The following is a 244353-nucleotide window of genomic DNA, read 5'->3' as shown; positions in this document are numbered from 1 at the left end:
AAGAGAGGGAAAGAGGGACAGAAACATCAATAATGAGAGGGAATCGTTGATCAGCTGTCTCCTGCAGACCCCACACTGTGGATTAAGCCCACATCCAGGGCATGTGCCTTGACTGGGAATTGAACCTCAACCTCCTGGTTTATAGGTCATTGCTCAGCCACTGAACCACACCAGCTGGGCTTAAAACACACACACACACACACACACACATATATGGGGGGGGGAATAATAGATATATATGTATATTTTTTAATGTTTCTAGGTGGACTGTACTGGTTATAGTTTAATTCTCCTCTAAAACATGGCTGGTATAGAATTGGTTTCTCTTTTTAATAATTCAAATACCAACATTTTAAAATTGAAGTAGCATGATGTCAGTTTTCTTAATGCTACAGTATCTCCAACCACAAATTAATTGCTGATCCCTTTTTTGTAAAACAACCTTGAGAAGCAATGGCTAGATCACCATTTAATATGTCCCCCAAGGTAGCTATCATAATAGTTATTAGTAAAGGCTATAAATAGAATTTAAAAGGGGAAATCATAATCTCTCTTCTTACTCTGTGGAACTTTTACATAGAAATCAGTATTGTTATGCACCTATAGAGTTTGAATGTGCTTTCTGACATAAGTTCAGAGCGTTAACTCTATTCTGTTGCCACTGTACCACAACCACTCCTGAATATAAGTTTTCATTTTGTGCAAGCCCTGCCAATTTAACTTATCTTTGTGATTTTAAAAGTCACCACTAGATGGAGAGCTTTTTTGTCATCTTGGTTAATCTCCAAGTGAATTACAGTTGATTCTCATTCACAGATATGTTTGTGAATGTTGTGTATTTGCCGACTTGCTAAAATTTATTTATAACCCAGAATCAATACTTGCACCCTTCACAGTTATTTCCAGGCACATGCAGCAAAAAGCAAATCTCCCTGCATGCGCCCAGCTCAGGTTGAACGAGCGACGCTCTGCTTTTGGTTTGCCGTCATACTGTTATCAGGTGTCTTTTTCATGCTCTCGGGTATTTAGTGCCCCTCTTCTGCATTTTTGTGCTTTCTATTGGTGATTTCGCTATTTTTTTTTTTAATAGAAGGGAACTTCCTTTTTTCTTTTTTCTTTTTTAAATATATTTTATTGATTTTGTACAGAGAGGAAGGGAGAGAGATAGAGAGCTAGAAACATCAATGAGAGAGAGTCATCGATCAGCCGCCTCCTGCACACCCCCTACTGGGGTTATGCCCGCAACCAAGGTACATGCCCTTGACCGGAATCGAACCCGGGACCCTTCAGTCCCCAAGCCGACGCTCTATCCATTGAGCCAAACCGGTCTCGGCTGGTGATTTCGCTATTTAAAATGGCCCCTGGATGTAGTGCTGGCCAGCGTTCCTAAGTGCAAGAAGGATGTGTGGTGTGCCTTTGGAGAAAATAAGTGTATTAAGTAAGCTTCTTTCAGGCATGAGTTACAGTGCTGTTGGCCACAAGTTTAGTGTTAATGAACCAACAGTACTATTAAGGTTTCTTTGACACACTTAACACGTAAAGCAAGATTATGTATTGATTGGTTGTCAAAACAACCAGAGGCTCACAGGAACCTAAACCCTCATTTCCTCTAGGAGCAAACGGTTCTGTGTCCATTAATTTAGTGCCTGTGGTGACTCTGTAGACCATGAAACTAGCCCGAATAAGAGAATCAACTGTACTTTTTACAATCTTCAAACTCAAATGTCCTCCTGACTTTCAGGAAGGATACAGTGGACTAATTCCTCCAAACGCCTTTTCTCTGACAAGTCACGTGCTGTAGAATTCCCTTTCGCTTTTTAGCTTGCTGTCAGCGGTAATGAAAACAACTTTTTACCTAGAGACGGGAGGGGGAGGGTGGGGGAGAGGGAGTGTTTGTGTCACAGGAAGCTGAACTTTGGTCCAAAATGAGCATGTTACAAGAACTTGGAAATTCTAAGGAGAGTCTTTTCTGCTGTTTTTGACAAATTAGCAATGTCTTAATTTTGTTATTAGTGCAAATATAATGGAATGTTTAGGATAAGGGAATAGTTAGGTACCTGGGTATTTTATACATTGTGGTCAAATTCAGTTCTCTGTAAAGTACACCAGGCTTTGTGGCACAGGCCACTGGAACCCAGCGCATCGTCCTGGAAAGGCTGGGCTGGAGCTGCAGCTTACCTTCCGACGCTCTGCCCTTTGCAAGTCCCAGGCCGCCGTGCTGCTCTTGCAAGGACTTTGCCTGAATATTTCTCTCTCTCCTGAGTTAATTACCCAGTCCCTCCTTCAAAGGGCCCGAAGTAGGCAAGCAGTTCATGAAGTGGGAAGCCCTGGGCTGCAAAAGTCTCTGCATTAAATTAAGGTTCCTCTAATTAAGAGTTGTTTTCTTTAAGCTAATGCAGCTTCATAAGTTGGGCAAGATCCTTGAGCTTCTGTATTCCAGTAGCAAGAGCACTTTGGAAATTGAGATTTAAATCTTTGAGTTGTGTGATTTTCGTTAATCTCAGCATAATTTTCCTTTGCTGTGCATCGGAAGCAGGAGATCCTATCTATGTTTGAGAGGATTGGAAACTTGTGTGTGCATTCTCACACGGTAAGAGCTCAGCGAACGGGCGTGATGGAGACCAGGTTCAGGGGCAGTGTGCTGTGGGGCAGAAATCCCTTCCATTTGCTTTTTGGGGCTGTCTGGACAATTGCAGAAGTCTTTGATTACTTTTTTAGTCTTGACCTTGTACCTTTAGTGATAACTTTTTTCTACCTCTCCTCCCTCCCCGTCTCCCTCCCTGTTACACTTGTACTGTATTTGAGCTCTTCTGATGTTTATCTGAGAGTTGACCTGATAGAACCAGTTTTTATTTGTTGACTAAGTGGTTACTCTATAGCAGTGGTTGGCAAAGTGTGGCTCTCCCACAAAATACCATGGCCTGGGTGAGTCTATTTTGAAGAAGTAGCATTAGGAGCTTAAAAAATTTGGCTCTCAAAAGAAATTTCAATTGTTGTACTGTTGATATTTGGCTCTGTTGACTAATGAGTTTGCTGATCACTGCCCTATAGTATGAACACTTTCCTCATTTGTTTTCAGTCCTGAATTACGGACTAAGAAACAGCCTCCTAATACAGGTGTTTCAAGCATCAGCAAGTCAGGAGGGAGAAGGGAGAAGAGACGAGAATCCTCAAAATACCCACTTGTGAGGGAGGTAAACTTTAGATTGATTCCTTTTTGAGAAAAGAGCTGAGAAAGGGCTTCCGGCGTGCCAGAGCTCACCAGGTGGCCCTGCTGCTCTTGGGAAACACTGGCCAGTGAGCTGTGCTAGGCCCTGGCTTTCTCCAGCCTCAGTCCAGGCTCATGAACCTGTTGGACCCCTTCCTATGCTGCCTTCAAGATCCCCCCCCCTCCCGCCGCCCCTCCCTACACACACACACACACACACACACACACACACACCCGTGTCCCTTCACTAAAATCCTTCCTGTGTTGGATGCTCTTTGGTCATACTTGTTATTTCCATTGATATTTAGTCTTTAGGTTAAAACATTCCTTTCTTGATATTCTGAGCAAATCCCTGTTATTTTTACCTCCTGTATACCATTTCACAGAAATTACTTGAGAGGACCGGTCAGTAGTGATTCTTGTCCTCAGGTTGGGCCACAGTGACTGGAATATAAGTGGAAAGTGTGAGGTCTACTTGGAACTATTTGAGTTAATTTTAGATTTGTTTGCTTGTGGTAAGTCAGAAGTTTTGTCTGGATTGGAAGTTATCCTCATAGATACAATAAGGATCTGGAGGTCAGTTAGGTGTCCACTTGATGTCCTTTTATTTTATTTGTAACAATCTCTTCTGGGGTTAAGGCTTCCATACCCTTCAAGCCTGACCTCGGATTCATCCAGATTTCCCAGTGGGCTCAGGAGGTGGTCTGCGGAGCCAGGGCAGTCAGTCCACTCGGGGAGCGGTGCGCCAGGCAGGCCAGCCAGGCTCCCACTTGGGCTCTTTGAGGACCGCCCCCATGCCCTGCCTGCTCCCTGAGCGCAGGACCCAGGGCCTCCAGCTTGGGCCGGGGCATGAGAGGGCGCAGAGGTCCGCACTCGAGTCCACCGTGGCTCCAGGTGGTTTTCTGCAGCTGGGCTCCTCCAGCCCTACCTTGTCAGGTTGGCCTGGCCGGAGTCTGGGGCTGCCTGTTCTGCTGGGCCACCGGCTACGACACTCTGCTCTCCGTGGGCCGCTATGCACCCCTCCACGGCCCTTAGGATGACCTGGAGCCTCCGGTCCAGGGCGAGGAGGTGGGGCTCCGTGAGGATGGGGCTGAGCTGGTCTCCCAGCAGTGACTCCCGCATCACGTCACTGAGCCTGTAGTCAGCTTGGGCCAGCAGCTGCAGGTGCAAGAGCGTTTTCCTTTTTATCCTGGAAGGACACGGTCACAGGAAACATAAGTGTAAAGAAAATAACATCCTGAACTGACTTTCCCCACACAAAAAACTGTTGTAGTTGTTGATGTTCTGAGCCTCTCCCCCGATATTTTCTCAAGCACATTTTATTTTTTTATTTTTATTTTTAAATATATTTTATTGATTTTTTACAGAGAGGAAGGGAGAGAGATAGAGAGCTAGAAACGTCGATGAGAGAGAAACATCGACCAGCTGCCTCTTGCACACCCCCTACCGGGGATGTGCCCGCAACCCAGGTACATGCCCTTGACCGGAATTGAACCTGGGACCCTTCAGTCCGCAGACTGACGCTCTACCACTGAGCCAAACCGGTTTTGGCTCAAGCACATTTTAATGAAAACCAGGTAAAAAGGGACTGAATGAAAGAGGACCCGGTATTTCACAGCCCCTCCCCAACTTCCTTTTGGTCAGAGGCCTGAACTGTTTATACTATAGTAATTGTAATGCGATGCGGGACCGTACACATCTGACATTGCTGAGAGAATCAGGAGTGATTTAAAGCTGCGAGAAGTTTCTAGTTGTGAAATGAGTTGGGCATCTCGGGAGCTCTAGGTACTGCGGCCTCCAAGTTGTTTCTTGGCAACTTTATTTCTCGGTGTGAGATTCTTGAATCAAGGGATGAAAATGGGGTAGGTGGAGCTCCTGTCGACTTGAGGGTTCTGATTTATTTTCATGTGGAAGTCTGCCTGGGACTCAGATGCAGCCTAATTGTCCAGCTTTTGTCATAAACTGCTTGCCCTGTTCAGGAAGGGAGGCAGGCATAAAGAAAATTCTGGCTTTGTTCCGAGTCTTTCGGCTGGAAATGAATGAGATGGTTTTCTAGGTGTGAGTCCCATAGTTCTAATTAGCTCTAACTGCAGCTGAGCAGCTGGAAAAGCCTGCTGAGACCAGAGAGGACCAGGAGTAGGTTGAAGATTCTGCAGAGAAACGGTGGCCAGGGGAAGGTGTCATGCTTCCTTTCCATCTGAAAGCATTCTACTCGGATGGTGGCTAACTAGTCATATTTATGAGCTGCTGTGAGTGCTGGGTGAAGCAGAGGTCTGATTACTCATATCAGAGACAGGCTGTGCCAAAGTGGGCTGAATATTAAAGTGAGTGAGTGAGAGGTTTAAAAAAAGGTCCTAATTCATCCCATGCTGAAAGATGAAAGCTTCTGAGATGTCGGCAATTCCTGTCTGTCATTCCACCCACCCGTCCAGACCAATGGGAACTGAGCAAGAGCCTCAGAACGTGGTTGCGAGCAGGATCAAGGGTCGCAGTGGCGCCGTGCACTGAAAGCTCACCTGCAGCACTGGGAGAGTGGCGAGAGGATGGAGAGTTCGTCGTGGGAGTGTCGCCCAAACCTAGGGGGAGGACCAGGATCTCGTGAGTGGCCAGCAGACCTCCCTCCTCACTGTGCTTTCTCTCTTCTCTGCCTCAGCCTTTCTTTGGAAAGCACAGTTTAGGGCTCATGGCAGCTGCCCCTCCAGCCCCTGTCCTCAATCATGTCACAAAAGCCTTTGTCCAAGTGTCCAAAGATGTTAAACCCAAGCAATCCTTCACCTACTCACCAACTACTGAGGGCCAGACTCCGAGCATGAGCCACGTGCTCTGCCTCCGGGAGGGAACCCCGAGGAAAACCTATGCACAGCTCCCATGTTTCACTAGTGCCCTCGGGGTAGAGGAGAAGCGGGCAAGGAGACGGGAACGGACCGCAGAGCTTGGCAGCTGCCAGGGCTGCGGCTGTGGGGGAGGAGTGGGTGATACTTACCCTCTGGCATTGTCAAGATGAATAAGGAACCCATCATCCCCAAATTTGGTGAACATCTCATAATGGTGCCGGTCCATATTTCCTGTAAAGGAAGGAGGGAGGCATTGGAGCGAGGGGTCGGGGGCAGCAATAGAGGCCTGTTAGCAGTTCAGGTGAGTCTGAACCCAGGGCCACAGCTGTCATTTCCCCAGGGTGATTAGGGATGTTGCCAAGGGAGAAGGAAACAAGCCAACACACCCTAGTGTGGACTTTGCAAATCTAAGGCTTTCACTGTTTTTCCGCAAACCCTTAGGCTTAGGACTCAAATACTCTGCACCCATGTTGGCTTTCCTTCTTCACCTGAGTTCCTCAGCACAGGCCCATCGGGAAGGCAGACACAGGGTGAGTGAGCTGGGGCAGGTGCTGTAGGCCTTCAGCTCTGTGTGTGGCTGTACTGGCCGCATTCATAATTCTCCTAACCATTCCAGTGGGACACCGAGGCCTTCCCGCTGCCGCCCGTTCAGTGTACACCCTCCTCCTCTCCGCCCTGGTTTTGCCTTCCTTGGTCAAAGGGGTCAATCCGCTTGGGCCTGGCTTGTAAGCTGATACCCTGCCTTTGGAGTGACACCCCTTTCAGGAGGGGAACATGCTAACTTCTGAGGCCCTGAGCGATGTGGGTTAATCAGGCCTCGTGGTCTAGGCTGCAACTGGTGCCAAGGTCAGGGACAATCCCAGACCAGCAGCAGAGCCCTGTGCCAGGAGCCTGGGAGAGGGGGGAGGGACTTACCAATCAGGAAGTCGAAGATGGCCATGTCGATAACGTTGAGCAGCCGGTCGCTGTTGTTGTACGGGTAGATCTGCTTCACTGTGTCACAGTACAGAGGATTGACCTCCCACCTGAGGGGGAGAACCAGTCCTGGGGCTGGAAAAGCCAAGATGGCAAGGTGTTGGGGGCCCTCCTCACACCTCTCCCCACCCTTCAACCCCTGCCTCCCCAATCCTGCGTGTACATTCGGGTGGGTGCTAAGCAGACATGCGAGGTGCAGATTCCAAGTGGCGAGAAGGTTCTGGGTCCTTTTAGGACATGTCTCCTGAGCATCTGCTGTGCTGGGTGCCATGCTGATGGCTGGGGCAGCATGTGCCAGCCGGGAGAAGATGGGCAGCAGGGGAACGCCTGGCTCCGTGTCCTTCCCTCAGCCCCTGTTCATTCAGTCAGCTAACATGAACTGAGTGCCTACTATGTGCTAGGGAGTGTGCTGAGCCCCAGGGATACACGATGGCTCCTTGGCTTCCCGGGCAGACCTGCGGGCTCCTCGTGTGCTGCTCTGTGTCACAGCGGGTGTGCGCTGTGTTTTCAGAACCTGGCTGTTTCTATGGCCACCGCTAGACATTAGAGCTTCTGGAGTGGGGGCCTGTGTCTCATTTCCGTATCCCCTAGCACCCAAAGCTGGCAGACAGTAAGGCTCTCTAACTGGATAAATGAACTAAGGGAGGGGAATGGACTCGGGCCAGCTGGTCCCAGGATCTGTGATCTATATGAGATGAGACAAAGGAAGGCTGAGGTAGCTTTTGGGGCCCAAAAGCCAGGCTAGCCATAAGTCCTTCCTGTGGGACTGTGATCACTCTCGGGCTAACGTGCACGGCCAGGGGGCCAACTCACTCCTCTTTTCCGGCCAGCGAGTAGGAGCGGATCCAGGGGTTGGGCACTGACAGCCTGGGGGCCAGGTTGAGGGACGGCAGGAACGCGGAGAGAGAGCCCTCCAGCAGGTGGGGGTTGCCACAGACAGCGTACTCAGTCTTGCACATGTATGGGCACTTGGCGAAGAAGCACATGTTGCTGGCTGGAGGATGGGGGGAGAGGAGGAGAGAGAAGGGTTAGGGGGCAGACCATCTTCCTGTCCCCAGAGATCCACGGGAGGAAAGGGAACCCCTGAACTCAGCTGGGGGAAAGGCGGGAGGAGGAAGTACTGCCTTTTCCAGGTGGTGGGAGCTGTTAAACCTGCACCCTGTCCATAGTGGCAGAGTGGTCTCTGCTGGGTAACTCCCGATTCCCGGGAGGCTGCACTGTAGTTGGGTGCCTGCCCAAGTTAGTAAGCATCTCAGGTATGACCTTTTCCCACCTACCCACCCCCACCCCTCCACCCCCGTTCCTCCTGTAAAGCTCCAGCGGACCAAGGTGGAGTGTGGGATGGCTGCATACACCCATCCCAGTAATGACCGTGGCTCCTTACTGGGATGGGTGTGTGCCCCTATGCCGAACGTACTGGTGGCCACGCTGGCCTACTGTGTCCTCAGAAGATGGCTTTGGCCAGGACTCTACCTGGAGAGACGAAGAAAACGCTCTGCAGGATTTCATTCTTGGTGACCTCTAGGATTTCCTTGGTGACATTGACTAGCCTCCCCACTGTTGGTGGCACCCGTCGGAAGTCCAGGATCCTGAAAGAGAGGGGAGGGAACCCTGTTCAGATTGGAGCGATGGTTGGGGAGTCTGATGGTCGCCCGTTAGAAGTGGACTGGCATTCCTGGCCACACCCAGCCCCTGGGATCTCTGCAGCCCTACTTCAGAAAGGCTGATCCCTCCCCACCTGCTGTGTTCTAGGTCAGAGCTCATGTTTCTGTGTGTGTGTGTGTGTGTGTGTGTGTGTGTGTGTGTGTTTTGCCTGGGGTCTGGTTCCAGTGCAGCCTCTGATTCGGTGGGCCAGGCCGAGATGCTGAATTTCTGAAAAGCTCCCAGGGAGTGTCTGGCTTGCCAGTGTGCAAACTGCACTGAGAGTCACAAGGACTGGGCCAATAGGAGCTGAGACATTCAGGAACGTGTTTTTACCTCTTAAAACCATGGCCTCAGGCTGCCCGGATAACTGGGAGTGGTGCATTCTCCTTTTCAGAATGGGAAACTAGAGCAAAGGGCAATGTCATGCCCAAGATGGCAGCGTGACCCACCTGGCAGGGTTAGTTTTCTAAGTTTTTCTGTTACCTGAAACATGGTTTGTTTATCAGCTTGGTGGGGGGCAGGAGGAAGACCTGCTGGGTCCAAAAGCATCACTGAAGGAAGACATTCCGGGGAAGTCCCCCCGAGGGTCTGCCCAGCGCCCCCTCGTGAGCGTGGCCCCTGCCATCAATACCCGCTCCACAGGGCCAGACCCTACCTGTCCAGGTGGAAGGCTGCGATCTCGGCATTGTGTCTCTGGAAGTCAATGAAGTAGAAGAAGTCCTCGGGCGTCTCTTCCTCTCGCTGCTGTCTGAAAAGAAGGGAGGACTCATGCCCTGGACGTGGGCTGCGGCGGGAGCGGAGAAGATGGCTGACGAGCATGCCCACGGGGGAAGGAAAAAGGCCTTTTGCTTTTCATGTTCGCATAGGGACTGCCTGAGCGCGGTTCTCAGGTTCTCTGGGCCCTGGAACCATCCCATGGGAGCTGAGGGTGAGACTCGGGCACCAACTGATACCCAGAAGCCGGTCTATTACAAACCCCTCCTTAAAGCAGTGCAGAGACTAGAACTGAGATTCTGTATTCAATGCTCATTCCACGAGGCTCATCCGAGCCATTCACCCCATGGGCCTCTCAACTGGTTGGACATTTGGAACCTAAGTCCCTCTCCTTGGGTTCCAGTGGAGGACGGCGTTCTGGGGGGCATCACTGGGGCCATTGTCTCCTGTGCATGTCACCTCCAGGGAACATAAACTTCAGAGTCCCCAGCCTGTGGGCTGCAGACCCTTGGGGGCCAGGAATCTATAGATATACCAAGTCTGAAGACTGGACACGTATTATTTCACCCACGTGCTACAAAGTCTTAAAGGCATATATTCGCCTTATAAATGAAATGAAATTGATTTAAGAATATAACTGACTTCACAGTAGCCTTTTTCATTTCCTAGTTTTTCAGTCAAAACAAATACTGTGTGGAGTTCTAGAACCATTTGGAGAGTCCAGGTGGGTGTGAATGACAGTGGGTAGGGTGTTAACAGTCTGGCTACCCAGGTTTGAATCCTGGCTTCCCTGTCTGCAGTGGGAGGTTGGGGTGAGCTGGCTTCTCCAAGCCTCCGTGTTGTCATCTGTAAAGTGGGCAATTGAATAGTTCCTGGCTCATAAGGTTATTGACCCACAGACTACCATGTAATGTGGTAGTAGAGATGCTAGTAATGACCTGATCAGGTCTACTCTTCCTTTTTAAAATTACCACCGTGAGCAGTTCAGTGCGTGGGCAGACTGGACAGTCCACAGGTGACTGGCTTGAAGACCTTAGGCCACTTTTACTAACTTTGGGTCAACACCCCGCAGAGCTGCCAAGGCTGGGAATGGAGGTGAGGAAGGCAGTCACTTACCTCATGGGTTTGAACATGGCCTTCCCGAAGTCCGAGAACCTCAGAACCAGCTTGAGGTGGACCCCACTGGGCTTCACAACTGTGAGGGGATAAGGGTGAGTTAGCCATGCTTCTGGGACGAAACTCAGGGCCGGGACCTTTGTCATTCAATAAATCCAACCGACTTCTTCTCTAAGGACTAGAATTGGCTTTGCAAAGCCTGCAGGGTACATTCCATTGCATCAGGCCATGGTGAGGGTGCCAGAAGCTAAGGACAATACCTTTTCTGCCGTTAGGGGAACAGGGCAAACAATATAGGTTTCTCCAACAGACACGGCAGACCCCAAAGTATGTTCCCTGAGAACTGCTGCTGACTGTCCTTTGGCACCTTGTAGATTCCGATGCTGCCCTCTGCTGACCTGCATTAGTGGATCAGTTTATCTGCGTATCTTCCATGTTAAGACCAAACGGGGCTGGGACGGCTGGGTGAGCAGGGCACCTGAGATAAGCTCGCACGACCCTGCCAGTGAGAGCTCCCTCCTCGTGTGTCCATCCTGGGCACGGCCCCCACCCACCCTGTTCCCACCCGCTGTGAGCCCCAGTAGGGTCCAGACGATGTCTGCTCTCTGATATGGCAGATGGCGGGTGTTAAAGAAAAGGGAAGTCCTGAGCCCCACAAATCTCTCAAACCTTCAACATGTCCCAACACATTGAAATGTCTGATGTGTGTTTGGTATATTGAGGTAAATGGATGAGGCTGCTTGTAGCCAGTGACTGGTCTGGGGCTTCAGTGTCCAGGCTTGGCCTGGCCACTCTGAGGCTGGGTAGGGTCCAGATATGTGTATACCCAATTCGTGACCCCCTGGGAGGGGCCTGTGCTGCATCTCAGGCCTGTCTCTGGTCCTATAAACCAGTGAGGAGTCTCAACCTCAGCTGCATTAGAATCACTAGGAACGGTTTTAAAACGCCGATACCCACACCTTGTCCTGTATAACCCAATGGAAACCTGGGGTCAAGGCCGGGCCTCTGCCTGTTCGGAGCGCCCAGGGGACGCTAATAAGTTGCCGGGGTTGAGGACCCCTGTCCTGCACAACAGTCTGTTAAATCTGAAAGGCACGCCAATCCCGATGAAGCTGGTCCCCGGGTCACACTGACCAGCAGGGACCTACACACCAGCCCCTCTGAAAGGGATTTTCCGTCGTGTGGGGGGTGGGAGAAATGCTGGCTTCTCAGGGACCAGGCAGAGTCCCGCCCCCTCAAGTCCCACCCAGGACCCCACAGAGGGGCGCCAGGTCCCAGGGTTCACACAGGGTGCCGGGGGGCTGGGGGCAGGCAGGGCCAGCTCACTTACTCTGGGTGCAGTCACACGCCCCAAGCAAGGCTTTCTCGTCCTGGCTGTAATCTGGAGGAGGACAGGAAGAACGGTCAGCGTCGGTGGGGGCGCCAACAACACGGGGCCCTGGACTCACTCACTGAAGGGGACACTGAGGCAGCCAGGGGCATCTCCCGCAGCCCCAGCTGGCTGTAGCCTCGCCCTGTTCCATCCAGCCCCGTGCTCACTGGCCCTTCCGTGGACAGGCCTCAGTGCCTGTCTGGGAAGCCGATGCTGGTTTTGTCTCTGCCTCAGCCTGCTCTGTCAGGGAGACTGCCGTGCCTGACCGCACAGACCTGGGCACAGCAGGCCTGTTGGAACCCGGCTCCAGCCCTGGTCCCTGGCCGAGTTGTGCATCCTCTGAGTCTCAGTTCTCCACCAATAAGATGGCAGGGAGGGGTCCACACCCTAAGGTCACTGACAAGAGAGGGATGCCGGGTGGAGAGGGAGTGCTCGCTAAAGGGAGCCATCACGTTTGTTAAGTGGATGGAACACCTCGTGCTCCCCTGTGGGGTTGTGAGGAAAGGGAGAGCGAGAGCGAGCGCGAGCGAAAGAGAGAGGAGGGGTTTCTGTCCACCAGGAGTCTGAGACAGCCCTTTGCTATTGCACCCCACACCTGGGTGGTTAACCAGCCTCCCTCTCTGGGGGACACGCGGTCTCTGCCTGGTCCTGGGAGCTCACCTGCACTGATGGTGGGGAAGTGCCTCATGTCGTGGAGCAGTTTGCTGACGACAGGACTCGACCGGGAGTACAGCCCTTGGCGGTTGATTCCCAGGTGGAACTGGACCCAGCTGGCCTCGAGGCGGAGCTGCACTGGGGGGTCCAGGGAGGTGAGGTTCAGCTGCTCTTTGTATATCTTGTGTCGCCTGAAAGAGCAGGGGAGTGGGTTTTGTTTAAGTAGGAGACACAACAATGCAAAGACCCACTGAAATTATCAACAGGAGCATTAGCACCTACCACGGGAGGGGGGAGGGGGGGGCAAAATAGCCACACAGTCCTCCTCTGCCCTCAGAGAGCTTACAATCTAGTGAGCCACGAAGCGGGCAAGTAAGTCACACAATACCAGACACAATAGATGAACAGCTAATACGAGCTGAAGGAAATGGGCTGGTGGTTGAAAGTGAAATTGGGGACCTCAGAACCTGGGCCTCTCCGTGCACGCTCCCATTAACAAGTCCGATCTTCTGTTTCCCAGCATTTTCTGACCTCAGGAGCCAGGAGACGGGAGAGAAGGGAACTGGTGGGAATGGAAAGACTAGAGGGGTGAGGGGCCTTACACAGAGCCGGAGGCTGAGTTAGATTAACTGCCGCATCGTAAAGGAAAAGGAGAACTAATGGTCCACTTACTGTTTGTCCTGCCAGGATAAAAAGAAGAAGGCGAAAAGCCAGGCCCCTGCCATTGAGAGGCGTAGAGTCTAGTTTGGGGGACAAGTTGTGTGTGTAGGACATGATCAGAGCAACATACAAGGCAGTGGTTTGGACAACACACCTTCAAGTTTTGAGGAAGGGAAGATGACTGCGTGACAGGCAGTTGGGAAGATTGGGTGGAATGGGCGGGATTCAGTGGGGGGGTTGGATGGAAGAGGAGCCGTGAGGTGCTCTTGGATTAGGACCATCTGAGCACTGGAGGGCAGCCAGGGACAGGCAGGTCTGGGGCTTAGAGAGGAAGCTGAGTCCGTCACTGGTTGAGTAAAAGATGGAAGTCTTCTGGTTGGAAAGAAGGCCAATTAGCACGATGTCACCTGGCTGGGTCTAGCTGATGACGGGTCAGGGTTTGGGTGTTCCCACACATGTGATGCCGCTCACACACACACCCCTCCCCCCAGGTCTGTGATGGAGCGAATGGCAAATCAAACATGGCCGACATTCTTAGAGTGTTAAGCATTCTTATTGGCCTAAAGTTTTTCAAATTTCCTCTATATCAAATGTAGAAGTGTTATACAAAAGGAAGAAATATCCACAATCATTTTTAAGATAAAACCCCAATTCTCAAAGAAAATTTCACTTGGTCACCCCTGGACTGTATCTCTGAGAATACAGACCCTCGGGAGCAGAGTCCCCTAGTGGAAGTGTTGGGGAAGTGCTGAGTACCAATTTGGGTCACTGAGTTCAGGTCCAATATGCAACTGAGCTGTCTATCCCCCCCCCCCCCCCCATGTGAATAAAGTAACAGCATGGCCCTGACGGGTTTGGCTCAGTGGATAGAGTGTCAGCCTGTGGACTGAAGGGTCCCGGATTCAGTTCCGGTCAAGGGCATGTACCTTGATTGCAGGCACATCCCCAGTGGGGGATGTGCAGGAGACAGCTGACCAATGTTTCTCTCTCAACGATGTTTCTAACCCTGTCCCTCTCCCTTCCTCTCTGTAAAAAAATCAACTATATATATATATATATATATATATATATATATATATATATATATATATATATATATATTTATATATATATTTATATGTGTGTGTGTGTGTGTGTGTGTATATATATATATATATTTATATATATTTTATTTTTTTTTATTTTTTTTTAATAAAGTAACAGCATGACTGTCCTCGGTGGGTTTCTGTCCTGGGGGAAAGGCAGCTTCCTGAGGAAGGCGCACAGGTTAGAAGGTGTTCACATCAGTGGGTGAATGGGCCCTGGCAGCCTGAGGTCCTGGCTTCTCTCAGCACCTGCTCCAGCCCCCTGCAGCCTCTCGGCATTTCTACTAACATAGGAAAGTCCACCCCACCATCAATTTTTTTTTTTTTGCTAAAATTTTTGCATATTTCCTTTTATTATTGTGAATTCTGTGCCGAATAAAGTACCTAATCACATAAAAGTGACTGAACATTGAGTCGTGGTTTTGTAAACATTTGGTTCCGTATTCATTCATTTTGATTTCGGAGTTTTCATTTGTGAGCCAACACCTTTTCTTTGCTCAGGTCTCGGAGCATCTTAAAAGCTGAGATTTCTCTCCCGAGAGAGGGCGTTCCTCCGCAGCCTTCCTGCTCGGGGTGGGGGGTTGGGGTAACCGGTACACTTGATTTCAGTGACACACCTTAAACTGCTTCAGAGCCAGGGCTTTCGAAAGTCCAGGGAAAGGGCAAGTGGCTGACTCGGTCAGGAGGCCTCCTGCCAGATTTAAAAAAAACACACACTATATTGACATTTACTTTTATTTGGAAAAGTAGTCGGGCCAGGCTCCAGTTCCCAAGGCTACTGGGCGGCTAGGACTCTGGACTGTTGACCTCCCTGGGGAGTCTGATGGGAAGACTGGGAAGTCCTATGTTAGTCACCGGGACCAGAGCCGCAGAGAAGGGCGGGAGGAAGGGAACGGGCACAATGGGAGGCGGGCGGGAGGGCCGGAGCGTCCCTAAGTGGACCGACAGCCGAGGGGTTCCGGCTACGACAGCGCTGGGGTTACCACGTCCAAAACCAAACGGGGGAATTGGGGGCCCCTTCCAGATGGGGGACGAGTTGCTCTGCAGGTTCGTTTCCTGTTAGCTGGGCGCACACGGCTCTCGGTGTGCTCCTCTGTCCTTCCCAGAGCAACCGGGGGGAGCGGAGGGGGGTGCTTCACAGCACCCTTCCCACGTCTCTGCGTCTCACCCTGCACTGGTCTGGGGAGATGGTGTCACCCCCACGCTACACGGCCCACACACGGGGCGCTGGGGGAGGACGGAGCCTGGCCATCTCCCGTGTCCCCTGGGTCCCCATCAAGACCCCGGGATTCGTCCCCCAGGTCCGCAATTACTAGGGGATTTTCTCATCAACAAAACCGCTTCCTGGCCCCACGTGAGTCGACACGAGAGACGCCTTGCTCGATCATCGCCATCGTCACTCAGCGCCTGCTTACACCCTGGCTCCCGCTCCAGACTGAGTGAGACTCCTCAGGAGTGTGTTCCCTCTCCGGGCAGCCCCGCTCCTTGCCCTGGGATGCTGCTACGTCCTCAGTCCACGGGACATGACAGCCGTCTCCACCGACAGAACTCCCACAGGGGCCATCTCGAACGCCCCAGCTCCGGCAGGAGCCTTTCCCGCAGCTCCCACAGAGAACAAGCCGCACAGAACAAAACGCAGGCCTGGCTCGGGGGGCAGGGATGACGTGGCAACGCCCCGCCCCTGCTGAGAGGGGGCGGGCAGAACGCAGACGTGACGGCACCGTGGGGTTCAGCCCGAGCTCAGCGGGAGGGGGACGGCAGGAGAGGACACAGACTCGGCGTCACAAAGGCCTGGTCCTGCCTCACCAGCAACGTGGCCTTGAGGATCGGGCCAGGGGCCATGGCCACACACACAGGAGCTCACACGAGCCTACACCGCCCTACACGATGCCCATTCTTATTCCCAATTCGCAGATGAGAAGACCGAGGACAGGGCACGGCTTCCAAAGGGTGGCCTCCGTTGGCCTGTCGTGGGAGATGGGGATGCCGGCCGCTGTCTCGCTGCATCTTGGGAATGAAGTGTGGTGACATCTACCACAGAGCAGGCCCCGGGCACGGGTGCTCTCCTAATTATTGTTAGTGTTTGTGAAGACCAGAGACCAGGAGGAGCACAGGTTTTCAAAAACACAGTTGTTGTGGGCAACCAGAAACAGCCGGCTCTGCAAGCCGGAGCAAACCCCCGGAACATCCCCTAAGCACGGGCATGACATCGTGTGGTGCGGCTGCATCAGACACCGCCACGGTCATGCCTCGGCACGCCTGCAGAGCGCGGGATCACCGGGCACCCTGGGTGCTGCTGGTGCTTGTCTGCGGCCTCTCCGGGTGCGGACTAAGCAGGAACCCAGCGATGGAGGCTTTAGGGAGAAGCACTGTTTTCCGGCCTCTGAGTGTTCAGGCAGGTCTGGCCTCGGGACACAGGAGGGCGGCTCCCGGCGTGGGCGGGGGGGGGGGGGGGGGGGGGGGGGGGGCCTGGAAGCCTGGAGCTGGGCACCTCAGCTGCTCCTGGCGGGCTAAGGAGGGGCCTGGATCCTCTTCCTGGGGCGTGGGGAGCTGGAGCACGTGGAGGGGGACCACCCGAGGCCCAGTCCCTTCTGGGGTCCACAGGAGGCCTGGCAAGGAGGGGGGACAGCGGCAGCTCGGAGGGGCTCGGAGGACTGGGCCCCTTGCTCCAGGTCCCGGAAACGCCTCAGGTTGGGCCAGAAGCATCAGAGTGAACTTCCACGGGGCTGAGCTTTCAAATGAAACCTGTGCACGTGTCCGTTTCAATCTCCTTTCTCTCGACATTCCTCTCAGGAAGACTATTCCTCAGAGCGGTTGTTGTCATGATGGTGATGAGTTTGGAAAGACCCTCCTTCAGAATGTTTTACTTCTCCTGTGCTCAGACAATTTGGGGGCTCGTTTTTAAGAAAAAAAAGAGAACAAAACTATGAATATAAAATTAGGCAGGAGCGTGACTATTTATGCAGAACGAGGAAAGATGTCAACAAATCACCAGCGCCTTGAAGACTTGGGTCCCTTGTTCTGAGGTTTCATATGTACATGCACTATGTGCTGATAGTGACCTGCCTACCCCCTCTCACCCTCCCTTCTCCCCTCCCCGGCTGGCTTCCCTCCCCTCCCTACAGCTCTCTGCCCCGCGGCGGAGGGACAGACCCTGGGCTGAAGCTTGGTCAGTTTCGTGGTCACTATGCCAGTGACCTGTGCAATTCACAACCCAGAAATGCCTGCTGGCCACCCAGTGCTGTCACCTTCAGGCCGATGCGTTTAGCTCTCTCTGATGGACCCTCAGCCAGCGTCCGTGTGTGAGAACATCACACAGCAGCATGTGCTCACTCCAGAGCCATGTGGGGTGACCAACCCTCCCCCAGCGCCCCTTCACAGACTGGCTGGCTCCCCACCAGAGCCCTGCGGCTTGTCCAACAGGCCACAGGATGCTGACGATGCCTGTCCCTCCCCCATTCATCTCAGGGCCCCAAGGGCATATCTCCCATGTCATCCCTTTCTGCCCATCTGCCCCCTCTCCATCTCCACCTCTGAGCCCCGGAGGCCTGAGGGCAGCCCCCGGCGGGCAGCTGGGAGGCGGTGTGAGCGCACCTGGGCTGCAGCGATCTGCAGGCCCCAAGGTGTGTTCCCTAACTGCTCCTCCTTTCCCTTCCCGAGACAGAGGTATTGCACCCTCTGGAGTCCGTCTTCCAGCCCTGAAGGAGCATGCTTCGTTCGCTCATGGACCAAAGCTCGGTTTTGAGGGGTAGGTGGTGGGTGGCAAGGCTGCTGTATTGTAAACCAGAGAGGGAGGGACGGGTCCCGTGCCCCAGTCCTGGCTCTGCCGCTTACAGCTGTGTGGCCCAGGGCAGTTATCCAGCCCCTCCATCCACTCCTACTACAAGGAGGGTATAATTAATATGTCTGCCTTGAGGGACTTGGGTGAGGATTAAGCGAGTTTCATAGGTGTTTATGTGAGCTGCTATCACGGTGATTTCTGGGATTCCGTTTGTGTGTGGCCCTCTTAGCCAGACCGGTGGGTCACAGGCCTATTCATCATGAAGCTGATTTCGCTATGCCTCCTGTGGGTGGGGAAGGAGACTGGGAAGAATTATTTGTAACTACTGTTCAATTTCCTAGTTACCCGAAGACCTCCTGTATTCCTTGGGACAGCCCTGGGGGAGGCTGAGTCATGGCCTAAGAGATCCACATCCTAATCCTGGAACTGGTGACTGTTTCCTTATATGAGCGAAGGAATCGCCGAAGTGATTACCTCAGGGATCAGAGATGGCGCCATGGTCCTGGGTGATCCGGGTATGAATGTAGTCACACCCGCTGGCCCCGTTGTACCAAAGGGCAGACTGGCCCCGCTGGGAAACTGTCCTGAGCTGCCTCACGGTCCCCTGGCTGGTGAGTGGCAGCCACAGAGCAGCGATTGGAATCTGGCCAATTGGCTTTCGAAGCCAAGCTCTTCATAACCTGGTCCATGTGCCCCGCTCCGGCTTGACCAAAGGGTCCCGGGTTCGATTCCAGTCAGAGGCATGTACCTTGATTGTAGGGTCCTTCCCAGCCTCGTGCCCTGAATCATTGTGTTTCTCTCACACTGATATCTCTCTGTCTTTCCCTTTCTTTTCCACTCTAAAAATCAATGGGAAAATATCGAGAGGGAAGGAAAAAAAAGCCAAAACAACTTCCAGATCAATCTCTGAAGACAGGATGGACACCCTGGAGGCAAAGGTAAAAACGATCCCTGCGCTAAGGGGTCCCCAGAGCCAAGGCAGGGAACTAGCAGAAAGCTTCGAGCAGGGCCAAGCTTCCGAGATTCCTACAGAACTAAGCACCGAAGAGGACTGGCGAACATCCCTGGCCGCAAGCAAATAACACCGCCAGAGCCGTGAGCGCAGACCCTCTGGGACAGTCACAGTCACATCCCGGCAGCACAGGCTCTGCCGTCAGGCCCTCCGCTCAGAGAGCGCTCGCAAACCCGTCCTTGACACGGCCCCGGCCACAGGCCCTGGCGCCTGTGTCGCACACAGCTCATCTGTGGAGACAGTAAATATTAACACCGGACCGAGAAGCCCCTCAACCCGGTTGTGAGGTGGTGATTCCCGGAGCGCAGGCCCACAGCCCCAGACTTTTTCCCCACAGGGCGGCCGCCTCCCCGGTGTAGGCCAGAGGTCCCCACTCAGGGCCACTCCACGCCCCCAGGAGCACAGGATGCAGACGTGTTTGCGTCACAGCCGGTGTTGGGAGATGCTGCTCAACGCCCCGGAGAGCCGCAGGTCAGAAAGTGATCCGGCCCCGAAGGTCAGTGGGGCGGAGGGGGAAAGCCTTGGGCTGCAGCCAGGAAACCAGGAGCAAATAAAGCACCCAATGCCCTGAGGATGGCCCGGAAGTGGCTCTGGTGGATTCTGGCCGCTGTGCACGTCAATATTGTCCACAGATGGCCGAGAGCCTGCCTCGGGCCTCCTGAGCTCCCTCGGCACCTTCTGTTCAGCAAGAACTGCAAATGTTGTTTCGTTGTTTAAAAAATAAACGTGAGTCACACTAGGTCAGTGGTCCGACCAACCTCACAAGCATATTGCTAAAACACAGACACACGTGCTACTTGCAAAGGAGGAGGTACTGATCTTCTTAAATGTCATAATTTCAGTTCGTTTCATCCTCGAACTGTGCAGCCCTGAAATACACACACACACACACACACACACACACACAGTTAGCAAGTGACACCGACGAGTGTGGGTCCTCTTTCTCTCGCACCGTTCTCCTGAGCACAGAAAACAGCAGTCCTCAGCATGGACCAAGAAAAAGGGACAGCTTTAAAAACCCACACCCTGGGGCCTCTAATGTTCAAGGGTTTACCAGAATGTATTTCTTTTTAAAAAGTGTTTCAGCTTTGCCTTACTGCCTGTCATGCAGGCACGGGGCGTCTGAAGGAGACCTGAGTGCAGAGGGAGCTGACCGCCAGGAGGGGGAGAGGGGGTGTTAGGACGGGGGGTCAGGCTGGGCCACATATTTTTATGGTTCGGAGGCCAAGTTCCCGGGGGCCCACCCACAGATGGCATTCTCCCAAGGCCCTGGCCCGGAGCGAGCGCTCATCTGCATGGCATGATGTTTCCATCTGATTTGCAAACGGGATGACTGCATATCCTGGCCCGCTCTCCTCCCCAGCAGTCACCCACGGGGCAGGGTAACTTATGGGGACATCAGTGTGTTTTCTGTGCTTACAGAATTCCACGCACCCCTGTTCTGAGAAGGTAGCAGGTGTCTGAGAGCCAGACGCAGCAGATGGCTACACCGGTCACCCTGCTCCTTCTCTGGCTTTGGTATTTTTTTATTTCTGGAAAATCAAGGAATATGCTAGATAAGGGGGTTGACAGACAGTTGGAAGTGCCCAGAGAAGCACAAACTTTGGGGGAAGCACGTTGATACTCCAAGACGAGGAGAGGCGAGTCGGTTTGGGGTCGTGTGCTGGCCTGGGGGTGAGCCAGGGCGGTAGGAAATGGCGGCGTGCTGTGCCTGGGAATCCTGAGCTCGAGGTTGGCACAGAAACAACAGTGCCACGCCCCTGCAGGAGACCAGGTGTTGGAGCGTGGCGAGAGGGCCCTCCTCAAACATCCCGCTACCTAAGACTCTAAGAACGGCCCAGCCCCACAACATTAGTGGGCATGGAGAGAGGGGTGCCAGCGATGACCGAGATTGAGTTGCCAGCCCACCTCACAGAAAAGGGGTGTACGTTCCTTTTGGTTTAATTTTAGGGAGAAAAAACTCAATGTTATATTTCTTTCCCACTTGTGGGACGGAGTAAGGTCCTGCTACAGTCACAATTGAAGCCTGAAATCTCAGTGGCTTGACACAGCCAAGCCTTGTCCTCTCTCATTCATGCCACCGGTCTAGTGAAGATCAGTAGGGATTCCACTGAGTGACTCAGGGACCCAGCTTGGTGGACACACCAAGATCCCACCGCCTGGCCTTCCTAGTCATCAGGGCAAGAAAAGGGAGAAAGTGGTTAACGACTGGCTTAATATGGGATGCGTCTTTTTTTATTGATTGATTTCAGAGAGGAACAGGAGAGGGACATAGAAACATTAGTAATGAGAGAATCTTTGATTGGCTGCCTCCTGCACACCTCCTACTGGGAATCCAGCACACAACCTGGGCATGTGCTCTGACCAGGAACCGACCCGGTGACCTCTTGGTTCACGGGTCGATGCTCAACCACTGAGCCACCCCAACCGGGCTAGGATGTCTTTTCATTGAATGCTGTCAATAACTTGCATTTGTGTAGAGCTCGTCACAAATGTATGTTGGGGATTCTTTCCACATATTATCTTACCGGGGTCCCCTTGGGGCCTGTGACTAGATCACCCCTCGGACCCACCAGGGAGGAAAGGAAGATGCACAAGGTGGAGGTGACAGCATAGTAAGTGAGGAGGAGGAGGAGCTAACAGTCTGAGTGTCTGACATGGATCTTTTCTGCTTCTCCTCAGAGGCTGTCAAGAAAGCGAGGCCTTGTCAAGATGTATCTAGCCCAGTGGTTGGCAAACTCATGAGTCAACAGAGCCAAATTTCAACAGAACAACGATTGACATTTCTCTAGAGAGCCAAATTTTTTAAACTTAAACTATATAGGTAGGTACATTGTTATTAACTTCATTAGGTTACTCCTAAGTTTTTGGCCTTTGCTAAAAACTCAAGGGGCCAAAGAGCCGCATGTGGCTCGCGAGCTGCAGTTTGCCGACCACTGATCTAGACGGTTGATGGAACCACCCTGAAGACCAGGGTGACGGTGTGGTGGGAGCATGAAACCCACGGATCCAGCTGCTCTTGAGAAAGCAATGACTGTACCAAGATGTTAGTGAGATTTTTGCCAAATGGGCTGATTTCCCGACACAAACTCATTTCCTTTCTGGTTGAAATACAATCGCTCCCCCTTCTCAGAACTGCTTTAACGCTGTGTTGCAACACACCACTTGCGCTCGCTCTGGGCTAGCTGAGTCCCAACCCCATCCTGACCTCACACCACGGCTCTGGCTCAGCGGTTGAGTAAGACCTCTCCCGAGAGTGACCCATGGGTCCGGATTCGGCTATTACAAAGAGCCAATTTTCACCTTTTGAACTCAAAAATTTGTCTTCAGAAGAAGGGGAGCTTGATATCTATTCAAAAACAGATTGAAAAGAGAATAAATGAAGAGCTAATCAGTGGGTCCTACAAGGGGGTTGAGGCTAAGGAGGCTTGACGAGGGGGTGAGGGGGTGGGGGAGGTGCTTCTTGAAGCTGGAAGGACCACAATGGGGGGAGAGAGACAGTTTCGGAAACGGTTTGCCTCTATAGCAGTCAGCTCAGGCTGCCTGACAAAACACCATGGACTGATCGATCACCTGGGACAACAGAAGCTGGTTTTCTCTTAGCTCTGGAGACTGAGCGTCTAAGGTCAGAGTGTTGGCAGGTTGGAAGCCCTCTCCTTGGCTTACCGAGGGCTGCCTCCTCACTCTGTCACCGCGCAGCACACACAGCCCTGGTGCCTCTCCTTGTTCCTGTAGAGACACCAGTCACGTTGGAGTAGGGCCCCATCCTTCGACCTCATTTAACCTTAACTGCCTCTCTGGAGGCCCCCTCTCTGAACACAGTCACAATCTGAGGTGTCCTGTGGGTTAGAACGTCAATGTACGAATTCCGTGGGAACACAGTTCAGTCCACCCCAGCTTCCTTAGGGTTCTATTAGGTTTCTTTCTCATTGACACATGAGAAGAGCTCTTACCACTAACAGCTGCCTGCCCGTCGCCCAACAACTCATCAGCATAAGGGACTTCCCTGAGCCTTTGCTTGGTAGAACAGTACGAAGCTACGTAGACCACCTCCTCTTCGATGGCCACGACACCTGATAATCTCCCCAGAGGGCCTTGGATCTATTTTGGCCAGCAGTGTGGCAGAAGTGACACTTAGCAGGTTCTGGCCAGGACCTCGAGGGGCCATGCACACTTCCTCTCTCTCTCTGGGTAACCTGCTGAGGCCAGGTGAACACGCCTGATTTGCCAACTGGGGGATGAGAGGCCATGTGGAGCTGAGGTCATCATCTCAGTCAAAGTCTTAAATCCATACACTGGGACCCAGAACAGCAGAGCTCAGGTAGCAGCTGATCACGGGTGCCTGAGTGAGCCCATCAGAGACCAGAAGAACCACTCAGCTGAGCCCAGCCCCAATTGCTGAGCTGCAGAATCAGGAGCTAAGTAAAAGGTTCTTGCTTTAAGTCACTAAGCTTTGAAGTGACTTGTAAAATAGAAAATGTAACAAATTTTAGTTCTCTGGGCCTAAAAGATGTTTTCTTGTGTTCAAGGGACCAGAAACATTGGATTAGCCATGGGGGTGGGGAGCAGGTGGTAGAGAGTAAATACCATGCTCTCATTGGTGATAACAGCTGGGATGGGGGGAACAATAGGAGAAGGAGGCTTGAGTTTTAGGCACATCAATTTTAAAGAACGGAAGAAAAGAAGTTAACTCTGTTTCCATATTCCAAATCGGTGTGCTTAGGGTTTTTTCCTAGATGTGGAACCTTCTTAAAAACAAACAAACAAACAAACAAAAAAAAAAAACTTACACCGAATCCCCAATGTAATGCATTGCTATAAATCTCATTTAGGTGTTAAATATGTAAAATTATTTTTAAAAGCTAATCTGTAAGAACAAGAGGGATAATAGGATTATGAACTCAAGCATTCAAAACCAGGGGTCAGGGAAGACAGGAATCGTCTTATTTCTGCACTTAATTAATTTCTACACATTGTTTGGCAGCAGGGTCTAGAAGATCCTGATAAGCACACAGAAGTAGCTGAGACTGGAAACGGTTTTCAGCAGCTCACCTTGCAATCTCAAGATTCTACTCAATTAAACAGAGACGCACGGCGGGGGCTGGCGGCGCCATCTGTCCACATAAAGTTCCACATGGAAGGCTCAATGTGCTACCATGTGCATAACACAACCCAGCTCGAGTTCTCTCATCAAATTACCTTAAGGGACACTTTTTCATGATGAAAATAGCCATTTGCACAACCCTGAACCCTGTAAATCCTCAATGCACACTTGGAAAACGTCCCATGTTCTCCCCCCGACAGCCTTGGGAGAAGAGATTCTGATTGGAGATGGGCGAAGCTTGAAAAACGGAGGCTCCAGAAGGCTTTAGGGACCACAGACTCACCCTAATTTCAGAAGAAGAAACACGGTCCTACATAAGGGGCGTGCTCTCCTCTGGATTCAAATACAGGTGTATTGGCTCCACATGGAATCTCTTTTTCAGGAGAAAGAGACGTGAGCCCATGAATGAGCTGGGGTTAGGTCATTTCTTCTTTGGGCCCCCACGGAGAGAGTAAGGTGGGCTTAAGAGAAAGCCCAAATAAACAAAGATTCTAATCTGCACAGGTGAGGAATCTGTTACGGATGAAGTTGTTTTTGAAAAGTCTTATTAAAGCTCCAGAACAGTAGCTATAGGAGTCAGACCCTGTGGGAGGCATAAGTGGAGACCCCTTTCCAGCATCACTCTGGTCACAGCAGTTCTGGGCACCCAGCCGGGTTTTGGGGGACCTGCTGTTCCCCACACTGAGCCACATGGATTGAATAGAGAACTGAATGGCGAGTTTCCCATGGCCCCGCCTCCCCGGTGTCAGTGATTGGTTGAGGGGTTGGCATCCTCCTCAAAGCTGGGCCAATCATAGCCCTTACGTTTCCCAGTCCTGGCCAATCAACGTCTTTGTAAAGGGTCTTTGAATCTGGAAATCGGAGAAGCCCTTTACTCAGTCGCTGTGGTCCCAGGGCTGTTGGGATTTGAAACTGCAGGAGGGGGATTAAGACAGGCAGATGGACTAAGGCGAAGGAGAGTGGAGACAGCTGCCCTTACTGAGTTTTGGTTTCTGAGTCTCCACTTTCCCTTTTCCTGCTTCTGTTAGTCTGAGTTGGGTTTCTATCACTTGAAACCAATGCAGGCAACACTTTGCAAAAAATAATGAACTATGCACAGAATGCAAATTTTGATTAAATTTAAGGGAAATATAGGCCTCATCACTTAGGTAAAGGGCCTCCAATGACCCTATTTAAAAAACAATCCTACACCCCGGCCAGTGTGGCTCAATGGTTGAGCATGGACCCATGCACCAGGAGGTTGCTGGTTTGATTCCTGGTCCCGGCATATGCCCAGAGTTGCTGACTTGGTCCCCGGCAAAAGGCACCCAATCAGTGTTGCTGTTTCCTTCTCATCGATGTTTCTCTCTCTCTCTCTCTCTCCCCTCTTCTTTTTCTCTGAAATCAATTAAAAAAAAAAACACCACACATATTAAAACAAAACAAAAACCCCTACAATGAAACAATGGGGCTTGATTTGCTTATGAAGCTGTGCTTGGTCAATCTGACTTTCTCTCGTATCCCTGAATACTCAGAGGTGCACAGAATGGATGAATAAGCAGCTGCTGGTTGTGCATAATTCTTCCCTTGGAGTGAAAAAGCTTGAGCTGAGCTGGGTGTGAGACAAAGACACCTTCCCTACAGGACTGGTAACCGCTCAGCCAGGGGAGAAAGTGAGTCAGAGATACAGAAATCCCACTTGCATGAGCCTGAGACCCCGTGGCACATTCGAATTGGCCAGGAGAGACGGCCCGTCCCTCCCCTCGGACTCCGCTTTGGTTACTGCCATCAACAGTGTTAACTCACGCCCTACAGGGGCTGGGCCTGGGCCTCGGCAGCTGAAGGCCGGCTTCCTATGGGAGGGTGAGCCGCTCTGATGTCAGGCCGGCAGAGCTCTTCGCTAACCATCAACCTTGCCCATGTTTTCCCCCACCCTGCCCCCCCCCAGGGGCTGCCTGGTAGGTCCCGGCCCAGCTCCTCCGTCCCTGTGCCCCTGGGCCAACCCTCCCGAGGTTTCCCTTCCTCTCCCCATAGTTTGCTGAATTTTATGCCAGGTTCTTGGTTTCTTAGGAACCGTAGTCCTCTACTATTTTCTGTTTCCTGTGGCTTCCCAAACTCGTGTGGTTTATTGTGAACGAACCCAATAAAAGAGGCCCTTTGCTGCTGCTTCACTCTGCCTCCTGCTCAAGCCAAACGATGTTGGCCGCCTCCAGCGATCGGCCTCCAAGGTCAGCTGGAGGGATGGGAAGTCCGGGATGCCAGCATCTGCGAGGCGCTCCAGCGCGGTTCTGTCCTGACTTCACATTTCCACGCAGGGCACCCTGCCAAGCGACAGGCTGCAGAAAGAGCTAAGCCTTTTTTTTTTTTTTTTTTTTTTCCTTTCCGCACTCTGGTTCTCATTAGGCTTCTGAGTGTGTGCCCGCCGGTAATGACAGGTACACAGATGCTCCTCTGCTTCACCGCCAGGGCGGCTCTTTAAAACGCTCTCCCGGGCGGCGGGCGGCGGGCGGCGGGCGGCAGCCTGCTTCTGCAGGCTCCGCAGCTCTCCCAGCCCCAGCTAACGGGCAGTCACAGGAGCAGCACAGGTCAGCACCTGCCCACGGGCAGGGCATGGCTTTCTCTGGCTCAGCCAGGGTCTCTGTGTTTCCCACTTCAATGCAAGACTCTTGGCCTTGGCTGCTTTCTCTAAAAGCACCGGAAATTCCCTCTTGTTGGCAAATGGCACCTTCTCAACTTTCCTTTGGGGTGTTTCTTATGATTTGGGGTTTTTTGTTGTTGTTGTTGTTGTTGTTTTTGTTTTGTTACTCCTCACCTGAATGTATTTTTCCCATTGATTTTTAGAGAGAGTAGAAGGGAGGGGGAGAGAGAGAAGCATTGATGTGAGAGAGACACGCCCACTGGTTGCTTCCTGCATGTGCCTTGACTGTAACTGAGGTACGTGCCCTTGACTGGAATCGAACCCGAGACCCTTCCATCTGAGGGCCAACACACCCTAGCCACCGAGCACCCCGGCCAGGGCAGAAAGTCTCATTTTGACTGTCTCTTTCCCAGTTCGGGGCATTTTTTAAAAAATTGATTTTATCTCGACGACTGCAATTGATTTTATTTAGACTACAGCCAAATCTGGAGAGAACCACAGATCCAAATTTGAGACTGTCTCAGGGAGGTGGTTTTGGTGTAGACGTTTATAGGGAGGAGTAGACAAGTGATAGGTGGGGCGATCTTATGGTTGGGGTTGTTTCTGTGCGAGGCTTTTTGTCCTGGGAGATACCAGGCCACTGGCTGACAGCCCCCCAAAACCCTGATGTCCTCTGTTCCCAATGACCTGTGCCACAGATGCTTACCCCGGCTCTCCCCTGTGGGAAACCACAAAACAGATGTGTCCGTGCGACCACAGGCCAGCTGGGAGCTTTTCCTGCCGGGAGCAAGTGGCTATTTATTGTCACCTGAGGCTCCAGACGGCCGCCATGAAGCCAGACAGTGCAGAGTCATAAAAAGCAATATGGTATTATATGGAGAGGATGCATCCTGCCGGGGAGGGGTGAGGTGGGGCGGGGTGGGTGGAGGTAGTCAGAACGGCCTTCCCCCACGAGGAAAAGTGAGGACCTATGGACATCAAAGGCTGCCTGGGTGGAGTCGCTGGCCGGAACATGGATTTTGGGGCCAGACCCTCGGGTCCAAAGCCTGCCTGTGGTTAGCTTACTGCCTGACTTTGGAAGGCAAGTTATATAACCTCCTGGTCCCTGGTTTCCTCTATAAAACGCAGTAAACAGCAGTACTGTTTGTTTTCTATTGCTGTGTAACAAATGACCACAAACCCAGTGGCTCAAAACAGCACCCACACAGCAGCCTGCAGAGTTGGAGGTCAGAAGTCCACCAGTGTGGCTCTGTTCTCTGCAGGGCTGAAGGCTGAAGCCAAGCTGTCGGCGAGGTCTAGTTCTCCTGGGGGGGGGGGGGGGGAGGGAGACCTGTTCCCAAGCCCATTCCTGTTGTTGGCAGAATTCGGTTCCTTGTGGTTGTAGGACTGAAGTCCCTGCTTCCTTGCTGGCTGTCAGCTGGGGGCCAGTCTTAGCTCCTAAAGGGCCCTTACCTCCCGTGCCATGCGGCCCCCTCCAACTTCAAGTCAGCAAATCCGTATCCTGCTTTGTATCTTTTGACGTCCTCAACTTCAACCAGGTGGAGAAAACTCTGCTTTTAAAGGGCTCTGAGGAGGTCAAGCACGCCTGGATAACCTCCCTATGCCAAGAGCAGCTGCCCTCATGGCAGTACCTGCATGGGCATTTGATGGACTACGCAGGAGAAGGTGTGTGTATACGTCAGGGCTGAGAATCCGGGGGACCACCTTGGCATTCTGTCTGCCATGCCCACCTACTTCTGGGGAAGTTGTGAGGCTTAAGTCAGCAAGTGTAGGGTAGTACTTAGCATAGGGGTGTCGAACTCAATCAGAGAAGGGGCCAAAATCTAAAATCCAGCCTAAATCGCAGGCAGAATGGTTTACTGAACAGTCATAAACTGACAATGTCATAAACTGACAGCAGAGTGCAGTGATGACAGCGCGGTGCAGGCCACATTGCAAGGCCTGGCGGGCTGGATTTGGCCCGCGGCCTTGTGTTTGACACATGTGATACCCAGCAGGTTTCGAGTAGAGATTTGCAAGCAAAGAATCAGCCAGCTGAGTTCCCAGGGTTGGGGAGAACGTGGTCGGGGTGGAAGGCGCGTGGAAGGGGTGGGAGCCATGGGACAGCTGAAGAACATCCTCCAGTTCTCTGCCGAGGGGCTTCATTTCGATCTCAGACAGGAAGGGCCTCTCCTCCTGGGACGAACAACGCTGACAGCCTCCCTGACGTTGCTGCGCTGATCGTGGCCATGAGCCGGGCGCCGGACTGGCCCTCTCAGGAGCCACCTGCTCAGGGATGTTGACTTTCGGAAGAGCTCAGACGTCTCCTCCGGCTGCAGGTCCAGGGATCCAGAAACCCCTCACATCACAGCTTTCCCCAAACCGGCCGAGCACGGACCTCATTGAGGGAAGTGGGAGACGGAAGTGGATTCCCGCTCACGGTTCTAACCGGGCACAGGACGTGGGAGAGGCCACTTCCTCTCTCAGCCTGGCATCCCGGGCGGAGGACGGGGCGGTGGTCCCAGGCCCCGCTGGCCATCACCCACGAGAAAGAACCCGGACTTTTATCCGCGCTGTGGGCTGAACTGCCTGCTCCCAACAAATTACGCTCCCAGTGGTCTGGGGCCAGCAGCAGGAGGTAAGCAGGAACAGAGATTAAAAAGAAAAAGTGGCGGCAAGAATCAAAAGCTTGCATTTTTCATTCCACAGATGCCCTGGTGGGAAGAAGCTTTCCTTTCAAAACTGCCTAGATTAGACCACTCTCATTTCCAGCTGGTGCTCGGCCCTCTATCGTGGCTCTTTGCCTCCCCTCCCTCCTAGATCTGCCTCAGCTTCCGGATTTCTCAAAGCTTCTGGATCTTCTCAAAGCTCTCCCCTCCTGCTCTCCACCTCCCCGCCCCGGAAAACTTGGGTCAACTGTCATTTCTGAAAAGCTGCCCCGTCTCTCTGCTGTGATGTCCAGAGAGAGACTCGGATTGCTCTCCCTCAGTGACAGCTCGGAGACAGGAGGGAAGGGAAAGCCAGGAGCTCCGATGGCGGGGAGAGCACAGCGTCCGCCCACTGAGAACCGCGGGTCCGTCCCGGCAGGAGCCTGTAACGTCCTGATGCCCAAGGACGACGCCGAGAGAGGAGAGCAGAGAGCGGAGAACTCGGGTTTGCGCTGTGGCTGCTGGAGTGTTCTCACCGGTGCGGCGGGACCCGGTCTGGCCTGGCCTGTCAGGGCGAGCGGAATCCAGAGGAGCCAACCAAAGACCCGTGGGCGGGAAGACCAGGCTGAGCACCCGTGTTGTGACGTGTCAAAGGGCAGCTGTCTTCTGGCCCCGCAGCTCGTGTGTGTGGGGGGGGGCGGGGGGGGGGGAGAAACCGGAAGCTCGGCCTCTAGGAGGCCAGGGTAGGAACACCCCGAACGGGAGTCACCTGGGCTCCAGGTGGGCCCTGCCTCCCATCACCCCTGAGAAAGGAAAGCTTCGTCGGGCGGCTGGGTCCGTGGCCCGAAGCCGTGAGGACTGCCTTCCCCTTGCTCCTTTGCTCCCCGTGCTGCTCTCTCCTCTTCACGATTCACGACAGGGTCACCGTGCCTGACGGAGCCTGCTCGCCCACCCGCCCACCCACTGTGATCAGTGGCAGAAACACTCCCCCTGATCACCGTTTAACCCGGATGGTGCCGCGGCTAGTGACATTTTGAGGAGGAAAGAGAGGAGGGGAGGGGAGAAGAGCGGGTGCAGGAGGTTCGCAGAAAGCCTGTCGGATGACACGGTGCACAGCCCACCCCGCACAGCATGTCTTTCCCCTTCACCGCCCCTCATCACTGCCATCCAGATGAGCAAATATTGACCCACGACCTCCAAAACAACGCGTACGCTCCCTCTTCCACGCCGTGAAACCCCAAAGGAATGTCCTGGGGGAAGAGAAGGGCCGGTACCTCTCCCCCGTTGGTAATGAGCTCAAGTTATAGAAAGATCATTTCCGGCTTCCTACCGTGACTTATTAGCGTGATGGTTTAAAAAAAAAAAAGAAAAGTCACTCACTCAGACTAATGGCCTCTCGGGCAAGTGGGGAAGAATGATGACGCGGCTCCTTCCGCTACCTGCGCCTCTCCCGGGCTGGCAGGCGGTTTGCTGACACAACCCTTCTGGGCAGCAGTGCATGCAGGTAGTTGTTGGCAGAGCAGGCTTCACACACGTCTATCCAGCCCTGGTGCTCAAACAGAGGCTGGGCGGTGGCTCCAAATAAGGAAGGGTGGTCTGTGCACGAGGTAAGCCATGAGCGAGGCCGCTCTCTGTTTCTCCCTTTGCGGTCCGTCCTACTTATGTGTCTGCACTGTGATCCGGAGCCTCCGCTGGCCAGGGCTTCCGCCCGCCCTCCTATCCCAGGGGTCAGAGCATGCTCTCCCTTAAGGCAATGAGTGACCCTCTCGCACAATTAAGCTCTGAGCTGACGGGTCTTCCTCGTTCCACCTGTGGAATCCAGTTTGGCTCAGTGGATGGAGCCTAAGCCTGCAGACTGAAAGGTCCCAGGTTCGATCCCAGTCAAGGGCATGTACCTTGGTTGCGATCACATCCCCGGTAGGGAGTGTTCGGGAGGCAGCTGATCGATGTTTCTCTCTCATCGTTGTTTCTGACTCTCTGTCCCTCTCCCTTCCTCTTCGTAAAAAATGTTAATAAAAAATAAAAAATAAAAAATAAAAAAGCTGAAACCACTTGTAACCCTGATATACGCAACAATACAGAGAACAGTGTGGTGTGTTCTCTGCAGCTGACCAGCCGTGACCTCCGGCAGCCGAAGGAAGTGATGACTAAATGTCACAACGGTCACGTTCAACCAGCCACACACGACGGCTCCACTCCTGTTACTACAGCCAGGCCCCCCACCCTCCCTCTCCCCGGCCAAGTATGTTCAGTGAAACGACCAAGATCATATCTGATCAGGAAATGCACGTCCATGACGCCGGCGGCGTAGAAACCAAGTTCAGTATCAACTGTAGGACAGACTGGTGAGAAAGAGTTTTGCTTTTCTGCCAAAGTAAGCCAGGACCAGAGTACCATGGAGAAGTTTAAGGCCAGGCGCCATGACGAAGTGAATGCTGATCTATTGTACATTTACAAACGCAAGGGACCGCCCGCAGTCCCCCATTCCTAACTCGATGGCAGGCGTGTAGATAATTTCCTAAGGGCAAGCATTTCCTAGTCCACTGAGCCAGATGCCCATGTTATTGGCGCAATAAAGATAATGTCCAGAGTGACTGTCTGAGAAGCAATCACAAATGGCTTTTTTTTTTTTTTTTTTTTTTTGCACACAATTAGCGACGGAATTGAGAACCACTTTCTTCCTAATAGAAAATCAGCAGCCACGGAGTGGCCATTGAGATTCACCACAGTGATTTCGGCCAGTAATGCTCTTTTTAATTTCTGGAGAGTTCCCTCCCCGGGCAGTCTCAGCACTCCAGAATAATGAGCAAACAGTAAACGGGGCGGCACTGCGATTTATGGTCTCCCCATGGTCCCACCCCCCCAGCCCCCCACGCTCCCGAGGGACCGCTCACCCCATGACATCTCATCTTGCAATCTCTTGTATTAAGAAGATGGATGGGTGTGGTGCGAAAGTAAACGGTGGATGTGCTTCAAATTCAGACAAGTCTGTGCTTCAAATCAGGGTCCTGAGCCAGGGATCGCAGCCCTGACCCCTTCACCTTCTCCAAAACCGCCCCTCCCCGCGCTTTTACAAAAACATCCCTCCTAACTGTATCCTGCATATGCTTGGGATCTTATTCCTTTATCTTTTGCTTCGGGTTTTGTTTTGTTTTGTTTTTTAAAAACTCCCAGGCAGATTTTTGTTTCCTCTGTGAAAGCATCAAGCCTCAGACCCAAGACAACCCACATCCCCAGAACCCGAAAGCTGCCTTGGGGTTGTAACCCTCACCGGAAAGGGACAAACCAGCTTTTAAATAGAATAAATAAAACGGAGCGCCGACCTATCAGGGGCCTGCGGGCTTGCTCTCTGGCCCGGCTGACCCCGGGCGGCGCGGGGAGAGGGAAGAGGGGAGTAGCGGGTTTGCAGGGAGTAGCCCGGTTTGCAGGGAACAGCCGGGCTCTCTGGAAGGCGCCCAGGGCCGCCCTGAGCGCAGAGCGAGCGCTGAATTCCAACCAGCCCTGGAATGGCTCGGCTTGGAAGCCTCCTTCTGGAAAACCCAAGTCCAGGGCGACTTTCCACCATAAGAAAGAGGGCGGGAATTGCCCAGGGGACAGAGCGGGGCGCAGGAGCGAGCCTGGGAGTTCCAGGGGGGGAGGAGACGCTGGGAGCGTTGCCTGGCGGAGCTGCTGCACAGAAACTTTCTCCTGCCCTGAGATCAGCTGGAGGCTGAAGGCTGAGGTCTGCAGAGCTGGCGGGTCTGGGCAGGGGACACACTCGGAGCCCGGGCCGGGGCGCGGGAACTCACCTGTTCCAGCGGGCCACCTTCCTCCGGTAGTAGCGCAGCGCCTCCGGGCCGGCCAGGAGCCAGTCTTCCGGCCCGAGGCCCGGCGGCTCCTCCGGGACGCTGTACAGCGGGTGGGCGAAGAGGGCCTGCAGCTTGGAGCTGGGGCCGCCGGGGTCACCGCGGTCGCGCTCGGTGCCCGGCGGGGCCCGGGAAAAGTTGTGCGCGGCCGCGCGGGGCTCCGGGGCGGCGGCGCGGCGCGCGCACGGGCAGCTCGGCGGGCGCTCGCGGGGCTGCAGCCGGCGCCGCACCCGCGGCCACAGGTGGAAGTAGAGGTCGGCGGACAGCAGCGCGCCCAGCAGCAGCAGCGTCAGCAGGCGGTCCCGGCGCAGCCCGGGCATGGCCCCGCCGGGGACCCGGAGGGGCGCTGGGCACAGAGGGCCGGGCGGGGTCGGTGGGGCCGGAGAGCTCCCCGCGCGGGATGGTAACTTCGCTTTGGAGGGGCGGCGCCCTTGAACTTAGGAGCCGGTGCAGGGGCTGCGCGGTCTGGCAGCGTCGGCGGGCGTTCCTCCTCGGCGGGGAGTGGAGACCGGGGGGTGGTGTCTCCTTCTCTCCCCGCACCCGCCCGCCCCGGAGCCCGCGGCAGGTGAAGGGCCGGGGCGCCGGCGCGGCTGTCCCCTCGGACGGACGGACGGGCGATGGCGGGGCCGGGCGGGCACAGCGCGGGCGCGGGCGGCGCGCTCGCCTCTAGGAGGAGCCAGGCGCCCGCGGAGCCCGGGGCTCTCGCCTCCGGAGGATGGATGCTGCCGCCCGCGGCTGCTGTGGCTGCTCCCGCAGCTCCTTCTGCGGCTCCCTCTGCGGGCGGCGGGACGCCCGTGCCCCCGGCTCCAGCGGGCGAGCTGGTCTGCGCGCCCGGCTGCTGGGGGCGGAGGGAGCGCCGGCCGCCCCCGCCCGGCCCGGCGCCGCCCCCCCGCCCCCTCCCCGCTGGCACCTGCCTCCGCCCGCCCGCCCGCCCGCCCGCCGCCTCCGATCCCTCCGCCGCCCTGCCCTCCACCTGGCCGCCCGCCTCTCCCCGCGCCCCGGGCCGCCCAGCCCCCCGCGCCCCCGGCCCTCCACCTCCCAGCCCAGGGTCTGCCCAGGCCTTTGGGGGGCTCAAGCGGTGTGTGTGTGTGTAAAACCCTTGCTTTCCTTTCTTTTTTATTTTATTTTTTAAGAAGAATGACAGCTCCCTGAAAGCCTTTCTCCCGTAAGACCGGCCAGATGTGTGTGTTGTCTGTTTCTCCCCGCAGAGCACACGCTCCATCCAGAGCCACGGTGCGTCGCGTGCGCGCGGCAAGACATAGGAGCTCGGGACACCCCCGCTCCGTGAATGAGAAAGTTTGGCTTTTTAAAAATATATATATATTATTGATTTTTTTACAGAGAGGAAGGGAACATCCATCAGCTGCCTCCTGCACACCCCCTACTGGGAATGTGCCCGCAACCAAGGTACATGCCCTTGACTGGGATGGAACCTGTGACCTTTCAGTCCGCAGGCCGACGCTCTATCCACTGAGCCAAACCGGTTTTGGCGAAAGTTTGGCTTTGCAAAAGAAGGCAGGCACCAAGTTTCACCTAGAATCTTGGCGATTTCCTGTTTGGACGGAGTTTGGTTCCAGCGTGGCCTGAGCTTTGCTTTACAAAGAGGAAATTTTTCCTGCACGCCAGGAGGGATCGGCCCCTCCCTGCTGCCCACGCGCTGAACTTTTGCCTCTGGCGTGGTGTGAAGATAGTCCGGCCAAATGAATCACGGGGGACACCAGGTAGCTCTCTCCCGAGATCCTGCGAGGGCACCGGTCCTCCCAACCCCGTTTTCCTTGGGAGAAAGAGGGAGGCGGCGGCGGGGGACCCCGGACCTGAACTCCTGGCTCCTTCGCTCAGTGACCTGATGGAGAAGGAAGGCTGTTGGACTGAAGCGGTGGCCCCACCCTCGTCCATGTTCAGGAAAGCACATCTCTGCCTGGAGCTGCTGGTCCAGGCGGCAAAGCTTCCCGTGCGCGTTCATCCTCCTTCCATCGCTGGAGTCATGGCCCCAGACACACTTGGGTGGGTTCAGATCCGGGTTCTTCCCGTCTGTGTGTGGGTTCGTGGGTGACTCTTGCAGCCTTTGCCAGCCCCTCATGCTGTAAATGAAGACAGCATGGAGCCTTCCCCACGGGGTCATTGTAGGCTTTCAGTGAATTAAAGTATAGAACCAGCCAAAACCGGTTTGGCTCAGTGGATAGAGCTTTGGCCTGCAGAATGAAATGGTCCCAGGTTTGATTCTGGTCAAGGGCATGTGCCTTGGTTGCTGGTACATCCCCAGTGGGGGGTGTGCAGGAGGCAGCTGATCCATGTTTCTACCTCTCTATCCCTCTCCCTTCCTCTCTGTAAAAAATCAATAAAAAAATATATTTTAAAAAATAATAAAATGTCATATGTGAAATTGTTGCCTTATTGTACCTAATTTGATAGTTTTTTTAAAAATACTCCCATTTAATTGTGCAGGTCAGAAAATTATAATTGTGTAATGCTCTGAAATGTAAAAAAACAGTTGTAAGTAAAATCAACTAAATCCAAAAAAACTTACCTTGTGGCCTCATATTCTGGTTTTTGCTATCTTCTTAAAGAGATGGTTGAACCAACATGTTGAACTTTGCTATTAAGAATAAGCAGGTTAATAAAGGTCAGCAGTCAAGAAAGTCAATTTTTTTGAAAGGAGATACAGGATAGAGGGCAAAAACTAATATAACACTAATTTAAGTCAAGGTGTAAAAATAACCTTGACTTAAATTAGTGTTTATATTTTGCATCAGGAGAAATCCATACACTCGTGTGTAGCTGATTTCAGATCATGCAATTCTTCTAAGCAGCACCCTGTACATGATGTGAGTTTTTATACCAGAATAACAACAGATGTGTTTTCCCTGCTTCTTAATCCCTTGACAGCACATCTATTTTCTGAAGGAGGGAAGTTGGGATTTGGGGGGTCTTTAGAAAGCCATGTCTTAAAGTATTTTAACTGTTGTCTGGCAACTCTTAATCCCGTATGTGAGTCCACAACTCATGGGAGAGACAAACATTAAACAAATGTTACACAAATCAATATCCTGGACGGGCTCAAAGGTCAGTGTCAGAACATCAATACAGCGGAAATAAATAGGAACGACTCCAAAAAGCTTTGAAAACTAGCACAGGTCCTGACTCAGTCACGTTGGAGGGGGTGGAGAAGTGAGAATTCCACTAGTGAGGTCTGTGATGACCCTCTGCATTTCCAAACATCCTTAAGACAGACCTTTCTCTTCACAAAGCCCATGCTTTCCGGTCTCACCTTCTCCCTTTCTTCCCCTCCATGTCCCGCCTCCACAACTCCACCCCACATGCTTGTACCTCTTCTCTTTATTCCATCACTCCCCAATCCTTCCAGATGTAGGGCGATCTGCTCGATTCCTGCTGGCTGCCATTCCCCTCTTCATTTCTTAAAAAATTAAAAATTAAAAAATTATGTAATATAAAAGCCTAAGCGACCATTATGGCAGAACAACCAGTTGCTATGATGCACACTGACCACCAGGGGGCAGATGCTCAATGCAGGAGTTGCCCCCTGGTGGCCAGTGCTCTCCCACAGGGGGAGCGCTGCTCAGCCAGAAGCTGGGCTCATGGCCTGGTGAGCGCAGCAGCAGTGGCGGGAGCCTCTCCTGCTTCCACAGCAGTGCTAAGCAGCAGCGAGTCAAGTATTAAAGAGCAGCAACCAGGCAGACAGTAAAGAGCCAGGACTCCCGGACTGTGAGAGGGCACAGGCCAGGCTGAGGGAAACCTCCCCTCCCCCCGCCCTTGCACCAGGCCCCTCTCTCTCTCTCTCTCTCTCTCTCTATATATATATATATATATATATATATATATATATATATATATAGAGAGAGAGAGAGAGAGAGAGAGAGAGAGAGACAGAGAGACAGAGAGACAGAGAGTAGGTCCTTGAGTTACATCAGAGATCCGTTCCTAAGGTACAAGGTAAGGCGATTTTCGCCGTAAGCCGGAACCCATCTACATAAGCACCTACAACACTTACATGGAGCACATACACAGCAGTAATAAAATGAAACAGTGAAAACAAATTTTAAAAGGAAGATGACAATTGATGACCTTTACTTGTGGTAAACAAATAATAAAAAACAAAGCACATATATACATACGACAAAATGTCGGACCTTTATATATATATATATATACCGGTATGTAAATAAATGGGAGATGGCGACGTAGAACGACGTTGTCCAAAGTAACCTGAGGACTGCCTGTATGCAGAGAGGAAGGGAGAGGGAGATAGAAAACCTGATGATGAGAGAGAATCACTGACTGGCTGCCTCCTGCATGCCCCCTACTGAGATCGAGTGCACAACGAGGGCATATGGCCTCGACAGGTCTCAAACCCGGGACCCTTCAGTCCGCAGGCCGCCGCTCTATCCACAGAGTCAAACCAGCCGGGGCCCCATTTCCTTTGGATTGCTCAGCTCTGCTGAAGAAGGCAATGCTGAGCTGCAGCACACATGTGTCGTCAGAGGGCCGGGCTGCCCTTTTCATAATGTATGTATATTTAGTTATTTGAACAATACACAAATATTTTATTTTTGTATAATATTTGGACACTGTGCAACATTTTAGAGTAAAAAGTGGGGTCCGCCCTCCCCTTCTCCCTCTCTCGTTTCCTTCCCCAGAGGTACCACTATTGGCTGGTTACAACTCCTTTCAATATATTGTCTACTCAAATAACTTTCCCTCCACCTTATTAGTAAGTGAAGGAATGCAAACGGAAACAATGGATAGGGATAACCTCTTATCATATTTTCATCGCTTCAAATGAAGAAAATATTCAGAACTGGCTAGGCCCTAGGCTTGGGAAGGAATTTTACATTGGAGCCACGGCTCTGAAAGTTAATTTGGAAACGTAAACACATTTAGATTTGATGTCAGTCAGGAAATTGAACACGTGCCAGTTATTTGAATGAGAGCATTTTAATCAAAATAAATTGTTAACGCGTGAAAGTAACGCCTCTAAAAGTCCCAGAAGTTAGCATGTGCAAAACGAAGCTATTGCTCGTAGGCTGGGAAAAAGGGACAGGGAGGACTCAAGGACGAAGAGGGTTCCAACACCCCAGCCCAAGGTCGAGATGTAGGACCACGTGTCCGCCACTGGGAACCCAGCCAGCGGTGGTGAGGCAACTTTCCCCGTAGGAGGCCATGTGCCCATGGGAAGGGGAGGCAGAGGCCTGAGGCCATGGCCAGAGCTACTGGGGGAGTGTGGCCCCAGAGAGTGGTTGGAACAGGACTGTGGGGCTGCTGGACTTCCCTGCCACATGACAGATGGAGGCCTGGGACCCAGGATGCCTTCCTGCCACCGCTCCATGGGTTGCAATGTCCCTCTGGCGCCCTCTATGGACAAAGCCTGTCACTGTGCCAGCTGGTAGAGGAGAAAGGTTTGCAGGGTCCACCCAGCTCCTAGCTTTCAAAGCTGCCAAAGGAAGGGTCCGTTTGGAGCTGAGACACAACACGTTCACAACTGGCAGAGACTTTGATTGCAGAATTCCATTTTTTTTTTAAATTAAGGAGAGCCAAAACCGGTTTTGCTCAGTGGATAGAGCGTCAGCCTGCAGACTGAAGGGTCCTAGGTTTGATTCCGGTCCAGGGCATGTACCTTGGTTGTGGGCACATCCCCAGTGGGGGGTGTGCAGGAGGCAGCTGGTCGATGTTTCTTTCTCATCGATGTTTCTCTCTATCCCTCTCCCTTCCTCTCTGTAAAACATATATTTAAAATTAATATAAATAAATAAATAAATAAAATTAAGGACATACTTAAAAGTGTGCATCAGACTTAAAGAATGGTTTTTGGGGTAATAAAAAAATTAGAAATAAGCTCAAGTCAAAAATCAAGGACTGCTTGAGCAAAATGTGGTAATTTCCAAGGCAAAGCCAGATTGGTTTATTGTTATAATATGAGGTGAAAAATGCGAGTTCATAACTTTTATGACTCATTAAAATACACATTTATTTCTATGTTTGCAGAGAAACCTTTGAAAAGTTTGGTGTCTTCGTTCATCAGCTCCTTGGATCATGGCTCCTAGTTATCCTGTAAATATTTACTGAGCAAATGCATTGTTTCTGCTTCCCGGAGCTGCTGGAACAAAATGCCACACACTTGGCAGCTGATGACGACTGAAACTTACTCTCCCATCACTCGGAACGCCTGAGGTCTGAATTCCAGGGCTCCCTCCGGAGGGTCTCGGTTCTTGAGGTTCAGGCTTTCCTTGGCTTGTGGCCTCATCCATGGGAACTCCGCCTCCCTCCCTGCCTGGCCTTTTCCTCTGGGTTTTCTTCATAGCAGAACTCTCATCGTTGGACTCAGGGCCTGCCAGACAATCCAGGATGACCTCATTTTGAGATCCTTAATGGAATTGCTTCGACATATCTTTGGAGGGGGTGGGTGAGCAACATTCAAGCCACAGCTGTGTGAATAAATACACAGCAATATTGTACAGAGGCTTCCTTGTGTGGTAGGATTGATAGGTAATAAGAATTTTGTGGTTTCTCTCTCTCTCTCTCTCTCTCTCTCTCTCTTTGTTTAGTTTGCTTACTAGTATTTTTATGATTCATGTAAACACCTTTTTGAAGTAAATAGTACTTGGTTGTGCCGACTGCTGTTGCTCAGTAGTTAAAGCGCCGGCCCCAAGGACCAAGGGGTCTCGGGTTCTATTCCAGCCAAGGGCACGTGCCTGGGTTGTGGGAGGGAGGCAACCAATCGATGTGTCTCTCTCACACTGATGTTTCTCTCTCTCTTTCTCCCCCTCTCTTCTCCCTCCGTTTCACTAAAAAAAAAAATCAATGGAAAAAAGTATCCTCTGATGAGGATTAACCGAAACAAAAAAAAGTACTTGTCATATGAAAAATGAGGGCCTGCTTTGAGACGTGCTGGTTTCTCTGTCTTGAGAGTATGGTTGAGCCCACAGTTCACGTCAGAGCAATCAACTGTCTCCTCCTGCCTCGAGAAGGAGACAGCAGAGAGATAAAGAAGCTCAGGAGGAGGGGCCCATGCATCACAGGAGACCTATGTTCATTCGTGCTCAAGGGGAACCTGAAGGGTCCCCAGCCCAGCGCTGGACAGAGGGCAGCTGGTAACCAGAAACCCACACTCAGCCTCCTGGGCATCAGACTTGTGGCCTGGGTCGCCCCACCTCTGGAGCAGCTGACCACGCCTGGAATCTCCCTGGTTGCCTGTCACTGCAGACCTCCTCCTCCCCGGGCTCCTGTTCTCACGATATCTTTGATGAATTCCTAGGAAGCTGTTGCTCCACTAACCGAGGGGGGTCTGTGACGTCAAAGATCCGAGGATCAAAAGCACTTCAGAAGGCTATCATCGTTTCTATGTCGAGAGGCAGTCTTTCCAAAAGGAAAGAAAGGGACACCTGGGATCGGGGCATAAGTGCCTTTTTATTTCTCTTAAAGCCACAGATGTTTTATTTCCCGTCTCCTGTGAGGACTAATCTTGTTGTTGTTGTTCTTGACGTTTAAATTTATCCTGATTGAGGGGACAATTTGCATATTAGCCTTTTATTATATAGGATATACACTGAGTGGCCATATTATTATGTGTTCAGAGATCATAATAATGTGGCCACTCAGTGTATATAGATGATATTAACATGTTAAGATATCAGTTAGAATGTTATCTATAATAATAAAAGCGTAATATGATCATTAGACCAGACATCCTTCCAGATACCCTTATGGATAACCTTCTGGATGAAGTTGGGGCTGTGAGGGAAGTATAGGTCCCAGGTGCCAGAGGAAAGCTGGTGCCAGCAGCCACGGGAAGGAAGGCCTGCTCTGGCACAAATTTCGTGCGCTGGGCCTCTAGTGAATGAATAATAAAGAATGGATAAATAGAAATGCAAAAACATGCCATACTTTTTAAACTAGGACAGAAGTTGCAATTTTCCCCCCCAATAATATTTTAGACTTTCTAGGCCAGATAGTCTCTGTCACAATGACTCCACTCTGCTGTTGTAGTAGGAAAGCAGCCATGGACAACACATAAACTAAGAGCGTGGATGTGTTCCAATAAAACTTTATTTATAAAAACAGGTGGTGGGCCAGATTAAGCCCATGGGTGGCAGTTTGCTGGCCGACCCTCAAACGAAAACAGTAGAAAGTTGCATTAGTATTCCAGGGCTACCAGCTCTCTAGCATCGGGGAGAGATTTTTATCTGCTTTGTTGTTTTTCTTATAAGAAGGAAATGACCAGATATGAATGCTTTTCTTGGAAGAAGAATGTGGGTAAAATGACATAAAAGGAAGTAAGAGAAAATGTACCTTTGTCTTTGTGAAATAAATGGTTATATTCTCAGAAACAAGAAACTTTTCAATTAATTCTATTGGCCATTGTGTTCTGGGAACAGAGTTAGTACTTGCCTTACAAGTTCATCTGATTGTACAGAGCTTTTGCCATACAGAGTTACATGTTGAAAGGTTGTGGTTTATGCTATAATATAGTAGTGACATCCACAAAGGGCTTCAATGAAATCCTTTACCCATGATTTATTAGTTCATCCTTGTTTTACTTTCTCTGCATAATATTTGATTGCAATTTTTAATATATATATTTTATTGATTTCAGAGAAGAAGTGAGAGGTAGAGAGAGATAGAATTGATCCATTAATTCTATTGGCCCCCCACCGGGAATTGAGCCTGCAACTCGGACATGTGCCCTTGACCGGAATCAAGCCTGAGACCCCTCAGTTTGCAGGCTGATGCTCTACCCACTGAGTCAAAACCACCAGGGCTGCAAGATAAAATTTAAGAGGCAAGTAAGACAATAAAAATGGATAGCATTTGGAAGGACTACGGATGAAATATGGTTATGTTTTGGGTTAGCGGAAATAAAAAACCCGGGAAGGGCTGAGCACATGAGTTGGGGAGTGAATTGCTTTGAGTAAGAATACCTGTATTGGGTAGTTTGGGTTGGTATTTGGTAAGTTTCATTGAAGAAACACTAACCTCCTACCTCCTCACTTTAGCGCTTATTAAACACTTATTTAACCAAGTCAGGCAATACGTGTTAACTCGTGGGGCCTCTTAGCATCCTCTGCGCCAGTCGGGTTGTCTGGGAAGCAGATGCTGGAGTGAGTGAGCCGTGCAGAAGACGTACCGGGGCCGAGGGGCTAGCTCAGTGCCAGCAGATGTGACCGTCTCTACCAGCCCAACGGACGGTCTGGAGCTAGGGGAGGCCTGCGGGGGGGGGGGGGGGGGGGGGGGACTTTGCTCGGTCACTGGCAGGGCTGTCCTAACCAGAAGAGATCTCAGGTACCATTGCCTTACTCAACGCACAGCCTTAGACGCTGAGGTGGACCATAGTGGAGGTAACAGCTGGAGGCCGTCGATCAACTACACTCCTCACAGCGAGTCCTTTATTTAGTTACTAGAGGCCCGGTGCACGGAATCCATGCAAGAGGAGGCCTTCCTCCCCCCGGTGCCGACACCGGCTTCTCTCCGGCACCTGGTACCCAGGCTTTCCTCCCAGCCTCTACTTCGTCCAGAAGGTCTTCTGGAAGGATGTCTGGTCTAATTAGCATATTACACTTTTATTATTTTAGATTTTTCTTTTTTTATATCCTCACCGAGGATATGTTTATTGGTGTGTTTTTTTGTTGTTGTTGTTGTTTTTGTTTTTGTTTTTGTTTTGAGAGAGAGAGAGAGAGAGAGAGAGAGATTGAGAGAGCGATCAGTTGCTTCCCATGTGTTCTCTGACCGGGGATTGAACCCACAACCTTGTCGCTGTACCAGATAACACTCCAGCCAACTGAGCCACCTGGCCAGGGCAGGCAATCTTTTCTTGAAGGGGATCTGAGTGGCATAGCCCTAGGTTTCACACCACCTTTCAGTTTTCTGACTCTTAAAGACTCATTAGCTGAACCGTCCCTCGTATTGAGGTTCCCCTGAAATCTCCTTTCATTCTTCTCCCCATTCTACGGCCTCTTTCTGGGAGATTTCTCCCGCTTCCAGGGCTCCCCTGTGGCCTTTTCTTATCTTCTCTGACAGGGCTACCGATATGTTGATAATAATTTGATGTATCAGTTAAGATTCCATTTGGGGACATAACATCTACAACCCAAATCACAATCATTTTCATGTAAAACAAACCTGGATGTACCCCTTTCACCATCAATTGCATCCCTCTCCCCAGAGGTAACCTAGCTGGGTTTATCACTTTGGCAGGCATTTACATATATAGTATTTGCACATGGAAACACAGATCTGTTGGACGTTTGTTTTGCTATAAATATGATCATGTATATATATTCTGTGGATTTCTTTTTCCACCCAATAATATGACCTGAAGTTCTTCCACGTCAATTTCTCTGTTTCTAGATTTACCTTATTCCTTTTAGCTGACATATAGTATCTCATACTACAGATGCACGTAGGTTTTCAACCATTTCCAATTGATGGGCATTTAGCTTATTTCACTATTTTATTTATTTATTTATTTGCTTACTTGTTTTTAATCCTCACTCCAAGGATATTTTTTTCCATTAATTTTTTTTCCATTAATTTTTAGAGAGGGCAGAAGAGAGGGAGAGAGGGAAACATCTAGGGAAGAGAGACACATTAATTGACTGCCTCCCGTACACACAAACCCGCAACCCGGCTATGAACCCTTAACTGGGAATCAAACTCTTGACCCTTCGGTCTGAGGGCTGATGCTCTAACCACTGAGCAAACTGGCCAGGGAGGTTGCTCCACTGTTTTAAAAGACGATGCAGTCAGCCACTTTGCACATGTGCCTCTTGCGGAGACTCTTCCTCCAGAGAGAGAACAAAGACAGAATGGCTAGGTCCAAAGAGAAGCACCTTGGAAACACAGATCATTCACATGAGTGTTTCTCTGCTGTTTTTCCCCATTATCACTCCACACTAAGAAAAAAAATTAAACTTAAATGAAGTTAATTACTTAAATTAGATTCCATTTCTCCCTAAAGAATAGGATTCTGTTGGGTAGAATCGAGCAATGTAGTATGTATCCACAATATTTTCACCTCCAAGAACCATATCTATTCCCCCTTGGGGGCTTTATACACACACACACACACACACACACACACACACACACACACCCCAGAAGGCAGGATTTACCTGAGTAAGGCATGACTTAATGAGTCAGCAAACTCATTAGTCCACAGAGCCAAATATCAACAGTACGACGATTGAAATTTCTTTTGAGAGCCAAGTTTTTTAAACTTAAACTTCTTCTAACGCCTCTTCTTCAAAATAGACTCGCCCAGGCCGTGGCATTTTGTGGAAGAGCCACACTTAAGGGGCCAAAGGGCCGCATGTGGCTTGCAGACCACTGATCTAGACACCTCCCTCTTTGGTGAGGGATGCAAGATGCCAGAGCTGGCCTGTGACCTCGCAGTATTTGGCACTCGTGGTTTGCCTGGGACCCTCGGAAAATATTTCCTGAACCGACCTGACTGTGGATAACACGATGCCCGAGCACATGGTCACGCAGGCCGTGAAGCAGAGCAGAGCGATGCTGCCCATTTGTCCTCCTTCCTCGGACATCACTGACCGTGGTCCAGGATGGCCAGCATGTTGCTGGGTGATTCTGAGAGGAAAACACGGAGCAGCAACAACTGGGCCGCAGGCCGCCCTGGTGGGAGGCTCAGCATTCCTTTCGCTGCAGCCTCACATATTTAAGGGGAATGGAATCTGGCCCCTGAGACGCATCCTTTGAAATCCGCTTTGTGACCAGCAGGAGGGCAGGAAAGGAGCCAGCCCAGCCGTTGTTTGTCTGGTAACGTGAGAGAAACCCTGATCACGCCCACAGATAGCCGGCCCTTCTGAGGTTGGCAAGCGGCAAATGAAAGCCATGGCCTTTAGCAATGACTTCTTGCTCTGCGGTCTGAGCCAGCACAGTGATGTGGAGGGATGGGGGCTGGAAACAGTCACAGGGACAAGACAAAGGTCAGCAAGGACGCCTCCCGCTTGTCTTTTAGAAAAGCTGTGGCCCCACCTTCCCGCCTGCGAACTCAGTTATCTTGGGCAAGGCACTCTGGTCCCAGCTGAGCTGGATGAGAGGGAAGCCAAAAGGATTTGCTCAAATCACTTGGGTGGAGAGACATGAAGTCAAAATCTTCAGAGCGGCAGCTGGGAGTTAATAAAATGTAAGAATGGAGGAGCCCTAGCTGGTTTGGTTCAGTGGATAGAGCGTTGGCCCATGGATCGAAGGGTTCCGGGTTCGATTCCAGTCAAGGGCACCTACTTTGGTTGCGAGCTCCGCCCTGGCCCAGGCCCTGGTCAGGGCTTGTGCAGGAGGCAACCAATCGACTTGTCTCTCTCACATTGATGTTTCTGTCTTTCCCTCTCTCTTCTACTCTCTCTGAATATCATCAGAAAAATAACCTTGGGTGAGGATTTAAAAAAATAAAAGAAGAATGGAGGGGCTTCCTGGAGCTCTCAGGAACATTTGATGTGTGTGTGGATGCTTTTATTTCCATGGTTACGGTTCCACTTTAATGTGGATTAAAGAAACACAGCTACTGACTTCATAGACGCTGTCTATTGCTTGGATGTGGCTTTAAAAAGAACAAATTCATTGTAAACTGATTTAAGTAAAAATAACACACATGGGTTGTGTGTGGAGATGATTTTTTAAAAAGAGTGACAAGTGGGGTGGATACAGTTGGAGAAACAGTGAGATAGCCATTCCCTCCAAGAATTGGCAGAACTGCCCACCGCTTAGCAGGAGCCCGCCGGAAGCAGTTAAAATCACTCACGGTGTCCTCTGCAGCTGGAAAGAAGGAACGTGGAGGAATCTCCAAGACTGATTCGGCACCTTTGTTAGGTATCCAAAACACAAAACACTTCCTCTTAAAATGCTAATTGTTGTTATTGTTGTTAATCCATTCATTTTTACAGAGAGGGAGAGACAGAAACATTGATGTGAGAGAGACACATCGATTGGTTGCTTCCTGCACACACCCCGACAGAACCGGGAACCTGCAACCGAGGTACGTGCCCTTGACCGGACTTGAACCTGGAACCCTTCAGTCTGCAGGCTGATGCTCTATCCACTGAGCCAAACCAGCCAGGGAGAAAATACTAATATTTACTGTGGGCTCAGTGCACCAGGCACTATGCTAAATGTTTTATTTATGTTGTTTCGTCAAATCCTTACAACGACCCTGAGGACTAAATTCATTATCATTGTCCCACTTAAAAATATATACTATATATTTGATTGATTGATTTTTTTTTTTTTTTTTTTTTTTTTTTTTTTTTTTTTTTTTTTTTTTTTTTTTTTAACAGAGAGGAAGGGAAAGGGATAGAGAGTTAGAAACATTGATCAGCTGCCTCCTGCACACTCCGCACTGGGGGTGTGCCCACAACCAAGGTACACGCCCTTGACCAGGATCAAACCGGGGCTGACATTCTATCCCTGAGCCAAACCCATTAGGGCTCATCGTCCCATTTTACAGGGTAGGAAACTGAGGCCCAGAGAGCATGTTGCTGCAGGCCCCAGGGCTAAAAAGGCAACGAGGGCTGGATGTGAACGCGGTGGTTTAACTCCAGGGCCTGCCCGCTGCTCCATGCGCCTGCTCTGATTTCACACAGCTGCTTTCACAAAGAATCCTGCTGGAGCAGCTGGGGACCTCATTTTTTTTTTTTTTTTTTAAGACTTCATATTTTTTAGAGAAGTTTTAGGTTTAAAACAAAACCGAGGGGAAGATACAGAGATTTCCCGTATACAACCTCCCCCATTGTCCACATCATTCACCAGAGCAGATCTGTTCACAGTTGATGAACCCACGTGGACACATCAGAATCACCCCGTTCCACAGTTCACCTCAGGGTTCACTCTCTGTGTGGTCCATTCCCTGGGTTCGGACAAAAGCATCCCGACCCGTACCCACGGTTATAAAATCACACAGAGCCTTCCACTGCCCTGAAAGGTCCCCTGGGCCCGCCTCGGGGCGAGGCCCACAGTCCGGCCTTTCTAACAACCGCGCAGGTGGCAGTCCTGTTCCTATGGGTCCTCGGACAGTGCTTTCCGTAGAAAGACCAAGAACCTACTGTGGCTGTAGGAGGCGCCCCTCTGGCCCTCGGTGGTGTGCGTTGTTCCCCAAGGCATCGTCGAGCTCGGAGCTCGGAGCTCGGAGCGTGCAGGAAGCTGGCAGTGAGACGGGATGTGCGGCCGTCAATCAGAGGGAAGCCGATTCACGTGTGACCGTGGCGTTCTCCTCCCTCCGCTCTGGCTAACCAGGGGGCGTCGGCAGCGCCTCTCAGAGGGAAATGCCAACCATGGCCTCGGGGCCCGAGAGTCCAAAGCCATAGCCCAGTGGTCAGCACACTCATCAGTCCACAGAGCCAGATATCAACAGGACAACGATTGAAATTTCCTTTGAGAGCCACATTTTTAAAACCTAAACGTCTTCTAACGCCACTTCTTCAAAATAGACTCGCCAGGCCGTGGTATTTTGTGGAAGAGCCACACTCAAGGGGCCCAAGAGCCGCATGTGGCTCGAGAGCCGCGGTTTGCCGACCACGGCCCTAGCCCACTGTTTCCAGGGGACCAGGGTTCCTGATGCCCTTGGAGCGGGCTCAGCCTCGGCCTCGGGCCTTGGGCTGCCAGCCGGTCTTTCTTTAGGATTACGTAACGCCTGGCCCTTGCCCTGAGAAGAAGTGTTTCGAAATTGTTTGACGTCCCCTCTCTGGATGATGATCAAGAGACAACGTGTCCTTTTAAGGAAGCTGACCGGGCAGCGAAGCGTGGCCTGGCCCTTCGGCGGCTCGGAGGCCCCCACACTGTGGCCCGGAGCCCCTCCCTCTCCGTCCTTTCCCCAGGCCCCCTGGGAGACAGGGCTCCGCCGGGGTGCTCTCCTGGGCTGCAGTCACTGGTGTACACTGTCATGGGTGTGAATCTCCGCCCAGGCGCTGAGGGCACGAGAGAAACAACCTGGATCTTTGAAATTCAGTCTAATTTCTATGTCAAACCCCCCTGTCCCCAGGCTGGTGAAAACTTAATTTCAGTTCCTGGGAGGTCTCTTCCTGCGCTGGGATTGTGTTTTGTACTATGGGTCACATACAGTCTGCCTGGCCGGCGTGGCTCAGAGGCTGAGCATCGACCTAAGAACCAAGAGGTCAAGGTTGGATTCCCGGTCATGGCGCATGCCCATGTTGCGGGCTTGATCCCCAGTAGAGGGCGTACAGGAGTCAGCCGATAGATGATTCTCTCTCATCATTGATGTTTCTCTCTCTCTCCTTCTCCCTTCCTCTCTGAAATTAATTAAAGAAAATATATATTTTTTTTTAATTGTAGGGCAACTAGAGGTCTCATGAGCTTATTAGCCCTTTAACGGAGCCTGGTTATAAGGGCATTGCATGGGCCGTGCCACCTAATTTGTCCTCCTCCCTGGTCCAAGCAAGTCACCAAAGAGACTTCCTTGTTCTGGTCTGTATGGTTCCTATGCGGCTTTCCTCTTATTCGAGATGTTTTCCAAGAAATATTTATGTAAGCTGAGAGACCTAACACCCAAGGCTTTGAAAACTTCAGAAACAGGAAAAAATATTTCCCCCCATTTGCTTCCTTCTTTACATCATTCCCTGAATCAATAATCATAAAATAGCTTTGCTGTTAAAAAGTAAAAATAAAATAGAAGGGCCAAAAAAGAGAGGACATAAGTTAATATTTGAAATATATTACCTTGCTATACAATCTAAGGCCCAGATTAATTTCCAGATGTAATTCATGGTAGATCTGAGTGTGTTTAGAGTATTTTTCACCCTGTAAACATTTTTATATGTGGGTGTGGGGTTTTTTTATTGAGAGAGGAAAGGTGAGGGAGAGAGAAATAGAAATATCCATGACAGAGAATGAGAGAATTGTCCATTGGCTGCCTCCTGCACACCCCCTACTGGGGATTGAACCCACAACCCAGGTTGTGCCCCAACTGGGAATCGAACAGGCGACCTCTTGGTGCATGGAATGATGCTCAACCAACTGAGCCACACCGGCCAGACCACCCTGTGAACGGCTTCATGATACTATCATTCTCCCAAAAGCGATTCCTCATAATCATCCTCTATTCAGCTCCACCCATTTTCTGCCAAAGAAGTGTGGAGCGGGGGGGGGGGGGGGGGGGGGGGGGTTCAGAGCTGGAGGAAGGGGAGGGTAACACAGGACACCTGGCAACTCTGCTGGGTCCTGGTTTTGCAAATGGGGCTCATCCTGATGGCCCGCCCATGTAGGTTTGTAGCGAGGTGAGATAAACTGATGGTAAGAATTCAATTATTGAGATAATACTGCCGACAGGTTCATTTTACTGTGTCCCATAGGGCCGTGGTGGCAAACTGCGGCTCTTAAGCCACATGCGGTTCTTTGGCTCCTTGAGTGTGGCTCTTCCACAAAACACCATGGCCTGGGCGAGTCTACTTTGAAGAAGTGGCGTTAGAAGACGTTTACGTTTAAAAAATGTGGCTCTCAAAAGAAATTTCAATCGTTGTCTTGTTGGTGTTTGGCTCTGTGGACTGAGTTTGCCGACCACTCCCATAGGGTGTGGTGAAGACATCAGCTTTGGGATGAGAAAGCCTGTGTTCCATCCCCGACTCTGGCACTTCCTGTACTCTCGACCTTGGGCAAGCTACTCAACCTCACCCATTTTTCCAGTGAAGTAACGGGAGTAGGTGGTCGGATTGTTACGTTTGAATGAGATACTATAATGCTGAGAGCTTAGTACAATGAATGCCCGGCCTTCGTTGACCTTCAGTTTCCTCGTTGGAAAGGGGTCGGGGAGTCGTATCATCTCTCGGTATTACCTAGGCTTCTTCTGCTACAAATATCCGAACCTCCCTCTACCCAACGTCAGCAGGACACCGGGGGCTTTATTTTAAGGGCTGGAGCGTGACCCGTAACTTAAGAAGGAAAGGAACCAGGAGCAGGAGAGCCTTCGGAAGCCCAGGAACAATGCGTCTCCTTTCTTTTCTACGTCTCTCCAGCCAGCTTCTTCCTCCTCCTCCCACCCCTCCCTGCGGGCCGCGGCTCCTTACGGGGGAGCCCGGGTCGGGCAGGGAGGCTATCACGTAAGCTTGGCCGTGAAACTCATTATCTGAAAACACTTGTTTGGGGACTTTCCATACTGGTGACTCGGGGGTTTTTAACACAAGGGACGGCTACAAAAAGGCAGCCTCGGGTCAAGTATCCAGAAAAGGCCACGCCGTGTTCTCCATTGTATCCAAGTGCACTGCTGGCCCGGGAGGCGGTTCGTCCACTTCTGCGTTCAGTTCTGTCCGGCCACAGCCTTGTTTTGTTGGCTTATAAGCTTCCAACAGCTGGTGGAGAGTGGAGGGTGTGGATAACAAAGCCTATTATTGTGTGTGTGGTGGAGTGGGGGGGCGGGAATTTGCACAGCAGTGGGGAAATTTTGTAATTTTGTTCACCACACGTACAGATGCCTTGTGCATCTATCTTCCTCTCTGTTTACGTGTATGATTACAAAGAGAATGACCAGGGGCAGAAGGGAGGAAGAGAAGGAGAGACCAAAGCCAGAAAGAGATAATAGGTTTTGATTTGAGTTTCACCTCTATGGATAAATTCTCCTGTGAGTTGGGGTGGGAGTCAATGGAAGGCATTGACCTAACAGAGGGAAGGGGGAGAGAGAGAGAGAGAGAGAGAGAGAGAGAGAGAGAGAGAGAGAGAGAGAGAGAGAGAAACAGCAGTGATAGAGAGAAGCATTGATCGACTGCCTCCTGCATGCCCCACACTGGGGATGGAGCCCGCAACACAGGTATGTGCCCTGACTGGGAATCGAACCGTGACCTCCTGGTTTATGGGTCGACGCTCAACCACTGAGCCACACCAGCCAGGCCAGAATCCCACTTCTCATGGCCACAAAGAGGAAGGTTGTTAAGCCATTTCTGGGTTAAGCTTTACGGCGTCAGTCCGCAGAGAGGCTGACCTTCGTCAGGCCCCTGGAAGAGGCAGTCTGGTTAGACCGGCTCAGGCACACTGCCCGTGCCTAGAGCAGCCGGCTGTGGCCAGGGGTGACGTCACGGCGCACAGGTGGCTTCCAGAGGCCCCCGGCTCCGGCTGAGGGGCACCAGGGCCAGGTCATGGGATGCTGGGCCTGCACTCTGATAAGTATCCACCGCACATTCCGAGGAGGTGAAGTGAAGGTCAGGTTTGTGATCAAACCCCAGCAACGAGCTTTTGTTTTCTTTCCAGAAACGGAAGCCTGTTTCCTGACAGCTCAGAATGAGTTCCCGTTCGGGCGGCGCTTGGCTATGCCGCTGCGGCTCTGCCAGGGGCAGGGTCAGATGGCAAGTGTTTCTAAGAACCGAAGACACCGTTTCCTGAAGGAAGCAATTAGCTGCCACGAATAGCTTTCCATTTTCATTCTGTTGCACGAAATACTCAGTCTTGAAACAGTCCAGGTGCACAGAAGCCAAAGCTTCCTCCAAGGTTATGTCCCTCAGCCCCCTGCAGTCCTTCCGGAGGCCAGGCAGTAGGACTCTCACTTTGCAAACGTGTTAACTGTAGGTCACGGAGGTCAAATGACTTGGTCACGGCGATGGGCGTTCTGGGTGCCGTTTAACTAAAGTCCTCTGGTCCCTCGTCTGAGGTCATGTTCACGAGATAAGGCAGCGTCCTTCTAGGATAAGGTGACCAGACGTACCGCTTTTGGCGGGACAGTCCAGATTTTTAACAATTTGTCCCGCGTCCCGCGGCATTTTAAAAAAAAGTCCAAAAGATTTAAAAGAATCTTTCTAAAAATCAGAACTTTTTTAAAACGCCGTGGAACGCGGGACAATTTGTTAAAAATCGGGACTGTCGCTCTAAAAGCGGGATGTCTGGTCACCTTACTCTAGGAGTCTCACACTCTCCTGAACAGCTGACCTCGGAGTCTGATCGAGGCTTGGAAAGGCTGGTGCGCCCTCGGTCGCTGTCTGTCAGGCATAGGCTGGGCTCTGCACCCAGGTCCCTCCCAGAGCAGCACGGCTCTGAGATTGCTGAGAGAGTCATTCCAGGGCTGTTGAATCACTCTTCTCCTAAATCCTGTGTAGGAAAAGGCACAGAGGGCTTTGAAACAGGCCAGAGGGAAAGGGAACTGAAAGCAATAAAAATGTATTTTTTTTAAATGGTGGCAAGTCTGGCTTTTCCCTTGCATCTTCCCCAGCACAATTAGGTTGTACACGGAGCACCGAGCTTAGCCGATTTCAATAGGCGCTGCTTTTGGGTTATTCGCTAGGCCAGTGGTCGGCAAACTCTTCAGTCCACAGAGCCAAATGTCCACAGGACAACGATTGAAATTTCTTTTGAGAGCCACATGTTTTAAAACTTAAACTTCTTCTAACGCCACTTCTTCAAAACAGACTCACCCAGGCCGTGGTATTTTGTGGAAGAGCCACACTCCAGGGGCCAAAGAGCCGCATGTGGCTCTCGAGCTGCAGTTTGCCGACCACAGCCCTATTCTCCTTTGCTTCCAGGAGACAAGACAATCTCCTGGGCCCTTAGGGGGGGGAAGAAGTCAAAGGTCACCAGAATCACACACCGGGACCGGGTCCCGGGTCCCACCCTAACGGTTCTGACGTGCTGGTTTGAGGTTTTGCTTCAGAATCTGCACTTTTTAAAAACTAGGCCTTGGCTCACACTGTCAGGCTAGTCCCTGCTTTCTAAATAAGACGACAACTGGGCCACCAGCGCTGTGAGAGCAAAACCTCGGGGCAGCAAACGATTCTGGAGCTGCTGTTCTCGTTTCATAATGAGATGCTTGGAGTAAACTCCTGCGTCCTCTTACTCCAAAAGCCGCTTTGACGTGAACTCCCGTGCCTGGCTGAGAAGCAAGCTGAAGGTATCTTCCTAACAAACTAAAGAAAAGAAAAAAAAAAAAAAAAAAAAGGATAAAAGGGAAAAGCACCAGATTGTAAACAACTGTCTTGATTTCCTTCAGAATACATGGGGGTTGCTCATTACGCACCCTCCCCACCCCACCCCCACCCCACCCCCGACTCCTCTCTCTTCTAAAGACACTTCCAGAAGAAAGACTTCAAGGCGAACGTCAGTCAGTTGCCATGGAAGCTGACCCAGAATGAACCGTCGCTTCTTTTCACCATCTCGCCTGGAAATTATTGAGAGATAGATGGCAGAGAGCAACATGTGAGAGGATGCCAGGGGTCTGTTTATTCCGGTCTGGTTCCTCGGAGATGCGAGCCCTCAAAGGAATGAGGAGCATGATGGATGGCACCGTGCTATCGGAGCCTGCCATCTCTGCCTCAAGCCTGCTTGGGTCTGGGGGGGCGAGGGGGGGCAGGGAAGGGGGGGGACAAATGGGTGCTCTGTTTGTCAAGAGATTTCTAGAGCTTTTACTTCTTATAACTCAAGTCCAGACTGAACAAATGAGTTCACTTATAAAGGTTTCGACTTCTCAGTGCCAAACGGATATGCATAAAGGCGCCCCGCCTCGGTACACATAGACACCCCCCCCATGCACACTCCTGAGTGTGTGGCTACTGTCCCCCTGGTTGAGAGATGGCCGTTGTCTTTAAAACTGCACCCCAGGCTCAGGCAGGAAGACGGTGGAAGGGCAACAAGTAGACAGTCAACCGGAGGAGCCTGTCCTTCAAAAGAGCCCCCGGAGTCCTTTCCCCGTCTGTGCTCAGCTCCGGGGACCGGAGAGCCGGGGACAATGACCCTGCCATCGGGCACATGCCTGCTGGCAACAAGACTAAGATTGCCCGTGACTGAAAGGGGAGAATGAAGATGGCCCTTTCGTGGCATGCCTCATTGGACCACACTTTGCATTGTTGCTCTTTGCAAATATTCCAATTTTTTATTTTTTTTTTTACAAGTTGAAAGTTTGTGGCAGCCCTCCGTTGAGCAAGTCTGTTGTTGCCCAAAAACAAGACAACTCCCTGAAGGCGCTGATGACGGTTAGTATATTTTAGTAATCAAGTATTTTTAAATTAAGGTCTGTACATTGCTTTTTTTTTTTTTGGTAGAATGCATTGCACAGTTAATAGACTACACTAGAGAGGAAACATAACTTTCCTAGGCCCTAAAAACCAAAAATTTGTGTGACTCGCTTTATGGCGATATTCGCTTTATTGCAGCGATCTAGAACCTGCAATATCTTCGAGGTATGTCTGTAATTAGATAGCAATGCTTGTCTTGGGGCACCTCCAAAACACTCCCCAAAGCTACCCACCCACTTTCCTCCGTCTCCAGCCTGGCAGGATACAGTCCCTCGAATCCAGTGGCCATGAGGAAGGGACTTTGGTTAGAAATAGCGTGTCCCATTGCAATTATCTTTGCCCATAAGGATTTGTGTCTTATTTCCTTCTCTTAAATCCAGACCAGACCAGGCCCAAATGCTAGCGAGTTCATAACAGCAGTGACCTACCAATTAGTAGGACGTGGGATTAAGGACAGACCCATCTGGCCTAAGGAAACTGTAGTTACGGTTCAAGGCCTGCCTGTCATTGTCTTCCCTTCAGCATTTCCTTTGGTTGGAGATACGAGGTCAGCATCTAGGGGGCCAAAGAGCAAGCAGCAAGGCACTCCCGAGAGGAGATTTTGTTTGGGGGTGAACGTAACCTCAAGTAACCAAGTATTTGTGTATATTTTTAAAATATATTTTTTATTGATTTCAGAGGAAGGGAGAGGGAAAGAGAGATAGAAATATCAATGATGAGAATCACTGGTCAGCTGCCTCCTGCACGCCCCTGTTGGGGATCAAGCCCGCAACCTGGGCATGTGCCTTTGAACAGAATTGAACCCACAACCAACAAGCCAATGCTCTAGCCACTGAGCCAAACCAGCTAGGGCCCATATATTTATGTGTCATTTAATCTCTGGACAGGCAGTGGTAAGAATAGGAGGGGGATAAATGAGGGAACACTATGCCCTCCACTCATCCTTCCCTACTTTTGTGTTTTTAAATGTTACTAACTGATCTCACCTCGACTTCCCTTTACTCAAAGGCAAACTCCTCTGCTTCTTCTTCTTTTTTTTTTTTTTAATATATATTTTTATTGTTTTTTTACAGAGAGGAAGGGAGAGAGATAGAGAGCTAGAAACGTCGATGAGAGAGAAACACTGACCAGCTGCCTCTTGCACACCCCCTACCGGGGATGTGCCCGCAACCAAAGTACATGCCCTTGACCGGAATCGAACCTGGGACCTTTTAGTCCGCAGACCGACGCTCTATCCACTGAGCCAAACCGGTTTCGGCCAAACTCCTCTACTTCTTATTCAAGCTGTATAGCATACTGATCTGTGGCATCCTTCTGCTGGGACTTCCTCTCAGGCATTTCTCCAGTCTGCCTGTTAGTGAGTGTCCAATGGTGATGTTATTGTTCGGTGAAGAACAGACAGGCAGATCCAAGCAGACAGACACGGTCAGGTGCCCCGGCCATGAGAAAACGGAAAAGAACCAAACAGAGTGCTTCCTACGGGTGAGGGGAGCTCAGGGCAAGCGGGGACAAGGCCCAGCTGAGCCTATGAATGCCAGACTCGTCAAATTACATCTCTCAGACTAAGATCCTCATTAAGGGCCTGCACCTCAGAGACATCTTGGCCTCCCAAGGTGCATCATCATGGAAGACTGGCCATGATAACAGTAATTTAGAGGAAGTTGAAAGAACAGTCTAAATTAGAACAGGTACTCACGCTTCCACTTCTCTTGAGGAGTCTGTGGGACAAAGAAAACGCACTGGAGGACTTTGGAAGGCGGACGTGGCCAGCCTGGTGAGCGAGGCTGAGGAACAAAGAGCGCGTCCCGTGGTTTTAAGGGTTCTACTGTTTTCTTCCAAGTCATCTCACTACAGAACAATTTTCAGAAGTGCTTGGTCTACCCGGTGACTCAGTCATTTCTGTTAGGGCAAGGGTTCTCAACCTTTCTAATGCCGAGACCCTTTAATACAGTTCCTCATGCTGTGGTGACCCTCAACCATAAAATTATTTTTGTTGCTACTTCACAACTGTAATTTTGCTACTGTTAATGAATCATAATGTAAATATCTGTGTTTTCCGATGGCCTCAGGCGACCCTGTTGGCAGTTCTCAACCTGTGGGTCGTGACCCCTGCTGTAGAGCCTAAGACCAACCATTTTGTGGTTGGGGGTCACCACAACATGAGGAACTGTATTAAAGGGTCGCGGCATTAAGAAAGGTTGAGAACCACTGTGTCAGGGCTTTCCATCAAATGCTGCCTCCTCCCTGCCAGCATGGCCATTGCCAAAAAGCAATGGCTTCGTGTTAGGGAGAGTTTCAAAACGGCCCTCCTGAGTTACCCTGGGTGGAGGGTGGGAGGTTTTTTCCTGCACCTGTCTCTCGCTGTGCCCCTGCAACCTTTCACACACTCTGTACCCAGCAAGGTGACAGTAAGGGAGTGGGGCAACGCCCTTCTCTCCCTGGACTCAACACCACCACCCAACAGGAAATGCACAGCACAGGTGTGGGAGTTTGGCTGACTCGTGGCAAAAAATAAACACGGTTTCCTGTTTGCCTCTTATTTTCAGTCCTAAGTGGTGAGGAGTTGCTGGGACTTCCTGCCAGGACTAGCACTTTATGCGGGCGAAGAAGGTGTCATTTGGGGCCCAAAACATACCGATACCTGCGACCTTCCGAAAACTCACCTCATTCATCGGTATCACAGCTTAAAGCAATAGCGAGTGTTTTAAGTTGGGCTAAATCATTGTGCTACTTGGAGTGTTGAAAGATTGGCACTTGGAAGCATTATAATTTTTTCGTGTATCTTATTAGATGAAAGCAATTACAAGTCGAGAGAATTTTTCATTTTCTGTCTGTTCATCCATCCAATTCATCTAGGTGTCCATCCATCCATATGCATCTACTCATCTATCCATATTCATCTACCCATCCATCCATCCATCCCCTAGATGCCTGTTTACTCCCAGCTAATTTTTTTTAAATGTATTTATTGGAGAGAGAGAGAGAGAGGGAGAGAGAGAGAGAGAGAGAGAGAGAGAGAGAGAGAGAGAGGGAGGGAGAGAGAGATTTCTTATTCCACTTATTTATGCATTCATTGGTTGATTCTTATATGTGCCATGACCTGGCATCAAACCCACAACCTTGGCATATCAGGACAATGGTCTAACCAACTGAGCTAGCCAGTCAGGGCTCCCAGCTCATTTCTTACAATCTAACATGGATCTCATATGGCCTTGTGACTTCTAATAATTCCATGTGTATATACCAGCTTTCCCAGTGAGACTGCCATCTCCTGAGTGGAGAGAGAACATCAAATAAAATCTCATGAGAGGGTAGAGCAAAAAGCCAAGCACACAGTGGGTGTGCACTACATTCCTGTTACAATAGCCTGACAGGGGAAGGTCCCCAAGCAGAGCCCTCCCCCGTTCGTTCCCCGGCAAGCCTGCTGCAACATGGCCGTTCTCAGACAGTGATTTACAAGGTGGACACAAAGCACACAGAGCTGCCTAAGCGAAGTCCTGCTGGCGGCAGGGGAGTCTGCTGGCATTCCTTTTTGGTTTTTGGAGCTTTCAAGCATCCCACTTGCCCTGGGTCACAGGCCCACTCACCTCTGAGTCACCTTGTGCTCTCTCGTTAGCATCTTTAGTAACAGCTGTCACGTTAGTGCAAAACCACACTCCGTCTTCCAAGGCCTGGCTGCCATGTCTTTTTTCCCGTGCATCCACTCCTTTGCCAGACATGTAATGAGTAGCCATTAAGTGCCAGGCTTTGGACCCGGCATGGGGGAATACAGTGGTGAATAATACACATAATTACTGCTCTTCAGGGAAGCAGAGCCCTCAAGACAGACAACAGACAACCACAACTCATTGCGGTGAACACTGTAACAGTGGAGCCAAACAGCGGGCACTGATCCTGCCTGGGAGTTGGGGGTAGGCTTCTCAGAGAAGGTGCCTTTCCAGTTGACTCCTGGGGGTACGAAGGAGTCCCCCAGGAGGTGAGGAGCGGAAGGACAGCCACAGCAGAGGGAATCCTGGATGCAGAGGTAAGAGTGTAAGGATCCAGGACAGCCAATGGCGAAGAGAAGTTGGTGTGAGCGGAAGAGCAGGGATGTGAGGCTGGGGAGTCGGAAGAGGGTGCATGGGAGAAGCAGGGGGTGAGGCTGCTACAGGGGAAGCAGGGCCCCGAGCGACAGGCTGAGGACTTGGGCTCTTACAGCAGCAAAGGGGAGCCACTCCAGGTGTGGAGAGACATCCATGTTTGTGCTTCAGAAAAATCTTTCTGACCAGGAGAATGGTTCTGAGGCCATTGTAAATGTAGAGAAAGAATAGTGAGGGCTAAAGCTAATCATGGAGGGCGGATAGAGAGGATGGACATAATTGATAGGAAAGATGCTTAGAAGGTAGGGGCAATAAGTGGGACACACACAGGGAGAAGGAAGGAGAGAGATGGATGTGAAGATAGATCCCAAGATGTCCAGTTCCAGCCCGGCCGGCGTGGTTTGGTGATTGAGCGTTGACCTGTGAACCAAGAGGTCTCGGTTCAATTCCAGTCAGGGCACATGCCAGGTTTCAGGCTCGATCCCCAGTGTGGGGTGTGCAGGAGGTAACCTATCAATGATTCTGTCATCATTGATGTTTCTATCTCTCTCTCCCTCTCCCTTCCTCTCTGAAATCAATAAAATATATATATATATATTTAAAAAAGAAAAAAGAAAAAAAGAAAACACCAGATCAACCTGGGAAATGCTGCTAAGCTCGGTTCAGGGTCCACTCGGCTTACCGAGGCCTCTGTCCACACCTTAGTTACTCCTGGAGGGAGGACACTGAGGCCCAAGACTCAACGCGAGCCTTCCCTTTCCTGGCATTTCCAGAAAAAGAAAAAGAAAAAAAAAGAAAAAAAAAAGGAAAATACCCCAAAGCTTACTGCCACACAGCAGCCCTCAGCGATTACAGCAATTGCTCAATTATATGGTTCTTCATGAAGGACAGATTACAGGGTTCCTTCACTGAAGGCTCTGTGCCCTGACCAGATAAAACTAAATAAAAAAAATTAAAAAATGCCAACGCTGGGCATTTTCTGAGCGTATGGCAACATTTGGTTCTAGTCATCAAGAAACAGGAACAAAGCACAACAAAATGGCGGAGGGGTGTTCTGTTTGATTTTGCTTCCTAAGGATATGGAAGGTCTGAGACCCAGGTGTGCTTTTAGCAAGAACAAGCCTCATTTGAAAACACCTGATGTTAATCAGATGATAAAAGTGCAGGCTGTTTGCATGCTCTCCGTGAGCCCGGTTCCAGCAGTTCGTTGCTAGGTCTGTGTCTTGCCACTTGGCGCTCAGGTTTGCATAGAGATGGTGACATTTACATCTCCAGTCCAGCCCAGAACAGCCCTGTTCTAGCAAACCACACGGCCCTCCACCCAGCGTCCCACTGTGGCAGATATGAATGACTTTCCCATCAGTCATTGTCCTCCTTTCCTTTCCTGAGGGTAGAGCCTGCCTCCCTGTAAATACCCAAGATTTACCTTCCTGACTTCCTTTGGAGCTATGGTCTGGGCAAGCCTTACCAACCTGGCCAAGGAGAATTGCCAAGAAAATCTGTTGAGTGGTTCTTGGAAGAGGTTCTCCAACTGTGTGTGTGTGTGTGTGTGTGTGTAGCACCTCGAACACTAGAAGGCTGAAGTCTCTGGCATGGGGGAGAAACTTCAGCCTTCTAGCGGTCGATGTGCGCATGTGAGGATGTGGTGTTTGGCACAGTGGCAACCATCTTGTGACCACAAGGAACTCATCCTGAGGTTATCATCCAGCTCTCTGAGGGATGGTAGACCAGAAAGATGGCCAAAGTGGTGTCCTTGACGTATTGAACTGTAACCATTCCCTCCCCCTACCTGTAGACTCTTGAGAAAAGTGTCCTTGTTGCAGACTCCATTCTAGTTGGGCATTACAGCTCCTAACTGTTCTGCCTTCCTCCAGATGTCCACACAGAGGCATGCTGGTGGGACTCTTCAACCTATCTCCACGTTGGGTTTGAGAATGTTTCAGCATTCCCAGTTCCCCGGGATTTAAGCGATTTTTTAATGCAAAGCCTTGCCTGCAAAGGGCCGGAGAGGAGGTATGTAATTTTTATTTTTTCACGTTATTAAATTTTGTTGCTTTAACTATTGGGGGGAATAAAGGTGTTCTAACGTGGCTGGCTGGTTTCTCTTTCTCGTCCGCTCCCAAGCCCAGCTCTGTGGAAGACAAAGGCAAGTCTCGGAGAGTCCTTTCGTCGGTGCACGAGATGCCCATTTTGCGCATGTGCAGACTCATGGGCAGGTGTTGGGGAAAGACCAGCCTTCGCATCTCCTGTGAGGCAGAGAACAACGGCCATGAAATAACGTGTGGCAGGCAGGAGCACCTGTTCCAGCACAGCAGGCTCATCCTGGCCCCGCTGCTGGCTGGCATGTTACTGAGCAGGCCTCATCTTTTGCTTCCTCGTGGATAAAACAATGTTAGTGGGGTAGAGGTCCCAAGGCTCAGGATCTGGGAAGTCTTTGGCACTCTACCTGGCACATAGTAAGAACTTAATACACAGGGGCCATTGCTCCCAATACATGGCCGATCTGCTCTTCCCCGGTGGCACTGGGAGTCGAGAGGGTGTCCCTACATGCAGGCTTTGCTCTTCATCATGACCTTGGGGTTGAGTTTTGCAGAAAGCAGCTCATATTTGGAGAGTCCTTGTCTCCTTCTGAGTCTATCAATGTATGGAGCTGTTCTTATTAATGTGTCATTGTACTTGTGTCTGCGGCATGGTTTTGGCTCATGACTCGGTACCCCTAGCAGACTAGAAGCTCCTGGGGGGGTAGGATGGAGATTTTCATGGCTAGGTCCGCCGGAGTTCTCAGCTCCAGGCTGTGTACATGCCTAAGGAATGTTAGCTAGTGAATGGATAGATGGGCAGCAGCTATGACATGAGAAATTGGGGCTGATTTCTAGAATGTTCAGAGAGCAGTCCTTCTAAACGTGGCTGTGCGTTAACATCATGCCTGGATAGAATGACCCCATCGTCTGGTTTGTGCAAATTCCAAGGGCTCGAGACTTTCTGTTTTAAAACAACAACTGAAGGCCGGGACCGGTTTGGCTCAATGGATAGAGCGTCGGCTTGGGGACTGAAAGGTCCCGGGTTCAATTCCGGTCAAGGGCATGTACCTTGGTTGCGGGCATATCCCCAGTAGGGGGTGCAAGAGGCAGCTGATCGATGACTCTCATCGATGTTTCTAACTCTCTATCTCTCTCCCTTCCTCTCTGTATAAAATCAATAAAAAATATATTTAAAAAAAAAAAAAAAAACAACTGAGGGATTTTCTGGGACTCAGGACTTTTAGGGTCAAAAGATGGGAAATTCCGGGAAAAGTGTGAGTCAGTCCTGGGGAAACTGGGCGGGTTGGTTATTGAATCAAGAGGCTTAAAAACATGCTAATGCCTGGGACCCGCCCCCAAATTTCCTGATCTCATTGGCTCTGGGTGAAGATGCACTGCCTGGGCTCCTGTGCGCACCGGAGCTGTAAATGAACAATGGCCCCTCAGACTTCGGGGTACTGACGGCATGAACAGGGACGGAAAGCACTGACTGAGTCATGCTCCATAAAGGTGGTGAAGAGAGAATATGTTAAAAAAGAAAATTCTAAGGCATCACCCAAGACCCTCCAAACTGGGACCCTACATTAGGACCAAGCTTCCCCAGTGATTCACTTGCACACCCAGGTTTTAGAATCCCAAGAACGTACAGCAAGAGTACATGCACAGCTAGAATATATGCACAGCTAGATCATATGCACAGCTAGAGTACATGTATAGCTAGAGTACATGTACAGCTAGAACATATGTACAGCTAGAACATATGCACAGCTAGAGTACATGTACAGCTAGAGTACATGTACAGTTAGTACATATGTACAGCTAGAACATATGCACAGCTAGAACATATGCATAGCTAGAACATATGCACAGCTAGAGTACATGCACAGCTAGAGTACATGCACAGCTAGAACATATGCACAGCTAGAACATATGCACAGCTAGAGTACATGTACAGCTAGAGTACATGTACAGCTAGAACATATGCACAGCTAGAACATATGCACAGCTAGAACATATGCACAGCTAGAGTACATGTACAGCTAGAGTACATGTACAGCTAGAACATATGCACAGCTAGAACATATGCACAGCTAGATCATATGCACAGCTAGAGTACATGTACAGTTAGTACATATGTACAGCGAGAACATATGCACAGCTAGAACATATGCACAGCTAGAACATATGCACAGCTAGAACATATGCACAGCTAGAGTACATGCACAGCTAGAGTACATGCACAGCTAGAACATATGCACAGCTAGAGTACATGTACAGTTAGAACATATGTACAGCTAGAACATATGCACAGCTAGAACATATGCACAGCTAGAACATATGCACAGCTAGAACATATGCACAGCTAGAGTACATGTACAGCTAGAGTACATGTACAGCTAGAACATATGCACAGCTAGAACATATGCACAGCTAGAGTACATGCACAGCTAGAGTACATGCACAGCTAGAACATATGCACAGCTAGAGTACATGTACAGTTAGAACATATGTACAGCTAGAGTACATGTACAGCTAGAACATATGCACAGCTAGAACATATGCACAGCTAGAACATATGCACAGCTAGAGTACATGTACAGCTAGAGTACATGTACAGCTAGAACATATGCACAGCTAGAACATATGCACAGCTAGAATATATGCATAGCTAGAACATATGCACAGCTAGAGTACATGTACAGTTAGAACATATGCACAGCTAGAACATATGCACAGCTAGAACATATGCACAGCTAGAGTACATGTACAGCTAGAGTACATGTACAGCTAGAACATATGCACAGCTAGAACATATGCACAGCTAGATCATATGCACAGCTAGAGTACATGTTCAGCTAGAGTACATGTACAGCTAGAACATATGTACAGCTAGAACATATGCACAGCTAGAACATATGCACAGCTAGATTATATGCACAGCTAGAACATATGCACAGCTAGATCATATGCACAGCTAGAGTACATGTACAGCTAGAGTACATGTACAGCTAGAACATATGTACAGCTAGAACATATGCACAGCTAGAACATATGCACAGCTAGATCATATGCACAGCTAGAGTACATGTACAGCTAGAACATATGCACAGCTAGAACATATGCACAGCTAGATCATATGCACAGCTAGAGTACATGTACAGTTAGTACATATGTACAGCGAGAACATATGCACAGCTAGAACATATGCACAGCTAGAACATATGCACAGCTAGAGTACATGCACAGCTAGAGTACATGCACAGCTAGAACATATGCACAGCTAGAGTACATGTACAGTTAGAACATATGTACAGCTAGAGTACATGCACAGCTAGAGTACATGCACAGCTAGAACATATGCATAGCTAGAACATATGCACAGCTAGAGTACATGTACAGCTAGAGTACATGTACAGCTAGAACATATGCACAGCTAGAACATATGCACAGCTAGAATATATGCATAGCTAGAACATATGCACAGCTAGAGTACATGTACAGTTAGAACATATGTACAGCTAGAACATATGCACAGCTAGATCATATGCACAGCTAGAGTACATGTACAGCTAGAGTGCATGTACAGCTAGATCATATGCACAGCTAGAACAATACTTCCAAAAAAGTGCATTTGGGAATGGTCACGCTTGAATTGACTTGGGCCCAAAAGGTAACAGGTGAGATGAAGGGATGGAAGGGAACCATCTTTCATCATCACAGAATCCTCTCCTTTCCCCAGACTTTTCTCTCCCCTTGAAACAGGCATTTCTGAGCATCACAGCTGCCTTCAGATCGTCCTCCACCTCGGGCCACCGACCTTCAGGTCGGCTAGAGTTAGCCTCTGTGGCCAATGAGGTTCTTGTTCTCCAGTCCCTGCTCCCTCCTGCCCTGGGAGCTCACAGCCAACAGAAGCGGAATGAGCTACTTCTCTGCAGACGAGGAGTGAGAAGCACAGATGTTTGTGAGGGTAAGCCGCTGAGTTTGGGGGACTTGGTTGTGCAGCATTTGCGTGGCCAGAACGGACTCACCCATCCCACAGAAGGGGAAAGAGTTGGCGCAGGTCACCGGTCTCACTAACGGACCTGGAAACCCTCCCCAGGAGAAAAGCGAGCTTACCATGGTGGCCAGGGCCCGGAAAGGGGTGAAGACCTGCCCGAGCTGGTAGCATTTGTGCACGTTGATGTCCCCATAGCGACTGCGACGCTCCTTCCAGCCGGCCAGTCTCTTCTCCGTCTTCATGTCCAGGAGGTTCCGGAAAGGGCCCTGCTGGGGGGGGGGGCGGGTGTGGGGGGACACAGGCACCTGCGGTGAGGAGCCCAGAGAGCGCTTCCCCCCAGCTCACACAGCCAGGGTGTACTGCTTAAAACAGGCACCTCCACTTCCCACCTCTCCTGCTTTAGGCGGACCACCATTTGCCTTGGGAGGTACTTGGTGGTCTATAGCCTTGGCGGGTAGCGAAAAGGGCCGTCCGCTCCATGAGTTGCTGGGTCTGCACAGCAGATTGGGGGGCAGGCACCGAGTTCTATTCAGACTGTGCCACTCACTGTGGGACCTCGACTCACCACCCACCTCTATGGTGCCTCAGTGGCTGAGGTCCTTCCCGGCCTTGAAATGGCATGGCTCGTGGGACATGGCTCGTGGGACACTGGCACGCCAAGAATGCCACCGACCGAGGCCGTCCTTGCTGAAGGCCGGAGGCGGGCTCCGACGTGTGATTGTGTGACGCAGGGCCCTCTCTTGTGACTCTAATCTCACTTCTACTCGACACTGAGGAGCAAGGAGCCCGTGTGCATTCCACTTGCAGAGACACTGACACAGGGTGCCCAGGGGACCGCCCAAGCCAGAGAGCTTCCTCGCACAGCGCCGTCCCTGCTTCTACCGAAGGCACCTCCTGCTGGGTGCCCACGGCTGCTCTGATGCTTGCCCTCAACTGATGTCCCCAGTCCCTAGCCACCTCACCCTCACCTGCCCTCTCTCCTCTGGCCTCACCTCTCTGGACTAACCATCGAGGCCTGCAAACTGTCCATCGGTTTCTGCAGAAGAGAAGGTGCCTCTTGCTCTGCCGTGTGTGGCCAGAGGGAGAGTGAGGTCCAGCCTAATTCTTGGCCACAGGGCCCGCCCCCGACATGCTCGGCTCCCCCTTGGGTGCAGAGGAGGCACAGCAAATGCTGCCTCTCTCTGCATATTGATTCTTTTTGGTTTTTTTTTCAATCCTTCGCAAGGATATTTTTCCATTGATCTTTAGAGAGTGAGTGGGAGAGAGGAGGGTGAGACATAAGGAGAGAAACATCGATGTGAGAGAGACACATGGGCTGGTTCCTCCTGCACATGCCCTGACCGACCCCAGGGTCAAATGAACAAACGAGATATGTGCCCTTGACTAGGAAATCGGACCCTCGGACCCTTGACCCTTCGGTCCTCGGGCCAATGGTCTAACCACTGAGCAGACCTTCCAGGCAGGGAAATGGTTGGCAAGGTGGTGGTGGAAGATGGAGTCTGGCCTCTGATGGCCGAGTGGACCCGCCTTTCTCGCTGAGACACCTGGGGAGTGGGGGTGTGCTGAAGCGTGGGTGGCCGGACACACCGCAGGAACCTCATCCCAATTAGACGGTTGGACCATTTCCTGCCTCCCACACAGCAGGAAATGAATGTGTGCTGGTTTATTTCTCCCAGCACTGCCCGTAAGGATGCCAGGCGGGCACTGCGATGGCACCTCTGGAGGCAGCGGGCACAGAGGAGCTGACCAACATCGGAGGCCGCTAGGGACTCTCTCCCGCGGTCTCTGTCACCTTCTCTTGCACCCAGTTTAATTCACATGGTGCTTCAGGGTGCCAGGCCCGACCAGCCCTGTCACTCTGGACCGGGCTGGAGCCGACCGAGAGCAGAGCCGTATCCCGTGAAAGATGAAAGAGTCCTCCACGCTGGACCCTCTGTCTGCTCCTTCCCGCCTTGTCATGGCGCCTCACTTCAGGAAGGCCGTCATCACCGTCGTCACCACCAGGACATTTCCCATAGAGGAGCCAAAATCCGCATGCACCTCCTTTCCTGCCAGAGCAGCCCCCCCTCTTCCTCTGCTGCCTCCCCTCCTCATCTTTCAGAATTCTGATGTTGGCTTCCAAGGAAGTGTGTGACACCCCCCCACCCCCCCACCCCCAGTCAGAGCCAGCTCCTCCTCTGGGCTTCCAAACCATCTCCCCCGAGAGTCTGTGTCCTCCACCTGACTTACTTCAAGGTCTCTCTACCCAATTATGTCCCCGCTACACCCCAGGGTCCTCAAAAACAGAGCCTGCGTTTCACCATCTTGGATGGATGACATGTCACGTGCTAAGTGCTCAACAGAGGTTTGTCACGTGAGGAGCAATTGAAGGCCACGTCTGGGTTGTAAGACAGCAGGGAGAGAGGAATTAGATTGCCACCAAACTTCCCAAAAATGTCTTCTTTCACACAAAAAGGAGCCTGTGAACCAGAGGGTGAGGCTGGGGGTGAGATCTCATCTCACTCAGCGGAAACAGAGCAGCCATTGGGGGAGAACAGAGGCACCTGGGGGAGAAGAGACCATTCGGGACCTCAGGAAACTGTCCGATTTTGAGGATTTCTTTCCTTCTTTTGGGGAACCCTGATGAGATTCACACCGACTCATGACCCATGTTCAGGACTTCATCTCTCAAGCGGAGGCAGGAGGTGATGGGGTGGGATGGTAAAGCGAAGCCATCGGCACCTTGTTTGCTCAGCGCACCCCCCTATGGGGCACCGTCTCACCTCTGTCTGCCTGGCTGAGGGAAGCAGGGGCCCTGGGAAGACTCACGTCGTGTATTTGGAAGTTCTTGGCCACGGGAGGAGACAGTTGCCAGCTTCGTCCCACAGCTTTGGAGCTCGGACTCGAGATTAGTGGTGGATACACAGGTCCCAGGGGGGTCGGCAGCTTCCAGTCTGTTCCAAGCAGATGAGGAGAGAAAGGCCACGTTGGAGAAGCCCACACCCAGGGCCCGCTTCTTCCCCGCCTGGACCAGGGTTGACGTCGCCTGGGAGGTGGGCTGGGTGGCGGCTCAGGAAGCTCCATGTTGCTCTTCTCTCAGAATTTAAAAAGAACAAAAGAGAGCAGAGAGCTTAGCTTCGCCTTCCCGGGGTGTCAGAGGAGGGAAAAAAAAACTCAGAATGACCTTGTGCTCCCAGCCAGCATGGCTCTGTGGCTGAGCATCAGCCTACAAACAAGGAGTTGGGTTGGATTCCCGGTCGGTCGGGGCCCAGGCCAGGGCGGTGGCTCCATCCCCAGTGTGAGGCATGAAGGAGGCAGCCAGTCAATGATTCTCTCTCATTACTAAGTTTCTCTCTCTCCCCCTCTCCTTTCTCTCTGAAATCAATAAATGTTGGGAGCCGTCAGAGTTGATACAAGCAACTCCATCTTAGAAAATACAACTCCATCTTGGGAGTTAAGTTTCCAACTCTTACAACTCACAGTCACCAGAGATCACGTGGTGCCCTGCGGTTTGGCCAGAAGCTAAAGATAACTTATCACTTAACGACACATCCTGCTCCGGAAGGTCCCTACAGCGTCCCCTCCCTGACCCTCCCTCCCATAGTTTGCCCCACCTTGGAATGTCCCCGCGGCAACCTACCCCTACAGCCTGTGTATATATATATATTGCTGCTTCAACAATAAAATCCGAGGCTTGATCAGAACCCTGTCTTGCCTCCATTTCTTCGCGTCTCCTGTCCTCTATCATTCCCTTCTAGGTGCCTCCTCGCCCCCACGTTGATCTCCCGCTGGTCGGGACAAATAAAATCATATTTTTAAAAAATGGCTTTGTGGGGTCAGCCCACACATGTACTCTTTGGGGTCATCCTGGAAGGCTGACATTTTAATAACCTCCCTGGGCGGGCAGCACAGCCTCTCCCGATGTCCTGACCACAGTGGACGCTCAGTAAACGCGTACAAAACAGAGGCGAGGGGGCGGAGGGGGTTGGAGAAGATTCTGTCTGAACAGGGACTTGGGTTTCCTTCCAGCTGAACTTTCTGGGGTGGTGTCTGGGGCTTTGGAGGAGCCTGTGAGGTTCTGGGGGCAAAGTTCCCCTTTGGCCCCGGGGGGTAGCCAAATCCCGCCTTCACGGCAGACCACACAGGCCCTCCGTGTGAGGCAGCTGCTCAGTGTTACCTTCCACGGGGACGCAGCCTCCGTGGGCTTTGCCAAAGCCTCCCGGTCCATGGCGTCCGCTCAGCGCTGCCCTGGCCATCCCTTCTCCGGGCACCGGCCGGCAGGAGGAGGGGCCGCGCCCACCCAGCTCAGGATGTGCCCCTTGGTCCCCGAAGGTTAGAGGGGCTGGGAGAGGATGAGGCTGCTGCTTCCTGTTGCTCCTTTTCCTTGTGAAATAAGGATAGCGCTTGGGGGTTTTCAGTTCTTATCTTTGGAGTGATTTTCCTTTGGGAGGGGTGCTGGCCGGGGGAGGCAGGAAGGGATGCTGAGAAGAGGCTGCTCTCTGGGAGTGATTAAACCCTGAAGGGAGATACACGGGGTTAGAGAAGATGGAGGACGTTTCGGAAATGAGTCTTCATAACCGAAGAACGAGCTCCATGCTCTCCATCCTCAGGGCCCGTCTCCGGCCTCGGAGGCCGAGGCCCGGGAGGCAGCGTTGGGGTCCTGCAGAGCTTCGAAGGCCCCCCCCACCCCCCGGCAGGAAGCTTGGCCCACAGTGGGTGCTTCCTGCGTGTAGGCGATGGAGCAAGCACTGAACGAGCAAGCAGACAGCAAGCCGGGCACCAGCCGCTTTCTGGGCAATGTGGGCATTTTTAATCTTCTCTCAGCGCTATCCCAGCTAGCAGGTGAGCTGTCTGTCAGAGGGGCCCTCGCCGTTTGGCTCAGTGGATAGAGCGTCAGCCTGTGAAGGGTCCTGGGTTCGATTCCGGTCAAGGGCCCATGCCCGAGTTGCAGGCTTGATCCCCAGTGTGGGGTGTGCAAGAGGCAGCCGACCAATGATTCTCTCTCATCATTGATGTTTCTATCTCCCTCTCCCTTTCCCTTTCCCTCTAAAATCAATAAAAAATATATATTTTTAAAAAATATATTTTATTGATTTTTCACAGAAAGGAAGGGAGAGGGATAGATACCCTGTTTCCCCCGAAAATAAGACAGTGTCTTATATTATTTTTTTCTCCCAAAGTTGCACTAGGTCTTATTTTCAGGGAATGTCTTATTTTCGGGGAAACACGGGTAGTTAGAAATATCGATGAGAGAGATACATCGACCAGCTGCCTCCTGCACACACCCCACCGGGGATGTGCCCGAAACCAATGTACACGCCCTTGACCGGAATCGAACCTGGGACCCTTCAGTCCGCAGACCAAAGCTCTATCCACTGAGCCAAACCAGTTTCGGCAAAATATGTATTTTTTTAATGGCAGAGTGGCTTGAAAAGGTGTGATGTGTGGTGAATTTCAATGTCTTTGCTGGGAGCCAATGAAAAAAATGCTTCATTGCCCTCGTGTCTCTTTGGCATGCATATTCTCAGCGGTTTCTCTTTAAGGGGATTCAGCTTCCAGACCATTCATGCTCTCATCCCCGGGGGAGTGTTGGAGACTCCGGGGGTGAGGGGCTTAAAAACAACTCCAATGCAAGGACACACCCAGGCCAAAGGCGTCCGAGCTTTGGCGGACGGGAGCTGGCCAAGCCCTCCAGGTGACCCAGACGTGGGCAGCCACGGCTCAGAGCCACTGGGCACGAGGTCGAGTCCATCCGTGCTATCAGCGGTCGGAGCCCGCAGCACTTACGGGTGGACATGATAATCCCGTGGGCTGCAGTGTTCGAATGAAGTCAGCACTTTTTCTTTCCGGCAGTGGTTTTCACAGGCCGAGAAAGCCCTGAGTCTTTGTATCCAAAAGTCATTTAGTTGGGAGGAAAGCTTTCCGGCTGTTTGGCAGCTCTCGGATGGAGTGTGGGAGAGGGAAATGCCAGGGTTGGCATCGTTAAGTTCCCAATCCCCAGCTCCTGCTCCGGGGCCCGCCATGGAGCAGATGCTCAGCAATGCGGAAACAATGACAGCAGCTGCTGCCGGCTGGTCACATACGGTTACCGTCACTGCCGCATTAGTCTTCAGAGCAGCCATAGGAGACGGGTGCCAGCAGCGCTGCCAGGACAGGGTGGGGGGACAGCGTTCTAAGGTGCCCCGAGAGCCTTCCCCAGGTAGGCGTTGCCCGTGTTATCTTCTCCCCGTGAGTGTGGGTAGGGCCTGTGAATATGATGGGGTGTCACTCCCGATTATCTTACATTATGGCAAAGAGGAAGGAATGCCGAAACCGGTTTGGCTCAGTGGATAGAGCGTCGGCCTACAGACTGAAGGGTCCCGGGTTCGATTCCGGTCAAGGGCATGTACCTTGGTTGCGGGCACATCCCCAGTAGGGGGTATGCAGGAGGCAGCTGATTGATGATTCTCTCTCATCAATGTTTCTAACTCTCTATCCCTCTCTCTTCCTCTCTGTAAAAAATTAATAAAATACATTAATAAAAAAAAAAAGATGAAGGTATTCTGCAAGTGTAATTAAGGTCTCTGACCGGTTGACTTTGGATTAGTAAAAAGGGACCTTCTCTTGGGTGGGCCTGAGCTCATTAGCTGAGCCCTTTAAAAGAAGAGTGAGAAGTTATACTCAAGTCTTGCTGGCCTTGCCTTTATTTATTTATTTTTTTAATCCTCACCTGAGAATATGTTTTTGTTCATTTTAGAGAGAGGAAGGAGAGAGAAAGACAGAAACATCAACGTGACAGAGAAACATCAATCGGTTGTCCCTCCCTCCCCCATGTACCTTATGGGGATTGAACCCACAGCCTAGGGATATGCCCTGACCGGAAATCGAAGCCACAACCTTTCAGTGTATGGGATGGTGCTCCAACCCACTAGGCCACCCAGGCAGAGGAAGCCACTGTCAGTTCCAATGCTGCAAGTAAACGGATCCTGTCTGTGACCCTGAGCCTCGGATCAGACCCTGAGCAGAGGACCCCTCACCTACAGGAAGTGAGGTAAACGCAGGTGTGGTTTTAAACTGCTGAGTGTGTGATGGCTGGACACATGGCAATAGCACACTAACGCCCGTGAGGGAGTCCGGTACAGAGAAGCTAAGGGCTTGGCCGGGGATTTACAGTAGGTAGCAGAGCCAGGGGGGAGGGGGGGGTCTCCCATTGCGGGTGGATATCAATTGCATGGATTGATCTACTGTTTGCAGGCATGTTGCACAGGACTGCCAGCGTACATTCCCAGGTTGCTCCTTCTCTCAATGACTTCACCTCTGGTGGACTCAAGAATTATTTAGTGCCTACTATGTGTCTGGCTCTCCGTGGCCAGACTACAGCCTCTAAGATCTCTCCTAACGTTGTGATTCTTTTGATGCTCTGAGTCAGATGAGTTCCATCTTACAAAAGGAAAAACAAAAACCAAGGCTCTAAGACCTGGGACGAGATGCCCAGAGCCACACAGCATTCTTCCTGAGCCTTTGCTCCATCGACTCTCCTTCCTTTTTCAGACATTTGTTCTTTCCAGAAGAAAAAAAAACACACACACACAAAAACAACGTTGGGCTGGGCTCACCCATCTAGTCAGGGTGAGCATGCGCAGACAGGATGCTCCGTCACTCGATATTGGTCTCAACGATGTGTTTTCCTGCCTCTGGCAGATTGGAGCAAAACCTCCCTTTGATCTGCAATTCCCCAAGTCTCCCAGCTACCCCGGAGCAGGAGCGGGTTATAGGCAAGGGCTGTGGTTCACATTTAGTGCAACACGTGGCTTTCTGACTGGGGAGTGGCTGTGGGTTCTTCACATACAGTCACTCCCGCTATTCCTGCACAGAATTTCCTCAAATTGCTGTGGAAGCCCATTATTTTTTAAGTATTTCTGAAAATCTCTCTTTCTCTCTCATGCACACACACACACACACACACACACACACACACACTATACTACTTCACTGCCAATCTTTACATCTGATGTGCAGGGATCTTTCCTGGCAGGATCTCTTGCCCTGCACAAGTTCCGTGGGTTCAGGGGTCTCCTGGGGCACTGAGGGCCATCGGCCTCGTGCAGCCAGGCATCCCACAAGCCAGCAGGCACACCCGCTCGGGCCACCTTTGACCTTGTCACGTGCCAGGCCTACAAGATGCAGTGAGTGCCACTTGGCAGCTGGGTGGGACCGCCTGACGCTGGCCAAAGCATCTGTTGGAAAACTCGCTTTGTAATTTCCTGAGCCTTTCGGGGTCAGAAGTGGGTAGGAACCCCCAACGGGAAGAAAGTGCTAATCACTTCCAAGTGGGAGGGAAATCAGAAACACATGGGTGCAGCCTGTGGATCCGGAGCTGCAGGCTCCCCGGACACATGTTCCCCGACGGCCACAGCCCGGCCCTCTCCGGAGCCAGCACGGACATCCCGAGGTCTTGACTCGGCCCAGACGGGACCATACGTGGGCGGGGGCGGTGTTCCGGTTCACCTTCCCCCGGCAGGGCTCTCTGAGGCTGGAGTCCAGGTTGGGGATGGAATGGGTCCCTGAATGCATTGCCTGCGCGAGTCTCTTTGATCTTCTTCATCCATGGCATCTGCCGAGGTATTTTCAGCACCTGAAACAGTGCCTGGCACAGAGTGGGTGCTCAACAAAGTCACTGAACGGACGGACGGACGGACGATTCCATTCCTGTGTCCTCGGCACTCTCTGCAGCTCTTGTCACTTCACTGAGTTTATATAAATGGTTGCTTCGGGAAACTAAGGTAGCTAAGCCAAGGGAGCTTTGACCTCTCAGCATAGTGGAGAGGACTATACTTTCGCAAGGCTGGGAGAGTGAGGGGGAACCCAGGGAAAGGGGTGGGGGTGTCTGCGAAAGTTGTCGGCCATGGGCAGAGCCTCAGAGTGTCTGAGCAGGGAGGCAGTTTCACCCAAGTTCACGCTCATTCTGAACTCCGTGTGCACTGGCTTCACTAAGATAAAGAGTCTCTCTCTCTCTCTCTCTCTCCCCTCGCTCTCCTACTTTTGCTGCATCTTTTCTTGCCCTGCGATTCTCCTTCATTGCTGGTTTCCGTCCTGGGGAATAAGACCAGGCTTTGCAAAAGGTTCATTTTCCAATCTTGGTCTTACCTGGCTTACATCGTCACAGCTTTCGTTGGTCTGAATGACTGCAACCAAGAAGACCATGAGGGAATTGGAACTGATTTTCAAAAAAGGTGAGCATGTGGATGTGACTAGACACCCTTTGTGTCTCTGTGAATGGGGCTCCGGAGGTCATTAGGAGAATTGATGTAACCCCTTTGGCAACCGCAATTTGTCACTGCGTTTAGCCCTTGGAGGGATAGGTCTATGCTAATGACCAGAGTTGCACCTGCTGCTGAATCAATGAGGCTTAAAGATAGCTTTCCACCTAAGAAACACCTTCTGGCTTTCCCCTTCTCGATCAGCAAGGCACACTTAGTAGATACATAGGGGTTTTGGGTTTTTTTTGCAAAAAGTTTGATTTCTTTAGCTCGAGGCACAGGGGAAATGCAAGAATGTGTTGCCTCTGCTGGTCATGAACAGCAAGGCTACTTCCCACGTCCAACTCCAGGTCAGTAAATGGGAGCTCTGGGAGCCATGGCCAAGGGTTTTTGTTCCTCCAACTCGAGATACCTCATTGGCTGGCGGCTGGTCCCCGCCTTAAAGGGGTGTGCCCAGCGCTCAGGTGTGTGCTTTGCTGGGCTTAGAGACTGAGCCCAATGAGGAAGGGCCCGACTCCACACAAATAAAGGCAATGAACGGGGTAAGGCTTTGTGGGCCCTTGGCCAGAAGCAAGCCATCCCCTTGGAGATAGAGCTCTCCACTGTTCCTTCCAACAGCCAGATTCATGGAAAAGATGAGGCTGACCCTCAGGCACCCAGGATTAGTATGTGGCTTTGACATTGACATGCACAGCCTTTGGCTTCACTGGGAGCAGTTCTCTTTGGCCCAGTACCAGATGATCCTTAAATCTGAGCCTAACCAGCAGTCAAGACAATAGTGGGGTGGGGGCATGAGTGGGGGGTGGGGGATTAGAATGGAGCATTGAAGACAAGTATGTGATATCTTAATCAATAAAGAAATTAATTTTAAAAATAATAATAATAATCCTTAAATCTGGAAATGAGAGCTTCTGAGGCGGGAGTTGTCTTAAATGGCGGCAGCTCTGCAGAGCTGCTGTGTACAGCTTCGTTTCCTCTCACCTCCGCTCCGCCCCGGGCCCAGGAGGCTCCTCCTCCGGGACCCCGTTTCATAAAACCGAGGGATGCTGGCAGGTGCCCCAGGACCGGGTCCCTAGCCCTGGGCTGGCCCTACCTTTGGCATCTTTCCGTGCTTCTGTTCTGCTGAGGGGAGGGCCTTCCTCCGTAGGCTGGTCACCTCCTGCGTCCTCGGTTCTGTCCTCGGGGATGTGGTCGCCCTCGCCCTCCTGCAGCAGCTGGCCACGAGGCGGGGCCAGGCCCTCAGGCAGCTCCTCCTGCTTCTTGTTCTCCTTCTTCCTCTCGTGGGGAACTCTAGACATAAAACAATAAAATAAAAACCACACCCTCAGCTGTGATGTGTTGAGGGATGCAACAGCCCCATGGGAGTGGCCCCGCAAGTGGTCGGAAGAGGAAGGAGCTGAAGTGGGACCCCCAACTGCGTGAACATGTATTGAGTCGGGAAGGAAAAGAAATGGATGCTTTCAGCTTATTTTTGCTTATTCGCATACTAGAGGCTGGTGCACAGATTCGTGCACGGTGGGTCCCTCGGCCTGGCCTGCACGCTCTTGCAATCTGGGACCCCTCAGGGGATGTCAGAGAGCCGGTTTGGCCCGATCCCCGAAGGCCAGGCCGAGGGATCCCACTAGCGCACAAATACGTGAGCTGGGCCTCTGGCATGCAAATAAGATCTTTGGTTAATCTCTTCCCACCCTAGCGTGGGTTTATTTTTCTCCCCTGAAAGCCAAAGAAACTTAATCTGAAAACTAGCATCCTAAAGGTGAGAATTCAAAAAGAACAATTAAGTATTCAGAAATAACAGTGTCCCTAGTTGCTCTTCTCAGAAGATCCATCTTAAGCACTCTGTGTGCTGAGTTTTTTGTTTTGTTTTTTTTAGAAAAACAAAACTCTCCAGCTTAGAACATCTGCTCTGTATGTGATCACTGATACCTCCAACTCTTCTGGCAAGTTGTAACACTCAAACTGGCAAGCCTGAGTGCCCCATTCAAGGATCTTTAAGTGGGAGAATGAGGAGAGAACTGGGAGATCTGAGAAAATTGAGAGAATGAGGAGAGAAGCTAGAGATGAGAGAAAATGGAGAGGAGGAAGCTTGATCAGATCATCTTATTAGATCAAGTTGGTGGGTTCGGCTGATTGGATTGGCCCTGTCCCGAAGGCCTAGGCCTTGCCCCAAAGACCGAAACTCAGAGCTGAACAGATGAACCCCAGTCAAAGGGCAGAGCCTAGGTCTGCAGAGACTTGTGCTCTGTTAGGAAAGTTTTCCTTTATTTGGTTAGTTATAGGAATACAGAGAGAGGCTCTGAAGAGATAGCTGAGCCCAACCTGGAAGAGCTCAGCCCCTGAGAGCCAAGCTAGCCCCAAAGGGCTGAGAATAACCCTAAGAGCTGAAGCTAGTCCCACAGGGATGATGAAGTTTGATTAGATCAGGTGATCAGATTACATTGATTGGGTCAGCTGACTGGTCTAAGCTGATCGATCAGCTGATCGGATTAGTGTTGGGTTGCTTGTGTATAAAGTTGTAGCTAAGAACAACCATGTGTCAGACTCAGACAGATATGCAAATGAGTGTGGTGGGCCCAAGGACTTCTTTGCTCAGGTAAGCTTTGTCTTGTCGAGATGAATAGGGGCTTCCCGTGACTGCTGGGGAGCTGGGGCGACCACCCCCAGAGCCCGTTCCGGCCCATAAAAATTACACTCAGAGAATGTCAGAGAGCCAAGAATGCTTTCCAAAGGGCCCCAAGTCAAGCAGCCAGTGGGGGACGGACCAGATTGCCACCTGTTTCAAATTAAATGTGTTTATTATCTTTGCATGCCACTCCCCAGCTCAGCATAATGAGTTAGAAAATATCTTCTGTGATTTTAACGGGAAGCATGTTTTTGTAAGTTTAACTAGCTGTTTGCTTTCACAATCAGGCAGTGGCATTCCCCTCGCTTGGACTCCGCTGTGTGCTTTATTGGAGCAGCAGGACGGTGTTTGTGGGCTCCACTCATTCAACACTCATTTTCTGTCCTGTTATGCCTCAGGCTCTATGTTGGGTGCTAGAGTGGGAACAACATAGTTGGTAAATATGTAAGTGAAGCAACTGTCGTTTATGAAGGGAAATAAACAAGGGAGACACAGTGAGTATCTATCAAGGATGGAGTCGTCAGAAAGGTTCTTGGGCAAAAGAGTTAGGAGCTGAGACCTGAAGGAAAAGAAGAAACCATTCAAATAGGATCTGGAAGATGAGTATTCCAGGCAGAGGGAACAGCAAGTGTGAAGGCTCTGAGACAGTGAAGGGCTTGTAATAATTAAGGAGAAAAAAAGCCAGAGTGGTAAGAGGGGAGAGGAGAGAGAGAGAGAGCCATGGGAGGAGGCTGGAGAGAGGCCAGAGTCAGGTCAGGCACAGCCTCCTAAGGAACGTTCAGGATTTCAGATTTTTATTCTCAAAGCAATGGGGAGCCGGAAGGGGCGGGGGGGGGGGGGGGGAGACCATGGCAGGTGAGAGGTGACAGTGGCCTGCCCTGAGACAGCATCACTGGAGATAGAGAGGGGAAGAGGGAGGATCGAGGGGGTTTGGAGGTAGGCTGGACATGACTTGCTGATGTGCTGGCGGGAGGGGATAAGGGAAAGGAAGACTCGAGAGACCGGCTGATGTTCTGACCTGAACAAGAGGGTGGATGACAGTGCTACTCAGAGTGATGGGGACTTTGGGAGAGGAAGGTGGGGAGTGAGAGTCCATGTTGAACTAGTTCATCGGGGACACCTCCTGCTTCCATGTAGAAACAAAGAAGTCCCTTGGCAATAGGCCTACTGGAGAGGCTCACTTTCATTTATTTATTGTTTTTTATTTAAATTCTTTATTGTTTCAGGACGTGGGCTTTCGAGAGCGTGCAGTGAAAGCGTTGGCGGTGACCCCTTGGCCTCTCACAGGAGGGGTCAACGCCGAGATGGGGGTTCGGACTCTCTTTGTGGGCAACCTGGAAACTAAAGTGACCGAGGAGCTCCTTTTCGAGCTTTTCCACCAAGCTGGGTCAGTAAGAAAAGTGAAAATTCCAAAAGAGAAGGATGGTAAACCAAAGCAGTTTGCATTTGTGAATTTCAAACATGAAGTATCTGTTCCTTATGCAATGAATCTCCTTAATGGAATAAAACTTTTTGGAAGGCCCATCAAGATTCAGTTTAGATCAGGAAGTAGCCATGCCTCACAGGATGTTAGTGTGTCATATTCCCAGCATCATGTTGGAAAGTCAAGCCCTCCCTCCACCTCTCCTGACAGACACGAAAGGACTGTGGATAACATGACTCCATCACAACAGACAATTCAGAGATCTTTCTCTTCTCCAGAAGATTTTCAGAAACAAGCAGTGATGAACAAGGTTTTGAGACAGATGCCATATGGTGGGAAATTTGGTTCTCCACATCTTGATCAATCAGGATTTTCCCCACCAGTTCAGTCACATAATCATAGTTATAACCAGTCTTCAAGCTCCCAGTGGCGTCAAGATACACCGGCATCACTGCGTAAAACCAGGCAGAGTTCTCACCCCTACCTAGTAGACAGACACCATAGTCGTGAGCAGCATTACAGAGGACACAGAGATGGTTACTTCTATGAAGTCAGGAATCGCGATGGCTGGAGCCATGACCACGATAACAGAAGAGACCAAAGTAGAGCTGGAAAGTGGCATTAATCTAGAAACTAACAAGTGTCCAAAAGACATTGTTTTTAATAAGGCCCTTTGGACTAAGTTGGTCTGGAATGTTTTGTTAATTGTACAAAGTGCCGAAACCGGTTTGACTCAGTGGATAGAGCGTCGGCCTGCAGACTGAAGGGTCCAGGGTTCGATTCCGGTCAAGGGCATGTACTTGGGTTGCAGGCACATCCCCAGTGGGGGGTGTGCAAGAGGCAGCTGATCGATGACTCTCTCTTATCGATGTTTCTAACTCTATCCCTCTCCCTTCCTCTCTGTAAAAAACCAATAAAATATATATTTAAAAAAAAACAAAACTGTACAAAGCAGTTTTATAAGTTGCCACGTTTCTTTATAAATTTTTTTAAAAACATCGCTATAGTCTAATACAGAAATGAGAAGACTTATGATTACAGTTTTTACATTGATGACCTTTCACCTCAGGGCTTCATGAAGAGGAAAGGGTTTTATGCAAAAGAAAGTTCCACAATTCCTAATCGCTTTAGAAATTGAGGAAAGCACATGTTGTATGTATTGGTTGTATCATAAAGCAAATATTTTAATGATCTATTACCTATTGTATTGCAAGAACCTGCTTATTAGTGAATCACATTTTTTAAAAAATATATTTTATTGATTTTTTACAGAGAGGAAGAGAGAGGGATGGAAAGTTAGACACATCGATGAGAGAGAATCATTGATCAGCTGCCTCTTGCACACCCCGTACTGGGGATGTGCCCGCAACCAAGGTACATGCCCTTGACCAGAATTGAACCTGGAATCTTTCAGTCTGCAGGCCGACGCTCTATCCACTGAGCCAAACCGATTTTGGCTAGTGAATCACATCTTGTGTATATGATAGAAAACATTCAAGTTGGTAGTCTAAAATACGGTAGAATTTTGTTAACAAATGAGAAAATGTAATTTCAATGATTCGTTTTTCTAACATTTGAGGAAGATTATTGGTAAAGTTTGTGAATAACCATATCGTTTAACTTCATGGAGAATGTAAGTGTAAGTTCTGTGACATTCGCTTTGAGTTTTTCCCTAATTGGGTATCAAGTGTAAATCTACACTTCCTGTTTCATTCTAAAATATTAGAATTTTCTCATTAAATCATGTTTGACTGAATAACTGAAGTCACCCAGGAAGTTAAAGATCTCTAAATGTATTTTTTTTAATTAAAATTTCAGTGTTAGTGTAAATTCTCCTTTTCAGGAAGAACAAAAATGCAAATGCAGGGTCAGATAAAAGGATTTACTGAAAGTATGCTTGTTTGGGAAAAGGTTCACAAAGCCTTTAAGCGCTGCCTCTATTACTCAAACTTTAAAATTTTTACAATGTTTTAAAGTGGCCAGGGTATGTGTGCAAGGACACATTTTATTATAGGGATTGTACATGTTGTCTTTATATTTGAACATTTGAAAGAGTTAAGTCTTACACATTCTGATTTTTAAAATTTTAAATCCTGTTAAAACTTTTATGTATGTTTCCCTTTAATTGTAGAACTTGTTTATACAAATTCACTCCTTGATATATTTGGATCCTTTTTAATAACGAGCATTTTTGTACTGTTACTTTTTAATATATTGAAAACTTATTAAAAATTCTTTATTGTTTACAATAGTACATGATTCTCCTTTTTCCCCCATTGACCTCTCCCCGGCCGCTCCCACCCCCAACACATGCCCTCACCCCACTACTGTCTGTGTCCGTTGGTTATGCTCATATGCATTCATACAAGTCCTTTGGTTGATCTCTTTCCATCACCCGCTCCCCTGCCTTCCCTCATAGATCGGACAGTCTGTTCGATGCTTCTGTGTCTCTGGCTCTGTTTTTGTTCATCAGTTTATGTTGTGCAGAAAAGCCTCGATTTTGATTTATTGTCTTCAGTTTAGAAGTCATGATAGAAACATGTGGGAGAACATGAGATGGAGCTAGGCACAAGCTGGGAATGAGAGATGACTTAAGGGCCGGCAATAAATCTAGTGAGTGACAGAGCCTATGGGAATACGTAAGCCTGGGTTCTCTCCTCTGCAGCATCCAGTCCGACCAGACCTCATTCCTGTGTCGGAACAAGACTGCTCGATGAGATGTGGGTGCCGGGAGTCTGAGAACCGGGTGTGCTGAGAGGGATATCAGGAACTTTAAGAAAGGAGGATGAGAATGATGATGCAAAGAGAGGAGGAAGTACATGGGATTCACAAGGTGTGCGTAGGGGGTGATTTAATATTGTCCTGTGAGTTTCAGCAAGTGGAACCCATTTTTTAAAAAGCCACTCTAGCCGAGACCGGTTTGGCTCAATGGATAGAGTGTCGGCTTGGGGACTGAAGGGTCCTGGGTTCAATTCTGGTCAAGGGCATGTACTTTCGTTGTGGGCACATCCCCAGTAGGGGGTGTGCAAGAGGCAGCTGATTGATGACTCTCTCTCATCGATGTTCCTAACTCTCTATCTCTCTCCCTCTCTGTACAAAATCAATAAAATATATATCATATATATATATATATATATATATATATATATATATATATATATATATTTTTTTTTTTTTTTTTTTTTTTTTAAAGCCACTCTAAGAATGACATGTCTCTGTAAATCAGATTTGGAAGAACAGCATGAAATGAAAAGAGACACCTCTTAGCATTTCCTCGGCCGCGTCTCTGCCTCCCCATTCATCCTCAGCAGGTTCTGTTGACTTTTCTACCAGCCTCCCTCTTCCGAGCACCCGCCATCCCTCTCTTTACTCTGCTTATCGCCTTCTGTTTGGTGTTCTAGCGGTGCCCGGGGCGCTGGTGGGAAGCAAATATTTGGGCGGTGGGTGAATTCGCCTGCAAAGCAAAGTGCATTGTCTCGAGGTTGTCACCGGTAACTGACCTGGAAGCACAGATTGTCCCGTGGGTTTCGGGTTTGCACGCATGGCGTCTCGGGGCTGTACCGGGGGAGCTGTCTACTTTTGACAGAAAGAACTGACGTGTTGGGGTCGGAGATGCTGGAGCTGACTCCTGCGCGCTGCTGTTTTCTATTTCGTGGCTTCAGGCTTGGGACTTGCCGTCCCTGAACCAGGTGACTTTACCTGAGCATGTGGATAATGCTCTAGATCAGTGGTCAGCAAACCCCGGACCAGCTGCCCGAGCGTAGAGGTTGAAGTTCAGCTACGGAGCCACAGTGTTCCTCTTTTAAATGCTTAGGTCAGTGGTCGGCAAACTCATTAGTCAACAGAGAAGCCGCGACTCAGGAGCCGCATCTAGATGTAAAGTGCAGGCTGCTGTGGAGACGAAGCCACACGACACAGGCGAAGGTCTTCGCTTGCTACCTGCCTCATTCATGCCGGTGCCCACGCTCGGTCCATCACGTCACTCTTTCTAACCTTACAAACATTAGGGTTGTCTGTTTGACAGGAAACACATCCGGGGTCAGTAACCCTGTGAAGGCCGGGGACAAACTTCACAGCCAAGGGCAGAGGGCACTGGGGTGCTGGGTGCTGGGCGCTGGGCGCTGGGATGGGATTTAGCAAAGGTTGCAGACTGGAACCTCCTGGTGTGCTAACTTGAACTCACCCATTGTTTAAAGTGAAGGAAAACATTAAGTTGAGCAATTAAATTAAAACCTGGAGGCCGTCCCTAGGCAGTGTGGATGGCAAGCCTGTCAGGTGGCACAGGGCCTCTCCATTCCATGCGGCCCCCATTAGCGTGGCTCGGTCCCAGCCTCAAGGTGGCATGTTGAAGCCACAGCGAGGTGCACATCAGGCGTTGTGAAGTGAGAGGGGGTTTTCTAAGTTTCTAGAGGTTTCCTTGAACATACAGACAGCCAGGCTAGAACAAGCAGGATCAAAACCCTGGTGCCCAGCAGGCAGAGGAAATGACCCGGAGAGATTTCTACCAGACCGGAAGAGGAAGTAGAAAGTGTTGCCATGCGAGATGGGAGGGCACCTCTGCCAGGGAAGAGCCAGGGTTGAGCATCTCAGCTTGGTCATTGAGAAGTAACTGCCTCTCCCCTCAGGCTTTCTCTCCCGCCACCGCCCCCCCCCCCAGGCTTAAGCAAAACAGGGGCAGGGGTGGATGAGGCATGAGAAGCCCTCCCAGGAAGCCCAGAGGCTGGGGGAGAGTCAACACATCTTGGCTCATTCTCTGCTTCCACTGTGTGTCCCAAGGTTTGGAGGCAGCGAGACAGCCAGAGTAGCCCAGAGTCCTCTGTGTGCTCTGGTTAGAGGCCCCCCAAGGTGTTGAAGGCAGTGGTGTCTGGCGTAGACCTTTGGCCAACACAACGAAGCCCAGGGCCTCGAAGCTCGGGGACCTGATGATTTGAGGGGTCACAGGAACTTTGGGTTTTGGCAGGAGATGCCAGCAGGATGCTCAAGGACAGCAAGATTAGCCACACCTAAGTCAACAGCAGCCCGGGATCTTTAAGCACAAGACCAGTGTGTAGCTAAGGACCCCTGCCACAAGGGTATTTCAACTTCCTCCACGCCCAGATACCTCGTTGGGAAGGAGGAGGGAACCAGTGACCCCTGGAGAGAGGGAAGAAACAGCCTTTGCGTTGACTGGGTCTTTCCCTGAATGAGGCTGGGTTCATCTCAAAGTGAAATGTTTTCAACGAGAACAGAGGAAATTACCCTTAACTGGTGGTTTTTATTTTTCTCTGACAGTAGACTAGAGGCACTAGGGGCTCCAGAACAAGTGGATGCTGGGAAGGGAGTGTCACTTTTTTAAACATCCCTGAGTGATCTATGGAAAGGTTGATGCCCTCTCCTTGACTTCCTTACGAGGTTGACTCTCTATGCTGGACTTTTTACCTTTGAACCACAGGGTCAAAATTTGGGGTGGTGACTGAATTTCATCTAATACAATGATTCCTTTTACCCATTACATTATTTTTAATATGATAACATGGAAGGAAATAAATACGGAAAGAAAAATATCCATAGATGCCCTCTCCCCTACGGCAGTGTTTCCCAAAGTGTGGTACGCGAACCCCCAGGGGTACGGGAAGAGTCTGGTGGGGGTACGCGTTGCACCGGAGTTCGGTGGGGATATGCACTGCACCGTGCTTAGCTGCGCCTAATTCTACGTTCTCATGAGTACGAGAGGTACTCAGCGTTACGAAAACTATAGAAGGGGTACACATATGTCAAAAGTTTGGGAAACACTGCCCTACGGCAAGGACGTGCACCTATATATATATATATTTTTTTTTTTATGGTTTCCTTATCCACGTTATTAAAATACTGGCTGACGGTTTGGCCCACGCCTCTGACTCAGAAAGACTGTGCTGCTACATTGAGCGTGTGTCCCAGGCCGCAGAGAGGAAAAGGGAGATGAGCTGATTACCTGACATTGTCACATGGCTTCAAGGTTTTGCTTACTTGGGAGACCTTCCAAAGCGTGAAATTGGACATTCTTGGATGCTGTTCAGATTCAACAGTGTTAACAGGATTTCACTTTGTTTCCTACTTCTTAGCCTTTGCCCTTATTCAAAATCCCAGGATTTTGCCTCTCCATCCTTTCTCTGGTATCCTAGACCCCCATTCTGGGGCTCTGGACTTCTTTGGAACGTTGACATTGTGATATTCTCGGAAGAATGTTGCAGATGGAATCCCTGGGTCTTTCTAACTGAAGTCCTAACGAAGGGACTTCAGCTGTGCTTAGCTCTGCATGCTCCTCCCCGCTACCCCCTGTGTCCTAATGCCCGTGGCATTGTAAGAACGGGTTTTACTTGTACTAGGAAGTGAGCCGTGAAGGAAAACACAGTCCCCTGCTCAGATGTGTATTGCTCTTGATTGGGACGTAGATGCTGCTCTCAGCAGGTGCTTGATCCACTTGCCTGGAACTCTAAAGGGACATGGTCATACCCACCCACACCCATGAGTAGCGAGATGCCTGGTTCAACAAAACCACCTACCAGGGTTCACTTAGATGTGATGTTATGGATTGCGAAACCTACCGTGGGAAAGGAAAGAAGCTGGTGTTTTGAGGGGCCATTCTGTCGTCTCCCCACATGTTCCCAGGGCGGTTCCCTCAGTCATCCACAGGGGAAAGGTGTTTTCAGAAGAGCCTCGGATGGTGAGGACGTGGGGACCACATGAGAAGCGCTCAACATGGGTGGTCATGCGTCTGTGGGCTTTTCAACGATGAAGAAAGAGGGGGCACTTCTCAAATGAGCCCTGGGGAGGAAAAGGAGAGGATACTAAGTAAAACCCAGACACAAAATTTATGAGCAAATAGGTAAAATAAGACTTTATGGGTTGTTTTTTCCCTCCACTGAAAACTCAGCTTTTTTTGTTTTGTTCCTGACGTCCACAATATTAGTTTGCCTGGCATTACCAGATGTTAAATTACTACACTGACTGAATAATATGGGGGAAATCAGATCATGATAAACCAGGTTGGCCTTATTTTTCATTTCTATCATGACTTATGAATGATTTCGAACCATTTTCAGTTTCCAAATATACAAAAGTATTTTGGGCTCTTTGGGGGGGGGAGGGTATGGAGTTCTCATTTTATTGTATTGAGGGCCAAAGAATGTAGTCCATATGGTTTGTCAATTCTTTTATATTTATTGAGATATTCTTTATGAACCTAGTATGTGCTCAATTTTTAAATGTTTCCTGAAAACTTGAAAAGAATGCAGATCATTTAAGAGTTGAGATAAAACTCTAAATATGAGAATTTTACAAAGTGTCTTAATCATGTTGCTCAAATATCAAACATCATTATTAATTATTTGGTCACTTGATCAACCAGTTTGTAACAGATGCATGTTAAAATAGCACTTTATGAAATTTAATTTTTCACAATTTTATTGACTTTTACTTTATATGAAATTACTGCCTTTGGAGGTCAGTCAAGTACTGACAATTTTATAGGGCTCAACCTAATATTTTAAGGCTATATTGCTGATATTTGTTGTCTTTAGTTGCTTATGCTTTTCTGATATACTAGTAGTATATGATAACCTTTCTTGTTCCTAAATAATAGTTTTTTCTCTTAAAGTCTATTCTATTTGACACTTACATGATTAGAACATCTTTATTTTGATCAGTATTTTTCTAGTATAAACTATGTATCTTTAATATTATTTTTTCTAGTTATTATAACTTTTCTTTGCCCTCCCCCTGTGATTCCTAACTTTTTCAGTGAACTATGTCTTCTTTGATCTACTTACTCCCTCCATCTACATTTTTGGGAGCTATATATTCTATTTCTATAATCGTCCTACCAAAAGTCTCAACTCTGATGACTTCATTTTTCTCCCAGGAAATCTCACCTGAGCTCCAAGTGTGTTCTAGAATGTGTGTAAGAGATGCAGAAAGAGATTTACACATTTTTTCTTCTACTTAAAAATATCCTTTTGCATAAGATGATCAATATGTCCATTAAACATTATTACGCCCTAGTCATTAAACAAGTTTCCAAACGATTACTATTTGAAAACAACTATGAGCTCACATATGTATGGGAAGTAATCATAACAGATTTCTTGAAAAAGTAATAATTCACAGATGATGTCATTCATTCAACAATATATTGAGTGCCAACCTGCACTGGGCACCGTGCCGTCCATTCCAAGTAAGGAAGTTTCATCATGGAATGGAGCAAGTGAAAGGAACTGTTTTTCTCGAATTTCTTTTTTTAAGTCACTTGATGATTTTACTGATTTAGGAGAGTAGTTTAAGTGCAAACATGAGGGCAGAAACAGAGATGATGTTCCCAGTTACCAAAGACAAAATGTTCCTTCACTGTTAAAGTCTAACAGACTTGAACTAGAAATGAATCATTTATGATGATCTTAAAAAACTCTATGGATATACATGGAAGGAAAATGCAAAGCATGAATGTGTTTATTTGACTTAGAAAAGGCCTACTGGAGAGGGGCAAATTTTATGGTGCATTCTTTTATTTAGTGATCAGAGATGAATGATTCTTTTTATGAAACCGTATATAATCTCTAAGTGGCTTTCAAGGGGAAACAAAATTCACATGAAATAATGGAGATTTGGGTCAGATTTTCCAAAGAGGTAAAGAATGTCATTGATAAAACTACTGGGACATCCTCAGTGCAATGGGGCAACTGGGCCCCAAAGAAGTAAAAAATTTGGGGAACAATAAAAGCATACATGGACTGTGGTCAATATCTTAATGCTGAAAAGGTTTGGGAAGAATTTCTTCAGATTGATCTCATCTAGAAGGGAGAAAAGGAAGTGATGTTTAATAAGCATGTGTGGTGGTATTGTCATGGTATGGGTGATACACACATGCACACACTCTTACACATGCATACATGTTGGTTATATGCATACATATTAGGTTACACACATTATATATTTATAATTAATATCTATATACATAAAAGCCCAGTGACGGAACGGCGGAATGACCAGAATGACCAGTTGACCAGTTGTTATCATGTGCACTGACCACCAGGGGGCAGACTCTCAATGCAGGAGCTGCCCCCTGGTGGTCAGTGCACTCCCACAGTGGGAGCATCAGTCAGCTGACTCATATGAGTGCCGCTCCCATAGCAGGAGCAGCAGCTCAAGGGTGGGTCCACGGTCGCTCAGCTGACCAGGATGAGTGGCTGCTCCCACAGTGGGCCGATTCCTGCAGGCCACGCCCCCTACCAGTGCACGAATCTGTGCACAAGGCATCTAGTTTAATATAATAATTAAAAATATAATCATTGCAATAAACCTGTTTGTATTACTTGTCCATTTTAATGACGAGGAGTGGAATACTCAGAGAGTTGTCTGTGTAAGATCGTACATGAGAAGAATGGTGATTTGTGCTGATGTCTGTCAAATTCCAGAGACTGCTGCTTTTCTGCTCTGTATTAATGTCCAGAGATTACGCCAACTGAAAACATTAAAAATCAACTGGTTTTTCAATATACTCCTCCACTTACTAGGAAGGTGACATGGCTAAATTCCTTAAGCTCTCTGGACTTCATTTGACCTTTTTGTAAAATGGGGATCACAGCCATCTTACTGCGTGTCTAAAAAGCTCCCTGAAAATTCAGTGGAATAACGAAGTCCATGTACTGATTAAACTGTGCAAAGTAACATCCCAAATGACATTGTGAAAGCACTGGGCAAAAATAAGAACCCGCTGTTTTCATGATTGTGCAAGGAAACCAAAGGAAACTGCCTAAATTTAGCCAGTGACTTAAGCAAGATCAAAGAGAACAGCAAAAATATTTTTTTGTTGCAACTTCAGGAAAATACAAATTAAAAACCTCTTTGTTTACAACAGTGGGATGTTGATACTTGTTGCAGCCGAGTGCTGGGTACAAGGGATTCTCACTACTTTTGTGTTTGAAAATTTCCATCATAACAAAGGCATTAAAAAAAAAAAAATACTTCCTTGTTTGACTCTAAAAAAAATTGGTTGGGATGGTGGCTAAGAACAAGAACTCGGTAGCCAGACACCTGCGTTCAAATCTTACCTCGGCCACGGATTAGCTGGGTGACCTTGAGCAAGTCACTGTACTTAACCTCTCTGTGATTAATGGCCTCATCTACAAAGTGAGGATCACCATCGTACCTCCATGAAAGGCTTGTTAGAATTAAATAGGTTGATTACCACTTAGTAAATTATGTATAAGTATTTCAGAAGTAAAAATCTTTCAGGTTCTGAATAGATACTATTATTTACATGGAAGAAGAGGCTCAGGAAGATCGAGCGGCTTGCTCAGGTCACAGAGTTAGTAAGTAGCTGTGCCTGGGTTTGATTCTGGGTCTGTCTGAGTCCAAAAGCTTGGCTCTGTGGGCTGTGTTGTCTCCCGTGGGGACCCTGCTGTAGGAAGGTCCTAACTTGGTGGATAATAGATACGATACGTGCCCGGGGACGTAAGGGTACCGTGCAGACCAGAAGGGTTCCTGAGGTGGGTCCATTTGTAGGAGGCCCAGAAACAAGTTCTTCATAGAGGCCAGCAGGAGACACCCTCTGGGGACCCCGGACTTCTCTGGAAGGGCTCTGAAGGGAGTCAGAATTCCAGAGTGAAATAAATTTAAAAAAAAAGAAGTAGGCAGCCGAAACCGGTTTGGCTCAGTGGATAGAGCATCGGCCTGCAGACTGAAAGGTCCCAGGTTCGATTCCGGTCAAGGGCGTGTACCTTGTGGGCACATCTTCAGTGGAGGGTGTGCAGGAGGCAGCTGATCGATGCTTCTCTCTCATCAATGTTTCTAGCTCTCTATCCCTCTCTCTTCCTCTCTGTAAAAAAAATCAATAAAATATATAGAAGAAGAAGAAGAGGAGGCGGAGGAGGAGGAGGAGGAGGAGGAGGAGGAGGAGGAGGAGGAGGAGGAAGAAGAAGAAGAAGAAGAAGAAGAAGAAGAAGAAGAAGAAGAAGAAGAAGAGAAAAGAAAAGAAAAGAAAAGAAAAGAAAAGAAAAGAAAAGAAAAGAAAAGAAGAGGAAGAGGAAGAGAAAGGGAAGAAGAAGGCGGCAGATCATGTGTCCTGCCTCGGGCATACATAGGGGAAGGATGTTAGAAGTTTACCGTCATCTCCTCTGGGGTAATGTTATCGTTCTGTATGAACCAGGTGGGTGTGAGGAGTTCTGGCGTAAGAAGTGTTGATTCCTCATGGTGTCACGGGGTGGTGAACACTCACCTATTCCTAAGGAAGCATTGAGGAAAGCTTGGCTACGTTGACGCATATAGATTACGCAGAAATCTTCCAGTCCTCCTCGGTTTGACTGAAGTACATTTCTGAGGTTCAACGCTAAGCAGTTCAATGCCACACTGTGACGCTGGGATGTAAGCTGTGGGATTCTGCTGAAGCCTCACGTTGGGTTTTAATGACCCTCTGGAATCTGGTGGCCAGTCTCCTGTGATCTCAGAGAGCAGAGTTGTAATTAACATCAGTGTGCCCCCTTCACAAAGGAGCTTCATGGGCATGTTCCCATGTGACCGCTCCCACAAGTCTGTCTGGGGAACTACAGTTACCTCCGTCCTGGAAGCGGGAGAAACTGAAGTCCAAAGAGATTATAAGACCCAGGTACCATGGCGTATGGGTAGGTCCAGGCTATGAGCCCAGGTATTTACCTGAACACTGGAGGTACTTTCATTCTGCTCCATTGCGTCTGACCCAAAAGTAACCAATGTATGAGAGGAAAGATTGTCTCAGTTCTTTGTTCTGCTATAACACAATGCCCTTGACGAGATGGCTTATAAACACTATTTCTCATAGTTCTTGGAGGCTGGGAAATCCAAGATCAAGGTGCTGGCACATTTGGTGTCTGGTGAAGACCTGTTTCTCAGATCAGAGATTGCCATCTTTTTTTTTTTTTTTTAATATATTTTTATTGATTTTAGAGAGGAAGGGAGAGGGAGAGGTAGATAGAAACATCAATGATGAGAGAGAACCATTGATCAGCTGTTTCCTGCATGCCCCTTACTGGGGATTGAGGTTGCAACCCAGCATGTGCCCTTGGCTAAAATAGAACCTGGGATCCTTCAGTCCTCAGGCTGACACTCTATCCACTGAGCCAAACCAGCTAGGGAAAGACTGCCATCCCTTTTGCTATGTCCTCAATTGGCAATGGGGGCAAGGGAGCTCTCAGGGGCCTCTTTCCTAAGGGCACTAATCCCCTTCATGAGGGCTGCACCCTCTCAGCCTAATCATCTCCCAAAGGCCCCACCTCCAAATACCACCACACTGGGTGTTAGGACTTAACGTATGAATTTGGAGGAGAACACGACCATTCAGTCTACGGTATGGATGTTCATAAAAACAGACCTAGTGCATGGTAGGAAATATGAGTCTACAAGTAAATGCCAAAAAGATACTTAACTCATTAAATTTTTTTAAAGAACAGCAACTCTAGATCCTTAGGGGATAATATTCAGGCCATCATTTTTCACCGGCCTGCTAATTTCCCCCCCAGGCAGGTAGGCAGCTTCGCAAAGTTGTTCAATGGAATGGTTTGGTAGGTCAAGAACAGATTTTCCAGTTTGGGGGGGTCTCTCCGAAACTACCAAGCTGTGTTATCTGACAGGTCTCAGGTCAGTCAAATACAGGAGGAGAAGCCTGCGGATTTACGCAGTCCATTAAAATGGCATTGCAGGAAGGAGGTAATGAGAATCTTTCCTATGAAATGATAGCTCCTGAAATGTATGTAAAAATAGTGAGTATAAATGGTTATGGGAAGGACAGCACAAAGGTTCCTTTTTCACCTAATCGCCAATTAATGTCACTTGGAAGGAAGCCAGCAGTCGCCCCTGAGCTCCCTCTGTCATCGCACATCCCTCTCTGAGAGGGACACACGGTGACTTTCTGAAGCAGCGACCGCCTCCACGCTCCCCATGACGATTTCTCCATCCACATGGCGGGAGCGAGGTCAGGAAGTGAACAGTCGCCCACAGCTAAGATACACTGAGCGGCCAGATTATTATACGTTCAGAGATCATCATGGAGTGGGGTCCAGCCAGCTCTGGCCAGGAGGAGGGACATGGGCGGTTGGCCAGCCTGCCTGCTGGTCGAACTCCTGGTCGAGGGAACAATTTGCATATTAGCCTTTTATTATATGGGATATACTGTGAATGGCCAGATTATTATGCGTTCAGAGATCATCATCATCATCTGGCCACTCAGTGTATTTCTCATGTAGAGCTGTCTTTCCTTCCAAGGAGAGTGGGTCACCACCAAGGTGTTCTGGAAAGAACCATAGAGGAAGAGACTAATCCCTGTGCCCAGAGAGGACAGGTCCCCTTGCCCGGCGGGCTGGGTGGGTACCGACAGCCCCGCACTATAATGGGGCCCTGCTGGTCCCCTCCCAGCGGAGCGCGTGCACGTGGGGGCCCTCGCCAGACTGCTTTCTGGGGTTTTCTTCTCTGGCTCCTAATGACGGGGTCCAGCAGAGACACAACAGCCAGTCTGTCCTCTCACCAGTGATTTTGTGGTTCGTTTCTCCCACCTTACCCACTCATTCTTCCCCTCCGCACACTCTGGGAATTACTGTCTTTTTCTCCTCATGTTTACGCTGATTACATATTGGTCGGTCTTGTCTCCCAGGCACCCCCTTTGGAAGGTGGGGGTGGGCCCGGTCACTGCCCATTATTTGGAGTGCCTACGTACAGGGCCTGGGGCCCCCGGGGGTGCCTGTTTATCCACGGCCCCGGTTCCCCTCCTGACCCCTCTGCGCCGCTGGGAGCTCGGCTGGCCAAACCTTCCCTCACGCCTGGCCCGGGCAGGCCAGGTCGAGGCCGCGCGTGGATAATACCTTCCTCCGCGAGGCTCTGTCAGTGAGCGGGACGCAGCCTGCGCCTCCGCAGCCTCTCCAGGCCGAGCAGGCGTGAGTGACCGCGGCCGCCTCCAGCCTCGCCATTCACACACTCACCCTGCTGAGCCCAATTAGCTGTGAGATGTGTCATCAGCGATTCGTTACTAATAATCCAGCGCTGAATGGGGTGACTTCTTCTTTAAAAACGAATGTGTGTGAATGCAGAGTTATTTTTATAATCACCCTCTCCATCGTTTATGTAGCATTGCTTAGGAGCGTGAAACTTGGTCCTTGCCACCCTTTTTGCCTTCTGATGCACATCCCCCATCCCCCCTGGCTGCCTGCCTTTGCACTTGAAGCAGCTCTTTCCTGAGTCTCCAGCTGTCCTCCTCCCCCATCAGGTTTTGATTTTGCAGTTGTCAAGCGTCCCCAGTGCACGAGCCAGCTCCTTCAAATCAATCAGAGTCTCTCTCTCTCTCTCTCTCTCTCTCTCTCTCTCTCTCTCTCTCTCTCTCTCTGTGTGTGTGTGTGTGTGTGTGTGTGTGTGTATGTGTGTGTGTGTGCCTATTGGTTCTATTTCTCTGCAGAACCCTGTCTAATATCTCTCTGCAGTCTTTTTTGTTGTTGTTAATCCTCACCCAAGGAGACATTTTTCCCCCTTGATTTTTAGAGAGAGTGGAAGGGAAGGGGGGGGGCATCAATGTGAGAGAGACACATTGATTGGTAGCCCCCCACACACACTCCGACAGGGGCCAGGGATCGAGGATCAAACCTGAAACCCTTCAGTGCTCGGACCAACACTCTAACCACTGAGCACACCCAGGGCTCCCTTCATTCTTCTTCCTTCTTTTTTTTTCTTTTTTTTTTTTTCTTTTTTTTTAATTTATTGAATTTTCACAGAGAGGACAGGAGAGGGATAGAGAGCTAGTAACATCGACCAGCTGCCTCCTGCACACCCCCTACCGGGGATGTGCCCGCAACCAATGTACATGCCCTTGACCGGAATCGAACCTGGGACCTTTCAGTCCGCAGGCCGATGCTCTATCCACTGAGCAAAACCTGTTTGGGCGCTCCCTTCATGCTTCAGAGCACTATTCAAGGTCACATCGCTACTCAGAGGCCAAGACCGCTCTTCCAACCAAGCCTGCCTGACTTCACACCCCATGTTCTGCTCATCAAATCTCACATCGCGGGGCCCAGGGGAGGGCTTCTGAAAAACTGGAACTAACTGGCATCGCGGACTTCCTGTTGGTGTGGAGATTCTAATGGAACCGAACAGGGGACCGAATGAAGAGTCAAGTCACTGGGCTCCCTGCCTCTCTGGGCTGCGCCACCAGCCAGCCTGTGCCCCGGGGAGAGCCCAGCCTCGGGCTCCGCAGGCGCAGGTTGGCTGGAAGCAGCGTGACCCTGTCCCTCCGAGCCGCCCCGTCTCCGTGGGAGGAGAGAGGCTGTTTCTCTCCACCCCAGGTGCCGGGATGCTCAGCTGGGGAGTCCATTAGCCCCTCCCCAGCCGCCCAGAGATGCTCTGCTTTCCATTCCTCCCCAGTCTTTCCTGGCAGCGCTCCCCCTTTCCTCCCGCCCGGGCCCCTGTCCGTCTGAATGTAGACTCAGAAAGCAGGGGAGGGAGGAAGTGAAGTTGGGGTCCGTGAAAGAGAGGACAATGACGATGATACAGCTCTGCCTGCTAACCTTCCCCACTGAGGATCAAGAAGCAGGAGGTGCCCTAACCGGTTTGGCTCAGTGCATAGAGTGTTGGCCTGGGGACTAAAGGGTCCCAAGTTCGATTCCAGTCAAGGGCATGGGGTGTGCAGGAGGCAGCTTCTCTCTCATCGATGTTTCTGACTCTCTATCCCTCTCCCTTCCTCTCTGTAAAAAATCAATAAAAATATATTAAAGAAGAAGAAGAAGAAGAAGAAGAAGAAGAAGAAGAAGAAGAAGAAGAAGAAGAAGAAGAAGAAGAAGAGGCGGCGGCGTGAGGGAAGGAAGGATCTCCCCAGGCCTCCTCTCTGCGTGTTGGCGGCCTGGGGTGCGGGACTGCAGGGGCAGAGCAGGTGTCTCCAGCGGCCTGGGCTGAAGAGGTAGCCCCGAAGTCACAGGCGGGGGGCTCTCCTTTCAGAGGGGCCCCCTGCTGAGCAGCCTGCCGCTGAGGAACGTGGGGTGCCAGCTGGCGGGTGGGAAGCACCCAACCTCCCTCCCCCACGAACTGACTGGCCCTGTGCTCTTTCAGACACATTGAGGGAGGGGGGGAGGAAAGAAAGAATCATTGTTTTGAATGGTTTTAGTTCAAAGGAATCTATGATGTAACCATACATAAATGAGAACCGTCTTTTAAATATTCGGAATACCAAATGTTACATATGTGTGGGAATGAGAACTCAGCATGTCAACTCAGCCAATGTGGTCATCTCGGCCACACGCCTGTTTTAAATTTCTGCCGTGGCTCTTCCGCAGCCAGTTCCGTGTCTTTTTTTTTTTTAATGTATTTTATTGATTTTTTATAGAGAGGAAGGGAGAGAGAGAGTTAGAAACATCAATGAGAGAGAGTCATCGATCAGCTGCCTCCTGCACACCCACCACTGGGGATATGCCCGCAACCAAGGTACATGCCCTTGACTGGAATCGAACCTGGGACCCTTCAGTCCCCAAGCCGACGCTCTATCCACTGAGCCAAACCGGTTTCGGCCGGTTCCGTGTCTTCAGAAGCCACGGGTAAAAGCCCAGACACTCACCACAGAGGAAGCACGTGAAGACTAATCAAAGGAGAAGTGAGAGAACTTGTCACCAGCCTACCTTCCCTAAAGCGATTGATTTTTAAAAATCCAAAAATAGGTAAAAATAAACAACAACCAGATTCTTTGGAAAGATTGAGAAAATGGAAACATCCTATCAAGACTTCAGGGGATGGGGGAGTGATTTAAATTTAAACTATCAATTAGCAATACCAGAAACTGAACAGGGGGGTATCGTCGCGGACCGCAGACATCAAAAGGATGATAAGAGCTGAAACCCGGTTTGGCTCAGTGGTAGAGCATCAGTCTGCGGACTGAAAGGTCCCAGGTTCATTTCCGGTCAAGGGCATGTACATTGGTTGCGGGCACATCCCTAGTAGGGAGTGTGCAAGAGGCAGCTGATTGATGATTCTCTTTCATCGATGTTTCTCTCTATCCCTCTCTCTTCCTCTCTGTAAAAAATCAATAAAAAAATTTTTTTTTTTAAAGGATGGTAAGAGAGTATCACAGACAACTTTACACTTATAAACTGGACAACTTACGTGAAATGGACCAATTCAAGAGGCTCAAGCTACCACAAAATCTGAAACAGATCATTTAAATAGCCCTGTGACTATTAAGAAAATTTCGTTTGTACTTTAAAAACCCTGTAGAGAGAAATCCTTAATTCTAGATGTTTTTGCTGGTGATGAGTAGTAACTGTCTAAAGAAGAATGAAAACCAATTCTATGCAGCCTCTCCCTGGAAAAATATGAGGAAACACTTTCAGATTTAAAAAAAAAAAAAAAAGGCTGAGGTGATTCATCAGCTTTCATTTTATGAAGCCATGATACTAAAACTCGGTGAAGACATCACAAGAGAGGAACATTCTAGGCCCATCTCGCCTGCAAACAGATGTAAAAAGCTTACAGAGCATGTTAGCAGAGCCAGCTCAGCAATGCGGGTCTGTGCATTTGCGTCCAGGGCTGCGGCTCTGTGGTGACATTAGGTCATCGCAGTGCAGAATTCACCGTGGTAACGGAATCAAGAGTAAAACCATATGGTCCTCTGAACTGGCGCAGAGTGAATTTGATAAAATTCAATGCCTAATTCACGAGAGCTGGGAAACCTTACGAACTGGGAAACCAATCTGACACAGGTTATCCACAAAGAACTTACAGGAAGCAGCCTACTTAATGGTGAATGATTGAAAGTCCCTCTCTCCCCTATGTCCCCAGATCAGGAATGAGACAAGTCCCCTTACAATTACTTCTACCCGGTACTCTATTCAAGGTCAGTGCAATAAAGCACTTAAAAAACACATAGAGAGGCCATAACTTGTTTGGCTCGTGAATAGAGCATTCTATTGAAAGGTCAAGGGTTCCATTGCAGTCAAGGGCATGTACCTGGGTTGCAGGCTCGATTCCTAGTCAAGGGAGTGCAAGAGACAGCTGATCAACAATTCTCTCTCATCATCGATGTTTCTCTCTCTCTCCCCCTCTCCCTTCCTCTCTGAAATCAATAAAAATATTTTTTAAATAAAAAAAAAAGATTAGAGGCCCAGCTAGACGTGTGCTGAGAGGTGGAGAGGGGGCAGTTGAGGATGGATACCCACCCAGTCCTGAGGCTGTCTTTTGCCCCTCTCGGCAGGAAAGTAATTCATGTCCAGAGACTAAATGGGGGTTTTCCACACTCAAGAAGCGATGGCATAAGAAGACATAATTGTGTGCCTAAGAGCTTCTTTTTCCCTTCTTTTCCCGAGTAGACTCTTGGAGATGTTGGTTGCACCTGGACTTCCTCTTCTCCATTCCTATGGCACTCACTCCTGCCCTGGATGATGCTTCCTACGTGGGAATCCCAGTGGAAGAGCGGGCCCCTGGGCTTCCAGGATCTGTGGGTGGTGTCTCAGGAGATAAAGCAGCTACATGTTTTGCAGGACAGGTAGGTCTACTGCACATCACCTACATCCGGGCATTTCTGGGCCCATGGAGGGCTGTATTTCTTTCCCCTTCACCTCACGCTTCCTTACTTCACTGCTCAGGCCAGGACTGGCCAGAGACCAAACGTCCCCCTCGCCATATCGTCTGCATGTCACACCAGCGTGGCCCTAAAACCCTGGGACGGAACAGTCCCAATGTCTAACCTGGTCAGAACTGTGGCTGTCCCAGACTCACACAGTCACCGGGGTCTGGTATAGGGTGGCTCTTTGAGGAACCTGAGCAGACCAACACAGTACAGGGGACCAGAGGAGGAGGACAGACAGCCAGACACGTAGAAGTGGGGGGGTTCCCTGCTCCGATGGAGACCCGGGGAGATAGGACTCTTTCACCATTATGGTCTCCAGGCACGTGTGGGAGGGAATGTCCTAACCTCAGCTCCTAAGAAAGGAGAAAAGCCGTCATCTCCACGGGGTTCTGGACTGTGATCGTGCTGAGGCATCCCTCACCCGTGTTGCTATGCAGGTCGCCACTCTCATTCGGACCCTGTGCTTACGGCTCCCGCACTCAAGTTCCTTTGGCTGAAGATCCTAACTCCCTTCGAAGAGGCTATGGAACCACAGCACCCCGAGCATTAGATGTACAGCAGCGAGTGGGTGGACTGTGAGTCATGGCAATGACAAGCCTTTTAATTTGACGGCCAAGATGTGGGGGCGGAGCGGGGATAATGGTTTCGGAAACAGCCAGGTGCTGATGTTACCTCTGCAGGAAGGGAGACAGCGGGCGGTCCCTGGCAGTGGTAGGAGGCAGTAATCAAGGATGGGCTTTTAATTTCTTATCTTTGCCCACATCACTTAATGAATAGTGGTCGAGTACTAGGTATATTATGACTAGGTTCGGGGGAATATTAACCTAAACAAAACAAGAGCCCTCCCCTCAAGAAACACTCCATGTAGCTAGGAAGTCAGACATGTAAACAGTTAAAATGTCCTGTGAGTCGGTGGATGAGGGAAATACAGGCGGGAACTGTGAATTCTGCTTGAGATCAGGGGAGTCTTCATTGTTTCTCTGAACGTGGAGATGTTTGAACTGAGCCTTGTAAGACGGGTGGAGGGGAGAGGATGTGCAAAGGAATGATTAGAAAGGCCAGGATGTGTCACCCGGCCAGGTGGCTGAGTTGGTTGAAGCATTGTCCTGTTCATCAAAAGGTTGTGGGTTCAATCCCTGGTTGGAATGTATATGGGAGGCAAATGATCAATGTTCTCTCTCTCTCTCTCTCTCTCTCTCTCTCTCTCTCTCTCTCTCTCTCTCTGACTAAAAATCAATAAAAATATAACCTGAGGTGAGGATTAAAAGAAAGAAAGAAAGAAAGAAAGAAAGAAAGAAAGAAAGAAAGAAAGAAGAAACCACCCTGGCCAGTTTGGCTCAGTGGATAGAGTGTCGGCCTGTGGACTGAAGGGTCCCAGGTTCGATTCTGACCAGGGGCATATTCCCAGGTTGCAAGCTTGATTTCCCCTCCCCCCCCCCAGTGGGGGGCGTGCAGGAGGCAGCCAATCGGTGGTTCTCTCTCACCATTGATGTTTCTCCCTATCTCTCTCCCTTCCTCTCTGAAATCAATTTAAAAAAAAAAAAGTTTTTTAAAGACCAGCATGTGTTTAGGGGACTCCAGTAATTAGCTAAGGCCAGGCAAGAAGAATGTTTGAGAGAGTGAGAAAGAGGAGAGACGTCCCGAGTGGTTCAGGGTGGCAGGAGTGAGACAGTGGGGCAGATAGGGGAGCTGGAGGGACATGCATGGGTGAGTGGTGTATGGTGAGGATATAGTCATAGACCCTGTTAGAAGTCCCTGTTGAGAAACTCATGGCCCCACTCCTGCATTCACCACCCAATGCTGTAGATCGAAGGTGTCACTCTTCCAGAATAGTAAAATATGAAAACACATACACAACGAGGCGTTAGGACCATCCCTCTATCCATCCACTTCAACGAACCGCTGCTGAGTACCTACAAAAACTCTTTCTGTAGGGATGGAGAAGTACAAATGGGCAGTTACAGAACAGTCATGGGGATGCGAAATACAGCATAGGGAATACAGTCAGTAATACTGTCATAACTATGTCTGGTGCCAGGTGGATCCTAGACTTATAAGGTGGATGGATGGCTTCATACGTTCTATAAGTGTCTCACCACGAATATATAAATTAAAAACACACAAAACAAAGTGAGGCCGTCAACAAGGAGAGAGCTATGAGTACCCCTGGCAGCAAGGATATTTCATGACTACCATTGATAATTGCAACAATGAAGGTGAACTATGACCTTCATCGAACCTGCTCCACGTACATCAGTTCTTCTCTACAGCCCAGCGAGGTGAAGGGTAGGGCTGTTGAGTAACTTCTCCGCATTACCCTCCCCATGGGTGGCCCGTCCAGACCCGGAGCCCAGGCCAGCGGGTGTAAATGCCACATTTGTAAATGTGTTGAATGACCAAGTTTGTTAACTGTGGAATCTCTTTCAACCATGCATTTCTGTTTTCTGAAAGAGAAGGCAGATGCCTTCCTGGGACGCTTGCTTGTCTTCCATCCTCAACTTGACTCCCCACGCGATAATACACAGAACCTAGTGAGTGGCGGTCGGCAGGTGAATGTGAGTGGAGAGGGCTTGGCGTGCGTGGGGGCCGTATGTGAACATAACTTGATCAGTTGACTCTGTTTTGTGCAATCAGCAGGACTCTGAGGGTTTTGACTGCCAGGAGGTAACTGTGTTTATACCTTGAATAAGGAAACCAGGCCACACCATGAGGGTGGCCTACGTCCACTGAGGAGGAATAGAAGGTTATGAGTTTTTCTTTTTCTTCAAATCAGCATAATTCTTCATTAAAATTTTTATCTTTCAATACAGTTGGCACTCGAGATCATTCTGTATGAGTTTTGGGTGTACAGTACAGTGGTTAGACACTCAGACACTTCACGCTGGTCCCCTGCAGCTTTGAGCTTTTTGATTCTGCTTCTGTGTAGACCTCCTCTCCTGCCTCCGTTCCAGCAGAGATGGTCCCGGCCTGAGAGGTGAGGCCAGGACTCCCTGTGAAACCACTCAGACCACATGTTTACGCTCGGAGTCGGCTGATGACGTCAGCCCAGGCTTCAGGTACAGTCGGTTGCCAAAGAAGAAGGCTCACCCAGCCAACACCTGAAGGCATGGGACCCCACCCAGCCGGCCCCGGACACCCTTCTATTATACATGCGATCTAAGACATGATGAAATTGTGTTTGCTTTTTCCCTCTTCTGGGTTTTGCAAACATGACTCTACCCAGATACAGATTTTAGAGAAATGAAGACAAGCCCCAAATTTACCGCGTCGCTTAACCCCACCAAGCTTCTGTGTTTTCTCGGTTTTAGTTGGGGATAATAACTGCACCCTCTTAAAAAAAAAAAAAAAAAAAGTTTTTTGAGAGGATTTGATGAGAAAATCAACAGAGGCACTTAGGAGAGGGCCTAGAACACAGCAAAAACTTGACCAATGGTGAACTATTATGGAGGTCTCTTTTTAAAAATCTTCATCAATTAGTTGTGATTCTTTGACCTGTATCCTTTTCCCTCTTTAAAACATCCTATTGGCTTGATTTCATTTTCAGACCTTTTCTCTCTCTGTAAGGGCGTTGGAGTGTAAAACATGGTTAGAAACAACTAGACAGGGAAGGTAGGGGAGGGTGGGGGTAAGGGGGAGAGATCAACCAAAGGACTTATATGCATGGATATAAGCTAATCAATGGACACAGACAACAGGGGGTGAGGGCATGAGTGGGGGGGGTTGGAGGGTAATGGGGAATAAGGACACGTATGTAATACCATAATCAATAAAGAAATTAAAAAAAAAAAGAAACAATTAGGATTTCTTCTTTTTAGTACCATGTTCTAGTAGGCTGACCAAGCTGCCCTGGCAACATGAGGGTGAGTCAGGATGGTGAGCAACGAGCCTGGGCGTCTTGGCATGAGGTCTGTCCCCAGGTGACCGCACCTGGGATCCTTCAGGGGTCCTCAAACTTTTTAAAGTGGGGGCCAGATCACGGTCCCTCAGAGAGCTGGAGGGCCGGACTATATGAACTACTAATTCCTACTGTAACACCTCGGCTGCGCTCACTGCCCAAAAAACCTGGCGGGCAGGATCAGACTCCTCTGCGGGCCGCATGTGGCCCACGGGCCGTAGTTTGAAGACCCCTGCTCCAAGTGATTCTAGGGCACCACACCCCAAAGGCGGAAGGTGCCGTGTTCTCTCTGCGAAGGAAGAGCAGCCTGGAGAAAACACCCTCCTCCTATCTCCCTGTGGGAAGAGCACCAGGCAAGCTCCACGGATAGCGAGGGCCCACGGAAGCAAAGCCCGTGTGCTGCCTCCTTGGAAATCGCTGGCGAACCGGCCCTGGAGCTTCCTGGGTGGCAGGTGAGCCCACGGACATCTGGGCAAGGTCCTCGGAGAAGGGCTGCCGGGAGATCCATGATGTGGGGACTCCACGGGGTCCCAGAGAAGCTCGGGGATTTGCAATGGTCGAAGCATGTGACCCCTGGGAGAGCGGATAACAATAGCACAAGGCTGTGTGGGCGAACGCCACGGGCCAGAAGGAATTTCAGGTAGATCTCAAACTCTTCCTTTTATTACTCCTTTTGTAGTTTTTCTCTTTCAGCCAAGTGTTCCAACGTCTGTGATGCCTGCGACTGTTTGAAGGCTGGCAGAGAATGGAATGACCTGGTTCTCTGAAATGTGCTGGACTGGGAAAGGGCTCCACATAGAGACTGGAGATGTAGTGAGATAGCTCGGAACGTGGCTGGGATGGGGAAGGAGAAGATGACTACTAGCAAATGCTACGTTTTACTGAGAGCTTACTGTTAGGTGGTGCACCGTGTGCTTTGAATGCAGGATCTCATTTAATCCCCACGACAAGTTGGAGACCGGGGCTGTGATTGTTTCTGTTTTGTGGACGTGGAAACCAAAACTTGAAGAGGTGGCATCACCGGCTCCTGGGCACACACCTAGTTCACAGAACTGAGTCTTCAACGGGACCCTCTGATGCTGGAGATTGTACTCTGAACCACGAGGCTAAAACGTTGTGACTGTTAACATGACTTAGAGAAATATCAGAGCAAGCACATTTCTTCAAGAGCGCACCTACATCTGTGATAAATGTCCTTGACTCTGCCTCATCTTCCGTTAGGAAAGGGTTCGCATCTCATTGAATTTAGTGCCCCTGCACCTGCGAATTGGTCCAGCTGACAACCAATCAGTGTTTGTCAGGTGACCTGACTGATGAGTTGTGTGTGACAGATTTGGAAAGCTGGACTTACCAATGAAGAGATGTTGCCATGTGACCTCTCTACCAGAGCCACAAAGTGAAGACAAGTCTTATTGATGGTCCCAAAGCTCATGGAGAAGCCAGAGAGAGGCCTAGCCAGTTTGGTTCAGAAGACAGAGCATCAGCCCTCAGACTGAAGAGTCCCAGGTTCAATTCCAGTCAAGGGCATGTACCTTGGTTGCAGGCTTGATCCCTGGCCCCGGGCTAAGTGCGTGCAGGGGGTGGGGAGAACAACCAATGTGTCTCTCTCATATCAATATTTCTCTCTGTGTGTCTCTCCCCCTCCTTTCCACTCTCTAAAAAATCAATGGGAAAATGTCATCAGATGAGGAGTAACAAAACAAAAAAAGAAGAAGAAGAAATCTAGCTGGTTTGGCTCAATGTATAGAGTGTTGGCCTGCGGACTGAAGGGTCCTGGATTCAATTCCGGTCAAGGGCATGTACATTGGTTGCAGGCACATCCCCAGTAGGAGGTGTGCCGGAGGCAATTGATCAATGTTTCTAACTCTCTATCCCTCTCCCTTCTTCTCTGTAAAAAAGTCAATAAAATATATTGAAGAAGAAGAAGAAGAAGAAGAAGAAGAAGAAGAAGAAGAAGAAGAAGAAGAAGAAGCCTAGAGAGAATCACCTATCATGGCGCCATCACCACTGCCCAGCAATTTTATTCATTACTAGAGGCCCAGTACATGGATTTGTGCACGGGTGGGGTCCCTCGGTCTGGCCTGCAGGGATCGGGCCAAAACCAGCTCTCAGACTTCCCCTGAGGATGGTTCTTGGGTGACGCACCCCAGAATTGGGCTCCCTCCTCTCTGGTTCCAGGTGCATCACCCGAGAACCGCAGCTGCCAAGTCACCGCAGCTCGGCAGCTCCTGCGTTGAGTGTCTGCCCCCTGGTGGTCAGTGCGCATCATAGCTACCAATCAAACAGTCATCAGTCAGCCAGTCACTTGGGCTTTTATATAGAGAGATAAGTCTATATGTTTTTCTGGGACAACTCAGGAAACTTCTACAGAGTTTTAAATCTAACACATACAGTGACATTCAACCACTTATTGCCATCACATAGGGTCATTGCTACAAGGTCACTGGCCCCCAAAAGACTTCAAACTAAGTATGTGCCTCTCTCTTCCTAATTCCTGTGTGATTATGGCACACTACCAGGGGTGGTACAGAAACTTCAGCTCTGGGGCAAAGCTGCCCACTCTTTGAGGCCAATGAAAGGATGGAAGGGAGTATTCCTAGGAGACAGATAGGGGTTATTTTTTATTTTTTTCTACCATAAAAGAATTGCTGCCTCCAGGTTATAGCTTTGGTTTGGAGAGGGGTGAAGAGCTGAGCAGTTTTTAGGAATATCCCAGTCATCAAGTTGCCTTTCAGTTTGTCTTTCAAGGGACTGAAGGTCATTTCCCAGGATAGTTCAACCTATTTTTATTGATTTATCAGGGGAATGGGAGGCTCCTGATGCCAGAGATGGAACAGGTGGAGGGGTCCCAGGGTGGCCCTGGGTGGCGATGCCTGTGTGCTTTGGAAGGGATGGGACGGCCCACCAGAGGGAGGCGAGGGCACTATTTACTCTACTCTCTGTCCGTCATCTCGGGCTTGGGAGACTGCCATGAGTCTTGGCTTTTGTCAACCATTAGAACGCCCCGGAGACCACAAAAAACCAACGAGCTCTAACACTAACTCCGTAAACTCCCCAATGGCTCCGCACAGCAGGAGGCGGGGCCACTGCCTACACGCCCAACCCTACGCCACCAAGAGATGGGAACTGTATTCAGCGTTGCCAAATGGTACTCCTGGACATTGTTCCAGCGACGTTCACGGGTACCCCCTCTTGGAAAAGGTCGTGTATATTCCAGTGAATTTGAAAAATATGAGGTTTGTTTTCTACAGGATTCCTCAGGGCTTCTCATCTGCTATCCCGAACTGTGTATCTCCCAGGAGAAGACTGTGGGTGTATTTTAAACGTCAGGTTCTAGCCGGGCTGGCGTGGTTCAGTGATTGAATGTCGACCTATGAACCAGGAGGTCACGGTTCGATTCCTGATCAGGGCACATGCCTGGGTTGTGGGCTTGATCCCCAGTGGGGTTGTGCAGGAAGCAGCCAATCAATAATTCTCTCTCATTGATGTTTCTCTCTCTCCTCCACCCCACCCCCTCACTTCCTCTCTGAAATCAATAAAAATATATATTTTTAAAAAGCCAGGTTCTAATGTAAACGGTAGGTGATACTTCCACTTCCTCTTGGGTTAGACCAGGAGCACATCAGAGACACATTGCTTGAAACCGCAGAAACACAGACGTGGATTTGTGTCCGTGTGCGAATGTGCGTCCTTTAGAAAAGAGCCAGACAAATGCCTTATGTACCAGGACAGGATGAGTGATGGTGGGGGCGGCGAGCTGGGGAGGGAGAGCCTCGGGGCAGACATTTAGGCACTTCAGCAACCCGATGGCAGGTCCAGGGATTCTGACTCTGAATCCCTGGGAGACCTTCCCAGGGTCACTCCACAAAGCTGGTTCTGCTGCCCATAGCCAGGGCTGAAATTTAAAAAGTAAAGGCATCTCAAATTTTCTTACAAAACATTACAAGGCTTCAACAAGCCCATGCCGCCAAACGCTTTGGGTTTGTGGTCAAGGACACGACCTAATGACAGGGTAGGGTCCTGGCCACCAGCAGGATTAACGGAGGGGGTTGCCCAGCAGGCACCGAGTCTGTCCGGCCAGCACTGCGGGGAGCTGACATCCTGGGGTGGGGGTGAGTCATGCCCTGTGTCCTTGGGCCATAGTGGCTCACATCCCTGGAGGCTTGAAAAGAAAGAAAAACCTAGAACAATGAGCAGGTGACCTCTTTTCTGCTGCAGATGGAAAACAAGACACATTGGCCCGTCAGCCTTCAACCACAATGCTAACCTCCTCCTTTTCTATTAACCCCGGGGTGTCCTATTCATGGGGGAGGGGGGGGGAGCGTTGGGGGGAGAAAATGAGATTGCCCAAGTAGCTATTGGCTCAGATCATGCTAGCGCCTACCAAAGAGACGCGACTTCCAAGAAAGGACACATGGAAAAAGTGATTTTTGTGGTGGCAAGCTTGTGAACTCTGGGCATGGAGGCAGTATCCTTTGTCCAAATGTTATGCTTCCCTTTGGCGTTGCTGAGTCATTGGGTTGTCTTGAAATCTGAGTTTAAAAGCCTGTGAGGTGAGGCCTGCAGCAAGGAAGCCTCTTTTGAGTAGTGCAGGGGCGCCACCTGGAGTTCTGTGTGAGTACTGCAGCCCGCGCTTGGCTGATTCACAGTTCTGAGATGTCGTGAATGGAGCTAGCTCCCTTTTGCAACAACAAAACCTCCCAGCCAGCCCAGCATTTGCTATGGCAGCCCAGCAAATCACACAAATAAAATAAAATACATAAAACACACAAAAAACACACACACAAAACACACACACACAAACAGGTATTTCAGTAGTTCCTACGGCAGAGTACCAGGGTTCTCCAGAGAAACGGAACTGACAGTGTACACAGGCACACCGTTAAGAGATTTATTTTAAGGCGCTGCCTCCTGTGGTTGCGGGGTCTGACAAGTTCAGAATCTACAGGCTGCACCTCCTGGAAGAAGTCGATGTTACCATCTTGAGGCCAAATTTCTCCATCCCCAGGAGACCTCACGCTTGTTCACGAGGCCTTGAACTGACTGGATGAGGCACACCATCCAATCACCTGCTGGTGCCCCTGTCACATTCCTGTGCGGAAGTCCAAACCCCCTACATCATAGCGTTGACTATTTAGAGATAAAACCTTTGAAAAGGTAAGTTAAAATGAGGTCATTATGGGGGGGTCCTCATGTACTATGACTGGTGTCCTCATATGTCCTAGCTGGGTTGGCTCAATGGATAGAGTGTCTGCAGGCCGATTCCGGCCAAGGGCACATGCCTGGGTTGCAGGCTCAATCCCCAGTAGGGGGTGTGCAGAAGGCAGCTAACCAATGATTCTCTCTCATCATTGATGTTTCTATCTCTCCCTCTCCCTCTCCTTTCCTCTCTAATATATATATATATATATATATATATATATATATATATATATATATATATATATTTTTTTTTTTTAAATAGGGGCATGTGAAGAGAGCAGACCACGTGGATGGAACTGCAGGTCAAGGAAACAGGCCTCAGGATAAACTCACCCCACCCGCACCTCGATCTGGGTTTCTAGCCTCCGGAATTGTGAGCAGATAAACTTCTGTGGAGCTGTTCCAGGGCAGGAGGAAGAGGGAAACGGAGGCAGGAAAGTTAAAACAACCGTGTGGGCAGTCTGCAGCCAGCTTGTCACTGGCCAGCCACTGTCTTCCCCAGCCCAGGACACAGAGCCAGGACGCAAAACCTCCCTAAGGAGAGAATGCAGAACGGGAGGGGGAGAGAGGAGAGGGGCGAAAGGGCCGTTTCACTCCCTAAGCAGAGAAGCCAGCAGTCTCCAGCCTTGGCAAGCTCACGTGGCCAGGAGCTTCTCCTGAATTCTGGGAAGGCCCCAGCCAGGTAACAAGAGACCGTATACTTCAGCAGAGGAAACGTGAGGCCTCCAGGCAGGAGGGTACGTGACACCTTAGGCTGCCACCCACCCTGCTCTTCAGATCAGCTGAGAGCCGTCTGTGCCTCGTAAGCATGCTTCCATTGCCTTAACAAACTGGCTTTTCACAACGCCGTCAAGGTCTCTCGCATAAATTCATTTCTGTGAGAAGACGAGGACGGAGGCTGGGAGCAGCCCTCTCCCGCTGGTTGGGGGGCGGGGAGGGCTATGAGGTGGCCCTTCGCTGGGGCAGCCCAGCAAACCCATACCCCAGGGTGTTTCCGTATTTCTTCCACCTTAACTTGCACGCGTGTAGAACTGTTGTGCCGCTGAGGAGAATGTCAGTGATTTGGGGTTTGAAATTCTCTCCGGTTTCCATGAGGATGCCATGTAATGTCACCTAACAGGTCTGAGTGCGCATGGGTAGCAGACAAAGGCTCGTCCTCAGGCACGCCTTGGCCTCCCAGGCTTTCTGCACTCCCGGGAGTCACAAATGTATTTAAATTATTACAGTACCCCCACACACACACACACACACACACACACACATACACACGCCCCGATGTAATGGGAATGGCAGTTCTCGGAAGCAATGCTTTCTCGTGCTGAGGGCCGGCCAGGGCGGCCATGGGGAGGTGTGTGCTCCTGGCCGCTGCGCCTGTGGGCTGAGCGGACCCTCTGTGGACCCTTGGTTCAGGGCCGTACCTTTTGTGTCTGTTACTAAAACACGTCTGTCTTAGACGGTTCAGTGGCTAATAACAGGATACCACCGATGGGTGGCTTACGAACAAGGGGAATGTTTCAGCATCCGGTGAGGGCCCAAGTTCATAGATGGTCCGGTTTTTTTGGGGGGGTTTTTTTTTGGGGGGGGGGTTAATCCAAATGCGGTATTGGGAGGGTTTCCAGCTCCCCTGATGTGAGGCGCACTTAGTGCTGCTTCCTACGGAAGGAGCACTCTCTGGAGGCCTCGCTTTCCCTCCTGATGGCTGACCCAGGACGGTGGAGCCACCGACACGTAACACTGCCGCTGGTGCCTGGCTGAAGCCGGGGGTGATTTACAGCATCCTGGGCCTCCTACACCATGAAGTAGGGATCGGGATCTGCGCCAGGCGCTTCTTCTCGTGTCTCCTCTTCTCCTCTCCCGGAGAGGGATGGAGGAGACCCTTAGCCAGAGGCCTGTTGTCCTGGGGAGGCTCCTCGGTGGTCATCTTGCTGTGCGCCCTCTCAGAGCAGAAGGGATGAGGGGGCTCCCTGAGGACCCTCTCCTAAAGGTACGGCTCCCATTCTTGAGGGCTCCACCGTCATCACCTAGCCACCCCTGGGAGACGTGCTTACCCATACCACCATGTCAGGCATTAGCATTTAACAATGAATGGGGGGGATGGGGGTGAGGGGTCACAAACATTGAATCTATAGCAAGTACAGAATAAACCATCTGACTTTAATAAAATAGAAGGAATAAATATGATGAATGTCATCATTAATATTTACTTGAACCCTAGCTGGTTTGGCTCAGTGGATAGAGCATCGACCTGAAGACCGAAGGGTCCCAGGTTTGATTCCGGTCAAGGACGTGTACCTTGGTTTCGGGCACATCCCCAGTAGGGAGTGTGCAGGAGACAGCTGATGGATGTTTCTCTCTCATCCATGTTTCTAACTCTCTACCCTCTCCCTTCCTCTCTGTAAAAAATCAATAAAATATATTTTAAAATAAAAATAAAAGCTGTTATGGTGGACAAGTCACGTCCTAGGCTGGTACCTTCCCTGACAAAGGTCAGTCTTTACCTTAACTGAGCCTATTGCATATCATTGCAATGTCAGGCATATTAGCATAACCAAGGGACACAGACACTGGGGATGTGGGGGCTTGTTGTCGGGGGTGGGAGTGGCTGGGGAGGTCAATGTGGAGGGAGACATATGTAATACTTTAAACAATAAAAAGAAAAAAGAAAATGTCAGGGTAACGTGTAACTTCCCTTTTTCTGGACCCCTCAGGGCACAGCCAAAAGCCCTGGGTGCCAGGAAGGAGAACATAGATTCCTTCGCTGTTATTGTTATCATGTTGTTGTTGACTGCTAACTATCCTGCACCTCCTAAGTAAAAGAAGCGTGTGTCTATCATTTTTTTTTATTAAATTATTATCTGTGTACATATCTTACCATTGTCCCCCCACTCCCATACATGCCCTCCCTCCCCAGAGTTTTGTGTCCATTGGTTGTACTTATATGCGTGCATAAAGTCCTTCGGTTGATCTCTTATCTCCCCCAGATCTCCCTCCCCTCCCAGCTGTAATTTGACAGCCTGCTTGTTGCTGCTGTCTCTATATCTATCTTTTGGTTCATCAGTTTATAATGTTCTTTATTATCCACAAATGAGTGAGGCCATGGAACATGTATTCTTTATTAAATCTTAGTAGTATTATTTAAGGGACAAACACACAGATGAGTATGAATAACAGAGTTAAGAAGTCACTAAGATACTGCCAGGTATTATCTCACAGTGGTGCTTCTTAACTTTATTCTGGGACTCCAGGAAATATTCAACCCCTACAGCGACCACAAATGCAGCAAACCCCCATTTGAATCCTTTTAGCACTGCACCAACAAAGGTGGCGTTGTCTGCAAAGCCACCCATGTATCTCCAAGCTTCATGGCGGCCCCAAGGATCCTGGAGCCCCCGTGCCGCCAGCTTCTCCTGCACAGTTTCTAAGGGTGTCCCTTCTATCTTCCATTTTCTATAATCCGGAAGGACCAATTTACCATGGCCATGCCCATGCTCATGTTCATGCCCATGGGCCATGTCTGACAGCAATCTGACCTCTCAGGACACTCAATAGTCAACCCTCCAGCCCTCATTTTATTTTTTTATCCAATCCCAGAGGTTCCCTCCTTCCCGCTCTGCTTTCTCCTGCCTCCCTCATCTATCACCGATGAATTTCGGTAACCCACTTACGTCTCCTCCTTTGATTGTAATGTCTAAAACAAGATTAAAAAAAAAAAAAAAAACACGGCCATTCTTGCTCGCATTATCCCAACCCATTGAGATTCTGCTTCCCAGCAATTGTCCACATGCCTGATTGCGAGCTCCATCCCCAGTAGAGGGCGGCCCATCAATGATTCCCTCTCATCATTGATGTCTCTCTCTCCCTCTCCCTTCCTTAGTAAAAATATTTTTTTTTAAAATTCATGGTACACACTCCTCCCTGCTCCTCCTCCCCAAACCACAAAACGCAATGTCCCAGGACAGTGACCCAGAAATAAAAAGCAGTTACGTTCAGTACAGGAAGCACACACAGAGTTCCTTTCGAGTTTAACATTTTTAGAGCGGCATCCAAAAAGAGGGTGTGATGGTGTTCTTTTTGTGCTGTGTGAGCATGTGTTAACGCCTCTTTTTTTAAGTTTTTGTTTTGTTTTTAAATATAGTCTATTGATTTTTTTATTTTTTTTTTACAGAGAGGAAGGGAGAGGTGTAGAGAATTAGAAACATCGATCAGCTGCCTCCTGCACACTCCCCACTGGATATGTGCCAGAAACCAAGGTACATGCCCTTGACCGTTATTGAACCTGGGACCCTTGAGTCCTCAGGCCGACGCTCTAGCCACTGAGCCAAACCGGTTAAAGCAAGTGTTAATACCTCTTAAGGCCCTTCAACCCCCCGGTCCACACATTCTCATTTTCAGAGGAGATACAGGGTCCGATTGTTTTTTGGAAGGGAGATAGATACATAGAGCAAGAATTCCACGAGGGGCAGTGCCCTTGGCAGGCAGGGATCTGTCTGGTGCTTCACTGGTGTTTGGACGGAACAGACCCAGGAAGGCCCCTTCGGCCAGCCTCCGCCCCTCTCCTGTCTTATCCAGCCACCACCTGCAGAACCACCTCCGGGACCAGCCAACACACTGTTGTTGTTTTCTACCTTAACTCCTATTGCCGGACGACCATGAGCTCCCACATGCGTCAGAATCACTCCACCCACCGAGGTGGAGGCTGCAGGCAACCGCCTGGCCAGCCTGCCCCTGGGCCCCCCACACCTACCTCTCTCGGCCGGGAAGGCGTGGCTCTGGAAGGCTTGGGCCACTTCTTCTGCGAGTTGGCAGAGAAGAAGCATAAGGGCACTGAGCATCTTAAAGTTGCAAACCCAGCGCGATGGCTGCATTCTCTTCCAGGACGCGCTGAAGCCGCCCAAGATGAGTGGGCAAAACTCAGGACGCCATGGAAGCCGCCCTGGCCCTGGAGAGAAGCTGGCCCAGGCCCTTCGGGAGCTGCCTGCCCTGGGTTGTACCCGCGCAGACCCTCAGCTCCTGACTTCCTGCAGAACCACTTCCGGGGTGAGGGGGTGGAACTCATCAAGAGGATGGGCGACACCTGCCTCACCCTGCAGGCGGCCGGCCCCAGGCTGGGCTGAGCCAGTGTCTCTCCCAAAGGCTCCCCCTCAAGCACAACCAGGAGCCTTTGGAGCCCAGAGGCCTTGGGGGTCCCTCTGCATCCCCCTGGCGTCTGGCTTTACCTGAGCCTCACCCCGAAACTACTGGCCATTCTTTTAACCACCCTGAGGCCCTCACCCAGGCATCCGACCAAGTGAAGCAATACAGCGTTTTGCAGAAAAAATAATAATAAAATTCCACGAGGTTGAGTGGAGACAGAGCCTTCCAACACTCACGTTAGAAGCCAGCTCCTGGGCCGGCGCACCACCACGTGGCTTACGGGGAAGATGACCTTGTTGTCGCTGTTGCCATAACGACACACTGCGCTGCCATTTCCTGGGAGTCAGATGGTTACTGTGGGCGAAGCTGCCTGAGCCGAGGTAGCCGGGGCCTCAGCGGCTGCAGGGCCTGTTGGCTCAGTCTCTCCTCTCTGCTCTCAGGCCACCAAGCCGTTTTCACGGTCCCATGGCAACGGTATTGAGGCTCGGCTCTCCTGGTGCCGGGAGACCGGCCAAATCACACCACCTGTTTGTTGTTGGGCCCTAACTGGTTTGGCTCAGTGGATAGAGTGTCGGCCTGAGGACTCAAGGGTCCCAGGTTCAATTCCAGTCAAGGGCAGGTACCTTGGTTGTGGGCACATCCCCAGTAGGAGGTGTGCAGGAGGCAGCTGATCGGTGTTTCTAAATCTCTATCCCTCTCCCTTCCCCTCTGTAAAAAAAATAAATAAATAAATATTTTTTTAAATGTTGATTGAAGCAACATTAGTTTGTCACAAAAATGTCCCTTCACTTCAGTCACGTGTCTCAGATCCCTCCTAAGTTCATGTACCTCGTGAATCTCCTAGAAGGCAGATATAACCCAGAGCATTTCACTCACTTTTTTGAGTAAAGACATCATTTTTTTTTTTTTTTTTTTTTTTCCTTTTTGGCCAAGCAGCTGGAGGGGCCATTGTCCCAAGAACCATGCTTGGGGGCATGCTGCATTACTTCAACCTGTACCTTACGACCAAGTCTTCCCTGCTAGCTCTCCATCCCAGAAAAACACCCTGCCAGCTGGGGTTTTCAGATACAACTCTGTGAAGCAGTTCACAGACCCCGTCCAAGGATGCACCCGCCAGGGTTGGCCTGGAATGGCTCCTCTGTCTGTGTCCTTGGTCGCCCTCCAGTCACAGGAAATAGACTGAGGGTTTCAGATCTGGTCCTCCCTCCTCTCTCTCAACCTCTCTTTTTCAGAGTCACAGAAATAGTTCTGAGTGTGTTCAGACATAAAATAAAAAAAAACATAAATCCCCCCAAGCAAAACCAGATGCCTTGCCCGTCCGATGGTGCTGGCAGCTCAGAACTTTTAGGAAAGGTCCTAATTCCAGCCCCCTTTCCAAAGGGGACACCCGAGATGCATGAGCAACTGCTCCGAGGTAGAAATATGTGCTTCCGAATAAACCAGCTCTGAACTTTGCGAACTGCCCCATCGTTGCATTTGAATGCATTTCAAGCTGTGGGCTCCCAGGAGGCCAGGATTAAAATCTGGGGGGCAAGACTGCTTCCTGCCCCGCTTCCCTGATTGGCGAGGGCTGACGCCTCACTACAAACCAGGAGCCCGAATCTGCCGCGGCGGTTTCCGCCTGTGACCAGGAGATGGCGCCATCGGAAGCCGTATGTCCGCATCTCAGGCCTTTCTGCTCTTCACACAGAGGCCAAAGGTCCAGGGCAGGACTAGAAGACCCAGTATTGTCCAAGACCATAATCCAAAACCGGAAGACGCCTCCAGTTCTTGGGTGTGTTACTTTGGGAGCACTTGGGCGGATGCCAGAAGGCCTGTTCATTCCTTTTTCCAGCCACGGCTTCGTGACTCCAGTCCCTTGACCTTTCTCGCTGCCCCGGAGGAAGAGAAACTTCCTGACTCGTACAATTGGACCATCTGACCGTGCCTGTTCTCACGGGACTTAAGAATTAGAGGGGGTTGTTGAGGACATTTGTCCAGGCCCTCCCCAGCGCAGGAACTGACCTCATTAGGAAAGACGCCATCTATTTTGATAACCTCAGTAAGGTCAACAGTTCGTTCATCCACTCAGCTGCCGGCTCCTTCTCAGACCTACAGGTGCCGTGGTCGGCAAACGGCGGCTCGCGAGCCACATGCGGCTCTTTGGCCCCTTGAGTGTGGCTCTTCTACAAAGTACCATGGCCTGGGCGAGTGGCATTAGAAGACGTTTACGTTTAATAAATGTGGCTCTCAAAAGTAGGGGAGGGTGGGGGTATAGGAGAAGAGACCAACCAAAGGACTTGTGTGCATGCATATGGACCTGGCCAGTGGCCATGGACAGCGGAGGGGGTGAGGGCATATGTAGGAAGGGGTTTGGGATGGGATTGGGGGGGGATGAGGACAATTATGTGATACCATAATCAATAAAATTAAAAAAATGGGAAGCAAAAAAAAAAAAAAATTCAGTCATTGTCCTGTTGACATTTGGCTCTGTTGACTAATGAATTTGCCGACCACTGGTTTAGGTGGGTTACTGCGCTGACTGCCACCCTCACACTGCTTATGGAGTCATTTATTCCTTCATAACTCACTCATGACGCAAATATTCGGTTATTTAATCGGCTGGCTTCAATGAATGAAACGGGCGCTGCGCCTCACCCTACTAAACCCTGCAGCCAATCCCTGACCCCGTACCCTCTGCCTCCTCTGCCGCTGCAGGCAGGGAAGCGGACCCTCAGAAAGAGTGAGTCCCTTACTGGTATCCAAGGAAACACAGCTCCTAAGTGACGGTGGTCGTGGCAGGGGCCTGACTCCGAGGTCCTACCCTGAACTGTAACCTTCCCGGGTCTCCCCGCGTGTGCACGGGCGGCCCCTCGGGGACCTCGTTTCTCACGCCGCCACCTGAGCGTTCTCCTTGGGACCCTGACAGACACGCCCGCCTCCCAGGGCACCGGTGGGTCTTCTGCGCTTCACTCCTCTGCCTCGAGACTGCTCCTGCCCTGGCTGGTGTTCCCCGGTGGTTAGAGCATCGGCCTGCCCACCGAAGGGGCTTGGGTTTGATTCTTCTGAGCTAGAAGACTGAAGAGCCCCTCAGCCTCTGACTTCTGTCCCCGGTCAGTAGCTTTCTCTGATCGCTGGGGTCATGTCCAGACTCCGAGCCTTTCCCAGGGTGATTCATGGGGTTGGAGGGCAGGGAGGGAGGGAGAAACACACATTCACGAAGCCCAGACTAAGTCCACGCTTTGTACGTGTTATTTTATTGTATCGTCGCTGGAAGGATTGTATCAATGAGTAATAATAGGCTCAGAGAGGTCAAGTAACTTATCCAAGGCCACACAACCACGAAGTAGCCACAGTTTGTCTGACCAAGAGCCGGTGTGCTGTCCACTGTCCCACACTGCCTCCCAGATCAGGGAAGGGGCTCGGGAATCTGCACCCTGTCCCACCTGGGGCTGGCTGTCCTCGTTTCCTTCCATAGAACAATAGTTACAGGCCTGCTGTTAGAGCTTAAAATTCACTAGAGGTCCGGTGCACGAAATTCGTGCAAGAGTAGGCCTTCCCTCCGCCAGCTGCTGTCATCGGCTTCTCTCTGCACCCGGGCTTCCCTCCGGCTGCCAGCAGGCACCTGGCACCCGGGCTTCCCTGGCAGCCTCATCTTTCGTCTGGAAGGTTGTCTGGATGTCCAGTCTAATTAGCATTTATGCTTTTATTATTATAGACTATATTAAGGACACTCATACATTACTATATCACACATTTTAAAATATTTCAACCAGCTCTGGCTGGTGTGGCTGTTGGTTGAGCACCATCCCATGCACCAGACGGTCGCTGGTTTGATTCCCATAGGGACACATGCCCTGTTGTGGGCTCTATCCCCAGTGGGGGGGGCGGGGGGGGGCGGGGGTTAGTACAGAAGGCAGCTGATCAATATTTCTCTCTCCCATCAATGTTTCTCTCTACCTCTCACTTTCTCTAAAATAAATTTTTAAAGGCAAAATTCACTATATTTCAGTTTATACTATATATACGATAGATTTCCTTTACAACCTTATGTGTTTCATCTTAGGCATTTACAAACATTATTCCAAGAAGGGGCTCACAGACTTCCCCAGACTGCCGAAGGTGCCTGCGGCACAAACATGGCTCAAGACCCCAGGGTAGAGACGTGCAGGAAGCATTTAGGGCTGACAGGGCACAAGGTCCAACTTTGCTTCAACAGACTGAGCAAAATGAGAAGAGCAGACAAAACAGGAAGAGGAGGTTAGGAACTATGGACGCTGGGTGACGGGCCCACAGGAATTCTGTTCTCTCTATTTGTAGGTATGTTTGCACATTTCCCAATACAAAGTTCTTGTAGCTCTTTTCAAACATTTGCGTGTGACAAGGTAATAGTCCTTAAACGTAGATAAACAAAAAGATTATAAACCACACCTGTGTTTCTGTGGCTACCCAGAGTAACCACCATTGAGTTTGCAAACATATACTTTGAGTTGGCTTTTTTTTTGTTTTTGTTTTGTTTGTTTTGGGTGTTGATCTTTTCATGCTGATGAGCGGATCTCTATTCTCAGTTCAATGCCTACCAGTTAGTCCGTAAATAAGTAAATAAACAGTGCCTTTGCCTGTCTTCACTTAAGGGTCTGGGTCTCAGAGACGCCTCCAGTTGTGCTGGATTCTTGTCTGGGGGCTCACTTGTCCAATTTTTCTCCCCTCTTTTTTAAAAAAGTATTTTTTAAAAAAATTGACTTTAGAGAGTAAGGGAGGAGAGATAGAAATATCAATGATGAGAAAGCATCATTGAGGGTCTGCCTCCTGCACGCCCCACACTGGGGATCGAGACCACAATCCAGACATGTGACCTGACTAGGAATCGAACCGTGACCTCCTGGTTCATAAGTCAACACTCAACCTCTGAGCCACGCCCGCCAGGCCTCTCCCCTTTTTTAGCAGCAGTCACCCGCCTTTCAGAAAGCCAGAACCCCAAACAACTGCGGTGATAGCCACTCTGCTGAGCCCTGCAACTCAGTGTGGGAAGAGGAGCTGGTGTGGGTGGGACCCAGGGTCCAGGCTGAGTGTCCACACTGACTGTAAGGCCAGGCAGAGCCTCAGCTCCCCCAGACACACACACACACACACACACACACACACACACCCTGAACCCTGGCAACTTGGAAACCTGGGCCCAACACCCCCATCAGCCTTCTCCAGGACAGGCCCACCCCATCCGCAGGAAGGAGAATGTGGGACGTGGAGGGGGACTGTCACAGAAGCTGACAGTCACACCAGTGTGAGGAGTGAAAGGACAGCCACGCCCGCCCGGGGCCTCCTGGAGCAGAGGGGGCAGGGAGGCTCAGGGGAGGTGACCCTGGAGTGGGCGGAGTTGGATTCCAATGGGTGAGCAGGGAGGCATCCCGGGCGGAGGGAACAGCATGGACCCAGATCAGAGGCAAGAAACGGTGCAGGATGCTGGCTGAGGGGCCAGGGGAGGAGGCAGGGGCTGGGTGGGCCCACCGCAGACCACAGAGGGGCCCGGACTCCACGCCGTAGGGGCCCAGGAGAAATCACCAAAGGTACACTCAGGCCAGACAGGGCGGGGCTGAGGCCGAGAGACCGGCGAGGAGGCCCCTGGAGAGAGGAGGAAGGCCTGGTGTCCCCGAGGCCATCGCTCAGCCCCTCTCAGGCCCCCAGGTTCCGGTTGGAGAGGTAGCAGTTTGTGTTGCATTCAATGGACTCTGCCTCTTGAAACATTCCTTTCTCCCTGACCGCCCTCCCTCCGTGTCTTGCCCACAAACAGGATGGCCAGGAGGCTGCCGAGAGAGTCCCGTCTCCCCGTCCCAGGCCCCCCGAACGGCGTCCGCGGGATCCGTGTGTTAGTTTTATTTCCATTGCTTTGGTCTATACAAAAAACCAGTAACCAAAAACGTCAAGCGATAACAATAACACTCCCAGGGGCCTCCCCGGCCTCCACACCCGCGGGCAGGAGGGGCGGGGGAGGCGGAACAGGAAGGGGAAGAGAAAGCCCCTCACCGCACACCAGAGGGGTCAGCCAAGAGCACTTCTGGGGTCAGCCAGGGCGGCGTGTGGGCGGGCCGGGGTGAGGAGCCGTCCCCAGGGCTCCCGGGTGGGGGCCCAGGCCCCGGGGCGTCCGGGGAGGGGAGCGGGCAGGGGTCTGGAGTGGGGACTCACGCTCCACGTCTTCCCGGACGGCCCCTGAACTTGTCAGGAGAAGCTTTGGATCCTGGGGCCTCAGGCCTCGCACCCGGGTCTCCGGGACCCCGGGGGCTCAGGACAGCCGGTGGGCGGGGCACAATGAGAAGATCGGGCCCAGAGAGGGAACCAGAGCCCGGCGGGCCCAGGCGGCTGGAGGCGGGCGGGCAGCCAGCGCAGGGAGGGGGGCCGCTGGAGGAACAGAGTCTAAAGCTTTAGTGCCAGGGCCACGGGGTGGGGCGGGGCCGGGGGCCGTGGACCCACAGCCCGGAAAAGCAGGAGCAGATCATCATCCCAAGAAAGACCCTACGGAGGCGCGGGGTTCGGCAGGAAGTCAGGGCCCCGGTCCCCCGGGCTCAGGCACTTGGCTGTCTCGCCCCGTCGTCCGCGCAGAGCCTCTCCGATGAGGAGCCGCCTGGGGGTGGGCAGGCACAGAGCTCAGGGCAGGGCCGTGTCCCCCGAAGCTCGCATCACCCCCCACCACCACCACCACCCACAGGAGGGGCCGGACGCCCCACCCAGCGAGAGAGAGCCGGAGGCAGGTTTCCCTGGGGGAGCTCCATAGCAAAAGGGTTCCCCCCAAAAGGAGCCAGGGTTTCCATAGGAACGGGAGCGGGCCCAGGAGAGAGAGGACGGAGGGGAGGCGCCATACCGGGCGCGGCGGCTAGGCCAGCATGTGGTCGGCGGTGGGGTAGGGGGGCCGCAGGCCCTCGCTGTAGGTGTCGATGGGGTAGTCCCCCTCCATGTCCATGTGCATCTCCAGGGGGTCCAGGGGCATGTCACTCGAGTACATGGGGCGGTAGGTGGGGTCCATGTCTGGGGAGGAGAAGGGGGCTCTGTCCGGGGTCTGCGGGCCACCCTGTGGGGGAGCCCTCAGCCCCCCCTCACCCCCCCCCCCCCAGGGCCTGGCCCGCCTCCCTAACGCCCACGTCAGAGACCCGGACAGGAGGGCGTGTGGAGGCCACACAGCAGCTGCCCCGGTCCCGCAGACAGAGTGCCTCTCCCTCCCTCACTCCCCGGCCCCTCCCCGCCCTCCAGGCCCCAGCACCCTGCACACACTTACCATCCGCATAGGGCTCGTTGATGGGGATCATGCTCTGGGCCTGAGGAGGGGGACAGAGAGGCAGTGAGGGAGGGGGGAGGGCAGCTAGAGACGCTGCCATAAAGGGGCCGGAGGAAGAGGGAGGTCACCAGAGGGAAGCTCCTCTGCCTCAGGCACCTCCGCAGGGGCGGGAGGTCCCCGTTCATGCTCGGGGCACCCACAGGACAAGGACAGCCCTCGGAGGGGAACGGAGGGGGAGGATGGAGGCCAGGTGCCGGGAGCAGCCCCAGCCAGGATCAGGGCAGCCAGGAGCCTCCGGAGAACCGCTGTGCAGGCTGGAAAAGGCACTCCGCATGGTGCATCAGCTCGGACAAAATCACATCGCCCTTTGAGGCCTGGCCGGCGTGGCTCAGGGTGGGCGCGGTCCTGGGCACCCAGGGGTTGCCAGTGTGATTTCCGGTCGGGGCACATGCAGGAGGCAACTGAGGATGAGCTGCTCTCACATCAGTGCTTTCTCTCTCTCTCTCTCTCTCTCTCTCTCTCTCTCTCTCTCTCCCTCCCTCCCTCCCTCCCTCCCTCCCTCTCTCTGCCTTCCTCTCTCTCTAAAAATCTATTAAAAAAATCTTTAAAAAAAACATCCATAGATGGTTCAACCTACGCTTTCCATCTCCTGAGAAGCGTCACCCATGACTCAACTATAAAATAAGAACCTATGCCGAAACCGGTGTCGCTCAGTGGATAGAGCATCGGCCTGCGGACTCAAGGGTCCCGGGTTCAATTCCGGTCAAGGGCATGTACCTTGGTTGCGGGCATATCCCCAGTAGGGGGCGTGCAAGAGGCAGCTGATCGATGATTCTCTCTCATGGATGTTTCTAACTCTCTATATCTCTTCCTCTCTGTAAAAAATCAATAAAATATTTTTTATTTTTTTTTAAAGAACCCATGAAGCAGCCAGACGGCGGGAGCCCCATCCAGTGCTGTCCCCGGGGCGGCCCCTGTCCGGCCTCAGCGCCGCCGGCGGGCACTCACCGCCTCCCAGGCGGCGGGGTCGTGCTTGAAGAGGGAGTTGGTGAGCTCCACGGACACGCGCTTGCGGTAGTCGGGGTTCTTGTCCTCGGAGATGCGGAACAGGACGGCCGCGGCGTAGGTGGCTGAGGGAGGGGAAAGGCCGGTCAAGCCCTCCTCCGCCCCCGCCGGGGCTCAGGCCCGGCCCCTCCGCCCCTCCCCGCTCACCGGTGCCCTCATTGCCCCTCCGCCCCTCCCCCTCACCGGTGCCCTTGTTGCCCCTCCGCGCCCTCCCCCCTCACCGGTGCCCTCGTTGCCCCTCCGCCCCTCCCCGCTCACCGGTGCCCTCATTGCCCCTCCGCGCCCTCCCCCCTCACCGGTGCCCTTGTTGCCCCTCCGCCCCTCCCCGCTCACCGGTGCCCTCGTTGCCCCCTCGGTGCCCTCACTGCCCCCTCCGCGCCCGCCCCCTCACCGGTGCCCTTGTTGCCCCTCCGCGCCCTCCCCCTCACCGGTGCCCTCGTTGCCCCTCCGCCCCTCCCCCTCACCGGTGCCCTCGTTGCCCCTCCGCCCCTCCCCCTCACCGGTGCCCTCGTTGCCCCTCCGCCCCTCCCCCTCACCGGTGCCCTCGTTGCCCCTCCGCCCCTCCCCCTCACCGGTGCCCTTGTTGCCCCTCCGCCCCTCCCCGCTCACCGGTGCCCTCGTTGCCCCTCCGCCCCTCCCCCTCACCGGTGCCCTCGTTGCCCCTCCGCCCTCCCCCCTCACCGGTGCCCTCGTTGCCCCTCCGCCCCTCCCCCTCACCGGTGCCCTCGTTGCCCCTCCGCGCCCGCCCCCTCACCGGTGCCCTCGTTGCGGGAGTGCAGCAGCTCCATGAGCGGGGCGGAGGCGCCCTCGGCGTCGATGGCGTCGGCGGCCTCCTTGTCCTGGGCCAGCTCGCACAGCACGCCGGCCGCCACGCGCTGGATGTTCTCCACGGACGAGTACAGGAGCTGGGCGGGGCGCAGGGCGGGGTGAGGCCGGGCAGCACCCGCAGGTGCTCTCCGCCCCCCTCTGTGGAGTCACCCCACGCTCACAGAGAAAGTGTGGGCATTCTAAGAAACGCACGAAGAAGCGGGAAAGAAAGCCAGCCACCCAGACAGCCTCTGGGGGGACACCGGCGTATCGCCCCAGGGTTTTATTCTAGTCGCCCCTAGAGCCTACTTTCTTCATCTGACGGAGCATAAAGCGTTTCCTGTGTGATCCACAGACTTTCCCTAAAACTGCCTGAGTTCACGTGGAAACTCAAGAGAGAAAGAGAATGCTGCAAAGCAAAACCACCACCACAAACACACACACACACACACACACACACACACACACACCCCGGCCCCTGGACCCAGCGCTGCCCGCCTCCGGGTCAGCAGTGGGAGGAGCAGGGGCTTGGGGACCTCTCCCGCCCCCTGCCCAGACTCACCTGCACGAACAGCGGGATGGTGTTGAGCCGGAAGATCTCCATGCGGTTCATGGGGTCCCGGGCGAGGATGTGCAGGGCCCCGGTGCAGCCCTCCACGATCTCCTCCATCCTCACGCCGTCCTGCACGAGAGAGAGAGAGAGAGAGAGAGAGAGAGAGAGAGAGAGAGAGAGAGGAGACATTGGGGCATGGCCACAGGGGTTGCTAGGATGTGGCCTCACGCCCCCCAACACTGACAGGCCTCACTGGTCCCTGGAGGGGCACCCGCTGCCACCCGCCTCCCCAGCATACGCTCACGTGCACACGCATGCTCAGATGCACACACATGCTCACGTGCACACGCATGCTCTGAGGACGGCCTGACCCCCAGGCGGGCGGCCCGGGCACCGCCAGCTCGCTCACCGTGTAGGGCTGCTGGGTGCCCGCAGCCACGTGGCGCTGGGCGTCCTGATGGGCCTTGACCAGCAGCTGGACGAGGCGGGGGATGACGGCTGCCTCCTGCAGTGGGGCGTGGTTGGCTGGGCACAGGGCCAGGTTCCTGATCAGGCCGATGGTGGCCTGGCAAGAAAGGGGTCAACAATCAGGGTCACTTCTGTGTATCTGGAGGACCCCAGTTTCCCAGCTCATCTCCTCCTCCCCTATCCTCTCTCTGGGCCCTGGCGGACATGGGTGTGCTGGGAGGTCTCCCAAGAAGGAGACCACCCCAGCGCATGTCTCTTATTCCATAGGATCTGTGGGTTCTCACCTGTCTAACGTCTAACTCTAACAGCCCCTGCTAAAATAACACCCCAGCCCGGCCGTGTGGCTCAGGGGCTGATTGTCAAATTGTGAACCAGGAGGTCATGGTTCGATTCCCAGTCAGGGCACATGCCCAGGTTGCGGGCTCAATCCCCAGTGTGGGGTGTGCAGGAGGCAGCCAATCAATGATTCTCTCTCATTATTGATGTTTCTAGCTCTCTGCCCCTCTCCTTTCCTCTCTGAAATCAGAAAAAATATACGTTAAAAAAGAAAAATAAAATGATACCCCATTCCAGAGCATTCCGCCAGCCCCCATGCCTTGACCCTCACCCTTATTCCTTCTCTTAACATGCCTCTGCTCCCCACCCCCTCCAACTGGGAATCAAACCAGCGACCCTCTTGGTTCATGGGTCAGCACTCAACCACTGAGCAACACCAGCCGGGAATTATGAACCTTTAAGAAATGTACATAATCACTTAGAGTCATTCTTACTTGTGCTGTTAAACTAAAATTTAGCCAATGGCAACTGGCCTCCTGAGAAGGCCCCACCTTCACACCCTGGACTCCCTGTGGCTGATACCAGGCGTCCTCCAGAATCCGCTCTGTCCCTGTTAGCATCACTCCCGAGCTTTAGCAGACACCGGCCCCCTGACACATGACACATCGCCAGCCTCCTTGCACTTGGATGCAGCCAACTGATCAAATTCTAGGATGTGGGCTAAACTGGCAGGTCCGACAGCCTGCTCACCGCTCTCCTCCCACTGCATTTTCTAACAATTTCTCTTATTGAGGGCCTGAACGCCCCTGTGGGGATGATAACGCCCAACCATTGGTGTGAGACCCTCTAGGGTAAGAAGGGGGCTCCATGGACGAGCAGCAACACCCAGGAGCTTGTTAGAAAATGCAGAAGCTCCCCTCCCCTCGAGGCCTACCGAGTCAGAACCTACAGTTTAATGAGACAGCCCAAGGTGGTCATGTGACTAGGAAGACTCTGAAGCACTGTCTTTGGGGATGGCTGAGCAACAAGAGAGAAAGATTCTGGGTCTCAAACTAAACCATCCCATGGGGAAAGAATTTCTGCTTATTGAGGGCCTCTCTGTTACAGCAGCTTTGCCTGTACCGATACAGCACCTCGTCCTCATACAGAGCTCCTTCCCTGGCCTGGCCCCCTCCGCGGCAGTGGTGGCGGTACCTTGACCAGGGGCCACTGGTTGGGCTGGTTGAGCAGCTTGACGATGGCCGGGATGCCGTAGTTGAGGCGCACGGAGTTCTGGGCCATCTCGGCCTCCGGGTGGCGGCTGGTGAGGTGGCGCAGGGCACAGACCGCGGGCTCCGTGATGTCGTCCTTGTCGCCGGCGCGCAGGATGGCGTGGATGAGCGCCTCCACGCCGCTGTTCTGCGTCACCAGCGTCTTGTTCTTGCTGTTGTTGCAGGTCAGGTTGGACAGCGTGCCCGTGGCACAGGTGAGCACGTTGACGTCGTCCACGCTCAGCTGGTTCACCAGGACCTTCAGCACGCTCTCCAGGCCCTCCTGGGTCGGGGTCGGGGTCGGGGTCAGAGAGGCAGTGATGAGTGCTGGAGACTCCCAGCCGCTCCCAGGCATGCCCAGGGGAGCGCCATGGCCTGATGGCTGATCGCTATGGGCCCTGCCGGTGTGCCAGGGAGCCCTCACCCTGTGACCCTGCGCACGCCTGTGAGGGCAGAGCTCTCCTGCGGGGCACTGAGGCTCAGGGAAGGTAAGTGGCTTGTCCACGGAGCTCGGCTAGTGGCCAGATCTGAGCCCCGGCCTGTGTCTCAGCTCCACTTCCTTCCTCCAGCCGCCCTGCTCCTTCTCTGCATCCTCTGCCCCGGCAGAGCCCCACCCAGGCTGAAGGAGGCCCCAGGTCAGGAGGAAATTGGGGTCCCTGCCTCAGTGGCCAGCTGGCCCATTTTTACATGCTTCTACCTTTCTGGGCCTTCACGCTGCTCCCTCAGCGATCCCCAGGCCAAATCTGCTCTCAGGAAACTCCCCTAACCCAGCAACCTCTCTCTCCCAGGGGTGCCCCGTGGGCCTGTGGTGGCCCAGGAAGACCCAGGCTCTGGGGACAGACAACCCTGGGCTCACCTGCCAGCACCGCCACTTCTCAGCTGGGACCGAGGGCCCTACCTGACTTCCTGAGCCTGTTTCTTCATCTAACCAACCCGTCCCGCACTCCACCTCAAGTTAAAAGGGTGAGCAAGACCATGTCCGGCAGTCCCGCACACGGCGGCGCACTGAGCACCTGCTGGCGGGCTCTGAGGAGAGTCAGGCTGGAAGGAGGGGCCGGGAGGCTTGTCCTGAAACTAGTTTTTCTTAAGTTGTGTTTTTAGCCACTGGGCCCTCAAGCTGTTTGTTGACACCTGCTGCTCCCCGCCTTGGGGCCTAGGTCAGACTGTGACCCTGATCCCCCTCTTCCCCCGGAAACCCAGCTTAGAAAAATCAGCCCCCCGCTATCGATTCCCCTTCCAGAATTCTTAAGGGGGACTAGGTCCTTAAGCTAAAGGGATGAGGGTCAGGGTCCTCCAGCCTCGGCCACAGCACTGCAAGATGTAGAGGCCTCCCCCCGCCGGCTCCCGAGGTCACACTCCTGGACAGGAGGCTAGACGTGGTGAGACAGGAGGACAAGGGGGCTGCTGAGGCGAACCCAGGCCCGGACGTTTCCCTCACCTGCTTGGTGGCCACGTCTGAGAGGTTGCGCAGGGTCCAGAGGCAGTTCTGCACGAGGCGGGGGCTGTTGCTGGTCAGGTGTTTGCCCAGAGCCTGCATCCCGCCTGGGGGAGAGGGAGAAACAGGGGTGACATCAGCCACAGGGGAGCACAGTTGGCTGAGCCTGGCCTCTCGCTAGACAGGGCTCCACCTGGCCCTCGACCACACGGCCGCCCCCGCCCCGCACTCACCAGCCTCCACGATGGCAGGCTTGTTGTTGGGACACACGGACAGCACCTTGAGCACGCGGCTGGTGGTCCACAGGAGCTTCTCGTAGCTGTAGTTGCGCATGATCTGCACCAGGGCCTGGGGTCCCCCATTGGCCAAGATGATGAGCTGTGGGGAGCAGGGGAGAAGGAGTGTGAGACAGATGGGGACCATGACAACGGACAGGGAGGGGAAGGGGGCTCACGGAGCTGCCATTACTGAGCTTCAGATAAAACCTGAATCAACGGTGTGACTATCCAATAAGCCAAAATCGTGGAAAAAGGGTAATCCACAATGCTGACAAGGATGAGGTGAAACTGTGCTAAAAAACATCACCGCTGACGGCATGGTAAGGTACAATCATTTTGGAAAGCAACCTGGCAATCAGGATAAAAGCCTAGGAATGTTAAAACCCCTTGGCCCTGATGATGAAAAACCTTCCATTCTTTGGGGAAAGCTGTGTGCCTGAAGATGTTCATGACAGCATTGTTCACAAAGGTGGAAAATCAGCCCGGCTGGTGTAGCTCAGTGGTTGAGCGTTGACCTATAAACCAGGAGGTCATGGTTTAATTCCCAACCACGGCATGTGCCCTGATTGCAGGTTGGACCCCCGAGTGTGGGGCGCGCGAGAGGCAGCCAATCAGTGACTCTCTCTCACCATTGATGTTTCTATCTCTCTTTCCCTCTCCCTTCCTGCCTGAAATCAATAACAACAACAACAAAACAAAAACAAAAAAGTGGAAAATCAGGAATAATTCAGATGCCCTTCCTCAGAATCAAGTCTGGAGCCTCCACTTACTGCAATGCTGTTTACCATTCTAGAGGATAATTTTGGAGGACAGATGCACAGATGCGTAGACATCTGCTATGACTCCAGCTACGTACAAATATACCCACAGGACAGCCCTGGAGGAAGCACATCGAGATAACACCGGCTGTGTGAGGATAATGAATGTTTTTCTTTTCCTTACACTCAAAATAAGACCTATGATGAAACATGCATGGCTGCTCATACATGTCTATTTAACCTACAGACGGCCGGGAGGCGTCGGTCCGGGGCTGCAGCTGGACAGACGGGGCCGGAAGGGGGCCGCGGGCCGTGGCGGGGGGAGGGGCCCACCTTGCTCTCCTGGTTGCCGTAGGCCAGCAGCTGCAGGCAGTCGGTGGTGATGGCCAGGAACTTGGGGTTGTTCTTATTGAGCAGAGGCACCATCTTCTGCAGCCCGTCGGCCAGGCGCACCGCCATCTTGGCGCCCTCCTGGTAGAGCAGCAGGTTGTGCAGTGTGGTGATGGCGTAGAACAGCACCGACTCCACGGGCGAGCTGGGGTGGCGGGCGGGGGCTCAGGGTGAGTCGGGTCCGGGGGGCCTGGCCTGAATACAGGCCGCCTCCCCCAGGAAGCCCTCCCCAGCACCCACACCCCCATGGAAACAGCCCTCTGCTAAAGCCTCATCGTCCCCTCTGCCCCGCCCACTTTTGTGCACACAGCACCTCTCCCCTCCCCGCTGCGCCCTGGTCACCTCCGGCTCCTAGGCCCCCAGCCCGGGCTGAGCAGGGAGTAGTCCATTACCTGCCCCTACCATATAGAGTAACTACCCCATAGAGGGCCACATGCCTTCTGGAAGGGGCTCAGAAGGGAATAGGGTCAACATCTACCCTCAAGGAACTCACAGCCTGGCCCTGAGCTGAGGGGAGGGGCCCATCAGCACTGCAAGGCCCAAAAGACACAGGGAGCGTGCTGGTCCCTCCCTTGGATGCTCTTCCCTTCACCGGCAGCAGCTCCGGGAGGTCTGGGCCGTCTCAGACACACCTCTGCCCTGGGCTACACTGCAGCCTCATTACATGAGCAGCTAAGAAGTGCCCAGCTAGCTCAGTCGGAAGAGCATGAGACTCTTATAGGAGCAGCTAAGCACCGAGACTGGGCGGGGTCCTGCCCCTGCACATAGTAGGTGCTCAGTCAACGCTGTATGGAAGCCCCGGGGGAAAGGGAGGGACAAGGCCAAGGGCGGGAGGCCCCAGGCCCTCCAGGGAGCAGGGGTGGCTGGCTACCTGAGCATGCGGACCAGGGCGGGGATGCCCCCGGACTTGAAGATGGCGAGCAGCCCCTCGCGGTGGTGGGAGAGGTTGTGCAGGATGCTGGTGGTGCAGCGGGCCGTGTCCAGGTCGCTGGTGTTCTGCATGGTGCGCACCACGGCCGCCACCAGCTGGGGCGAGCCCATCAGCGCCCGCCTCGAAGCCTCCTTCTTCGACAGCTGGTTCACGATCATGGCCGCCTTCGTCACCACCACCTGGGGAGCGGGGAGGGGAGGGCAGACGTGAGCACATGGGCCAGGTCCAGCTGCCCCTGTGAAAACGTGGTCACCAAAGACCCATTCACAACGCTCAGCGGGACCCCGGTCAGACTCTTCCCTACCGACGGGGCTCCAGGTCTAAGACCGCCCTCTATGCCAGCCCTCCCCTGTGGACCCCCGACCTCTCCCGCCCTCCCCCCAGCCAGGCCCCTCACGGACCGGATCCTCGTCGTTGAGAAGCTTGGTGAGCTCAGGCAGGGCCCGCGTGGCCAGCTCCGCGTCGTCCTGGTAGTTGATGAGATGCACGATGGCCGACTTGAGCAGCTGGGACGGCTCGGCCAGCCGCTGCAGGTTGGTGGTCTGCCCCTCCACCTGGGTGGCCAGCAGCAGCGAGCTGTCCTCTCCCGTCATGCCGGGGCACATGGCCTCCCGCACCCGCTTGGCTCGGGCCGTGGTGGACATCTGGTACTCCAGGTCACCTGGGGACCAAAGGGCAGGGCTGAGCCGCAGGCGGCCGGCTGGCCGGGGAGCGGGGAGCAGGGCAGGCTGTGCACACAGCCCGGTGACTGTGTTCTCTGGGCTGCCTCCTAGCCCGCAAAGGCCCAGCACACCACTGACGGTTCCGCCTCTAACCAGTTTGTGCAAGAGTAGGTCTTCCTTTCCCTGGCTTCCCTCCAGCACCCGGGAGAGGGCACCACCGCCCCAGTCACAGCATCTGTAAAACGGGTCCCCACCTGTCCTGTCCACCACAGGGAATTCTTAGAACTAAATGAGATCAGAGCTGTGAATAAAAGGAAGGATTCGTGTGTGAGGCACATCTGTAAAGTGGAAATAATAATATAATAGTATTTGTCTTGACCCTGGTTGGTTAGAGCATTGTCCTAATGACGCACATCTCACTACAGAAATGTTAGTGATTCTTCTTCTTATTATTATTAATAGGAATAGCTGACATTTTTTTTTTGAGTGTTTATTAGGTACCTGGCAGGGAATTAAGCATTTTTCTTGTATTTCCTCAATCGTACAACCCTACAAGGTAAGTACTATTTTTTAAAAAAATATTTTAATATAGTTAATAAGATTTGATACTGATATATTTTTTTAAAATTTGTATTTATTGATTTCAGAGAGAGAGAGAGGTCCATTTCTTATTCCACTTACTGATGCATTCACTGGTTGATCCTTGCATGTGCCCTGACCGGATAGGGAACCCACAACCTCAGTGTATCAGGACAACAATGCTCTAACCAACCAGGGCCAAGATAAATACTATTATTATTCCCGCTTTACAGATGGAAACACTGAGGCCCAGAGATGATGAGACCCAAGCAGGGACCTGCACTCAGACAATGTGACTCCAGAGCCCCAACCTCAGCTCTGCGTCCCGCCCTTAACAACCAGGTGAAGGTCGGATGAGCCAGCCTGGTTCTCCTCAACCCTGAAATCTCATGATTCTAATTACACCCTCATCCTCGCCACCGGAGGCCACGCTCCCATTACACAGACAGGCAATCGAGGCACAGAGGCCGGAGACACCCGGGGAGGAAGTCAGGAATGAGGGTTTCGGAGAGCAGGAGGCGGGTTCTGGGCTCCGACCCCAGATTCCACCTGCTGGGTGGACCTGGGAGTCCATGGTCCTGGCCAGGGTCCTGTCGCCCCGGGGAGAGGAGGCCGCTTCCACCCTCCAATTAATCAGGGAGGAGACGTGGACACGGCCTTCCCGCCCGAATGCTGGCGGGGCATCCCCAGCCCTAAGCAGGCTGGTTACTTCACCACCTGACCTTGGCCCACCTCCATGTGCGCCTTCCACATGCCAGCCCGGCCCCTCCCGCCCCCACCAGGAGCCCTCAGGCTGAGAACGGCACCTCCTCTGTCAGACTGGGGGCTGGAAACCTGCCTCCCCATCGAACCTGAAGGTCCTAGAACAACAGGACTCTGATTCCCACAGTCCCCGGGTCCCAAAGGGCATAGTGACGCCTCTTCATCATGCCGTAACTGCACAGAAGGCAAGGTCCTTCAGACTGACTGGCAGGGTCTGTGCCTCCCCTCCATTCTAGAGGTTCACGAAGAAGAATCTGCTTCTTCCCAGATGGGGGCCTGTGCCTCCCCCTCAGACCAGGGGCTCCTGAACTCGGCCTCCCGCTGCCCTGACCCCCCTCCAGGGCCCAGCCCGGTTCTCCGCGGGAGGAGGGATTCCCATGGATAGTCCCCAACCTTGGCACTGCGGCGCCCCCTGGGTGTAGGTCGTGGTCTTCTTGACCGTGTACTGGCGCCCGCAGGCCTCCTCGTCCTCCATGATGCCCTTGCTGCTGACGGAGGGCACGCCGGTGTTGGCGCCCGAGTGGATGCCCGAGTCGTAGGTGTACGTCTGCTGCCACTCGGTCACCTTGATGGGCTGTTCAATCAGGTTCATCACCTCCATGGTGGCTGCTGGGGACACAGAGGAAGGACAGGAGGTCAGCTGGCCCCAGAGAGGCATCCCCATTGGCTGGCCCAGCCCCTGGCTTCCCCAGGCCCTGCCCGTTACCCCTTCCTCCTACCACAACCCCAAGGCCTCCGGGGGCTGTGGTGGAGGGAGTGGGGGCAGAAGGGCCCCAGGCCCAGGGAGGGATACCTTCCCACCCGGGGCCTCCAGCAGCTTCTGGGGTGCCCGCAGGCCCACCCACCCACTGGGGCGCCCTGGGAAAGGCCGCTGCACCGCCCCGAGGCGGCTGCACCAGAAACCGGTTGGTCAGACAGGGAAGCAGTCAGACAGGTTTCTCGGGAAAGCCAAGGAGGCTGCTGGGAAGCCAGAGGCGCCCAGGATCCCTCGGGATCTCACTTTCCTGCAGGATCACAAGTGGCCTCCAAGGTCCAGGGCCTGAGATCCCCCCACCTCTCCGACACCCCAGTTCCTGGAAAACTTTTCCCTGAGTTCTGAGTCCCACCCACCGTTTCAAATGCCAGCGACATGCTCCCGGGGCAGTTCGCCTGTCTGCCGAGCCTCATTGTCCCCATCTGTGAAATGGGGTCGTGCCACCTCCCTAGCAGGCTGTTGTGAGGGCCCAGCATGGTGCCTGGCTCACAGTAGGCACCGATGTTAGTGGCAGTGGCCGTGTGTCTGCCCACCTCCTGGCCTCCGGGAGCCCAGGCCAGGGATAGGCAGAGAGGCAGGCCTCGGGTGGCCACCGCCATTCCAGAGCCCCTCCCTCTCTCTGCAGAGACCCGGGGCACGTGGATTCGTGAAGAGCGGCCCTACTGTGTGCCAGGGAGGTGCAGTCCCACTTGCTGCCTGGCTCCCTGTCTTGGGAACTGACCCAGGGAGTCAGCGCCCGGGAGGAGAGGCCGGGGAAGCTGTGCTCCAACAAGGGCCGCCCTCGTGCCAGGCCTTTCGCTAATGCGCCACCCTGCCAGGCAGGTTTCGTGGCACAAGCTCTGTGTCCCCATCCACAGGTGTGGAGACTGAGGCTCCACCGGGCGAGGTGGCACGGCAGAGAAATGGCGCAGCCGGGACCAGGCCCAGGCGTGCGTGACACCCAGTGTGCGTGCGCGGGCTCTGCACGCCCAGGGTGCCCTCAGCCAGCAGGCAGAGCCCGGGCTGGTCCACCCGTGAGACTGGGCAGCACCCAGCACCTCAAACCTGTTGTGTCGGGGACCGGTGAGCAGGAGGGTGGGGTGGCCGGCGCACCCGGCCCCACCCAGGAACAAAGATCACCAGGGATGTGTCTCCCCAGCGAGGCCTGGCGGGTGCCACCCTCCAGGAGGAAGGGATGACACATGTCCTTCAGGCCTCACTCCCTTTTATGGTGACACCTGGCTCCTACCCCGGGCCTGAGCACACCTGGACAGGCAGAGGCAGGAGCCAGACCCGCTCCCACCACCTCCGTCCCCTCCTCCCTCCCCCTCTCCCATCACGTCAGCCCCAGTGACTCAGAGTTTCGTGCTGATAAACAGAAGCAGGCCCACAGTACCAGACAGGCGGCTCGGTGCCACCGGCGGAGCCAGCTGCTCCCCAGGCACTGACCAAGTGTGGCTACACCAGAAGGAACCCCCACCCCAGCCCATGCCCAGCACCTGTGCCTCCTCTGGAGAGAGAAGAGAGAGGAGAGTCCGGAGAAGCAAGCCCGTCTTGGAACCGGGAGCAAGGGTGAAACTGCACCAGGAAGTGAGCGGCGTTAACCCTCTCAATGCCACCTGGCGGGGAGGAGGGCGGACACCTGGATGCCGAGCCTCAGTCAGATCCACTCAGGATGGGCTGGGCACCTCGAACCCCGATCAGTAAACACACCCCACGACTGGAGCTGGAAACAGCCGCCTGCCTCTGGGGCTCCCGGGCCTCCCCCAGAACTGCAGGGACATCCCCCCACCTGCCCAGTGCCCACAGGGAGCAAGCACCAAGGTCAAGGCTGGCCCCGGGAGGAGGGTTTCCTCAGCAGGCCCCTCCCCCCATCAGCCCCGGGGGACACAGAGGTCTCAGGTCAGAGGATCCCAGGCAGAGAGGGCATCTGCTTCCTTTCCCGCCTCACCCTTCCCTCCCAGCAGCCCTGCAGGTGTTCTGTTATTCCCAATTCCCAGGTGAGGAAATGGAGGCTCCACGTTGAGGAAATGGGGTGCCTCACTGCAGACCGGCCTCCCGCCCCCAAACAGGGGATCCAGGGGAAGAGGGACCCCCGGGGTCACGGGGAGAGGGCCAGACACACAGCTGCAGGTGGGGGCGGGGAGCTGAGCCCCTCCCCCGGGGAGAGGCGGTGGGCCAGGCCGAGGGTGCTCACAGTTGCGGCAGAGCAGCGGCTGGGAAATCAGGAGGCCCGGGTTCCAGCCCCAGCTCCAGCACAAACCTGCGGAGTGTCCTTGGGCAATTATTGTCCCTCCGCGCGCTGCACGCCCAGAGAGGGCCCAGCTGGCCTCAGAGGAATGTGATGTTTAAGATTCTGGGAACAAGGAAGCAGAATTCCCACGACAGACAGAAGGCTGGGGGTGGGCAGCGCTGGGAGCATTTCTGAGAGGACACACACTCCAGGGCGCTCCTCGCTCCTCGAGGGCGGGTCCTGGGGAGGGAGAGCTATTCCTCAGACGGAGCGTCAGACCTCAGACGGGAGCGGAGCCTCAACCAGCCGCACCTTCCTCCCCACTCCTCCCCGAGAGAACCAGGAGATTCTCCCACGAGGGAGAAAGTGCCGTTCCTGCAGTTCCCAGGGTGCAGGGGCCGCGCCCTGCTGGCCTCCTCCCTCCCTTTCCCCCTGGAGCGAGACCTGCCCCAGTGCCCCCGACACAACAGGGGGGGGGGGGCGGGCGAGACAGACGGGCCCTGCCCGGGTGCCCGGACACAGCCGGGCAGAGCCAGACACGGGCGGGTCTTGAGCTGAAGGGGGAGCCTTTGTTCTCAGCAGCGCGCTCTATTCTGGGCATCCCGGGAGCAAGAGGGCAGCGCGGAGCCCCAGTGGGGGGTGGGGGCAGCAGGGGCAGGAAGAGAGAAGACGGCCCCCGAGAGGCGTGGGACGGAGCCTCCCCCCACACAGGCCCGCACGGGGCAGGGTCTGGAGGAAGCAGGAGCTGCCTTGGGCATACTCTGCCCTTCATCCCTGCTTCCTCCTTGGCACGGCCAACCCAGCAGGCGGGCCCTGGGCACCCAAAATCGAGCCTGCCCTGGCAGAGTGTGGCCCAGCCCCGCCATTAAGTAGAACTCCCACCCGCGCCCCGTCGGGCTCCTGCCCCTGGCTCCCCACCAGCGCGCTGTCCGTGCGGGGCACGGCTGGCGGGGCTGCAGGACACGAGAGGGTGGACGCAGGACAGGAAGGGGCCAGTGGCCGGAACCGGGCTCAGACACACTGCGCTGGAGGACAGAGGAGCAGGGCCCCTGGAGGCCCCTTGGGCCAGGAGCCAAGCCCTTTGCAGACTCAAATCCTGGACTCAGACAGCGAAGGAGAGGAGCTGTGGGCAGCAGGGGAGCCTGGGGGTGAGGCGAGGGCTTCAACCCCAGGCCTCCCAGACCATGCGCCCTTGGGCAGGTCACTCCGTGTCCTGAAACCTCAGTGTCCTCCTCTGTGAAGAGGAGGTGACGGTGCTACTCACTCACCCCCTTCTCCAGACCATCGTGTGAACCAAACACAACTGCCCGGAGGCCCGCTGTGGACAGGAAAGGCCCAGGCAAGCACCCTTCCGTTAAGGAAGCAGAGATGGATAGAGCGTCGGTCTGCGGACTGAAGGGTCCCGGGTTCGATTCCGGTCAAGGGCATGTACCTTGGTTGCGGGCACATCCTCAGTGGGGGGCGTGCAGGAGGCAGCTGGCCGATGTTTCTCTCTCACTGATGTTTCTAACTCTATCCCTCTCCCTTCCTCTCTGTTAAAAATCAATAAAATAGATTTAAAAAAAACAACACTAACTTTAAGAGAGAGAGAGAGAGAGAGAGAGAGAGAGAAGGAGGGAGTGATGGGAGAGGAGGAGGCCAGCAGAGAGGGGCCTGGCAAGGCAGCCAGCAGCCAGCCTGCTCTTTGGGACCCAGGACCTGAGCCCCCTGACGAGGGCTCACGGGGTGCTGCCTCCCAGGCCAGGCCAGAGCCCCTGGGGGGGTGGGACGGGGTGAGGTGGGGGGGGACGGGGCGGCTGGGAAGGCAGTGCGCTGGGAGGGAGGGCTGCCCGCTCCAGTCACATGCGCGGCCTCATGCAGGCGGGTGGTGGGGCCGGTCAGGCGTGGACATTCCCCACATAGCAGCCCCAGGGGAGAGCGCCCGGCAGGTCCCCGCCCCCGCCCGCCCCTCCTCCCGGTGTCTGGCTCCAACCGAGCTTTGGCCAGCAATGCCGGTGGAACGGACTCTAGAAAGTACAGGGCCGGACCAGGCTTTCCCTGAGGGCCCTGCTCCCCCTCAGGCTTCCCGAGGAGGCCCCTCCCCGCAGGAGCTGTAGCTGCCCCAGGAGACTGGGCACTGCAGTGGGCAGAGCTAGATGCCCCCAGGAGACTGGGCACTGCAGTGGGCAGAGCTAGATGCCCGCAGGAGACTGGGCACTGCAGTGGGCAGAGCTAGATGCCCCAGGCGACTGGGCACTGCAGTGGGCAGAGCCCGGAGTGGGAGCTGGGTACGGCCAGGCCCGGGGACAGAAGACAGAAGCCCATCTGGAGCTTCGGGAGCAGAACCCTCGCTTCCTGCCTGGAGGACACCCAAGCGGTGGCCGGGGGCCGGGCCAGGGGTCAGGCCGCCCCAGCTGCCGTTTGTTTTCTTCCTCCTGGGCTCCCGCCCAAAGCAAACAACCGGGGGCGGGACAGCGAGGCGGCCCGGGGAGAGGGACATGCCAGGCCGAGGCTCGCCCCGGAACCTCCGGGCTCCCCGGAGAGGGCTCTGCTGGGGGCCCTGAGGGGCAAACCCCCAAACTGGCCGAGGACCCCACACCGGGCCTCCCGGGATGGGAAAGCACCGCGCGGCCTCAGGCGACAACACGTCAGCGATGCATCTCCACACACATGTGCCCGTGCGCCCTTCGCCACGCCAGGGGCTGGGGTGGCCCGATGGCCACAGCCGGCGTCTCCCCGCAGGTGCCACTGGGCTTCATGCAGCACAGATGGCGCCTGGCCCTCTCCTGGGGCGGCAGGGAAGCCCCACTGCCCGTTCCCTGTTCGGGGTTTGCTGGGGAGAATGAGGCTCGGACAAAGGCTTGGCTGACTTTTGGGACCGTGTACGGAGCGTGAGATGATCCAGATCGAGGCTACGAAGCTGAGGAAAGCAAAGGAGAAGGAATACTCCCGTCGCTGCCTCCAAGGAGTAGGGTTGTGTTTTGTTTTTTTTTCTTCCCTCGCAACTTTTTCTAACTTCCCAACTGTTTTTTACCCCAGGCCCAGCCCGGGTCCCAACTCTACCCCCGGGCCACCACTCCGGGGAGATAAGAGTCCCCAAGTCTCCCTCGGTCTCCATAGTGAGGAGAAAACAGGCCGGTGACCCCACACTTGGCAGGTCACAGAGAGCTGAGCTCCTGCTCCATCGCGGAGGTGCCCTGGGGCTGAGCGAGGGGAGCGGCCAGCGGACTTTCTCTCGGGCCTAAGAGGCCCCTGGACATGGGGCGGTGCCACTCCCCAGACCGCCACCAGCTTCAGGCCTGTGCCCAGAGAGAGCCTGGGGCACACCCGATGGCCAGCCCCAGCCACACGCCTCCTTCTCTTCCGGGGTGGCCGGGCCGGCGGGCGCTCATGGGCACTGCCCTCAGGCCAGGCCTCTTTCCCCCCAGAAGACAGGAGGCTGGGAGTTTCCCCCGGGACCCCAACAGACCAGATTCACCCCAGAGGGTGACCGCTGCCTGGCCTCCCTCCTGGGGCAAGAGGGTCCTCCCGGCTCCCTCGGATGGGGCCCTGCTTCACCCTCCAGAGAAGACTCAGCTCTGAGCCTCCACCTCTCCCTCTCCCTCCCATCGGCGGCACAGAAAGCCCTTCCTCCTGTCTGACCTCACCCCTTCGCGAAGCATCCGTCCCCTGTCGCTCTTGGGCCCGCAGAAATGACAAACTGCAAGCCCCTCACCCTCTGTGTAGCCGACAGGCGGGCCTGAGCCCCTTCTCCTCTCATCACGTCTCTTCAACCTCCTCTTCTCCGACACCAACAATCCTGGTCCCCTCCTGCCCTCGAGGGATCTGGAAGCCCAGTGCTGGAAGGCTCAGGTCGAGGACACGATTTCCCAGGCCCGATCTGGGGTCAGATGCCAGGTGGACAGTGAGAGGACAGTGACACCAGCCCGTCCTTCAGGGACCACGGCCCCATCGCCAGAAAGACCCTCCCGGCAGCAAAGAAACCCTCCTGCAGCCCCCGAAGTACAGCCTCTCCTCGCCCCAACGCCGCCTGGCAGCACTGCCCACGCCAGGCCAGCAGGACGCAGGCCCAGTCTGAATCCGACTCTCACTTCTCCCCCCTCCAGGGAGCGCACCCCTTCATCTGGGCAGAGGCCCCGGCCCCCACAAAGCAGGCAGCTCCCACTTCCCACACGGGGACAAGCCAAGAGGCGGAAGCAGCAGCTTTGACCACTGCCCTCCTCTCCCCACCTCCAACCTCCTCCGCATCCCCCACAGACCCCAGCCTTGGGGAGAGCTCCCCCCCTCTTCCCTAGAAACTGAAAACCAAGCCACAGGGGAGGTTTGAGGGCCGCAGGCAAGGCCATGAGTCACCCCCACCTGGTTAAACCTGCCCCCACCTTCACCGCCCACGCGTACCTTCTGGGGTCCTTCCGACGTCTCCTTTCCCAAAACCCCTGAGCAAAGGCTCTCAAAAAGGAGTGGCAGGCCAAAACCAGTGTGGCTCAGTGGATAGAGCTTCGGCCTGCGGACTGAAAGGTCCCAGGTTCGATTCCGGTCAAGGGCATGTATCTTGGTTGCGGGCACATCCCCAGTGGGGGGTGTGCAGGAGGCAGCTCATCGATGTTTCTAACTCTCTATCCTTCTCCCTTCCTCTGTGTAAATAATTAAAAAATAAAACAAAGGAGTGGCAGGAAAAACTTCCCAGAGCCACAGTGGGGCAATACACCAGGGTGGGCTCTGGGTTTGGATTCTCCTTGTGCAACCCTGGGCAGGTGACTTAACCTCCCCGCGTTTCCATTTCCGCACCTGCAGAACGGGGTCACGGGACCCGCCTCCAGGGCCGGGCGTCAGGACTGAGTGAGAATAGCTAATGGGAGCGCTTGGTATCAGTGCAGTCCTCCCTTGCTTAAGTTACCGTTTATCGAGGACTTGCTGGGTAGCCAGGCTCATTCCCGTTTTACCAAGGAGGTCACTGCGGCTCAGAGAGGTAAAGTGACTCGACCAAGGAGGGATAAAGCTAGGATTCAAACCCCGCTCGGGCCAAGTTCAAACCCTGAGCTCAGAGCAGTCCCCCTGTGACACTCTCCAACGGACAGCCCTTCTGACGACGAGTCTGTTGTCCCACCTTATTCAGCGGCCGCTCCTCTCCTTCTCCCGCCCAGGCCAGGCCCAGCCCTGACCGTCACTCCTACAGGTGCCTTCTCCGAGCCTCGGCCCCAACAGAAGCTCCAGAGGGAATGGGGTGGAAGAGGAGGGGGGGGGACCGAGGGAGGAAGGACAGGAAAGACTCCAGTCATCCAAGCCGGGGCTTGATCTGCAAGCAATGACTAATTGGGTGCCTACTCCCGCTCCCTCCACTCCCATCCAGTGAGGAGCCGGTTTCCACCAGCCACCTCCTAGCAATCCCCTCTCAGAATTATCTTTTCATCACCGCCACAAACCAGATTAGCTAAACCAACCATTTCACCAGCCTAATTACGACGCCTTCCCCTCCTCCACGCTGGCATCCAGAAGAGGGAAAACAGGTTGTTTTGCCCAAATTCCATGCCCTTGCGGCTCCCCACAGGAACACCACCCACTGGAGCAGAAGTGGGGTGGGGAGGAAGGTGGGGTACCCTCCATGGGGGTGTGACCCCCGCCCCCACTCTTCCATCCACAAACGGGGTAGGTCTTGACTGAGTCAGGACAAGCAGCCCTGATCTGCCCCCCACCACCACCCCCCATTCTTCCCTTCACCCAGCTCTCACACTGCCCCTGCTCCCCAAGGAGGCTGGGCTCTGAGTCCCGCAAAAAGGCCACACGTCAGGCTTTTTAGAAAACCAGTGCTGGGAACTCGGTGGGGACCCCCACTCTGGCCCGGGGAAGGGCACTGGGAAAATTGGGGGGGGGGGGGGAGAGGCACTTAACGCAGCTCCACCTGGAAACCCTTTCCCCCTTCTGGAAGCCTTCCTCTCCCACTTTCCCCACCAAACTCTCCCGGGAGAGAGGGAAGGGGGGAAAGGACAGCAAAGGCCTCCAGAAGGACTGCACCTCCAACATCCAGAAATCGAATGGAGATCAAGCCCCATGATTCGGCGACCTTCGGCCTCAGTGACCAGCCAGCTCAATAAAGTGGGGACGGGCGGGGGACGGGCGGGGGGGGGGGGGGGAGGCCAGAGCAGACGCTCCCCCCACGCACGCTCCCCCCACGCACGCTTCCCCCACGCACGTCCTTTGGCCGGGCCCTGCCCCACCCCCATTCCTGGGGAGGGGGCCGAGCTTGGGCGGGAGCCACGGCTCAGGCCTCCAGTGAGGGGGTGTGGTGGTCCCCGGAGGCAGGAAGAGAAGGAAGAAGCTGCTTCCCCTTCGGCCCACCCCACCCCCTCCTCAGGCCCCAGGGGCCCGGCAAACAGGATGGAGCTGGAGGCAGGGGGAGGAGAGGGTCAGAGCGCCAGCCCTGGCCCTGGATCGGCTGGCCAGCTGGGGACAGGGCTCTGCTCCATGAAGAGGACCCCGTAAACGTGGGGTAAGCCCTTGGCGAGGAGGCAGAAAAGCTGCCCTGGATACTTGTCCCGTAAAGTTTGTCCATGAGAGATGAGAGAGGAGGGGAGCCCTCCTGCTCCCCTGTTCACACTCTGGAAGCCGCAGCTCCTGGATTGTCCACCCAGGAGCGACCCCTCCGCCCAGACCAGACCCCCTGTCCGGGCCACGGGTGCCCCATACCGGCTGGGCTTGGAGCTGGCCCTGCAACAAGTCCCACTGCCATCCCACCACTCCCCGCCTCCGCCGGTGAGCCCGGCCCGGCGCCGCAGGTCCAGAGCCGCTGGGGCTCCGGGGCTGGAGGCCCGGCCTCGGGGCGCCGGGGACTCACCTGCCCGGCCGGTGGGGCCCGCGCCGCCGGGGAAATGCGCGCTCGGCCCCCACCGTGGGGCGAGCAGGGCACAGACAATAGGGCCCCACCCAGGCCTGAGGGAGCGGGGAGGGAGGGAAAGCCGGGATGACGCGCGAGGTGGGGTGTGGGTGGCCCGGAGAGACCGGCGGCAGCAAGTTTCCCAAACAGCGAATCCCTCACCGGAGCGCGCCCCGGGACAGAGCGGGAGGAGGAGCAGGTCACCGTCTCTCCGGCGAGAGGCAGGGACGCGGCGTCGGGCGGGTTCGCGGGTCCCGGGGAAGGCACCTGCCCGGCCCCTTCCCGCCCTACTCGGATCCCTGGCTCCCGGAGCCCGAAAGCGCGCTGGGCCCTCGCCTCGCGTCCCCTGAGGTCGCCGCGCCCCGGACCCCGGCGCGCCCCCTGCCGCCGGTGCAGGGGGACGCTCCCTGGCTCCCGCCCTCACCTGCCTGCCCTGCAAGAGACGGAGGACTCGGCCACCCGCCGCCCTTCCCTCGCCCCGGGGATACCTGCTGCGATCGTCCGCACCTGCGGGGGGAACCTGGCCGGGCCGGGCTGCGCTGGGGTCGGGCCGGGCTGGGAGCCGGCGCGGGTGGCGAACTGCGCTCTGCAAGCTCGGGCGGCGGCTGCTCCGGACTCCGGCCAAGGCAGCAACTCAGTCACTGAACAAAAGGCGAAGGGACCTGACAGCCAAGCCACGCCCCTCGCCCCTCGAAGCCCCGCCCCCGAGGGCGACGCCCACCCGCCGGTGCGAGCTCACTGGCCGCCTCGCCTGACTGTCCCGCCGGGGGGCGGGGCCTCGCCCCCAGGCCTCGTCCCCGGCCGCCTATGTTTATCCACCGGCCATTGGCCCCAGGGACTGCCAGTCGGCTCTGGGGACGGCCTCCCACGTGAGGTTCCATCCTGACGCCGCACCTATTGGCAAGTATAAGGTTACTTCCTCCCGATTGGGCAAGGCCCTGTCAGTAAGCCTAAGGGACGGGCCAATGGGAGGGATGGGGCGTGTCTTGCCCCACCCTACCTCTGAGCAGGTAATGGACTCAGTGCTCTCCCCCTCCCCCTACCTGTCCAACAGGTGAGTCAGGGGGCGCCATGGGAAAGCACAAACGCCTTCCCAGGCCAGCCAGCTCAGCAACTCGGCGTCAGCTATGATGCTTCTCTCTGCTTATTCACTCTTGCCACAAAGTCTCAATAACATTTTTTGCACAGGATTTCATAGGCTTTCTGCTGCTGGGCCGGGATTTGTTTCCCCAAAGATGGAGCGCCCGTGAGATGTAGAATAAAAACACCGACGTTTGGGTTTTGCCTCTTAGTAGTTGTTTCATTTTAGACAAAGTTACTTCATTTTTCACCCTGTTTCTCCTCATCTGTAAAATGGGTACATTCGCTATATCTCTCGCTCAGCTGTGTGTGGGGGGATGAAATGAAGTAAGGTTTGTAAAATCACTGGGACGACCGCTAAATGCTAGAATTTAAATGAATGGTATGGTGTTGTTTTTTTAATTCTCATGACAATGCTGAGAAAGCATGAGGACAACAAAATGATCCTCATTTCAAAGATGAGGAAGCTGAGGTACAGAGAGGTCACTCGCCTAGAAAATGGCACATCCCTCTGGGCCATATAAGGATGTGGAGGAGATTCTGTTCTCTGTTCAAACTTGGCCTTTTCCTCTGGGGGCCCCTTCCCCCCGAAACCGGTTTGGCTCAGTGGATAGAGCGTCAGTCTGCGGACTGAAAGGTCCCGGGTTCGATTCTGGTCAAGAGTATATACCTTGGTTGCGGGCACAGGTGTGCAAGAGGCAGCTGATCGATGATTCTCTCATCGATGTTTCTAACTCTCTATCCCTCTCTCTTCCTCTCTGTAAAAAAAATCAATAAAATATATTTTTTAAAGAAAAAGAAAATGGCACATCCTAAATGAGAACTAGACCCCCTTCTCATGTCAAGCCCCCTAAACCACATGTTCTCCTGGTGGAACAATATCATATATATAAGATGTCAAAGCAGTGGGGTGGGGCCAGGAAAAAGGCAAAAAAAAAAACACCCAAATATTTTTGGGTAGAGACAAAAGAGCAATGATTTGGAGAAACATCAGGCAGCAGATCCAAAGGATATCGACACTGGCATAAGAGAAAGGGAGGCAGAGGGCCCCCGGTGAGAGGGAGAGCCTGGATCGTTATCAGGAAGAACTTCCCAACAGGCAGGTCACGAAGACGAGGGACTTTCCTCGGTGTGGTTCACGGACGGAGTGCTGCCCGTGGCTGTAAAACACACCACGGGGCCCAGAGACATTCACTCGCCAGCACTGAAGCAGTGAGCCTCCGCTGTCCGCTGGGCCCTGGCTTAGACCCTAATGACCCCGAAAATCAACGAGGACCCCGCCCTCAAAGGACCCCCAAAGGGCTAAGTGTGTGGGAGTGTGGGGGGAGCGGCTGCCCAGGACAGAGTCCTTCCTCTGGAGAGCGTTAGCATCCCAAGGCTAGCACACAGGATGGGCTGTGCAGCGGGACCCTGGCTCCCCCGGCCCCTCTCCCCACCAGAGAAAGGAAGAGTGGCTGAACAGTCTCACTCTGACGCCTGTGCCATCCACGAAGTTTTTCAAGGGTAGGCGGGTGGGGAGAGACCAGGGAGACATCGACATTCTCAGCCAGTCACCATCCCACGTGCCAGGACCACTGCGCTGTGCTTTGTTCCCCTTCCTCCCCCTCCTCCAGCTTATCTCAGCATCTTTCTTCCTCACCCCTGCCCCACCCACCTGCTGGCCACACTGCCCGGCTGTGGTGGCCAGTCCCCTGCCTGGGAGGAAAAGAGCTCACAGTCCTAGGCTGCCGCCACCACCGAGGTTCCAATTCCTCCCTCTCTCACCCCCCATCTTCCCCGGCCCCCCTCCCCACCCCCGCCCTGCACCAGACCCAAGACCGGCTTAAGCCCTGCCTTTCTCCCAGCCTCAGCACACAGGCAGGGCAGGGCTGGCTGGCTGCAGGAGGGTGGAGGAGCCTGAGTGGGGTGGAGGGGCAGAAACAAGGCTTCAGAATAAAGCGTGTGTGTGTGTGTGGTGTGTGTCTCCTGCCTGTCAGCCTGGAACGTGCTGGAACATGATGGCCTCAGAGCTGAGCGCTTGGGCTGGGAATGGGTGGAGGCACCACCCCAGCTTCAGGAAAGATTGAGATAAGAGCTGCATCAAGGAATGTTCTGGACATTTCTTAAGCACCTACTGTGTGTGCGCACCAGGCATTGAGGGTATAGAAAAGAATCAGAAAATGATGTTTGCCTAAACCAGTTTGGCTCAGTGGATAGAGTGTCGGCCTGCGGACTGAAAGGTCAGAGGCATGTACCTTGGTTGCAGGTACATCCATACATAGGGGGTGTGCAGAAGGCAACTGATCGATGTTTCTCACTCATTGATGTTTCTAACTATCCCTCTCCCTTCCTCTTCCTCTCTGTAAAAAAATCAATAAAACATATATTTAAAAAATGATGTTTCTTATAATCGGCTGTCTGCGTGGGGATGTGGTCTCGGGGTGAGGAGGTGCCTAAGGTTGAGGGGTCAGAGTGAGAGTCTCTGTGAGCACAGCCCCCTCTGTAGCTTGAACTTGAAGGAGAGGCCACAAGACCATCTTACCCAGCCCCCTGCCGCCACGCCTTTGGAGGCAGGGGTTTGTCTGCCAGATCTCTAGAAAGGGAGACTTCCCAGCCTCCCTCGTAGGAATACCCTTGTCTCCTCATTCTACATCTGGTAAGTTCCTTCCGATGTTTGGCCCCAGTTCATATTTCTGCAGTCTAAACTCTCTCTGCCCAGAACGCGGAGCGAGCAGAGCGCCTGGGCCTCCGAGGGCACGTCGGGTCCGTGCAGCCCTGCAGCTTTCCGGGCCTCAGAGCAGAGGAGAGAACACCAAGTGGCCCGTCCCAAGCTGCCCCAGAGACTGAGCTGCTGGCAGAGGGGTCCGGTGAGGGGCTGGGGGGAAGGGGGATTGGTGAAGGGGGGGAAGACCCTAGGGTGGGGGAGGTGAACAACAGCCAGGGGCCTCCTCCATGCATTCTGCGTCTGCTCCCCTGGCCCTCCACCGCGGGCCTCTGAGCCATATAAGGATGTGGAGGAGATTCTGTTCTCTGTTCAAACTTGGCCTTTTTCTCTGGGGGCCCCTTCCCCCGGCAGAGGCAGAGGCAGAGGCAGAGGCAGAGGCAGAGGCAGGCAGAGATGTAGGTCTGCACCCGTCACACACGCACAGCCTCCGTGCCCATGCCTCAGGGATAGACACTCCTGGGCACAGATTCAGATACACAAATGCCAGCCATGTCAGCTGTCAGCTCTCTCCCCAGAGCAGACACACACACACACACACACACACACACACACACACACACACAGCTTCCCCGCTGCTGGGCCTGAGCCGGCCTCAGCCATGGCCACCTCTAACAAGGAAGACTGGGCCAGCCGATGGGTTGCTAAACTTCAGGACTGACGAGGGTCCTTCTTGGTCACCCAGCAGCTCTGGCTCGCAGTGCAGCAGCAGGAAGGAGAGCAGGCCCTGGGCTGGCCGTCCCTGCAGGCGCGGGAACCTGGGGCTTTGCAAAAACCAAGAGGCACCATGAGCGTGGCCTCTCTCTCAGCCAGGCAGAGCCATCCACAGGCCGGGACGGGGCTCCTGCCCTTGGGAGGCCCCGTGGCCCTCCTGGGCTGGCACCCTACACACAGGGTCACAGGGCTCCTACCTCTCCCCTTGGAGAGACCACATCCTGGTACCAGACCCTCCGGAGCCCCTCCCCCATCACTGGTTCCTGCTGGTAGGACCTGCAGGTCCCTTCCGCGGGCCCTTCCTCCTGAGAAGGCTAACAACCCAGGCTTTGTGTGCGCACACTCAGGCAAAGGCTGGCGGGGGCAGTTATGGGGGAGCTATGGACACGTCACAGATATGCAAGCTGGGGTGTCTACACGCATGTACCGGAGGTCCTCTGCAGTGTGTGTGTGTGTGTGGGGGGGGAGATTCGAGGTGCAAAGGAAAGGGAAGGTGGCCCAGGGGCTGGGGCCAGGGGACAGTTATCCCCAGGCTGCCATGCTCTGAGAAGCACTCAGAATTCTCAGTTCCATCCTAGCCCGTCCGTCCATTGGGAAGGTGTACTTGTCAAGGTGTATCTTATTGAACAGTTTGGCAGCTTGACCTGTTCATTATTTAGAGCTATGTGTGTGAGTCTTCATGTATACTCCTGCCCTTGCCCTCCAGTGGAGGGTTGCGGGTGATGGTGGTGGGGGGTTGCTCAGAGTGACCCCTGAGCCTGGAGAGGACATTAGCTGCTGCAGAAGGGTCTCTGGATTCCCAAACTCTTCCGGCAAGAGGGACACACACATCCCTCAGAGCAGGAGCAGGGTAGGAGCAGGAGCAGGGTAAGAGCAGGAGCAGGGCAGGAGCAGGAGCAGGAGCAGGGCAGGAGCAGGAGCAGGAGCAGGAGCAAGAGCAGGGCAGGAGCAGGAGCAGGGTAGGAGCAGGAGCAGGGCAGGAGCAGGAGCAGGAGCAGGGCAGGAGCAGGAGCAGGAGCAGGAGCAGGGCAGGAGCAGGAGCAGGGCAGGAGCAGGAGCAGGGCAGGAGCAGGAGCAGGGCAGGAGCAGGAGCAGGAGCAGGAGCAGGGCAGGAGCAGGGGCAGGAGCAGGAGCAGGAGCAGGAGCAGGAGCAGGAGCAAGGCAGGAGCAGGAGCAGGAGCAGGGTAGGAGCAGGAGCAGGAGCAGGAGCAGGGCAGGAGCAGGAGCAGGGTAGGAGCAGGAGCAGGGCAGGAGCAGGAGCAAGGCAGGAGCAGGAGCAGGAGCAGGGCAGGAGCAGGGGCAGGAGCAGGAGCAGGGCAGGAGCAGGAGCAAGGCAGGAGCAGGAGCAGGAGCAGGGTAGGAGCAGGAGCAGGAGCAGGAGCAGGGCAGGAGCAGGAGCAGGGTAGGAGCAGGAGCAGGAGCAGGAGCAAGAGCAGGAGCAGGGTAGGAGCAGGAGCAGGAGCAGGAGAAGGGCAGGAGCAGGAGCAGGAGCAGGGCAGGAGCAGGAGCAGGAGCAGGAGCAGGAGCAGGGCAGGAGCAGGAGCAGGGCAGGAGCAGGAGCAGGGCAGGAGCAGGAGCAGGAGCAGGAGCAGGAGCAGGGCAGGAGCAGGAGCAGGGTAGGAGCAGGAGCAGGAGCAGGAGCAGTGCAGGAGCAGGAGCAGGGCAGGAGCAGGAGCAGGGCAGGAGCAGGAGCAGGAGCAGGAGCAGGGCAGGAGCAGGGGCAGGAGCAGGAGCAGGGCAGGAGCAGGAGCAAGGCAGGAGCAGGAGCAGGGTAGGAGCAGGAGCAGGAGCAGGAGCAGGGCAGGAGCAGGAGCAGGGTAGGAGCAGGAGCAGGAGCAGGAGCAGGAGCAGGGTAGGAGCAGGAGCAGGAGCAGGAGCAGGGCAGGAGCAGGAGCAGGAGCAGGGCAGGAGCAGGAGCAGGAGCAGGAGCAGGGCAGGAGCAGGAGCAGGGCAGGAGCAGGAGCAGGAGCAGGAGAAGGAGCAGGGCAGGAGCAGGAGCAGGGTAGGAGCAGGAGCAGGGCAGGAGCAGGAGCAGGAGCAGGGCAGGAGCAGGAGCAGGAGCAGGAGCAGGGCAGGAGCAGGAGCAGGGCAGGAGCAGGAGCAGGGAAGGAGCAGGAGCAGGAGCAGGAGCAGGGCAGGAGCAGGAGCAGGGCAGGAGCAGGAGCAGGGCAGGAGCAGGAGCAGGAGCAGGAGCAGGGCAGGAGCAGGGGCAGGAGCAGGAGCAGGGCAGGAGCAGGAGCAAGGCAGGAGCAGGAGCAGGAGCAGGGTAGGAGCAGGAGCAGGAGCAGGAGCAGGGCAGGAGCAGGAGCAGGGTAGGAGCAGGAGCAGGAGCAGGAGCAGGAGCAGGGTAGGAGCAGGAGCAGGAGCAGGAGCAGGGCAGGAGCAGGAGCAGGAGCAGGGCAGGAGCAGGAGCAGGAGCAGGAGCAGGAGCAGGGCAGGAGCAGGAGCAGGGCAGGAGCAGGAGCAGGAGCAGGAGCAGGAGCAGGAGCAGGAGCAGGGCAGGAGCAGGAGCAGGGCAGGAGCAGGAGCAGGAGCAGGGCAGGAGCAGGAGCAGGGCAGGAGCAGGAGCAGGAGCAGGAGCAGGGCAGGAGCAGGAGCAGGAGCAGGAGCAGGAGCAGGAGCAGGGTAGGAGCAGGAGCAGGAGCAGGAGCAGGAGCAGGGTAGGAGCAGGAGCAGGAGCAGGAGCAGGAGCAGGGTAGGAGCAGGAGCAGGAGCAGGAGCAGGGCAGGAGCAGGAGCAGGGCAGGAGCAGGAGCAGGAGCAGGGTAGGAGCAGGAGCAGGAGCAGGAGCAGGGCAGGAGCAGGAGCAGGGTAGGAGCAGGAGCAGGAGCAGGAGCAGGAGCAGGGTAGGAGCAGGAGCAGGAGCAGGAGCAGTAGCAGGAGCAGGGTAGGAGCAGGAGCAGGAGCAGGAGCAGGAGCAGGGCAGGAGCAGGAGCAAGGTAGGAGCAGGAGCAGGAGCAGGAGCAGGAGCAGGAGCAGGAGCAGGGCAGGAGCAGGAGCAGGAGCAGGGTAGGAGCAAGGTAAGATGTGGATGGTACCAGACCCTGGGGTGGGAGTGCTCCAGCCGTTTTTGCTGCCCTTTGTCTAGGGGAGGAGCCTGGAGGCTAGAGGCTGCCCAGGCCCGGGGCTGGGCCTTTGGGTGTGTGCCCAGCCACGGTAGGGGGTAGGCTCCTAATTGTGGATGTGGCTCCAGGAACACTTCACTGCAAGACGTGTGGGCAGGGATGGAATGTCAAAGGGAAAACAGGGAGACAGAATACAGAGATAGGAGCGGCCAGAAATAGCACAGGCCTGGGGGAGATACCAGGGGCGGCAGTGGTGGAGGGAGCCGTAGAGGAAGGTCAAGCCCTCCAGAGATTTCTCTCCTGGGTTTGCCCTCCCTTGCCCCCGGCTCCTCTCATTTTCTCCCCAAGTGCAATTCCAGGACCGCAGGAGCCCAACAGCGTGGGCTGCACACCTCAGGACTATATTCCGGTCCTGGGTCTCACCACCTCTCTGAGCACCCCCTCCCCCTCCTAAGCTAATGGGTGGGGAGCGAGGGGGTAGGTCTGGCCACCTGAGTCACCCCCCCTTCCTGCTCCTGGCAACTCCACTGACAGGCTGACACAGCGAGGGCCCCACCCACCCTGCCAGCCTGCCTGCCCGCCCCTCCCTCCCCCACCAGCCAGGAGAGAGGCCTGCCCTGACAGGTGCCCTTCCCACAGAGAGGCCACCTCCCTCCCCAGCGCGTGTGTGTACACACACACACACACACACACACACACACACACCAGGAACGGCTTCTCTCCCTCACCTGTTGAGAGTCCTTGGGAAGAAAAGGAAGGAAGAGGCCAACCAGAGCTTTCTTCCTTGTCTCTCTGGGGAAACTGAGACCCGAGTCAGGAGATGAATGAACTTCCCTAAAAGCAGCCGAGCAAATTCCTGGCGGGGCTGGGACCGGAAGCTTTGTCTCCTGCCCGCCAGCTCTCCGCCCCAGCTCTCCTCAGAGGTCTAAGTCAGAAACCTCCCTCAGGCACGGGTTACGCAAAGACAGACAGACACACACACACACACACACACACACACACACACACACACCCCGCCACCCTCTCCGCCTCCCTCCGGAGGCCCCTGGCCCTGAACATCAATCCCGTCTTCCCCAGTCCCTTCCCTGGGCCACCAGGGAATTTGAGAGTTGAGATCCTTGAATATTTCATCAGCACTTCAGCCTCCACTTCAAGAGGCAGCCAACTTACAGTTCATGGATGATTTATGGCCCCATCAGAGAACCTGGAAGTGGTGGGGGAGGGGAGGGAGTGGGGGAGGGCGGGGGGGCGGGGAGGGCCGGGCCCAGCCGTGAGGAGGGTGCTGGAGAGAGAAGGGTGCTGGAGGGCCCCCAGCTCCGTCCAGAGTGTGTGTGAGGGGAGCTGGGGGAGGCCCGGGCATCTCCATTTTTGAGACACCAACGTCTTTTCAAACAGACAGACAGACAGACAGAAAACCAGCCAGGGCCATCAAAAGAACTGTGCCAAAGGTGAACGGCCTACGACAAGCGTTTCTGAACTTGATTCCTGTCCCTGTCTTTGTAACTGGGGCATCACCTCATTTGGAGATAACAAGACATCGGGACGGGACGTCCTCTGTGGCTGAGAGGCTCCCACACCCACCCCAGCCAGAGCGAGGCCACTCTCCCCACTTAGATGGGCTGAACCTCCGTCCTCCCCGGCTCCTCCTCCAGGAGGGCCGTGAGGATTAGCCAGGGTCCAGGGGAAAGGAAGGAACCCCCAGCGGCCACCTCTGACGATGCTCCAGGAGGATAACGGCACACGCTTCCTCTAAAAGGAAAGATGGAAAAGGTGACCGGAAATGGAAGACATCAAATTCTCTTGCCGAAACCGGTTTGGCTCAGTGGAGAGAGAGCATCGGCCTGCGGACTGAAGGGTCCCAGGTTCGATTCCCAGCAAGGGCATGTAGCTTGGTTGCGGGGACATCCCCAGTAGGGGGTGTGCAGGAGGCAGCTGACCGATGTTTCTCTCTCATCGATGTTTCTGGCTATCTCACTCCCTTCCTCTCTGTAAAAAAATCAATAAAATATAGGGGGGAAAAATTCTCCTGACTTCCTTCAGAGCGGCTGGCCTTAGGGAGTCCCTTCACGGATTCTGAGGATTGAGTAAGTGTATGTGCACGCGTGTAGGGTGTGTGTGGTAAACCAGCAAGCATGTCCGCCCCCTTACCTCCATTTCCCCACCTGAGTCATGGGCACGAGAGATGCTCCCACACCAAGGGCTGCTGGGGGGGGGGGGGGACACACTCCAGAGATGCTATCCAGGCTCCCTGGCACCGGGTGGGTCCCAGGCAGGTGGTAATTATGCGGTGATGTGTCCACAGGCTGGCCTGGGGTTTGGCCTGAGGTTGACTGGGGGGGCGGAAGGGGGTGCCCCTGGTCCTCGGCACACTCCCATCTAATCCCCAGCCATCTTGGAGCTGGGTCCTGGGCAGGCAGCTGGGCAGGACGGCACCCGCCTAGCTTAGTGAGCCCTGGCCCGGGGGGCCCAGGCTGGCCTCTCTGGGCCTCCGTTTCCCCATCTATGGAGTCAGGGGCACCTGCCAGAGCTTTGGAGAGAAGTTGCAAGAGGAAGCCTGGGTGAAGACCCCAGAGTGGGGAGGCTGTGGGGGGCTTGGCCCTTCGGCTGCCAGGACTTACACACACACACGCACACACACACACACACACACACACACACCGGTCAGGTTAGGTAGACACAGCCTTCTGACTCGGGAAAGTGTCATTCTTCGTCCCCAGGGGACCCTGGGAGAGTGTCCAAGGGGAGCAGAGGATAAGACTTCAAGAACTCTTCCTCAAACCCAAGGGGGAATTCCTTCCATTGTGACTGACTGGAATTCGGGGAAGGCATGGACTCCTCCCACCGCACTGTGCCATCACTTAGGGTTCTGGAAGAGGCTAGTCTACGTGCCTCCAGCAGTCTGGCCCCAGGACCCCTAACATCCGCCCACTCTCAGGACTGGCTCTGGGATCAGGCCTGAGAGAGGGCCCTCGATAGTTTGATCTCCCCTCCCTCCCGCCTCCACTTCCTCTCTCCCTCTCTCCCTCTGGAACTCCTGGCCTCCTGCAGTGAGGGGTGGCAAAGTGGGCCTTTCGTCTCCACAGCTGGCCCTCACCTCCCCCTGTTGGGCCCCAGCTGACAGCCTAAGTGGGACTATAAGGCCCTCAAAATCATTCGGCCTGGTCCTGCCGAGGCATTGGGGGGAGTTGATTAAATGTCTGACCAAACACAGCGGGCGAATGTTTAGGGTGATACGATAATTTTGTTTGGCCCGGGAGTGATGTTATAAATATGCCAATGGCTCCTGGCAGAAGAAAGGCTCCCCACCTGGAAAGGGACAAGCCCGCCCCAGAGGCCAGGGTGGCATTCTCACCTCCCTCTCCCTTCTCCAAACCCAGCTCAGCCACCACCACCCTCGGGGACAAGCTGTTTTCCCAGCCTCACCTGCGGCCGAGGGGAACTCGTATCTACGTGGAGAGGCTGTTTGGCGTGTTATAAAGAACCTGCCACCCTGACCGGTTTAGCTCAGTGGATAGAGCATCAGCCTGTGGACTGAAGGGTCCCAGGTTCGATTCCGGTCAAGGGCATGTACCTTGGTTGTGGGCACATCCCCAGTAGGGGGTGTGCAGGAGGCAGCTGATTGGTGTTTCGCTCTCATCAATGTTTCTAACTCTCTCTCCTTCTCCCTTCCTCTCTGTAAAAAATCAATAAAATATATTATTTTAAAAAAAAGAACCTGCGAAGGGCCTGGCACATAGTAGGTGTTCAATACATTTGGTAGTGATGCTCTCCTTGGGATGGGGCCTTCTGGGCCCAGGGCACCTCTGTGGTGTGGGAGCTTGGCCGCACTGTGTGAGGTCTCCATCCCCAGTCTTCCATCGGAGGTCATTAACCTCCCACCCATTTTACTGCAGATGCTGTGACTGACGAGGCCTGGGTGGGGCGCTGGGTGTGGGGGAAGGAGAGAGATGTGGAGGAGGCAAGGGCGTCTGGGCTGGGTGGGGTTGGGAGAATGGGCTGGAGGGCCCCAGAGGGCCCATGCTGGGACTTGCTGGGACTCTGTCTCACCGGTTTGGGGAGCTGGCCCGACACTGGGGAGAGGCTGGCATTAGAGGAAGACAGGAGGGGCCTGCTGCCTGGGAACGAGGAGCCGAGATGGCACACTGGCTGGGCCGGCCTGGGCAGAGAGCCTGTCTGTGCCGAGAGAGGGCCAGGCTTCTGCTCCCATGGATACCCTCACACACACACACACTCACACACACACACACTCACACACACACACACACACACACACACTCACACTCACACACTCATACACTCACACACACTCACACACTCACACACTCTGCCCCATCACCACAGGCTCAGAGACGCCACTCTCAGATGCACACTTGCACACACACATCAACACACTTCTTGAACTGCAACCACTCCATCCTCCCCATCCTCTGACCCAGCTCTACAGTATTTTCCTATCTTAGTTATCTACAATTTTTATAACACATAGCAGGGCTTCCTGCCCATCTCCCACTGGAATGCAGGCCCCACCAAGGCAGGGTGCTTGGCCTGCTGAGCCCATAGTGAATGCCCAGCACCCATGGGTGCTCGATAAATACGTTCTGTCCTGGCCGGTTTGGCTCAGTGGATAGAGTGTCAACCTGTGGACTCAAGGGTCCTGGGTTCGATTCTAGTCAAGGGTGCATGCCTGGGTCGTGGGCTCGATCCCCAGTAGAGGGTGTGCAGGAGGCAGTCAATCCAATCGGTGGTTCTCTGTCATCATTGATGTTTCTATCTCTCTCTCTTCCTCTTCTTTCCTCTCTGAAATCAAGAAAAAATATATTTAAAAATAAGTAAATAAATACGCCTGAGTGAGTGAGTGAGTGAGCGAGGAAACCCCCTAGAATCATATTCACAAATGCACAGACCCCTCCCCGACACCGCCCTGGACGGACATTCTGGCACACGCACCCAGGCACCCGCTCACACCCAGCCTCGCACGCCCACACCACACACAAGCATAGACCTTCGCACCCCCGCACACCAGCACTTTCAGACTCACACCCACCCTCGGATTCCAAGGCTCCTAATCACACCGGCCAGCAGGCTCCAGCACACCCCGCTCCGCACCCTCCCCGGTGCCAGCCCCGGAGGGCAGCCCCTCCCAGCAACAGGGGCAGAGCCCTGGTGGAGGCAGCCTGAAAGGGGTGGGGCTGGGCTGGGCCACCCTGGCACCTGGGAGTTCTCAGAGACGCTACCTACCGCTACCACCGCAGACTCACCTCGGGAGGAGTGAGGTCACCTTCGCCCTCGACCCCACCCATGTGCCTGCCAGACTCAGACTGGCCTTCCCACCCTCGTCATTGATAAAGGGCCAGGGAAGGGGTTTGGGATGGGACATGGGGTTCTCCTGGGCACAGAGATGGGCGGGGCCCAGGCCCAGCCACCTGGCACATGTGGGGAGCAGGGGTGTGGAAGGTGAGAACCAGGTTCCCAGCCCCAGCTCCACCCTAACAGTGAGAGAGAAGGCTCCTCCACCACCACCCTGCCCCTCAGAGGCCAGACACCTGGGCAGTGGGCAGAACTGTCAGCTGGCAGGCCCTGGCCCATGGCCCTTCCCAGAGACCCTCTGTGTCCCCACTTTCCCGCTGTGAAACCTGGAGATCACAGGTGAGTCACAGGGTTGGGCGACAGCCACCAGACTCGGCTCTCACCCCCACATCTCCGGTTCCTCTGCCCCCCCAAAGCCAACGTAAGATGAGGCAGGCCACCATGGCCACCACAGTCTCACCCTGCAGACCGTAAGGGTGCTCCTCTGGCACTGAGATGGGGCCCCAATCTCTTGGAGAACGGGCAGAGCGGGCAGGGCATGCTCACTCTGACTCCAAGGAACCTGGGTCAGTGCCTGAAAAGTGAAAACCGGACTTAAACGTCCTCGGCCCCTTCCCCTCACTCACCACACGTCCCCAGGGAAGCCGTGCTGAACTAGGAAAACACAGGACGTCCCATCTTAGAAACCTAAAACCACCATCCACCCAGGGCGTGGGGCAGGAACTGCGTCCTCGCGCCCCCTGGCGGTGGGTTGCAATCACAGCAGCTGCTCCTCATGGTCACAAACACCCAGGGTCCAGAGGCCAGACTGCGCCTCCTCACCCGCCTCCCTCCGCATTTGCAGGTGAGGGGAGATGGGCGTAGAGGCCGGGAGAGAAGGACCTGCACCCTCACCGCTCAGCTCTTGGGAGAATGGACCCCAGGTCTTGTAACGTTTTCGTTGTTGGTGTTGTTAATCCTCACCTGAGGATAATTTTCCATTGATTTTTTTTTTTTTTTTTTTTTTTTTGGAGAGAAGGAGAGAGAAAGACAGAGAAACATCGATGTGAGAGAGACACATCGATGGGTTGCCTCCTGCACAGGCCCGACCAGGGCCTGGGCCAGGGAGGACCCTGCAAGCAAGGTACATGCCCTTGATCGGACTTGAACCCAGGACCCTTTGGTCGGCAGCCGACGCTCTATCCACTGAGCCAAACCAGCTGGGGCCAGGCCTTGCAATTCCTTCAACAAGAAACCTTTATTGTGCACCGTGGCCAGTGTGCCAGGCACCGCCGGCCTCCTGGGCCAGCGCTCTCCATGATGCCAGCGCCCCTCCGCTAGCTCTGAAATTCAGGCCGAGGCCCGACCGGAGACACCGGCATCGCCTCCTCCAGGGGAGGAAGGAGCAGCTGCAGCGCCGCCCTCCTGGTGTTCAGAGACCGGCGAGGAGGCAGGGGGGCCGGGAGCCACGCTCTCGGGGGGACAGACAGGCCTGGCCAGCTATGTCCATTCTACACTTTTAATAAATAGTCTTGCTGCTGCCCAGGCTGGTGAGGGTGGTCCCATGGGGCCCAGGCTCCCCAAGTTCTTGTGAGGTGCAGGGGTGGCCCTCTTCTCATGCTAGCTCAGGCTCCGGCTCTGCAAAGAGAGAGAGAGAGAGAGCACTGGGGTGAGCCCCCCGCCCCTCCCAACAGGTGTCTGGGTGCCAGTCTACGGGGCGGTGGGGCAGGCAGGCGCGAGGCTCCCCAGGAACAGGTCTCAGTGGACCCCTGATCCCAGAAAGGGTGCCCCCCCCCCACAGAGGTTGCCAACAGACAGAAAGCCCCCAGAGGAGGTGGGTCCCAGCACCCACCATACATCCCATCCCCCCGCCTCTGTAGCCCAGTGCCTGGACCCCTCCGTCCCCAACCTCCCCCCCAGGCTGCACCCCCGCCCCCATCACGGCTCAAGTCACTGACCAGCCTCAGCCTCGTCACCCTTGGCGTCCAGCTCCTGCCACCAGTCGGCGTAGATGCCCTCCTCGTAGTCCCCCTCCCCCTCAAACTCGGCGTCGGAGGGGTGGTCCTCGGGCTCCACGGGCGGTCCCGTCTCCTCCAGCTCCATCTAGAGAAGCCCCAGGGCGGGGACAGACCGGGTCACAGAAGGCACAAGCCGGGATCAGTGCCGGTCCTGGCCGTCTCTGTCTCAGGCTCTCACACGGGGATGATAGGAGGGTTTCTCCTACCGTCCTGTTCCCCAGCCGCCCCCGCCCTGCACTGGCACCTGGGGCTCCACCAGCAGAGTCAGGGCTAGCTGACGCTTCCCCCTGTCTGCAGCCTCCTGCTGAGTATAAAAACCCGAGGACGCTGCTAGCCCGTGCCCACCGCCTGCCCGTGCCGTTCCCAGCCAGGAACTGGGTCTGCCCGTGCCACCCCCGAGCTGGCAGCGGCCTTGTCCATCCCTCCAGCGCCAGGCATCGGCTCCAGGATGCAGCCTTCGACGTGACCGTGGCCGGGTAGGGCGTCCTCTGGTGCCCCCTGCTGGCCTCTCCCACAGGGAGCGGGATCTGCGCCTCCCCCTGCTGCTGGGGAAAGGGGCTGTGCCTTCCATCCACTGAGCCCAGGCCCAAACCCGGTGTCTGGCAAACAGCAATCCACACGGCTGCTACCTGCTGCGCACCTACTACCTCCGTGCCAGCTCCGGACTAAGTGCCTTACAGACCTGATCTCGTGTCACTGTCACCGCGCGGGGTGAGGGGGCCATTGGCCCCCCCATACCCCGCTCAGAGGATGAAGAGATGAACACTGCAGGGTTACCTAAGACCTGCCCGGAGGGGGCCCACTTGGTAAGTGAAGGACCACGTCTGACCAGCGCCCACGTGGCTACTCAGAGTGTAGACCCGGCCCCGTGTCCCATGTGGGGGCATGGTGCCTGAACAAAGCAGGGAGTGGATAAAGAAGCCCTGAGCGCCCTAACCGGTTTGGCTCAGTGGACAGAGTGTTGGCCTGCAGACTGAAAGGTCCCAGGTTCGATTCTGGTGGAGGGCGTGTACCTTGGTTGCAGGCACATCCCCAGTGGGGGGGGGGGGGTGCAGGAGGCAGCTGATCGATGTTTCTATCTCATCTGTTTCTAACTCTCCATCCTTCTCTGTAAAAAAACAATAAAGTATTTTTAAAAGAGAGGACACCTGAGAGCATTCACCCTCAAACCCTCATTCAGAATCAGTGTGACACGCTGATGTCCTTCCTTCCTGGTGTCCTGCACTCCTTCCTTCCTTCCCTGTTTCATTCAAACTCAGTTTCTGGGCACCAGGTCCGCTGTCCCAGGCGCTGTGGGGGGGCCGGGAGTAACGTGGTCCCCCATCCTGGGTCACAGCCCCTAGGAGACTGACTGGCTGGAGAGGGGGCTGGGGCTGGGATGGACCAGGGCTGCAAGTCAGTCCCGGTCCAGGGAGGCAGGGAGGGCCAGCGTCGGCATTGCATGCCTGGAATACAGAGCCAGGGCACGCCGCCCGGCTTCCCGTAGGGGGCGCTGCCTGAGCTGGGCCCAGGAGAAGCCCGGCTCAGACGTACAGAGAAGGGGCAGGAGAGCACGGAGTGGGGAGGGAGGGCAGGTGCATTAAAGGACAGGAGCGTCCTGCTTCACAGCAGCGGGCTTCCGGGAGCTGAGCATTGGCAAAGGGGCCCAGGGGTGTCCATCCTCACCCAGCCCTGAGGGTGGGGGCCGCTCACCTCGTCATCGGACTGCAGGTACAGGTGCGAGAACTCCAGCAGCTCCCGCAGCTCCGCCGTCTGGTTGTGGTAGAGCGTGGCCTCCTGGGAGGAGGAGGGAAAGGGAGGTGAGCGGGGCCCCACTGCCGGAGGAGGGGGAGCCAGAGCCCCTGGGATGTGGGCCCTCTGGCCCTTTCCCAGCTCCAGGAGCCCGGACGGGTATCCGCTCCCAAGAAGCTGCTGGGAGTGCAGGTTAAGAAGGATTCTGAGCCAAAACCAGATCGGCTCATGGGATAGAGCGTCGGCCTGTGGACTCAAGAGTCCCAGGTTCGATTCCGGTCAGCGGCATGTACCTTGGTTGAGGGCACATTCCCAGTAGGGGGCGTGCAGGAGGCAGCTGATCGATGTTTCTAACTCTCTCTCTCTCCCTCCCTTTCTCTCTGTAAAAAAATCAATAAAATATATTTTTTTAAAAAGAAGAATTCTGAGGGCTCTGCGGGAAAGAGCGCCTCCTCTGGTTCACAGTGTCTGCCCCTCAGAGGACATGGACAGTAGCACCACGTGCCCCACATCTGCCAGGGTTGCCCCAGGCCCCTAAGGAGTTTCTCAGTTGGCCCAGGCTGGGAGGTCCCTGGGGAAGCAGAGGGTGACGAGGGTGGGAAGGGAGCGGGAGGGACCCAACAGGCATTTGTATACCTCCCACCCCCCAGGGGGCGCTGGTACGGTGGGGAGGACCAGCCCCAGCTTGCCGGTGAGAAAAGGGTCAGTGGTGTTCCCAGGACCACAAAGCCGATGGGGCTGGATTTGAACCCAGGACCCCAATCACAACCCATATTTTTTTCACTTTCCATGTTTTTAACGAAACCACACGGTCCCGTGAGGGCCTGGAAGGCAAGGCCCACCTCCCGGGGCTGGAAGTCCTCCTCCTGCAGGCCCCAGCGGGCCCGGTGGAAGCGGTAGTACACCAGGTTCTGCTGCATGACGCCGTCCTCGGGGTCGAAGAGCATGTAGCTGGCGGCGCTGCGGGCAGCCTGGCGCACGTCGTTCACTGCGGACAGAAGAGGGGTGAGAAGTGGCCCTGCACCGCCCACCTTTAGGGGTGACCCCACCCCCCTCCACCTTTAGGGGTGACCCCCCTCTCACCCACTCTCTCCTATCTCCCTCTTCAGACCAGTGCCTCAGCTGTCTCCCAGAATACCTTGGGGCGTCTCACCCCACCCAACAATAATGCAAGCTAGGATGTACTGGGCACTTGATGTGGGTCAGGCCCTCATTTAAGACTCAACGTCGCTGTCATTCCCATTTTACAGATGAGAAATTCAAGGCACAGAGAGGTCACACCGCTGGAGAGTGATGCCAGAGGGGAATGAGAGGCCAGTGTGGCCCTCAATCTCTTGGCCAACTGGACCCATGAGGGGTCTCCTGGCTGCTGCTGTGTGTGTGTGTGTGTGTGTGTGTGTGTGTGTGTGTGTGAGAAATATATTTTTATTGATTTCAAAAAGGAAGGGAAAGGGAGGGAGAGATAGAAACATCAATGATGAGAGAGAACCATTGACTGGCTGCCTCCTGCATGCTCCCTACTGGGGATTGAGCCGGCAAACTGGGCATGTGCTCCTGATGGGAATCCAACCTGGGACCCTTCACCCTTCAGTCCACAGGCCGACACTTCACCCACTGGGCCAAACCGACTAGCGTTCTCCTGGCCCCTGCTGGGCGGCCCCTCCACTCCACCTCCAGCTTCTGTCTGAATCTTGGCGTCTCTGCATTGCAGGAACCCCAGAGATTGTCCATCGCAGCTCCCACTTGGGGCCGGGATCTCCCTCAAGTGAGGGAAGCCTTAAGTCCTGGGGCTACTTCATTTTTCATAAGATTTAAAAAATTATTTTATATTATTTTTAGTGACAGAGGGAGAGTGAGAGAGAGAAATAACTATGTGAGACCAAAACATCAATCACACAGCCCATACTGGGGATCAAACCCAAAACCCGGGCCTGTGCCCTGACCTGGAATTGAACCAGCAACCTTTTGGCACATAGGTTGACACGCAACCATCTGAGCCACACCGGCCAGGACTCTGGTGCTACGTCTTATTAGCTATGTGACTAATGGCCCCGGGCCCTCTATGTAAGCCTCAGTGTCCTCATCTGAAAAATGGGTCCAGCCGAAACCGGTTTGGCTCAGTGGATAGAGTGCCAACCTACGGACTAAAAGGTCTCGGGTTCGATTCCGGTCAAGGGCATGTACTCTGGTTGGGGGCACATCCCCAGTAGGGGGTGTGCAAGAGGCAGCTGACGGATGTTTCTCTCTCATTGATGTTTCTAACTCTATCCCTCTCCCTTCCTCTCTGTAAAAAATCAATAAAATATATATTTTTTTTAAAGAAAAAGAAAAATGGGCCCAGCAATGTCCTCTGCAGGGGGTGGGTGAGAGGATAAAGTGAGATAAATGGACGTGGCAGGACTTGGTAAACTGTCAGGTGCGGTGCAGCCGTGGGCTAGCTAGTCACTGACCCTGAGGCTGCTCCCTGTCTCTCCCTCAGCCTCTCACCTGCCCCACCCCCACCTGATCGCCCCCCCCCAATAGCCCAACTCTGAGGAACAGCTCCCCCTGACTCTGTGATGTTCCCAGCGCAGTGCTCTCCGCTCCCCACCCGCCCCCAGCCCTCAGGAGGCTCACGCTTGTAGTAGGCAAACTGCAGGTAGTGATACATGGTGGCCACGAACTTCTCCACGAAGTAGCCGCCCACGTTGGGGGTCAGGTTGGCCTCACAGTCCACCTTGCACTGCAGGGATTCTGCGAAAATATCTGGGCGGGGGTTGGGGAGAAGCTGGGGTGAGACGCTGGTGGTGTGCTGAACAGCTCCGTCCCACCGAGGGCGTGACGGAGAAGACGCCGGCCCAGCACTGCCTGCAGAGCTGCTGCCATCCCCGGAGACCTGGCGGCTGGGATAAGCGATGCCGAGGGAGACAGACTACTGTGGACAGGGCTGACGGACACCCACAGCTCGGCTTTCCGGGAAGGTGGCAGGTGAGGTGTGGGAGCCGCACTGACGCCCAGAGTAAAAAGCTCAGGACAACCGAAACCAGTTTGATTCAGTGGATAGAGCGTCGGTCTGCGGACTGAGGGGTCCCAGGTTCAATTCCAGTTGGGGACATGTGCATTGGTTGTGGGCACGTCCCCGATGGGGGGTGTGCAGGAGGCAGCTGGTCAACGTTTCTCTCTCATCAATGTTTCTGACTCTCTATCCCCCTCCCTTCCTCTCTGTGGAAAATCAATAAAATATATTAAAAAACAAACAAAACAAAACAAAAAACTCAGGACAGCTGCAGTTAGGGACTAGGTGTGATTTCTGGCCACAAGCTGCTTTTGGTGCATTCGTGCTGGGCTGTTTCCCATCTGGGGCTGGCTTGGGGGGGCGGGGGGAAGGGCACCTTTGCACCTGCACTGACCTCTGCCCCAAAGCCTGTGAACCCCACCTCCCTTCTGGGATGTCACGGCCTCTCTCCCCTGGGGCCCAGCACCCTGGCTGCTCCAGACTGCAGCCCTCTGCACCCAGTGGCGGGGGATCCTTTACAGGGTCCGCCTCTCTGAGCTGCCTGCACCCTCCGCACTCTTGGGGACAGGAGGACACCTGACCGCAGCCCCAGCCCTGGGTAGGCGCTCCATAGCTGTGTGAAGGGGTGGGAGCTATTCCGGGCCGACCCGGTGATGGCCGGAAGGACGCCCCCGGGCTGGGGCGGGGTACCTGCTATGGCGGGGTAGAAGTCCTTGAAGTCCACCTGCTCGTGGGCCCCCTCGCAGCCGGCCAGGCACCGCGCAAAGGTGGCCAGGTACTCGGCCAGGGCGCGCTCCATGTCCTCCGTGCTGCTGCGGAAGTCCCCGCTGTTGTAGAGCTTCACCGCCCGGAGGAACACGGCCTGGAGGGCAGCGAGGGGAGGGTCAGGCACCCCCCACCCCAACTCCCTTCCTCCCCAAGTCCGGGGGGTGGGGGTTGGGGAGGAGCCTCATGGCCAGCCCTCCCCCTGCACCCACCTCGTAGGGCTGCGCCTCCAGGTCGGTGAGGGGCTCCTCGGCCGCGTCCAGCAGGCCGCGGTAGTAGCTGAGATACTTGGTGGTCAGCTCGTGCTTGGGGTTCTTCTGCAGGAAGGTGTAGGCCGCCGCCAGCGCCTTCTCCAGCCGGTTAGCCTGCGGGGCGGGGCGGGGCGGGGTGGGGTCAGGGTGGGTCAGTGGGGCCGGAGCCCGCCGCCCAGAGCGAGCGCACCAGGGGCTTAGGGACCGGTGTCACCCACTGCTCCGCCGCACCCGACGGGGCACCCGACGCCGGCTGCCCGATGGGGCCGATGGGGCCGGGGCGGGGGGCGGGGGGGACGCGGGACGGGGGCGGCGCCCACCTTGAAGTGCGCGTAGTGCAGGTACTGGTAGGGCCGGCGGCTCTGGAAGTCGCGCAGCAGCTGGCGCGGCGGGTAGGGCACCTGGAAGGCGGGCAGCGTCCGCTTGCAGCGCCGCAGGCAGGCGGCGCGCTCCAGGACGCGGCCGAAGAGCCGCAGCTCGCGGGCCCACTCGTCGCCGGCGCCCCCGGCGGGGCCGGGCGGGGGCCCGGGGGCGGCGGCGGGGCCGGGCGCGGGCGCCCCGCTGCAGTCGGCGTGGCAGAAGGCCTCGCTGTCGCGCAGCAGCCGGTGCAGCCGCAGCGCCGCCTCCAGGTAGCGCGCGCTCTCGCGCCAGCTCTCGCCCTCGTACTGCTCCAGCGCGTGCCCGTAGGCGGCGGCCAGCGGCATCAGGTCCTCGGGCGGGAAGCCCCGGAAGCTGTACTTCTCGTACTGCGCCGCCGAGCCGCCCAGCAGCAGCCACAGCAGCGCCCAGGCCGCCCGCCCCATCCCCGCGCCGCCGCCCGCGGCTCCAGCCGAGCGCCGTCCGGGCCGGGCCTGGGGGCGGGCGGGCGGGGCAGGGGCCGGGCCGGCGTGCCCGCTGGGTCTTAGCGCCGGGCCTCGGGCCTCCTGCAGGGTCGTGGCCTCGGTCAGGTCCCCGGAGGGCCAGAGGGCTGCGTCTCCCCTCTTTTCGGTGGGCGCCATGGGGTCCCGAGTCCCCTACGTAGCCCGGCCCCCTGTTCTTAGGCTTTTCCCTCGACAGATGGGGGGACGCTCCCCTTAAGGATGGGGAGCCCAGAAAGCTCCTCTCCACACTGTCCACCCACCTTAGGATCGTGAGGGACGTGCCACCGCCCTCTAGGCTGCCCGCGCCCTGGGACCGGGCTTTCCGCCCATCACAGCGCCCCTCTGGCACACGCCGCACCCCCAGTCCCGAAGGGGTCGCTCCCAGTGACCCCCCATCCCAGTGTCCCCCCCCCATCCCGCGGCGGGCAGGCCACACCTGGTCTTACCGGCTCACCCTCCACTCCGCCCCCTCCATCCCCTGACAGGAAGCCCGGGCAGCCCAGGTTTGGAGAACAAAGTTATCTCCTCGTCCTGGGACAGTAGGGATGGGGGAGCCCCGAGACACCCTCGGATTCTGTAGCCTCCCCAGAAGAGGCTTCTGGTTTGGGGGTGCCAGCGAAAGGAGCAAGGGATGCCTCGGTCCGGAGGTCCGGCGTTAGGACCCCGGGGGCTCCAGGGGGGAAAACACACCAACACTGAACTTTTTCTTTTCTTTTTTTGGGTTTGGAGTCAGCTCCCCCTTCTCATCTTTCCGCAGCCTCCCTCCCTCCGCCCCGGCCAGGCCTCTCGCCCCGGGTGGGGGGAAAGCGGGGGAGTCTGGAGCCCTTTGTGGCGCCTTCCCGGTCCCCAGGGCTCCCGCCGGGCCCCCTCCTCCCAGCCCACCCCCGCCGGCTGCCAGCTCACCGCCCCCGCCCCCATTCCACGTGGACCCGCCGGGCGGGGTGGGAGTGGAGACAGGAAGAGGGGGAGCCAAGGCCGGGAGCGAAGCCGCTCCTGTTCGCCCTCCCTCTGCGTCGGCCATCCCCGCTCCCGGCCATCCCCGCTACGGGCCATCCCCGCTCCCGGCCATCCATCCCCGCTCCGGGCCATCCCCGCTCCCGGCCATCCCCGCTACGGGCACCATGTCCCGCAGCCGCTCCCTCCGGCGCCCCCCGCCGCCCCCGATGCTGCCGCTGCTGCTGCTGGCGCTGGCCGTGGGCAGGGCGCTGGGCCGCGCCAGCCCGGCCGGGGGCCCCCTGGAAGACGTGGTCATCGAGCGGTACCACATCCCCAAGGTCTGCCCCCGGGAGGTGCAGCGCGGAGACTTCGTGCGCTACCACTACAACGGCACGTTCGAGGACGGCAAGAAGTTCGACTCCAGGTAAACGGGCGGGGGGGGGGGGGGGGGGGCGGGCAGGCTCCCTGCTCCTCTTCCGCCGCAGCCGGGTGCCCTTAGTTCCTGGGGTCCCCTCGGTGCCCCGTTAAGCCGTGTCTGCATTCTGCATCCCCTGATCCCCCTCTAACCCCGTACACAGCGCCTTGGGTGGGAGTGGGGCTGGTCTCCCAGACACCCATCTATCTCCCCAGGGATGTGTCTTCTGCTCCCAATTTCAAACCTTTGCCTCTCCGAGGATCCTGATTTCGAGCTCCCCAAACTACCCCCAAAGAGCTTGAAAGTCAAGGTGAACTGCTCTCTTTCCAGCCCTTTATTTAGGGACAGGAGGAGGGGGCTGTTCTAAGCCTACAGGGTGGGGGGGGAAGAGCGTGGTCCCTGGTGCATGTGAGCAGCCTGGGACCCCTCCGTTCCCACCCACCCGACTCCCTTCGGCTTCCATCCCCGGGTTTCAGTGCCGCTGTGGTCAGAGAAGAGGGAGAACTCTTTTGCGGGTGGGGGTGGCTGTTAGCAGCAGCCGGCGGCCAAGCAGCTGAGTTATAATGAGGTTGGGTGAATCTGGGCGGTAGGGGCCACGGCTGTCCACGTGTCCGGCCTGCTGTCCCCGGCTCCCTGAGGGGGGGGGGTTGTATCCCTCCCTCTCCAGGGCTACCTGCACCCCCACCTCCCTCCATCTTAGTTCCTGCAGCCTGGCCAGGGCTGCCGCCCATCTTGCCAGCCGTGGTGTTCCAGAGGCTGGCTTCTGGTCCGACAAGTCCACATTCCCCCCCAAACCCAGGAATACTGTTTCCATTGATTTCTAGAGAGAATGGAAGGCGGGGGAGAGACAGAGAGACAGAAACATGACATGAGAGAGACACACCAATTGGTTGCCTCCCAACCAGGGTGGGGGCTCCAACAGCCTGCAACCGAGGTGCATGCTCTTGACCGGAATTGAACCCAGGGCCCTTTAGTCTGCAGGCCGATGCTCTATCCACTGAGCCAATCCGGCTCGGGCGCTAATCCACTTTTGTTGGTGGGGGCAGGGCGGGGCTGCTTGTCAGTCTTGGTTAAACCGTAGGTCTCCGTGACACACACACTCACAACCCCCCACCACACCCCAAGAAGTCAGAGCTTCTTAGACCCTCCCCCCAAACACAGCTGCTCCCACGGGAAATGGCGGCACGGCTTTGGGGGTGGGCTGTGTATTGTAAGAACAAACTCCAGGGTCCGAGACCCTGGTTTCCAAGCCAGGCTGTGGCCATGGACAAGAAAGGCTGCCTCTTAAAGCTTTGCTGGATTTATCTGAAACATGGAGATCACAAACCATCTGAAAAAGTCCAGTCCCTCCTTCCTAAGACTGATGAGAGGACTCCAGGCGATGAATGAAAGTGGACTTGACACAGTGCCTGGAAGTCCGAAAGGTTCAAGACTCATCAGCCTCGATCTGGGAGGACCAGAGGCCCTGATGGTGCTTAGCTGGTGCCGGGGGGCCACACAGCAGCCTGTGGGGGAAGCGGCCCGTCATAAAACCCGTCGTAAAACCGCTCAGTAGGCAAAGCGAGGAGCAGGCGGTAGCTGGGAGCACAGCCCCTGACCGCCAGAGCAGGGTGGAGGGGCGGGTGGGGGTGGGGGAGGGGTGCATTGGGGGACGACTTCCCTGGTGGGGACTCAGGGAGCCAGGCTGATTCCAGAAAACGTTCACAACCCGTGGCCCCCTTCGGTCAATCCCCCAGCCGCCCTAACTTCTGAAAACGAAATGAAAAAACAGTACTAAAATAAATACAAGCCATGGCAGTTTTAGAGTAGGCTCTTTCAGAGCTAAAACCAATCCGTCCCCCCACCAGCCCTGCTGCCCCTTCCTTTCCTCCTTGGCGGAGTGAGTCCCTGGTGCGGAGGCACAAACAGGGGCTTTGGCGTGGGCGCATACCACATGTTAGCCGTGACCTTGAGTGAGTGACTTCGACTCGGAAGAAAGATGAAAACAGTCGTGCCTGCCTCACGGGGAAGGAAATAAATAAGATCCCCGCCAGGCATGTCCCCGGCACACGCTAACGGCTCCATAGACCTCCTCTTCGCCTCCATGCAGCGCTGAGCGCGCCTTTGCTGCCAGCAGAGAGCAGCAGGCGCCGGCGCCCAGCCCTCTCCGGGGGTAGGAGAGCCCGGGCTCCCGGGGGACTGGCTTTTTGTAACTGCCAGCCTCTTACACTGGGGGGAGGGGGGTCGTGGCTGACCCTGAGGGAGGTGAGGAGCATGCTGATCTACACCTGTGTACAGAGGGGCATTGTGCATGCGCGTGTGCGTGTGTGTGTGTGTGTGCGTGTGTGTACCTCGGCCTGTATGTGACGGTGCGCGGAGGGGAGCACCTGGCTGTGTGCACCCTCACCTGTGCACACCCGGACCCGCTGTGTCCCTTCTGTCCCCTCCGTCCCCCAGCTATGACCGCAGCACGTTGGTGGCCATCGTGGTGGGGGTGGGACGTCTCATCACCGGCATGGACCGCGGCCTCATGGGCATGTGTGTCAACGAGCGGAGACGCCTCATCGTGCCGCCCCACCTGGGCTACGGCAGCATCGGCGTGGGTGAGGAGGCTGGGCCCGGGCGGGGGGTGGCAGCATCGGTGTGGGTGAGGAGGCTGGGCCCAGGCCAGGGGGGGGGGGGTGGCAGCATCGGTGTGGGTGAGGAGGCTGGGCCCAGGCCAGGGGGCGGGGGGTGGCAGCATCGGTGTGGGTGAGGAGGCTGGGCCCAGGCCAGGGGGGGGGGGGGTGGCAGCATTGGTGTGGGTGAGGAGGCTGGGCCCGGGCGGGGGGTGGCAGCATCGGTGTGGGTGAGGAGGCTGGGCCCGGGCGGGGGGTGGCAGCATCGGTGTGGGTGAGGAGGCTGGGCCCGGGCGGGGGGTGGCAGCATCGGTGTGGGTGAGGAGGCTGGGCCCGGGCGGGGGGTGGCAGCATCGGTGTGGGTGAGGAGGCTGGGCCCGGGCGGGGGGTGGCAGCATCGGTGTGGGTGAGGAGGCTGGGCCCAGGCCAGGGGGGGGGGGGGTGGCAGCATCGGTGTGGGTGAGGAGGCTGGGCCCGGGCGGGGGGTGGCAGCATCGGCGTGGGTGAGGAGGGCTGGGAAGGAGGGAAACCAGAGATGAGGAGGGGAAGGCCAAGCAGGATGCCGGGGGCTGCACCAGCGTGAGCGCCCGCCGCCCGGCCCTCACAGCGGGCCTCATCCCCCCGGACGCCACCCTCTACTTCGACGTGGTCCTGCTGGACGTGTGGAACAAGGAGGACACCGTGCAGGTGAGCACCCTGCTGCGGCCGCCCCGCTGCCCCCGCATGGTCCAGGACAGCGACTTCGTCCGCTACCACTACAACGGCACGCTGCTGGACGGCACCGCCTTCGACAGCAGGTGAGGCGGCGGGCCCGGGCGCCGGGGACCCGGGCTCCGGGGGGGGCGTCCGGGGTCTGTCCTCCCTCCTCCGGCGGCATCGCCCCTGCCCCCCTCTCCGCAGCTACAGCCGGGGCGGCACCTATGACACCTACGTGGGCTCGGGCTGGCTCATCAAGGGCATGGACCAGGGGCTGCTGAGCATGTGCCCTGGGGAGAGAAGGAAGATCATCATCCCGCCGTTCCTAGCCTACGGCGAGAAGGGCTACGGTAAGGGCGCGGGGTTTCTCCGAAGCGGCTGCCACACACACGTCCGGGGTGCGTACCGCACAGGGCACCCGCCGAGAGGCGTGTGGGAGTGAAATCCAGCCCTCGGTGGTCTTCTTGTTCAGAAGGGGGCTGTGTTCTTTTTTCTTTTTTTAAATATATATATATATATGTGTGTGTGTGTGTGTGTGTGTGTTATATATATTTATTTTATTTTATTTTATTTTATTTTTTACAGAGAGGAAGAGAGAGGGATAGAGAGCCAGAAACATCGATGAGAGAGAATCATCGACCAGCTGCCTCCTGCACACCCACTACCGGGGATGTGCCCACAACCAAGGCACATGCCCTTGACAGGAATCGAACCTGGGACCCTTTAGTCTGCAGGCCGATGCTCTATCCACTGAGCCAAACCAGCTTCGGCAGGGGGCTGTGTTCTGATTCACACAAAGGCCCGTCCGGGCTGGTGGGGGGCCCCGGGGGCACACCCAGCCCCGGCCTCACAGGGGGAGCCAGGAGCAGGGCTGTGAGGGCCAGGGAAGGGCCCAGGGGAGCAGGGCTGGCACCCAGAGGCCCTCCTGGGTCCCGGAGGAGCCGGGCTTGCTCCCCACCCGTATGGTTGAAGCCTGTCCCGTCCCCAGGGACTGTGATCCCCCCGCAGGCCTCCCTGGTCTTCCACGTGCTGCTCATCGACGTCCACAACCCCAAGGACGCGGTGCAGCTGGAGACGCTGGAGCTCCCGCCGGGCTGCGCCCGGAGGGCCGCGGCCGGGGACTTCATGCGCTACCACTACAACGGCTCGCTGATGGACGGCACCCTCTTCGACTCCAGGTCCGGGGCGGCCCGAGCACGGCGGCTGGGGCTGGGCGGGAGGCAAGGAGCCGGGGTCCCCCCGCCGCCCGGGGGGGCTCTGCGCTGTCGGCCGGGGCCGGGGCAGGGGCCGCCCTGACTCCCTCGCTGGCCTCCCCACCTTGTCCGGCAGCTACTCCCGCAACCACACGTACAACACCTACGTGGGGCAGGGCTACATCATCCCGGGCATGGACCAGGGGCTGCAGGGCGCCTGCGTGGGCGAGCGCCGGCGGATCACCATCCCCCCGCACCTGGCCTACGGGGAGAACGGGACCGGTAGGCCTGGGTCCCTCCGCGCCTCCCCTGAACCCCTCCGCTCCTCACAACACCGGCCACCGCACGGTCCTGCCACACGGACTCCATCCTCTCCCCCGGGCAGTGCCCCCACCTCTCTCCCCTCCTGCGGACGTGCTCTGAGTGCGGGGCGGGGGTGGTTATGGGAGGACGGGAACCGCAGAGCCCTGGGGAGCAGAGGCCCGGAGCTGAGGCCCAGCTCGTCGCCCTGGCCAGCCGGTGAGGGACCCGGGGCTGCACGTATGAAGGGCTTTCTCACTGGCAGGCCCCTCCCTCCCCTGCCCCCGAGGAGACCTGATTATGTGTGCAAACAGCCCACCCCATTCTCGCGGGAGATCCCAGGGCAGGTTCACAGAGACCCCGAGACCCCCCCCCCCCCCCCCCCCAGACACCACGCTGACCCTCTCCCCGATCTGGTCCCAGGAGACAAGATCCCTGGCTCGGCGGTGCTGATATTCGACGTCCACGTCATCGACTTCCATAACCCCGCGGACCCCGTGGAGATCAGGACCCTGAGCCGGCCCGCCGAGGCCTGCAACGAGACCGCCAAGTCCGGGGACTTCGTGCGCTACCACTACAACTGCTCCCTGCTGGACGGCACCAGGCTCTTCTCCTCGTGGGTCTGGGCGGGGCCGGGGCCGGGCTGGGCGGGAGGGCGGGACTAGGGGAGGGGAGACCTCCATATAGCACCCCCTTCCTTCTCCGTAAGTTCCCATCCATGGGGGAGCGTAAGGGCAGAGACGGGAAGGGAGGGTGGAGCCAGCAGCAGGGGAGCTGAGCCCTCGAGGCCACGTCTTAGGGGCAATGGCAGGATGAGAAGGGTGTTCCCTCTGAGCCCGGGCCCCGCACTCGGCAGCCTGGGGTGGGCGCCGGAGGGCTGTGAACTGTGGGGCGAGGAAGGGCACTGACCTGGGACTCTGCTCCTCCCCCAGGCACGACTACGGGGCCCCCCAGGAGGCCACTCTGGGGGCCAACAAGGTGATCGAAGGGCTGGACACAGGCCTGCAGGGCATGTGCGTGGGCGAGAGGCGGCAGCTCGTGGTGCCCCCGCACCTGGCACACGGGGAGAGTGGAGGTGAGGGGCAGTCTGGCCTGGCCCCCCACCCCACCCCGTTTGCCCCGTTCGGCTGGTGCCGTAAACACCCACGCCCCCTCCAGCCTCCCGGCGGGGTGACAGGCCTGCCAGCTGGGAACACCCCGGCCCGCGGGCTGCACCGCCAGGGCAGGTCCAGGCCCCGGCCTGACCGGGATGCCCTCCCTCCTCCCCCCGCAGCCCGCGGGGTCCCGGGCAGCGCCGTGCTGCTGTTCGAGGTGGAGCTGATGTCCCGGGAGGAGGGGCTGCCCGAAGGCTACCTGTTTGTGTGGCACCAGGACCCGCCCGCCAACCTGTTTGAAGACCTGGACCTCAACAAAGACGGCGAGGTCCCGCCGGAGGAGGTGGGTGAGGATGCGACCCTCACAGGAGCCCTTCCCACACCCTCACCTGGCAGGGCGGCCTCTAGCAGGAACGGGTGCATGCCCGCCCTCCTGTCTGGGCCCGTGTCCCCGCCCCTCTGCCGGGGCCCTGTGCTGTGGGTTCCTGTCCCTGCGTCTCTCCCACACACGGGCGGCCCCGGCCCCGCACAGGACCCCAGCCCCGGCTCCTCCCCTCCGTCCTCGCTGGCTGGCCTCCCCTGGGGTCCTTTTAATTAAAAAAAATTATATATATATATATATATTTTTAATTGATTTTTTACAGAGAGGAAGGAGAAGGATAGAGAGTTAGAAACATCGATGAGAGAGAAACATCAGCTGCCTCCTGCACACCCACTACCGGGGATGTGCCCAAAACCAATGTACATGCCCTTGACTGGAATCGAACCTGGGACCTTTCAGTCCACAGACCAATGCTCTATCCACTGGGATCCTTTCCAAAGCTGCTCCCTCCGGCACGAGGCTCACGCCCCCCTCCCCGCTCTCCTTTCCCCAGTTCTCCGCCTTCATCAGGGCTCAGGTCAGCGAGGGCAAGGGCCGCCTCATGCCGGGGCAGGACGCGGACAAGACCATCGGCGACATGTTCCAGAACCAGGACCGCAACCAGGACGGCAAGATCACCGCCGAAGAGCTCAAACTCAAGTCCGACGAGGACCAGGAGCGGGTTCACGAGGAGCTCTGAGCGCCGAGCCCGGGCCGGGCCCCACACCGACGCCCGCGTCCGGGCACCGCGGGCAGAGGGGGGACGCCCAGCAGTCCCCCCCCCCCCCTGCGGGGACGAGGTCTGAGAGCGTTCAGTGGTCAGAGACAGCCCGGTCTCCCCACCAGCCCGAGCGAGACCCACAGCGCAGACCTCTCCGCGGTCTCTCTCCTCCGGCCCCGCACCAGCTCCTCTGGAGCGACAGCCAGTCTGGGGACTGGGGAGGCTGGGGCTGGATGGGCCATTGCTGGCCCCCACCCACCCCTCCCCGTCACCACGGAGCACGGCCAAGCCAATCATTTCTCTTTCCCCACACTCCCTGTTTGTCCTTTTCCTCCCCATCCCCAGGCCTGCCCCCTTCCCGTCATGGCAGCTCCCCAGGGGCGTGGGCCGGGGCTGGCAGAATCTCCCACAGCCACAGCTGGCTCCAAAGGAAGGGGAGGCTCAGGAGAGCAGCCCTACCACCCCAGGTCCCCTGCACCTGCACCGTCTGTCCCCCCTCCCCCCCCAGCGCTGCTGGGTACCTCAGGGAGCTGCAGGTCCTGGCTGGGCCAGCCCGTGGTGTCACCTTTCATCCCTGAAGGCACTGAGGGGCTGAGGGGGAGGAAGGAATAAAAGGGCAGGGTGAGGAGGTGGGTCTTGGAGCTACGAAATGATTCAGAGCCGAGATAAACCCGGAAGGGCTCACCGGGGACCGAGGGGGAGGGGAGGGGCAGAGCTCTGCACTCAGAGCTAAGCTGGTGTCGGATCTCCTTCTCCTCGGTGACGAATAAAAGACCCAACCAGAGGCCTCCGGAAGTGGTCTTTCCCTGGGGAGGCTCTGAGACCCAAGGACTGAGGAGGGGAGCCGAGCAGGCCACATCCGTGCCTGTGAGCGCAAGGCTGTCCCTGGGTCTCGGTCTCCTCCCTCCAGAGCCTCCGGCCTCCCTGGTCCAGTCCCTCGGCCCTAATCCTGGGCAGGGAGCGGGTGACCACCGAGAGGGGCCTGCAGGGCAGGTGCGGACAGATGATCCCTGTCTCCTAATTGTCCCGAGTGAATGGAAAGACGAGGTCTGGGACCTCAAACACCACACACAAAGCTCAGAGAGAGATCAGAGGCCGGACTCCGCCCTCACATAGATCATTGCCAACTCTCCCTGCTCCTGGCTGCAGGCCGTCCCCACCCGCCCGTCCTCCCTCTGGTCACAGGAAAGGAACTGAGCCTGAATCTCCAGGTCCTGAGGGAGGTGTTGGCAGCAGCCACCAGCCAGGCCATCGGCCCTCACCTGCCCTGCCATGGGGATGACCCAGAACATCCCCGGAACAGGGTGGAGGAGGTGCTTGGGAGAGAAAACGATGGAACTGGTCACTGATCTGCCCCTCAAGATTTCCTGCCCAGGATCCCGGGACGTGACCTCCCCACGGCCACTTCCTGTCCCAAAGCATCCGGAGGCACCTCAGGGCCTGACACTGGCTCCCCTCAGCCTTAGGTGAAAACCTCTCCTCCCCCAAACCTACCCATGCGGGGGGCAGGATGCAGGCCCCCTTTGGCCAGAAACACCCCACCCTCGCTCTAGCTCAGGGGTCCTCAAACTTTTTAAAGTGGGGGCCAGATCACGGTCCCTCAGAGAGCTGGAGGGCCGGACTATATGAACTACTAATTCCTACTGTAACACCTTGGCTGCGCTCACTGCCCAAAAAACCTGGCGGGCAGGATCAGACTCCCCTGGGGGCTGCATGTGGCCCGGGGGCCGTAGTTTGAAGACCCCTGCTCCTTGCCATGGGGTGTGGCCGTTCCTGGTCCGTCCTTGGCCACCGGCAGACTAGACCTCCCGGGTGGCTGTGAGGTTTAGTGGCGCGCACAGGAGGTGCCACACAGGATCCAGCCCCCAGTCCCGAGGCTTTCCTCCAGATGAACATTTCCAACAGCCAGGCACCCACGGGAAGGGTGAGGGGCCGGATGTCTGAGGACAGGCTAAGGAAACACTGGGTAATGTGGTGGGTCTACATTTTCTTCAAAAGGCACCCTAGAGAAAGGTCAATCAGTTCTTTTCGAAAAAGTATTTTTATTGATTTCAGAGAGGAAGGAAGAGGAAGAAAGAAACATCAATGAGGAGGGAGAATCTGACAGGCTGCCTCTCGCACGCCCCCTCCTGGGGACGGAGCTGCAATGCCTGAACCAGAACTGAACCGTGGCCTCCTGGTTCAGAGGTTGATGCTCAACCACTGGGCCACGCTGGCCGGGCTCAGCTAGTTCCTCACCAAGTCAACAGGGAGGGGAGAAGGGAAAAAACTCTGAAGAACAGACAAGACAAGACAACATAAACTACTTCTAGTTTGCTTTGCCACAGAGCGACTTCTCTCTGCAGGTCCGGGGTCCCACCCCCACCCCACTTACGTCACCCATTTTAGTGGCCCTGGACCCGCAAGAGGAGGGAGGACAGGAATCAGGGGCATCAGGGAAAATCGACACCCCAATGGACCCGTTTGGGGACTTCTAAAGGGCTCTGCACACAGGGCTGGTCAGACCCAATGGATCCCAACTGAATTCCCAGTTTACCAGCTGCATCAGAACAAAGGCAAACTGCTCCTGCCTGCCTGCCATCCCAACCCCCACAGACAGCCTCAGGCTGCGCTCAGAGTGTCGGCTGGGCTAATGCAGAGGTTTCCAACCACGTTCCGTGGAACCCTGGCAGCTTCTTGGAAGGTTCCTGCACCTCCAGGACCAACGGGTACAGGCTCTGCCCCCCGCCCCCCCCAAACCTCGAAATCAGAACAGCTCCGGTTTCTCCGTTTATTTCGATCCACTTTACACATCCGATTTGTTTGAAGAACAGCATCCCACGTTAAACATTCCCGAAAAACAGAATCCTGGACCACACGACCCCCGGAATGCAAACAGCCTGCAGGTCCGATCATCTGGAGTGGCTTCTGCTCCTCCCACCTGCCAGGGCCTCCCTCAGGCCTTGGAGAACTCACAAGAATGTGCCAGGGCAGGGGGAGGGGAGGGCACAGACCCAGCAGCGCGGGGATGTCCCGAGCTGCCCTCTGCACACACCAGGCTCCCCTCGGAGCGGCCCCCGGAGGCTCCCCTCCGCTCTCCGCCCGCAGACGGGCCCTGCGCCCGCCTCTCAGGAGCCCCACGTCTCCACCCCGTCCCCCTGGTGCAGGATGTGCTGCAGCAGCCCGTTGACCACGTCCAGCGTCTCGTCCTTCTCCAGCACAATGTCGTAGGAGGCCATGTAGCGCTCCCGCTGCTCCTCCACCTGCCCGGGGAGGGGGAGGAGAGACGGAGAGTCCCTGAAATGCCTGCCCTCTGCCCACTGCCTCCACCTCCTCCTACCGCCTCTACCCACGGCCTCCGCCTCTGCCCACTGCCTCCGCCTCCGCCCACCGCCTCTGCCCACCGCCTCCACCCACTGCCCACTGCCTCTGCCTACCACCTCCGCCCACCGCCTCTGCCCACCGCCTCCACCCACTGCCCACTGCCTCTGCCCACCACCTCCGCCCACCGCCTCTGCCCACCGCCTCCACCCACCGCCTCCACCTCTGCCCACTGCCTCCACCCACTGCCCACTGCCTCTGCCCACCGCCTCCGCCTCCGCCCACCGCCTCTGCCCACTGCCTCCGCCTCCGCCCACCGCCTCCGCCCACTGCCTCTGCCTCCGCCTCCGCCCACTGCCTCTGCCTCCGCCTCTGCCCACTGCCTCTGCCTCTGCCCACTGCCTCTGCCCACCGCCTCCACCCACCGCCTCCGCCTCCGCCCACCGCCTCTGCCCACTGCCTCCGCCTCCGCCCACCGCCTCTGCCCACCGCCTCCACCCACTGCCCACTGCCTCTGCCCACCACCTCCGCCCACCGCCTCTGCCCACCGCCTCCACCCACTGCCTCCACCTCCACCCACTGCCTCCGCCTCCGCCCACCGCCTCTGCCCACTGCCTCCGCCTCCGCCCACCGCCTCTGCCCACTGCCTCCGCCTCCGCCCACCGCCTCTGCCCACTGCCTCCGCCTCCGCCCACCGCCTCCGCCTCCGCCCACTGCCTCTGCCTCCGCCTCCGCCCACTGCCTCTGCCTCCGCCTCTGCCCACTGCCTCTGCCTCTGCCCACTGCCTCCGCCCACCGCCTCCACCCACTGCCTCTGCCTCCGCCCACTGCCTCCGCCTCCGCCCACTGCCTCTGCCTCCGCCTCTGCCCACTGCCTCTGCCTCCGCCTCTGCCCACTGCCTCTGCCCACTGCCTCTGCCCATGGCCTCCACCCACTGCCTCTGCCCATGGCCTCTGCCTCTGCCTCCGCCTCTGCCCACTGCCTCTGCCCACTGCCTCTGCACACCGCCTCTGCCTCCGCCCACCGCCTCCGCCTCTGCCCACTGCCTCTGCCTCCGCCTCTGCCCACTGCCTCTGCCTCTGCCTCTGCCTCCGCCTCTGCCCACTGCCTCTGCCCACTGCCTCCGCCTCTGCCCACTGCCTCCGCCTCTGCCCACTACCTCGGCCTCTCAAACACCTGGAGTGGGGGGAGGCGTGCATTCAAGCCACAGAGCCCCTAGACCCGTGGTTGGCAAACTGTGGCTCGTGAGCGGCTCTTTAGCCCCTTCCACAGGGGCTCTTTGGCCCCTTCCACAAAATATCATGGCCCGGGCGAGTCTATTTTGAAGAAGTGGCGTTAGAAGTTTTAAAATTTTAGCTCTCAAATTTCAGTCATCGTGCTGTTGATACTTGGCTCTGTGGACTAATGAGTTTGCCGACCACGGCCCTAGAGGAGTTCAAGGTCACAGGGCCTGCCTCTTGGAGCCGCAGATGGCAATGGGCACAGGCTGCCACAGTAAACTCTGGGGTCAGAAGGTCAGCAACCAGGATTAAAACTTAAAAGCCAGACATGACCTCTAATTTACGTGGACCGGATTTCCACAGGCTCCAGCGTGCAGGGAGCCTTCCATCCACCCCATGCTGCGGCCCCCGACGGCCGTCCGTCCTGCTTCCACCCGCCGGCCTCTGTGCTAGTGTTTTCCTCTCTAAACTGGGGACCCGCATCCTAAAACCCGGCGTCTCCCATCGCAGTGATGACCGACAGGTCTGACTTGGGAGGACGGGCAATCAGCCCGCCTCTTCTCCCTGGAGTCCCCTGGGCAGGTGACTCAGCCTCCTCGCCGGCTTCCTCGGCTGTAAAATGGTGCAGCCGTCACTCCCTCGCCGGCTGCTGTGAGGACTGAGCGGGTTAATGACCCCACACACGCTGAGCACTCAGTGGGACCCCAGTGAGGGGCCTGGCATTCCCCTGCCTCTGAACTCACTCACACTGCTGGCTACCTCATCTTCCTATGAGATTCGGGGTTTCCTCCCGAAGAACACGCCTCCTGTCTTACCTCTGTGCCTCCAACACTAAGTGCCGGGGGCAGCACACGGGCGTCCGGTGAGCACGTGGACAGAAGCTGCGGGGGAAGCGGCCACGGAGGCGGCGGCCCCGGCCCCCCACCTACCTTGTCGTTGAGGAAGCCGATCTTGAGAATGTTCTCCACGCCCTGAACGCCGTCGGCCATGGTGAGGTCCCCCATGGTGTCCCCCAGCAGCAGCACGTTGGTCTTGCCCTGCAGCTGCTGGAAGTAGCTGGAGTTCCTGCACACGGAGCTGTTCTTGTTGTACGTGTGAATGAGCTGGCCCTTGAAGCCCCGCAGGAAACCCTGAAGGACCGAGAAGAGACCCGTGAAGGGCTCCAGGGACCCGCCGGCACCGGTGTACCCCCATGCCTCTGCCACAGAGACAGGGAAATCCTACAAGCCACAGGCAACGCCAAAGCCTCCTGTGGTCTAAGCCAGGAGTCAGCAAGGGAGGGCCTGTGGGTCAAACATGGCCTATTTTTGTAAACTAGGTTTTGTTGGCCCACACACACGCCTGTTGGTTCCCATCTGCCTACGGCTGCTTTTCTGCACGGCGGAGCGAGGGGGGTGGCTGCCACAGAGGCTGTGTAGCCCGTCCAGCCACAGATGATAACGCTTATGGTTCCTGGTTTAAACTTTTCCGCAACTACCGTGTTTCCTTGAAAATAAGACATCCTCCGAAGATAAGACCTAGCGCATGGAAAGATAAGACATCCCCTGAAAATAAGACCTAGCACGACTTTGGGAGAAAAAATTAATATAAGACACTGTCTTATTTTCGGGGAAACAGGGTAGAAGCCATCCAATATTGCTGGTCACCTACTCTGGTGGAAGCATGAAGCCCGTTCAGGCTGTGTGTGCACTAAGCCTTCCCTGATTAGCCACAGGACAAAGGCATGGAGATTCTGGCCACTGGTTTTAAGGGGAAAAAGTTAGAACATGGGTGAATTGGAGCAGCCCACCTCTGGCCCTAGAAAAGCAAGCTGAAGCCAGTTCACAATGTTCCCCTGGAGTACCCAGGACGGCGCATGACCCGTGACAGTGACGTGGGGCCTGCTGGACCCCATGGCAGAGCGCCGTTGGCCAAACACGGAAGAGCAGGTCCTTCAAAAGTAACTGTCTTCTCCGACTGGTTTGGCTCAGTGGATAGAGCGTTGGCCTGCAGACTGAAGGATCCCAGGTTCGATTCCGGTCAAGGGCATGTACCTCGGTTGCGGGCACATCCCCAGTGGGAAGTGTGCAGGAGGCAGCTGATGGATATTTCTCTCTCATCGATGTTTCTAATTCTCTATCCTTCCTCCTCCCTTCCTCTCTGTAAAAAATCAATAAAAATATATTTTTTAAAAAGTGACCGTCTTTAGAGGACATAAGTAAATAAGTGAGGGCTGCCCGCGGACACAGAAGCCAGCCCGCCTTCCGCTCCCTCTCCTCCCGGGTTAGGGCTAACGTTTAGGGTGAAGTGCCCTGGCCGGTGGCTCCCGCCCACGTCCACTCCCAGCCCCAAAGCGATTTGACTTGGCTCACATCGTCGTCGAAGTCCATGTAGTTGGACACCACGTGGATGTTGGGGTGGAACACTTTCCTCTGCCGGATGATCTCCTCCAGGACGTCGCCGATGCCCGCGGAGAAGATGAAGAGGGGGATACTGTTCTGGTGGAGGGTGTTGAAGAACGTCTTGTATCCCTCCCTGGAGGGAGAGGAGCGGATTCTGAAACGGCACTGCCTCTACTGCCGCTCTGCATTTTCTATTTGGGTCACGTATTTTTAGATTCTAAAACAACATCTTAACTGAGGCATAAAACACACAAAGGAAGTGGTTAAAGGGCACTTCTCTTACGTGCTCAGCTCAGTTAACACTGACCTATGTCTACATCCCTGTGATCGCCAACAAGACCCACGTACCTCGTGCCCCTCCCAGTCAGTGCCAGCCTTCCCTATTTTGACGTCATGCCAGCGCCGATTAGCTATCCTGAACTTCGTATGAACAGGCTCGTGTATTTTTGCTTTTGTCTCTGTATTACTCCTGAACCCCAAATAACACAGGGGGTGAGAGGTGCTGACCCCTGTGCAACAGGAAATCCATGTACAACCTGTGATGCCCCAACCCTTGACTACAGCTGTCACTCAGCATCTGCGGGGGGATTGGCTCTAAGACCCCACGGATACCAACACCCAAGGCTGCTCAAGTCTCTCTCTCTCTCTCTCTCTCTCTCTCTCTCTCTTTTAAATATATCAATATTTTATTGATTTTTTACAGAGAGAAAGGGAGAGGGATAGAGAGCTAGAAACGCTGATGAGAGAAACATCGACCAGCTGCCTCTTACACGCCCCCTACTGGAGATGTGCCCACAACTAATGTACATGCCCTTGACCGGAATCGAACCTGGGACCTTTCAGTCCGCAGACCGACGCTCTACCACTGAGCCAAACCGGTTTGGGCTCAAGTCTCTTATAGAAAACGGCATGGCCCTGGTCCTTGTGGCTCAGCTGACTGGGCGTCGTCCCACGCTTGGAAAGGTTGCTGGTTCGATTCCCCGTCAGAGCACATGCCCAGGTTGTGGGCTCGATTCCCAGTGTGGGGCGTGCAGGAGGCAGCTGATCAATGATTCTCTGTCATGACTGATATTTCTATCTCTCTCTTCCTTCCAGAAATAATAAAATAATATTTATAAATAAGTAAAAATAAAAATTTTTAAATAGTGTAGAATAACACACACACTACCAGCAGACTGCTTCCAAGGAAGTGCCCAAGGGTAGGACATTCTTTAGCCACAGCCAGAGAGGGAAAGCAAAACCTTCCCCCTTCATGGCGCCAGGTCTCTCCTAACTCCCAGCAACTAACTCCTCTCCTCCCTCTTCCAGCCTCTCTTTGTGAGCAAACCAGTTCGCAATGTTCCCCAGAGCTCGTGGCTTACCTCAGCATGGCGTTGGACTCTCTGACCACCTGGGCTATCTGAGACTTCTGAATCTTCTGCTGACACAGGAGATCGTGTGCTTTGGTCCACCTACACACAAACCCCCCCGCAAACCCCCCGATTCAGATCAGCAAGATGACCTTTCCCTTCTCAGGGCCAAGTCCCCTCTGGAAGCACTGACAATGGAGGTGGCCTCATCCATTTCCACGGAACCATTTCCTGGAGAACCCTGGCTGTCCTTAAAAAAGGAGAGTGAGCCCGGCATGCATGGCTCGGTTGGTTGGAGCTTCATCCCGTTATACCTAAAGGCTGCAGTTTCATTTCCCGGTCAAGGCACATACCTGGGTTGTGGGTTCAATCCCCGGTCAGGATATATACAGAAAATAACCAATGGAGCCTGGCTGGCGTGGCTCAGTAGATGGAGCATCGTCCCATGGACTAAGAGGTTCTGGGTTCGATTCCCAGTCAGGGCACATGCATGGATTGTAGGCACCATCCCCAGTAGGAGGTGTGCAGCAGGCAGCCGATAGATGTGTCTCTCTCATTGATGTTTCTCTCTCTCTCTCCCCCGCCTCCCTTATTCCTTATCTAAAAATCAATAAAAACATTTTAAAAATAAAGATAACCAATCCATGTTCTCTCTCACTCTCTCCCCGTTCCCCTTGCTCTAGACCAGCATTCTCAACCTATGAGTCATGACCCCTTTAGGGGCCGAACGACCCTTTCACAGGGGTCGCCTAAGACCATCGAAAAACACAGACATTTACATTACGATTCATAACAGTAGCAAAATTACAGTTATGTAGTAGCAACTAAAATAATTTTATGGTTGGGGAACTGTATTAAAGGGTTGTGGCAATAGGAAGGTTGAGAACCACTGCTCTAAAATCAATAAGCATATCCTTGGGTGAGGATTAATAAAACACAAAACAAGAGTGTGAGAAGGCAACACGACTTGGACACAAGAGGTAGATGAGTTAACTGCTGAAGTCAAAGCTCTTCTGAACCCCTTCCTCCGTGAGCTCTCTTCCAAAGCATGGACTCCCCCACACCCAGGGGCTTCTAACTCATCCGAGGATGCTTGGTGGGCCACCATGCTAGCAGCTGTCACAGGAGCTCCAGGTGTGTCTGGACAATCGGTTCTACTAGTTGGGCCTGTGGCATTCAGTTAAGCATCCAGTAAGTTAAGGAAGTCTGTCATCTCATCAAAGCTCTGGAAAACCAGCCCCCCTCCCCTCCCCCCCCCCCCCCCCCCCCCCGACCGCCGCCAAGGGCAAGGGCGTTCACCACCACTCACCACTCCACCATATGAGGCGCCTTCTCCTTGGCGGTCCGCTGTGGGTCAATCTCAATTGGGTAATACTGGTGAAGGAGCGCCTTCAGCTGGGGCAGCCAAAGAAGAGAAAAGCCATTAGTCTCTCAGGTTTTCCCCAGCAAAGTCCTACTGTTCAGCACAAGAAAAAAAAAATCAGGCTGATGGGCGTGGCTCAGTGGTTGATCTGTGATCTATGAACCAGGAGGTAACGGTTTGATTCCTGGTAGAGGCACATGCCCAGGTTGTGGGCTCAATCCCCAGTAGGGGGCAAGTAGGAGGCAGCTGACCCATGATTCTCTCTCATCATTAATGTTTCTATCTCTCCCTCTCCCTTCCTCTCTGAAATCAATAATGAAATACACACACACACACACACTAATGTGTGTGTGTGTGTGTGTGTGTGTGTGTGTATGGGGTTAAATGCAAAGATCACACACTGACCAAGACAGAGAGCTCCTGCCCTGATAGATTTGGCTCAGTGGACAGAGTTTCCACCTGCAGACTGACGGGTCCCAGGTTCAATTCTATTCAAGGGCACATGTGTCCTTGGGTAAGTTGCTCTATGTCTCCAAACCCGCTTTCTCATCTGTTAGGTAGAGACAATAATGGATCCAGTCCCCTCTTGAAGTTGTGGGGTTACATAACAAACACTGAAGTCTCTTGTAAACTCTATAGCTAACAGTGAGCATACCGCCCACATTCCAACTACCCATTATCATCCTGAGACACGCCCGAAAGCCAGGACAAGTGGCGCAGGGAACAGACAGCTGAACAAACGGAAGAGCAATGTACAGCAGATACAGAAGGTCACCTCCCTAGAGATAACGTCTAGGCCTCAGTTACAGTTCAGCTCCAGGCCCAGGAAGGCAGCAAGAGCAGGCGGGGGACCCAGAACCAGCTGCCATGACTAACAGATGCCCTGCCTGACACTGGCCCATCGGTGGAGACCAGGACCTGGAGCAGCACACCAAGAAAAGGGATACTATTCGGCTGAAACCCTCCCTAAGATTCCCGCCTACAAGAGAGAGAGAGAGAGAGAGAGAGAGAGAGAGAGAGAGAGAGAGAGAGAGAGAGAGAAAAGGACCCAGTGCCAGGAGCCCTCAGGCTCCACCCCTCCCCCTTCTTGCAACCTGGGCAGCGATGGGCTGGGTGGCAGCAGCAGTTCATCCCGGGCAAACCCCCTAAACCTCCGCAAAGCCCCCTTTTCTCTGACGTCTTTGTGAGCCAAGCAGCCCAGCCTAGGCTCATTTCCCCAGCCCCTCCTTGTTCCACTGTCCCCAGCTTCTTTTCTTTTTTTTAATATATATTTTATCGCCAAAACGGGTTTGGCTCAGTGGATAGAGCATCGGTCCGAGAACTGGACGGTCCCAGGTTCGATTCCAGTTAAGGGCATGTACCTTGGTTTGCGGGTACATCCCCAGTAGGAGGTGTGCAGGAGGCAGCTGGTCGATGTTTCTCTCATCGATGTTTCTAGCTTTCTATCCCTCTCCCTTCCTCTCTGTAAAAAAAATCAATAATAAAATATATTAATAGAATAAAAAAATAAAATTAACAATACTTTAAATATATATATATGTATATATAAATTGATTTCTTTTTTTACAGAGAGGAAGAGAGAGGAATAGAGAGTCAGAAACTTCGATGAGAGAGAAACATCGATCAGCTGCCAAGGCACATGCCCTTGACCGGAATCGAACCTGGGACCCTTCCGTCCACAGGCAGATGCTCCATTCACTGAGCCAAACCGGTTTTGGTTGTCACCAGCTTTAATAAACGTTCTCAAAATCCACCTGGACTCGGTGTTGTGAAATTTTTCCTGCACTAAGTCAAGAACCACACACTCTGGGTTGGCCCGAGGCATTCCCCCGCCCAGGGTCAGGCCCCCCTGCCAGGAACCATCCGTCTTGGCCAACACGGAGAAGCTATCCCAGTGTACTAACACAGGTCCCCCTGAGCGAAAGAACGCCAAAAAACGTTCCCTTCGTCTTCGAAGGTCTGGGAGGCCGGCTGGCCCGGGGGCACCGCATCTGGACTCTCCGATCCTAAGCAGGAGCCACGTGAAGTAACACAGGACAGCAATGCTGAGCGGGGGAGGGGCGCGCTCACCTTCTCCCGGCACTCCTCGCTGATGATCTTGCTGTCGTCCAGAATATCTGCAAAAGCACAAAGCTCCCTTCACTCCCCCCTCAGAAGCCATCGCCCTGTCAGGCCCAACAAAACAAGCTGGCAGGGGACTGACTTACTGTAGGAAGAAGGGCAGGGCTTCCCGTTATAGGCAAACCTGCTCAGGGTCCTGTCAAAGTCAGAAATGACCTGAAATGCAAGAGAGAGATGACGCCTAGGGGGGCTCCTCCTGGGGTGGCCCCGCCGCCGCCACCTGGAGGACGATGATGAAAGTCCGAGGGCTCAGCGTCCAGATGGGGGGGTCAGGGCGGGCTCTGGGGGGAGGCAGGCCTAATCCCAGTAGCTCAGCGCTAACCCTCAGGGGGCCCACCTGGGGGAGGCGGAAGGGGGTGCTAAGAATCACGATCCCTTGGGCTCTTTCAATAGCACCCATCTGGGCGCCCCAGGCCCTTCCTTCAGGGCCCCTCTCCCTCCACATTGGCGGTTTCCTGGGGAGCCCGCCGCGCTGGGGAGTGTGGGGAAGGAGGCCCAGGGCCTGGGTGGGTGCTTTCTGCCCCATCAGAGGAAGCAGCACGACCTTGCAGAGCAGGGGGGCTCTTCCCCAAACGGGCGAACCCACCCGCTTGCCCCAGGCCCCGGGCCATTCCTAGGGGCTGAGGGCTTGCAGGTGCCGCAGCCAGGCGGGCGGCTCCTCGGCAGGACGCCCCGCGCCCCCCGCGCCCGCCCCCGAGCCCCCGGTACCTGCAGGCGGTCCCGCCCGCCCCTGCGGAGGGCGCCCACGATCTCCTGCACCCGCCCGGGCTGCCGCATCAGGACCGTGGCCTTCATCAGGGGGCGCACCTGCCCGAGACCCAGAGAACGGTGACCCCGGCGCCGGGCCGAGGGCAGCGGGGGTGCAGCGGGGGCTCCGGCCGGGCTGGGGCGCTACTGGCCGGGGCGGGCCCGGGCGCCCCGCTGGAGGCCTCGGCGCGCCCGGGGGGTTGGGGCCCGCGCCTCGCGGGCCGGTCCCTCCCGCCTCACCTCCTCCGCCATGGTGCCCGCCGCCGGCCGCCGGCCGTGGTGCCCGCCCCGCCGCCGCACTGCGCAGGCCTGTCCCGCCCCGGAGCGCACCGGGCGGGGCCTGGGGGGGCGGGCCGGGGGCGCTGCGCCCCACGCGGCGGGAGACCCTGGTCGGGGGCTCTGTGTTGAGGGCGACGGTGCCAAGGAATTGGGGTCACGGGGTGCCACTCTCTCTAGAGCAAAAACCCCAGCAAGCAAGGTGGCTTCTGGCTTCCAGTTTGCAGGACGGAAAGGCCGCAGGGTTGAGGGGAGGGGAGGGCAGGGGAGGGCAGGAAAAGGGGCCCAAAGCGGTTCTGTTCCCCATCCAGAGGCGGTTCTGGGCCTCCTCAGGAGACAGTGAGTGTCTACCTCACGTCCAGAGGCCAGGAGAGGCCTGGGCAGCCGGGCCGAGGTGCAAGGCTCATCCATTCTGCGTCTCCCTTCTGCCTCCTCGGGCCTGGTTTCCATGAACGCGGAGGCTGGGGAGCCAGGGGGAGCTGTGGAGGAAGGTGGATGGATGCCACCGGGATGCGAAGTGGGCAACAGGAACCAGAACTGATTAATAAAAACTCTTACATGCCCCTGACCGGTTTGGCTCAGAGGATAGAGCATCAGCCTGCGGACCGAAGGGTCCCAGGTTCGATTCCCGTCAAGGGCATGTGCCTTGGTTAGGGGCACATCCCCAGTGGGAGGTGTGCAGGAGGCAGCTGGTCACTGTTTCTCTCTCATCAATGTTTCTAACTCTCTATCCCTCTCCCTTCCTCTCTGTAAAAATAAATAATACATATCTTTAAAACAAAACAAACAAACAAAAAAACCCTCTTACATGGTGTTGGTGGCCATGGTCCTGCTCGGGGTACAAGGACATGGGTGCAGGTGTGGGGTGATCTTTAGCTGGCGGTGCAGTGGGGAGGGGAGAAGGCAGGAGGACGGGGACTTTAGACGGAATAGGGTTGCCCGACTGAGCCTACGGGGGAACTGGGCGCATGTGAGACATCTTGGTTCATGTCACGTTCCCCACCCCGCCATCTGAAGTTTGGGGACACTGTCAGAGCGCTGGGCTCCTTGGTCATCCGAAGAGGCACCACCAGGGCCAGACCTCCTCCTCCTTGGTTTTCAATTGGAGAGAATTCCAGAACCTGAGAGCACAATCCTGCGGGTGATATCACTCAGGCCCAGGATTCTGGAACTTGGGCTGCCTAATGGACCCTACATGAAAGATGTAGTAGGGAAAAGGAGCGACAGCTGGCTGAAGGGGCCCCCCACAACCCTCCCCGACACCCTCGGAGAACAGCCTCCCTCGGCTGGCCCCAGGGTGCCATGGAGATGGAGAACAAGGCGGCCTCCACGCGTTTCCACCAACCTCACATGGAGAGGAAGATGAGTGCGATGACCTGTGAGATCTTCAACGAGCTTAGGCTAGAGGGCAAGCTCTGCGACGTGGTCATCAAGGTCAATGGCTTTGAGTTCAATGCCCACAAGAACATCCTCTGTAGCTGCAGTTCCTACTTTAGGTACCGACAGGGCGGCCGGACTGAGCCTGAGGGGGGATCGGGTGCATTTTAGATGTGGTTCGTTTCGTGTTTCCCACCCGACCGTCTTGAGCTTGGGGACACTGTCAAAGCACGCGGCTCCGGAGGGTAGCCTGGCTCCTTTGTCACCTGAAGGGGCACAGCTAGGGCCTGATTCTCTTCTCTTTGACTTTCAATTTGGATTTCAACCAACTCTTGGTGGGCCAGCTGCTTTTTCCTTTTCTCACTCAAACTATACTGGGTTTCCTACTTAAACCTAGATAATACTAGTAATGCCACTTCAACCACCCCTATCCCCCTGGCCCCATAGAGACGAGCTGGAACAGGGTGATCCATTATCAAGGATTGAGGGGACGGGAAGGGGGATGCAGGAGAACCACATAAATATTTATCAGAAGAAAAGAGAGGGGGGCGGGGAGGGAGAGATTTGTGTCCAAACCATTGTAACCCAGGAAATGGAAGGGCTATTTGGTTCATGAGCTGAAAATGTTTGCGTAATCAATTCCACTCAAGATATGATAAATGTGTCCCACCTGTTGCTAAAAATTCTCATTTTGATCTATCGCAGGGTATATAAAGAGACCAGATAGCACATGCTGTAAGCTTTGCAGTCTCTCTCACATGCAACTACTCCACTCTGCCTTTAGAGTGGGAAAGCAGCCATAGATAATACTAAATGAAAGGACACTGAAGTTTGAATTTATTATAATTTCATATTTACCCCATTTTAAAAAATGTAAAAAATATTCTTACCTTGTGGGCAGTACAAAAAGAAGACGTGGTTGGAGTTTGGCTGTATTTACAGACCCCTGCTCTAGAGGAGAATTTTATCTCTAAGCCCATAGTCCCTGAGACCTCCTAGAAAAAGGAAGCAAAATATATTATGGAGGGGAATTCTGTCTTATTCAGTACCTAGCTACAGAGTGGAATACTAGTCACTTATTTATTCAATAGCTATTTATTAAGTGCCTATTTTGTGACCAGCGCTATAGTGGGTACTGGAAATAAAACAATGAATAAAGAGGTAAACATTCCTGTCCTCATAAAGCTTACCTTCTGGTAGGGAAAAGAGACATTAAATAAATAAAATACATATCAGATTGTAAGTGCTAAGAAAAAATAAGATTGCCGGTGGATGGCAATTTTAAATAGGATTATCACTTTCTGACAAAGTTAAATTTGAGCAAAGACTGCAAGGGAATGAAGGATTGAGAAACAGAGAGATCTGGGCAGAATTCCAGGCAGAAGAAAGAGCAGGTAAAGCCCAAAGATGGAAGCATCTCTGATGTGTTCAAGGAACGTGTCAGAGAGGTGTGGCTGGCCCAGATCTCACAGGTTTTTTTGTTTTGTTTTGTTTTTTTTAAATATATTTTATTGATTTTTTTACAGAGAGGAAGGGAGAGGTATAGAGTTAGAAACATCGATGAGAGAGAAACATTGATCAGCTGCCTCCTGCACACTCCCCACTGGGGATGTGCCCGCAACCAAGGTACATGCCGTTGACCGGAATCGATCTGGGAACTTTCAGTCCACAGGCCGATGCTGCCAGAGCCAAACTGGTTTGGGCTCACAGGACTTTTGTAAAAATAATGCCTAATTCCACTTCAGCCACCCAGAAAGGCTTTGTATTTTACTCCAAGAAGGAAAGTCAATGGAAGGTTATATATATAATTGATTTTTTTACAGAGAGGAAGGGAGAGGGATAGAGAGTTAGAAACATTGATGAGAGAGAAACATCGATTCAGCTGCCTCCTGCACACTCCCTTACTGGGGGTAGCAATAGAATTGATTGGATTGTGGATATGTGTTGAAGATTACTTGAATTTGGTGGGCAATGGGGTTGAGACAGAGACCTGGGTCTTACACCTAGCTCTAGATCCCAATTTTTCTTTTTTTTAAATATTTCATTGACTTTTTACAGAGAGGAAGGGAGAGGGATAGAAAGTTAGAAACACCAATCAGCTGCTTCCTGCACACTCCCCACTGGGGATGTGCCTACAATCAAGGCACATGCCCTTGACCGGAATCGAACCCCAGACCCTTGAGTCCGTAGGCCAACGCTCTATCCACTGAGCCAAGCTGGTCAGGGCTAGATCCCAATTTTTTCATCCCCAAATGGGAAAAGGATATGGTGATCACGAGTATAAGAGTGACCACAATCAAAGTTCCTGGGAAGGTTCTCTCACCCTCCGTATAAAGCAGCCTGCCCTAAAGCAGCCTGCCCTTCCCCTCTCCTTCCTCTCGCCAATTTATTTTCAATGGGCTCTTTGGACAATATCCAAACTCCCCCACAAGAAAAAAGCGGGGAGAACATGGTCGCCTGGAGGGAAATGTTTCAGTGACTGCTCGTTTCCCCCCTTTTTCCAGAGCTTTGTTTACAAGTGGCTGGAACAACACTGAAAAGAAGGTATACAACATTCCCGGCATCTCCCCCGACATGATGAAGCTGATTATCGAATATGCGTATACCAGGACCGTGCCCATCACGCCCGACAACGTGGAGAAGCTGCTGGCTGCGGCGGACCAGTTCAACATCATGGGTATTGTCAGGGGTTGCTGCGAGTTCCTCAAGGCAGAGCTGTGTCTGGATAACTGTATCGGCATCTGCAAGTTCACGGACTACTACTACTGCCCGGAGCTCAGGCAGAAGGCCTACATGTTCATCCTGCACAACTTCGAGGAGATGGTGAAAGTCTCGGCAGAGTTTCTGGAGCTCTCCGTCATTGAACTGAAGGATATCATCGAGAAAGACGAGCTGAACGTCAAACAGGAAGATGCTGTGTTTGAGGCCATTTTAAAATGGATTGCTCATGACCCCCAAAGCAGGAAGCAGCATATTTCAGTTTTGCTTCCCAAGGTCAAGTTTAATTACTTTTTTTTGTAGGATGCTTAGTTGACCACTTTTGACTCATTTATCCCAGTCGGGTTGTCCTAAGAGCTATAGTCAGATGTGTGACAGACTCCAGGGCTGTGTTTAACATATAGGTGTACAGAAGGCATCTCCTACTAGTTTCTGGAATTTTGCAATTTTCTTTGCTCTTGGCATTGCTAGTTCCTTTTATCCCAGTTCTTTTGTTTATATTTTTCTTTTTTAGGGAGAGGAAGGGAGACAAACATCAATGTGAGTCGGTTGCCTCCTGCTCGCCCGACGACCAGGGTAGCATCTGCAACCTGGGTGTATGCCCTGACTGGGAATCGAACCAGCCACCTTTTGGTGTACGGATGATGCTCCAACCAGCAGAGCCACACCAGCCAGGCCACTTCGCCCCCCTCCCTCCACCCCACAGTTTTAGTCTTTGACAAAAATTCTCCCTGGCTGTGGGGGAAGGAGAGGGCAAGGCTTCAAAAGAACTCTAGTCTTCTTTTTAACTTTGTCCATTCTGAGTTTCCCTAAACCCAAGGGAGAAACTGGAGTAGTAGCCATTTGATGCTAACTCGTGTTATTTCACATACAGAGACAGATACTCATTTACAGAAAAATTACTTCCACCTTTTTGGTCTAGTAGAAGTCTGGTGGTCAAGGAATGAGCTAGCTTGCTGATCATTTTCCAGCTCATTCTCAGGATCCAAATGCACACCACCTCTTAAAAACAGATACTTAAACTATAAGTTGTAAATGTCAAAACAGAACAAAACGCGGCCCTGCTGCAGTTCAAAGGCAGGCCTCCTCGCCTCGCTTTTTTAAATGACTTTCTGCGTTTCCTCCTCAGGTCCGCCTGGCCCTGATGCATGCGGAGTACTTCATGAACAATGTGAAGATGAATGACTATGTCAAAGACAGTGAGGAATGCAAGCCAGTCATCATTAATGCCCTCAAAGCCATGTATGACCTAAACATGAATGGACCCTCTAATTCTGACTTTACCAACCCACTCACCCGGCCCCGCCTGCCCTACGCCATCCTGTTTGCGATTGGTGGCTGGAGCGGTGGGAGCCCCACCAATGCCATTGAGGCGTATGATGCGCGGGCAGACCGATGGGTGAACGTCACTTGCGAAGAGGAAAGCCCCCGTGCCTACCACGGGGCGGCCTACCTCAAAGGCTACGTGTATATCATCGGGGGGTTCGATAGCGTAGACTACTTCAATAGCGTTAAGCGTTTTGACCCAGTCAAGAAAACCTGGCACCAGGTGGCCCCGATGCACTCCCGACGCTGCTATGTCAGCGTGACGGTCCTCAGCAACTTCATCTACGCCATGGGCGGGTTCGACGGCTACGTGCGTCTCAACACCGCCGAGCGCTACGAGCCGGAGACCAACCAGTGGACACTCATCGCCCCCATGCACGAGCAGAGGAGCGATGCCAGTGCCACGACACTGTACGGAAAGGTAAAACATGGTGTGTGTGTGTGTGTGTGTGTGTGAAAGCAAACAAGCCCGGAAATAATGCTCTTCTCTCTGGGGGGTGGACGGAAAACAGAAATGGCAGTCTTCTTGGCAATTCAAACCCTTTCATCCAATGACTAAGGGACCCTTTGCAACTGTCTTTTCTTAGTTGACTCATTCTGACCCATGAATCTCTTCCCCCGGCTGAGTTTTTATTTGTATCCTTTCACTGTAATAGACTCTGAGAGTATAACCACAAAAAGAGTCAAAATAAATAAAGAGCAATACATGTACATGTGGAAAAAAGAAGCTCAGAGTGCCCCCGGCTGGTCGCTCAGTTGGCTGTGGCATTGTCCTGATGTGCCAGAGTTTTGGCTTTGAGTCCTGGTCAGGGCACATACAAAGGTCAACCAATGAGTGCATGAATGGGTGGACCAGCGGGTTGATGTTTCTCTCTCTCTCCTCCCTTCCTCTCGCTCTAAAATCAATAACAGACTGGTATAAAAGCACCCCCCACACACACACCATGTACACACCCGTTCATAATCCAGAGGTAACCATTTTAATAATCTTAAACTGTCTTCACACAGGTCTACATATGTGGTGGGTTCAATGGAAATGAATGCCTGTTCACAGCCGAAGTGTACAACACTGAGAGTAATCAGTGGACAGTCATAGCACCCATGAGAAGCAGGAGGAGTGGAATAGGCGTAATCGCTTATGGAGAACACGTGTATGCGGTGAGTTGATCGTGTACCACCACAAAAACGACCCCCTCCATTTTCTATCATGCGACCAATGGTAAGCACTCGGAAAGGTTTCGTTCCATGGCAGACAGCGGGAGAGGGAGGTGAGACCACTGGCCCTCCCCTCGAGGGCCTCCTGGGGGAACAGAGTCCAGGCAAACAGTAAATCCTGTTCCCGTTCCCGTTCCCGTTGCCGTCCACAGGTAGGCGGCTTTGACGGAGCCAACCGACTCAGGAGTGCAGAAGCCTACAGCCCGGTGGCCAACACCTGGCGCACGATCCCCACCATGTTTAACCCTCGTAGCAATTTCGGCATCGAGGTGGTGGACGACCTCCTGTTTGTGGTGGGCGGCTTCAACGGCTTTACCACCACCTTCAACGTGGAGTGCTACGACGAAAAGACTGACGAGTGGTATGACGCCCACGACATGAGCATATACCGCAGTGCCCTGAGCTGCTGCGTGGTGCCGGGGCTGGCCAACGTCGGGGAGTACGCAGCCAGAAGGGACAACTTCACCGGATTAGCACTGCGCGATGAGGTCAAGTACTCCGCTTCAACAAGCACCTTACCTGTATGAGCCTCTTCATTTAGCTAATAAAAAGTCTAAGCAATAAGAATTAATTCTTTTTTAAAATAAATGCAGTGTTTAAACTTGTAAGAGTACTGGAAAATGTTCACCATAAGGGAGCCAAGGGGTGGACGAACGAGGGAGTAAAAGGGTTCAGGGAAGAAAGCAATTACATTCAACAGCACGTACTTAAAAGGAAAAACCACACAATGCAAACCAGCTCTAATGAAATACGTTTATTTAAAGCTTAGATTGAGACCATTAGTAGCTTTAACACAGAACAAGATAGCTTCGGGAACATAAAACAAGCTGTTACACAACGTCATGTCTCAAAGTGTTTTACGTTCCACATCTCCTCTGGCTTGCAGGAGATAGACAAAATTATTCTTTCAGTAGAATAGGGGCTTGGATACTGCTAGCCCCCACAACTCACTGTACATCGCTGGAACTAAGTATTGATGTCACAAATAACTCAATGAGCCCTAAGCACAGGGATCCTAAGATCTTCACACGTCTAGCAAGCACTACTTTTCACGAGTGCAAAAGGCAGGAGGATTAAGTTACTAAGTGCTCTATCGTATGTGCTTCACTGTTGCAGAAATGGTCATATAGGGCAGACGAAAGCCTCACAAAGGTAAGCAATAAATAGCAGTTATTTGGCTAACTAAATTCTGTGAAGCAAAATGACTACTATATTGTGTTGTTATTGTATTACATCACTCAACTATGAGCTCTTTTGTTTCCAATGACCAGAACATTAACAAAAACAAAAATGGACTACTCTCAAGAGATTAACAAACTGGAGTGATGAACTGTGCCAACATGTTTGACAGTTAAAAGGGAGACTGAGTTGTTTCTCAAATATTCTATAGTTAAAGAGCAATGTTTCTAGTGTAGGCTGATGAACATGCTTCACAATTCTCTGTTTTCAAAAGACATGAAATGTGACCAATATACCCTTTTCATGTTAGCTTAATTGAGGAAAGTACAAAAAAAAAAAAAATCCCTTTGGTTATGCTTGATTAGGCCAAGTAACTAAAATACACAATTTAGCTTACTTGTCTACCAATATATTAGTGTTCATATAAGAATTATGAAGCAGAGAATATTTAGATACACCACATGCTACACTAGTCAAGAAACATGGAGAAAAAACATGTGCACTAGAAACTGCCTTAGCAGCAGCCTGAAGAATTTAAAATACAAAAGCACACAAATCTTCCATAAACAGTCTTTCCAGTTCCAAGAGTCTGTTCTATATTTTAAAAGTTAGTATTTAAAAATTTTTGGTCCCAGAAATACTACACAAAAGCCAGCTGATCAAAACAAATGTCAATAAATAGATTTTTTTAGCACAATATTTTTGAATTGGCACAGCAAAAGCCAAGATACCAAGATACACAAGACTAATCATGCAAATAACTGCAAGTGAGATACTTAAACACTAAGCTCATGACTGACATTCCTAATATATACCAGATTTATTTTTTTTTAACCATGGCGGGGTAGGTATAGTTAAGTTATCCATTCTGAGATAGAAGTAGATTCACTCAAAGTTATGTATAGTTGTTACTTTTTGTATAATCAATTCCTCTTTTACTTCCACAAATTACCGAAAGCAACAAAAACAAGATTTGCTTAAATACACATTAGTTGCCTTTTTAAAGCTGTATTTTTAACTGATTAAATTACCAAACACAATCTTCACATTTTCATCAAAAAGGACATTTCCGCCCCGCCCCCCCCGCCCCCCAAAGCCATGTTAGGTTCTTTGTAATCAGAACCTTTCCAAAAACACTGGGAAGTTATTTCCAGTTTGGAACTTCAGAATGTCAGCCTTGAACAGATTTAAGCAAATCTGGTTTCCTTCCTGATTAACAAGTTAGTTAGGCTATTTCAGAAACACAAGTTATTGATGTGAAATCACACGTGAATTCAGATACGGAAATTAGAAACTCAGTAGTCAGGAAAACCTGCACACACCATCATGCAAGGAAGCACTTACCCCTTCTTTCCACCCGTGGCCTAGGCTGCCTGCTAAGTTAAAAAACAACAATTTCAATCAAGTTTTCAAAGCCAGATTATACCTAAATCTTATCAGTTGTGAAGTCGGCCATACTATGAAAAAGAGACAACCTTCCAAATAAATTGGTGACTCTCACAAAAGTTTGAGACAAAAAACCCCCCACAAAACTCACTGGCCCCCAATCCCTGCATCACCTTCTAGAGAGAAACTGGCATCAGAGTGAGCGAAGATTTAAACCGCCAGGAAAAGGAAGTCTAGCAGAGAGGAATGAGAACTTCGTTCATTGAGCTTTTCTGTCTTACTTGCATAGATTTCTCACAACTAAGAATTAGCATTTCTCAGAATCCAATGGCTTTTATTAAACTAACTACAAATACATAGAAATTGAGAAAATGGTTGGGATGGGATAATATATCCTCATAGAGAAACATGACTTGCAGTTTCCGGTCCCCACCCCCTTCTAAATTAAATGGTTTTAAAGCAGATTTCCAACAAGTTTGTTGAAAACCCATCCTAGGTAGTGATATCAATTTAGAAATTTCAGGAAAATTCTTAGTAGAGAGTCCAAGGGCTAAACATTAGTAGTAGTCTTGTAGCTGAGAGCTAAAATTTCTGTTTTGTTTTGCATTTAGTGTTTGATATAACTAATAAAGAGGTTAACTATAGTGCAGTAGGGAAGAAAAAAAAAATCAATGCATTTAGAATTCTACTTCTAGGGCAGTGTTTGGGAATGCCAAAGATAGTAGAAAACAAGAAAAATATACTGGACCTACCTTGCAAACAGTAAGAGTAGGAGTTACTGAGTGCTAAAATAGTCAACCCAAGTGCTAATTTGTATAAAGCTTTTGAGTGTGTTACAAGAATCAGAAGAATGAATAAAAATAAAATTTGAAGAGCCACAATTATGCCCTTAAATTTGGTATTCCAGGCTCAGGCAAAGTTCCAATTAAAGTTCATGGCAACAGGGGAGCACGTGAGGTCCTCTCCCAGCATATGTGGTCAGTTTGGCTCAAATAAAGTCTTCTTTAAAAAAAAGTCTAGGGCAACTGGATATGACATTATAACAATTGGGGCTGAGGAATAAGGCTTCTCTTTAGAAACATTTCTCTAAATTGTTCTTCTCTTTCCATTAAAAAAAAAAAAATTAGAAAGGAATGAAGATTCTATTAAATATGCATTAGTACAAAATTTAAAATCAAAGGCATTGAGTGTCGATTGTCATCGGCATTATTTACACTCATGAACTTATTATCCTCATATAAGCCTGCAATTCCTGAAAAAAGTATTTAAACATTTTTAATGCCTTTGACTTCTCAGACTGCACCAATAATACTTCTTAGAGAAACGAATTTCACATATATAATGTCCTCTGAATTCAATCAATCAGCTAAAGATCAATACTTGTGCCAATTACCATCATTTCAGAGTGACAGCTTAAAGTCAATAACTCAGTTGGCTAAAGAAATGAAAAATATTCCAAAAAAATGCATGAGCCAATTACAAATTTCTCACCAGTCCTCTCTTCTAGAAGGAAAGAAAACAGCATTTCTAGATAAACAAAATGTCAAAGCAAGAATTCTAAAATCATCTTGCTAAAATATTGTGCTTTTTCCTTCAAATTTTAGTCCTACTATTGCACATACCTCTTGCAAATGAGGGCTCGATGCATAAATTCTGATCTTATCAAAACCAACCGTTCCGGAAAAAAGTGAAAAGGAATATCAAGAAATGTGCAAATAAAATTGATGCTTAAAGCATATTCAAAACCTAAGTCCTAAGACAAAGGAGTTATACCTTCTTAGCAGAAAACCAGCCAAGGAACTACACCTGGTTTTCCCGTCTGCCTTTAGTAAGATCTTAGTTAGCTAGCTCATACACATAAACCAAAGACAGAGACCAAAGGCAGAAAAAGACTGCAAGCTAACAAAAATTACCACGTATTGAATTCAGTTTCCCAGTCTTCCGATTTTAACTATATTTCTTTTATAGGGGGCAATCATCAATTCAGGTAGAAAATAAGTTATTGACACACTTTTTCAAGTAACAGTCTGGTATCTTCAGCTCCACAAAACAGGTGTGTGACTGTTTTAAGCTTCATGTACTGGAGAACCTAGCATTCGATCTGAGAGCTTGGCACTCGCCGCATGTTCAAGGCATGCCGATGTATTTCTTGCATCTGCCTGATCCGGTCCTTCTGCCACATTAAGTTTTGAGGCATGGGATACCTCTGTGTGCCATGCAGGTACCGGTACGGGATTCTCACGTGGCAGGCAGCGGCTCTACAGCGCGGCTGCGGCATGGGCGGGAGCAGCATCCACCTCTTCCTCTCGGCGCAGTATCGATAGGCCTCTTTCCGATACTGCTTGTCGATATCGTCACTGTTTTTCCAGCCTCCAATAATGAAAACGTCATCTTTGTAATAGCAAATGGCTGCTCCTTCGATGCTTAGGACTTCTGGAGGTAAGCTTTCAAGGATCTCATCGGAAACTTGGCTGGCGATCTTTCTGACTGCCTCTTCATTTTCTAAAGAATAACTCTTGGGACAGCATGATGCTGTCTGGTAAAAGTTGGAATTGACCACAGACATTTGGAAAAAGCAGTAATTGTCAATAAGCGGCAGAGACTTCACATCCTGCCACTGCCGCGTCTCTGTGTCGTAGCAGGTGATGACAGCCTTCAGGCCATCCTCCGTGTCCCGATCCACAGGGGTGCGGGCAGCGATGTACACAAACCGGTCTTCGACGGCGAGAGCTTTGACGTCTCGAAGAATCTTTGGTGCCGATTCCAAGTTGTGCCACTTGTCAATCTCAGGATTATAAACAGTAACATCTTTAAAGCCGGGACTGAAGTTGCCATGTCCTCCAATGCTATAGAGCTTCCCTTTGACTTGGGTTAGCCCAAAAGAATGCTTCCGTGTCATCAGACTACAAACATGTTCCCATATATTAAAATTTGGGTTATATCTTTCCACAGTTTTAGCAAAACCTGGTTCCATTGATCCAGCAACATACACGTGGGATTCAGTTACTGCAACCGCGTGGCCATCCAGGTGATTATGAATATGGGGCAGGTTTACCCATCTGTCCTCATCAACAAAATACCCCACACATTCACTTAAATAGTCCCCTCCTTCCGACACGCCTCCAATCACCATGATCACGTCCATGTTTTGTCCGTAGCGAGGTAACAATGAGACATTAGAAGCGGGATGCTGGATTGTACCAGACTGTATGTTCTCAGCTCTCAGAGCATGCCTCTCCACAGCATCAGCCACTAGCTTGACACAAACTTCATTGTTGGCCACCAGCCTCTCCGGTTTGACGTGCCGAGTAAGATAAGTAGGCTTCATCTGGGACAATCTGAGCAATTTAAAAAGTTCTTCAAAGTACCTCTCCCTCTCTTCGGCATTTCTCTGAACCCACTTCAAAACTGTTTCAAAAAGAACCTCTTCGGAATCCACCGTAATTTCCAGGTCTGACAGCCAGTCTCGAATAAGATGGAAAGGTAAAGTGTAAAATTCCTCATCCTGAATTACTTTGTGGAAATTTCTCCGTATCATATCGGCAGCTTTCAGAGCAAGCTGGCTCAGGGTATACATGTGAGCTAAGCTATGAATGGCCACACAATTAGAGAGATGAAGTTTTTTCTTGAGAAATTCTCCACAAAATTCTTTTAAGCGAATTAATAGGAACCTAAAATCAAGAAAAAGAAGGATTAATTTTCAAATGTACATATTATGTAGCTGCGTTTTGAGAGCCTCTGAATTATACAAATTGAAATGGTAAGCTTTAACTCACTTTATGCACAATATCTGAAAAAAAGCAAACCTTCCCAAATTAAAATGGATTATACTGAAAAGTATGTTTAAAAGCATATATAAAATCATCTCTATCTATGATCTGTTTTCAATTACTTATATAGTTTGTATATAATTATGTTATGCATAATATATCTAACACACATATGCACACAATGGGGATTTTAAATTACGTAAGATTTTCCAGACATATCCTTTACTAAAGTATAACAGTCCTATACTTTATTTTTACCTGTTTGTTGTTGTTAATCCTCACCTGAGAATATTTTTCCATTGATTTTCCCGGAGAGTGGAAGGGAGAGGGAGAGAGAGAGAGACATCGATGTGAGACAAGCACATTGATGGTTGCCTCCTGCATGTGCCCCAACCGGGGCTGGGGATGGAGCCTGCAACCTAGGTACGTACTCTTGACCGGAATCAAATCTCGGACACTTCAGTCCTCAGGCTGACACTCTATCCACTAAGCCAAACGGCTAGGACTATTTTCACTCTAATTTACCATCCTACCCCAATCCCTTGCCAGTGACCAGCCTCTCTTCACTGAGGCAGGGTCTCAGCGAAGAGCTTTAGTAAGCATTGACTGCATGGTATAGGAACTGTGGCTCCCAGGAGGTTGGTTACACAGGCCTCAGAAGTGGAATTTTTGTGTCCGAGGTTTAAATCTCCTCTTCACCAGACCATTCCTCCAGGACAACAAATGAAGCGGGGAGGTGTGGGAGAGTGGGGGAGCTGCAGTCTCATTAAAGCAGGGGTGGCAAAGCAAACGAACATCTGAAGAAGCCAGGAAATAAAACAATAAAAAACGTGTACAGGGCAGTCCAGGGTAAAAAGAAGAGCACTGGCAGGTGGTTAGAGCATTGGCCTGCACACTGAAGGGTCTTGGGTTCGATTCCCAGTCAAGGGCACATAACTGGGTTTCAGGATGGATCCCTGGCCCCAGTCAGAGCGTGTGAGGGAGGCAACCAATCAATGAACCTGCTTCACATCCTCGTTTCTCTCTCTGTCTCTTCTCTCCTTCCCCCTTGTCCCCTTTCCAATGGAAAAAATATCCTTGGGTGATTATCAAAAGAAAAAAGAAAAATGGTTTGGCATGTAGTTGGCTAGAAATTACTTACCTACCTCAATTTGTTTAAAGTTAAATTAAAAAAAAAAAAAACACCACAAAACCACATTTCAGACAAACCCATAAATCTGGCAGAATTCAGCCCCAAGGGTACAGTTAGAGACCTCCACTTTAAAAAAGAGAAGTCCCCTCCACTGAGAACCTTAACAATATAAGGACGAATACATCCGTCCAGACCTACTTAATTCAGTAACCATTTATTATTATGATTGTTACAACTATTGTGAAACCTGAGAAAGAGAGAGGGCTCTTGGTAGCTAACTGTACTCAAATTTTCAAAAAGCAGAGCCTAGCAGCCATGTCTCCACAGGGGCCTCTCAATTCAGGGAGAAGCCTGCACTGAAGCACTTGCCTCAGAACCAACTGTGTTTCTGCACCTGAGCTGGCCCTGAGAGAGTATTCCTGAATTCAATTTCAACCAAAAGGACTGAAGCTTTCCCATCCAATTGGAGCTGTGCAGCTCCAACAAACCACAGTGGTTCTATTCTGACCAATCAGGACAGTGCATTTTGGACCAATCAAATTGTGCGGGCTTCGAGTCCTCATTTGCATGATGACAGACCAATCAGGGACCAGGGGCAAGGATGTCTACCCAAATAAGCCCGCTCCCCTCTGGCTCTGACAGCACACTTTCCTTTCCCACCAAAAACTGGGTAGCCTGGCTGAGCTGAAACACCAAAGATGTGTCAAAGGAGCAGACCGGTGCAGGCCCAGGCCAGAGCAGACTGGCACAGAATGCAGCAGACCATGGAGGAGCAGAGCAGAGGCCAGCAGAGCATCTATAATAGCTGGAAGGACTTGGCCCCAGGGCTGCTTCACAGCCTTGCTATCTCACAATCGAGCTGTTCTACAGCCCATGCTGTTTTCACAGCTGTGCTATATCACAATTGAGCTGTTTTGCACTGAATAAAGTTTCCTTCTTCACCACACCCCAAATTGGGGATTCCTGTTGCCACTGAATTGGTGCCAATAACAATCGGACAACACTGTCTAAACAATGATGTAAAGATGAGTAACAGGCTCCCTTCACTCTCTTCAGTGAAAATACATCTTAGACATAAAGACAAGGTGTAGTAGTGAGTTCCAGTAGCTCTCAAACATGATGGGGGCCTAGATTCCCAGCTCCTATTTCTGGCAGGCACTCCAGGTAGTTCCCACACATATTCCCTCGGACGGGGCTAGGAACATTGCTCTATGAAAACAACAGCTAGCATACACCAGGCATCTGCCATGTGGCGGGCATTGCAAGCAGCACTTCTTGTGATTTACGTTGTTAGTGCCCTATAAGGTGGGCATGACCAAGAGAATGTATGGGGAGTGGGGTTAGGAGAGTGATCCGCTCTCAGAGCTGATGATAACATTAGATGAGATGGCTGCAGGATACTCAGAAGAGTGCCTAACGCAAGGCAGCTGCTCAGCAGCTGACAGACAGAGGGAGAGAAGTTAGTGCTGTAAGTAAACTGCCTGAATGTTCTCTCCTCCTTCTTATCCCCAACTCCTTAATAAAGCTGGACAAATCCGAAAAACAAGCTCACCTGGCAAAAGCAAACACAGCATGAGTGAGTGCAATCACCTTCCCCCATCTCAGATCTGTAACTGCCCCGCCCTGTTCCACTCCCTTCTCTACTGGATGACCCGCCTCACTTTCAGAGAAGCCACCAGGCAGAAACTTCATCTTCCCACCACCCACACTGCCTACAGCTGTACCCTACACTATGCCTTCCCAGTCCAACTTTTCCATTAAAAAGATCTTTTATTGCTTTCAGAGAGGAAGGGAGAAAGAAAGAGAAAGAGAGGGGTGTGTGTGTGGGGGGGGGGGGGGCGGGGGGGGGGGGAGAAACATTAACGATGAGAGAGAATCACTGATCAGCTGCCTCCTGCACGGTCCACTGAGCCCACAACCCCGGCATATGCCCTGACTGGGAAATGGAAATCGAACTCTGACAGCGCACTTTCTGGCTCATTTGTCAGAATAGAGCCATTGAACGCAGTGGTTTCCATGCTCAACCACTGAGCCACGCCAGCCGGGCCAACTTTTCCATTTTTCATATGAATTCTATCTGCTTCTTGGTTCCTTTCTTTTTTTTTCCTTTTTCTTTTTTTTTAAAATATATTTTATTGATTTTGTACAGAGAGGAAGGGAGAGAGATAGTCAGAAACATCGATGAGAGAGAGTCATCGATCAGCTACCTCTTGCACACCCCCCACTGGGGATATGCCTGCCACCAAGGCACATGCCCTTGACCAGAATCGAACCCGGGACCCTTCAGTCCCCAAGCCGACGCTCTATCCATTGAGCCAAACCGGTCCCGGCTGCTTCTTGGTTTCTAACACTTTGCTCCTACAATTATTCTCCTGTCCGGTGACATCAATCTCTCCTTTTCTACTGATTCATTTTTTATCAGCACACAAACATGCTCTATTATCTCCTACATTAGAGGGGGGAGGATAGATCTCCCAGGACCACTCCCCAAATATGTCCATGAATAACATTTTTCTGATCTTCTTTGTATAGCACGACTTAACTTAAATGGCTCTTGTCCCTGGCCGGGTTGCTCAGTTGGTTAGGGTGTTGTTCCAAAATGCCAAGGTTGTAGGTTCAATCCCAGTCAGGACACATATCAAACAATTGAGTCAGGACTCAACCAATAAAGTGGAACAACAAATCTCAAATCTCTCTCCCTTTTCCTCTCGCTCAAAATTTTTTAAAAAAATCTTAAATGGCCGGGACCGATTTGGCTCAATGGATAGAGCGTCGGCTTGGGGACTGAAGGGCCCCGGGTTCGATTCCGGTCAGGGGCATGTACCTTGGTTGTGGGCATATCCCCAGTAGGGGGTGTGCAAGAGGCAGCTGATCGATGACTCTCTCTCATCGATGTTTCTAACTCTCTATCTCTCTCCCTTCCTCTCTGTACAAAAATCAATAAAATATATTAAAAAAAAAAAAAAAGCTGAAAATATGCAGACCCTTTGACCCAGCGGGGGGGGGGGGGGGGGGGAATCTTAAATGGCTCTATGTCATTAAGGCCCTCTATTATTGCCAAATTCAATGATCAGTTACGGTTGACAGAGCTTAAATGATTGGCACCCTTCTTTCTAGTCTCTGCTGGTTCCTCTTTAACATTCTGAAGAATCCCAGGACTCAGTCCTGCCCCTTCTCTTTTCCATCTACACTCTCTTCCTAACTAATTTCATCCAGTCTTACAGCTTCAATTAGATTCTATATGTTCTGGCATCCACCTGCCTACTCGCACTTCTCCTGGACCCAAATCAAACTCCTGATCTTCCTCCAAACTTGCTTTCCTGCAGTCTTCCATGTTAAAAAACAACAACTCCATCTTTCCAATTGCTTGGGTCCAAAAGCTAGCACTCTCTTACTCATACCCACATCCAATCTATGAGCAAATTCATCTCCTTATCTTCAAAATATATCTAGAATCGAAGCACTTATTACCTTTACTTCACCCTCCCCAATCCAGATCTCTACACCACCATTGCAACAACCTCCTTCACTAGTCTCTCTGCTACTGCCCTTGCTGCCCCATCCTTCAACATAGCAGAATGCTCCAAATCAGAATGCGTCATTCCTGGGCCTCAGACCTTCACATCTCATTCAGAGTAAGAGTTCACGTCCTGCCACAGGCCAACAAGGCCCTACGGGATCTGGATCCCTTCCCATTTCCACCCAGAGGCCTTTCCTACTCCTCTCATTCAGCATCTGTTTGATCCAGCCTCCTGCTATTCGTTACCATCCAGATACGCTCCAAACCTGGGCCTGCACACCAACACTGATTCATCTCACCTCCTTCAGGTCTTTGCAAAAATGTCTTCTGTGTGAGGGATTCTCTATTCAATTTAAAAAATACTAGTTTCTCTCCATCAGCACTATTTATATGTCCCCACCACGTTTTTATTTTTCGTCATAGCCATAACAATCACCCAACACGCTATATATTTCATGTATCTTGTCCATCTACCAATGTGAGTGCAATGACGTAGGGACTTTTGTCTGTTTTGTTCTCCCACTGAATTCCCAGCATCTTTAGAAACCAGTGTCTGAACTGGTGCATAACAGGTACTCAATAGGTAGTTGTTAAAATAACGAATCTGTAACATAATACTGCCCACACAGGCTCCTCCCATCTCTATAAACGGCATTCGTTCACCTGCACCCTAAACCAGTCTCTGGAGCACCCATTCCTGCTATCCTCTACAATCCGTTTTCCAGAATCATCTTTTAAAATATTTAAATCAGATCAATTCTTCACCCAGCTTCCCATCACCCAGTAAAAATCCAAAACTCCTATCCCAACGCATTTCACACACCCGTCTCCCCTTCACCCACTAGATCCAGTCCCACCGGATTTTTCTCTTTTTTCCCCCGTTCTTCTCTAAAGCCAAACTGGATCTTGCCTGAGGGCCTCTGCGCTAGCCGCCAGGAATGCCTTATCTTTGCTGGGTAGAGGTCGGTCTAAACGTCCTCTCCAGAGAAAGGTCTTCCGTCTACCCCATCACCATCCCTTTCCCCACCACTACCACCCCCTTTCCCCGTCATCCCTTTTTAATATCAACACAGCACTTACAACCAGAAGCGGATTTTCCTTTGGATCGCCTTTGTGTTCCTCCACCGGGGATCTGAACCCCCTAAGCCTGGCAAGTGGCCCCGACGGGGCTGGCCGGCTGCATCCTCCGCGGCCGGCGCCGGAGCTGCCCGCACCCCGCCGCGGGCCCCCGGGAAGGGCCACACGAGGGCACGTCCTCCGGGTCCCCGGGGCTCAGCCGCCGGCGCTGCCCGCCCCGCCGCCGCCGGCGCGTGCCGGGAGGCGGCGCTCGGAGGCCAGCACCCCCCTCCCGCCGGCCCTGCCTACCTGTCCGCCAGCTCCAGAACCTCGTGCACGCTGCCGGTGCTGACGCGGATGCGCCCGGTGTACATGTATTCGATAACGGCTTCCACCGTGTCAGGTTCGGGCCCGGGCTCCGAGCTCCATTTGCGCATCTCCACCCGGCCCGAGCGGGACTCGGAGAACTGGCCCGAGAGCAGCGGCGTGAAGTACTCGGTGGCGGCGGCCAGCACCGAGCGGTGGGCGCGGAACTCGCGGCCGCCGGCGCCGCCGAAGCACAGGGTGATGTCGCAGAAGAGGCCCTGGCGCCGCTGCTCGTTCTGCCTCCACGACAGCTCCGAGCAGTGGGTGCTGCACTCGAAATCCTCGGCCTCCGGGCCCGGGTCGCCGCCGCTCGCCTCCATGGCGGACAAGCAGGGCCCGGACCCGAACTCCACCGTGCCGCTGCCCCTCACCTCGGCGGCGAGCCCGGCCGAGCCGGCGGCGGCCGTCTCCATGCCCTCCATCTCCAGCACCTGCAGCGAGGCAGCTGCGGCTGCTGCGGCCGCCGCCGCCACTGCCGCAGCCGCCATCTTGACGCCGCCGCCGCAGCGCCGGGGCCGCCGCAGTCTCCGAACGGGCCGGCCGTTCTGGTGCGACACAGAGGGATTCTGGGAGTAAATAGTGGCGCACACTGCGCCGCGGGCCGCGCCGTCTGCGCACGCGCCGCCGCGCCGCCCACGCCGGCCGCCCGCCCGCGGGGAAGGCGCCGCCGGAGCGCTCGGGCGGTGTGAGGTCTGCTGCCCCCCAGGCGGCGGGGTGGCTGGTATCCTCCCTCGTATTGAGCAGCGTGTCCTTCCTTGTGGCATTTTGTAAAGCAAAAGCCTCACGAGATTATCACCCATTGCTAGTGTCTTGGGTGGCCATACAGGGTTTTTTGTTTTTTGTGTTTTTTTTTAAATCCGCACGGGGAGTATTATTGATTTAGAAAGGGAGGGAGAGACAGAGAAATTGAGAGAAAAAACATCAATGTGAGAGAACATTCATTGGTTGCCTCCCGAAGGCATCTCCCTCTGGGGATGGAACCTGCAACCTCTAGACTGAGGCTAGATTATGTGCCCTGACCCTGAATCCAGCCCTCTCAACCTTTTGGGATGAGAACGATGTACCAATCAACTGAGCCACACCGGCCAGGGCAGGATTTGTATGTAAAGGTTTAAAATTGCCGAAACCGGTTTGGCTCAGTGGATAGAGCCTTGGCCTGCAGACTGAGGAGTCCCAGGTTCAATTCTGGTCAAGGGCATGTACCTTGGTTGCGGGCACATATATTTTATTGAATTTTTTACAGAGAGGAAGGGAGAGGGATAGAGAGAAACATCGATGAGAGAGAATCACCGGTCAGCTGCCTCTTGCACACCCCCTCCTGGGGATGTGCCTGCAACCAAGGTACATGCCCTTGACCGGAATCGAACCCTGGACCCTTCAGTCTGCAGGCTCTATCCACTGAGCCAAACCGGTTTTGGCAATATATATATATATATTTAAAGATTTAAAATGGCTTTGGAGTAAATTAAACAATAAATGAGACTGAGCTCCAACTTATGGATGAGTTGGGCATGCAACTCATGAATGAGGGTGAGCAAGTTACTATCTGGGAACCCATCCTATCTAATAAAGAGGGAATATGCTAATTGACCATCACTCCATCACAAAAGATGGCTGCACCCACAGCTGAGGCCAAGTTCCCTTAGACAATGGTTCTCAACCAAAAATGCCACAACCCTTTAATACAGTTCCTTATGTTGTGGTGACCCCCAACCATAAAATTATTTTTGTTGCTACTTCCTAACTGGAATTTTGCTACTGTTATGAATTGTAATGTAATACATCAGAAAACACATGGTCTTCGGCTCTATCCATAGGTTGAGAACGGCTAGCAGGGTTGCCGTGACCCCCACCCCTCCCACCAATAACACCCACCCCCCACCAGCCCAGGGGACCTGAGGCCATGCCCCACATCCTACAGAACTTGATCGGGGACTTCAAGGTGCGCTTCCTGTACTGGTGCTGGGCTAGGGGACCTCAGGGTGCTCCCCCCATACCAGTGCTGGGCTGGGGGACCTCCGGCCATGCCCCCCACAAGGTGGGGCTTGACAGAGGACTTCAGGCTGTGCCCACCCTGACACCATGCCAGGGGACCTCAGGCTGCACCCCCACACACACTGGGATCAGGCCAGGGGACCTGAGGCTGTGCCCCCCTGCCTGGCGGGGCTTGACAGGACCTCAGGCCACGCTCCTCACCCAGTGGGGCTTGACAGAGGACCTGAGGCTGTGCCCCCCTGCCAGTGAGGCTTGATGGGACACTGATGTTGCCCCCTGCCCAGTGGGGCTTGACAAGGGTGGGACTGGCTGGGTCTGGATCTAGCCCAATGGGGGTTGGGGGGTTGCGGGGTCTGGGTCTCTCACGCATGTGGGTGGGCAGGGACTTGACTCTGGGTCCCCCTTTTAATGTGCATGAATTTCGTGCACCGGGCCACTAGTTATAACAACAGTGATACTATCTACGTTGGAAGACTGCTGTGAGGATTATATGAGATGCTTGTGTTCTGCAGGATTTGGCCTACATAGCTAAACTGTTCTCCATATAGTTGTTAAAAAGATTACCAAAAGCCACTTTGGAATTTTAAGCAAAGGAGGGTTTCAAATTAGATGTTTTAAAAAATGTCACTGGTGGCTGCCTGGAGAATGCACTGTAAGGGGAAAAGTAGAACTAGGGGCACAGTTAGCACACTAGATATGGATCCATCAGAGAGATAAGAAAGGTCAACTGAATGGTAACTAGAGCTACTGTGGTGATCATTTTGCAGTGCACACAAATTCCAAATTATTATGTTGTATGCCTGAAGCCAAATTATTTATTTATTTTAACTCTTGGTTATTTTCTTAATATATTTTATTGATTTTTTACAGAGAGGAAGGGAGAGGGATAGTTAGAAATATCAATGAGAAAGAAACATCAATGAGCTGCCTCCTGCACACTCCCTACTGGGTATGTGCCCGCAACCAAGGTACATGCCCTTGACCGGAATTGAACCTGAGACCCTTGAGTCCTCAGGCCAGTGCTCTATCCACTAAGCCAAACCATCAGGGCGCAAATTATTTTTGAAAGGATAATTTGACAGCACTTGTCAACCAGATAGAGAAGGAAAGGATGGGTCCCACGCTGTTGGCTTGTGTCTGGATGGACAGAGCTTTGGTTCTCATGCACTAAGAGGGAGGTGCAGATATAAGGGTGGGTATTTTGTTTGTGGAAATAGTGTTTTTGATAAGATTCTTTTTTTAAAACAAACAAAAAGAGGTAGATTAACATTTTTTAAAAATACATGTAGTAAAAGTATTAGAAAGTAAAGTTCAAAGGAATACAGATGAAAAGGGTAGGGATGACATGAGACAGCAGTAGGTATTCATTGTTACTATAGAGTTTATTCAAACCAGACTATGATAATACGGAGAAGAGACTGAGGTGACAGCTGCCCAGAATCTTGTGGATTACAGATGCAAACTGGCTGGAGAGGAGTCCGTGGACCACACTTCAGTAACAGACAGACAAGTCAGTTGCATAAATATAGAGAACATAAGACACAGACATTTCACAGCTTTTTGCTTTGCGTTTCCATTTTAAACATATGTATGTTACAACTTTACATTTTAACTTACTCCTCCACATATTCTGTAACGCTGGCTAAGGATGCAATGGTCTCAACCCGATATAAGCAGACTTTGGTCTGCGATACGGAACGTTTCAGTGAGATACCAAACAAACCCTTAACACAGAACACACAAGAAGACCCTAAGATCAGATTAATACAATGTGGTTTTTTTTAATGTTATATAAGCACGAAAAGGGGGAAATGGAAACATAAGACATTAGGAGTGCCTTAAATGTATAGTATCTTGCTTGAGGTCTTACAAGTTTCATTCCCTTCCTTCAAGGGGAAAAAAATTTTTTTTAACTAATGGAAAAAAGAAAAAGCATCAGAAAGCCGTACAATGAGGAAAAACTATCTTGACAGTGCTTAGATGCTTTTATGTAATAATTACAGCAGGTAGCAGAGCAACTGTCACAATATTGGCTTTTGTTTTTATTTCTATGCTTAAAAAAAATATTAAGCTTCTTTGTGTGGACTGAACGGTGATAGCCTGTGGGTGTTGGTCTCCGCCCTGTACACCAGGGGTTTACATCGCAGGCCATCCTATAGCAAGCCCCAGTGCCAGCTGTCTGCACACTATTTCCCAAGGGAGGAGTTGTCTTCACTTCACTCAACAGGACTCCTGGCTCAGTTACATGGTCATGTGTTCCGGAAGAACATATGAAATATCATCCCACGGGTGACGATACAGCCCCTGCTTCAGCCTCTTCTGATCGAGATAGTGTCCTAAAATGGAGCAAGTGCAGTTTTTTTGAGTTGGTGAATTTATTAAAGTTTGGTGAAGGAGAAAGGATAAGGAAGGGAAATGCATCTAATACAAAAAGGCAGATACAAAGAAATGGGGAAGTAAATCGAGATCCATTCTCCATAGGTACATGTCAGGCTTGGGTTTTTTTTTTTGGTTTTTTTTAAAAATATATTTTATTGATTTTTGTACAGAGAGGAAGGGAGAGAGATAGAGAGTTAGAAACATCAATGAGAGAGAGTCATCGATCAGCTGCCTCTTGCACACCCCCCACTGGGGATGTGCCCGCAACCAAGGTACATGCCCTTGACCAGAATCGAACCCGGGGCCCTTCAGTCCCCAAGCCGACGCTCTATCCATTGAGCCAAACCGGTACCGGCATGGCTTGGTTTGCAATCAAAGTAACTTCCAAAACAAGGGAACAAAGGTAAAGATAAGGGGGAAATGAAGGTAAGAAAGGAAGGATTAGAAACAATTAAGTCACTGTGACATCTCTTTTGTGGAAACTCACCACATGGGTTAAGCGGTGTAGCTGGGCCATAGGGAAAAAAAAAAAACCAGTCCCACCTAAAACACTCTTAAAACAGGAACAACTCACTCACCAATGAAGCCCATGCTCCTTCCCAGAACAAAGATGCCATTCAGGGCTCCAATTTCAATATATTCATCAGCTTCTTCCCTGCAACACACAATCAACATGTAGTTTTTTTATTTTGTTTTTAATCCTCACGTGAAGATATGTTTCCACCCATTTTAGAGAGAGAGGAAAGGAGAGAGGCAGAGAGACAGAAACATTGAAGTGAGACAGAAGCATCAACTGGTTGCTTGCTATATTCACCGAGACCAGGGATGGGACCTGCAACCTTTCCATGTATAGGACAACATTCCACCCCACTGAGCCACATCGGCCAACGCTCAACATGTGGCTTTAAAATGGCTCATGTGACGGCCCTCCACCCATGGACAGTACAACTCGTGCTCAGGAGAAGCTAGTTCTCTCTGATTTCAAAGTGGAAAAGAGGGGTGCTCTGGGTGGTGGGAGTGGAGGCAGTTTTTGTTCTTTTTTATACACTACATATTTTCTACATTCTCTATAATGAGCGTGCATTATTTTCAGAGTTGGGAGGGAACAACAACAACCATCAATAAAACCATGAAGAAGGAAAGCGCTTCGAAGCTCACCGGGTGAAGGACCCACAGTTTCTGAGCATGTCCACAAACGCAACGCCGATGAAGCCATCCACATTCAGGATGAGGTTTGGTTTCTGGGAAGGCAAAATATTCAAAGCATTTGTCATTATTTTTCATATTCCCCTTGTAATTTTTCACTACTACTACTACTACTACTACACTAGGTATTCTGATCACCATTTTAAAAAACTCCTACCAAAACATCCCAGTTGGTTAGAAGAGACTGTCTTACCGAGTTCATTCCCCATTGTCTAGCAAAGTGAGCACTTAGTACATGTGTGTTGAACTTAGTGATGCAACAGAAATAAAATTTTCCAGAAAACCAGGTTTAATTTTAGCTCCACAATCAAAAGATAACTTGGCTGCCTCATTTCTGCCAAGAGATTCTGCCAAGTAATTCAAGAATGAGGGGCATTTTCTCTTTTACCTTCGAGGTGGTAATCTTTTCCACTTGCAGCGCATAGTCGAGCAGGGGGGTGGCAGGGAAGTGCTGTTTGACGTAATCTTTCAGGATCTGCACTCGCATGTCTGGGTTGTTTATCTAGAAAGAGATTTAAAGGTACAGGGGAACTCACTCAAATATTGCTACTAAGGAGTATGTTTGTGCTCATGTCACAAGTAGACGCACTCATTTCATATCCAGGGAGCACAGATTAGGACACGGGGGCTTCAAGTCCTCTCGTATTTCATGTGGGCCTCAAAACAACCTTTTAGATTCTCTCTTTTAAACTATAAATAAGGAACTGAGACTTGAAGATGTTGAGTTAGCCGTGCATCCTACCATGCAAAGCACCAGAGGGGCTTACCCACTCTCTAACCAGAAGTCTTAGCCATGTCCACCAGCTCAGCTGCCTGGTTAAGCTGTAACGAAGTTCCACACTAAGCAAGTACCCCTGAAATTTTAGGAAAAATTCTGGACCTGCAATGAATAGAGATGAACCACCTGCTAAGAACCCACACTGAGCACTAATCTGTTAGTGGGAGTGAGAGGGAGGAGGCACACACCAAATCCCAAAACCACTGTGACGCCCCTCAGCAGAGACGTGCTGACTGAGGGTGGCAGTGCAGGTCTGATGTTAGCTCAGAAATAGGTCTTGCACCATAGATAGCAGAGATACTATCTGCCTGTGAGCCGGGGGGCGCTGAGCAAAGTTCTGCAAAACCTGGGTGGAATGTCCCTCAGAACTAACCACATCCCCTGATTCCAGTGCAGTCATTGCTGATCAAGCAACTTCTGGAGGCTACGTCCAGGCCAAGCGTGTGGATGCCTGGAAGGGGTGTTCTGGATCACATACATGCATGACCCTCTTGTTTTCTTCTTTTTACTTCTCTGTATTTTCTAAGTCCTCTATACTAAGCACGTGTTGCTTTTAAAGATGGGAGGAAACAAAAATCAGTAAGAAGAAAAGGGCCGCAAAGCTCACAGAGTAAAGGACCCAGTTTGGATGTGAGTGTTAAGGCCCGCCTAGACCAGCGGAGTGACTGAGCTATCTAGAGGTTTCTAGAGCTACAGAGCCAAGGACCCCAAAGCAAAGGGTCCTATAAAGATCTATCTCTGCAAGAACCTAAACAGCAGTCACTACCTCTTCTCTTTCCCTGCGATTTCTTTTTATTATTATTTTTTCAATCCTCACCTAAGGACATGCTTATTGATTTTAGAGAGGGGGAGAGAGGGAGAGAGACATCGATTGGTTGCCTTCCTGTACACACCCCGACTGGGGATTGAGCCCACAAGCTAGAGATGTGCCCTGACCAGCAACCGATCCAGCAACCTTTTGGCATATGGGATGACACCCCAATCAACCGAGCCACACTGGCCAAGGCTCCCTTTGATTTCTAAATACAGCTCACTACCAGGACACGCAGAAGACTACTTGCCTGGTGGGAGACTCTATTAACTATTTAATAGAGTCCCGCCCTAGCCAGTTTGGCTGAGTGGATAGAGCGTTGGCCTGTGGACTGAGGGTCCTGGGTTTAATTCTGGTCAAGGGCTAGATTCCCAGTGTGGGGTATGCAGGAGGCAACCAATCAATGATTCTCTCTCATCATTGATGTATTGATTCCGCTTTCCTTCTTGCTTCCTCTCTGAAGTCAACAAAAAATATATTTTAAAAATAAATAAATAAAATATTAATTCCTGGCCTCTACCAATCAGGCTTGCCTTGAAATTCTTGCTTTTCCTGCACTAGTGAGTCAGACTTAACCATGTCTGACTTTTATTGGCCAATGAAATTCTAGTGCAAGTGAGCTGTACCAAGCAGAAGCTTTAAGAACTTCTGCCATGACTTTTCCCAGAAAGGGGCTGCTTCTTCAGTGTAGATGACAGAGAACAGAGCAGCAGGCACCCCGCAGTGGGGGTCGGGTGAATCCTACAGGGGGTGTAGAGTGAATAAGAAACCCTTGCTGTTGTAAGCCACCGAGATTCTTGGAGTTGTGTTACTGCAGCACGCAGCTAGCCTCAGGTGATGCTATGTCCCCTTACCCCTGACCTGTCCTTTCTCTTATAAGGTTCATAGATGTGTTTCCAGCTCATCATATTTTAACACCACAACTAAGCACGATAAAAACTGTTTAAAGGCAACCTGTCTTAACAACGTTCTCATCTGTCAACACGTCCAAAGCTTTGCATGTTGGAGTCAAGAGCCTGGGTGTTCTCAACTGAACTGATGCTCTCTCGTCCCCACGCATCCAGTCCCTCAAGGAGAACAACGTACCGACTTCACTCGGTGGCCGATGCCCATGATCAGCTTTCCTTCCTTCTTCATCTTGTTCACGAACTCCATGGGGATAATGCCACTGTCAAAGGCTTTGCTGAACATCTTGGCTGCTGCATCCAGGGCACCCCCAAACCGGTCACCCTGTGGGAGAAGCGATCCCATGTTGCCCTGAGCTGAGATTCTCCTTCCACTTCGCAGACAATCTGGCCTGCCCTGAACAGCCCCTGCACAGGCTTTTACCTTCCAGGGCTTCTGGTAGGACCTGCTTTAGCCAAGCAGCACGGTCCCAAAGCCCCGTGTCCCTGCCGTGCACCTCCCGGGAAGATGATACTCACAATGGTGAGCAGCCCCGAGGTGAGGCTGGAGACCAGGTCCTTCCCCGCGCGAGCACAGATGATGGTGTTATGAGCCCCAGACACGGCCGGGCCATGGTCAGCTGTCACCATCAGGCACATCTCAATGAACTGGCAGGAGTACTTGGGCAACCTAGAGGCGGGTGAGTAGAGGGACAGGGAAAGGAGAACAAACTATGGTGAGCTGCTGAACAGGAGATACACTGACAAGGCCATGCTCCCACTTTCTCCCACCTCCCTGAACAAGTCACTCAAACTCAAGAAGGGCAGCAACTTGCCAATCTAGGTCTGATACTATCATACCAACGCCAGTGCAAAACCTCCAGATTGAGAGGCTCCAGGCTCTGCTGAGAACAAATACTGGTTTTAAGTAGTTAGCAATCAGGGTTTGAAATCTCTTCTTTAGTCAGTTTTCAGCATGAGTTGCTATGACAGGTTTGACCTGTATTTGTGGCTATCCTTTGTGGACCAGACGGAGAAGAGGTGAGGTCCCTGTCCCTTTCACAGTGTAGGAGGCCCTAGACCTTCAATGTTCATCCTAACAACAGTGATTAAGAATGCAGCCTGCAGACATGGGGATGCGAGAGCAGAGTGAAACCTGCCCTGGTAGCTCAGGTGTGACAGCTCATGAGTATTTCCCAGGAAGCCCAAAGCAGGACCAAGACCCACCTTTGCAGGTAAGGGCATGACACAATCCAAGACTTCCACCTGGCCTTCTGCCCAGGCCCACACCAAGCCACCAGGGCTCTGTGAATCATGGACTCACTGGCCCCAGGCCCAGCTGTCAGTCCCAGGGGAGGGCTAAGCTTGGGAGTTGCAGAGAAAACCACTTTTTTCCTCACATTCAGGCTAATGATACAAGGTGCTTCACACGTGTTCTGCAACTCTACCAGCCCTGCACTCTTCTAGGTACCAGATCTGTCCCAGCCTCCCCTGCTAATCCTCATCTTTCTCTCAAGAGGCCTGCATTTATTTACTCGGTCCCATGTCTATGTAAGTTCCCAAGGGAAAGGGGCTGGCTGATCCAAGATTCCTGATTAAGTTCATGGTGTAGGCTGTTCTTGGAAGATATAGGAGTCTGTATTTTTGTCATTTAGCCTTATCGCTGATTTGTGGCCATAAAGATTGCCGGACTGGCCTTGGACTATTCCTCAAGGCTGCCACCCCAACTCCCGTCAGGGGGAAATCATTAACTCCGGTTTGCAGGACCCTCCCAACTTCTGCCTTCCATGCCTCACCTTCTCTGGAACCAGAGCAGGCCAAGGACCCCGCCGATGCCCATGTCCTCCTTGAAGACCTCAGTGATGGGCATGCCTGCGTAGATGAGCTCCTGTCCCCGTTCATCGCAGATACTGGTCATGAAGGAGGCAGGTTTGCGGATCAAGCCCAGCTCCTGAGCAGAGACGGGGCAGAAGCAAGCAGCACTATGGTAACCACAGAAATATTTCCTGGACTGCCCCACCGGCTCCTCTCTCAGAACCAGTGTCCCAGGAATATCTTAAAATTCTGGTGGCTGTGTATTCAAGAACAGCTTCCACAGGTCAGGTTTGGGCCTGGGCTGGGGCTCCACTTACACATCTCCACCCGGCCTGACAGACAAGCTCCTCCCAAGAAATGCAAAAGCTCTTTTACCGAACCATTTGAATTATGAACCAGGAGGACAGGATTCAATTCCCAGTCAGGGCACATGCCCAGGTTGCAGACTTCATCCCCAGTAGGGGATGATGTTTCTCTCTCTCTCTCCCGTCCTCTCTGAAACCAGTAATATATGTATGTAAAAAGAAAACAGGAGTGCTACCCCACAGCATCGCTTAGCCTCAGCTCTAGATGTTCTTTACTGAGCATCTGTGGGGCCAGGCATTGCCCTAAGCCGTGGACATCCATGGGCTCACTCTAACCTCACAAAGGAAAAGCATTCTTCATGTTTAACAGAGGAAATGAATCTTAGAGTGGCTCAATAACAGTCGCCTGGCTAAGAAATGCAAGAATGGCCTCACTAGTGTGGCTCAGTGGTTGAGCTATGACCCAGGAACCAAGAGGTCACTGGTTTGATTCCCGGTCAGGGCACATGCCTTGGTTGCTGCTCAATCCCCAGTTGGGGGCATATAGGAGGCAGCTGATCAATGACGTTTTTCTATCATTGATATTTCTGTCTTTCTATCCTTCCTTCTTCATCTCCCTCTAAAAATCAATAACATATTTCTTAAAAAGTTACAATCTGAAAGAAAGAAAGAAAGAAAGAAAGAAAGAAAGAAAGAAAGAAAGAAAGAAAGAAAGAAAGAAAGAAATGGATGCCTTTTACCCAGGGGCGGGGACTGCGTTCCTGAATTTCCCAGTTCCCAGGGGTACCATCAGCCAACATTGTCCAAGCCCATTTCTTCATTATCGCCCATGAATTTTAATTTTAAAAAATGTTTTTAACTTATATTCTAATTACATGAGTATCTTCTTTTTAAAAATTTAAAACAGAACATATCAAGTTATATCGCCTTTGACCTCTACCCCATCCCAGCTTTCTGCCTTAGTGCCTGTCAGTTTAGTGGACATCTTTCTGGGCCTTTCTTTCTCCACTTTTATTTACATGCTCGCATAAACACGTGGAGACCTTCAACAGCGTTTTGTGTGCACAGTTTTTATAATCACATTAGATATACTGTCCTGTAATGTGTTTGTTCAACGAACTTGAGCTCTCTAAGTGTCAGCACACATACATCCAGTTCACTCCCTTACCTGCAGTTTAGTAGCCCATCATCTGACCATTCCACCATTTAGCTATTCCTTCACTGATTACTATCAACTAGGAAAATAGCCTTGAACTTGTTTCTCTGTGTACATGTAAACATTTCTCTGGAGTCGTTTTCTAGACATGGAATCTCTGGGCCAAAAGGTATGAGCACTTTTTTTTTTTTTTTTTAATATATTTTATTGATTTTTTACAGAGAGGAAGGAAGAGAGATAGAGAGCTAGAAATGTCGATGAGAGGGAAACATCAACCAGCTGCCTCCTGCACACCCCCCACCGGGGATGTGTCCGCAACCAAGGTACATGCCCCAGACCGGAATTGAACCTGGGACCTTTCAATCCGCAGACCGACGCTCTACCACTGAGCCAAACCGGCTTCGGTGGTATGAGCACTTTTAAATCTGATTCATATTACCCAACTGCCTTTCAGAAAGGTTGTGTCAATTTCCATTCCTCCCAACAATGAATGAATGCACGTTTCCTCACACCCATACAAACACAGCACATTACCAACGAATTTTTATCTTCGCTGGGCTGATAGGGAAAAACTAGTATCAAGATGCTTTTGGTTTGTTTGTTTTTAATCCTCACCTTAGAATATTTTTCTAGTGATTTTAGAGAGAGAAGAAGGGAGAGAGAGAAACATCAATGTGAGAAACATCAATCAGGTGCCTCCTGTACGTGTCATGATTGAGGATCAAATCTGAAACCTCAAAGTTCCAACTGAGCCACTCGGTCAGGGTAGTATCCCAGTTTTTACTTTGGTTCCTTATATAATGAGTTGAGTACTTCTTACTGTTGAAAGGCACTTTTCTACCTTTTTTTCTAATTGGGAATGTTAAAAATTGATTTATAAATATCAAGATTAGTTTTTCATCCATGTCCCTGCACCCTGAAATCTCTTAGGAAGCACAAACAAGTCTAGGGGACACTGTCTGCCCCAGCCCCCGTTTCCAGGTCAGGCAACCCAGCTGTGGAGATACCCACTGCCCTCTGCCCTCTTCGGCTCTGCATTTCTTTACCCACAAGCCCAGCACACAGGGAGGAGGCGGCGTCCAGGAGTCTAACTGGTTTCTCCTGAGCCCTGGGAGAAGCCTCCAGTAGGGGTGTGGTCTGGAGCCCAGAGCAGTGATCACATGGTTGCTCTACTAGGTCAGGCCTGCCTTCCAAGGATTGAAGGCAAACCACCTCCCAGCCCACACCTCAGCCCCACATCTCCCTGGCCCACACAGTTAGGGACACACACGGCACCTACCCTGGCCCAGGAGTAGTCCATCGGCACCGTTGGGGGAGGTACCTCCTGCGCAGGGACAATGACCCCTTTGGTCACGAGATCATCATACACAGACCTGGGAGGCAGGGAAAGGCAGGAGAAAAGACACCCATGTGGATTTTCTTCTGGGCTTTTCTAAGCCACCCCAAGAATGCTCCTCCACCTAACCCAGACTCTAGGTTTTCCTTCTCTGTACCCGCTTCCTGTCTGTGACTTGGTCTTAGCAGATAGATTCCCAAGTGAAAACAGGCTCTGGCCAAGACTCCCCTATCACCTCTGAATGGGGCATTTTAGAAAGTTGAATCTGGAGGCCAGGTAAGGTCAAAGGATCAATGGGAAGAGACAATAATAGTATTATCAATAACTCTTTATCCATCAATGAGAGATGACACTTTCTAAATGTTTCTATGCTCATCTCTCCTCGATGGCCACCCAAGTAGGGAGGTTACGAAAGTGAACATGTTTTGTTCAATACCAGTGTGAATGGCCTGTAACTGCTGCTTCTACAAACAAAAGCCAAACAGAAAAAAGGTTTTGGACTATCCTCACAGCTGCTGAGACCTCCATGCTAGAGAGGCTGCTGACCAGGATGCTCCTACCCCAGGTTCACTTACTTGATGAGTTCTCCAAGTTCATCGAAGCTCCGGGGCACGAACACTCCTGCCTCCTTCAAAGCCTGGTTCTTGGCCACTGCAGTTTCAGAAGCCTGGTTGGCACAAGCGCCAGCGTGGCCAAATTGTACCTGGAGGGCAAAGGAGAGAGATGTGACTGGGCTTGTTAATCCCCGAGGTGGAACAAAGGCTCCTGGGAAATGACAGCACTCATTACAGGCCGGACCTGCCAAACACTCTTCAGGAATCACTTCCTTCAGCCCCAAGCAGGCCCACTGAACAGGTACAATGGAGGACTGGAACATCAACACATTCGGGAGCTGGCACTAAGCTCACACAGCTGGTATGTGATGGAGCCAGGATACAAAGCCTGGCAGCCCAACTCCCCAGACCCTTCCCTTGGCTTCCCCTGGGGCAGAGGTCCGGGAGATGGAAGATAGGGACTAGTTCTGAGCAACAGGTAAGGGATGCTACAAATTGACAACCTGAGGTTGAAGTGAGCTCACAGACATGATATGATTATCCCGCAGACACTTTTTTGTAAAATAGGTACCAATGTTTAAAAAAAAAAAAAAGGTTTCATGTCAAAATACAAATTCCCAGCTTTTTATTTTTGATTTATTTATTTTATTTATTTTTTACAGAGAGGAAAGGAGAGGGACAGAGAGTTAGAAACATCGATGAGAGAGAATCATCGATCAGCTGCCTCTTGCACACCTCCCACCGGGGATGTGCCCGCAACCCAGGTGCATGCCCTTGACCGGAATTGAACCCGGGATCTTTCAGTCCGCAGGCTGATGCTCTATCCACTGAACCAAACCGTTTTTGGCAAATTCCCAGCTTTTTAAAAGTCAAATTTGGTGCTGTAAGCTTATATTCCCACAAAGCAACAATTACCTGAAGCCAATGAGTAATTGCTGCCTTCCACCTAAGTATGTTACCGAGGTAAAATACAAATCCAAATAAATATAGGAGTTGACAGACTGTGGGGAGTGAGTGAGAAGGAAGAGAAAACCAATGTCTTTGATGAAGTGATAGGGAAAATGATTTAACCCAGTGAAACCTTTGGCACAAAACCCTGATTTAGGAACAGGGTTGGGAGTGATTGTAATCACACAACCTGTTTGAATAACACTTATTATATATCCCAGCACTTCTCTAAACTTTATTCATTTAATCTTTCAGTAACTATGAATGTTTCCTATAAAAAAAGGAAATGGAAGCACCAAGGGGTAAAGTAACTTGTCCCAGGGTCACACAGGCATATGTGGTAACATTTGAACCCAGAAATTTGGCTTCTGGCTGTGCTCTTAATTCCTAAATATAATAAAAGGTGCCCTAAGTGTTGAAAAGGTTAGCAGCTGCTGCTCCAATTAGCAACACATCCTTAGAACACGGGTTCCCAGTACATCCTTTGTAGGACATAATTTGCATGACTGAATGGAGTGGGAATGAGAAGATAGTCTTCACTCCAATAAACTTAGAAAATGCTAGCTGGGTTTAAACAAGTTTCTTTAACTCAGAGATTTCTTAACTCTAAAACAAAAAATGTTAAAAGGGAGATAGGATATATTGCACATTCATAGATTATAAAAGCTCCTTTGCTTTTTTGTTTATTGGGTTTGTTTTGAGGACTATCACTATAGGACCAGTGTTTTGTGGAACATACTTCTGAAAAATGCCACATTACCTATACCCCCTATTCTTAATCCACCTTTTCCCAAGGAGCTGTCTCAGTATGCCAATAGGTAGAGATTTATCTGATTTCCTTTACAGGATGGAAAGTTCTGCAAGGTCATATGAATCCAAACATCAGCTATATAATAAAAGCCTAATATCCTAAGTGTCTGGTTGTCCATTCAACCAATCAAAGTGTAATGTGCTAAAGGCATTCAACCACTCACTATAAGGTGTACTGATCACCAGGGGGCAGACAGTCAACCGGTCAACCAGTTGCTATGACTGACCACCAGGGAACAGATATTCTGAATGGTAGGTTAGCTTGCTATTGGGGTCCAGCCAATCAGGACTGAGCAAGACTGGCCAGACACGCCCTGGAGCTCTCCTGCAGCCCCTCCCACAATACCAGCATCACCCATACACAAATTCATGCACGAGGCCTCTAGTTTTATATAAAGTTTTAAAAATTCATTAAAAACAAAAACCAAAACACCTCCTGAGGACCTGCCCGACCTATTGGGTGATGATAAGCGCCCAGCCAGAAACAGAAGAGCAAGATGCTTGTCCTCTGGAGACGTCCTCAACAAAGTGGAGTAGATTAATGCAAAGCTGGTTAAGAGAACCAGTGGAGGAGAAGGAAGGGGTTATTTTTGGCTATTGGGGCGTGGAGGAGAAAGTGGTCACAAAGAAAGTAAGTTAGAAACTTATTCATTGAATAAGGGAAGAAGAATGGAAAGGAATAGTTGCTAAGACCTGTATGTGCCAGACCTTCACAATTATTTTCTTACTAGAGTCCTGGTGCATGAAATTTGTGCACTCAGGGGGAGGGAGCTCCCTCAGTCTGGCCTGTGTCCTCTCACAGTCCAGGAGCCCCATGATTAATCGCCCTGAAGAGGGAAGCCCCATCCACCCACCCACCCACCGCAGTGCCACAGCCACGTAGCCTGGGCTTCCCTATGTGAAGTAATCTATCATGGGGCTCCACCATCAATCGCCCCAAAGAGGTAGGCCCTGCCCACCTGGTGATGACAGGACAAGGCCTCACACTCGGAGCCCGCTGTTAGATGCTGAACTTACTATATGCCACCAGGCATGTTCACATACATCATGCACATGTGACCTCCCCCCACACAGAACTTCTTGTCTCCTTCCCAGCTCTGCACCAGGAATGTGTCCTGTCCCCTCATCCTCCCTTCTGCTCAGCTGACTTCTCAATGAAGCCTTCTCACCTCCTTCAGACACAGGCTGCTCCCACTCTAAGGAGTGACTGAGGTGGACTGAAAGAGCTAACTGCCACTAAGGTGACCAGACAGTCCACCTCAAATGCCCCACCTTCCCCTCCAGGAGTGATCTGTACAGGCCGTACCTCGGAGGAGAACATGGTGGCACAGGTCCCGATGCACCAGCAGATCACGGGCTTGGTGATGCGGCCCTCCTTGATGCCCTGGCAGATCTTAATCTCCTCAGTGCCCCCTATCTGCCAAGGAACAGAGAACAAGAAAAAGCCCGTGAGCTGGAGGCACCCATTCTGAGTTGCTCCAAGCGGACTGCAGCAGGACAATCAGTCCCAAATCAGGCAGAGGCCAGAGTCTGAAAAATGAAGGGACCTGGGCTTGGTCCAAACAGCCTGGAAGACTGAGAGTGGTAGGGAAGAACTACAAAGGGACAGCGGGTATTCGAGGCGAGTCCCGAGGACTCCTCCTTCCTAACCTGTGGGTAAGATGATTTAGGACCAGACCTACAGGAGGCACAGCCAGAAAATGGGATGGGGTTATAGGGCTCTCCCAAACTTTAAAAAAAAAATCACATGTCGCCAAAACCGGTTTGGCTCAGCGGTAGAGCGTTGGTCTGCGGACTGAAAGGTCCCAGGTTCGATTCCGGTCAGGGGCATGTACATTGGTTGCGGGCACATCCCCAGTAGGGGGTTTGCAGGAGGCAGCTGGTCGATGTTTCTCTCTCATTGACGTTTCTAGCTCTCTATCTCTCTCCTTTCCTCTCTGTAAAATATCAATAATATATATATATATTTTTTAAAAATCACGTTTACTCTTCAATCCAGCTATCCACTGCCCGCCAGGCAGAGACGTGGTCAGCAGTGCAAAGCTTCTCCTCCATTGGCACTAAAACATCTTGTGCCCCACAGAAGAGCTAACAGTGACAATCCCCACATCCCAAAGTCTAAGGGGTGAGACTACCAGGGACTGGCACCTTAAGTTATACGTAACCAAATGCATGCACTTTTAAAAAACTGATAACTTTAACAATCAAAAAAGTTTTCCTTTAACTCACCTCTCCAAGGACCACAATCATTTTGACTCCTGGAGTGTCCTGGTAACGTAATACATGATCTATAAATGTGGAGCCGGGGTACCTGGGGAGAGCACGGAGGGCATATGGGGTCAGGAGGCGGTCTGGGGAGGTGTGTGTTCAAGTATGGGAAGCATGCTTGTACTAAGGACGCTGTGGGTTTCTCGTGGGTGTGGATGCCCAGAGGGTCCGGAGGTGCCTTGGGGGTTGGTTGGGGGATGGAGTAAATGGAGCAGGAGGAGGAAAGGGGAGGGGAAGAAGAGGCGGTAATAAGCCCAGAGAGGTTCCCTTGGTGTGAGATGCCTAGAAAGCATGTGTGGTGGTTTTAAAGTATGCCCAGAAATTCTTTTTAAAAGGTGGAAGAAACTCATGCCTCTCCTTTTGAAAACGAGTTTAATTTAATGATTAGCTTCTAATGAACGAAATGTGGCGAAAGTGATTTTATGGTATCTACTCCCAAGGCTGGGCTATAACAAAAACAGCTTTTTTGGCACTCTCTCTTGAATTGCTCCCTATGGGAAGCCCCAATGCAAAGTCCTCAGGACACTAAGCAGTCTGGAGGCTCAGAGAGGAGCCACCTTGCCCGCCCTGTGGATGAGCCCCCTCCGGCCTCAGGCCTGCCTTCAGCTGATTGCAACTGAGGATCAATGTGTACCCGTACCCTGAGGACCCGCAGGGGCGCTTCCTCACCCAGGAGTCCCATCTGGAATGACGTGGGGGAGCCAGGGAGACGGACCAGGTGACCCAGCCTCCCAACAGCTTTTGGTTCCGAGCTACAGAGTAGCAGTAGTAATAATGGTAATCGGTAATGGCTGAGGTTCATGAGGATATTAAGTACTACTGATTATTGTACCCACCAACAAAAGGAATGACACTATTTGTGAAATAAGAACAAATATATATTGTTCTCTGTGCCTAGTTCCTGACACAGCTCCTACAACTCTGTGACCTCCTGAGTGACAGGAGCATCTTTTGTTTTAGTGGTTGATCCTTGAGCCATGTTGCTCCTAAAAACCTTTTAATTTCCTGAGTAATGGGGGTGATAGAAGCTCCTAAATCCCTTGGAAGTCCTGGGTAATAGGAACTCTTGGTGGGCTCCTGCATAGCTCCTGGGAAGGAGCTAGTCACCAGAAAGACCAGAAGCCTGGAACTTTCGGTCCTACTCCCCATTCTCCAGAGAGGCGAGAAGGGCTGGAGACTGAATTAATAATAATCAATCATGATGAAGCTGCCACAAAAATCCCTAAATATGGGGAATGGAGCTTCTCAGTTGGTGGCCAGAAATGTGAGTGTGGTAATAGTAGAGAATAAAGCAGCAGTTTTTCCTTTTACTATTATTAGCTACAATGAACACATACTGAGTACTTACTAAGTGCCAGCCCGTTGGCCCCTTCATAATACATGACATCATTTAACCCTCCCACCATCTCCATGAGGCAGGCCCTATTATTTCACCCATTGATATGTAAGGATGACAGAGGTCTGGGGGTGGGGTAAATAGCCTATCAAGGATGCCCCTTAGTAAACAGGGAAACTGGGATTTGAACCCCTTTGGTGTGATTTCAAAATCCGTCCTGCTAATCACAGCACTCTGCTGCCTCCCCATGGCCACCTCAAACAATAAACAGAACTACCCTGCAGGCCCTGATGCCTTTTTAAAACACCTTTCCGTGTATTTTGATTCTTATGCTCATGTTGGTTCTAAGGCAAGAGTGGACTTAAGATATCATTCCCCCCTCAAAAATAAATAAAATAAAATTAAAATTAAAAAAAAGATATAATTCCCACCAGGAACTAAGACAAAACTGAATGTTAACTGTAATTGGGAAAAAAATAAGCCCTCTCACCCCCCCCCCCCTCCAAAAAAAAACACACACAGCTGTGTGCCAGGAATTCAACAGTAGCCAGCAGTGTGGGCTTGTCCCCCCGCTGATCACCTGTCCCCGCCAATGGCCACGCCCTCATAGACGCCATCTGTGGTCCGAGAGATGATATTGTTGAGCTCGTTGGACATGCCCCCAGAGCGCGAGACATAGGCCACGCTGCCAGGGCGGTACAGCTTGGAGGCCAGGATGTTGTCCAGCATCCCGCCAGTATTCCCAATCTTAAAGCACCCGGGCTTGATGCCTCCGACCTGCAGGGGCAGAAATAGCCGTCAGGGAGGAAGGGTGAGCTCCAGATCGACCACCGAGCTCAGAAGAATCACCAAGCCCAGTACTACCAGCCCATGCCAGTCTGGCCAGGCTGGGGAGGAAATGATCAAGAGAGCTAACACCTGCACATTGGATTTCCTACTTAAGAAGAATCTCAAGACATTACGGAAAAATAAATAAATAAATAAATAAAGCCTTATTTATAAAACATGGCTTACTACTGACAGGTATATTCAGGGCTAAGTCATCTCCTTTGCTCTACAAGAGAGACAATGACCAGCAAAAAGATATATATCACAGGTGTGTACCTCTGCTCAAAATCACACACTGCCTCTGAGATGAAAGGTCCCTCTGTCTTCCCTTCACATAAATTTTAACATTAATAACCAAGTAAAAACAAAAACAAAAATATTCACAAAGCAATTTCTCCTTCAATAAAGACCTTTTGGTCAAAAATAAAGCCTCCAGGTAGATTTTTCTTTGGTTTCTAGTTAAAGGAATAATCAAAGAGTATGCAATGTTTGTATGAGAGTGGGCAAACACTTAACACAAGAATCTTCTCATTAGTCCCTTGAAACTATAACAGTGATATGGACTGGAGAGTGGGCCTATGAAAAATTAACTGGAAATGGACAGACTGACTTTCAAGAGGTACCTCTAAATCTTTTCAACTTAGAAGCGAAACAAAGAGTCAACAAGTGAGTTTCCAGAATGTCTTAAAAGAGCTTTGAACTTAAAAGGCTTTTTAGCCCTGGCCAATTTTGCTCAGTGGTTAGAGTGTTGGCCCTCGGACTGAAGGGCCATGAGTTTAATTCCTAGACAAGGACACATCCCTCAAACCTTGATTCCTGAGTGCATGCAGGAGGCAACCAACTGTTGTGTCTCTCTCACATGAATGTTTCTAATGTTTCTCTGTCTCTTTCACCCCCTCCTCCCTGCCTCCACTCTCTCTAGAAATAAAAGGCACAGATATCCTCGGGTGAGGATAAAAAAGGCTTTGTGGAGAGGAAGCTCACTGTGGCAGGTCCAATGATGGTCACTCCCTTCTCGTCCGCCTTCTTGATCAGCTTCCTTGTGAGGGCCTCAGGGATTCCTTCAGCGATGATGGCAATGGTCCGGATCTAAGGATGGGAACAGTCCTGCCTCATTAACTTGTCACCTCAGGCGGGACCAAGAGGCAGCAACCATTCAAGAACCCACCTCCCATGTCCCCTTCCAGGCTCCAAGGACAAAGTAAAATTAGTAACACGCACTGCTTCTTTCCCCAAGTCTCTGTTCCTAACCTGATCACACCAAGCCTCCCCCAAAAAGAGAGGCGTGGACATCCCAAACTGATCTCCACTGTTAACATTACGGTGATTCGGGAACCAAGCAGGAGCAAATGTTTCCCAAAAATCTGCTCTTGTCAAAGATTTTTTTTTCCTCTCCCACCCGAATTCACAAGACTCAGACACTTGTTCCCCACCTGCACACACACAAGCTATCTCTAGCTTTCTCTGCTGCGCCCTGATTCTATGTCCTCACAGATCAAGGCTAGAATGTGCCAGAAAGGAGCTGCTTCCACAGTCGGAGGAGAAAGCCAGAGAAAGTGGGGAGTGGGCAGAAGAGATTGAGAACCATCTCTGACTCTCATGCAGGGGCTGGCAAACTGTTCTATAAAGAGCCAAACAGTATTTATGCTTTGTTGATCATGTGGTCTCTGTAGTAACTAAACTTTGCCTTTGTAGCATGAAAACAGCCACAGATAATATATAAATGAATGAGCATAGCTATGTTCCAATAAGACTTTAACAGGCAGAGGGCTGAGTTTGGCCCTTGAGCTGCAGGTTGTCAACCTCTAATCTAGACTAAAAATCCAACTCATTTTTAGCAAGTATGCTTTCGTTTTTGCTTCACCTAGATATCCACACAAGTTTATCTTCTCCAGTTATACACTGAACCAAACCAGTCCAGAATCAGACAACAATTATGAGCAGATGAATCAATATTTTTTTCCATTAAGGGGGTCTTACAAATCAGTAACGAAGAAGACAAACACCTCAATGCGGGGGAAGGGGAAGGCCATGTCATAGATTAGAAATGGCCAATAAATGTTCTTTAAAGCTCATCTTAACCGAAGGTCTGCAAATCAAATAGAATGTCTATCAATTTGTCAAATATATATTTTTAAAACGCAAACATTCAGTGTTGGTAAGGGTACAGAAAAACAGGAATTCTCAAACTCCTGATGGGAGTTTACATCAGTACAACTTTTCTGGAGGGCACGTGGCAGGATGGCCCAAGAGCCTAAAGTCTGCTCGTTCTGATGCAGCAGTTTGACCTCTAGACATTTATTCCGGGGAAATAACTAAGGATATGTACAAATGTTACTCCAACATGCTCATCACCAGACTTGACAAGCAAAACTGATACTGCCAGTGAGTATTTATACTGCGGAAAGAGTAATTGAAGAAAACGGATTATAAAGTAAGTCTGTAAAAGATTCCACTTGGTCAAATCCAGGAAAAGATGTGGATAAGGGTGTACGCAAACATAGCAGCTGTGTTTCTGGGAAATGGGACTTGAAGTACTTATTTGCTCCATACCCAGAACTTCTTGTTGGCCCAGTGAGCAGGCCGCCTGCTCTTGGTTACTACCCTCCCGCCTGAAGATCAAGTGTCTCAACCACTCTCACCCACAACACTGCCAGTCCTGAGTCTAAGCCCTTTGTCCCAGGTGGCGGTGAGCATGAACACCACTCAGGAGCTCTCCTTACTACCCCCGTTTATCCCTAGGGCCGTGACTACCTGTGCGTAATTCATGGTCTCAATTGTACTGTCATAGGCAGAGCGAAGAGAGGCGAAGTTGATCAGCACGTCCACCTCTGGGTGTTTCTTCATGGCATCAGCCATGTTCTTGAAGACAGGAATCAGGATCTCCTTGTGACCCCAGTAAAACTTCTGCTTGTGGTCCCCCCTGTGAGGAAGGCAGAGGAGGGGTCAGCACAACCTGTCCAGGTTGGGGACGGGGTCTACCGGGGAGGAGCTTCTAGAAGGTGGAAAGGCAGGGTTCTGCCCTCAGCTACTGGAAAAGACCCTTCAAGAATATGGCTCACCCCAGTCTGGGATGGGCAGTCGCTTCCCCAGCAAAGGGGAAAAGTGAGCTGCTCCCCAGCTCAGTCTCAGTCAGGGAGATTAGATGAGAAAACGCCACTTGGCAGCCATCTGCAGCCTTCCTGCGTGGCATGACTCACGTGAAAGGGTAGACCATGGCGGCCACCGAGGGCTGGTCTCGGGAGCAGACGTAGTCAAAGTCCAGCATGCCTTGCACAGCCCTGGTCTGCATGCCCCACACAATGGCCTTGGTTTGGTTGCTGAAGAGGGTGGCGCTCTTTCCTGCTGGGCAAAAACACAGCGAGTGCACCAAGAGCACACACCCCGGTGAGACCCGCAGGGGCAGGGTTATCTGCCAGACCCCTCCATGCCAAGTCCAGGGAGGGTGGCTGATCAAAACCACCAAGGAAGGTTAAGAGGATGGAGTTCTGAGAACTCGGGGAAGAGGTGGCCTCAATTTCTTCTGGACAGAGGTGGCAGAAAGTAAAGAGCTCAGGAGATCTGCCTGGCTAGTCAACAGCTCAGAAACACACAGAGATAGGACTCCCAATGCAAAGAAGGGGCCCCAGAGAATTCCTACAGGGCCTGCTCAATTTCACAGGAAAGGCATGTATGTAATCAGCCTCCTGGTCATATGCAAATGGGCACCTGATAAATTATTGTTAAAGTCACTGGAAAATTTTGGTGAACGCAGGGTGTTCCACAACCCTCCACAAGCCTTATCACCTCGAAATCGGGACATAAACCACCTTACGTCAGGACCTGAATCCTCACAATTCTAGGTCAGTGCAGGTCCAATGAAGAGGTTTGCTCGGCCTTATCTCTCAGTTCCGGCCAGGCTCTGGCACGGGCGAGGCGGGAGCAATACACTGCCTATTCCTCCTGCTCTCCTCCCTCAACGAGGTGGCTCTTCCCTGCCCAGAACAAGGCTCTTGGATGGGCTCTCTGGCCAGCAGGAAAGGGCTGGGGGCAAAAGCAAAGAACAAAACATCTGGCAGAAGTGGATCCTCAGTGTTGGAGAAAAAGGCCCCTTCACCACCCTCAGGCAGGTGGCCTCACCCTCCCTTCCCTGAAGTGCTAAGAGAGTAGCCCTCAGGGGAAAACAGTGCACCAAGCTCAGTGGCATCTGGCATTAATGAACCTACTGTACTAATGCAGACTTGACTAACCAAGTTCAAGGTCTGGTTAAATTAATTTAAGCTCTAGCTGGTTTGGCTCAGGGCCCCAGATTCAACTCCAGTCAAGGGCACATGCCCGGGTTGTGGGCTCGATCCCTAGTAGGGGAGGGCAGGAGACAGCCAATCAATGAGCCTCTCTCATCACTGAGGTTTTTATCTCTCTCCCCCTCTGACTTCCTCTCTGAAATCAATAAAAAAAAATATATATATATTTTTTTTAAAAGCTCAATTTCCCAAGGCATACAGAATTCTCATCTCCGCAGGCCCGCCTCTTCCATCACAGCCATAAGCTTCTCATGACACAGACTCCTGTTGTTGCAAATACCCGGGATTTACTGTCACCGGACCCAACTGGATTCTGACAAGACATGAGATCACAGAAAAGCGAAGCCACCTAATCCAGTACTGTCACTTCTCAATCCCAGAAAATTGAAGCCCAGAGATGCCAGATGACTCAGATCCTAGGTCATCCAGCATCAGAGCCAGGATGACAGCTCAATTGTGCAAGTGAGGAGGAAGAGAAGCCCTGCCACTCCCGTCCTCGAGGGAGCCCACACGGAGTCAGCGTGCGCACATTCACACATCTGTCTGTCCAAGAGGCGACAGGAATCAGACAAAGCCTGAGGTCTCTACACCTCCAGCACGAAAGGGGCAGGACCAGAGTGCTCACCTCCTTGTACAGAGGAGCCAAAGCCGATGGGGGCAATCTTCAGCCCACCAGCAGCAAGGAGACCCCAGAGGGAAACCTGCTCTGGGGCTAAGAGCCCCCACTAGGCTCCTCCTCCAGACCGCTGAGGGGAGGGCCCTCCCTGGTACAAGCTGTCCTTCCCCTCCCACGTCTCAGCTCAGCATCAACTCCTCCCCACGGGTGGACGAGCTCTTAGAACGAGAGTGGCCCATTCTCTCTGCACAGCTCAGCCTCAGATCATGCTTGTTAGGGAACAATGGGTCTTGCCAGATGGTGTAGGGACTGCTGGCCTTTCTGAAGGGGCATAAATAACCCTGTCTAGTTATTCCTTCTCCTCCCCTCCCCTGAGTAAGAAAGGGGTCAAATATCATCAGAAGACTCCCCTTCCCCCGGGTAAAATCTCCCAGGCTGTGCAAGTCAAGAAATTAAAGGCAGTCCTGAGGCTGTGAGCAGGTGAGCAGGTGTGTTCTGGGTGAGGACATGCAGAGAGCACCTATCCTAAACAGTGACCTCTCCTGCCCTATCCTATCTCCCACCCAAACCCCAGGAAACCTGAGCTTGTCCCTGATATGACAGCCCTGGGATAAAGTCAGCAGTGGTGAGGCCGAGGAGAGGAAGGTAAGAAATGAAACCATCAGATGTTGATGAGAATCGGGGAAGACCATGGCTCTTGTCCTCACCCTCTGGGCTCTGCCCCTTCCCCTTTGGTTTGATGGCTCCCTCCTTCCCAGGAGGACTCTCTCTCCTCAGCACCACTCCACTCTCCAAGCTGTGGGCCTGGCTCTCCACCCCCTCAACCCCAAGTTTTGAGCCAGAGACAGCCACATGGCCAGGAGAGCACTGAGTGGGGGCCTGACCCGAGCAGAAGCGGGAAGGGCGAGAGAGCCAAGACTAGGGCTTGGGGGCAGACCACACCGAGGCAGGAACAAAATATACCACACAGCACTGCAACCCAAAGGGGAGGGGAAACAAAGCAAACGGTTAGTGAGACCCACTAACAAGCCACACGCAGATTTGGGCAGGGCAGGGGCGTCCTACCTTGCAGGGATCTTGAACTTGGGACTGAATCTGTCAAAGAAAATGACCAAGGCAACTGAGTGACCTGCTGATGGCTGGAGGCTTTGGAGGGAGAGGGTGGGAATAGGGAAGGGTCCCCTGGACAAGCCTGGCAAGGTTGACGCCCTCACCATCTCTCATCTATTCCACAAGAGACAGGAGGAAGGCCAGCAAAAGAGAAGACAGCACTGGTCAGCAGAGCGAAAGCGAGAAAGAGCCAGGGGCCAAAAGGGGACAGGAAGGACACGAAGGCTTAGAGGGTATGCTGAACACTGAATCTCTGCCCCCCGCACCCCCGGGCCTCTGAAGGGACAGCTGGCCCGGTCCCAGCCTCTTAACACCAGTCCCTCGTCCCTACAAAGCACACGATGATGAGGCCGACTGGGCTGGACCTGCCATTCTGGGCTGTGGGTTTGGGAACTGCAGGACAGTAGCTTCCAAATCTGGTGCCTGGAGCCAGTGTCACTATTTCACGAAATGCCTCAGGCACTCTGTCGGTGTGTACTAGGAGAGGGTGCACAGGCCACACCAGCCCAAAAGCTAGTTACTGAACGCTGGTTGTCAGGGCTGGCTGGCCAGGATCACACCTCTGGTAAGTCAGAGGATGGAGACAAAGGAGGCAAAGTACAGATGGGCTGGTAGACAGTGGAGTCCTTGTGGTGGAAAGGAGTATCTTTGTAGGAGCCCCAGGATGATGGGGTGGGCAGGAGCTACCGATATACAGGAGCCTGTTCTGCCCTCCACTTGGGAGGAGAGTCTGGGAGACCTGCCCACCTCCTGGAATTTTTGTAACCCTGTCTCCTCCATAACCTCCCTGCCCAGATCACACCTGCCCACAGGAAGTAGGGGGAAGAACAGAAACAGTGGGGAGTGAAGTGACCCAGGTAGAGCGTGAGTCCTCAGCACCAGGGGAGACCACTGGGAAGGCTCAGCGCGGCCTCCCATCTGTTCCCACCTCACGCACCATGCCCACTCTCACAGCAAAGCCCAACCCCTTCCCTCACCGCTGCTGGTGCAGCGAGGCCCAGAAAGGGAAGGAGGCAGGGAGGACCCGAAACCGCTGGGACTTACCTGATGGCACGGCGGGCTTGGCCTTCTTTGCAGGTGCCACCTCATCTGCCCTGGCCTCGGAAAAAGATGCAGTCCTGCTGAGGGCTGCGGCCTGGGTGAGGCAGAGAGGGAGGAAGAGTCACAGGCAGCCCGGGGGGAAAGAGCCATTGGTCCTTGAGGCCCCAGAGAAATCAGGGAACAAGAACTTGTCACAGCAGTTCTTTATAAGCTGCTTCCAAAGCGCTATTCGAACAGCCTCCGGAGACAGGAATCAGAATTGTCTCCAGGCTGCAGGTAAGCAAACTGAGGCTCTGAGCAGGCATAACTGCCAAAGTCCCACCCACAGCAGGATTTGAACTCGGGTCTGATTTTTAAAAAACCTGATCTTTCCATATACAATACTACCTTGGCTGGCATAGAAAAAAAACTGGCCGAAATCCAGAAACCAACCATGTAGTACCACAGCCGCCTCTCCCCCTCTGTTTCCCCAATGTCCCCAAATGGCTAGGGACAGAGGAGGGGCACCATGTACTGGATGGGATGGGGGTGTGAGGGGCTGACAAAAATAGCATGGCAGGCTTTATGGTAGAGGCCAGCGGGCACCTACCGATGTGCTGCCACTGGCGTTGAGGAGGAAGTTCGCAGTGTGGGCGGCTGTGGGCGGCTGATTGGGGATGGGGCGGTGGCCCAAGGCCATGCCCACAATGGCCGTCATGTGAGTCTCGGTGCCAAACACGTGGATGGGGATCCCAGTGGTCTTCCCTGCGAAGGAAGGGAGAGAGTCCGTCATTCAAGTCTTCAAATAAGGGCCCAAGTCCACACGACTCTGCAAAGGTCCTGTAAGGTCCTGCCTGATGCCTGGCACTTCCTGTGCAAGACCAAGTCTGCAGCACAGTCAGCTGTCACATCTTCACCAGCAACGAACCTGTGAGCACAAGCAGCATCAGAGTCTGCACTCCTCCCGTTCACAGCCTAGACCCTGGCTCTCCCACACCGACCCACCCCGACCTCACATGGCCCCTCCTGGGCCTGGCCCCTGCTCCTTCCTCCGCATGGAGCTTTCATCCCAGACCTTTACCCAGCTGTTCTGGTCATTCAGCTCAAGTGCCTCCTCCCGATGACCTTGAAACCTGTTCTTCTCCACACCACCCTGCTTGCTTCACCGCGAAGAGCCCTGACAGCATCTTGTTCCAATAATTGTTTACTTGTTTAATGTCCCAACTGTGACTGAGTGACATTCACTGCGCTGGCCCGAAGGCTGGGTCCACGGCAGGCACTCAGTTCTGGGGGGCAATGAGGATTTGGCACTGCTTCAACTGACTGAGGTAGGTTTGGTGTTTGCCATGGACACCAGATTTGGAAAACTGGGAAGATGAGAAGATTTTTTCTCTCCAATCTCTCACTAGCAAAAGCCTCATGTCTGGCACCCCTCGGGCACTTCACATGAACCCCTGCTCCCCACACCACTGCTCTTGGCAATGAGGGCTGCATTTTACCCAAGACCAAAGCTGCTGGTCCCAATGCTCACAGGTTCCAGGTTCGATCAGGTCAACTTAGGGAGACCTGATTGTAGTCCTGACTGACAAGATGTGGTCCCAGACTTCTTGAAAACGCTGAGTGATAGGCCTTTACCCCCTCCTCCCTAAGCTCAGCGAGGGGCACAGCTCTCCTTTTCTACCAGTTACCAGAGCCTTGCCCCCTCACCCCTCACATCCAGGCCACCACTGTCCTGGGCTCTGCTGCAGCCTCCTAAGAGCTCTCCCTGCTTCTATCCTGGCTGCTGGTTACCTAAGTCAAACTGTGTCACTCCTCAGGCCAGAGTCTCCCCACAGCTGCCAACCCAGGGTCAAAGCCAAGGATTTCCTAGGACCTGTACTAGCCTCACATGCCTACACCCGCTGCCCCTCCAGCTCCAACACCCAGCCCCATCCCACGGCCACCCCCACGGGGCCTGCACACGTGGACACACTCCCGCTTCAGGGCCTTGAACCTGCCCTTTCCTTTGCTGACAGTCACCCCTGGCCTGCTCCCTCCTCTTTTCCAGGTCACCTATCCAGTCAAGCATTCTCTGATCACCCCGCAAAAACTGCCCGTCCCCTCCCACACACACTCCCCCTTCACCCTGATGTCTTCCTTCATGCACTTAGCGAACCTGACATAACAGCCAACGTCCTCAAGTGCACAAGGGCCACGCTGTCTGCCATGCATCCTGCAGTCGCTGTAACCGCAGTGCTTAGCACAGAGCAGATGTTCCCCCTGAATATTTGTTAAACAAATAACTGAATGAAAATGCGTTACTGCCCTGACCCATTTGGCTCAGTGGATAGAGCGTCGACCTGCGGACCTCGGTTACAGGCACATCCCCAGTGGGGAGGGGTGCAGGAAGCAGCTGATCGATGTTTCCCTCTCATAGATGTTTCAAACTCTCTATCCCTCTCCCTTCCTCTCTGTAAAAAGTCAATAAAATATTTTTATTTTTTTTTAAAGAAAAAGAAAATGCATTACTGCCCATTCTGAAGTTTAGGACAGGTCTATGCTGAGGGCAGAAAGTGGCAGTAGAAGCGAGCTGCATATCCAGAGAGGGGAGCGGGAGAGCACGCAAGTGTTCACAGACTGACTCCTTCAGGAATCCCAAGGAAGCAGGCCACCGACGCTCAGGGAGGGAGGGAAAGAAAAGGTCCCCATCTTACCAACTTCTCCCATCACCCGTAAGCCCTCCTGATAGTTGGGGCCACCTCTTCGGACAAAGATTTTGACCTCATGCTCCTTCAGGGGGCCCTGGTAATCTCGAATCGCTCTCACGATGCCCTGGAAGTACAAAGGGACAGACAGACATGTGGTTACAAGTCAGGCAGCCATAATGCCCGACTGGTGTAGTAGCTTAGAGGTTGGGCATCAACCCATGACTCAGGGGATCACGGTTCAATTTCTGGTCACAGCACATGCTGGGGTTACAGGCTTGATCCCCAGTAGGGAGTGTGCAGGAGGCAACCAATCAATGATTCTTATCCTTGATGTTTCTCTCTCTCTTTCTCCCTTCCTCTCTCTAAACATATCTTTGGGTGAGGAATAACAAATAAAAAAAATAAATAAAAAAAAAAATACAGTCAATGTCCTGCAAAAGCTTCTTTAAGAAATTTAGGGGAACAGCCCCTACAATGGGTATCGAGTTTGGAAATGAGAGAATGTACAGGTGTGTACCCATTTTGTCTCTCCAGATGGAGGGAGTATACTGAGCCAGGAGTCTAATTTCTGTCACCGAGGGCCTTGCACACAATTCCTGTCCCAGACCTCACCACCCTTATCACCTGGGCTGGCTTTATTATGGGAATGCTCAGCAGTTAAAACAAAGCAGTCGAGATTGATCTGTTTCAGATTTGTCTGCTGAATCGGGTCCAATTAGGGACCCGTTTTAGGCAGTCTGATGAGGCCTGGTCCTCCACATCTTGAGCGCTCAGACTTTTAAGGTTGACATTTATTTATTCATTATTCTCAAAACCTATGTGAAAAGTACCAGATGGGGCACATTCTTTTGAACAGCTTCAGTGAGCATCTAACAGTGGAATAATAATGGCCTCCTCGGATGGCTACCTTGAAGGGAATGATTCTTGAGACATGTTACCTCTGTCATCCTTGTTGACCCCCTGTCACTTTTAAAACTGTGCCCACAGCCCTGACCTGTGCACAGGGATCAGGCTGACGGGCCCCTGGCTAGATAACCAGGAGCTCCAGGTCGTAAAAACACTTTCCACATTCTGACATTTTGGAGAGGAGATTGATGACTGAGAGACAAAAGACTAGGAGTTGCAGAGAACCCAGTCTCACAGTGGAGCATTCAAAATGCGGGTCCATTAAGATACTTCTTTAAGAACTAGTCCTGAAAGGGGGGATGGCAGAATTTCGCCTTCTCCCCACAGCTCAGATGGAAGAATTATGGCCCAGCGAGTGCCAGCTGCTTGCCCAGAGACACAGCTTCAGATCCAGACATAGCTTCTGCAGCCGCCACAAGGAACCCTGGACCAAGAGCCTCTCTCTGGAATGGGTAAGTCATGGGAACTTGCACCTGTCTTAAATTTGCTTGTGAGGACCTCCCTTTCCTGGTTCCTCCAAACCCATGCTCCTCAGAAACTGCAGTCACTATGGCCGATTACCTTGAATGTGGCAGCCACATTAGTGAAGTTCGCGATGCTGCCTCCAATGATGAGGATCTTGCCTGGGTTTGGAGTAAGAGAAATCAAAAAGGGTTAGAAAGATAGACCTGAGCATCTTATCAGAAAGCCACCTGAGAGTTCTCTCCACTGAGCAAGGGTCTCCCAACTGTTAGGAGGTATCAGTACAGAGGTAGGAGAAACAGGCTGGTCTCCTGATGACTGACAGCCTTATCAGCCCCCTCTCCATCACCTCCATCACCGAGCAGGGGGTTAACCCAAATCCACAGACTCTCTACTACGTCATTCCTAGACGGCCATCCAGACACCCAACTTGGTTTCTGCATACACCTGGTGGGAATCCCACTCCCTCTGGCTTCAGGGTAGGCTAACTGGTATGTATAGTCCCCAACACGGGACAGGCGGTAAAAGGAGGCTGAAATGACAGGGTCGGGTAACAAATGTCTAATTGGGCCACTAAGCACAGTTGATATCAGTCATAGTGAGAGCACCTGCTTGCACCTGCTCATGGGGCTTTAAGTACACATCACCTCCTTATCCTCTCATAGACCCTCATCTGAGAGATGCTATCACTGCCCACTGCACAGTCAGGGAAACTGAGGTCCTTAAGTTAAGTGAGTAGCCCCGTGTTGCAAAGTACCAGGACCACAATCTCACAATCTCCGTGCCTCCTAAGCCCAAAGCTCTTCTCCCTGTAGCACACTGGGCCATCCCGAGGAAGGGGCGTGAGTCTCACCATTGGGGTGCTTCTCCCGGGTCATGAGGGAGAGGATCGTCTTGGCATAGTCATAGGTCTGCTGCTCGCTGGGGGCGCCCGAGTACTCCCCGTAGTTTGCCAGCTCATTGACTCCCCCTAGATCGCAGATGGTGTCACTGCCAGGGAGATAGGAAAGTCAGTGCTGGCTCCAACTCTAGCAGCAGAGGGTGGCAGCCTGGTGACGGGGAGGGCACGCAGGCGCCTCCAAAGCCCTCAAGTCAGACTATGGAACTGACCTTCAGACCTCAGACCCTCAAGCCCCACAAGTGACACTTCAAGGCTCTCCCAGGCAATGCACTCTGCCAGCGCTGGGCCACCGTGGGGCCCTGGACTGACTGACGATGGCAAATAAAGTGAACAAAGAGCATCTCCCAACACAAAGGAAAAGTGCACATTCCACACGTCCCTGCCAGGCCGCCCAATGAGAAGGAAAACTGCTGCAGCCGGAGGGAAGCCCAGCCAAGCAGGCAGGGGTGTGACCCATCACAGCCCAGAAAGGAGAGGACTATTGGGCTTCCAGTGGAAAACCAGCCATCATCACAAAGGGTGAGGACTCGGAGCCCAGCATCTCCACCGAGTGAAACGTATGTTCACCTGTGACCTGTGGGGACACAGCAACATTCACTTTCTGGTTCGTTTTCTGTATTTGCTGTGGAATCCACATTACTAATTCCAAGAACTAAAACTAATCAAAATAACTTCATTTTGAAGCAAACAGGAAGGTGCATGGGCCCCTCTGGCAGGCCCGCGATTCCTGCTCTGCACCAGAGACCTCCAGGTGAGGCTCGATCCAGGCTGTGAACATGTGACCCAACTGGCTCCTTCAGTAGCCGCTCAGTCACCTGTACACGACGGAGGCACCACCTCCAGCCACCATGGTCCAGATCCTCCCTTTGGGGTTCAGCAAGGTCAGCTTCAGGCTCGCCCCACTTTTGGCATCCAGGTCTGCAATGTAAGCTTCCTAGGGATCAGACAACAACAGGTGGGCCCTGTGGGCATCCCCTTCACCAAGATCCCGGATCGCAGGACTCTTCCTCCCTCCCCTTTCCCTGAAGACACATGAAGAGGTCCTCATTTGCCTTAAAGAGCCAGGAAAAAGGGGGGACAAAACATGATGGCATCTTCAATACAAAAACCACCCATCTCCGCTGTCACCACTGAGGGCAAATTTCCCAATTCTTTTATCTCTGACTTCAAGTCCTTGACCCTCTATCCAAGTCCCAAGCCTTGGTTATGTCACTGCTTCTAGAACAGCCCCCACTCCCAGCATCTGTAGCGTACATCACACCACCCTCTCCCTCCACAGACCCTAGCCCTCTGCCAGCCCAGCCTCTTCCACTGGCCTGGATTACGTCATGCCCTGCAAGCCCGATTCTGCTGTGAGATCTCAGAGAGGATGGGGAGAAAAGGAGCAATTAAGATTCTCAGCAAGTGGCAGAGAGCTACCTTTCTGACAGGATTAGGGGGGGCCACTCGGAATGACCAAGAAGTAACAAATCAAACTAAGAGCCCCGGGAGGCTGATTGCGAGAGAAGTCTAAAAGGATTTCTGGCCAGGATTCAGAGGCTTGGCTGACTCCCACCTCCCATCCCCTTTGGAGTTTTAAAAAAATTAAATGGCTCCCGACCTTCCTTTCCCTGCCAAATATATAGCCCACTATGGGGCCAACTGCTCATCTGAGATTAGTCACCCTCCCCCGCCCCCAACACTCTCCATCTCCTCCCCAAAGCAGCTTACCTCTGGATAAGCCTCCCGCCCAAAGGGGGGAGGGAACTCTATATCACCCCATTTCACTTTGCAGATGTAGTCAGCGGTGGCATCCACTTTGGCTGCCAAGTCAAGCACGTAGACGCCATCTTTGGTCACAACTGCGAGAAAAGCAGAAGCAATCGGACACTGGCCCCAAGCAGAGATGACCACTAACCTCCAAACCCCTCCCCAGACTTCCCCATACCCCACTCCCAAGGTCCAGCTCTCATACAGGCCGACTTCCTCATTCGGCAAGAAACCAGAATAACTCTTATGATAACACAGCTTCCCACCATCAAAGACAAAAAACAAACCCTAGGAGTCCGATAGGTAATATAATAGGAAAGTCGCTATGGCAATTTTTAAACATTTTCTATAAAATGCTACACAATGTGCCTTAAATATTCATCCATCCATGATTTAAAAAACGTTTAAAGGTATAGGTTGCTGTCAGAAGACCCTCTAGGTATGCACATTTGGGCTTTTGCAGTCTGGCCAGGAAGCCTCACTGTTCGGTGGGGGTGGGGGTACGGGTGGGAAGGCGTGAGGGTACACTGGGCCCCACGCCAGCAGGGTTCATTCATTGCCACCTCACTGGACATCTATCTTCCCTCTCCCCAGGGCCATTTAGCTAATTAAGTTAGCACAGAGCCATCTGGTCCATTAGAGGGACTGTATCCCCAGCTGCATCTGGAAGCAGGACTTTGCCCTCAGAAGCCCTGGCCAGAGCCAGATCACACCACCTGCCTCCTTCCCTGCCTGAGAGGCTTGGACCAAGGCTTCCTGGTCTTGGGGATCAATGATTGACCAGCTCCCGGAGGGAGGGGGCGAGGGGTGCTCTGAGGGCACAGAGAGGAAAGAACAGCCTAAAAGGTCAGACCAGTGCAGAGGCAGCCCTGGTCCTAGGCAAACAGCCTAGCCTAACCTACTGGCAGACATAGCCACAGAGCCCTCAGACCAAAACCAGAACAAATTAAGGCCCAAGAAAGAAGCTGGAGCTGGTTAAGGAGGAATAACCAGTCCTTTGAGAGCTCAGACGCAGGAGCCTACCCTCGGGGAGCTGGGAGATCTCTCTGCGCACACCTGTCTGCACTGCCTCCACATGTAAAGGCCAGGGTTACTGTGGGCACTGGAGCCCTGCGATCAATGACCATGTCCCACCACACCCCCCACCCCCAGACCCAGTTACCAAGGGGGTTGATCTCGAGGTAGGTGAAGTACAGATCCTCATAGAAATTGAAGAGACCAGAGATAAAGCTGGCCAGAATCCTAAAGGGGGAGGGGTAGAGACAATCAATCCATCAATGAGCAGGCTCAGCAGCAATGTCACCCACCACCGCTGACAGCTCCACTTCTGCCACCCCGACACCCCGCCAACCCTTTTGCTGTCCTCTGCCAAGCCCACTCCTTGGACATCACTCTTCAGCCACTGAGGCGGAAAGGAGCTGTCAGGCAGGGAGCCAGAGGAGGCGGCACCAGACAGGCAGGGGCAAGGTGAGGGACGCTGACGGCATATTTCAGTCGGAGCCAGCCAGCTGTCCTCTTTGGGACCTGGGGTGGGGGGTGGGATACGGGGCTGTGTGCGCGCCTGCCACCCAGATAGAGAAGACAACTCTGCTTTCCCTGCGCCGTGCCCACAGCCTGCCAGCCTTCCCTATTCCCCCCGCCACGTCCCTGCAGACCCTCTCACTCAACTCTTTCTTGTCTCCAGGGGCATGGACCAGCAGGTGTTTCTTGACGTCCTCAGGATCCAGCTTCTCGTCCACCCTGACAAGCAGCTTCTTGGCTTTGGTGTCCACATCGCCCACGTCCACCCCCCCTTCGTGGTGGAACAGGACGTAGTCCCCTTGTCGGGTCGCATAGATGCAGACGTAGAACTCCTCCGCCTTGCAGGGGACAAGAGCACCAGGTGGGTGGGGGCACTGGACGGAGGACAAGGAGCCCAGCCCCTGTGGTGTCATTTCTAAAAACACTCACCAAGGGAGACCTGTTTACCACTCCCCCTCCCCAGGGGACAAGTGGAGAGAAGAGGCCTCCGCCTGGCTCGCTGACAGTCCACCCTCAGCCAGCAGGACTCGATCTGGGGAAGGGGGTTCTGCCTTCAAGTCTTTCTCATCTCAGCACAGGAAGTCACCAGGCCTGATTCCTCCTGGCTGCAAACTAAGCCCTTCCTTCATCTCTGGACTCCCCGCTCCGAAGGCCCCACAGGCCCTCAGTGCAGCTTCTGAGACTCTGGTTCCTTTGACTTTTCTCCAGCAGCTTAATTTCCCCTTTCATCACTTTAGGGTAAACAAACTGAAGGCTCCAGGGGGGAGAAAGCCCAGCTTGGAGCCACCTCACACGTACCTGACTGTGCGGAACAAAGGGCTCGATCAGGAAGTTCTTGAGAAAGCCTTTGGCCTTGCCCACCTACAGAGATGATGGGAGATAAAGCTTAGATGGACGCATGTCTTCCTCCTGAGGGCAGAAGGAGGAAGCACCCTCTGCTCCCTCCACCCCAAAGTCCCTTCAGAGGTGGAGCCCAAGCACTACCACCACAACACTCAGCGAGGATTTTTTCAGAAACCAGGGCCATCGGGCCACAGACCCCTAACCTAGCGATTTTCATCAACTGTGCTGCAAAAAAGTTTAAGACATGTAATAACTATTTAGTCAGGGGCACTGACCTCTTTTCCCTTAGGTTGTCAAATAGAAAAACGACAACAGCCAACACAATAGCCGTCCAGTGGGAATTAATCAAAATTATACCTTTTTTTGTGTGGGATTGGCAAAAAATATATATATTTTGGTGTGATGCAGAATTTCAGTAATGACTTGTGTCCCCCGAGATGAAAAAGGTTGAAAATCACTGCCCTAGCTAAAGAAGTCCTCATGAGATAGACCCCCTCTTCCCTCTGCTGGCCCTGGTGCAGCCACACTTAGCCATGTACTGACCTTACGTATTCTTTTTCTGCCTCCTCTGGAGGGTGATAAATGAGCTGCAACATTGTCTCACCCCCAAAAGCACACAGATGGGGAGTCACCTCCCTCCCTGCCATCACACAAATTAGAGCTCAGACAAATCCAGGCTATCTCCGAGCTCAGGCAGGAGAGCCAGCCCGAGGACCAGTCAGGCGCGGGGAACCACGGTGGGGGCGGGAGGGTGGGAGGAGAGGAGAGCAAGAGCTTGACGGGAAAAACTTTTCCACACAGACTTTCATCACTGACGACAACAGGCCTGCAGAGCTAATCAGTGTGAGTGGATCCCTGGCGGCAGCCAAAGCAGACATCCCTCATCCCAGTGTCCTGAACCCCCCGCCTGCCCATGCATCACGCTGAGTCAGAGACCAGACAGTGATCCATCAGTGGTAATGAGCTGCTCCTGGGCCAAAGCTACTGCCAGCTCAGATGCTCTGACATGCCCTCCACAGCCAGCTGAGGAGAAGGGAGCATGAGGACTTCCCAGGGGACACTGCTCAGCCCCCAATCCTGCTGACCTTTCCCTGGAAGCACAAAGGTTAAGATCCCCACCCCCGGCTCATGTACAACTTCATGATCCCTCATTACCTATAGGGCCAAGAACAAAATTAGGGTGAAGAGCTGATTTAAGGAAGCCCAATCAGAGAGGAGGATGACTCCATCACCACCTTCCTCCTATTTCCGAGGAGCCACGGAAAATCATCCCCAGGCCACGGTCACCCCAGAGGGGACAAAGCCAGGTGTGGGGGGCACAGTCTCCCCGGGCTAAGCCATCAGCACATCCTCCCCTCAATTCTCCAGCTCCCTTTGGGAGTGAGAAGAAATGCAATTTTATTTCCGAGCATCTTTTAACCTTCCCAAATCATATTTCACTTTAGCTCTCTCATCTACAGCGATGAGATTATACACCAAGCCAGGAGAAGCCAAGAACTTAATTTAATTTACTCATCAGTGTTATTAACTGTCCTGTTCTAGATTCTTGGCCAAGTCATACCTCTGCTTCAGTGATTCTGCATCTCTCTTCTTCAACTTTTCTACCCACCCTCTTAGGGTTTCCATGTAATGACAAGCTACCAAGACCTTTGTGGAAGTTGAAAAGAAAGGAATTCCCAGAATGGGCCTCAGAGTCCCATCTCAGATTGCCCATATAAATGAAGACCACTTCCACGTTGCTCTCGAATTGTACTGGGGTCACTTTTGCAGCACATCTGGCCATTCCCTGATGGGGGAGGTGGGAACGAGCACCACGTCTGGCCCTAAGTCGGCTCCATAGGACTCTGCCTTCCCCTAGCTGCAATCTTACCAGTGTGGGGTGACCTATACAGTTACTAATCTAGAGTGACCGTGTTTGCTTCTGCAACCACAGCACGGCCACCCCAACCCTATGCCCAGACTCACAGTGGTTTCCTGTCCCAGCCGCGGCTTCAGCCAGGACTTGACGCCATCCAGAGTGAGGTTGACCCCAATTAGGCCCAGCTTGCCACGCCGTTTGATCAGCTGGTCTGGCTTGACCACCAGGTTCTGGAATGAGAGAAGTTTGTATTTAGAGCAAGGAAAGAGAAGGTGGAGTAGAAGTGACAGCCCTAGTCGGTTTGGCTCAGTGGATAAAGCACCCAGTCTTTGGAGTGAAGGGTCCTGAGTTCAATTTGGGTCAAGGACACATGCCCAGGTTGCGGGCTTGATCCCCAGTAGGGAGCGTGCAGGAGGTAGACAACCAATGATTCTCTCTCATCATTGATGTTTCTCTCCCTCTCTGAAATCAATAAAAATTTATTTTTTTTTAAAAAGAGGTGACAGTTTGGGGACACAAAGCACAATCCACCCTGCTCCCCAAACCAATCCCACCCCTCTTTTAGGGTCAACTCCTGGATGCTTCCCTCACCTGTCCCACAGCGCCCTACATCCTTCTTGAAAACCAGGAATCTAGAACTATCCCTGCCCAGGATAGGGCCTGGCCTAGAGTAGGTGTTCACCAAAAACCTGCTAAATAAATGAGTCCCTTCCCTCCCCCTATGTGGTATCTTAGCGTCAATAAACCATGAGCTTTAGATTTAACCACCAGCCTTTATCTCCCCCACACTCAGAGCATGGGCCAGGCAGTGTTCCTAAAGGAAGAACAGAGTGATAGAACATTGGGGTGACAAAGGACCAGAGAGGTCACCTGGTCAACGCCATCCCTGTCTACAAGCCCAAAAAGAAGCCCCCCGACACTGCTCATACATCCCAGTGCCAGGAAATGCACTATCTCCAGAGGCAGCTCCCTTTGAGGGTGGGCCGCCTCCCAGTGGGAAGACATGTGCATTCCTGAAACCCCTCATTGGTCCTAGTGCTGCTCTCCAGGCCCTGGCAAAGTCTAAGCTTCCCAGCAGTGCCCTCAGGGATCCAAAGAAGAGCCTCTATGCTAAGCTGCCCCCCACCCAAGGCCGTTAGCCATTCCTCACAAAGAACAATGTCACACTTCCTAATGGCCCTGCCATTCGTGATATGCTCCACTGGGGAGTGTGTGTGCGGGTGGGGGTGGGGGTGGGGCAGGTGGGGATGACACGCATACCTACTTTTCACTGAGCATCTACCAAGTGCCAGGCACACTTAAGGTTTTCCTGATCTTACCACTAATCCTTTCAGCTCACATGGTGAGGGTTATGCCCATGAAACTCAGAGAGGTAAAATGGTTTGCTCCAGGCCACATGGTTAATAAACAGAAGGCTGACATTTGGACTTATTTGTCCAGCTCCAAGCCCATGCTCTGTATGCCATGCGAGCGTACCTTAACATGCAGGGAGCTGAACACCAAACCTTGCTCAGCCCTGGAAGGTATGCTCAGTCATTAGAGCGTCGAGCCGAGTACCAAAGGGTTGTGGGTTGGATTCCCGGTCAAGGGCATGTACCTGGGTTGCAGGTTCGATCCCTGGTCCCGGTTGGGGTGTGTGCGGGGAGGCAATCAACTGATGTGTCTCTCTCACATCAACATCTGTCTTTGTTTCTCTCTGTCCCCATCTCCCTTCCACTCTCTCTAAAAACGAATGGAAAAAATATCCACAGGTGATATTTTTCCCATTACGTCTTGAACAAAAACCCTGCTCGGCCCACTGCATGCTGCCCACTGATGCAGGCAGTCTGCCGTCTCATGACTCATGTGCACATCTCCAACAAACTGGCTGCTTTCTCTCGAACTCGGCCTGGATGAAGGGTCTGAGGGGGACAAACTCACCTCGGTGAGCAGCCAGGGATGGTCTTGCAGCAGGCGAGCCCAGTCTGTGTCAGGGGTGACCCGGGCATACTTGAACCTGTTCTGGATCGCCGAGGTGGTGCAGATGAACTTGTAAAGGAGTTCTTTGCCCGTCTGCTCTGAAATCGCCTTGGCCGACATGGCTGCAGAGGGACCTGCTCGACCTGTTGGTCAGAAGGGGCAGAAAATGGAAGCACTGTCTTCTCCAGCAGGGCAGTCGCACACCCAGCTGCCCCAGACAGTCCAGCCAGAGCTCAGCACTTCTCCAGAGGGGTGGGTTCCCAAACACAGAGGAGGATCAGGAAATGGTGGGGGAGGGAAGATGGTAAGAAGGCTGGCCTTTCCTCTCTGACCCTTGGCCTCAATCCTATCTCTACTCCCTCTAGGCAAACCAGCTCACTCATGCCAACATTCACCCTACAACCAAGGCGGATGGATGGGGAGAACAGCATTATCAGTGGTATGACCCAAACCTCAGTGCTGGTCCCACCCAAGGTGGGCACACAGACACTGAAACACTCCCTTTGGTTCTGTGACCTGTGGGGAGAGCAGCCAACTTGTGCAATGCTGGTCTGACTCCCCCTACAGGTTTTGTCTCCCCCACACCCAGATTCACCCACTTCACTCACACTCACACTCACACACACACACACACACACCCCTACAAGCTGAAGGTCGGGTCAACAAGTTTACTTAGCGTTGGGCAAGAAAAGCCCCCTGAGAAACAGAGAAAAGTATCTTAAAGCTCATTTCCCCCAGGGCACCACACCCCCACCCCTGAGTTCAGAGCAGACACAGGGTGGGGAGCTATGACCTTCAGTGCAACCCACTCAGTCCACTGAGTCACCCAGCTGCTAACTTAGAGCAAAACAGAGCCTCCCGGGGGACCACCCTGAACTGGTCGCTTCTAACTGAGCCAGGGCTGGGGGGGGGAGGCAGAAATCATCCTTAGTCACATGCACACAGAAACTCACCTTATGTGAGCCCTGGGAGCTGCTCTGAGATTCATAACCCTGTTTCTTAGATGAGGAACAGAAGCTCAGAGGTGTTACGATAACTTGTTCAAGAAGCCTAACTATTAGTAGGGGACCCAAACCCTTTTACCCCAGAAAACCCCACACTTCAGCTCAAGAAGAAAGACCATTTCTAAAAGGAACAGGCATGTCCCCTCTTCACCTCAAAAAAAGGGTCTGTGTGACCATTTCATTCCCCTCCCCGCCACTTTGCTCTGATACACTCCTTCTCTCCCGTGGGTAGTGACAAGAGTGAGTTGAGGAGAGGGACAGGGGAGAGAAAGGAACCCAAGTCATCATGCTAAGAGCTTGCCATATCATGAAAAGACACTCCTGTCTCGCCCACAAAGATCCCGAACTGAAGCTGTGGACTTTGCTGGAGGAGAAAAGGCAAGTGCAATAAAGGAGGGCAGAGTGAGGGAGGTGGCTGGTTTGAACATACATTCCCGGCTCAGGAAAGGCCGGTGTACCCGGGGCCACTCTGCACCTCCCTCCCGAACGGCCAGGCTGGAGCTTCAGGTTCTAATCCTGGCTTGGCCGGTTCCCTCGGCCTCCAGCTGGTCTAGGGCCGGGCACAATAGGCGCATTCAGTGTGGTTGTCTGGCCCAAAGTGGGAGAGCAGGGAAGGGGCTCAAACAAGACATTCCCTTTTCTGGCCTCCCCCCGAAATGACTTCTAGCCCCAGCCCAACGGGAGTTTCAGAAGGGGATGCCTCCAGTTTCAGAAGGGGATGCCTCCGTTGGCCCGACTGTCCCACAGTCCTCCACCCCCACCCGCTCCAGCTCCATTTCCCAACCTTCTTGACTCAGACCAGAAAAACTGGTCCTGAAATCAGATGGGTACACCGGCCCCCACTCGCCTCCCAAACAGAGTGCAGCCCAGGGCAGGTCAAGCAGAGAAAGGAGAGGACAGCTTCTGCCACCTTCAGCAGTTCAGACACATTAGGCGCAAGCGATCAGAAAATCCAGGAGGAGGAAGCCCGCAGCTAAGCCTCTCCAACAGAGAGAGGTCTGACAGACACTCCCAGGAGGACACTCCCCCAAACTCGGCACCTGCCAAAACAGACAGAGACCCGACTTTGGAAAGGAAGGGGTGAGAAAAGGGACTTCTGTAGCCGAATAAAAAAATAAAATAAAAAAAATCACCATTTTCTTGAGCACCAGATCAAATCCAGATCCAAGAGCTCATCCCCATAAAGTCCTCAAAAGAAGACGGGAAAAGACACAAGGAGGGGGTGATGCAGGATAGAAAATAAAAAGATTTGCCACCAGAGCGGTCTGGCTTAGATGGGACAAGCCCTCTCAAGGACAGTAAAGAGAATAAGAGCAGGAAAAGAACGGCCTCAGCATAGGCACCAAGGCTCACAAACCAGGGGGTGGACTGGGTGGAGAGAAGTCACAAGTTTAATCATTCAACGGGTCTTGAAGTCTCTCTAGGGCAGCGGCTCTTAACCTATTTGAAATCTCAAACTCATCCGAGCATCAGAAAGTCAAAAAAAAAAAAAAGAAAAGTGCACATACCCCATTATGCAGAGCATTTCCAGGTACTCGCTGTGACTATCACCTGTGACTACCACCCCACAGCCCCGGACCTTCAGTCAACATGTGCTTGTGACAACGAGACTTACAGTGGATACCAATCTGGGTTTTAGGATTCCCCCCCACACACACACACACCCACACACAAAATCTTAGTCTGGATGTGCTGTCAAACTGGTGACAGATGGTTTCAGGGCAGAGCTAAGACCTCAGGGGTCTTCTGTGAGGCCCGAGAAACTGTTACTTAGTAACAGTTAAGTGGGTAAACCATCTGGGAACCTATAACACATTACACACTCACTACACATTCATTTTCTCTCTCTTTCTCTTTCTCTCTGGGAACCTATAACACATTACACACACACTACACATTCTCTCTCTCCCTCTCCCCCCACCCCCCCAGGAGGGACCTAATGAGCTGAATGGGGTCTTTTCTGCAGACAGGGTATGTGACCCAGGGCTGAGTTCACCGAAGGCAGCAGCAGCCCACAGGGGAGGCTGAATGAAAGGAGCCTGTTTCCCAGGAACGCACAGCTGGGACCCAGCCAGGGGAGCAGAAGCACTGGGGATGCTACTTAGTGTCTCTCTCCGGGAAAGATAAAAAGTGCTCACTTTAAGGTTAGCAATTCTAAGGTTCGGGTTTTTTAAGGGCAGTTCTGAGTGTCCCCTTACAAAGTGTCATAATGGGGGAGAAGACACCAGCTGCCAGGGGCCTGAGGGATCTTCCTATCCAAGCCTCCTAAGTTGAGAAGCTCTGGAAGAGGTGAAAACCACTCGTCTGGGCAGCTGGGGTCTACCGGCTAGCTGTCCCTCACCCAACATCTCAGAAATCCAAGGAGCTGACCTGGCTGAAACACAGAGCAACGTTACCGTGCTGAGCACTGCTCCCCACCATCCTCTCCAAAACCCTCTTCCCGGGCAGACGGCGGAGGCCCACCCAACGGCATGCATAACTCCGTGGAACCGCACACAGTATCTGCCAAGGTTGGCGAGGGCAGCAGGCGCGGGGGACTGGCCCCGGGCCAGGCCCGCCAGGAGGGCGGCGGCGGCGGCGGCATCCTCCGGCCCCTTGAGGACCAGGCTTCGGCCAACCTTGGCGGGCGGGCGTCGGCGCCAAGGGTGGGGAGGGAGACGGGCACCCCGGCCATCTGTCGCTTAGAGGCTTGGCCCGACGGCACCACCGAAGCGCGAGGAGGTCCCTCCTGCATCGCCACTCGATGGCCAGGTCCTAGCGGCGAGGCCAGGCCTCGGGCAGCCCGGCCCCGCGTGGCCCGTGGCGGTGGCGGTGGCGGCGGCGGCACGCCCAGGTGGCTCCGTGCACTGGGGCGCGGGGCTCAGGGGACTCCACGGAACTAAGAGGAAGGGCCTGAGCCCGGCTTGTGAGGGGCCGGAGAGGGACGAGAGGTCACTGCCGTTCTCTCTACTTCCCGTTCCCCCGCATCCGGTGCGGGGGACCGGATGGGGGCAAGGGGTGGCCCGATAAAGCCCGAGGAAGCTCAGGGACCGGCGCCGGGAGGGGTGAGGGGCGCCGGCGTGGAGTAAGTGCGATTTCACCGGGGGAAGAGAAGCAAGGACGGCGGAAGCCTGTGCAAACTCCCAGAAACTGGAAGTGGGAGGGTTGGGGGTCAGTCGCACGTGGCCGCTGGCCGGGGTCTCAGACGAAGTCTAACCTAAAAGGCTAACCTCCCCCCAAAATAAAACTTCCAAGGAGGTGCAGGGAGGGTGCGTTAACGCCGAGCCGGCCTCTGTGGAGGCGGTTCCGGGTTGCGGGAGGGAGGCAGGAAGCTCCTGGGCCAGGTGGGGGCCCTCCCGGGAAAGCAGCCGCCCGCCACTCACCTCTGCGAGAGTCCGAGCCGGGCGCTACCTCCGCAGGCCGGGACCCAACGCCCACTCTCCGGAGCGCGCCAGCCTCCAGCGGCCGCTAGGGATCCGGCTTTTGTCCTGGCCCCGGAGGGCTTCTCCCCGCCCCTATCAGCACACGTCGCGAGCCGCCCGGCGATTGGTTACAGGCGTTCCCTAGCCTGAGCGCCAGGGCCCCTCCCAATTCGCTGCCCTGTGTAGCCCCGCCCAGTGGGCGGGACCCCTGGGGCTGCTGGGACTTGCAGTCCCGCTAGCGTATCTTTCCCATGCAACCATGGGCGCCGCCTCACCGGAGCCTGCTGGGCAGGGGAGGGATCGGGGGCGGAGTCCCGGGTGGGGAGATGGGCCGAGCTACGCCGGGAGGAGAACGTACCGGGCCGGGGGCCGTGGCCTGATCGCTTAGGGGCTGGGCCGTCCGCCACTCCGACGGGGGTGTGGAGTGGGGAGGGAAAGGGTGTTGTTTGTTGGCCCAACTGGCTGTAGCGCCGCTTTGAGGACCTGGAGTCTCCTTGCTGTCTGTCTCCCCATGGGAAAAACTGACGTCCGCATCCCAGCCGCCTGAAATGGGCCACACCGAACCCAGTTGCCTAACCCGGCTTTTTAAAAAGCCGTGGCAAACTGCTTTCCCACATGCACGCGGACCCTCTAGGTTGAGTGGTTGGGCGAGGCTGAGAGACGAAGCTAACTTACCAGACTTCCCAATATCCCAGTATGGGATTGGGCGGGGGACGGGGTGAGCAAGTGAGGCTAGAAGTGTGGTGCCATGCAGCCGAAACCGGTGTCGCTCAGTGGATGGAGCGTCGGCCTGCGAACTCAAGGGTCCCTGGTTCGATTCCCGTCAAGGCATGTACCTTGGTTGCGGGCACATCCCCAGTAGGGGGTGTGCAAGAGGCATCTGATTGATGTTTCCCTCTCATCCCTCTCCCTTCCTGTGTAAAAAATCAACAAAATACATTGAAGAAGAAGAAGAAGAAGAAGAAGGGTGCCATGCATCGCACTTGCCTGCTCACCAAACCGCGGTTTCATGGAAGTTTCAAGTGCAGAGCTGAGGCCATCTCTGCCATTCTCCTGTACCTCCCACTTCACCCCCCCCCCCCAGCCCCCAGCCCACGCATAGACGTTGGAATGAATGAACTGCTCCCTTGCTTTTCTCCATTATCTGTGAAACAGACTATATTTTCTGAACCAAAAAGCCGGGACACTGATATGATAGGTACTGATGAGATTGTTGGGGAGAATATTTGAAATCAAGACAGTCTTAGAACCCAGGACATAATATTTACTGCTCCGACATTCTGGAGCAGTAAACATTACCCCAGTCTTGTAGGTCTTTGCAGCTGCTCCCTGACCCTAACAGCTGTTTAACTTCAGGGTGGAGAATCATGGGCTGAGCAGCTGAGGTGAAGGGG

At 53.0% G+C, this 244353-nt stretch overlaps 11 protein-coding genes and 1 long non-coding RNA gene across 23 annotated transcripts; 4 read left to right on the top strand and 8 right to left on the bottom strand.

Moving 5' to 3' along the window:
• Nucleotides 1-3789: 3789 nt before the first annotated feature.
• FAM20A (FAM20A golgi associated secretory pathway pseudokinase) lies at nt 3790-34073 on the bottom strand. The gene is made up of 11 exons (XM_084862432.1): nt 33192-34073; nt 12524-12708; nt 11822-11872; nt 10492-10570; nt 9317-9409; nt 8491-8606; nt 7831-8011; nt 6958-7067; nt 6192-6273; nt 5725-5784; nt 3790-4397 (listed from the first exon to the last, which is right to left on the bottom strand). The coding sequence occupies exons 1-11, from the start codon at nt 33566-33568 to the stop codon at nt 4133-4135; spliced, it is 1599 nt and encodes a 532-aa protein (XP_084718558.1). The 5' UTR covers nt 33569-34073; the 3' UTR covers nt 3790-4132.
• A 298-nt stretch (nt 34074-34371) lies between these two features.
• LOC311610889 lies at nt 34372-35406 on the top strand. Its single transcript, XR_014793034.1, has 3 exons — nt 34372-34481; nt 34590-34969; nt 35088-35406. It is a non-coding gene; the product is annotated as an uncharacterized lncRNA (long non-coding RNA).
• A 24872-nt stretch (nt 35407-60278) lies between these two features.
• Nucleotides 60279-110808, bottom strand: LOC311610928 (uncharacterized protein). Its single transcript, XM_084862525.1, has 6 exons — nt 110610-110808; nt 84133-84352; nt 74614-74810; nt 67111-67235; nt 64422-64568; nt 60279-60530 (listed from the first exon to the last, which is right to left on the bottom strand). Exons 2-6 carry the CDS (start codon nt 84186-84188, stop codon nt 60309-60311), a joined length of 747 nt encoding a protein of 248 aa, XP_084718651.1. The 5' UTR covers nt 84189-84352; nt 110610-110808; the 3' UTR covers nt 60279-60308.
• On the top strand, nt 68830-79729 carry LOC311610927 (RNA-binding protein 7-like). Of its 6 annotated transcripts, none has more exons than XM_084862522.1 (3): nt 69730-70480; nt 73427-73493; nt 77370-79729. In XM_084862522.1, the coding sequence occupies exon 3, from the start codon at nt 77448-77450 to the stop codon at nt 78189-78191; it is 744 nt and encodes a 247-aa protein (XP_084718648.1). In that variant the 5' UTR covers nt 69730-70480; nt 73427-73493; nt 77370-77447; the 3' UTR covers nt 78192-79729. The 6 variants fall into 6 exon arrangements, with proteins under 6 accessions (XP_084718647.1, XP_084718648.1, XP_084718646.1 ...); XM_084862520.1 differs by having other exon boundaries at nt 73366-73493; XM_084862521.1 differs by lacking the exons at nt 69730-70480; nt 73427-73493 and adding an exon at nt 68830-69123.
• On the bottom strand, nt 108414-186999 carry LOC311610822 (NADH dehydrogenase [ubiquinone] 1 beta subcomplex subunit 3-like; the record flags this gene model as incomplete). The annotated part of the gene is made up of 2 exons (XM_084862339.1): nt 186989-186999; nt 108414-108803 (listed from the first exon to the last, which is right to left on the bottom strand). Exon 2 carries the CDS (start codon nt 108750-108752, stop codon nt 108414-108416), a length of 339 nt encoding a protein of 112 aa, XP_084718465.1. The 5' UTR covers nt 108753-108803; nt 186989-186999.
• On the bottom strand, nt 116212-138404 carry JUP (junction plakoglobin). 4 transcript variants are annotated; one of them, XM_084862496.1, is made up of 15 exons: nt 138138-138404; nt 128227-128442; nt 126232-126491; nt 125771-126009; nt 124843-125044; nt 123707-123851; nt 123477-123580; nt 121983-122321; nt 120454-120609; nt 120054-120173; nt 119439-119589; nt 118628-118749; nt 117620-117659; nt 117209-117372; nt 116212-116971 (listed from the first exon to the last, which is right to left on the bottom strand). In XM_084862496.1, the coding sequence occupies exons 2-14, from the start codon at nt 128432-128434 to the stop codon at nt 117221-117223; spliced, it is 2238 nt and encodes a 745-aa protein (XP_084718622.1). In that variant the 5' UTR covers nt 128435-128442; nt 138138-138404; the 3' UTR covers nt 116212-116971; nt 117209-117220. The 4 variants fall into 4 exon arrangements, with proteins under 4 accessions (XP_084718622.1, XP_084718623.1, XP_084718624.1 ...); XM_084862497.1 differs by having other exon boundaries at nt 138157-138302; XM_084862498.1 differs by lacking the exon at nt 138138-138404 and adding an exon at nt 137812-137978.
• P3H4 (prolyl 3-hydroxylase family member 4 (inactive)) lies at nt 151734-159116 on the bottom strand. Its single transcript, XM_084862514.1, has 8 exons — nt 158575-159116; nt 158216-158368; nt 157929-158100; nt 156860-156988; nt 155086-155231; nt 154205-154288; nt 152453-152597; nt 151734-152132 (listed from the first exon to the last, which is right to left on the bottom strand). Exons 1-8 carry the CDS (start codon nt 159055-159057, stop codon nt 152110-152112), a joined length of 1335 nt encoding a protein of 444 aa, XP_084718640.1. The 5' UTR covers nt 159058-159116; the 3' UTR covers nt 151734-152109.
• FKBP10 (FKBP prolyl isomerase 10) lies at nt 160144-168211 on the top strand. The gene is made up of 10 exons (XM_084862511.1): nt 160144-160474; nt 162902-163047; nt 163670-163859; nt 163963-164108; nt 164747-164936; nt 165088-165233; nt 165675-165867; nt 166184-166326; nt 166525-166688; nt 167221-168211. The coding sequence occupies exons 1-10, from the start codon at nt 160236-160238 to the stop codon at nt 167404-167406; spliced, it is 1743 nt and encodes a 580-aa protein (XP_084718637.1). The 5' UTR covers nt 160144-160235; the 3' UTR covers nt 167407-168211.
• NT5C3B (5'-nucleotidase, cytosolic IIIB) lies at nt 170184-180230 on the bottom strand. The gene is made up of 9 exons (XM_084862518.1): nt 180150-180230; nt 179871-179969; nt 179249-179318; nt 179112-179158; nt 176988-177073; nt 175691-175780; nt 174300-174462; nt 172878-173078; nt 170184-170669 (listed from the first exon to the last, which is right to left on the bottom strand). Exons 1-9 carry the CDS (start codon nt 180159-180161, stop codon nt 170535-170537), a joined length of 903 nt encoding a protein of 300 aa, XP_084718644.1. The 5' UTR covers nt 180162-180230; the 3' UTR covers nt 170184-170534.
• On the top strand, nt 180289-188266 carry KLHL10 (kelch like family member 10). Its single transcript, XM_084862533.1, has 5 exons — nt 180289-181681; nt 184067-184556; nt 185410-186027; nt 186615-186764; nt 186974-188266. The coding sequence occupies exons 1-5, from the start codon at nt 181488-181490 to the stop codon at nt 187346-187348; spliced, it is 1827 nt and encodes a 608-aa protein (XP_084718659.1). The 5' UTR covers nt 180289-181487; the 3' UTR covers nt 187349-188266.
• KLHL11 (kelch like family member 11) lies at nt 187561-199803 on the bottom strand. The gene is made up of 2 exons (XM_084862484.1): nt 199174-199803; nt 187561-193057 (listed from the first exon to the last, which is right to left on the bottom strand). Exons 1-2 carry the CDS (start codon nt 199716-199718, stop codon nt 191476-191478), a joined length of 2127 nt encoding a protein of 708 aa, XP_084718610.1. The 5' UTR covers nt 199719-199803; the 3' UTR covers nt 187561-191475.
• Nucleotides 199804-202588: 2785 nt separating this feature from the next.
• Nucleotides 202589-243073, bottom strand: ACLY (ATP citrate lyase). 4 transcript variants are annotated; one of them, XM_084862464.1, is made up of 29 exons: nt 242921-243072; nt 238516-238697; nt 236703-236825; nt 234693-234755; nt 234042-234232; nt 233536-233615; nt 232335-232465; nt 231440-231558; nt 230577-230713; nt 229823-229884; nt 228362-228479; nt 226279-226433; nt 225693-225783; nt 224604-224633; nt 221840-221984; nt 221394-221562; nt 219624-219728; nt 218392-218588; nt 216437-216518; nt 215514-215624; nt 212471-212598; nt 211839-211932; nt 209080-209234; nt 207824-207974; nt 207486-207629; nt 205199-205312; nt 204763-204845; nt 204183-204259; nt 202589-203561 (listed from the first exon to the last, which is right to left on the bottom strand). In XM_084862464.1, exons 2-29 carry the CDS (start codon nt 238672-238674, stop codon nt 203467-203469), a joined length of 3309 nt encoding a protein of 1102 aa, XP_084718590.1. In that variant the 5' UTR covers nt 238675-238697; nt 242921-243072; the 3' UTR covers nt 202589-203466. The 4 variants fall into 4 exon arrangements, with proteins under 4 accessions (XP_084718590.1, XP_084718591.1, XP_084718592.1 ...); XM_084862465.1 differs by having other exon boundaries at nt 221840-221981; XM_084862466.1 differs by lacking the exon at nt 224604-224633 and having other exon boundaries at nt 242921-243073.
• Nucleotides 243074-244353: the final 1280 nt, after the last annotated feature.

This window comes from Pipistrellus hanaki (assembly GCF_964339955.1).
Source record: "Pipistrellus hanaki genome assembly, chromosome: 16".
Classification (NCBI taxonomy): domain Eukaryota; kingdom Metazoa; phylum Chordata; class Mammalia; order Chiroptera; family Vespertilionidae; genus Pipistrellus; species Pipistrellus hanaki.
Note: the sequence above shows the minus strand (reverse complement) of the source record. Positions and strands in the feature narration are given on the sequence as shown.

Bases quoted from the DNA above. Each gene is read 5' to 3' on its own strand.
- FAM20A (XM_084862432.1), bottom strand. From the start codon at position 33,568: ATGCCCGGGCTGCGCCGGGACCGCCTGCTGACGCTGCTGCTGCTGGGC. The intron at 6,274-6,957 runs GTAAGTCCCTCC...CTTCCTTTACAG, and splicing joins CATCTTCGACTTCCTGATTG to GAAATATGGACCGGCACCAT. The intron at 5,785-6,191 runs GTAAGTATCACC...TCCTCCCCCTAG, and splicing joins CATCTTGACAATGCCAGAGG to GTTTGGGCGACACTCCCACG.
- LOC311610927 (XM_084862519.1), top strand. From the start codon at position 75,591: ATGGAGAGGAGGAAGCTTGATCAGATCATCTTATTAGATCAA. The intron at 75,633-77,369 runs GTTGGTGGGTTC...TTATTGTTTCAG, and splicing joins AGATCATCTTATTAGATCAA to GACGTGGGCTTTCGAGAGCG.
- LOC311610928 (XM_084862525.1), bottom strand. From the start codon at position 84,188: ATGTGGGGAGACGACAGAATGGCCCCTCAAAACACCAGCTTCTTTCCT. The intron at 64,569-67,110 runs GTGAGTCTTCCC...CCCCCCCAGCAG, and splicing joins AGAACTTCCAAATACACGAC to GGCCCTTTCCGGAACCTCCT. The intron at 60,531-64,421 runs GTAAGCTCGCTT...TCTGCCTCACAG, and splicing joins TCCGGGCCCTGGCCACCATG to GAGATGCGAAGGCTGGTCTT.
- JUP (XM_084862496.1), bottom strand. From the start codon at position 128,434: ATGGAGGTGATGAACCTGATTGAACAGCCCATCAAGGTGACCGAGTGG. The intron at 118,750-119,438 runs GTGAGGGGGCGG...CCCCTCCCTCAG, and splicing joins CTCCCGCAACGAGGGCACCG to CCACCTACGCCGCGGCCGTC. The intron at 117,373-117,619 runs GTAAGTGTGTGC...TCTCCTCCCCAG, and splicing joins CAACGAGCCCTATGCGGATG to ACATGGACCCCACCTACCGC.
- P3H4 (XM_084862514.1), bottom strand. From the start codon at position 159,057: ATGGGGCGGGCGGCCTGGGCGCTGCTGTGGCTGCTGCTGGGCGGCTCG. The intron at 158,101-158,215 runs GTGGGTGCAGGG...GCTGCCCTCCAG, and splicing joins TGGAGGCGCAGCCCTACGAG to GCCGTGTTCCTCCGGGCGGT. The intron at 156,989-157,928 runs GTACCCCGCCCC...ACCCCCGCCCAG, and splicing joins CTTCTACCCCGCCATAGCAG to ATATTTTCGCAGAATCCCTG.
- FKBP10 (XM_084862511.1), top strand. From the start codon at position 160,236: ATGTCCCGCAGCCGCTCCCTCCGGCGCCCCCCGCCGCCCCCGATGCTG. The intron at 163,048-163,669 runs GTGAGGAGGCTG...CGGCCCTCACAG, and splicing joins CTACGGCAGCATCGGCGTGG to CGGGCCTCATCCCCCCGGAC. The intron at 164,937-165,087 runs GTCCGGGGCGGC...CTTGTCCGGCAG, and splicing joins GGCACCCTCTTCGACTCCAG to CTACTCCCGCAACCACACGT.
- NT5C3B (XM_084862518.1), bottom strand. The intron at 179,159-179,248 runs GTAAGTCAGTCC...GTGCTTTTGCAG, and splicing joins GCCCTGCCCTTCTTCCTACA to ATATTCTGGACGACAGCAAG. The intron at 170,670-172,877 runs GTAGGTGGGGGG...CTCCCCGGGCAG, and splicing joins TCGGCTTCCTCAACGACAAG to GTGGAGGAGCAGCGGGAGCG.
- KLHL10 (XM_084862533.1), top strand. From the start codon at position 181,488: ATGGAGATGGAGAACAAGGCGGCCTCCACGCGTTTCCACCAACCTCAC. The intron at 186,028-186,614 runs GTAAAACATGGT...GTCTTCACACAG, and splicing joins CCACGACACTGTACGGAAAG to GTCTACATATGTGGTGGGTT. The intron at 186,765-186,973 runs GTGAGTTGATCG...TGCCGTCCACAG, and splicing joins ATGGAGAACACGTGTATGCG to GTAGGCGGCTTTGACGGAGC.
- KLHL11 (XM_084862484.1), bottom strand. From the start codon at position 199,718: ATGGCGGCTGCGGCAGTGGCGGCGGCGGCCGCAGCAGCCGCAGCTGCC. The intron at 193,058-199,173 runs GTAGGCAGGGCC...TCTTGATTTTAG, and splicing joins GTTCTGGAGCTGGCGGACAG to GTTCCTATTAATTCGCTTAA.
- ACLY (XM_084862464.1), bottom strand. From the start codon at position 238,674: ATGTCGGCCAAGGCGATTTCAGAGCAGACGGGCAAAGAACTCCTTTAC. The intron at 209,235-211,838 runs GTAGGTGCCGTG...GTCTCTGCTCAG, and splicing joins TGGACTACTCCTGGGCCAGG to GAGCTGGGCTTGATCCGCAA. The intron at 204,846-205,198 runs GTAAAAGAGAAA...TTGCCTTCCCAG, and splicing joins AAAAGATTACCACCTCGAAG to AAACCAAACCTCATCCTGAA.